Source organism: Gopherus evgoodei, chromosome 4 (genome assembly GCF_007399415.2).
Source record: "Gopherus evgoodei ecotype Sinaloan lineage chromosome 4, rGopEvg1_v1.p, whole genome shotgun sequence".
Taxonomy (NCBI): domain Eukaryota; kingdom Metazoa; phylum Chordata; order Testudines; family Testudinidae; genus Gopherus; species Gopherus evgoodei.
Window position 1 is genome coordinate 40,069,667 of NC_044325.1, and position 288,358 is coordinate 40,358,024.

At 43.5% G+C, this 288,358-nt stretch overlaps 3 protein-coding genes, 1 long non-coding RNA gene and 1 other non-coding gene across 7 annotated transcripts in view; 3 read left to right on the plus strand and 2 right to left on the minus strand.

Moving 5' to 3' along the window:
• Positions 1-21,642: 21,642 nt before the first annotated feature.
• STON2 (stonin 2) lies at positions 21,643-125,696 on the plus strand. Of its 2 annotated transcripts, XM_030558980.1 has the most exons (7): positions 21,643-21,817; positions 43,335-43,546; positions 45,806-46,069; positions 58,231-58,428; positions 112,387-114,225; positions 122,229-122,431; positions 124,791-125,696. In XM_030558980.1, exons 2-7 carry the CDS (start codon positions 43,459-43,461, stop codon positions 124,872-124,874), a joined length of 2,676 nt encoding a protein of 891 aa, XP_030414840.1. In that variant the 5' UTR covers positions 21,643-21,817; positions 43,335-43,458; the 3' UTR covers positions 124,875-125,696. The 2 variants fall into 2 exon arrangements, with proteins under 2 accessions (XP_030414840.1, XP_030414841.1); XM_030558981.1 differs by lacking the exons at positions 21,643-21,817; positions 43,335-43,546; positions 45,806-46,069; positions 58,231-58,428 and adding exons at positions 77,364-78,302; positions 88,322-88,405.
• An 18,883-nt stretch (positions 125,697-144,579) lies between these two features.
• LOC115649884 lies at positions 144,580-160,414 on the minus strand. The gene is made up of 2 exons (XR_003999956.1): positions 154,031-160,414; positions 144,580-145,153 (listed from the first exon to the last, which is right to left on the minus strand). It is a non-coding gene; the product is annotated as an uncharacterized LOC115649884 (long non-coding RNA).
• GTF2A1 (general transcription factor IIA subunit 1) lies at positions 152,256-195,043 on the plus strand. Of its 2 annotated transcripts, none has more exons than XM_030558984.1 (9): positions 152,256-153,253; positions 160,436-160,537; positions 164,581-164,779; positions 167,763-167,827; positions 172,330-172,405; positions 176,324-176,457; positions 176,902-177,219; positions 186,156-186,245; positions 190,480-195,043. In XM_030558984.1, the coding sequence occupies exons 1-9, from the start codon at positions 153,224-153,226 to the stop codon at positions 190,585-190,587; spliced, it is 1,122 nt and encodes a 373-aa protein (XP_030414844.1). In that variant the 5' UTR covers positions 152,256-153,223; the 3' UTR covers positions 190,588-195,043. The 2 variants fall into 2 exon arrangements, with proteins under 2 accessions (XP_030414844.1, XP_030414845.1); XM_030558985.1 differs by lacking the exon at positions 152,256-153,253 and adding an exon at positions 153,440-153,458.
• On the plus strand, positions 167,327-167,466 carry LOC115651782. The gene has a single exon (XR_004000449.1). It is a non-coding gene; the product is annotated as a small nucleolar RNA SNORA79 (small nucleolar RNA).
• Positions 195,044-222,253: 27,210 nt separating the features above from the next.
• TSHR (thyroid stimulating hormone receptor) overlaps positions 222,254-288,358 on the minus strand; it is a 235,771-nt gene continuing 169,666 nt past the window's right edge. Inside the window, exons 8-11 of the mRNA XM_030558987.1 lie at positions 282,639-282,707; positions 242,460-242,537; positions 226,320-226,508; positions 222,254-223,963 (exon numbers count right to left, since the gene is read on the minus strand). Coding sequence (XP_030414847.1) covers positions 222,565-223,963; positions 226,320-226,508; positions 242,460-242,537; positions 282,639-282,707 — 1,735 coding nt within the window. The 3' untranslated portion in view covers positions 222,254-222,564. The remainder of the gene's footprint in view (positions 223,964-226,319; positions 226,509-242,459; positions 242,538-282,638; positions 282,708-288,358) is intronic.

Here is a 288,358-nt window from a genome sequence, read left to right on the forward strand (position 1 = left end):
TGTGGATAGAAAAGAATGGCAATACTTCCATGGCTGTATTTTGGGCTTGATGGTGAAATGTACCTTGAATTAAACCTCTCCCAGATGGACTTTAGCAGAGAGCAGAATGTTCTCCGCTCCCAATATAGAAAAAATGAAGCACCCTGGACTTGAGCATGAGTTTGAGACCTCCTCACTAAGATAAGTTCAGATCCTAGCGTCACCTCCTGGAAGCAGGAGCAGATAGAGATTGGGGAAAGGCAGGAGTGGATTCTTCTAGAGCTACCCACTCCTGAGCAATGGAAACAGCTGTTGGGAGGCTGGGACAGATCTCTGGTGTGATCTTGTTCCTTCACCATTTCACTCTGATTAATCACTTAATAGGACTGCATGGGCCTGACTTTCAGAAGTGCAAGCACTTGCAACTTCAGCTGAATGTAGTTGGCGCTGTGACTTCATAATCTCCCTGAAAACTGGACCCTAGAGCAGTCTTGTCTTCTACCATTGATGTTTTGGCCCCTAGGGATATGTCTACAGGGCAAGAAACATAAAAATAAAAAATTGCAGCAGAGGGTCTCAGAGCCCAGGTCTTCAGACTCAGGCTCGCACTATGGTGCTAAAAATAGTCCTGTAGATGTTCAGACTCAGACTCTGAAGCCTAGGGAAGAGGATGGGTTTCAGAGCCTGAGCCTGAACAACTACACACTTAGTTTTAGCACTGTAGCAAAAACCTGAGTCTGTAGACCCAGGCACTGAGACTCAGTGCTGTGGGATATTTTTGGCATGTAGACAGGTGTCCTCTTCTGTGGCTTCATCTTCACAGGCCACCTTGGTTTATAGATCTGTGCTAAACAAACGAAGTGGTAAGTTAGCTAAAGAGCTATTGCTGGATGTCTCAGGGCAAATCTGATCAATTGTTCCACAAGGATTTCTTGACTTGCTATGCCGGGGTTATACAGGAGGCCAACCAGAGGGTCTTTGCCTCCATCATACCATCTGGAAAATCTTAGTCAGCTGGTTGGTCTCCAGTTGTGGGCATGGTTGCTAATTAAAGTCCTTCCTATTACTGATCAGATGTGGGCTGAATTCTCCGGTTCCATGGAAGCACAACAACATGCTGGGCCGTGAGGAGGGAGGAAGGGAAGACAGACACAAACAGGTTTTTCCTGCTTGAGTTTCAGCCTGTGTTGCTCACCAAAGTGTTAGTATTTTGAGCTATCAGCTGTGCATTTAGCCCATCCCTCCTAGTTAAGGCCCATAAGGAAGTGCAGCATTTATTACTGGTGCAGACTGTTAATGCCTTCAGCATAGCAGCAGGTTTGAAGGAGATTTGAATGTATCATTTGCTCAAGAGATTTAGTGATCTTGACAATTTGGTTAGTTATCATCCCATTTCCAATCTTCCCCTTTTTATTTCCTTCCTAAGAAAGTGTTGTGATTTTATTTTCTCTTAGAAACACCCCTGCCCTCCACAAACCCAAAAAACAAAAAACCATCAGGGCCTTTAGAATCCAGGGGATTTTTCTTGGAGAAATTACAAGACTCTGGAAAGGAAATTTAACTTGAGAGCCTCTTGGTAGAAGTTACAGAAGCATTCCCCTGACTACCATTTCCTGGAGTTGCTCCTTACCCTCAAGCTGAGCAAAGGGAAGCCAAGACTGCCCAGACCCGGAGGTGCACTGGGGTCAGGGAGCAGAGAGGAGCCCTCAGCCAGCCGACGGGCAGGCCAAGAGGAGCAGCAGGCCAGGGCCCCTTCTGAGCATGGACATTGTAAACCTGGCACTGAAAGGAACCAATAGTTCTCCAAGGGGTTCAGCTCATATTTTAGGCCAGCCTAAGCGGAAGAGAATGGCATTAGCAGCTGAGGAAGACATAACCACTTGTTTTAAAAGCAGTCACATGCACCTTTGTGGGAGCGGAAGGCTGCTTTGGCGAGGTCATTGCGGCTTTGAACTGACTATTTGTGGGGTAGCGCTTAGAGAAGGCTGTGGCAGCCAGCTGCCTGCCTTCTTATTTGGCTAAGGCTGGCTTCTTAATATTAAACCACTTTTTCAGCACCTGGGCCATTGCCAGGGAAGAGCACGGCAGTACTTGCCTCAAATGGGCTATGGAAGGGATCTTCAGAGAAAACAGTTTTAGCCTAAAAGGCACCCAAGCTCTGAGGAAGATGGTTCTACCATCTAGGGAGGCAGTATGAAACTGATGAGCTTTTCAGTGAGTGCTGCAATAACTCCAGAGTGATGTACACTTAGGGAAAGGCTGTGAAATCTGGAGGACAGGGACTTTTAGGATGTTCTGGGCACAGAGCTTACTAGACACTGATATCTTTCATAACATTCACCATCACGTACATAAGTCAGATGTTGAAAATACAAGTTTATGCCCCTCAATACTTGGTGATCAAAAGAGAAAGATTTATGCATAGAAATATACTTAAGAAAAAGATTTTGAGTTGAATAGCTGCAGTCCTTTCCCTTGCTAATTTGTGTGTATTTAACAAATTCTGCAGTTTGGAATATCCTCCTCTGGCCTAGGTTTGTTTAGTTTTCCAAACTCCATCCCCGTGGGAGCTTCCAGCTTCTTCAGAGACCCCAAACTTAGTTTTATTTAGTTTTATTAGGGGAAAGGAGGACCAGGAGCCTCCTGCACAACATTTCATGTGCTGAAATGCATATAAATTAACTTTTAAGTTCATAGATTCATAGACTCTAGGACTGGAAGTTCTTCAGGAGCCCATAAGGAATTTTTTAAGTTTTCATGGACATTTTATGCTGACCTTGCAAGCCTATTAGGAATCCATGACAATCATTTTGCTGCCCAGTGTTTAAGCATATTAAACTTGTATATGCCTATACTAAATTGTTTCCATTGCATACAGAACCAGACATAGCATTTCTATGCATGAAGTCTATTTTCTGCACATAAACAGTATTCTTTGGACAGTGAGTGGTAGCTCTGTAATTAGGCCTCCAGCAATTTAGGGCTTTATAGGTTAATTAAAACCAACATCTTGAACTCCAGCCGGAGACTTAGGGGCACTCACTGACAGATCCCAAACTATATGATGTCATATGTTGACTGTGTGACACATCACATAATAAGTAGCTGGGTGTTTTCTGCACTAGCTTCATTTTCTGAAAATTCTCAGAACACGTGTGTTTATAGTAGTCTTGTATTGGAGGCAGATGCTGGGGCAGGAGCAAGGTGTGCATCCATTTCCCTCCCCAGCTCTTGTCACTTGTAATGCCTCTGGCTATGAAAGTGGGATGTGTCCAAGATGTGGGTTTGTATTCAACCAGCAGAGGGCCCCAGATACCTAGCTTTCAGACACTTTAAGAATGATATTTTAGGTCTGTTAGCGAGGCTCAGAAGACTTGAGTCCACATAGTTTTTAAGAAAATCTGTATGGTAGATTTTCCCTCTTTTTTTCAGTTGGTTTAATTTGTGCATTTCATAGCACTAAGAGAAAGATAGTGAAAGTATCTATACACAAGCTATAAATAAACAGACTGTCCCTTGTTTGTCTGTGTGGGGATCTTTCACACACAACCGGGGGAGAGTTCTTGATTATAAATTTACAAAAGGGGGTGGGGGACTCCAGGACAGACATAGTACCTGATGCTATTGTTAACCTGTATTTCAAAATAAGCTTGCAAGTTGAGGCTGTCCCTTTAACCAAAGTTAATTCAAACAACAATTATTTAAAAACCCTTCCCTTTTTATGCCCTGAAATAAGCTTTGTTTATTCCTGCACCCCTTTGCTTCCTTTCTCATCCTTTCTAATGAATCCTCCCTCTGCCTAAACTGATCTTCACGCTTTGTCTCTTTTTTTCTCCCTCTCTCAATATTGGTACAGTGAAATGCTCTTTCACTGTGTTCCTGCAACCTCTCTGTTCTCACAGCTATTTCAACATCCACACATAATGCCCCTGCCATGCTCCCAAATATTTCACATAAAACATCTCTACATCCTGCTAAATACTCCAGTCAGAAAGCTGTTGCAGCACTGCTTTCCCATTGATTTCAGTGGAATGTCAGACCTATGGGAAACACAGCAGGTGAAGTAGAGGACCTGCAGCTAAGAGGATAATAATGGTTATTGAAAATCTTATATTGGACTCAACTGATTAGTGCTAGGAAGCAGTTTTTCCTACAGATTTTTCCATAACTGTCCACTACTAGGTTTCTTGCACCTGCCTCTGGAGTATTTGATAACTAGCCAGTGTCAGAGTGTGGACACTGCTTCTCATTAAAATAGGTCAAAATGCCACCTGCCTCTTGTCAGACTCATTAAACTAGAATGGGGATTCAGAAAAAAATCACTGTTATACAGACAATAAGAACATAGTTCATTTGATTTGCAGTATAAACCCTCATGCTACAGGTATTTTCACTTCACATAATTGCCCAATCCTGGTTTGAAGCCCACTTTGCTCTTAGCCTTGCTATCTATTGGTAATGAATTCCATAGGTTAATTATGCATTCGGGGGTGGGGGAGCAGGGAGTTAAGTATGTCTTTATCGCTCTGGTTTTGAAAGGACCCTTTTAAGATTAAAATCACACATAGACTGTAAGACCAGAAGTGACCATTGTGATCATCTAGTCCAGTGGTTCTCAACCTGTGGCCCAATCAACACACAGCTGTGGCCCATGTGACATCCTCAGGGCCATATAGGTAGTATATATAGTGTGTGGATGCAGCCCACATAACACAGAGAGAGCTGCACGTGTGTCCCACAGTGGGAAATAGGTTGAGAATGACTGATCTAGTTTGACCTCCTGTACATTGCAGACCACAGAACCTCACCCACCCAATCCTGTAGTAGGCCTGTAACTGGTGTCTGAGTTACTGAAGTCCTCAACTCTTGAGTCAAAGACTTAAAGTTGCAGAGAATCCACCATTTACTTTAGTTCAAAGCAGCATGTGACCCATGCTCCACACTGCAGAGGAAGGTGGAAAACCCCTAGGGTCTCTGCCAATCTATTTTAAATATCTTACCCATATTGCTAATAGCAGCTTTAGATGATTGAAAATTAACATTTAAAAAAATCTAATTCACATTTCATAGTCATAGATTTTAAGATGATGAGGGATTATTACAACCATCTGACCTCCTGGATAACTCAGGCCAGAGGATTTCACCAAGTGATTCCTGTTTCAAGATCATAGCTTCTGGTTCAGTGAAAGCATATCGCTGGGAAAGACATCCAATCTGGATTTAAAGACTTCAAGCCATGGAAAATCTGCAATATACCTGAGTAAGTTGTTCCAATGGTTAATTACCCTCATTATTGATGCTGTTTGTTTATTTTTTCCTTTGACCTCAGAGCAGTCCATTGAGATAAGTTTGGTTAGGTTCATTTTCAATTTGTACTTTAGTTTCATTCTCTGGTTCTCACTTTGGCTCTCATCAGCCAAGTCTGTTAGACTGAAGCTCACCACACTGCATGGGAAGGAGAACATCCACAAAAACACTGTTTTGTGGTGAACATAGTTGTGGGAACTAGGGGTGCTGGGGTTCTGCAGCGCTCCCAGGTTTTGTGCGAGGTTCCGGCCACCAACCTCACACCCAGGATCCCAGTGCCACTGGTCCTGCACCTGGGGCTCTGCCCTGGGTCCTGGCAGCCACCAGCACCTAGCCCAATGCCCAGGGTCCTGGCTGCAGGACCCATCCCCAGAGCTCTGCCCTTGGCCTCACGCCCGGGGTCCTGGCTACAGGAACCGTGCCTGGGATTCTGCTCCTGGCCCCAGCTGTGATTCCAGCCTCAGCCCCCATACCTCTGTCCGCATCCCCCCCCCCCCCCTCCCAGAGCCACAGCCCGGTCCTAGCCAGAGCTCCGGGGAGAGGGGGCACGGACACAGGTAAGGGGAGGTATGAAGTAAAAAGTTTGGGAACCACTGGCTTTCAACACCCCCACTGTAAAAAGTGTTCCACTGGTAGTGAATTCTGAAAAGTCATTTGTCCATAGTCAGGTGGGTTTGGGGTTTTTTGGTCTCTTTTCTTCTAAAGTTTCATAAAATAATTTTGGGCCTAAACTGATTTTTGTCCCTTTAATTCTGATAGTTAGGGGAAAGGTTGCACAGGAGGGAGGTGGCTAAAATGAGAGAATCCAAATAGTGACATAAATGTGATCTCATTATATGCAGCTGTGTTGGATTTTTCTGCCACTCTGCTAACCAGACAGGCGTGGTGGGGTTCCTATGGGCCAACTAACTGTCAAATTCAGGGTGGTGGAGGAGTGCATCCAGGTGGAAGTTTAAAGAACTCATGGAACTTTAAGAAAAAAAAAAAAAGAGATAAATTCCAGTGTCTTGGTCAATCTTCCTTCTCCCAGTTAAAAACAGATTCTGTTGGCTTAGTCTGTGTGTAAGCTACTACTACCTGCTGTGTTTGTTACACATTCAGTGCAAGAGCAGATGCAGTGATACAAAAAGCAGTTAAATTGTTTTGCAGATAAACATGGTGAATTTTCTCTGTTTTATTATTATTTGCTGTGCTAGAGTTGGGACCCTAAAAATTCAGTGATTCATTTAGACACTTGTAGCAGAAGCTTCCTATTTGTTGTTCACTAATTGTCATATCACAATTTTTCTGCTCCAAAAGTTACTATAATCCAATCACAGATCACCTGTGTAATTTAGGTGACCCACCACACACCATGAGTAGCAAGTATTCAAAGATACATTTGGTCTGCCTGTGTATTTATGCTCATCCCCATGGACTGCGACTGCCTTGTAGTTTAATAGTCAAAACAACCATTTTGTAAATTATCCATTTGGTGAAAATTGTACAAACAAATCATTCAGCAAATACTTCTGAATAATGAATACAGTTGGCGAAAACATGATTATTTCAGGAACAGAAAACAGAGTTCTCTTCACAACCGTTCTACTCATTACAGTTCCAGTATTTTACTAGTAGCTCTTCTATAAAGCCCCTTGGAACATAGGAACTGTGAAAGCTGCTGCACCAGTCTGTCTTGCTCCTTTGAAATGTTAGTGTTCCATGTTTCAGTACAGAAAACAGTACAAGTGACTATTGTATTTCTGGCAGCTGGAGAAGAGATGGATTTCAAATGATATAGTCAAGCATATTTGCCAAGCTTTTAAGTCTCCCTGCCTTTTTCCATGAAATTAACCCTTGCAACACTGGCATTGTACAAATTGGCAGAAACTAATGGCTCAAGCCTAGGACTTGTTGATGTCCCCAATTCCCACTGAAGCACTGGGCACTGCACACTAGAGGTGAAATTTACCTCTGCTGCATAAAGCCTGAGTAACTAGATTCTAGGTGGGTAGGATGCAGGGTGGCTGGGAATGTGAATTCTAACACATACACACCCCTTCCTCCCTCCCTCCCTCTGCTATTCCAGCCTATGGGCTGAAATAATGGCCGTGACCCCTTAACGGGTATGTCTACACTGCAGTCTCAGGGTGTGACTGTAGCTCTTATGTACATACCCGAGCAGTGAAGTCGCAGCAACGCAGGCTTAAATGTCAGCTGTACAAGCCAGCCTGTCACTCAGGGTATTTATTATGCTGAAGCCTGTTCTGCCACAGATTCACTGCTCTAGTATCCGAGCTAAATGGGGTACGTCTACACACAGGGCCGGTGCAAGGATGTTTCACGCCCTAGGCAAAACTTCTACCTTGCGCCCTCCCCCCGCCACGCCCCTGCCCTGAGGCGCCCCCCCCGTGGCAGCTCACCCCTCCGCCCTGAGACACCCCACCACCACCCAAGCTCACCCCTGCTCCACCTCCACCCCGAACACGCCGTGGCTGCTTCACTTCTCCAGCCTCCCAGGCTTGCAGCACCAATCAGCTTCCAACTAAATCATGGAGCAGGTCCTCAAGGAAACCATTTTGAAGCACTAGGAGGAGAGGAAGGTAATCAGGAACAGTCAACATGGATTCACCAAGGGCAAGTCATGCCTGACCAACCTGGCTGCCTTCTATGATGAGATAACTGGTTCTATGGATATAGGGAAAGTGATGGATGTGATATAGCTTGACTTTAACAAAGCTTTTGATATGGTCTCCCACAGTATTCTTGACAGCAAGTTAAAGAAGTATGGATTGGATGAATGGACTATAAAGTGGATAGAAAGCTGGCTAGATTGTCAGGCTCAACGGGTAGTGATCAACGGCTTGATGTCTAGTTGGCAGCCGGTATCAAGCGGAGTGCCCCAGGGGCCGGTTTTGTTCAACATCTTTATTAATGATCTGGATGATAGGATGAATTGCATCCTCAGCAAGTTCACAGATGACACTAAACTGTGGGGAGAGGTAGATACGCTGGAGGGTAGGGATAGGATCTAGAGCGACCTGGACAAATTGGAGGATTGGGACAAAAGAAACCTGATGAGGTTCAACAAGGACAAGTGCAGAGTCCTGCACTTAGGAATGAAGAATCCCATGACTGCCATAGGCTGGGGACCGACTGGCTAAGCAGCAGTTCTGCAGAAAAGGACCTGGGGATTACAGTGAATGATAAGCTGGATATGAGTCAGCAGTGTGCCCTTGTTGCCAAGAAGGCCAACAGCATATTGCGCTGTATTAGTAAGAGTATTGCCAGCAGATTGAGGGAAGTGATTATTCCCCTCTATTTGGCACAACACCTGGAGTATTGTGTCCAGTTTTGGTCATCCCACTGCAGAAGGGATGTGCATAAATTGGAGAGAGTCCAGCAGAGGGCAGTGAAAATGATTAGGAGGCTGGGGCACATGACGTACGAGGAGAGGCTGAGGGAACTGCAGTTATTTAGTCTGCAGAAGAGAAGAGTAAGGAAGGATTTGATAGCAGCCTTCAACTACCTGAAGGGAGGTTTCAAAGAGGATGGAGCTAGGCTGTTCTCAGTGGTGGCAGATGACAGAACAAGGAGCAATGGTCTCAAGTTGCAGTGGGGGAGGTGTAGGTTGGATATTAGGAAACATTATTTCACTAGGAGGGTGGTGAAGCACTGGAATGGGTTACCTAGGGAGGTGGTGGAATCTCCATCCTTAGAGGTTTTTAAGGCCCTGTCATAGTATCTTTCCCCAATCTGAACCTTAAGAGTCCAAAATTTGGGGTACTAGCATGAATTCCTCTAAGCTTAATTACCTGCTTAGATCTGATAAGCTGCCACCAATCAGGAATTCCAGTGCCTGATACACTCTGGTCCCCCCAAAACCTTCCCTGGGGACTCCAAGACCCAAATTCCTTGAGTCCTACAACACAGGGGTCCTACAACATTTCTCTCCCCTTCTCCTCCCCTCCAGGTGTTCCCTTCCTGGGCTTCTGGAGAGATATACAGATTCAAGCTCCGTGAATCTAAACAAAGGGATTCCCCCTTCTCCTTTCTTCCTCCCAGATCTTTCCCGCCCTGGGTACGCTAGGAGATCACTGTGATTCAAACTCCTTGAATGACAACACAGAGAAATCAGGTGGGTTCCTCCACTTTCTCTCCCCCTCCCTTCTCCTTCCCTGTTAAGTACAGACTCAATTCCCTTGAGCCTCAACAAAGGGGGAAAAATCAGACAGGTCTTAAAAGCAAAACTTTTAATAAAAGAAAAAAAGAATAAAGAAAATCACTGTAAATTCAAGATGGAATATTACAGGGTCTGTCAGCTTCTAGAAACTGGAGAAAAAGCCTCCTCCAGCAGAAATACAATTTAAAATACTTCCAGCCAAATACACATTAGACCTCTACCAGCCAGATACACATTTGCAAATAAAGAAAAACAATTAAAAAGACTAAACCGCCTTTCTACCTTTGTACTTACTAAAGTTGAACAGAAGATTAGAGAGCCTGTAGGTACATGTGGTTACTCTCAGAACCCAGAGAGAACAAAGCCAAACCCAAAAAACACAAACAAAGGCTCCCCTCCACCGAGATTTGAAAGTATCTTGTTTCCTGATTGGTCCTCTGGTCAGGCGTCCGGTTCACTGTCTGTTAACCCTTTACAGGTAAAAGAGACATTAACCCTTAACTATCTGTTTATGACACGCCCCCCCAAATTGCAGACAATGGGGAACCTCACTGGCCGGTGATTTCTTCCTAGAACTTTAGAATAAACAGATTAACACAACACATGCACCTTTACATATACTACTAAGTATGTAAACTACAAGACTTTCTACATTTTAAGGACAAATTTTAACCAGTGGATTCTGGGAAACTTTCACGAGAGAGTGCATCACTACTTTGTTAGAAGCTCCTGAAATGGCCCGGCTTGACAAAGCCCTGGCTGGGATGATTTAGTTGGGGTTGGTCCTGCTTTGAGCAGGGGATTGGACTAGATGACCTCCTGAGGTCTCTTCCAACCCTAATATTCTTATGATTCTATTCTAAGCTTAGTCAATACCCTCTGATGGGCCAGCCAATTCAGATTAAAAGCACCACAGGCTTAAATTAAAGGGTTTTGTGTGTGGATGGTACTCCAGTGAGGGGAAGCACTGACGTTATAACTTTGCAGTGAAGGCAAACCCTTAATCTTACAGAGAAAGAGTAAAATCCAACCCCCATTGAAATCAATGACAATGCTATCATTGATGTCACTGTGGCCACTCTTTACCCAAAGCGTTAGAGCTGAAGGAACATAAAATGGGTTATTCTTTTCCCTAGAGTTTTTGTTTAGAAGGTGAGAAGACGACAAATTAATCACCTTGCAGGCAATGCTCAATTATTCGAAGCCACTGAGAAATCCAGAGCTGGATGCTCACCTGGTGTAAATCATTGTCACGTATTGATTTCAATCAGTGATTTCCCTACACCCCCCCCGGGGGGGGGGTGTATACCACCCCTGAATTTCCCCAACACCCACTCCACTTTTGTAAGCTAGTTACATACCAATTCAGTAACTGTTTGGAAATCTGAATTTAAACTGAAACATTAATACACACTTTAAAAGCTTATACAGTGTATGATAAAATATGTGTATCTGAAAAAGTATAATAGATTTGAAAAATATGAACATAGACTAGCTTCCTTATACAGCTGTTTTTTATGATGTCAGTGCATTCATTTTGGTGATGTTGGCCAACCTAATAATTTCAAATGATGATTTGTAAGCAAAGTCTAAATGAGCTCTCCCTGACAGCTAGTGATGAGCTGGGGCTGCAGGGAACGGCTTCAGGGCCAGATTATATTTACATTCACACCTAATCTACCTAGGTATCCAGCAAACAGAGCTGTGTTGTCCAAGTGATAGATTTTGGCTGGGGTTGGGTTACAAACCACTTGAATGTGGGGGGAATGGGGGATGAAATGTTGTTCTTATTGTATAAGTAAAGGGCAGTAGAACTGTAGCCTGTGATGATTTGAAGACATCAAGAGAGAGGGTGGGGACCTGTCCCTCTCCACTGTTTAAAGACAGAGCTGATTAGGCTCCATAGATAGTCTTTTGTTCTGTTAAGTGACCACTGCAGCTGAAATCACTGACAATCAGGTCTAAGGCCTTGGCTACACTTGGAGGTCTGCAGTGCTGCGAGTTACAGCTGTCTTCGCACAGCTGTGCAGGGACAGCGCTGGAGTGTGGCCACACTGACAGCTACCAGCGCTGCAGTGTGGCCACATTTGCAGCGCTGTTGGGAGTGGTGCATTATGGGCAGCTATCCCACAGAGCACCTCATCCCATTTTGGCACCGTGGGTTGTGGGAAGGGGACGGAAGGGTGCGGGTCATTCTGCTTCCTGTCCCAACGCCCCGTGATGCATCGCTTTGCATCCCAGCAGTCCCTGTTTTTCCATCCACGTTTGGCGCCATTGTGACTCTCCCAATGATTTCTGTGCAGCACAATTTCTGTGGGAAATGGAGCCCGAACTGCTGAGGACTTTGCTGACAAGTGTCGCCAGCACATCACATTTGGCAGTTGAGCTATTCCTTAAGCTCCAAAGTGATGAGGAGTCCGATGATGACTGCAAGTCGCCTGATGTGTACGACACGATGTTGCTCGTGGCTTTCACGGAAATGCTCAGCACCATAGAATGCAGCTTTTGGGCTTGGGAAACAAGCACTGAGTGGTGGGATCACATCGTCATGGAAGTCTGGGATGACGAGCAGTGGCTGCAGAACTGCCAGATGAGAAAAGCCACTTTCATGGGACTGTGTGCTGAGCTCTCCCCCACCCTGCGACACAAGGACACGCGATTGAGAGCTGCCCTGATGGTGGAGAAGCGGGTGGCTATTGCAATAATCTGGAAGCTGGCAACTCCAGACAGCTACCGATCGGTCAGGAACCAGTTTGGAGTGGGAAAGTCGACTGTTGGAGGAGTTTTGATGCAAGTTTGCAGGGCCATTAATCGCATCCTGCTAAGAAGAACCATGACTCTTGGGAACGTGCAGGACATTGTGGATGGCTTTGCACAAATGAGTTTCCCTAACTGTGGAGAGGCGAGAGATGGGACACACATTCCTATTCTGGCACCACGCCAGCTAACATCCAAGTACGTTAATCGGAAGGAGTATTTCTCTATGGTTCTCCAGCGCTTATGGATCACCGTGGGCGTTCATTGACATTAACACAGGCTGGCCTGGAAAGGTGCATGATGCATGCATCTTTCGGAACACTGGCCTGTTTAGGAAGCTGCAGGCAGGGACTTTTTTCCCAGACCGGAAAATCACAGTAGGGGACGTTGAAATGCCCATTGTGATTCTTGGAGACCCCGCTTACCCATTAATGCCTTGGCTCATGAAACCGTATACAGGGAAGCTTGACAGGAGCAAGGACTGGTTCAACTACAGACTGAGCCGGTGCCGAATGACTGTGGAGTGTGCTTTTGGCCATTTAAAAGTGCGCTGACGATCTCTGAATGGGAAGCTAGACTTGGGGGAAAGCAGCATCTCTGCGGTTATATCCGCGTTCTGTACCCTCCATAATATTTGTGAAGGGAAGGGTGAAACATTCAGTCAGGCATGGAACTCGGAGGTTCAACGCCTGGAGGCTGAATTTGCACAGCCAGAGAGCAGGGCTATTAGAGAGGCCCAGCACAGGGCTTCAAGGATTATGGATGCCTTGAGGGAGGAATTTGAGGCTGAAAACCAACAGTAATGTTTGGTGCCTTGCATGGGAGTGAAGTGCAGTGGTTACAATGTTAGTAGGAATCTGTTTTTCCTAAGCTGATTTGCAGTGCCTGTTTCTTTCCTGGGCCAAGGTATCTTTGACTTTCTGCAATAATAAAGACTGTTTTCAAAGCCAAGAATTCATTTCTTGAAAAGAAAATAACTTTATTGACAGACACACGACATTTTGGGAACCTAAAAGGGCAGGGGAGTGGGGTGGGGAACTGTACAGTCACAGGTTTGAATATGTCCTGTCTAGAGTGCTGTGCAATGACTGCTGCACTTCAGGATGCCTGTACTGCATGGTGATGGGGGTTGAGTGCAGAGGGTAAGGGTCATAGTTCTCAATGCTGGTTGGTGAACGTACAGGTGTTGGAGGCAGCTGGTGGAGGTAAGAACCTGGATGCTGGGGAAGGGAGTTTGGAGCTGACATTGGGGCACAAGGGAAAGAACTTTGGGGTGGGGCGGGGCCGGCACGGTAGTGCTCTGTCTGCATGGCTACGAGCACCTGGATAGAGTCCGCTTGGCGTGCCAGGATATTTATCAGCTGCTTTGTGCTTTTCTTCCTGGCCACTGCGTTTCTCTGGTGGATCCTGCTTTCTCTTTCCCTCCAGTCCTGCAGTTTTTTATTCTCTCTGGCAGAGTGATCCATAACTGTTTGCAGCAGGTCGTCTTTGCTTTTTTGTGGCTTCTTCCGCAGGTTTTGCAGTCTTTGAGCTGCTGTTAACACGGGCAGCTGAGAACTCAAGGTCACTTGTGGAAAGGGAAAAAAAGGCAACAGTTAACAGAGGCAGCATTGTTTTTATCTCAGACAGTTATTCTCAGACAGTGAAGGAGTTTATAGTCTTCACTTTAGCATAATTTTCCCATACCAAAGAGAGTGCACATAACCCACAGGAGCCCCGAAATGGTGAGTAAGGGGGATTGATTGCTTCAGGGCTGTAAAGGGGTTTCTGTGCATTGGGGAAAGCAAACTGCTGCAGAGGGCACCTACAGTGAACACTCTCCCAACATTTTCCACAGGAGTTAATCCTGGAAGATATCTCGCTGCTGCAGGTCACCTGGGAAGAGCGGGAGGGTCTTCTACAGCAATGCGGATTCTGCCCTGGCCCCTATGCAGCTTGCCTGTGTGCAGCAAGGGTCCCCCCACCCCTTGCTGCACAGTGGCACAGACGCGTTAGCCTGACTGGGACAAGGACCACAGTGGCTCTCCCTATAAACTTGCAGAAGCGCATTGCCCGCGCTCCGGCTGAAACTTTTGAAGAGATTACCAAGGCCGATTACCGCGACGTGATAGACCACATCAATGGGCTATTCCACATCTAGGCATGCATGCATGCAGCCCTAACCCTCCCTCCTCTCCTGAAACATTTCCATCCTGAAAATAAAAGCCGCTTACTGGGAACCCGCTCCTCGGCTTGTCCTTCACCAAGTACCAGCTGCTGCAACTGGCTGCCTTCCTCCTGGCTTGAGAAGAACTCATGGCTGCATGCCTCCTGGGACTCCAAGGTGTCTCCCTCAACCTCAGTACCCTCACTCTCGGTTTCCTCCTCCACCCCTTCCTCCTCCGCCTCCACCTCTCCCTCCCCACCCCCGCTCTGAAGTGTCCATCGTGGTCCTTGGATTGGCGGTAGGGTCATCCCCAAGTATCACGTCCAGCTCTTTGTAAAAACAGCAGGTCATGGGGGCAGTACCAGAGCGGCGGTTTCCGTCACAGGCTTTGCAATAGGCACTCCGCAGCTCCTTCACTTTAATCCTGCACTGCACCGAGTCCCGGTCATGGCCCCTTTCCAGCATGGCCCTTGATATCTGCCCATAGGTATCGTAATTCCTATGGCTGGAGCGCAGCTGTGACTGCACAGCTTCCTCCCCCCAAACACTGATGAGGTCCAGCAACTCGCCATTGCTCCATGCTGGGGCTCGTTTGGCACATGGAGGCATGGTCACCTGGAAAGATTCACTGATTGCACTCCACACCTGGCTGAGCAAACAGGAAGGGGATTTTTAAAATTCCCAGGGCATTTAAAGGGTGGGTCACCTGAGGCCAGGGCAGTAGAGTTTGAACTGATGAGCAGAGTGGCTGAGCAGGCATTCTGGGATACCTCCGAATACCTCTGGAGGCCAATAACAGCGCTTTTGGTGGCCACACTGGCGGAGCGGCGCTGCATCACCAGCGCTGCAGTTGTTATTCCCCAGGCAGAGGAGGAGTACAGTCAGCGCTGTATCCAGGGAGATACAGCGCTGTATGTGCCTTGTAAGTGTGGACAGTGAGTAAGTTGCAGCACTGTAAAGCCACCACCAGCGCTGCAACTCTCCAGTGTAGCCAAGGCCTAAGTGCTTAGTTGTGGGGACAGTGTTCCTGTGGGGACAGCGTTTTTGTGTAAGAGAGAATCCAGACCGCACTAGCAGTGAGCGAGGTTCCCGCACTGAGAGCTCAGCTGAAATCACTGAGCTGGTGGAACCTCAAGAGACCAACTTGCAGAGGTCACAGTGGCAGGTGGCAGCCGAAGGTGACTGTGCAGGGCCATTGGCAACAGAGTGGTGGAGTGAACAATGGCACAACGAACAGACGTGGCCAGAGTGAACAGTGAGCAGCTGGAGGAACAAGAAAAGTGCCTTCTTGTCCCCCATCTGGAAGATGTACTCACGTGAAAGCACCTCTGAACTCTGAGTCTCCACTGACCAAGGACAACACCGGTAAGTGGAGTTCGGTGGAGGGAAAAGTGAGGGGCATGTTAAATAAACATTTGTTTGTTGGACTATATTTTAGTCACTTTGTTCCAGAATGCTAGATTTGTGACTGGGAATGGAAACTTATATAAATGTTTTCTAGTAGGCCAAGATTTTTAAAAATGCATTATTTGCCAAGGTTGTTATCTCACATTGTTGCTATCTTGGGAGGCCATTATATTGGGGAGTTTCTGTACTAAACATTTTTATTATTGTAATTAATTTTTACTTAAGAATGGTCATACTGGGTCAGACCAATGGTTCATATAGCCCAGTACCCTGTCTTACAACAGTGGTCAAGGCCAGGTGCTTCAGAGGAAATGAACAGAACAGGTAATCATCAAGTGACCATCCCCTGTTGCCCATTCCCAGCTTCTGGCAAACGGGCTAGGGACACTCGGAGCATGGTATTGCATCCCTCCCCATCCTGGCTAATAGCCACAGATGGACCTGTTCTCCAGGAATTTATCTAGTTCTTTTTATAATCCTGTTATAGTTTTGGTCTTCACAGCATCCCCTGGCAAAGAGTTCCCTGGGTTGACTTTATATTGTGTGAAGAAGTATTTCCCTTTGTTTTTTTTAAAACCTGCTGCCTATTAATTTCATTGGGTGACTGCTAGTTCTTCTGTTATGTGAAGGATTAAATAAAATTTCCTTATTCACATTCTTTGCACCAGACAAGATTTTGTAGACCTCTATTATATCCCCATTAGTCATCTCTCTTCTAAGCTGAAAATTCCCAGTCATTTTAATCTCTCCTCCTGTTTCATACCCCTGATCATTTTAGTTGCCCATCTCTGTACCTTTTCCAATTCCAATGTATATTTTTAGGATGGGTGACCAGATCTGCACACAATATTCAAGGTATGGGTGTACCATGGATTTATATAGAGGCAATGTGATATATTCTGTCTTATTATCTATCCCTTTCTTAATGATTCCCAACATTGTTTGCTTTTGTGACTGCTGCTGCACATTGAGTGGATGTTTTCAGAGATCTATCCACAATGACTCCAAGATCTCTTTCATGAGTGTTAACAGCTAATTCAGATTCCATCATTTTGTATGTATAGTTGAGATTGCTTTCCCATGTGCATTACTTTGCATTTATCAACATTGAATTTAATTTGCCATTTTGTTGCTCTTCGCTGTCTGCCTGGGACTTAACTGTCTTGAATAGTTTTGTATCATCTGCAAATTTTGCCACCTCACTGTTTACCCATTTTTCCAGATGAATATGTTGAACAGTACTGGTCCCAGTACTGACCCCTCAAGGATACCACTTTTTATCTCTCTCCATTCTGAAAACTGATAATTTATTCCTACCCTTTGTTTCCCATCTTTTAACCAGTTACTGATCCATGAGAGGACTGCCCTCTTATCCCGTGATGGATCACTTTTCGAAAGTTAATTTTAAATTAAATACATTTTTTTCTTTTTTTATTTATTTTTTTTTATTTTTTTTTTTTTAGAAATCTAGATCTGTTATGTGTTTTGGTGTAACTTGCATTTTCCTTATGTTAAATTTGCATAATCCTAACAAAACATTTACTTTATTCATATCTCTTTTATATATCTCATTGGACCTGACACTCCCCCTGTAAATTCGAACACCTTCCCTAATTTCAATTCCTGGGGAATCCACTGATTTCAATGGAGTTAGGAGCGTATGCAGCACCTAAGGATCTGGCAACCAGCAGTTAAGATATCTGTATATTTGTAGCTTGCAATTAATGTACTAGTTAAAGTATTGGAATATGAGGTGCCATGTGGGGAAGTTACCAAGAAATTTGAATTTTATTCCAATGTGGAAGTGGTGTGGTAATTGGGTTTGCTTAACTGTGAGATGATGTGCACATGCTGAGATCAAAGAAATGCTTCATGTATTGCTCAGTGGACTGCTACGTAAGGAGCAGGCAAGAATCAAGGAACCAAGCTGTAGTCTGAATAAAAACAAAAAGAGTTGGGTCCAAATCCACAAAAGGATTTAGGCACCTAGACCCCAGATTTAGGTGCCTTCGTCCCAGATTTAGCCATTATCATGAAACACAAAACCTCATTCAGCTGTTGCCTAACCCTGTAGGCGCCTAAACCTTCTACGTAAAAGTTTCCTAGGCACCTAAATTTCTGCCTCTGCACATGCACCATTCCTCGCTCTAGGAGTCTTGACATGTATCTGATGTCTAAGCCCCCGCACAATCTTCAAACCAGCTGAAGATGGGTGTTGCCCTGGCCAGCTCACAGATGGGGCCTGATCCAACAGCTGTGCCCAGAACATGCCTAACTGCACACAAAACAGCCAGAGGGAGAGACTGGCTCCCTTATAACCTTTAGCCTGGCAGTTAGGATACTCACCTGGAACGCCAGAGACCCTGGTTTAATTCCCCCACTGCCTAATGGGAAGGGATTTGAACAGGGATTTTCCATCTCTTAAGTGAGTGCTCTATAAACTGGACTATAGGATAGTCTGATGCGGGACTCCCTCAATCTCTCTTCTTGAAGACATTCCACTTTCTATAAAATAATTAAATGTTAATTGAGCCAGAGAGAGAGAGTGATACTATAGTGCAGTAGTTAGGGAACTGACAGCAGGGAGACTCCTGTTCAAATCCTGTCTCCACATTGGGCAGAGGCAGGAATTGAACCGGGGTCTCCACATCCTGGATGAGTACCCTAACTATTGGGCTAAAGATTGCAACAGAGTAATTGTTCTTCTCCCTACCCCATCGTGTGGAGTTAGGCAGGTGCCTAAACCATTCTTGCAAGAGACAGCTTACACCCCATGGGCACCTGACTCCAGGAGAGGGGTTCCCCACTGTGGTTTGGAAGCAGAGGTTTCCTTCAACTCAGGCTGAGATACCTAATTCTCTGAGGGAGCGGGATTTAGGATACCCCCCCCCTCCATTGGTATCTGCTGTTGGCTAATTTAGGAGGCTACTTGTTGGCTTTCGTCAATCCCATTCCTGAGTGTGTGTTTCTCCCCATGGATTGTACAGGGAACCTACATGCCTAACTCAGACTTGTGGTTTCCAATGATTTTTCAAGGGGCCTAAAAGTCAAATATTGCAATGCTCAGTGTTGCAATACCTAAGTCCCATCATTGATTCAGTCCTTGTCCTTTCAATTTTTTAAAGTTACTCTACAATTGGAGTCCCTTGTTTTATTATGTGCTTGCACATCTTGTGCTGGCTGGCACCACACATGGGAACTGTTGTTCATGTGATACGTGTGGATGAACACTTAAGATTCATCAGTTATTTGCTGTTCTGTGACCTCAGCTGGATTTCCCAACAAGAGCAAGAGGGCTATGTCTTATGGCAAGGATGCTGAAAGGGGCACTTGCAGGGAAAATAAACTCTTGGAACATGGAAAATCTGACTCTTGTATATCATGTATAAATGAAAGGAATCTTCACAGTAGGTCTCCTAAATGCCTGATCATGCACCGTGCTAAGCACACATCTCCTAGGGAAGCCAATGGGTACTGAGGGAATTCAGCACCTTGTAGGAGGCTCACCGCACCTTGTGGGTTTGGGCCCTAATTCTGCATTTGAAAATAAGCATTTACATGTGCAGAATAAGTAATTGTACATAAGTGCTTGCACAGATTTTTCAGGCACAAATTTAGGAGGCTCCTCTGAAACTGCGATCCCTGTTGTCAAATTGAATGATCAGTAAATGCTGTAGGAATGTCTGCAAAGAAAATCTTATATCCATCTATCGTGTTAAACTAGTACCCTAAATCTTTCGTGACATTTGGGCAATGTGTAAACCTGGCATTAGTTTTGTCAACTAGTATTCCTCTTCCTTTCCTAAGAAAGCTCAGATGTACATTGCTGGAGCCCTCTCATACCCTTAAACTGAGTTATGCAATTGAGCAGTGTAACAACACCTCATTGCCACTAGTTGGCACCCATGTGTCATTGTTTTCATGCAAAGGAAATTTTTCTTGATTTTATATTTTATATATATGTAATTAGTGGGGGATGGGAGTATCTGTCAATAGTGTAGAGACAGGAAGCCCCAAACAGCTTCGACAGTCTCTGTGAAGGATACAGAGACCAGGCAGGAGAAGCCAGAAGTACTGAAGTTGTCTCACCTGGTTTTAGTAATAATAATGGTGCAGTTATGTTGTGCTTTTCATTTGTGTGATAGTGATGGAAATGTTAGAAGAGTTGAGATTAGGTGAGAAAATCGGATAAGAAGAGTGAAAGGTCAGCATTAGGAAGAAACAGCATGGGTGGGTGTGAGGGGACAGGCCAACATGAAATATAGCTGATGTTGGTCAGGGACCACATTTGGAAAGGGACAAAGAATCAGTGAGATTCAGGAAAGTGATCAGAGATCAGCTGTGGCATTAGCAAATTATCCAAACACACAATTGCACGGTTCCATCACTGTCTCCTTTTGCTCTCATGTATTATATCTCTTCTGAGAGATGGATGGATTCATGGATACAGCATAGCACTTCTGGGTTTTCTTCCTAGCTCTGCCTCTGCTTGGCATGGTCTTGGGTAAATCATATAACCTTTGTACCTCAGTTTCCCAGCTATAAAATATGAGAATACTTCCTCCATCCCAGGCATTTGGTTGTTCTGATTATTCGTTTATGATAAAAGCAGCAGAGTCCTGTGGCACCTTATAGACTAACAAACATATTGGAGAATGAACTTTCATGGGTGAACACCCACTTCGTCAGATGCATGTTTATGATAGTACAAGGCACTGTAGAAATGCAAAAAGAGGCACAGACCTTGCCCCCAAAAGCTTACATCGAGAAGGCTGTGTAGTTATAAAGTCCTCTGGGACCATCTGTTGGAAGATGGCTTTATGGGTCTGATCCTGCTCTCATTGAAGTTAACATTAAAAGTCCCATTGATTTCCATGGTGTAGAATTGGACCTGTAAGTGCAATAGGCCAGATCAGTGGTGAGCAACCTGCAGCCCACCGCTTCTCACAGCTCCCATTAGCCAGGAATGGCGAACCATGACCACTGGGAGCTGTGGGGGCCATGCCTGCGGACAGTTAATGTCAGCAAAATGTCTCGTGGCTCGCAATCAGATTACCCTGATGGGCCCCAGGTTGTCCACCATTGTGCCAGACAGTTAAACATTCAGGAGCAATCTTGCAGTAACCAGTGTGTTTGTGACTGAATCTAAGCCATATGGTGAGGGTTGTAGGAAAACAGCTTTTGGATCCAAAGTGTAGGGTTTAAAAAAGGTGAGGGGATTAATAATATTATGAGCAAGGGAATAAAAATCTGATTCTAGATCTCTTGACAGAGTCATTTAAACACTGACTCACTCGCTTTTAACCACCTGTTTGTGTCCCAACCATAATGTTAAGTGATATTTTTAGCTACAATATTTTACTAACACATGTAGCTTCTTTTTATATTGAAAACTCAAAACAGTGACATGGGAGGGATGTGAACAAGGAATCTGGAGTTGGTTTAAATGCTACTATGTTATTTTATAATCTATAGAAAGGCTTTGCCATTTACCTGTGAATTTACTACCTGCCCCATTTCTTCTCCCCACCCCCACCCCAGAAGACTTCTCCAGGTAAGGGCCTGTACATTCCATCCCTGCATTAGAAGAAACTTGATAAACAGGGTGAGATCTGAGACCTGCCTGTGCAAATCTAGGAGCTCACCGACTGTAAGGGGAGGAGCAGCGAACCCCAGAGGTGAGAACCTGGGCACCAGAGCCTGCCCAGCAGCACCACAGTGTTGGGTGAGAGAGGGGAGGGGACACCCCCCCTTCCACTCCCCCCTCCAGCCAATCCCCATTTTCCCTGCCTCTCCTCCTCAGGCTCAGGATGCTGCCCAATCAGGCTGTGCTCTTGCAAAGCTCCCTTCCTCTAAAGGGGAGGGGAGGAGGAGAGAGCTGGAATCCTCACTAAGGGACCGTTCAGAGGCAGCGGTTCTGTGCCTCCCTCCCTGGGTTGCTGCTGCTCCTGACCTGATAGCCTGCTGTTCAACTTTCCTCCCGCTGCTGCTGGCGCTTTGATTCGCCCATTCCCCTGCTCTGCTTGCGGTGGCTGAGGACTCTCTAAGCGGTTTCCAAGGTAATGTGACCTCTCCTCCCCCCGCAGGGTCTCTCTGGCTTTATTCACAGAAAGTGCCCTAGAGCAGGCAGGGCAGGTGGAGACTGGGAAGGCGTCTCCCGGGACAATCGTTACTCCTCGGAGCCCTCCTCCGAAACCACTGTTCACTACTGACCACCTAGCATTCTCGGAAGTGTATCATTTACCACACACACGCAGAGCAGCTCTTTACAATACGCACAGCAGCCTTTATAACACACACACACACACACACACACACGCAGCAGCATAGCTCTTTACAATACACACACACGCCGAGGATCATTGTTATAGCCTAGCAAGGTGCGTTTGTTAATATCTTTTATAGAACGCACTGCACGTTGTCCTAGCCTAGAAATTCTCCAGGGAATACGCTCGGCTCTATGGGAAAAAATGTAAAAAGGGTGGAGATTTCTCTTCCCTAAACCAAGAGCAGATATCACACCTCATTCTTTTAAAGTCACTTGATGGGCAAGAGACCGGGGAGAGAGCAGGGATCAGATTTACAGTCCTGTTGGAGTGGAGACATGTAAAGGAATCCTAGAAATTAGAGATGAGAAAGATCTTTTAAAATCACCCTGTCATCTTCCAGAGGCCAGGGCAAGACTGCTCCCTTCAGCGTTTTATACGTTGTGTGCCACTCAAATGATAGGGCTTCCACAGCTTCCCTTGGAGACTCCTCACAGACCTAAGTTTTTCCCAATACCCAGCCTAAATTTCCCTGCCTCAATTTCATGCCATTACTCCCAGCTATATTCTCTTTGACCATTCCTCAACCTCTTATACCCTTTTGATACCTGTATAGGATGATTGTCGTTTACGTGCAGACTAGCAACCCTTGAGCTACCAAATGAGTTCTTATCTTACAGTAATATAGAGTATGTTATCTCTTTTGTATAAACATCAGGGGTTTATTTTACAGTGTGGAGGGAAGGGTTAATGAGTCACTTATAAAGGATATGTGGAAGTTGCTCCCATCCACCTCTTTCTCAGCTGCTCTATGCAATTACTCATGTGTTGTATTTGGGGGGGGTGGGGAGTTTCCTTCGTGATTCCAGAGAAATGTATTTTAATGATTTCCTGTAGGTATGATTGCTACTGATGTTACTACAGGATATTTTAAATACTTCAGGCATCAGGCAACTTAAACTTGAAAAAATTAGAAAAGCAGAATTTCCATATGTGTCTGTGTGTATACACGTGTGTGTGTGTGTACATTACACAAATACGTGTATACACACACATAGACACACATGGAAATTCTGCATTCCTAATTCTTTCAACTTTAAGTTGCTTGATGTCTGAAGTATTTGCAATTTCTCATATGTGTCTGTCCGTCCATCCACAGGGGAAAATCTTTACATTGTCCATTCCACTGCCCCCATGTCCTCATGTTAATGTCAGTTTCACACTAAAGTTGCATTTTCACATGTTGACTCTTTCTGATTATTTTGCTTTTAATTTGTCCAAGGACCTTCCCTTTCCGGTTGCTTCCCCTTGTTTAATCTTGTTAGCAGAGTCTTACTTGTACTAAGCCTGCTGTGTTTTTTTCGTTTTGTTTTTTTCCAAAAGCTAGAATGTGACCATATGACTGGATCAAGTAATACTTTGCACTTCCCCTTTTCCTAGCACCAGTCAGACTTTTAAATGGAAATTATCCCATGAAATAACTTTCATGAAACTAGTTTGAGGGCATTTTTATTAATGATGGTAAATTATATTTGTTGAGGCAAAAATTTAACAAATGCAGGCATTTTTTTTGGCTTGTGATTCATCTATGAATCATTCCTAACTTCTGCTAATCATAGAATTATACAAATGTAGAGCTGGAAGGAGCCTTGAGGAGTCATCAAGTCTAGCCCCCTGCGCTGAGGCAGGACCAAGTAAATTTAGTGTAAATGTAGGCTTTGAATACATAATGGAGTGGGCAAATAATTTTCAAATTATAGGGTTGTTTGCAAAATGTTAATTCACTGATTATGGCATTTGGTTGATTGCATGGTATTTCTTCTGCTCCCTAAAATACTTGTCTTCCAATACATACACACAGAACTTTTGAACTTCACAAACACTTTTGTGAGTTCTAGAGCTTGTTCCAATATTCTCAAGTAATCAGTATTATGTCCCCAAGAACAGTAGCAAATCAAATTTGTGTAATTTGCAAATATGTTTGAGATTATTCCACCAGTGCTAATATTTACTCTAAATTGAGATAAACGATGCTGGGTTATGCCATATACAGGGCATATAAAATGCCCCAAATTAGATTAGTTTTCCAAGTGGCTGGGTTATTTCTACACTAGCAAGTTTGCACAAGTGTGACCTTTATAGGTGGTGGTTTCCCTGGGCTATATTTAATAACCTGTCATAGCAACACTTCTGGCCTGTGCTGGTTACAGTGATTTCATTTATATCCATTTCTAAATAACATTAAAAAGTTTTAATGATATTCCCATGGAGATCACAAATAAAAAGCAAGCGGCAATAGTAAGTAGGTGGAACAGCACTGCAATCCCCACTGACAGGTCAGTCTCATTCAAGGTAGCAGGACCAAACAGAAGTATGGAAAATTGGGACAGAGGTGGGGGGGTAATAGGCACCTATATAAGACACAGCTCCAAATATCAGGACTGTCCATATAAAATTGGAACATCTGGTCACCCTAATGAAAGGTGGCGTTGTGGCAGCCCTCAACACGAAGAACTACCTAGATACAGGAATGCAAATGCACAACTACAGTGATCACAGCTAGCTTTTAACCTTATTTTTCAGTTGATTTATGTTAGGATGCACCAAAGAAAACCTTGGTATTTAAGCTTAATGACAACAAATGTTGGTCAAGTTTTCTCTTGCAAGTGTGCCTGTACACGTCGATCCTGATCTGCAGCGCTTCAGTTGTTTGAGTCTTTGGTCTCTCCAGAGCTTTTGCCAATGTACCTCGGTCCTTATCTCCAGAACCTCCTGTTATTTCAGTGCTATGCGTCTCTAAAATACAGGATGGTGTTAATACACAGTTGGGTGGTGATTTGGATAAATGCCCGATGGGCACTTAATAAAGGAGAATAAACTCATCTCATTTGTGACCAAAACCCATGTCTGTGCTACTTGGTTGACTAACTTGTTGTTAAAAGCTAATGGCTTATAATGTTCCCATGTGTGGGAAATACAGATTGTGGGTGAGTTAAATACAGACAGTAGGTGGGTTAAATACATTCTGTTTATATTCCTTGCTTTTCAGCTCTGAGGCTATGTGAAATCTGGCTTCTGCAAAGCATGAGAAATAATATGCATGCAATGTTAATGCTGGGTATCTAAAAATGCTTTCACTTTCTAGGTTTAGATAGGAAATAGTATGCAGAAACTGGGTCATTAGGTTTAACTAGGGTGACCAGATGTCCCAATTTTATAGGTACAGTCCAGATTTTTGGGTCTTTTTCTTATATATGCTCCTTTTACCCCTACCCCTACCCCTGTTTCGATTTTTCACATTTGCTATCTGGTCATCCTAAGTTTAACAGAGATCAGCCTCTAGCAGTTTTGATTATCAATTTGATTAATCAAAATTGATGTGTCAGTTTTGACAAACTGGCACTCTCAGACCACCCATTTTTTACAAAAAATTCCCAATCAGCTCTAGTGGTGGGACTTGTCACCTTAATCTTTAAATTGCTTTGAGATAGAAGGTGCTATATAAATGCCAAGTTACTATTAATTATTCATGTATTGATTAAGAGTCTCTGAAAGTTGCTTTTATGATTTATTTGTTGTGTCATAAAGTATTTGTGGCAAAAACAGATTTTGATCCTTAAATTTCTTTACACTGCACATCATCTGACAGCCTGTCTTATGACTGTACTTTGCTAATTACCCCATCTTCTCATGGACAAGCTGACAAAAGGTTCAGCAGAGGACTGCAAGTTTCACAGGAGGGGGACAACCTTTTCACAGGCCCATTTAAGTGAATCTGTTAACTATACAGAGGCAGTGTACCCAGTGGGTATGTATGTGTGACCAAATAGATCAGCATTCTGGGAAACAGAAACGGAAGCTTTTGTGTTTGCATTTTGGGGTGTAGCATGGAATCTTCCTGGAAAAGTGTGAACATTAGGGGTGAAGACAATGGGAGTTTTACTATTGAACTCAGTATGCAGTATTGAACTCAATAGGGCCAGGATTTCACCCCTAGTGTCTGCTCTGAAGACATATGCCTCTAGCTAGAAGCTGTACGTTCCCATGATTTCAGTAGTTGAAGATCATGCACTAATGGTCTTTTTAAAATATATAAACAAAGTGAATTGAGTGACAAGCTCCATTTAACAGCCCTGGGAGGGAACTCTGATATTACATCAAATTGAAACAGTTCAGTCTAGTAGTTAGATCTGGGGTCTGGGCATCAGGATTCCTGAGTTCCTCACCCTGAGACTGTGTGACCTCTTGAGCAAGGCATTTATTTGTATTTTTTTTAATGATAAATTTATTGTTGCTCTTCATATATTTTTACAGAAAAAAGCAGAAAGAGTAGAGGAAGAATAGGATGGAAGGTTAAAAACAGATTGTGATAAGAGAAGACATTATCATATGCATCCCTTATTGATTAGTTATGGACCATAGTGGTGCTTTGTTAATATACCAAAAATTATCAGTAGGAAAGCAGGGGTGTTGAGCTATGTAGGCCTCATAAGCATTGGTTTACACCAGAAGGGGAACGTTTTTGTTGGTTTAGCCCAGGGACTAAACTAAACCAACATCCCAATGAGGAGGGAAACTCAGTGGCTGCACCTGACCAAAGAGTGGCAAGATAATGACTTGGTAAAGCCATTGGGCAAAATGTAACTCAGTGTACCCCCAGTGTAACTCCTTTGCCTGTCACCTAGGATAAAATTGGCACCTGTGCTTTAAGATCCTGGAAAGGGGCTGTAGGAGTATGCAGCCATCCTCATTTTCTCCCCAGAGCAAGCAGTGGAATCTGCAGCTGAATTTCAAAATGGTCTCTTGGGGTCTGGGAACAGCAGACCTGTCCGGTGAGCTGGAAAGAAACCTCCCTTTCACTGAGCGGGTAGGAGCTGTGCTCTGAGGCTCATTTCATGCAAAGTTCTAACTGGCATTTCTGGCAACGGAGTCCATCCACCTGTGGGTTCCGGACTGGTTTTACCATCTGTCAGTTCTTTCAGCTCAGAGCTAATGCTATCTTCAGTTTATTTTTGAGGTGGGAGGATTATGTAATAATTTTGTTCTCCATCTGTCTAAATCATGGCCCTCTCGTGAGCAGAAGGTACTGCTTTTGCAGAACTACATGGTGATTTTGTGGTATGTGGAGGGGGGCATGTGGAAACTGCACTGCTAAACATTATGGAGGAAAAGAAATGTTACCAACTACAGAATCAGAACTTGAGCTGGTCAAACTCTAAAGCACAGTTCGCTACCAGCATATTGGCTTCAGTGGAGTGGTGTTACAAAAGAACTGGGCCATGGTGTTTAATTCTTAGCAATTTGACTATCTGCTCTCAAGGATTGCTGACCCTAAAAGATACCGTCAAGAGATTTTACTTATACTTTTCCTCTGCCCTGTCATTTGCAATATATTGCAACTGAAATACCTCCCTGAAAATGTCTCCTCCTCATGTCTTGGGTGCATTCGAACCATTTCAGACAAACGCTCCAAGACCTCCTTTTGAAAGCACTGTACAGTAAGCTGCATGAATTGGGGGCTGGGAAGAGACCCTGTTGGTTCGAGTTGTTGTCTATTCACTGTCACAGCAGAGTGTGGAACTATTGCAAGATACACTCAGCAGGTTTGTACTTTTTTTCTTCTTAACCACAGACCCATCATTGTGATCTCTCCAATTTGACTTAATTGTCCAAGTCTCTGAGTGAGGCAGCTGCCTTGGTCTACCACACTGTATATATGTGTGTTCAGAGTTTGGCACCAGCCTATTTATATTCACTTTTTTTTCCAAAGCAGATTGCAAAGACACCCTTCATTCAATCCAGTCCGTTGGTTTGAAAGTGCCTGGAGCTAAAACTGATTGAGAAAGACACAGGCTTTTTGGATTGCTGCTCTAACCAGCTGGAATGAGCTCTTCCACACCACATTGAAACAGGCGCCAACCCTGAACTTTTAATTCTTTGTCTTCAGAAACCTTGTCAGAGTTAAAGGAATTGAAACTGAGACTGCTCAGTGTTGTAATCTGCTGATTTTGGATGTTGTCTTAAATATTTTTGTTTGTGTCTGTATGAAATATGCTGGAGTCAGATGTATGTATGATTGCTGGTGAAACAGTGAGACAGGGGCAGGGATGGGAATAAAACCCCAGATTCTGGAATCCCAGCCCACTGCTCTAACTACTGTTACACATTTTCTCCCTATCTTTGTTGCTACCTTGAGGGTAGCATGTCCAGAAAAAAACATCCAGGTCAACAAGGTGGATCAAGTAGTAGGAAAATAAATTTGTCACTTAAATATTTCTGCTCTTTGCTTCTCTGCCTCTCTATCAGGCTCTGAGATGTTGAGGAGTCCACGATAAAATTTTCAAACGGGACTTAGGCACTTCGGAGCCTAAATCTCATTGAAAGTCAATTGGATTTAGGTGCTTTCAAAAACTTTTCCCTGTGAATGATCCATAGAAGCTCTTCAAATACTAAGCTTTTCAGAGAAGGCCCTTTGCCTTCACACATCTAATTGCCTACCACACAGTTAGCTGTGTATACATAACACTGATTACTAAAATGAAATAGGCGTTATGGGAGAATGGGTCTGCTCCTTTCCTGCAATAAGAGTTCAAGGAAACTTCAATCTCTAACCCTTTCCTTGATTTTAACTGATTTTATGATGTTACTACATCTCTACAGTGAAGAGAGAATATAGCACTCATGCCATAAGTCAGCTGCGAGGTCTTAGATTTGAATTAAAGGGAATTAACTTTCCTATTAAATATGGCCTATCAGCTCCTAAAACTGTAGTCTAGAATGGCGTTCATGTCCAGCCATTTGGAAGGCACTAATGTTCTGTTATCTAAGAAACTGGGAATCGGGAGAGCTGGGTTCTGTCCAGGACTCTGCCACTGACTTGCCATGTGACCTTCCCCACTCAATGCCTCAGTTTCCTGATCTGTAAATGAATATGACGACACCCCCCTTGGTAAAGTGCTTTGATAGCATCAGATAAAAAGTGCAGTATAAATACAAAGCATTTTATTATTAGGCATTCAGAATGCCCAAATTACTGCTAATTGTGTGTCTGCCATTGGAAATCGATGAGACTGCAGCTTTAGTAATAATAAAAGGCAGCAGATTTTCTTTCTCAAAGCAAGTGAAGGTTGAATAAATTCTCTGTGAAGCAGGGAGCTGCAAAGTGCCTTCACCACAACCACTTTCCTTTTCCTCTGGTAACTTCAAATCCTCCAAGTACGGAGACTGATGTGGAGGGGTTGGTCAGTTGGCTTTTTCTAAATGTGGAATTTTAAAAGCTGAAGTTGCATTCTTGGATCTTGTTTGAAAACTGGAATTTTCCCCTACCCCTGCAAGAAGTTGGGGGGGGGCGGAGGGAGGTTGAGTTTTAGAAGATTTTGTGGGTTCTGTGTGAGTATGCACGTACACGGAGAACTTTCATAGCACTTCACTTGAGCCAAGCATAAGTCAGGTGGTCATCAAAGGCTTCTCCTATCCATGTCTTTCTGTGACTTTCAACAGCCCTCTTAACCAAGAGCCTACTCCCTTCTGTGAGGGCACCTTCCCAGCAGAGCACCCATTCCTGCTCCACTTCTGGTCCCCTCCTGAACAGCGACTGTCTACTTCAGCAATAATGCCCTGTGATGGGAGCAAATGACCAATATCTCCTACTGTGTTATTTATATTCATTTCATCTTATGACACATGCTGATCTTTCAGACCATGGACAACACTTAATAGTATAATTTTAAAAGAACAGATTGGCACAATGCTTACCAGCATGTTCTCCCTGTTCCACCCACTGAACAACCAAAGATCAGGACTGACAGCTGAATGTACAGGTGAACCTGAATGTATAAGGGTACTGACCACTGAGCTCTAGCACCAAGTGGCATTTGCCAGTATCCTACATGCTTCACAATTGGGCTCCAGCATGGAGATATCCCTCACGAGACTAAAAGACATGCTCCTCCTGGCAGTAGGTGGAAGCTACATCTCAATGCTTATGCTACGTAACCTCCATGAAGCATTTGACACAGCTGAGCACTTAGTGCTGCTGACCTTCTCACGCAGTGTAGGTGGTGCAGCACTACCTGGGCTCCTGTTGGGAGAGTAATGACCAGAGCCAGAGCGTGGTAATAGGCAACTGATCCACTTTCCCCCAAAAACTCTCAGTTGTATAATCTCATAGCGATCTGTGCTGCCACCATTCCTCTCCTCTCTCCAATATCTACATGAGAGCATGTTGGTAGGTGGTAAGACACCATGGGTTCCTCTGCCAATGGTGCACCAATAACACACAGTACATATACCCCCTTACCACAGCCACAACCATTACAAAGATCTCACAGTGCCTTAAATGAGATCAGCACATGGCAAAGAGCAGCTGGCTCAGACTGAACAAGGGCAAGACCAAAATGGTCAGAAAGGGGAAATGTTTAGAAGTAGCTAGGGCACTCTTCTCCCCTTCCATCAAAGGTGTCTGTCCCCATTCATCAAAGCAATGAAAGTCTTTGGGTCCTGGTCTACTCATCACTTAGCCTAGGAGACCAGAGAGAATCAATAGCAAAAAATTCTGCCTTCTGCCTCAGTTTACTAGGAAATGTTTTGCCTTCTTCCAAAATGAGGATCTGGCAACCATGTGTCCACAACAGCCTGTTTTGGAAACATTTCCCTTTGTTACTAACACCCAGGCAGCCTCGTGTCCACTATATTCACGTTGTCACGTTTCAGAACAATCATGCAAAGGATCATACAATAGTGATAAAATGTGTATGTTTTTTTGTTTTCTACTGTGTGTGAATTTGATTTTGATTTTTTTTAACTGCAAATAAAACATTTCCCATGAGGCTGTCCTTTAAAAGCAAGCTTTGCCCCATCTTTTTCATACAGTTGCTCTTTATTCCCTTGAAATGGTGGTGGTCAGGCTAAACCCACACCACCATTCAGCCTGATCTTCCTGTATTTAGAGTATCTAAAATAGAGAGTGAAAACAAAAAGGTTATTTGTAGATTGCCCCAGGAGGGTGACAATGTCCGAGCATCATACAAATTTGCATAATTGGACTTGGCTCTCCGAGACACTAGAGGGTAGGAGAAGACTAATTAGATCTTCCAGTCATTCCCTCTGCCAGAGCAGGCTTGTTCTCTGCAGTACAATTTCTGATGTTTTTATCCTATCTAGCTTTAAACAATTCAAGCAATGGGGCATCCACTAATTCTCATGGGAGACCATTCCACCTTCTACAATCCCATTTGCACAAAGTTTTCAAATGATTTTAGCTTCCTTCTAGCAAGACTCCTGTTTAAATGCAGTTTCTCTAGGAAAACGTTAACATGGGTTAAAAGCTGTATGTAGATATAATCTAACTGTTGGATTCAAACAGGATATGGTTTCCTTGCTCAATATTCCAAGCCTCCTTTTACAACCAGAACTCTGCCCAAAAAGCTCTCTTACCTTTAACACAAGATCATGCTATAAGTGCTTTTCTAGATGTTTACGGTTTTCTGCTGCCTTCTCTGGCTGTATAAGGATCAATGGGACTAGAACCCAGAGTTGTAGAGCCTAGAAGGGCTGACAGGCCCACATTGCCACCAGACAGAAGTCCACCCAGGGAATACTGTGGAGTTTGAGCGCAGCAGGAAATACTATCCAAAATGTCCAGAGTGACAATATGCTGTGGCCCCAAGTGTACTATTTAATCCTGGAGGGTGGCCCAGAAAGTTATCTGGCCACGCACATAGATAGGGCTCTACCACATTCATGGCTGTGAAAAATGCGTCACAGACCATGAAATCTGGCTATTGTAGAGGGGTTGGGGTATTGCCACCCTTATTTCTGTGCTGCCTTCAGAACTGGGCGGCCAGCGAGCAGTGGCTGCTGGCCTGGCACCAAGTTCTGAAGGCAGCACTTCCACCAGCAGCAGTGCAGAAGTGAGGGTTGCATGGTATGGGGGGGTGTCACTTTTGGGGAGGGCAGGCTGGCCTTATGGGTGGGTGACATGGGCGATTGCCCAGTGCGACATGGTCAGGGTGTGTGCGTGCTGTGGTCAGCCCTGAGCAAACACACCCAGCTAGTCCAAGGTCCCTTAACTCCTGAACGCTGGGGAGGAGTAGGGCTGGGGGCTCCTACTGTGCACTGGTCTCCAGCTGCTAGTCCCCGCAGGGCTGCAGAGGGGCAGAACTTCATCTTCCCCTGCACAGGCCACTCCTGGGGCTGGATCAGAGCCACCTCCAGTGGCAGTGCAGAAGTAAGGGTGGCAATACCATACCATGCCACCCGCACTGCTGCTGGTGGTGGCTCTGCCTTCAGAGCTGGACACCCAGCCAGCAGCCGCCACTCTCCAGCTGCTCATCTCTGAAGGCAGCGCCACTGCCAGCAGCAGTTCAGAAGTAAGAATGGCAATACTGTGACCCCACTATAATAGACTTGCAACCCCCACTCAACTCCTGTTTGAGTCAGGACCCCTATAGTTATAACACTGTGAAATTTCAGATTTAAATATCTGAAACTGTGAAATTTAAGACTTTTGAAATCCTATGACAGTGAAATTTACCAAAATGGACTGTGAATTTGGTAGGGCCCAACACATAGATTTCTGACCTGCTGTTACTCCCAACCACACTTTGTCTTCTGATCTCCAGGTTCTGCCATCACCTTGACACTAGCCTTCTGGTTCCAGCCTAGTACAACATCTGATCTTGGGTCTGTTGCATTTGGTTCTGGCCATTCCTCCAACCCCTGCTCATGGACTGCATCTTGTAGCTGTCCTTGATATGTAGATGCCAGCTCAGCTGTGACTGCTAGGCAAGACTACCTAGGTCCCAGCCCTTTACAGTCCGCTTCTGTGGTGTTTCTTGTCCCTTTATCTGCTCATGCACAGCTTCACCAAATCAATACCCAGACCTCTACATTTTCATTCATCTCCTAGTGCGGGGATTGGCATCCTTTGGCATGTGGCCCATCAGGGAAATCCGCTGGCAGGCCGGGATAATTTGTTTACCTGCAGCATCCACAGGTTCGGCCGATCACAGCTCCCGTTGGCTACGGTTTGACGTTCCAGGCCAATGGGGGCTGCAGGAAGTGGCGTGGGCCATGGGACGTGCTGTTCACTGCTCCCCACTGCCCCCATTGGCCTGGAACGGCGAACCACGGCCAGTGGGAGCTGCAATCAGCTAAACCTGCAGACGCTGCAGGTAAACGAACTGTCCCGGCACACCAGCAGATTTCCCTGACGGGGCATGTGCCAAAGGTTGCCGATCCCTGTCCTAGTGAAATCGTTCAATCCACATATCTCTGCCCCCTTGACAGATCTTGACATATGGCTGTGGTTTAGATGGTGGCTCCTATTGTTTTAGCTATGTTACTCCAACAGGAGCTTAACTGCTTCTTACATTTAGCCTGAATGAAGGACAACTGTTACACCCACTAGCTTCAACGAAGTTTAATCCAACCCCCAGCAAAGGAACTGCTCCGGACAATCTGTGCCACAGGTAAAACTTCAGTGTGCCTTCCCCTCCTTATAGGCCTAGGGTGGGAGACTTGGCTTGCCTGTCCCTTCATCATGGCAGAGGGCCAGCTGGGCCAAATGTGAGTGGTGGTGTAACCTATGGGCAAGTCACAATGCCATTTACTCAAATTTGGCCTGGCAGTGCCTCTCTAAGGATGGAGAGCCAGTTGGGTCAAATCTGCCACCCTAGACAACTGCCTTGTTTGCCTATAGCTAAAGTGGTGCCTGACCTCAACCGTAACAATAGTATGAACTTTCCTAAGATTCAAAAGATACAGCTCCTGATTCGGCTTGTGTAATTGAATCCAGTCTTGGAGCGTAGGAGGAATTGTGCTGTCTTCCCTGTTTGGTGATGGAGCTGAAATTTCAGTTGCAAATGCAATGCTTATTCCTAGCTTTAAAAAACCAAAAAGCAGTAGTTTCTTTTTAGATATAAATGCAGTGCCAGAACATTAGTGGCTGACAGAGAAGCACTGCATTCTAGTTATAAAAACAGGGAAATTTTAGACCAGAAAGATTCATCTCTTCAACAACCACAGCCACATTCTGGCAAACATTTATGAGCCCATCATATTCATTTTCCCATTTCCTGTCTTATTACTGCTGGTTACTAAGAAACTTGGAAGCATAAAGGTGCTTCTTGCTTTCTGATCTCCATTCTCCTCCTGCCAGCTTTATTTAATGATATCACCATCTAGTGTCTGACATGCAGACAATTCCCTGGTGAGTAACTACGGGTAAATCATGCATTGTCATCTTACCTCACTGAATAGATCAGGGGAGAGAAGTTAGCATGTTAAACAGAAGAGAGACCGTGGTAATCACCATGAGGGCGAGCGAAATACAGGAGGAGCTTTGTAGGGTTTACCAAATGGAACACATCTGGTTAAGTTTGTCTGAGGATAACCTTGGGTCTCTAAAGCTCACCTTCATTTCACACAGACTTTCTATACTTAGGGTACATCTACACTGAAAAATGCCCCCTCCTCCCCCATGCAACAGTAAGACTTAAAGCCCAGGTTAATTGACTCAGGGTCATGCTACAGGACTAAAAATAGCAGTGTAGACGTTCCCATCCAGCTTGGGCTCTCAGAGTATGTCTACACTGCAATTAAAAACTCTGACTTTGGTTTGTGGGGCTCAGACTAAGAGGCTGTTTAATTGCAGTGTGGACATCCAGGCTTGGGCTGGAGCACAGACTCTGTGACGTGGGGGGGTCCCAGAGTTTGGGCTGCAGCCTGAGCCCGAATGTCTACTCCACAGTTAAAGAGCCCCTCAGCCCATGCCCTGTGAGCCTGTGTCAGATGGCACAGACCAGCTGTGGGTGTCTAATTGCAGTGTAGACATACCCTAAGACTGAGTGACCAGATATCAAGTGTGAAAAATTGGGACAGAGGGCAGGGGGTAATAGGAGCCTGTGTAAGACAAAGCCCCAAATATCGGGACTGAAAAATCAGAACATCTGGTCACCCTACCTAAGACCCTCCCTCTTCTGGGTTTCAGAGCCAGAGCTCCAGCCTGAGAGGGAACAATCACCTGAACTGCTATTTTTAGCCTTGTAGCATGAACCCAAGTCAGCTGAACTCGGAGACTTGCTGCCATGGGATGGGGGGGCGAGGGGGTTGCTGTGCTTCCATACTCTAAGAAACAAGATATAAAATTTTCAGAGTTTGCAGAGACATAATAAACTATTTTGGAGATTTCCAAAAAACAGATGCCCAAATTCAAGTATTCAATTAGAGGCTGCTTTTGAACAATTTGACCCTAGATGTCTCATAACTTTGTTTTCCTAGTGTTTTATAGGAAAGGCTCCAAGCAATCCCTTTGTAAAGCCAGCTGCATTCCCAGATAATAGAGCTGTTTACAGTTTACCAGTGCAGTTGTGTCCAGACATGCAGCAACTGACTCCCAGCTCTGCAATTAATTCACCATCCTAGCAGGACAAGTTAGACTCTCTCAATTCAAAGTGGGTGCAGGGCAGGGAACATATGTGCAGCTTGTAACAATGATATCTGGAAGCTTTGAGTCTCGAAACGGATGTAGAATTGTGGCTCATGGTGGCCTTGAGAGAACAAGGAAGTGGCAGAGATGAATATGCCTTCTGTCCTCTGATAAGTGGAGGTTACTAACCACATGTCATGGTCTCAGTGTATTCAGACTGCTGGTTGCCTATTATTAACTTCTTGTGAAACAGAATTTTCAGGCAGAACAGCAGTTTCCTTAGTTTCTCTTTACAAAGGATTCAGAATTAATCTAGGCCTGTAGAATTCAGGACCTTATGTAGGTGTGGTCTGCAGCCTAACCTTAGTATATACCATATGCTGTTATTTTATTTATTTTTTTCTATCTCTGGCATGGTGAAGTGATTATTTAACAGCCTATTTCTGTGAACATCTTAGTCCATTCTCCCCTCAGCCCATCAATACAGAATTGTTCCCAACTGTATTTCTTCTAGTGCTCCAGTCTAGTTCTAAAGCCCGGTTTGACTCTGAAAAGTCAGGGCAGCATTTGCCCTACAGAGTGTGATTATTATGAGAAAGATAGAACCTAGCTCAATTATCCCATTCCAGGCTGAGTCTACAGGGCTAGCAGTTTGGAAAATTATCTTTTTTTCACTTGTAAAGCAGTTATGTAACAGGAGACTACATTACACTTGGAATGAACACTGAGATGCAATAAACAGGGACATCCCCCCCATGAGTCATTCTTACAGAAAAGGTTTCAGAGCAGAATCAAACTTTAATGTCTCAGACATGTTTCTGCCACTTCCCTGGGGAGCCTGGGTGCAGAACACATCTCACTATCAGGAATGATTTGTCCTGATATTCATCCTATATTTTCCCTTAGTTTTTTCCCATTATACCTAGTTATACCCCTTTGAATCACTCAAAATAATTTGTCTCCATCTGTGGAGCTTCAAATGTTTGTGGACTGTTTATTCTCCCCTACTCCTTCCATGTAGTGTTGCTCTTTTAAGGCCCAGGCTGAAGTCCTTGCTCATTGAGTTTTGGGAGCATAAAATATACAGGATGGGGGATACAATCTTTCTTCCTTTGTTAATCTCTCCAGCCCTCGGAACGCTATCTAATATGCTTCTCTTTAGTAATTAGGCACCCACAACCGCACACAGTTTTTTTCAGATGCAGTCGTAGCTAGAGGCATATAGCGACAGGCCTCCTGAATTTTCTAAATATTACGGATACCGTTTTCAGGAGAGACCCTTTAGCTGCATCTGTTGTCAGAAATAGAAGTGTTTCAGTGGCAGATAGATGTGATATTATGGGTTGGGGAACAGCAGCTGCTAACCTTTTTTATCTCAGCTTTGACACAGGTATCCCTGAGGGAAACCCTTATTTATCACTCTCTTATCCACATGGCACCTTAAGTCTCTCTTCTTACTGTCACTCAGGAAGATGAAAAGATTCTGAACTTGAGCTCCCACGTGAGGTTTAATTGAAAAGATTTTCCTGAGGTCTACAGGAATAAGTACAGTCCTGAGAATCAAACTCCATGGCTCTAATCCTGTCTCTGCAACTGACTTGTTGTGTGACACTGGACAAATCACTTCTCCTGTCTGGGTATAACCAAATTGGCCTATCTCAGCCAGGTGTTGCGAGGATGAGCTCACATTTGTGCAGCAATTTAAAGATGCCACAACATTCTTAGCACTGTTGTTAGCTAGGTGGCAAACTGAAGGGGGTACAGCCTGCTCCCGCTCCCAATGAAGTCAGTGGGAGTTTTGCAAATGACTTCAGTTCTGTTTACATTGTGCCTTATGTCTTTGCTGCACATCACTTGCTTTCACACTAGTGGGAGATGCACTGAATGGAGACTGTACCTCTAAGGCTGGGGCTCAAAGTAGAAAATTCATGTAACAATGCAGTGCACATGTGAATCGGAGAATGGGTAAAGCTAGAGAATGCCCTGAAGAATTGGTCTGACCAGCAATTGGGTGAGGGGCAGTTGGTGGTAATTAAGTTATGTATTTATTGAAACAATAAGTCATGAATACAACATTTAGAACAATTGTACATATTATATTCTTCTCCCCTTCCCTACATATATCACTTGTAGACTTAGATTTTAAGCTTTTCAGAGCAGGAGCTGTGCCTTTCTAGGCATGTGTTCATGCCTAGCACAATGAGACCCAATCCTGAATACAGCCTGTGAGTGCTACCACAGGATAAATAATAATCAGAACCTCTAGCTTCATTTTTTCTTGTTTTCTCTCATATTTTATTTCTTCCAATTTCTGTTTCACTCCCCATTGCATCACTTTTGTCTTGCCCAGTTGATGCAGCTGGCGGGGTGGGGGCAGGGGGATTGTATTTAATTTTAGTGTAAATTTCCAGTGTAGAGATTGTTTAATAATCAGGAGGAGGTGATGTGCTCAGCTGGTTGTTGGCTTCTGCTTCAGGCCAAGGAGGGAGTAGCTCAGGCTCACTTGGAGAATTGTCTGAGGGAACTACTGCTTTACGGTTCACAAAATTACACTAGAACTGTTTCATCTGCAGAGGTTTATTAGGGGGACACAGTCAAGATAAAAAATATGTTTTTCCTGGATTCATCACTGGTGTTACTAACATTTTGGATTATTACTGCAAAAAGAAGGTCAGAATCCAATTCCCTTTTTACTATTACTGCAGTTTGTTTACTTTTTTGCACTTCATGCAACTTGGGACAGCAAAACTTACCTAGTCAGTTTACCTCTCAGTTTCTAGTTATTTCACTTTCTAGTTCTCCTACGCTAGCTCAAAGCCCTTACTTTACGGCAGGGATCGGCAACCTTTCAGAAGTGGTGTGCTGAATCTTCATTTATTCACTCTAATTTAAGGTTTTGTGTGCCAGTAATACATTTTAACATTTTAAGAAGGTCTCTTTCTATAAGTCTATAATATATAACTAAACTATTGCTGTATGTAAAATAAATAAGGCTTTTAAAATGTTTAAGAAGCTTCATTTAAAATTAAATTAAAATGCAGAGATCCCCGGACCCGTGGCCAGGACCTGGGCAGTGTGAGTGCCACTGAAAATCAGCTCACGTGCCGCCTTCGGCACCTGTGCCATAGATTGCCTACCTCTGCTTTAGAGTCTCTAGCAATGCAGGGTAATTATGATTTTTTGTGTATTTTAATACCATTCTACAGATTGTAGGTATTCTGCAGCACAGATCCCCTTATAAGACAATATTTTGTTTTAAAATGTAACAAAAACCTTTCTATTAATATTAAGTTTGAAAAACAAAGCCTAAGTTTGAATCCTAAACTACCTGACTGCAGCTCTCTCTTTTAAGTACACAGGTTCAGATGAAATCAAAGACTTATCTGACTTGATGCTGCATGTGATACAATAGGTTCTGTCTCCACAACCCAAGTCCATTGACGTGGCTCTAAGTGGGACAGCCCAAGCAAAGACTTCTAAATGGTAACTATCAGCAGAGCTCAGCTGTTTCTGTTGAGTACAGGTTAGATATCATGAGGATTCATGCCTGGAATGGCTTTTTCCTCTCATCACTAATTAAATGGTTAATGATCTAAAAATGTAAAGTGTCTCATAAGTGCTAGGGCATATTATTATTGGGTTTTTTTATTTGTGTCACAATGGTGCCTAGAAGTCCCAAACAAGATCAGACCTTCATTGTGCTAGGCACGGTAAATATACATATTGGGGAAACTGAGGTATGGGATATGTTAATTGACTTCCCCGAGGTTGCACATGAAATCTTTGGCAGAGCTGGGAATAACCATTAAACTTTATGCATTCACTTAAATGTCTCTGTTTGATATTCCAACTGCTTTGTGTGTCACATAAATGATAACAGAGAGGCACTTAAAGAAGAAACTAAGAAACTCCTAGAGCAGTGTTGACTCATAGTCAAAGCAGTGCACTGGGAGCCAATACTGAGGACTGTCTGTGTCACTGTGTAACCTCTGTTTTTGTCCTTCTCCCACCCCTGTAAAACCTGAACACATTCTGATGACCAAGTATTACGTTAAATTTAGAAGGTTTTTTTTCAAGAATGCCACAAGAGGCTCATTCAATAACAGAACCCCCTGAAGCATTTCCACTAATTCCCTAACTATATGTAGGGAATTGCCTAGGGAACTAGTTTTGCTAAAAGGTGTGTCTCCATCTCCTATTACTAGGGCTGTATGAAATAGCTGCCTTGCTTTAATCAGAGTCCACTGTGGGACAGCTAGGATCCATTTGCTCCTCTACCACTCTTAGATAGACATAGTCCCTTTCCAGAGAAATATCTGTAGAAGAGCTCTGGAGTGGGGGAGGAAAGTGTGAAGACTTCCTTGAACAATGTCTTCATCATTTCAGGGGTAGAAGTGTTTGCCCTCTTGAGAAATGGGTGATGATTCTTCCCCCAAACCAAATGGATTCCCAACATACATGCACAGGCTCTGTCCTGGGACCCACAGCACCTCCCTGCTAGCTCAATGCATGGCTCCATTGGAACCAAACTACTTAGGGTCTCATCTACACATGGCTGTTCTTTTTACAGGAGGCTTCTCCATGTGGAAGGATGGTGGTAAAGGTAATGCTGTGTTGTCTTTTCAAAGTAATCAGCACACATATAATCACCCTCCCATAGCCCACAGTTCAAAGCTATGGGTATTGATCAAAGGAAGCAAGTGTTTTGTTCAGCAGGCTATATTGTCTGAAGCAGCCTTTAAATTTCTGGAAGAGTCTAAAATTCAGTCTTTGCATCTTTTTCTCCCCACCACAGACAGACACTCACACATCCCCCAGATCACCTCCAAACCAGAGACTGAATTGACTGTAACATCTGGGGGTTGATTTTCAAATAGTTAAATCTTATTTTTCCCAGAGAAGTCAATGGCATTAGTTAGAATAACAAAGCAGCAGTCTCTGCATCATTTACCAAACAAACTAGGAACTGTGCAGAAAGTCCCAATAGCAGCAGAGCCTTATAACTGGAACACGTGCCAGTGATGCATTTCAAGGCCTCTCAGTACGCTGTAAAGATTCCCTCCCAGAAATTTCTAGTTTCTTGCCATCTGTTTTAAGATGCAATAGGTGCTCTATAGCTTTCCAAATGCAGAGCCCCTGACTCAACAATTCAGGGGACCACTCTGCTTTGTCTCTCTTTCTTAGGAATTTCTCGTGACCACCACCACCGCAGACCTTGAGTACAGATCATCTTCTGGTTCCAGATTTGAGAATCATTTGAGGGGCTCTGTGGCAGTGCAGTAATGGGGAACTTCAGAAAAAACTTAGGAAGAAAAAGTCAAACCTCCAGCATAGCATTTTAAAACTGCAACTTTCTTCAGTTCTCCTTTGGGGGGTGGGGTGCGGTGGGGTCGGAGTGGACAGCAGGGAGGGACTGCTGAGAAAATCCATGGTAAACTGATCTTCCTGCCTCCTTCCAGAGGTCTTCCATGGACTCTTGAAAAATGTGTTCTTGTGGGCTCCGAGTGTGTTAAGAGCCAGATAAATTGTTTTGTTTGCTCATTTCCTGTCATTTCAGGGTTCCTTGAGGACTTTCTCAGTGAGAATAGGGAGAGGTCAGTGTTCTGTTATTTAGAAAGACTCCAATTACAGATATTTAAACGAGCCAAAAGCAAACAGCTTAACAGGTCAGATGGGGAAAGCAAAATATCAGTCATCCTCTCCCTCTCTCTCTCCGAGGGAAACCAGAGCCCCTGTGACCCTAAACATCTGATTTCCCCCCACCACACACACCACGGGTTTACCCTCTTTGTTTAGTGCTGTCTGTGGTTTTCTCATAAGAGAGTCCATTGTGGGTTGGTGGGAAGAGGGGGCAAGAGGTGTCTGCCCTCACTACGGGAATGCAGAGACCCTGCCACTGGTGGGGTGGGAAGGGGAGAATAGATCTGAGCTCAGTTGCAGCTGTTTCCATGTCAGGAGAGAGGGAGCTGAATAAGGAAAGAGAGGGTGTGGGTGTTCAGCTGAAAGGGGAGCAGCTTTGCTTACATAAGACCATACTGAAAGGCTCTGGATGTAGAAGCTATAGTTACAAATGAAGACTTGGTGTAGGAAGCCTCACTCCTTTTATGGGAAGCCTTGTATTTTGTGTTAGACTTTTGTTGTAGAGGCCTATTTTCAGTCTGCAGCAGGTAGGCAATAAGCTTGGGCCTGTCAATTCCCACCGTGACCAGGGACTGGGCTGACCATTCTGTAACTGAGAGGTTGATCTTCGGAGTTTTCAGCTCTTCCATACAGGCCTTATTTGCTGCCCTTGTAGAACTGAACTGGATAAAAATGGAATTAGTGTATTATTATTATTGTTATTTATTTGTATTATTGTAGCATGTAGAAACCTACTGTGCTACACACTATACAAACCCAGAACAAAAGTTAAATCTAGCACGCTGGTTCTCAACCTTGTTGGGCTCAGGACCCATTTGTAAACCTTGATAACCTGTTGTGACCCAGTAAGTAGCTATAGGGCAAAAAACATCTGTCTTACTAGATATTTCTTACCCATAATATAGACACATTAATGTAATAAGCACTAAATAAGTGCACCCTGCAGACCATCTTAGCAGCTCCTGTCCTCCAGGGCTTGCTGGGCTCAGCTCCCTCTTCCAGGCATGGGGGTTCAGCACCAGTCAGATTTGGCCCTGCCACTCCTCTGTCATGATGATGGGTGGACGAGCTAGGCCAAATTTGAGTGAGTGGCCTTACAAGCCTGGTACATGGGGACCCTCCTCTTCCACAGACTTTGTATGTGACCTTGGGCAAGTCACCTCGCCTCTCTGTGCCTAAGTTCCCCATCTGTAAAATGGGCATAATACCCTACCTAACAGGGGAATTGTGAGGTGCTCAGATACTTTGGTGATGGAGGTCATATAAATACCCAAGATAGACAGAATTTAAAAAACCCATTTAAAATTCATTGTTACTGAGTTCTGCCTCTTCTCAAACACGAGGAATGCTATGTGACCTCTTTCTGTGATACTAGAGGTGTAGGATATTTAAGATATAGATACATTGCAAATATTATAGCAGAATTGAAAAACATATACAGGAGGTACAATGAATAATGGCTGCCTTTGTTTCAGTGCAATATGTTGGAGATGGGGAATGTTTAGATCTGTGCCTTGGGCCCATAGTATTTTGTCGGAGAAATTCTTCATAATATTCCTTCCATTTTCCCCCCACCTCCATCACCGGCACTATTTTGCATGGCACAGTGAGGGTAAATTATATTATCTTGAGCAGGCAAAAAAATATAGTCTATCTTATTTGACTTTAAGCAAGAGTTATCCATATTCAATCAGTTCAGAAGCCCAGCTAAATTCATGCTTATTCATACTTCCACAGGGCTTAGATGCCACAGGAACAGGAGCTTCATAAAAACCAAAGACAGGCAGGGAGTGAATTCACACACCTCTGGAAAACAGAGATAATGCACAGGTGTGATGTGACACTTTAAGCCCTATGGAAGAAAATGCTATCCAAGTTGAGGGTTCCATTCCACTTGCTGCATGAGGCTGTTTTAAGACTAAAACCTTTTAAAAAATAAAATCACACACAGTGCTCTTTAGAGACCCCATGCTACTTTTTTTTTATTATTATTTATTTTTTTAAGTGTAAGGATTTGTCTCAATGCCTTTGGCCAAACTTATTCCTCCTCCACATACAGAAAAGGTAGTGTTCTGACCCTCAGAGGTGACTGCATTTTGGTGGAACTGTGTATGCAGTTTGTGAAATGTATTAGTAACCTTTATTATTAAAATGCTGGGGATAATTTTTTCAGTTAATTTCTTTAGGTTTTTTTGTTTAACTTTGAGAGACCTAATTACACTCTCTCTTGACTCTTAATAGAATTTCTAATGTCAAAGGAAAAAGCCAAGAAGCGCCAAGGAGGTGCTGCTCTCCATTGATTGGCATTGACCATTCTGGTCCTTTCCCACAAGCACTGGGTGAAGATGAGCATCCTGTCCCAAGCATGACGTCACTGGCAAATGTCATTGCTTCCCACCAGTCGGAGTGGGTCTCCTTCAATGATGAGCTGCTCGTGCCGGTTATTTCACAGGGTAAGTTCCCTCAGATTCCTTTAGAGCCCTTTAGACTTTTTAAAATAAACTGGCCCATCTACTGACACAGATTTGGTCTCATGAGATCTGCCTTCCAAGTGGGAACAGAGGAGGCTGAGTTACTTCCTACTTCTCCTGCATGATGGAGAGTTCTGGGTAAAAATATCAAATGTTATGTATCAAGAGAGATGTTTTATAAATGCCATTTCATTGGGCCTAGTTCTGCCTCAGTTACGCAGTTCCCACTGACCACATGGGATGTTTCCCCTATTATAACTAAGGGCAAAACTAGGCCTGGTGTGAGATTAAAAGGGGTGAAGGTTGTTTACCTATAGTTAGTGACAAGCTCAGCAGAGACTGCTACAGTGCTTTCTAAGAAATAATAAACTAATGGCAGCTGCACTAAATCTCTCTATCCCACTCCTGGTGATTCTCCTCTTAGCATGAACCCTCAGGTCCAAGAGCAAAAACTAAAGTTGCCTTTCATCATTAGCAACCCGTCAGTACAAGCTGCATATAATTCCTTTTCCGCAAAAATGGGTCCCCAAGTGCTTGAGTTCCTATAGCTCAGGGGTAGGCAACCTATTGGCACGTGTGCCAAAGGCAGCACATGAACTGATTTTCAGTGGCACTACCCGGGTCCTGGCCACCAGTCCTGGGAGCTCTTCATTTTAATTTAATTTTAAATGAAGCTTCTTAAACATTTTAAAAACCTTATTTACATTACACACAACAATAGTTGAATTATATATTATAGACTTATAGAAAGAGACCACCTAAAAATGTTAATGTATTACTGGCACACAAAATCTTAAATCAGAGTGAATAAATGAAGACTCGACACACCACTTCTGAAAGGTTGCCGATCCCTGCTATAGCTAATACAGCGAACATTTTTTATTTTTCTATGCTTATGCTGTTATTTATAAAGGGTTATTTCAGAGGAGACAATCAGCTTTTCAGGTGAGTCTGGATGTCAGCTGGAGTGAGATAGAAAAGCTGCTCTGATGGCAGGAGCTTTGTTTCTTTCAAGGCCTCTGTTAGTGGGTGACCAACAAAAGGTCACTGTGCTGTGAAACCTGTATATGCTGTGTCCCCTCATTCATGCACACACCAGCCCTATCTAGCGCAGGAAAATAAGTAGTTGTAGTGGGGGCTTCTCCCACTCTGGCTCAGTCGGAGGCCACTCCACCTCACTGCATCATGGGGCTCCGCCCCAGTCAGGGAATTAACAGCAGAGTAAATATTATAAGGCTCTAGCCCTTAGGTGGAACATAGCAAACGAGCTGTCTGCAAGGTCTGGCTCTTAGGAAGGGGCAATAGCAGTCTAGGGCCTCAGGCAGGGCAGAGCACCAAACAGTTTAGGGCTCAGGCAGGGGTGAGCACCATACAGTCTAGGGCTCAGGCAGGGATGCTTTTCTGGCCTTGGAGGTGGGGCACAGAAATAGGCATCCATTGCCTGACATCTTGGGTCAGGCAGACAAACGCAGGCCACTTGTTCTAAGTGAGGAGGCTGCCACCCCAGGGGTGAGGTGCAGGGGGTAGGGGGACACGGGCCCACCTGACTTCACCACATCCCAGCCCAGGGCCCTAACAATGGCGAGGCATCCCACCACTGGGTCAGTGGAGAATTTAGCTGCAGCATGCTGACCACGTTTAAGTAGCCATACAGCCGGACTGGAGTCTGCTATCTCTGGGCCACTTCCTACCTTCCCCTTAAGGTGTACCTACATCCAGGGGTGTCCTCCATCTCCTCTGGGTAGGTATCCAGTGGCAGCCCCCACCACTCCTAAGGGTCCAGGTTAGTTGTCAGCAGCAGCAGCTCTGGCCAGTCTTCAGCACAGTAAGGGTTCTCCTCAGGGTCTAACTCTGGGAGCAGGCAGGAGGCGTCTATCTCCTCCAGCTGCTTTCTCCCAACTGAGCTACAGGGTTCAGGCTTTATACTTCCTTTCCCATCCTTTGACTTCTGGTAGGTGGGGAAAGCCCACCCTGGCTCTGCTCACCCAGGTTTAGCATTTGGCTCCTCCCCCTCTGGCTCAGTGGGAGGCCACTCCACCTCATCACAGAAGTGTTTAAAAAATGTATTTAGCTAATTTGTTGTTAAATCATGGTTGACCCGAACAGGGAATCTAAAGGCAACCACAACCAGCCAACATCTTCTCCCTTCCCAGCCACCCATCCCGTCCCACCCCCTGTAAGATTCCATACTCCAGTGCAGAATTGGCACTGACATTTCTGTATGTTTTGTCTCAACTTTAGGTGGCTCTGAAGAGCCTCTGGAAAAGTGTTTTTCCTCCTCCGATACCTCCTCAGAAGACAACCATAATGTGGATGGAGAGTTTCAGGACCTCTCACACACTGAGCTGAGTGATGACGTGGACAAGCCCGGGGTGGACTCTGCATCAGTGTCTCTGCTTGGGAACCATGTGTGTCCCAAACTTGATCTATCTTCATCCATCAGTAACTGGGTTCAATTTGAAGATGTGCCATGGACCAGCACTTTACCAGCTCACATACAAACAGGTAGGGGAGCTTCATGCAAAGGTCTGTTACAATAATACAGCAGGCGGCAGCAAGGTTCTGCACAAATAGCAGATTTTCTTTTTACCCTTCTCTCAGCTCTCTTTAGCTGAAACTGTGCAAGTCATAGCTGAGATTAAACCAGAGGTGGGCAAACTATGGCTCGTGGACCACATCCATCCTGCCCAGCCTTTGAGCTCCCGGCTGGGGAGGCTAGCCCTCAGCCCCTCCCCTGCTGCCCCTTCTCTGGGTGGCATGTCGACCAGACATGCTGCTCTGATCGGCATGGTAAGGGGGCCGGGGGGGTTGGACAAGGGGCAGGGAGTCCTATGGGATGGGGAGCAGGGGGCAGTTCGATGGAGCAGAGATTCGGGGGGGGCAGTCAGGGGAGAGGGAATGGGGGGAGGTTGGTTGGATAGGCGGAGTCCTGAGGGGGCTGTCAGGGGCAGGGGTGTGATAGGGATCAGGGCAGTCAGGGGACAGGGAGCGGGGGGGTTTGGATAGGGGGTAGGGTCCCAAGGGGCAGTTGGGGTGGCAGGTCCCAGGAGGGGGTGGTTAGGGGACAAGGAGCAGGGGGATTGGGTGGGTCGGAGGTTCTGAGGGGGGCAGTCAGGGGGTGAGAAGTGGGAGGGGTTGGATGGGGGCCAGGCACAACCTTCCCTACCCGACCCTCCATACAGTTTGCCCACCCCTGGATTAAACACAGTGGATACTAGCACAGTTTAAAACAGGGACTATAACTCATCTGTGCCCCTCTCCTCTGTATCAACCTCATTCTCTGTGTGATAACACCTCTGAGAGAGAAACAGGTCATTCAAGACATGATAGGTCAAGTCTGAGCTAAGGTAGCCAGTGGGTTTATCAACAGCAGCATAGAAGATGAAGGGGGAAATGAGTGAAGGGTGAAAGGGTAAACTGAGTTTCCTTGAGCCATGTAATCTTTGGCTTCTCTGTTGAGACATCTAACAAGGTGGTTGGGGTAGGGGTGGGGTCAGGGAAGGGAAGGTGGAGGACAATGACAATGGTGGTTTTAGTAATAAAGATGCCTGTCCACTGGAAAATGGAATCAGACTGTACCAACTCATGTACAGTAGGCCAGCAATCAGGTTTTAAATTTTGGGCTACATTCATACTGGTGACCTAGATGTCCACCCTTTTCTTCATGATGGCGCTGCTGCTTTTGTTGTTTTCCCTGATGCATCATCCCAATCACTGAATTGTTTCTGCCAATTGTTCCTTTCCTAGTCAGTGTTGGGGGAGAGGGCAGCTCATGTAGGTCACTACACTCTGTTATGGACCAGTTAGCTGTCTGGAATCTGATGAGAAGGGGCCATAAATGGCCACTTGTTCTAATGCTGGTTCAGAAAAATCAAAGGCTTGTCCATCCCGGTACTGCTCCAAGATCCAAGACTTGGGTGTGACATTTTCTCTCATCACTTGCCTCAAACTGTTCTGCTGAGCCAATTAGACTGGAGAGTTCAGTCCCATGGAGTGTGGGGAGGCAGCAGAGAACAGGTCCACAAATGGAGCATATGTGTCGCAGAGAGTTTGGTGAATAGTGGATGGAGCTTTCCTATCTTTCAAGAAGGGGTGGATAACCCTGTGGCATGCCCCAAATCAGGGCTGTGAGAGTGGGGGAGATGAGCCCTCTGGAGAATTAGGACAAGTTTCCACCATAGAGAACTGTCAGCATAATTCAGCTTGTACTTCACACCACATGACACTGGGGCATGAGCAGCAAACACGCTATCATTTCAGACTGTCCCATCACTCAGTGACCCCATGTGATTCAAGCTTGGCAGCACTGTGTCACCCATGGGCCCTCCACCTCGCCATATCCCCACCTGACTCTACTGCTTCCCCTCTGTAAGGTGGGGAAGCAGTAGAGTCTTATCCCCACCTCTTCTGCAAGGGGAAATCACCAGAGTTACTCTGGAAGCCAGCATCATACTTGGCAGAGGAGTAACAAACAGCTTTGTCCAGCACTAAGATGCCATTCCCGCAAACACCATATTCTGTCTTCCCCCTTCCCAAGGTGGGGAGAGACACATCATCTGCTTTTTGCCATTCCCTGGATGTGAGCACATTCTGCTCTTTTCCCCCTCCCCCTCTCCCCAGTTTACAGGCAGGACTGATTGGCAAAGGTGCCTACTTTTGGGCAACTGAGCTTTAATGTGATTTTTAGTCCCTTGTTTTAGAGGTGACTTCCCTGTTGCACCTTCTTCTAGATCCCTGCCCAGATCTGCCTGAGTGGAGCTGGGGTCCATGTGGGAATCTGGCTGCTCCTGTTGCCGTGTGCATAAAGCGAGATCTGCAAAGGATATCTCTGCCACACAGCATGGGACTGTGTCCATGGTTCAGTAGTTCATACCACGGCATGCGGTGTTTCTGTACAACTCCACCATTCTCTCCACATCAAGTACTCATGTGCCAAGTGTTGAATCAGTGTAGTATGAAAGGCATAGAAAGGCTTGGCTGTGTTGGCATAGGCTTTCCTGAGGGAGAGGGAACTGCTGGGCATGACTGTTATGGCACGGTTTTAGAACTGGTTTTAAAGAGGGCTTGGCCTCCTCAGCAATGGAGATATGATCCTGTGTCAATTCTAATCCAGGAGCTCTGGGCATGGAGCAGATTTCAGTTGTGTTTGCAGTCCAGCAACATGGAAAGTAGAAGTAAATGATATGCCAGTTCTTGGCAGAACTCTAAGACAAGTTAGTTTCCATCAGTGCTCACTGCTATCTTCCTAGTGCTGCACTTAATGTCTGAGGAAGCACCAAAGTAGAAGAAATAAAGCACGACTCTGAGATAATAGGTGTTTCATTTTTGTCATAAGTTCTCATTGATTTCTTTTAAAGTCTGCATCTAAAGACTCTACACTGGCTAAGAATCTAGCTTAATTCATCATAGCTACACTGACTTCTAGCCTTCTGAATATATAAAATCTTCACATCAAATGACACAGTCCTCTGAAGGGGGGAGGAGTTATACAAGGTATAAAGTTGTGTGGCTGTTCTAGCCCATGTGGCCTATTGCTCCCTGCCCCACTTTCCAAGTATAGACTAACAGAAGTATTGGAGCATGAATCTGATAAAGTGGGTATTCATCCACGAAAGCTTATGCTCCAATACTTCTGTTAGTCTCTAAGATGCCAGAGCACTCTTTGTCGCTTTTTACAGATCCAGACTAACACGGCTACCCCTCTGATACTTTCCAAGTATGTATTTTTGGTAGCGGCGCCTCCTGTCTGCTTCTCTTTAAATAATCAGAAGAGGAAGGAAGAGACTTATTCAGTCAAGTAGGGCTTGGCTACATGGCGTGGTACAGTCCATTTGAGGGGTATGAAATGTAGAGCAGTCTAATGTGCTTCACTGTAACTGCCTATGTAGACCCTGCTGGTGCAAACTAGAAGATACCTAGTTCATGTTAACATAGTCCTGTTTCAAACTAGATTGTTGGGCTCAATGAGTAGTGATCAACATCTCGATGTCTAGTTGGCAGCCAGTATCAAGCGGAGTGCCCCAGGGGTCGGTCTTGGACCAATTTGGTTCAACATCTTTATCAATGATCTGGAGGATGGGATGAATTGTACCCTCAGCAAGTTCACAGAAGACACTAAGCTGGGGGGAGAGGTAGATATGCTTGAGGGTAGGGATAGGGTCCAGAGTGATCTAGACAAATTGGAGGATTGGGACAAAAGAAAGCTGATGAGGTTCAACAAGGACAAGTGCAGAGTTCTGCACTTAGGATGGAAGAATCCCATGCACTGCTACAGACTGAGGACTGACTGGCTAAGCAGTGGTTCTGCAGAAAAGGACCTGGGGATTACAGTGGACGAGAAGCTGGATATGAGTCAGCAGTGTGCCCTTGTTGCCAAGAAGGCCAATGGTATATTGGGCTGTATTAGTAGGAGCATTGCCAGCAGATCGAGGGAAGTGATTATTCTCTTCTATTCCGCACTGGAGAGACCACATCTGGAGTATTGCATCCGGTTTTGGTCACCCCACTGCAGAAGGGATGTGTACAAATTGGAGAGAGTTCAGCGGAAGATAGTGAAAATGATTATGGGGCTAGGGCACGTGACTTATGAGGAGAAGCTGAGGGAACTGGGGTTATTTGGTCTGCAGAAGAGAAGAGTGAGGAGGGATTTGATAGCAGCCTTCAACTACCTGAACGGGGATCCAAAGATGATAGAGCTAGGCTGTTCTCAGAGGTGACAGATGACAGAACAAGAAGCAATAGTCTCAAGTTGCAGTGGAGAAGGTCAAGGTTGGGAAACACTGTTTCACTAGAAGGGTGGTGAAGCACTGGAATGGGTTACCTAGGGAGGTGGTGGAATCTCCATCCTTAGAGGTTTTTAAGGCCCAGTTTGACAAAGCCTTGTCTGTGATGATTCAGTTGGTGTTGGTCCTGCTTTAAGCAGGGGATTGGACTAGATGACCTCCTGAGGTCTCTTTCAACCCTAATATTCTATGATTCTAACACAAACTAGGTACCTTTTAGTACGCGCTAGCAGGGTCTCCATGGGCAGTCAAAATGCAGTAGCTTAAGAGTGTTCTACACATCACACCCCTCTAGAGTGCTTTGCCATGCCGTGAGGACAAACCCTTATCCTCCCCTTGGTTACAGGGTTCACAAAATCCTCCTTGATGTACAGTGTATAATCACCTGACTTCTAGGTTGCATTTCTGAATCATGAAGGGAGCTCATGCCCTCCCTCTAACGAAAGGTTCAGCCCTGAGACTTTTTACTACTCCAATCTGACACTGTCCCTGCTTTGCTTTCCACGTTCCCCCAGCTCTGTCCATCTTTGTGCTCACCTCTAGACTTTCTTTCTGGACTCTCTACTCCGGGTGCCCTGAGCTAGGAGAAGCAGTGAAGCTCCTGGTCTGTCCCTGAAGGTCTTTTACAGCACTGTCCCTCTTCCTAGTGTACACTGCAGCCAAGCCTACAGCACCCATCAAGGCTGGGAATTCTGAGAGGTGAAGCTCTACTGTTCTGAGCTGAAGCTGGTAACTGGCTGGGTTGGGCCTTTACAGGGCCAGCACAACCTGTTAGAGGTGCATGAGCTATTTGGCTTTTTACAAGAAAAGGTAGTTAGAAGGGAAAAGAGAATCTGCTACTCGTAGTTCTCTCTATCTCTTCGCATGTTTCCATTTGTTGGGCTGCAATGAGTGCTCTGGTAAAGAGAAAGGGTCTTTGAAATGTTGCTGGGCCCTGGTGTTTCCCATCTTCTCCATGCAGTCCAGTGCTGCATTGACAAAATGGCAGAGAATGCAGATGGGCTACTAAGTAAATTAAAAACATTTTGAGCAATTGGCAAGATCTCAACCTTTCTCCTCTTCAGGGCACCTGTCCTTCAGCAGGGCACCTGTGCACAGCCTCGGACCCCTGCTCAACTAATTGCTGCTCCTGGAGTCTGCTTTTAATCTTGGTTGGATAGGAGACTACACCTTTTCCTCCAGTGTATGGACCTAGCCTAAGTGAGCTGTGCTTTTGTCACTCCATGCTTAACTGTTGCAATGTACCCTAACTTGCTTTGACTATGATGGCCATTCAGAAACTGCAGTTGGTCCATCAGTCCACAGCCCACCTCCAAAGGGGAGCTAACCAAAGGGAGCACATTGCCCTTCTGCTTCTATTCATCATCCACTTCAAGGCAGTGGTTCCGCTCTTTAGAACCTTTAAACATGGGCTGCACCCAGTCTCCCCCGCCCCCATTATCTTACCATAGGCAGCAGGGACACTGCAGGAGGCAGTCTCTGAAGTGTAGCTTTTGGGATGGGGATGGGGGAGACAGTAGGACGTTTCTTGGGAGATAACCTGGTGGGCTATCTTTTAACTTCAGTCATGCCACTGGGAGCTCATGTGCAAGTCACATCTTTTTATATAGATTCAGCCCCAATAAAAGAGTGGTAGGCTGGCTGGTGACTTTCCAGGGTGACTACCATCCAGTGATGCCTTAGTTGGAATGGCAATTACAGGCAGAATGGAAAGGCAAGATCCTAATGCAGGTAGAGTTTGCTGTAACTCTTAGCTGTGTATACGGTGCCTTCAGTAGATTCTACGGTGATGGCCTTATTAGAGTTTCCTGTAATTAGCGGCCCAGATAAGAACAATAGTGAGTGGCTGGTTACAGCTTGGGAGAGTATCAGAAACTTCCCTGACTTAAGTAAAATATAAGTAGCAGGCGGCGTGAGAAGACTGTTCGAAATCTCTTTCCTGTGTAACCAGCTGCGTGGAGCAGTGTTATGCAGGCTCAGCACCCTGACCATGTTTTTTTTCGGCGCTGTGACACTGTTACAAAATATTCCATCTTTTTTTTTTTCTGCACTTGAGCAGCTGCATGGCTGATTGGCTGAGAATGTGTTTTGAGAACTGCTTGCAAAATGCATTTTAAGAACCTTTGGAGCGAGGGCAGCACAGGCCACAGGAAAGGGAAATGCTATATCAGTCACAGATTTTTGCAGTGGTACAATATTATTTTTTATTTGTTTAGCTCTGACAATGTGCTTGGCCCTGTTCAGTCCACCCAGAGAGAGAGTCCCTGTTAGGGTGACCAGACGTCCCAATTTTATCAGGACTGTCCTGATATTTACTTGTTTTGTCCTGCGTCTCGACTGATGTTCGGTCAGGATGCGAATTATCCCGATGTTTTGTCCTCCGGCGCGCAGGTGGAGGGGACTCATGCCCGCCTGCCCCAACTCCACCCTGGCCCTGCCCCGACTCCACCCCTCCCTCCCCCCAATGGATCCCTCCCCAAATCCCTGCCCTGGCCCCGCCCCCAGCCCCGTCCCCTCACTGCCCTATTGGATCCCTCCCCAAATCCCCACCCTGGCCCTGCCTCTTCCCCAAGCACACTGCATTCCTCCTCCTCACCACTCTCTCCCAGGCTTTCGCTAATCAGCTGTATGGTGGTGCAAGCGCTGGGGGGAGAAGCAGGGGAGGTGGAGCCAGAGCAAAGGAGAGCTGGTGTGGGTGGGTGGGGTACGGAGCTGCCGGTGGGTGCTCAGCCACCACCAATTTTTCCTATGCTCCAGCGGCTCTTGGGTTATTTTGTGGTGTGGGAGGGGGAGGAGGTTGCTTTTGTTTTTTCCTCCACCCCCGGCTCTTGGGTGTTTGGGGTTGTTTTTTTTTTGTTGCTCCACCGGCACACGTGCCCTCCCTCCCCTGCCCCCACGTCCCAATATTTCACATCTCTCATCTAGTCACCCTGTCCTGAGGTGCTTGCAGTCTAAAAGACTGGCACTTGAAGAATAGTATTAAATTCACATTTTATGGCTGTCCTGGAAGAAGATTTGTAAAAAGGATTCAAAATAAATTATGATGGAGGCTTAACATGGTGGGAAGGCATCCAGTGCACAGGTCTGAGGATGGGAAAATGCACTGGAGTGGGAGAAAGAAATGGCCATAGAGATGGGCATTATTGTTGGTGCAGAAGACATTCAGGGGAGTCAAAGAGTGGAGGCTCCATGGTACAGACAGAGCAGAATCATTAAGGGTGTTGAAAGCAGGAATGAGAAGTTTAAGTGTGAGGTGAGGCAATGGAAACCGGAAAAGAAAGATGCACATAATGTGAGCCTCATAATAAAGGTTGTCTTTATTTGATGAACTGTCAAAAAAAAATAATCGTACTGAACGAATCTGCCCATGCCACAACACCAGGCAAACGCTTGTGATCTTTATGCTGCTAAAATACTTTTTTTTTGCTTTTTGTAATCCATCCATAGATGACCAAGAGCAACCAGGTCAGGTGGATTTGTCCCTGGAAAGACAATGCATTTTATGCAATGATACTGAAATCTTTAACAAGTGGCACATTCTGTTTTTTTTTTCTTTTCTTATTTCCTCCTTTTGGTGGAAACAGAGAGAATTTGATTTTTTTCCTCATCATTAGCATAGCCCATTATATTGGTACTGAGGAAGTGGCAAGGCACAACAATAGAACCATCTAAACCCTCTTGTGATGTGTAAATAATCAGAACAATTACATTTGTCGTTTAACAGGCCTTAGCTAACAGGTTCCCAGTTAGATATATCATTGCCATGAGTTTCACTCTTGAATTCAGTGTAGCATAGAAATTAGAGATGAAGGAATCCTTAAGCCTCTTCAACTGCTTGTAAAAAACAACTCAATTTACTAAGAAAGGTGCCTTGAGAAACCAAGATAGAATATACATACCGGGGAAAAAAAATCTAAGTCTCTGAGTGCAAAAATAATGGACTGTCAGTACCCTAGGTGTGATACAGGATGAAGTGCATTATTGGGGCAATTCTGTCAATTGCCTTGCAACACAAGCAAATTCCTGAGAATTTGCACAGCTGACAGATCTCAGCATTACACCTCATGACGTTCAGAGTCTGATTTCAAGGAAAGACTGGCTCACTTTGGAGCCCTATGTCAGTGATTATGAGAAGCGTGAGAGCAGTGGGACTGTCTGTAGAGAAGTTGAAACAAGTCGAAGCCTCTGAAGTGAAAAGCTAAACGTTTTGTATACATAATAGTTGTTTGAACTGATGTTTAACCCATGTAGTCTAGTGTCAATCATTAATTAAAATAACGTATGCCTTGTGGGGTTCTGAGTTTTAATGGTGAGGGACCAGACGAAGGGCTCGTCTGCATGTGGAAATTGACAAGAATAGCTATAGAGGAATAAACTATTTTGCAATGGCTATTCTGAAATAACTCCCCATGTGAACACTATTCTGGAATAAAAGTTGCTTTATTCTGGAAAAATTAGTGTGCTTCCTAAGAGAAGTAATTATTTTGCAATAAAATCACCTTGTTCACATAGGAAGGATTCTGAAATAGCTGTTGTGGAATAGCTTATTCCTCAACAACTATTCTGGTCAATTTCCCTGTTTAGTCAAGTCCTGATTCTGTAAAATACTGAATGTAACAAGTGAGCCACACTTGAATTATTTAAAGTTGCATCTTTCTGCATTAATCAACATTAATTTATTTCATATCTCTGAGTCCTTTTTTTTACTGTTAATTTATCTCTAAGGTATTTTAATAAAATGATTAGTCATCTTCTAAGATCAATGTACAAACTACACTTTGCAAAGCTCCTTTCATGTCAGTTGTCCAGGTCACCTATGGAAACCACTCCTAAAAGCCTGTCTGCTATGACTGATGGATATTGTTGTGTGTGTCAAAACAATTTTAGATGAAGTTTCAAGTCTGGCTTCCTAGACACTTCATGCCACGTGTAACTCAATTGCTAGGGGAACTCAGAGCTTATAATCATACATTCCTCACCGTTCATTTCTGAGCATCTTCCCATTTTAAAAGGCTTCATCTCTACCCATTAGCCAAGCAGATTTAGCAATCACACATCTGCAATGATTTTGTTGTGATGTAACTTAAACACTATGCTTGTCGATCAGTCATGCACAATGGGGAATAGACCGCCTGACTTTCTGCTCCAAGACCACTGATTTTGATCCAGTCGGGTACCAGTGTAGTAGCCCAGACTTGCATACACACAGGTAGATTGGAATCTGTCCACTAGAGGGCAATGGTATAGATATAGATATAGATAAGATATATATACGCACCCTTAAAATGATGAGGTTGTGGCACAGTTTGGATAGTTTATCTATATATGCCTCAAGATGTATTCTCTTCATAAGATTCAGTACCTGTGTCCCAATTATAACTAATCTTCTGGAGACTAGAAATATACAGACAGATCCTCTTTTGCTATATCTTCCAACATGCCAGCAAATGAATGGAATCTAATGAGAGCTGAATGTACACTATGGGATGAGGGCATAACCTATGGTTCAGAGATTAGACAACAAATTCCTAAGGGTAGGAATTAGGGTACCCTAAATTTCATATTGATTAGCAGTTGGGGTTATAGCCAACATGCAGTCAGCCTTTTATCTTCTCTATGTAATAAATATAGATGTAATAACTTGAAAAGCAGAAGGTGGGCCAAGATGAAGATTAAAGTCAGAAGCAATAGGTGATCCTAATTAAGAAATGAGAATATAATGCAGTAAAGAAAACTTTCTGAGTTGATGAAAGATGGGCTGGCCTAGGCCAAAGTATTCAGTTCTGTTGTAAGTAACGATTCATTTTCTGTGTCAATCTCTCTCCCTGGAAGAGTGTGCAATATTCTGAGGGCATCCCCTCCATATTCTTGATGATGTCTTTGGAACAACCAAATAAGAGAATCATACCCCAGGGAATTTGGAGCACATTTTATGCCAAGCCCAAAGTATGCAGGTCAAGATTTAGAGAAGTTAGTTCTGTGTGGATACCCACGCAATACAAAAATAAGCATTAGCATTCATAGTTATGTACATTGCTAATGAATCTCTATACCCTGAGTCAAGTTTCTCCCAGCATTCTCACTATCTCTATCAGATGCAGCTCTAGGCTTGTATGAATTTGGAGGTTCTCCATACTCCACAAATCAGATTTAGATTAAAACTATCTGTGGTCTGCTGCTGTAACTGCTCTAACACTACTGTGGACAAAACAAAACATGTACAATGCATTTTCACTAAAGATGAGTTAATGAGGATGCAGTCATCTCTAGATCAGGTTTAGGCTGGGGCTAGTATTTGGCACTGAAATTTGCCAAGCTGATACAAGTTGACCCCAAATGAGCAAAAATCTAATGCAATCAGCTGAGATTGTGATACCTCTACTATCTGAGGCTGAACCAGATCAGGAATATGGGCCATTTCTGGGTTGTATCATCAGGTCAGTTTAATTTTATTTTTATAATCTGTGTAATTTTCATGGTGCAGTAGCCTAATCTGGCTGGTGCTTTTGAGTGGACAGCACTGAAGGAGAATGGTTAATTACATAAAATTGGCCGGGTAGGACCTTCACTGTTATATGACATGGACACTCAGAACTTACCAGCAACAGCAGGAATAGAACTTGGTATGGATCCTCCTCCACCAGAATCACAACGCCGAACTGCTTGAACTACAGGAGAATCTACTCTAGCCCCCTGGCAGTATAAGGTCTATGACACATAGTTGAGCAGTTCTGATTCCATCCAGCAGAAGGCACAAATGACACACATTAGCCAATTGAATCGCAATAGGTATTATAAAAATAACAATGTAACTCTGATATCTGAGGAAATGGGAGCTATGTTTATGAAGGGTCAGTATTCCGATTGAGCATAACTTTGCAATAGTTACAGTCTTTCTTGCCAGAGAAAGGCGGCAGATAGTCACCATTTTCCTGCTTCTCATGTAACTATATCTACATGTTAATAAAGTGCCAGTCATGGTGTTATCCAGGTGCTGTTCTTAGTGTAGCAGATGTCATGGTTCTTTGTCAAACTGAGAGGGCATATTTAGTGGGGTTTGCAGGGGTCATTCCTGGTTCTGATACTATTCAATATTTTCATTATTGACTTGGATAATGGAGTGGAGAGTATACTTATAAAATTTACAGATGACACTGAGCTGGAAGGGGTTGCAAGCACTTTGGAGGACAAATTAGAATTCAAAATAACCATGACAAATTGGAGAATTGGTCTGAATTCAACAAAATGAAATTCAATGAAGTGCAAAGTACTTCACTTAGGAAGGAGAAGTCAAATGCACAATTGCAAAATTGGGAATAACTGGCTAGGTAGTAATACTGCTGAAAAGGATCTTAGGGTTATAGCAGATCACAAACTGAATATGAATCAACAGTGTGATGCAGTTAAGAATAAGGCCTACTACTAAGCCAGGGACTTATAGAGCCAGGCCTACTACAAGCTTCCCCACAAGAGCTATGCCAGGGTAATACAATCCTGATTTGCAGCATTCCCTGCTGTTCCAGTCCTGGGCACCTTGTTCTGCCAGTGCATCTCACTCTTGACGACTTGTTATTCTACTCCTGCTTGTCTCCCAGGCAGAGCCAGTCTGTCAGACTGAATTATACCAAGCAAATGGGGTCCAGGCTGACAATTGTGACCTAAACCAGGAATTGAACATGGCTCTCCAGAGGTTAAAAGGGTTAATGAATTATAACCTGCTGTTACAAAGCCTTCCCCTTCCATGCTAATGAATCACTGGGCTGTCATGCTCCTCTATCCCAAAGATCTTTAGTGCCACTCATGTTCCCCTCCCCCCTCAAATCTGCCCTCCTGCAACTCTGTGTGATCTAGCTCACTAAATTTCTGTTTGTTTCACACATCCAGCCCTTCCATCAGGAGCACCCTGCTGGACTTCTCCCTCCTCAGATTATTCTGAGAGACAACCCCTTGCGTCAGAGAGCAGCTGGACAACCAACTCAGAGGACACCAGCAGCCAAAGCATTGCCCCCTCCTACACAGATTTGCAGTCGATAAATACTGAGGACCTGACCAGTGGTGGGGCTTCTGCAGCAGACTCAGCTGGTAAGACAAACAGCACTTCTTACGTGTTTCTGTCTCTTCACAGTCTCAACCAAACTCACCTGGTTTGGATCTGTTCAGAACTGAAGTATTCAATTTGGCTCCAGAGCCAGAACAAACTTCACCACCATTTGGATCTACAATTTTGTTTTGGCCCACTATAGAGATGGGAGTGAGCCATTAAGTTCAGATGCATATCAAAATATCCTCGAAGTTCAGGTGTGCTTGGCTCAGGCCTATCTCTAGTTAACTGGATGGGATTCAAGAGCTTTTTCACAAGGTACTAAGCTTGCCCAAGCTGATTTCCTGGATCTATCTTTCTTTTTCTTTTCTTTTCTTTTCTTTTACTTCTGTAAATTGCGCTGGGGATGGTGCTACAGGAGTTGAACAGAAAGGAAGCAGCCTGGCTCTGGATAAGAGAGCACTGAACGGTTCTGGGTGCAGAAGGTGTGCTTAATCTTGAAGACTCTAGCTGCTGGACGCCATATTCCATTTGTTTGTTTGCCGTCTGGCAGAGGGAAGCCATTTATTTTGGGAATTTTGGGCTCATTGTTTGCTCTTTTTTTCTTTTCCCAGTAAAGCTAGTTGTTGATGGATTCAAAAGATAAAGGACCACTTCTTCCCACCCCCTTCTAGCTTCTCTCTCCATGCCTGTTCACTGACTTTTCAATAAAGTCACAGCAACTGAGGGGATAGTGAACAGCATTCCATCCCCAGCCCTGGGACTGAGCTGCTGACCTCTCCTTTATGTGGGCAGTACCTCAAGAAAACAGCTGTGGGGAGATGCTCTGTAATTCATCTCATGCCACTGAGGTGAGCTAGGCTAGGCAAAACCCACTATTTGTGTTTGTAATTATTACAGCTCTCAGGCTCTGGCATGTTTACCTTGGCCATATGCTCTGTAATGCACTGCAGAAAGCCACAAGCTTCTGTGAGAAGTAGGAGTTCAGTTGGAGATTTTCAGCCCAACAGAAGGATTTCAGTCTCCAGCGTAACTGAGGATAGAAATTCTTGATATTTTACCTGCAGAGGCTGGATCTAACTGCTGTACTGAAAGGAGAACATCTGTGTTTAGGTCCCATCCTGTAAGTGCTGAGTTCCCTCCTAGCCCCAGTGAAGTCTCTGGGAGTAAAGAACATCAAGCACCTCCCAGGATCACGCCCATTGGTTAAATACCAGGGTGTGAAAAACTAAAGGAGCCATCTCAGCAGGGTGGTTTGGTCTCTGAGGTTTAGCTCTTGGCAGCACATAGCTGCAGGATGGACAGGAGGCAAGGACAATGCAAAAGTAAATTTTCCTCAAGTGCTACTTCAGGAATGTTCATCTTACTATATAACACAGTGAGTTCCCTTTGGAGATAGATATCTGTGCCACATACAACCTGACCCTGCAATTCTGGCAAATAGCTGGTCTCCCAGGATGGATAAATGATATGGGAGAGGTGGATCCGGAGTGGCAGGGAAATCGATGAGGTTTCAGCAGTAGCACAAGCTGCTGTTAGCTGTAACTCATTTCATATGCTCTGGCAGTTAGAGGTATATTATCCTAAATGTGTGTGGGCATGGTGTGTGGAGTTTCCTGCAGGAATGGTTCACCCCAAAGACAGGCAGGGTCACACAGCAGACTCGGGGAAAGTTCTCACTCCAAAATGTGAGAATTGCCTTGCTTCTACCTTAATGTGGTATGGCATCTAAAGCCTGGGAAAAACTGAAGAGATTATTTGGGTAAATTGAGGTATGCTGTGCACCAATGATGAGGGGTTTAGATGATCAGTTTTAGTCCCAACTTTTCATTGAGCTACAGGGGGAAAACAGGAAGCAGATTTAATATAAAATAAGGAAAAATGAGGGGATTATCTAGGCAAAATCTCTGGCTTCTCCCACACTGACAATTCATTCTTTTATGCCACTTGGAGTTTAGAGGCTTCTCCTGATTTTCTGACTTTGTCATTTTTTTTTCTGGATTCCTGCCTCCTTTGTTCCTTAATTGGGCCCAAATGTTGTGGGTTGTGGAGCAGGGTTGTTAAGTACTTTCCATCTATTATAGCCCAAATTTCAAGACCATGCCTGCTCATTCCACAAGATCTGTTTTTCCCCCTAATTATGTGAAATTAGTGATGGCTGGGTTGACAGCCCTGAGTACAAAGTCCTCTACTTAGCCCCATAGCAGATATAGGATGGCCAGCAACAGAGTGAGCTTCTCCAATACTGCCCTTCCTAAATATGACTCAGCCCTGCAGGAACTGCTACTAAGGGGGAGGGGAAGTTCAGTTTGCTTTGTTCGTTCTGCCCTTAGCCTCTCAGATTGACAATTGAGATACTGGATTTTGTGACATGGACACCTGTCTGCTGAACTGAGGCCATGTCTACATCTAAAATTTTGCACGCTGGTTGTTACAGCTGTATTAGTACAGCTGTATAGGGCCAGCGCTGCAGAGTGGCCACACTTACAGCAACCAGCGCTGCAAGTGGTGTTAGATGTGGCCACACTGCAGTGCTGTTGGGCGGCTTCAAGGGGGGTTCGGGGAACGCGAGAGCAAACCGGGAAAGGAGACCAGCTTCGCCGCGGTTTGCTCTCGCGTTCCCTGAACCACCCTGCAAACCGCAGGGAAGGAGACCTGCTTGTTCGGGGAACGCGAGAGCAAACCGCGGCGAAGCTGGTCTCCTTTCCCGGTTTGCTCTCTCGTTCCCCGAACCCCCGAGCAAGCAGGTCTCCTTCCCTGCGGTTTGCAGGGGTTTCGGGGAACGCGAGAGCAAACCGCGGCGAAGCTGGTCTCCTTTCCCGGTTTGCTCTCGCGTTCCCCGAACCACCCTGCAAACTGCAGGGAAGGAGACCTGCTTGCTCGGGGGTTCGGGGAACGAGAGAGCAAACCGGGAAAGGAGACCAGCTTCGCCGCGGTTTGCTCTCGCGTTCCCCGAACCACCCAGCAAACCGCAGGGAAGGAGACCTGCTTGCTCGGGGTTCGGGGAACGTGAGAGCAAACCGCAGGGAAGGAGACCTGCTTGCTCGGGGATTCGGGGAACGCGAGAGCAAGCTGGGGGAGGAGACCAGTTTGATTACCAGAGGCTTCCTCAGGTATGCTGGGATACCTGCTTATTCCACGGAGGTCAAGAAAAGCGCTGGTAAGTGTCTATACTTGATTACCAGCGCTGGATCACCAGCGCTGGATCCTCTACACCCGAGACAAAACGGGAGTACGGCCAGTGCTGCAAACAGGGAGTTGCAGCGCTGGTGGTGCCCTGCAGATGTGTACACCTCCTAAGTTGCAGCGCTGTAACTCCCTCACCAGCGCTGCAACTTTCTGATGTAGACAAGCCCTCAGATTCCCAACTCATGTAAGCCACCTAATGGTGCTATGTAAACCAACCTGGATTTGAAGTAGTCAGCTAGACTAAAAATTTCCAGTGAGCTTTGGGCCAGATTTTCAAGTGCTCAGTATGCACAATCAAGGCCAGAAGTCAGCTCCAATTTGGCCACTTACAATTTTTTCAGCAGTGCTCAGTACCCAGCAGCTCGCATTGTGACACTGATGGCCGGATTGTCAGAAGAGCTCCATGCTGAGCTCTTCTGAACGTCTGGCTACTGATTTTGGTGCCTAAATGGCAGCTGAACTCTCTTAGACGTCTGGCCCCTAATGAAGAGAGGCTCTGAAGTGTGTGCAATTTTAACTAAAGTTGTGATGTTAAAGCAGGTTTGTGAAAGTGGTTGGTTTTGTGTGTAGACCAGAGGTCGGCAACCTTTCGGAAGTGGTGTGCCGAGTTTTCATTTATTCTCTCTAATTTAAGGTTTCGTGTGCCAGTAATACATTTTAATGTTTTTAGAAGGTTTCTTTCTATAAGTCTATAATATCGAACTAAACTATTGTTATAAGTAAAGTAAATAAGATTTTTAAAATGTTTAAGAAGCTTCCTTTAAAATTAAATTAAAATGCAGAGCCCTCCGGACCGGTGGCCAGGACCCAGGCAGTGTGAGTGCCACTGAAAATCAGCTTGCGTGCCACCTTTGTGCCATAGGTTGCCTACCCCTGGTGTAGACATTCATGTTTGGGTTTAAACTTGGCTTACATTGGTTTAACTTGCCATTATCCTCCAGCAGGGGCTATTTCTGAGATGCAAGGGCTCAGCCTTCCCCTCCCATGTTTGCCTTTCCCATCTCAGGACAGCTCATTATTAGGTTTGGTGTCTTTTCACTTCAGATGAATGTGATTGTTCTGTTCTCAGGGCAGAGCTCAGTGGTGGCGGCAGAGAAGAAAAAGAAAACCCTTCTCACATGAATATATGGATTTAAAATTTGTTCCTAGCTTCAGGTCTTCAGTGCCATGAAACCAAAGATTAATTTGGCCCAGAAATTTATGTGTATGTGTGAGAAATGCTATGGTTAAATCTGCTTTGAAAATAAAATATCAATAGCACAGGAAAAATGAGCAAGAGAGTCTGTATGCATGTATTCCCCAGAGTTGAGTAAATTTTACCAGTTCTCTGATTGGTGGAGAGAACAGCCTATTCAGCGTCATCCTGTCTCTTGATGTCCGCTGAGAGAAAGAACCTGCCCAGAAGGGCTAGGTGAACCTGCATCTGACTTTTGTTCCTGAACAAGGCTATGACCACACTACAGACTTTGGTCGATGCAAGTTACATGGGCATAAACCCACCACAGTTAGTACATTGCTTGTGTGTGTGCATATTTTGCTCCTTGTGCCAGCAGTGCACATACTCACCAGGAGTGCTTGTACAATTGCACAGGGCAGTGCACCATGGGTAGGTTTCCCATAAGGTTGCCAAGCCTCCAGGATTGTCCTGGAGTCTCCAGGAATTAAGGGTTAATCTTTAATTAAAGGTTATGTCACGTGATGAAACCTGCAGGCTTATGTACAACCAAAATTGGCAACCCTATTATCCCAGTGTGCAATCCGCTACCATTCAGTACACTGTCTTTTTTGAAGTTTTGGCATTGCAGGAAGGGCGGCCATCATGTCCCTCGGCCTGCACCGCTTCATGCAGCCCCCACTGGCCTGGAGCGGCGAACCGTGGCCACTGGGAGCTGTGATTGGTCGAACCTGCGGACGCGGCAGGTAAACAAACCAGCCCGGCCCCCCAGGGGCTTTTCCTGAACAAGCGGCTGCCCTAGTTTGAGAACCACTGGTCTACAGCATCTGGGTTTGCTGCCAGAGAAACCTCATTATGACCCGGTGCATCTCTGTTTCCTTTTCCTGCCTGGACTCCTGGGCCTTTCTCCTTTTCTGCGCATTCCTTCTCCAGGCTTTTTCACAATGTTCATCCTCCAGGCACTGTGCTCAGGGTCCAGTGCAGCACTGGCTTGCAGGATCTCATTGAACATGTCATTCCGAGTCCTCTTCTTTCTCCTTCTTCTCTGGCTCAGGGATTCCGTGGGTGTGGAGGGGCCGCAATGGCAGCAGCTGCAGCTAAAACACACAGCTATACCATTGTCTGTATAGTCACAACAGAAAGTGAAAGTTAAGATTCAGAACTCCCTTCCCTTGCTACCCTAAAGTTTTAAACAAGACATGCCTATTGAACTTCTGCTTGGGAGTTCTTGTGCACAGCATCACTCAGAATGCTAGCCATGAATAGTATGGCCCGCCAAAGGTGAGGGAAATGAGAAGGGAATTGCTCAGTAGCATCAAACTATGAGTATAGGGCAATGTCACTGAATACTGGCACCATTTTTCATAGATGATGGGATTTTTATCTCACTCCTGAGGGTAACAAAGGTGCAGAGAACAGAGTTATCATGGACTGGCATGGGAAAGTGTCCTACCATTGAGGAAAAAATAAGACTGCCATCCCTAGAAATCTTTGGGAGAGGATAGCAGAGTACTTCCATGAATGTTTTATCGAGCATTCTCAGGAGGATTCAAGAGAATAAGAGGAACTTAATTAATGTGATGAGGTTTGGAGTTCAATTCCTGACTGGGGAAAGGAATTTATCGGAGTCACTCACATTTTTTATTATCTTCATTACTATTTATTTCTATGGTGGTTAGGAATGATTTTAGACTTGGTTTCCCTTTTAATTCTATTCACGTGTGTGCTCACTCATGCTCACAGGCTCAGTGGCACTCAAAATAAGAATAAATCACTATTTTCAGACAGTAAAATTCTAACCTCCCTGGCTGTAATCTCATGTTGGAATCTCCTTGTTGATTGAAATCTGATCTTTGGAGAATGTTTAAGTAGGTTTGTGCACGTACAGACACCTATTGGCTCCAGCCCTGAGGATTGCTGATAGTTATCACAAGTCCAGGCTCAGTAATGGAATGGAAATTACAAAGTTCACTGCTATAATTTCCAGAAATGTCCTGAAGCTGATTTTGGAGCAGTGATATAGTTTAATACAAGTGTGAGTGGCCTAAATACAGAAAATTAATGTTTGTGTATCTTCTGTGTTCCATACGAAGTGCAAGAAGCTGGAAACTAGAATGCTAGAAGGACAGTGGCACTATCAAAGCAGACCTGGTAATATAGGACAGAACATACAAAGTTGGTGGCTTAAGGTTAGGTGTCATGATTATTATTTAAGGTACTGTTCATGTGTGACCCTTAGTTAGTTCTCCCATAGCTGTTTTGGCTCTGTGGGGCTGGCAGTAGTAAAAACTGAATGTTATCTGTAAATGCAACTCAGACACACAGGGAGTAGATATGCAGAATAGTCAGAGCCATTTTTATATAGTCCATTTTCCACAATCACTTTTTAAAGGGGCAGTGTCGCAATTTAATATAAATCCTATTTTATGGAAATTTGTTATGACATCAGCACAGAGTTATCTGCAGTGGTGAGTGCACTGCTCTCACAAGGAAGATGTAGCATGAAGAGAGAGTGGTGATTCTGAAGAAAACTGAAATAAAATTAGTGTTGTTATTTAGGTACCAGCAGTGTGCTTGGCTTTGTTCACTAAAACCTATAGGGAACCACAGTTCTGTGCGCTGAAAAGCCTACTGGCTGAATGCTCAGTCAGTGCAAAAGTCACAAGGATACCTATGGGGCACTGAATTGTCACGCATTTGTGTGCTTCATGTTAGGAGTGACTATTCAGGAAAAATGTGAATGAAGAGAGATGAATGCCGTGCACAGCAGTACAAAGGGTGTTCCAGGTTTATGGGCCAGCAAAACAGAGCAGACAACTGAAGGGTATTTGTTTGACATGCCAGCCTACATATTAGCTTCACTGCACGGCAAGGCAGAGTTCTCCCTGTATTGTACAGAGTGTTGGCTCTGAAAGTGGGACATTAGGTTCCCCCAGGATGCTTTGCAGCACTTTCTCTGTATCAAGGCATTCTCTAGCCTTGCAGAATTAGGATCTGGTTGGGAAAGTTTACACAAAAGAGGTAAGGGGCTCTGTGGGAGGCTTTGCTCTCATTAACCCATCTTGCCTCCTCCCCTTGGATTGATTTGTTTATACAGGCTTGGTTGCCTCCAGCAACACATTATTAGTGTGAACTTTCATGTATCCTTGGAGACCTGAAGATTTCTCTGCAAACCTTTTGAATTCTTAGTCTCCGTGGAGGGTGAAATGAGCAGGCATTTCAGTCTACAGATACAGTTGTTGTACATCTCCCCAGCAGCCAATGTAACTGAACCCCCAACCTCCACCATTTCCTCTCTCAGCCTCTGTCAGCAAGACACCAGCCATTGACCCCAGCCATTGACACTATCTAGTTAAACAACATTAAATGCCCTAGCTGAGACCAAGGAGCATGCCACACTTAGCTAAGAGGATGCCGGCAATGCAGTGAGCTTGCCTCCTCTGTGCATGGCTCACTCAGGTTTAATCCCTGCTGATTGGACTCTCCTTCAGATTGCCTCAGCTCAGTTTGAAATTGCAGGTTTCAGAGTCCTTTTTTTAGCTCCTCTTTACATTTTGTGTCCTCATCTTGTCTATACCCAGCATGGATTAAACATTCTGGAAATACCCTGATTTCCTGTCTAGCAATAGTTGCTTGAGTATCCAGGAACAGAATGGACCATGAGGACTGAACTCCCCTGCAGGTGGTTTTTGGCAGGTCAAAGGTGAGACACATTGGCAGAGAGTGGTGTTGCAGCAGTGGTGGAAGTGCAAACGAGTATTTTAATAACCACTGAGCAGGGTCAGATGGTATGGTGGTTAAAACACCCCAACAGCCCCTGTACATTACCATTACTGTTCCAGGAGCTGTAATTTTATGGGGGGAAATATATACACAGCCTCTTTGTTTAGTATGACTCCCTTACAGCAGGCACTCCATGCACCAAGAGAGCTAGAAGCTGAAATGCCATCCTCTGTCGACTCCACAGTGCACTCTTTCCTTGCTTGTACTAACTTAGGGCTCTGTGTAGATTACATTACAACTGCTCAGCGAAGAAGAGGTGATGCTGAACTCAGCTATCTTTTTGAGACTGTCCCTAATGCAGACTTGCTGGCCTGTTGATCATTGCACCTCCTGCAAGATGTACTTACAACAAGCCACTGTATCATGTATCAGACAGGTTGCCATTATGAACGCCTATTGTCCCCAGCCCTGTCCTCCTTCCTTCCTCCCGGCTATTTTCTGCTGATGAGGGAAGGGGAGGAGAGAGGGAGTGCTAGGGGATGGGGGTGGGTTTGTTCTGTGCAGTGCCATGATTGACAGTTCAGCTGCATCCACAGAACAAAACCAGTTTGTCTTGCATATCTAAACAACCAAAGGCTGAACTAATGGAACAAACAGGTGTGAGGAGGGGAAGGATGGGGGTGCCACACTCAGGCAATAGCCCGCTGTCTATGCTGGTAAAAAGAAAATCAGGTCAGTTTGAACTGACACATTCCTTACAAAGTGGGAGGGAGAGAAGCTGCTGGAGGCCTTCTTCAGTGAGGGAAGGTGTTCAAGATTAAACCCTAGTTTAAAAGTGGATTCCAAGTTAGATGCCATGTGACCAGATTGCCTGCAATCTTTCTGGCATGCACCTGGAAACCTCAGCACAGATGCCTTTTGATTTCTGCTTCAGCACAGGGAGGAAATGAGAGAAAAGACAATAAGAGAGTGGACAGGTAGGATACATTCTTTTTTCACAGCGTGCTGAAGTGGATGCAGCAAATGGTGTTGTGACAGATGAGATCATGCTTGTTCATCTGTCTTATTGAGAAGTCATAAAATTGGGGTTGTGAGCATGGTGGCTTTTAAAGATCACATGGTGCTTTTTGCAGAATAAGGGTTCTAAGCAATGGCTTCCCAGTGAAATTCCATTTCAGATAGTTGCATAGGATTCTCTTTTCCTAAAAGCCCTGGTAGTTTCATTGGGATTGAGGGGAAATGTGTTTTTTCACTCGCTGTCCTATGCTATTGCATGTGCTGTTAAATAGCTCCTGCATCCTGTCCCAGAGGTGGCTGCATGTCGGTAGTGGGTGTAGTTATCTGTCTGTGATTCAATTAGAAACATCTGTAAAGTGCTTTGGGATCCTTTAGGGTGCAAAAAGCCATAATATATGTTGATAAGATCATTTGTGTTCCTCCCAAACCATTGGCTGCAAACATTTGCTACATACTCTGATGTTATGCTGTTAAATTATCAGGACAGTCCCAAAGCCTATCTATTGCACAAGCTGCCCTGAAGCACCATTTTGCGAGGTACTGTATAAAAGCGTGTGTGTGTTTCACCTGGATTTCTAGGATCCTACAGGATGGCTTATTGTGCTTGTAGTGCTTGATCGAGCTCCACTGTTTACATTATAATGCAAGATGTCCTGGTTAAGAAATATTTTATTCACTTAATATCCACTAACTAGCTGCATTTTAAAATATTAATTTTGCTGAGAAGTCCTTCCTTCCCCACCTCAAGTTTGTCTATCCTCTCATTTTTATTTCCTTTCTGGGGGTGTCACATTCCCGCTCCCCATCCCACAAAATAACAGGGACCATCTCTCCAGTTCAGAATGGCTTGAGAGACTGCAGCTGGGTGATGCAAGGAGCCATCATCCACTCCCTAAAGGATGACCATGTTGCCTCTTTAGCCCTTCTGACCTCTAGCGGCACAGAGTGATGGAACTGACTATTCCCTAGATGGTGATGCTAACACTGCCACCAAAGTAGTGCAAATATATATATTTCTTTTTGCTTAGGAACTTGAGAGCTATTCTATTTATGGTGTTTAAATATTAGTCAGTAATTAATTAAAGGTATACTATCAAAATAAAAAAGCTATATGCTGTTTATATTAATGAAACAACTTTTGCTACAGAAATGGAAAGCGTACAAAAATGTAATTTAATTTTCACCGCTCATGATATATTTTTGCACTTCACTGAAGGATGCAATTAGGCTGGCAATTTTTTAGTCAGTCTCACTCTCTAGTTTTTGTGCTCTAGCCTAAAACAATTTGATTATTGTGTTTGGGTTTCCAGCATGGCAGGAGGACATATAAGTAATAAGAATAATCATTGTCTTTTCTTATTTTGTCTTTTCTTATTTTTTAAACCATGAAATCATTTCTGTTACCAAACCTTCTGTTCTACAAACCCTAATGGCATGATTCTAATCCCACTGAAACTGGTGTGAATTCGGAGTAACTCTATTGAAGTCGATGGAATTATATTAGATGTAATTGAGCTCAGAATCAGGCCCTAAATGTTGTGATTAAAGTGCTTCACAGAACTCCTTCAGCAGGGCTCAGAGAATATTACTAAGATTGCTGAAAATGCACCAAAAATTTAGCAATGCTGAAGTTAAAGCCTAGAGTGGGCTATTGTACCATTTCTAATCTTAATCCACTGAAGTTTTGGGAAAGTAGATAATCCTCACTCTTTCATTACCACCTCCTCAAAGAGCTGAGAATGCCAAACATCACCTAGGTGCCTGTGGACTTTGTTTTGAGATGGAAACTATCAACTGAAATCACATATCTGTCTGGAAACTTTTACATACTATAATTGAGTATGTTTTACTTGGTGCGTTTGAGAGTACTTTGTGTGTAGTCAGTCAGTTTCGCCTGTTTGTGTCAGTCTGTAGCACAGCAGCAGAGAAGACAAGCACATTAAAAGACAGGAAAATGTGGTTATGAGTGCACAAAAATTGCTGGGGGGATGGAGGGGTTCTAATGCATAGGTGTCGTATTGACTTTCAAGTTGACATCCTTATAATGTGATGGGAATGGAGGTCAATGTTTGCTTAATATGCTGATTCTGATGAAGGGGGAGAATTAACTTTCAAGAGGTTTTAGGCATTGGACTGAGATTCTGGAGATTCAGATTCTGTTTCCTGCTCTGCCACAGACTTTCTTTGCGATGATGGGCAGATCACTTAATCTCCATGTTTCTCAGTTCCCCGTCTGTAAAATGGGGATGATAATAATTCCCTAGCCTTCAAGACTATTGTGAGGATACAGTCATTCATCTTTGTGAGCTGCTCTGATGCCATGCTGATACACGCCATAGAAAAGTGTGTAAAATAAATACACGTACCTTGAAGCTTCTGCTGCAGAAGTTTCTGTATGAAGTAGTAGCACAGGAGAGGCTGCAGCTTTGTGAAAGCTTTGGAACACAAGGGATTGCTTTATCAATCAGTTTATGATGACTCTCTCCTCTCTAGACAAACTTGTTAACCTGCTTATGAATTTTAAGCACATCAAACATAGTCTGGGTTTGAAATTATCATCCACTATGTCCTTCCTGAAAACGCAGAACTGCCCCTCCTTCTCAAGAGCTGGGGAGACACTTTGTAATAAGCTTGACTAAACAAGTCTTTATTAAACTGTTCATGTTGCTGGATTGGAGGATTTATTTGTCCCCATTCAGACCGTGACCTGGATGAATCAACTGTAATGCCCAAGATCTGAAAAGATCTCTATAGTCGTAACTGCAATTAGCAGCTCAGCAGCTTGTTTCCTGGGGCAGGAGAAGGCCTTGGGGTTTCCTGGTGTGTAACTAAATGTCACTCACTTTGAGTGTCAATCAAGTAATTCAGCAGCATGTGATTTCTCCAGTAAATCCTCAGTCCCATGAAAATCAATGGAAGTTTAGGATGGTACTTGGGCCATCGTGTTCATTATGTCCGCTTAGTAACCTGTGGTCTCTCTGTGGCACCTCTTTATGAACTGATACCGGCAGCCTCTATGTCATGACTGTCACTCACATTGCTTTTATCTACATACTACAAGAGAGCAGGGAAAGTAGTGGGCCAAAATCTCATTTCTCATTAATGTAAGGGGAACCAGCTGTGGTCCAGAGAAGAAACTTAGTTTCTCTCAGCCGCTAGCATTAGCATTCTTCCAGAAACTTTTGTCCAAATATAGTTCATCTCTCTTTTGATGGGGTGACCATTTACAAGGGGCATGTGTTCCCACTATACCACGTTAGACTATATATTGGCCTTTGATAAAAAGTCGGTCTCCAAATTGAAGTTAAAGGAACACCGATTATTTTACCTAGTATCAAAACAAAACATGAAATTTCAGTCTAGGACCTAGGTGATGCATTATTCTCTTCAAACTGGCGAACAAGATTCCAAGCTTATTTCTTGTAGATTTACACCTGGCTTCCTGTGTAGTGCACTGACTCACGATGTAGACAAGCCTTAGTTCAGCAGTGACCATGGGGAGTGCCTGATTTTGCTTAAGAGCAAACTCTAGGTAAGCTGATCACGAAGCAGTGTTCATAGCCTCTGATTGGAGTTTGGTCCAGTCCAGGTCTCCTCTTCTGCAAGGATGGTGGTTGTAACATGAAGAATTGTTAGTTGGCCCCTAAATTGGGTGTGAATGAGAATGAGGGCGTTTCTGATGGATCATGGAGGATACTAGGTGGGAATGAGTTATGAAAATTTGGAGAGCCCAAGGAAACCCTCAGCAAACCTTTCCTGCTACTGAGAATCTACTAAGCTGTGGAGTAGTCTCCAAGAGAAGTGATGAAAGCTACATCACCAAGGATATTTAAACTAGATCTGACAAAACGTTGGGGGCATATGGACCAATCCTGTTCTAGCCCATAGGGGGTGGACTAGATATCTACCCAACAGCTCTCCTTCATCTCCAGTTATGTATTTCTAAAATGTGTAACAAACTCTCCTCTTCAAGGATGAAAGGGTTAATACTATCTGGGTGAAAATCTCTGCTCCTGTGAAGTGAGTTTCCAGGGCCTGTTAGTGACATCCCTGCACACCTAATGGGGGTGGGAGCTTAATCTCAATGGCCGAATTAATTATGAGCTCTAATTGGTGACAAGAAACAAAGGAAAGAGGCTTGGGGAAGCTGATCTCATCTCTCTGGCCTCCTTGCTTTGCTGTCTCAGCCATAAAGATGGGAACCAGGAACAGCAGGCAGAAAATTCTGCCAAAAGGCTTTCTGTGGGTGCATGGAGGATTGGGCAGGGGATAGAGGGGGGGGTGAAGGGGCCGGGTGGAAAGAGTGAGAAATACATCGATACGTTTGTTTAGGAAGTCAGGGCTTCAGGCTGGAATTTTCATCCTTCCTAGCTACAGGGTTGGTTTAAGCCACGCACTTGGTTGTAAAAGTTTTGTTTAAGCAATTACCCTCTGATCCTCTACCTTGGTTCTGCCCTGACCTCAACCTGCCACAAGCAGGTTACAGTCTCTGTTATATAGGAGGCTGTTTTTCTTCTAGCACTTACAGGTAGAGAAAATCCAGTCTGCTACATGAAAGTGATTGCTGAGGGAAATGCGGGGGAGAAAGGACTGAGAAGAGGTGTGCATCAGGGTCTTGTGGTTAGAGGCAGACTTGAGAGTTAGGAAGTGTAAATCCCAGATCTGCTACTGGACTCACCGTGTAATCGTGGCCAAGTCACTTAAGCTAAATTTTCAAAAAACTAATTCTAGGTGCCTCAGTATTTGATTGCCCAACTTGAGAAACCCAGAGCTTGATTTTCAGAGGTGCAGAACTGAAATTGGTGGGAGCTGAAGGCGCTAAGCACCTATGCAAATTGGGCTGTAAGGTATCTCAAGTTGGACTTGCAAAATTCATAAACACTTTTGAAAATGTTGGTTTTAAGCTTTCTCTGCTTTAAATTTCCCCATATGTAAAAAGCGATAGTTATACTTCCCTACCTCAGAGAGTTAATTAATATTGTAAAGAATGTTGAGTTCCCTGAATGGAAGGTGCGAAGAACTGCAAAGTATTAGTGTTCTTATTGCTATGTTGCTAAGAATATTATATTGAATTTGAGCTTGAATCCACACATCTCATAATAATATACATTCAAGCTAGTGGACTTGGGAAAGAAACTAGATTAATAAATTCATGAATTCCATGACCAGATCATCTAGTTGTGATCATCTAGTCTGACCTCCTATGTAACACAGGCCATAGAACTTCCCCCAAATAAAACAAAACTAATTTAGTTTAAACGACACAGGTCATGCTAGAACCTTCAAGGCCAAATTTTCTAACAAACCCTTGTTTTCCCGGAAGACTTAGTGATTCTGCTGTACTCCTGCCATGCAGGAGGCCTTGGGTTTGGATTTTGGTCCCAGTCTCCCTTGCTGGAGCAGGGAATACAGTGGGACTGTGTCCTTTGCCCTTGAAAGGATAGGAACCAACAGCCATCATTCCTCTGGCAGATCTTAGTAATGTTCATAGGGACATGAAGACATCGTGACCTATCCTTGCTGTGAGGAGAGTGGTTATGATGGACAAAGGTAAGAGAAACTGTAGGGATCCTCTGGGGTCCCCCAGGAGGGGAAACCACCTATTTTTAATATTTATATTGCAGTAACACTTACAGGCCAACCAGGTCAGGGCCACATTGACTATAGAGACATATACAAGGAAATGACAATCCTTTGCCCCACATAGATTACAGTATAAAAGACAATACATGATTTTCCAATTCCCGCCTTGAAATAAGGGGCTCCACCTCTTCAACACTCATGCACTCACTGACAATTTTCCAGAAGTCAGAGGGTTTTGGAGAGTAATTCAGAATTCTCCTGTTTGTGTTATTTGGATTAAACTTCTTATAAAGTTGCTTCTTGTTTTTCTAACTCTCCCCTCAGAGTCTTCATAACTTACTCCAAACACACAGGTTGTTTCCTGCAAAATGCATCTTCCCTGGGGAATTCCCTTTGTGCTGGGAACTATAGCTCATGATGCTAGTTCCTGGCATGATATCACAAGACCCCTCTCTGCAGAGAGGAGGCAGCACATACCGTGAAATGCCCCAAAGTCCAATTTTCATCTTTCTGCTGACATTATCTTTATTTTTTGTGGACTTCTATTAACTACCTCATAGATATCTTTATCCAACTTTTTGTTATCAATCAGTGGAGGGAATAGCCAGTCTTATGTGGGAGGAGAATGGGTCTGTTGCGATGTGTGTGTGTATGTGCACGCATTCACTGCATCTCTCAGGTCTTGGGGTTGTCCTGGGCAAGGAAGTCTCATTGATTGATTCTTTCATCCGGCCCATCCACTCCCAAAATGGATTACTGCTGACCTCTTCTATGTAGAGTTGAGCAAATTTTTTTCAATTAACAGATTTTTCATCAAAAATGCATTTTTGGTGCTCTAAAACTGTTCATAAATTCAGGACAAATTCAATGACTAGTTTGGCTGAGAAAAATCTAAAATAATTTCTAACAGTTCAAAAAAGAACTAGATAAGTTCATGGCGGATAGGTCCAATGGCTATTAGCCAGAATGGGTAGGGATGGTGTCCATAGCCTCTGTTTGCCAGAAGCTGGGAATGGGCAACAGGGGATGGCTCACTTACTCATAGACTCATAGGTCAGAAGGGACCAATCTGATCATCTAGTCTGACCTCCTGCACAAGGCAGGCCACAGAACCCCACCCACTCCAATTTTATACACAACCCCTAACCCAGGACAGAGTTATTGAAATCCTCAAAATTGGTTTGAAGACCTCAAGCTGAAGAGAAAACCACCAGCAAGCGACCCGTGCCCCACGCTGCAGGGGAAGGCGAAAAAACTCCAGGGCCCCCTGCCAATCCGCCCTGGAGGAAAATTCCTTCCCGACCCCAAATATGGCGATCAGCTAAACCCTGAGCATGTGGGCAAGAGTCACCAGCCAGCACCCAAGAAGGAATTCTCTGCAGTAACTCAGTTCCCATTCCATCCAACATCTCCCGCAGACCATTGAGCAGACCTATCTGGTGGTAATCCAAGATCAATTGCCCAAATTAACAATCCTATCATAACATCCCCTCCATATACTTATCAAGCTTTGTCTTAAAGCCAGGAAAGTCTTTGCCCCCACTACTTCCCTCGGAAGGCTGTTCCAGAACTTCACTCCCCTAATGGTTAGAAACCTTCGTCTAATTTCAAGTCTAAACTTCCTAATATCCAGTTTATACCCATTCGTCCTCGTGCCTACATTAGTACTAAACTAAATAATTCCTCTCCCTCCCTAACGTTAACCCCCCTGATATATTTATATAGAGCAAGCATATCCCCCGCAGCCTTCTTTTGGCCAGGCTAAACAAGCCAAGCTTCTTTGAGTCTCCTTTCATAAGGCAGTTTTCCATTCCTCGGATCATCCTTGTAGCCCGTCTCTGAACCTGTTCCAGTTTGAATTCATCCTTCTTGAACATGGGCACCAGAAACTGCACACAGTAATCCAGATGGGTCTCACCAACGCCTTGTATAACGGTACTAACACTTCCTTATCCTTGCAGGAAATACCCCGCTGATGCATCCCAAATCGCATTTGCTTTTTTAACAGCTGTATCACATTGGCGACTCATAGTCATCCTGCTAATCAACCAGTACCCCAAGGTCATTCTCCTCCTCCGTCGCTTCCAACTGATGCGCCCCCAACATATATCCAAATTCTTATTATTAATTCCTAAATGCATAACCTTGCACTTTTCACTATTGTATTTCATCCTATTTCTATTACTCCAGTTTACAAGGTGGTTCAGATCTTCCTGAATAGTATCCCTGTCCTTCTCCGTGTTAGCAATACCCCCCAGCTTCGTGTCATCCGCAAACTTTATTAGCACATTCCCGCTCTTGTGCCAAGGTCATTATAAAAAGGTTAAATAAGAATCGGTCCCAAAACCGATCTTGAGGACTCCACTAGTGACCTCCTTCCAGCCTGACAAATTCCACCTTTCAGTACGACCCTTCTGGAGTCTCCCCTTTAACCAGTTCCTTATCCAACTTACAACTTTCATATTCATTCCCATCTTTTCCAATTTGACTAACAGTTCCCCATGCGGAACCGTGTCGAACGCCTTACTGAAATCTAGGTAAATTATATCTACCGCATTTCCTTTATCTAAGTAATCCGTCACCTTCTCAAAGAAGGAGATCAGATTGGTTTGACACGATCTACCTTTACTAAATCCGTGTTGCAATTCGTCCCAATTACCATTGACCTCTATGTCCTTAACTACTTTCTCCCTTAAAATTTTTTCCAAGACCTTGCATACTACAGACGTCAAGCTAACAGGCCTATAATTACCCGGATCACTTTTATTCCCTTTCTTAAAAATAGGAACTACATTAGCAATCCTCCAGTCATACGGCACAACCCCCGAGTTTATCGATTGCTTAAAAATTCTCGCTAACGGGCTCGCAATTTCACGCGCCAGTTCCTTTAATATCCTCGGATGGAGATTGTCCGGGCCCTCCGACTTCGTCCCATCGAGCTGTTCAAGTACGGCCTCTACCTCAGTTGTGGTAATATCCACTTCCATATCCACATTCCCGTTTAGCATCCCTCCATCATCGCAAGGTTCCTCACTAGTCTATTAAAACTGAAGCAAAGTACTTGTTTAGATGTTGGGCCATGCCTAGGTTATCCTTAACCTCCATTCAATCCTCAGTGTATAGCGGCCCCCTCTTCTTTCTTTGTTTTCTTCTATTATGTGGCTGTAGAACCTTTACTATTGGTGTTGATTCCTTCGCAAGGTCCAGTTTCAATGCGGCTTTTAGCCTTCCTCACTTTATCCCTACACGTTCTGACCTCACCAAGGTAGCTTTCCTTACTGATCCTGCCTTTCTTCCACTCCCTGTAAGCTTTTCTGCTTTTGTCTAATCCCCTCTCTGAGTTGCTTGCTCATCCAGTTTGGCCTACAACTCCTGCCCATGGTTTTTTTCCCCTTTCTCGGGATGCAGGCTTCCGACAGTCTCCGCAGCTGATGATTACCTGTTCTGTTCATTCCCTCTGGGGCATCTGGCATTGGCCACTGTCAGAAGACAGGATACTGGGTGAGATGGACCTTTGGTCTGACCCCGTATGACTGTTCTTATGAAAAAGTTCATGTTTCATTTTGACTTTTTGTTTGAAAATAGTGTTTTAAATTCAAATTTGGCCAATTTTTTTGTAAGCAGAAAAACACCCACATAGGGACAAACTGAAAAAATTATTTTGAATCAACCCAAAACATTTTGGTGATTTTAAATCCCTTTTTAAAGTTTTCAATTTGACAAAAAAATTAAAAATGGTTTCAGTATTAGCCACTTGGATTTTTTTTTTCAGTTTGGTCCCCAAACCCAAAATCTGTTATTTGCTCACTTACCTAAGTCATTAATGTAGCCCTCTAGTGGGGCAGCCTGCTTTAACTCCAGCAGGTGATTGCAGTCAGGTCTACTGCCTGCTGTTCTCATTTGAAATTTTTTGGACCCTCCTCATCACCCCTGTCTTACTCATTGTTGCTTTATCTGGTCCATCTCATTGTTGGACCCAAACCATGGGACCATGGCTCAGTCTTTCCTTGTGGTTTCCACATTTGGTCTGCCCTGCACCATCCAGACCCTAATTCCACTACCATGGGTTGCAACGAATTCATTTAAAATTCTTTCGCTTTTTTGACAACTTGACGTGTCAGTGGAAAATCAGAGACATTTTGCAAGCTGGGCACTTTAAAGTCTTCCACATAGCTCTTGTCTTGAAATCTCTGTTATCTTTCCTGCTGCTTCAAGCTCAGTACATTCTGTCTCCCTATAATGAGTGGGGAAGCGAGGGAAACCCTCAGTAACCTTTGAAATGTTATGTGAATGGAATGATGCTGGGTTTTTCTCCAAGGACACTGACAGAGTTTTGTCCTGTGGTCTTGAGATTTTATACCAAATTGGATTTTATATCTAAACTGTTTCAGGGGACGTCACCTGATAGGAGATTTGGAATGATATGGGGAACGTTTGCATCAAAGGCATTATGTTCTGTTTCATTCTAGGACAATTAAATGGTATCAGGCTACCTTTCCCCTCCTGCACATTATTTAGCTTGAAAGAGACTAGGGAATGTTTATACATTTCCATCAGGGAGCAAAACAATAGAGAGGAATGGATTTTTGAAAGTGTGATGAATACTGTGAATTTAAATGTTGATTCCTGTTTGGCCTGGTCTGGAAATACATCCAAACTAGTTCACTTGGGAGCGGAAGGGGAAGAAGAATGTATAGGGCGGCAGCATTGGCATATGAAGAGTTAACTTCAGAAGAGATTCAGCTGCTGGCAGTGGGAGGAGGCGCTGGGCGCTACCGCAAGGTGATCTGTGAAATACTTCTTGCCAGAACAAGGAGCTGTATTTATTTTTCCCAGTTACATAAATAAAGCTTAACTTTTCAAGTTAGTCAGATATTTGTTGTCTCCAACCATTCCGCCCCGCGACCGTCAGCTCCTGCCAAACTCTCTGCCTGTTCCCTGCCCCCTCTCTGCCTATCTCCCGCCCCTTGTCTTCTGGGTGTGCCTGATCGCAAAGTAACCTGCACATTTTTTCCTATCTGCCCTTCCCACGCGAACAAGACGGGCCGATTGGCAGGCATGAAAACAGCCACGGGTCCTGCTCAAGCATGCAAAGTGCATACCTCCCTACAGGACTCCCACACGGACGCACGCATCTGTCTCCTCTCTCTCACACACCACACGCCCGGCGAGCCTGAAAGCCATGGGCTGGCGTAGAGGAACTTGCTGAAGTGCTCTGCCTCCCCCCGGGTAAGTGCGACAAGTGAGGAGGAATAAATTCACCTGAGTGATCTGTTCTGTTTGGTTCAATTTCCGGGGGATCCAGAAGCTGCCGTGGGAGAAAGGACTACAATGATGGGGTCACTAACGTGGGAGATTTTAAAAAGCCAGCTTGGTTTGCAGAGAGAGGGAGCAGTTCGAAGAAATGTCTTAGCTGCTGAGATCTGTGTGAATTTGTAACCGGATAGCATTGACTTGGGGAGGGGGGCTGATGCTTTAAAACTGGTGGGATGAGGCAGGATTGCCCTTTGGCGCTACAGAAGCCAGTTGGAAAGCTTTTATACCGTGTTTGTAGAAGGTGCAGCCCGTAATGACATCAGTTTGCAGTGTTTTCCCAGGCTGAAATGTTACTTTGCCTGTTGTTATTTTTATAATGTCTCTCTTGCACTGTTACCTGATGTCTCATTTTAAAAATTAAGAGGATGATGATGAGGGGAAGGAAAGTTGATGCTTAACTGTTTGGGGAGGTGATTTATTTTCTAATGGGGGATCCCATCATAAACAAAGTAGATGGGATTGTACCTTGCCTGATAAAGCTTTTTAGCTTCTTCTCTGCATGGTGAGATGAGGAAACTGAAACAAACAAAAATGAATGTATTAATTTGCTCCATGTATGGTTGAGGGGAGAATGGAAAGCTGTGTGTAATACTATCTAGAAACATTACAAGGTGTCTCCAGGAAAGAGGCAGAGGTTTCTAAACAAGTTTTGTCATGAGAGTAACAGCTCAGAGGAGTTCTTTGTAGAAATTCAGTGGGTGAGTGAGCAATTCAGATTAATCAAGTGCTGCATTGTTGGGTGATTTCTGTGTTTCAACATTTGTTGTAAACACGAGAAATTCATTGCACTTGTGTGCAGGAGTAAATAACTGAATTACAAACGACCAGAACTTTTGGGATGGGGTCCTGAAATGTAGAAAGCAAAGGTCTGTTAAGGCAAGTTCCATGGGGAGGACAATTTGATACTGGCTATTTTTTTACATGCATGTTATTTTTAAACAATGGTTGGATTGTGACCTGATTATATTAAGAGCATAAACTATCCGTGCAGTGCATTTCTAGACATGAAGATGAGTGAAGAAATTCACACAATATTGATGATTCTGTGCCTAATGCCATCCAGGCTTTCATTTCCTTATAACTCAAAAATTCTTAATTCAGCAGCAACTTTCCATGTGTGATCTTGTCACGGTGAATTTTTTCAGGGAAGTTCCAGCAAAATCCATCCAGCTATTTTTGAGTTAACCAAGCTTGGGGGTGGAAAAATGTCTGTTTTTATACAATAATTAAGCTGTTCTTTCTGTGCACAGGAATTGCAAATGGCTGGACTTGAAACATTTTAAAATTTACCATACAGTCATTGATTTAAGACCAGAAGGGACCATTGGCTGAGGGAACTGGGCTTATTCAGTCTGCAGAAGAGAAGAGTGAGGGTGGATTTGATAGCAGCCTTCAACTACCTGAAGGCGGGATTCCAAAGAGGATGGAGCTAGGCTGTTCTCAGTGGTGGCAGATGACAGAACAAGGAGCAATGGTCTCAAGTTGCAGTAGGGGAGGTGTAGGTTGGATATTAGGAAAAATGATTTCATTAGGAGGGTGGTGAAGCACTGGAATGGTTACCTAGGGAGATGGTGGAATCTCATCCTTAGAGGTTTTTAAGGCCCAGCCTGACAATGATTTAGCTGGGGTTGGTCCTGCTTCGAGCAAGGGTTTGGACTAGATGACCTCCTGAGGTCTCTTCCCACCCTAATCTACAATTCTATGATTGTCATCATTCAGTCTGACCTGGAACCATAGGAATTCCCTTAATTAATTCCTGTTTTGAATGAGAGTGTATCTTTTAGGAAAATATGCAATGTTGATTTTAAAATTGCCAGTAATGGAAAATCCACCATAATCATTGGTGAATTTTTGCAGTGATTACTTACCCTCACTATTAAAAAGTTGTGCCTTATTTCCACTCCAAATTTGACTAGCTTAACTTCCAGACATTGGATTTTGTAATATCTTTGTCTGCAACAGGGAAGAGCCCTCTGTTATCAAATTCCTGTTCCCCATGTAGATACATATAGACTGTGATCAAGTCACCTCTTAACCTTCTCTTTGATAAGCTAAATAGATTGAGCTACTTGTGACTTTCACTTTAAGGGATATTTTCCAATCCTTAATCTTTCTGGTGGCTCTTCTCTGAACCCTATCCACTTTTAAATCGTGTACCCTAGAATTGGACATGGTATTTCAGTAAGGATCACACCAGTGCCAAATACAGAGGTAATATAACCTTCCTGCCTGATATTCCCAGTTTATATATCCTAGATCACATTAGCTCTTTTGACCAGTGTTGCACTGAGCATCATGTTTTGCTGATTGTCCACCAATACCTGCGCCCCAAAGTATTTTTCACAGTCACTGTTTTCCACTTAGAATCTCTCATCCTGTCTTTCTGGCCTACATTTATTTTGTTCCTAGATGTAACACTTTATATAAGGTTGTATTGAAATGCATACTGTTTTCTTGTGCCCAGTTTACTATGCAATCCCAATTGCTCTGTATCAGTGACCTGTCCTCATTATTTACCATTCCCCCCCATCTTTGTGTCATCTGTAAACTTTATTGGTAACAATTTTGTCTTCTTCCAGGTCATTGCTAAAAATGTTAAGTGGCATAGGGCCAAGAACTGATCCTGGTGGGACTGCACTAGTAATGCACCCACTGGATGATTCCCTGTTTACAATTATGTTTTGAGACCTATCATGTGAAAGTGGTCCTCAATGTGAACGAGTTTCCTGGCTAAACCAAAATTTTCAAATGTACGTGGTTAAATGTAGCCACTTATATCCATATGTACGTGGACACATAAGTGTCTGAATATAAATATTGGCGTGAAAATTTAAGTGGTGTTGAAATTTTTGAAAATTCTGGATTAAATTTTTAAATAGAATGTGAATATCTATTAATATATAATACACATACACAATTATAAGCTTAAATATACACCTCTGCCCCGATATAACGACACCCTTGGGAGACAAAAAATCTCACTGCGTTATAGGTCAGACCACGTTATACCAAACTTGCTCTGGCCCCCCTGTTCCTTGTTCCCTGACCACCCCCTCCAGAGACCCCAACCCCTCTGCCCCCTGACTGCTCCGACCCCTATCCACCTCCCCTCCTCTCACCCCCTGACAGGCACTCACCCGCAGTGGTGTGAAGCAGAGCAGCCCGGCCCCAGCCCACTCCACTCCGCCATCTCCCAGCTGTGGCGCTCCGCTTCCTGCTGCCGGTGAATGTGAGGAGGTTAGGGAAAAGATGCCACCCACACTCACCTGCGGCAGGAAGCGGGGAGATGCGGCCCCAACCTGCTCTGCTTTCCTTGCCCCAGTCCCGGCCGTGTCGCTGGGGGGGGCAGCTGGGGAAAGGTCCTGCAATTGCCTGCCTGGCGGGAAGTAGAGCACCATGGCTGGGAGCTGGTGGAGGGGAGCTGGTGGAGGGGAGCTGGCTGGAACTGAGCTGCTCCACTTCCCGCCACTGGTGAGTGCGGGGAGGCTGGGGAAAGGACGCCCTCCGCTCTCACCTATAGCAGGAAGCGGAGCGAGGCGGCCTCAGCCTGCTCCACTCTGCCAGCTCTCAGCTGCGGCACTCCGCTTCCTGCCGCTGGTGAGTGCAGGTAGATTGGGGAAAGGACGCCCCCCTCCCTCCCGTACTCACCTGCGGCAGGAAGCGGAGCGCTGTGGCTGGGAGCTGGTGGAGTAGAGCAGGCTGGGGCCGCCTCGCTCTGCTTCCGCTGCTGCTGGTGAGTGCAGGGAGGATCCCTTCCGCCAAGCCCTCTCCCCCTGAGCGATGCGGCTGGGGCCATGGTGAGAGAAGAAGAGCGGGCTGCTCCCGGCCCCCCGCTAATCCCCCGGGCCACTCTGGGACTGCAGAGTCCCCAAAAGTGCCCTCTCACAGCTCCTGCCCCCCAGACCCTGGTGGGGGAAGCCCCTGACTGCCCCCGAGACCCTCTGCCCCTTATCGAACCCCCCGGCCTGGCCCAGCACCCTTAACATGCTGCTCAGAGCAGAGTGTTAGAGCTTTACCACCTTGTATGCGAACCTGCCTTATATTGGGTCACGTTATATCGAGGTAGAGGTGTATGTAAGCTTAAACTGTAGAGAGTCGTGGTTCTAACTCTCGAGCTCCTGAATTTATTGTCCTAAGTGGATCATGCAAAGGAAAAGCAGTTTGAGTATTCGCAGCATGAGGTGCTATCTGTTTTGCATCCTCTTGCTTTGCCCACTGCCCAGAATCTGTGGACACAGGTCTCCTGACAACATTGCTGTATTCAAGACCATATTCTTGACTTCTAGGTGGCCTAATATTTTAATAGTACAACTCTTAACTTCCCCACAAGCTGTATGGTCCATCTATCCCTGCTTGAGCCATGTTCAGGTGTTATACACATGTCGACATTGTACTGTAGTAGCTCTGGCAGTTCTGATGCCCTTATATTAGTGGTCACTGTTGATTATTCACATTCTGAAATAATTGTTTTACAAACCTGTTGTGAACTATAAATATGCCAATGAGAAATGAAACCTTTGTGTTCATATTCAAGCGTAGGTTTAATGTGATTCTCCTTATGGAAAGAAGCATGTACCATATCACTGTATTCATGCTACTATATATATCTATATTGTTCACAATAAAGTACATTTAACGACCATGAGATCTGCAAAGTTACTTCCAGCTGAATACAGCTCCTACTGATTTGTTCCAAGGGGAGAAGCTTCCTTTTGTCTCACACAGAAAAGTTGCTGCCTACAGAATGTGAGGTCCTTGCTTTATATCCCATCTGCAGTAGCATGAAGGATGCACAGAACCAAACCACCTAAGGAATGTCTCTACCATAGGCTCCAATTCCGTGTGTGATCCGCGCCTCAAGTGCCCACTTAAGGAAAAGGAGGCACTCAGCACCTGCAGGGCTGGGTTAATCTTTTGTGGGCCCCAGCCCCCAGACAGTGGCCCCACCTGCTTCTCTGCCTGTGCTCAGGCCCGAGGCCTCACCCCTGCTCGGCCTCTTTCCCCCGAGGTCCCACCCTTGCTCAACCTCTTCCTCACCCAAAGGCCCTGCCCACATTCTGCCTCGAAGCCCAGTCCCCTCCCAGCCTCTTCTCCCCAGGGCCCTGCCCACTGCTCACACAAGGGGGAGAGGGTGGAGAGGAGCACCTGCCGTCAAAGACAAAAGTCAGAGCCTGTGATCTCTACTAAGTGATTAACTCTGCACTGGCATCTGGCCACTTGTTGGCAAATACAGCAATCCTTTTTCCAGGTGGTGCCTTGATAGGAAATGGGGAAACCAATATAGCAAAAAGAATCAACTGAACTTTCTTCTCCCCAAATTTAAACTGAACCCCAGAGCTTTTAAGAAGCTGGAAACTGTTCAGTTTTCTTTGCCTTATTGCTTAGTTTGCAGCTGCTGCAGCGTGTACGGGTTCCAGCTGGGACCAGAGAGAAACACTGAAATGTCAGGAATGCTGATCCAGCTGTATTTCTGCCCTGACCTGAAGTGCAGGAACTCTCATGAACGAGTCGATTCTCGTGAGGTTTCCACAGTGATTTCTAGACCTAAAAGGTTTAGAGAAACTTTCAAACTTTGTTGTGTTTTTCTGAACCGAGTTTGCAAACCATTTGTGTAGAGTAGGGATTCTCATACTGGGGGTCGGGACCTCTCGGGGGTTGCGAGGTTATTATATGGGGGCTTGTGAGCTGTCAGCCTCCACCCCAAACACTGCTTTGCCTCCAGCATTTATAATGGTTTTAAATATATAAAAAAGTGTTTTTAATTTATAAGGAGGGGCGGGGTCTCACTCAGAGGCTCGCTGTGTGAAAGGTCATCAGTACAAAAATTTGAGAACCACTCTAGTTCTTCCAGTCGAACCAAAAAGAGCCCTTCCCCTGTCCGAGATGGGAGCTGTGTTTGCTTCTGCTGGAAGTTGCTCCTTCCACCTTTTATGAACCATAGATTTAGAGTAGACGAGGATCAGACTGACCAATGGTAGGAAGTAAAACAAGTACTGTTGATCTAAGTCAGTGGTTACCAACCCGTAGATCACGATTGATTAATTGATCCTGGAGCCTCTGCCTGTCGATCGCGATCTCCGGTCGCTAAAAGTCCGGTGGCATAGCAGGACTAAGGCAGGCTCCCTGTCTGCCCTGGCCCCACGCCACTCCTGGAAGCGGACAGCATGCCCCTGCAGCCCCTGGGGGGGGCAGGGGTCTCCGTGCACAATGCTCCTGCAAGCACTGCCCCCATTGCTTCCATTGGCTGGGAACAGGGGACTGCGGCCAGTGGAGGCTGCGGGGGCAGTGCTTGCAGGCAGAAGCAGCATGCAGAGCCATGTGCCCCTTCCCCGCCGTCCCCCCGAGGCTGCAGGGACATGCTGCCTGCTTCCAGGAGTGGCGTGGAGCTGGGGCAGGCAGAGATCCTGTCTTAGCTCCACTAAGCTGCCAACTAGGAGCCACTTGAGGTAAGTGCCACCCAACGGGAGCCCACGCTCCTTCCGCACCCCAGCCCTAAGCCCCCTCCCAGAGCCAGTACCTCATGCCCCCTGTATCCGAAACCCTTTCCTCCACCCCAAACTCCTGCCCCAGCCCTCAGCCCCCTCCCAAAGTCAGCACCCCATATCCCCTCCTGCACTCGAACCCCTTCCTGCACTCCAGCCCCCGGCCCCATCCTGGAGCCAGCATCCCATATCCTCTTCTGCATACCAACACTCTGCCGCAGCCCAGAGCTCCCTCCTGCACCCAAACTCCTTCCCAGAGCTTGCACCCTCACCCACTCCTGTACCCCACAACCTGCTCCAGAGTCAGCCCAGGGTCCCCTCCCACACTACGAACCCCTTGGCCCCAGCCCAGAGCCCTCACCCCCTTCCTGAGCCCCATCCTGCTGAAAATGAGTGAGGGTGGGGGAGAGTGAGCGACAAAGGGAAGGGGGGATGGAGTGAGTGGAGCAGGGTCTCAGGGAAGGGGCGAGGTAGATCCTGGGTTGCACTTAAAGTGATTTTGTGCATAAAAAGGTTGGAGACCACTGATCTAAGTTCTTTTCTTCCTCTTAAAGCATCTGTAGTAAGGTTGGATATCTTTTAAAAAGATTGTGCTGTAGCTCAACCAGAAGTTATGGCCTTGATGCAGAAACTTCTTGCTGAAAGTCTACGGTGTATATTTATGCACATCAGACTGGATGACTGCAATGGTCCCTTCTGGCCTTCAAAATTTATCATGCTATTTGCGCCATGCCTGCATGCACTTCTTGAGATCGTGCACCCAGGGCCAGGTTCGTTTAAATTCCAGTGGAGCTCTGCCTCCTGCTGAATGGCCTGAATTTGCCTGGAATGTGGGCTATATGTATGTTTGGGAAATGTTAACTTGGGTAATTGAATTGACTTGTCATTAACACTGAAGAATACTGCACGGAGGAAAGAGACAGAGCATGCTATTTTAATTATGACTTTATGTTAAAAGTGTACAGCAACTACTGGGCATTTTTAATCCACCTGAAAACCTGACAATTCTGGGAACACTTTGAATTTTCTTCCCTTTGTTTATTTTATTACTTCTGATGGACCCAAAAGGAAGGCAGTTCCAAACCAGTTCTGTAACAACCGTACCAGCTTCTGCTGCCCTTTGCTGGCAATGTGCAGTAAAGGGTTAACCCTTCTGCCTGCTCCTTAAGAGCTGTGCACAGCCTGTGGGCTAGGCAGTGTAGCAGGGATTTGGAATGGACATGTTCACTCACCACCACCCCATAGCAGTGACTGCAATAATGTTGCCAGTGAATCACATTCACTCTGCTGCTATAGCAACAGGTTGAAAATTCTTCTGTCTGAGCTGTTGTTGCCTCTGTTCAGAAATGCCTGGTTTGTAGACAGCTTTATTGTCTGCAGGACAATTATCTTCCCATGAACTTTCCATGAAGCAGCTTCCCCAAGATAAAGAGCCCAACACAAAGCAGGGGCTAAATGTAATGGGGAGGTTTAAAGGGGGATCTCCCTTAATTTGTGTTTTAATTGTAGGGGAGAGATGGGCAAAAGAGTTCAGACTCCTCACAAGGAGGGAAGGGAGGATGGTTGGTTTTGCAGGGGCTTGCTAATTACCTACTGATGCCTCATGGGAATGAGATTGTACATGAGAGGACTGGTTGATTTAGAGGATTCGTTAATGGGTGGCATAGTCTTTAGGTAACCATTCAAGTCAAGTCGTTACCATCTAGTCCAATTCATGTCGGACCAGTGTGTACATCACAAAAAAAGTCACTCAAGATGGTTCTAATGGACAGCTTTATTCAGTCCCAACAGAGAGGCCAAGCACAGAATGAGGCATGTGGTAAGAAGGTAGCTTGTATTGCTCAAAGTTGTTCTTTCAGGTCAGGGATAAAGTACAGTGATGGGGCAGTTGGGGGAAAACATGCTGTGTCTGTCAGTGGGTAAATAAGAACTTAATCTCCAGGGCTGTCAGCCTTTCAGGAGCACTAAAATTCTTATGCACTTGTCTCCAGTGCAGTCTACTTCCTTGACATAAACAGATATACATCTTAATTACACCTACCATTGTCCCAGTGACCTACGTGGAGTTGAACCAGAGTAAGTGAGGGCAGAATCTGGCTTGATGAATTCAGGTGGGGTATAAGCATGTCCATCAGCAAATGATATGTGAAATGTTGCTTCTAAAGTAAATGTTTAATGCAAAGCTTTACATGAAGTATATGTGCCTTGTCCACTTGGCTGGACCTTCCACGTTCCTTCTTTTGACCTTCTTGTCACAGAGGTGTCCAGTGTGAACCTATGAACTCCTGGAGTCACAGCTCTGGAGGTCAAAGATTACAATGCATGTTCATATCCTATAAGAAGTCCCTTATGGGAACAGCATTCTAGGAATACCCAGTTCAGACCTTCCTAATGGTTCAGTTTAATGTGGTCTCTGTTTCTGGCTACTTGTCTATACCTGAATGTCTCAGAGTCTAGAGAAGGAAAAATAACACCTCCATAACTACTGAGACAACTAGGCAATATTACTTCATGGGAGAAACTTCTTCTTGTTCCCAGCCAGTGATCAGATTATACACCAAAACATGAGACTATATTGCTGCCCTAGTCAATGTAACTGCAAATGCTATTCTTGTTCACAGAAGCTTTATCCTCTTCAGAACCTTCTGATTTCCGTCCATAATATCCTGCAACAGTGAGTTCCACAGCTTCATTATGCATTGTTTTAACAAGCATTTCCTTTTCCCTGTTCAATGGTTGTTGCCTATTTCATTCCTGAATGTCCTTTTGATATTTTTGTATGGCTAAAGAGAAATGCACAACTGACTTTTTCATTAATATTGTTCTTCTTATACTCTTCTTTCCAAACTGAATAGTCCCAGTCCTTTAAATATCTTTTCATCTGGAATCCCCTCACTTCTCTAATCATTGATCCTACAATCATAGAGGATTAGGGTTGGAAGAGACCTCAGGAGGTCATCTAATCCAACCCCCTACTCAAAGCAGGACCAACTAAATCATCCCAGCCAGAGTTTTGTCAAGCTGGGCCTTAAAAACCTCTAAGGATGGAGATTCCACCACCTCCCTAGGTAACCCATTTCAGTGCTTCACCACCCTCCTAGTGAAATAGTGTTTCCTAATATCCAACCTAGACCTCCCCCACTGCAACTTGAGACCATTGCTTCTTGTTCTGTCATCTGCCACCACTGAGAACAGCCGAGCTCCATCCTCTTTGGAACCCCCCCTTCAGGTAGTTGAAGGCTTAATCCCCCCTCACTCTTCAGTTCTGCAGACTGTTTCCTGAAACTGATGTTTCCTTTGGGAGACTTCAGTTCTTTCAGGGCTCTGCTGCTAAATCCCACATGGCCCTTTAGAAAACTTGTGCTTTGTTTACACAACAGAGGAAGCTGCTGGCCCGTTTGTTGTTTTTCATGCCATTCACATTCTGTCCTCTACTGTCTCTTCTTTCAGCCAGCCGGCCACCAAGCTGCTCTTAGATGTCCGTCAGAGTGGGGGAGGGCTACAGAACATTAAAGAAACCACTTTCCATATTAGGTAAGAGGGAAAGGTTTATTAGCACAATCTCTTCCTTGATGTAATTACTTCCCTCTCTTGTCATCCTGCACCCTGAAGATGTGATAGGTCTTTTCCATCTCTGTGCACTATTATCCTATGTATGTGCTAAATATTCCATCTTTTTTTATCTCTTTTTCTTCCCTCAATAACAAACATTCATTTCCATTTCGGTGTCTGTCATACTCAATGTAGGCATTGCTGTAATGCAACAGAGCAATATTCCATCCTCTCCCAGTATTCTACCTCCCTAGTAGTGACCTATAAAGGATATTCAATGACAGACGTTCTCATCCTTCTTTTATCAACTCCCTTCAGGTTTCAGATTTCACTCCTCAGCTCTTATACATGGCAACAAGCTCACTTAATGCTTATATCAGCCTGACCTTGCTGATGTTCAGGCCCCCTGATTAATTCCCCCACAAGGCTATTTTAGTGTTCTCTGCTCCCGTTACCATTCCGCTAAGGGACATAGAACTGTTGAATGAAGCTGCTAGGTGAATTCCTGACTCTTTCCCAGAGTGCTGAGCACTCTTCGCAGGGGAAGGGGAAGACCCAAAATATTATAGGGAACCAAGGTAGGAGGAATGTGAGGATAAAAAAGAGCAGAAATCAGAACTGATATACAGAACAAAGGTCTAGCAAAAGGGAACCTGGGTATTTTGGCATCATACATCATGTGTTTAGACTACAGGCAGAAACCAAAACTGTAAGGTGTGTCAAGGTCCCCATGCCTGATGGAAATGTGACAATGTTTGTGCTGAGAGGAGAGGAAGGAAGCCTGGATTTCCTCTCCATTTCTTGCCACACAATCCCAGGGTAATTAAAAATATTTTTGTTGTATCACGGATCACCTATTTCCACCCTTGACCACGTGGAGCTTTCATGGATCAGCCTCTCATTTTATATTGAGGTTTGTGCCTATCTGTCCTTTGTAAATGCTCTCCCACTCAGCCCGTCTGAAAGATGAGTAAGAGAGAGGAAGCAGTGGTTTGCTGGATCATTCCTGAATGGCTGCTGTGGAGCCTTCTGTGGAGTGACCCCTAATAACCCCATGTGCTATGGTGACTCCACACACACACACATATAGGAAAAAACAAAACTCCAAATGATAGAAAAAAGATAACAGCCCAGTATTTGGTTCTGTTGATTTCCTGCAATTGTGAGCAGTTGCATAGCAGCTGGGCTTTTATGACGGGGCCTGCTCTGTTCATGTGTTTGAAGGAAATGGCTGTCCTACAGGAGTTCCAGGCCAGGAGCAAAAAGATGACTGGCCTAATCAGTCGTCTGTCATCCTGGCCTTCCGTGTCTTTTTTGCAAACATCCCAGTGACTAGGGATGAGAAATGAGATGTTATCGGATAATAAGTTGTCTAAACTGCAATTAAACATCCACAGTTGGCCCATGCCAGCTGACTTGGGCTTGTGGGGCTCACGCTAAGGTGCTGTTTAATTACAGTGCAGACCAGGGGTAGGCAACGTATGGCATGCGTGCCAAAGGCAGCACGCAAGCTGATTTTTAGTGGCACTCACACTACCTGGGTCCTGGCCACTGCTCGGGGGGGGGGCCTCTGCATTTTAATTTAATTTTAAATGAAGCTTCTTAAACATTTTAAAAACTTTTGCTTTACATACAACAATAGTTTAGTTATATATTATAGACTTATAGAAAGAGACCTTCTAAAAAGGTTAAAATATATTACTGGCCCGCAAAACCTTAAATTAGAGTGAATAAATGAAGACTCGGCACACCACTTCTGAAAGGTTGCTGGCCCCTGGTGTAGACATTTGGGCTTGGGCTGCAGCCTGAGCTCTGGGGACCCTTTCACCTTACAGGGTTTCTAATTGCAGTGTAGAAATACCCAGAACTGATGTTTAAAGCCAGGCAGTCAACTCATGCTCATTTTGAGTGTGACACCCACAAATTCACCTGGACCTCAGTTACCCTCAGAAACATTTTCATCATCTGCATTTGGAAAGCAAGTACGGCTCCATCTGTCTTGGAAAGGGGCTGTGTTCTTAAACCATCTTCAGCACTGCTGTGCTGGCCAGGATGGGCAGGGTAAACCTTTATAAAATAGTGATGGGGGAAACAACATTCTCAAGATGTTTAAAAAAAATAGTGTCCTATCCGTGGTTGCTGGCACAGCCATGCTGTGAGGAACACTTTTTCAGTGTAGCTGAAAATGCTTTCAGACCAGGGCTATACTTCCGTGGTGTGGAAGGAGATGCAGAACACTGGCTGAAGCAAAGAACTTGTAAAAATGCTAGAAGTTTACCAGCGTGTCATTAACACTGCTGTTTTAATAGGCACGGTGGAAAAAATATCAGACTGCATCAGAGTTGTGTCTACACTACAAATCCTACTAGTGCGGCTTATTTACACTGTAAGCTCTTCAGGTCAGTGACGCTCTCTTACTCTGCTTGTACTCTGCTTAGGACAGTACAACCCAACTGTTGGTAGGAGGCTCTTAGCAGTAGCATAATACAAATAATGATTAAGGCTGAACTGGTGCTACCGGTGGGAATTTTATTCTTCTTAGTCCATGGACCCCTAGTAAATCTTGCTCAACACAGTGCTGAAACGTAACTGGAGCTTTAATATCCGCGTTCTGGGAAAAGACAACAATACAAAAACTGGGAACAACTCTTAAACAGGCTTAGAAAAAGAGTGAAGAAAAACACGTATAAGCAGAGAAAATAGAGTCTTGTATTTATACTGATATAATGAGAATATATTCCAGGATCTATTAGATCTAGGAACTTATTTCTGAAAATCTTGGTGTATTCCTGAGAAGTCTAATAGTTTCTCAGTTGGGTTTTCTCTGGTAACTCTCACTCTGTGCAGAGCTTTCCTTAACTGAGTTCTATGAGCAACCTCCTATGACTTATTTTTGTAGTCCCATTTCTATCTCGGTGAATACCCGCATCTCCCAGGTGCAGGTTCTGTAAGAAAGGGTGCAAACAGCCACCCCCATCCTTATATAATCCATACTAGACATAGAGGGAAAGCCTGCTCTCTGAGGTAAAAATCTTGGAACAACTCCCAAATCTCTTCCTAGACTACCAAACCAATTCTCTTCCCTCCCCTATTACTCCACTTTGCTTTGTCGTCTAGCTCACATACAAACCATTTCTTTGTCCTAGTCCTGTGCCCTCTCCTTCCAGCAAGATCAGGGGTAAATAAGCTGGCAAACACCATTGTTCCCACCTTAATTATTCTACATTATTTATGATAACCCTTTGTTCAGCTCTGGTTTGTTACAATATTGCCAACTTTTCATTTTGGTTCATCAGTAAATTATGGAGAAAGCAAACAGATTCAGATAAGACCAAGTCTGTAATCAATACTTCAGCTCACAATTTCCATGACAATAAGCCTGTTGGTAATGTTGCTTGATTAGGTCGTGCTGTGGAATAAACAATACTGGTTGCACTGTGTGTGTCTTGCAGGCTGCCACTTGTAATCATGTTGTCTGTGTGTAGCTTGGCCAGACTGCTACCTGGTGATTCCGTCCCTGGTGAGAAATGGTGAAAGACATGCCCTCCAATTACCTGTAGTGAATCTTGTATCCAGCAGGTTATTGTTTTAGAATCTTGCCAGTCTAGGCAGTCTTTGTTATTGCTGTGATGTCAGTTCAGAGGCAGTTCTGATATTGCTAAGTGATCCTTAGAACCTTTCATCCACAGGCCTCAAAGTAAGTTATTAAGGAGAGTATTTTGCACCTTTTGGCTCAAGCACATTAGCCAATATTCTGGGCCGTGATGGGGTTCTTCCATTAGGTGGAGAAATGGATGATACAAGTCAGGGATTTCTTTGACGCAATTCTGTTTGTTTACAAAGAATGTGCAAAGTTCCATTTCTGTGAACACAGCAGGAACAAACAACAGCAGGACAAATTTCTTGCTTGCAATTTTCAAGCCAGGCCTGGGCCCTAAGGAGCTCTGTCTCTTCTCCCTCTCAGGGCCATGCTCAAGACTGTATTTCTGGCTTTCTGGTTGCAAACACACAGCTTTAACCAATCAGTGCACCATCCCCTGCATTTACAACCAGTCCTCCTGCGTTTACAACCCCCAGCTTGCATAGTTTAGCTTCTTCTCAGTCTGGTAGTCGAGTGGTGGTTTCTGTTGTCTCAGCTATGTTACTCCATAAAAGATCTTAATTGCTTCTTAAAGATAATAAAATACCTAATATATCAGTAGAACTCAAAGCACTTAAGGAAAGTCAGTATTATCTCCATTTTACGGATGGGAAAACTTAGGCACAGAGCAGTGACATAACTGGCAGTAGGTCACCCAGGAATAGAACCGAGGTCTCTGAAGTCCCAGTCTAGTGCTGTATCCACTAGGCCATGTTCCTCCAGTTTTGCCTGAATGAAGGATGGCTAATACGCCCTGCGATGGCTTACCCCCCTGCACCCCACCTCCAGGGTGCTACCTGATGTACTGAGGTACCACTGACTTTGCCCGTTCCACCAGCCTGGGCTCTCTTACACTGCCTCTCTGAGCCAGGTCCTCAAGCCTTTTCTAGCATGCACATACATAGGGACAACACCCAGCTGCAGAAAAATACAGACACTGAAATCAGTACTGCATGGAATGCTTTCAGCTAAGGAATTGCCCAGCACTCAAGTGTGCACACCCTCTGGAGCAGGGGTAGGCAACCTATGGCATGGGTGCTGAAGGCGGCACACGAGCTGATTTTCAGTGGCACTCACACTGCCTGGGTCCTGGCCACCGGTCTGGGTGGCTCTGCATTTTAATTTAATTTTAAATGAAGCTTCTTTAAACATTTTTAAAACCTTATTTACTTTACATACAACAATAGTTTAGTTAGATATTATAGACTTATAGAGGGAGACCTTTTAAAAACCTTTAAAAAATGTTAAAATGTATTACTGGCCCGTGAAACCTTAAATTAGAGTGAATAAATGAAGATTCGGCACACCACTTCTGAAAGGTTGCCAACCCCTGCTCTGGAGCGTAAACCCAAAATTATATTATCGTTCACTACACAGAAAACTGTACAGTGTAAGCTCATGAAATTCGCTCCCTCCCTTAATGTGGAGGAAGATAGGCACAGCTTTTTGCCCCTGCCCCTAGTTATGGATTCCATAAACTGGGTTTAGAGAAAACAAAAACAAGTTTATTAACTACGCAAGGTAGATTTTAAGTCATTATAAGGGATAGCAAACAGATCAAAGCAGATTACTGAGCCAATAAAACAAACACGCAAACTAAGCTTAATAAAGAAACTGGTTACAAGTAGTAATTTCTCACCGTAAATCTTGTTTTAGGCAGATTGCAGAGGTTCCTGAAAGCAAACTGCTCTTGCTTGCAGTTTAAAACTCCAGGTATTTCTCTTGCAGGCTAGACACCTTTTCCAGCCTGAGTTGAGTCCTTTCCTCCCCTTTGTCTTTGTTTCTTAGATGTTTTGGGTGGGGATTCAGTGAAGAAAAAACCAAGATTAACTCACTTCCCTGCCTTAAATAGGATTTACATATGGCAGGATCCTTTGTTTCCCAGTTTGATTCCCACCCCCTATTAGTGGAAAAATACTAGTAGTCCAGGATGGGATCCAGTACCAGGTAATATGATCACTCGACCCTGCATTGTCAAAGCAGCCATGAGACAAGGTTGTTTGCAGCATCCCAGGAAACTTCTCAGAAAGGTTGGAGATTAGCATCTTCAAAGTCCTATTCTTCTTAATGGCCCATCCAGGCTGATTGCATTCTATCTGGTGGACGTTCCCCAGTTGTAAACCCACTTGTAATTGTTACGTAGTCAGTATTCCTAATTTTCCTAACTTCAGATACAGAAATGATACAGGCATACAAGTAGGATAATCAGTAAATTATAACCTTTCCAATGATACCTCACATGACCAATCTTGCATAAAACACATCTTAATTATGCCATATTCATATCATAAGAATATCTCAATGAAGAATATGGGGCGTAGTGTCACACACCCATCAATTTTAATGAGGTCTGCAATTGCCTATAGATCAAAGACTTGGCACTTTGTAGTGTAACAGTATTGTCTCTGTATTACAGAGAGGGAAACTGCAGAACAGAGGTCAGTGATTTGGTCAAGGTTCCATTGACAGTGGTGGAGCTGGGATTAGAACTCATGTTTTAAATCCTAATCAACTAGCCACTAGATCATTCTGCCTCTCTGATACTGATGTCTTAGTATCCTTATTGTTATTGCATTTGTTGGGGGGCTATATTTGGTGCTTGTGCAAGTGAAAGTCTACTAGCAGTCTGCAATGTGGGATAGCGTGGGCAGGTGCTAATCAAGCTACACACACAACTGAAACAAAATCTGTGTAGATCCACTGGTTGCATATAGATCATTCCCTCCATGCTTTCCTCTTTCCCTTCTCACTCCTGTCTCCAGCCAATCACTTAACCCTTGTGCCATGTACTGCAAAGCTCCTGAAAGAATTTGAGGCAAATGTCAGCTCCCTCTAGGTCATTGTGGAAGCAAGGCTCTGGTAAGGCCCCAGTTACCATAATACTGAATGCCTCACAAACATTAACTTATTTTCCCAACACCCTAGAGGTCCCTGGTCCTTGGAGATGTCCTACTGCATAGAGCAGGGGTTCTCAAACTGGTGGTTGGGGGTCACAAGGTCAATACATGGGGGGGTCGCGAGCTGTCAACTTCCACCTCAAACTCTGCTTGCCTCCCTCATTTATAATGGTGTTAAATATATTTAAAAGGGTGTTTAATTTATTAGGGGGGGTCACACTCAGAGGCTTGTGATATGAAAGGGGTCACCAGTAAAAAAGTTTGAGACTCACTGGCATAGAGAGCTGGGAGAAAGGAATGGCCAAAGCTATTTGCAGAGATATAGTTAAGGGGTTGTTCTACACTTGGGAAAAAATGTTTGTGGGGCCAGTTACAGGAAAACAAAGGTACGCCAGCATGGGCTACTAGCAAAAGTGAAATGCTGTTAGCTGCTTTGATTACTAATCAAGTATTAACTATGTTGAATATGGACCCTGTCATAAACAGTTAGTTAAGGGTTAGTGTCTCTTTTACCTGTAAAGGGTTAAGAAGCTCAGTGAACCTGGCTGACACCTGACCAGAGGACCAATGGCGAGACAAGATACTTTCAAATCTTGGTGGAGGGAAGTCTTTGTTTGTGCTGTTTGTTTTTTTCGTTGTTCGCTCTTGGGGCTAAGAGGGACCAGACATACATCCAGGTTTTCTCCAATCTTTCTGAATCAGTCTCTCATGTTTCAAAATAGTAAGTACTAGCTAGGAAAGGCGGATTAGTCTTATGTTTGTTTTCTTAACTTGTAAATGTGTATTTTGCTGGAAGGATTTTTACCTCTGTTTGCTGTAACTTTGAATCTGTGGCTGGGGAGAGGAAGTCCCTCTAGTCTATATGAATCTGAATACCCTGTAAGCATTTACCATCCTGATTTTACAGAGATGATTTTTACTTTTTCTTTCTTTAATTAAAAGCTTTCTTTTTAAGAACCTGATTGATTTTCCTTGTTTTGGAATCCAAGGGATTGAGTCTAAACTCACCAGGGATTGGTGGGGGGAGGGGAAGGAAGAGAATGGTTAATTCCTCTTTGTTTTAAGATCCAAGGAGTTTGGATCTGTACAGCTTCCCAAGGCAACTCAGGGAGGTGAAAGTCTGGGGGGGAGGGGGAAAGGAGGGGAGATGGTTTATTTCTCCTTGTTTTAAGACCTAAGAGGTTTGGGTCTTGGGTTCCCCATGAAGGTTTTTGGGGGAACAGGAAGTGTGCCAAACACTATATTTTGGCTGGTGGCAGCGTATCAAATTTAAGCTAGTAATTAAGCTTAAAAGTGATCATGCAGGTCCCCACTTTTTGGACGCTAAAGTTCAAAGTGGGGAAAAAACCTTGACAGACCCAAACCATATTTAGAGCCAAGAATGTCATTAACTTAGTTATAAACTTAATGAAAGTTCTAGTGTACACAGAGACTTAAGCTAGACATTAGGAAACAGGTTCTGTAGTTGTTTTAACAGTAAGAGCCACTGAGCAGTGATCTAGCTTGTAAATTACTTTGGGATCCTTGGGTTGAAAGGTACTTTATAAATATGGGATGATTATTTCACAGCTATGAAAGGAGAGACCATCCTTTAAGAGTTTTTATTGTCCAAAGAAAAGGATTTCTAACACATATCCCATCCCATCTCTTGTGCGCACAAACACAAGTCAGATTTAGTAGATAGAATTTGAGTCAATGACTATATATGAGATAAAACTTAATCCTTGGAAATGCCCTGGGTTCAGGAAGCAGGATGTCAGTGTTACTATTTTAAAGTGCTGTAGGGAGCCAGTAAGTGTCAGGCATGTGCTGCATGCAGGTTTGCTACAGGTTTGAAAATAGAAATGGTTGATCTTTTCCCCTCCCTTTTCCTTCATCTGAAGCTCTGGATTCCAGGATTTAAATGTTTACCAAGGACTGTGTTCATATATACATATAAATCTCAATTGTCAGTGTCAGTCATCAAACATGAAATGCTCCCTTTTCCACTGCTCTGCCTCCTCCCTCCAAACTGAAGTGCAGCTGTATAATTCTTTTGAATGCTAAATGACTGACTGAGCCTCAGCAGTCAGAGAGAATTTATTATTATTAGTAGTAGTAGTAGTGAATTCAGCTCTTGTGCCAGCCTATTTGACAACCCTGGGGATGGAATTTCTCTTTATCCACAGAACAGATACAGCATGGACAGTTGACAGCAGCAACACAACTACCCCTGCCCCCGTCCTACTGCTAGGGTGCCTTGTTCTCTAGGGAGTAAGAGGCAGATGGCCCACTCAATCTCTGGCCTCTCTGCTGGCATTGCCAGCTAGAGGAAGGGGACAATTGTGGTGATGGTGGCTTTTTGTGATGCAGAAACCTCCCCAGTAGGAAAAGAATTGAGACCATCCTCTGATTTTGCACTGGCCACCAAACAGCCATTGGATAGGGACAATTTTTGATCATTGCCGCATAGTTTGGATTTGAACAGAAAGCCTGGCAGTGGAAATCCCTAACTTATAATCAGTCCCCTGTGCGTTCCTTCGAAGATTCTGACAGAGATGAGCTACATTCATGTCTGTGGAAGAGGAACCTTATAGAACTACAGTCTGCAAAAGGAAGCTGCCCCAAGTGTGTTAGTAACAGATCCTTTAATGGGAGCTGGATAGCCATGTGTTGTTTTTACTCTTTTTTTAAGAATTAGCAACTGTTGTTATATTCTCATTAGCTGGAAGCATGAGCTCCTGGAAACCTCTTGAACTAACATTAATGATTACTGTAACATTCTACCAAACTCGAGAATATTCCTGCCTGGCCTGAACTTTCTCCTGATGTCTGCTATTAAAGTATCTGCTAATGCAGCAGCCAGAAGGGAGTGGTGAACCTCATATCTATTGCTGATTAGAATCAGAGAGGAAGTGGATATTAAGCTCTTTGTGGATATGAGCTAAGTCCAAAGTCCCTGCAAAAAGGCATCCTGCATTCTTCATTTGTCTTGATAAAATATAACCTGTTTGGATCAGCTGTTTTAATGCAAGAATTGTTACAGCTGTCATCCCTGTTTATCTCCTTTTCCCCTTCTTGGAGTGGCTGCAGTCACAGAGACCTCCTTCTCCCCTGAATTACTTGACATTTTCTTTTGCTTCCTCCTCTGTTAGGAACAGGAGCAGCTTTTGCACTCATTAAGCACTTCCTTGTCTCTGTGCCCTACAAGGGTCTTGTCTACTGTAGCAATATTAAGGGCTTGGCTACACTGGAGAGTTGCAGCACTGGTGGTGGGTTTACAGCGCTGTAACTTAGTAACTGTCCACACCTGCAAGGCACATCCAGCGCTGTAACTCCCTGGCTGCAGCCCTGGCTGTACACCTGGTCTGCTTGGGATGTAACGATTGCAGCGCTGGTGATTTAGCGCTGGTCATCAAGTGTGGCCACCAAAAGCGCTGTTATTGGCCTCCAGGGTATTAGGAAGTATCCCAGAATTCCTGTCCACAACAAACCGGAAGAATGGCTGAACTCCGAGCTCCCCGGAGCAACTTATCTAAAAAACAAACACAGCTGCTCTTTGCTCCAGCGAGCGAGGAGTGGAGGCAGGGGAATTGCTTTGGAATGTTCACAGCTGTTTGCTTGAGGAGAGAGGGGAGTCCCTGTTGAGCAGCTGCTTATGTGGTCTGAAGGTTATTTAGGAGTGCATGATTTGCATTTAGTGAATAAGAGAGGTGGGGGAAGGGGTCAAAACTTTTAAAATGATTGAAACTAGGTGCTATGTATCTTCCAGTCCTTAGAACTTGCAAGGCAGGGAGCTGAGAACAGCGTGAGCTCCAAAAATCCACTCTCTCTGTCTCCCCCACGCTCCTTGTCACACTCCACCCCACCCCCTGTTTTGAAAAGCACGTTGCAGCCACTTGAACGCTGGGATAGCTGCCCACAATGCACCACTCTCAACAGTGCTGCAAATGCTGCAAATGTGGCCACACTGCAGCGCTGGTAGCTATCAGTGTAGCCACACTGCAGCGCTTTCCCTACACAGTTGTACGAAGACAGCTTTAACTCCCAGCGCTGTACAACTGTAAGTGTAGCCATACCCTAAGATGCATACTTCAGCACTTTTGCTCTACTGATAATAGTAATAGCTGAAGCTGTAGTGCAGATTTTAAAACCTCTGTTTGTGCAAACTTGCTTAGAGCAGAGTTGGATGACATAGTGGTAAAAACACCTGAGCCGTGGTGGGGGCCCAGCAGGATGAGGGGTGAGGGGAGTTGGTCCCCAGAGCGAGGGGCCAGGGCACAGTAGGGGATGGGGGTCGGTCACCCTGGAGCAAGGGGCTGGGGCACAGCGGGGTGGGAGATGCAGGTCAGTCACTCTGTAGTGAGGGGCTGGAGCATGGTGGGGGGAGTGGGGTTGTCCCTAGAGCGAGGGGCTGGGGCTAGGGCAGAGGCACAGTGCGGGGGAGGGGGGAAAAGATTCCCCCCTCCCAGGTGGTGGCAGCACTGGTACCGATCTCTCTGCAGGAGAGGCTGGCGCTGGGTCCGGGAGCCAGTCACTTCTCTCCCTCAGCAGATGAGCAGAGAGCAGCTCTTCCAGGCTCCAGCAGCAGCTGCTGTTTTTCCTGCCCTCAGCTGGGAGCCTAAATGCAGTTTGCAGTTACTCTGGTACTGTGACTGGACACTGTCTGGTATCTTTTCTACTGGACTTTCTGGTTGAAAAATGGACACCTGGCCACCCTAGGCCTGCCTAGGTTACCCTCAGGGCCTTTAGGTCGGCTAGACCTGTGCCTTTAAATGCTTTGTTCCAAAGCACAGTGGATTCACAGGATGCCATAAGCCAGGGCTAGTCTGAGTGGGAGAATTGTGGAATTCTTTCCCAGGAGAGGTAAAGGCATGAGGCTTGACACCTGAGGGGGTGTTCTCAGAGAACCAGGAAGGAGACAGAGCTGCAGCTAGCCCTGTAACCTTGACAGCTTCCACCTGTGTTGAATTACAGGTCCCACTCTTGCCAGTGTAGATGCAGCAGAGTGAAAGATATCTATCACTAATTAATGTCCACCCTGAGGTACAGCTAATGCCATGCTAAGTCAGCACCATAGCCATGAGAGATTAGGAGGGCATTTGCTTTTTCTCTTCTTCTGTCAGTCCCTATCAGTCATGTTCCCTTAGAGCAACTTTCTGCCCATACAGTGTGAAAGACCCAGGAAGGCTTTTACTCAGTGACAGGCTGCAAATCCTGCACTCTTAAGGAGGCCCTGGTTGGGAGAGACACTCCCAGGTCAATGGAGAGTATCCTTTTCTTCCTTCAAACTGCCTGCAGGATCACTGCAAAGCAAGGACAGATGGGAATGCCATTCAGATCTGGGCTCAGCCATCCAGATATCCAGCCTGATCAGGTCTTTTAAGTTGTAATTTATATGTCTGCCAAGAGCAGCAGTGGACAGTTGACTGTTCTTCCATCAAGACCCATTTATATATTTTTCTTTCTTCGCTCAGAGGAAAGAGAGGATTGTGCCAGCATATAGTGCTGCCTGCTGCCTCTGCTGCTGTCTGAATCCCCAGGGAGAATAGGATGAGAACCCCCAGACTAAGACTTCTGGCTAGAGGGAGGTAGGGCAGACGATCTCTACTATTCCGCCATCACTCAACCTGTGCAAAGAGAGAGAGATGATTCCCAGTTACGGCTGGGGGAGGGGCATATGCAGGGCTTCTCTCTTCCCAAAGGGCACAGCCCCTGCCCACCCTACTTCCGCTCCCACCCTTCTTCCCTCTGGGCACTTTCTCTGCCCTTCTACCCTCCCTGCCAGGAATGCTCTCCTGCCTCTAGTCAGTTTCTTCTGATCCAGCATCCATCCCTTGCCCTAACAAAACCTGCTGCCACCACAACACAAAGATTAAAAACACCCAGTACTCACGCTGTCACTTTCCCTGGTGGTAGGGTGACCAGATGAGAGGAAGAAGATATCAGGACACATGGGGGAGGGGGACGCGCAGTGGAGCAAAAAAAAGCCAAGTGCTGCCGGTGGAGTGAAATATTGGGACAAATTGCATCCCGACCAGACATTGGTCGGGACGCGGGACAAACCTAAATATCAGGATGGTCCCGATTTTATTGGGACGTCTGGTCACCCTGCCTGGTGGGGCTGCACTGAGGCTAGGTCAACAATGAGAAAAGTGCTAGTGTAGACAAGGTCTTAGCATAATAGCCCATTGGGAGCTTGAGTTCTCTTGCCATCACTCACCTGGGACCAGTCTGTCATATCTGGGATGGGTCAGTTGTCAGCAGCTGTCTTTGTGATTGCAAACTGTTGTGGGTGTCTCGTTTAATGGATTGGACTGCTGGAAATATTTTGGACCAAATTAGTCACTACAAGGCAGCATACATTTGATTTGAAGGATGAAGTCTGTTTGAGAATTGAGTGAAAGTAACTTGACAGTGTTTGTAACTGGGTTAAGTGAGCCCCAGTTGTATGGCATAACCCGAGTGGAAAGTGTGTTAGGTAACTTTGTAAATTCTTTGGCCAGGGATTGGGCCTTACCTATGTTTTGTAAATTGCAGTGTACATTTACAGTACAATATTAATGTTTTTGCAATAATCTTGAAAATTTCACTGGTACATTGGTCTTAATGTACCACCTTCTGGTCACTTTATAGAAATGCGCTGAGTTGATCTACAGAACAAACTGGATTCTTTGTACTCTAGGTAAATATGGCAGCCTGTGAACTGATCACTCGAACTGCAAAGTTAATAAAGAGACACTAGTAACTAGCCAGATTAACAGACAGACAGTTCTGCAAAGCTGTCTACCTGAGATGGAGTTCTAGTGCATGCAGGAGTCTAGATGGAGAAAAGAGGGAAAATTGCTTTGAAATAGTTGGTGTCACTTACAGGGCCAAATGAAATCACACTATTATTATTACACAATCTTGTCCCTGTTGTGGCACTTGACTTGGATACTTATGCTTGAGAGAGAAATTCCACCAGTATTTCAACCACAAGTTAATGTGCTAGCTACAGAAATCACTGGGTGGAAAATCTATGATGTGTGTTATGCAGGAGGTCACACTAGATGTTCATAATGTTTCCTTATGGCCTTAAAATCTAGGAATCTTTTAAAAGCATTAATCACCTTGTCCCTGAACTGGGTGTACGTAGTGCATTAGTGTGCACCAGAGGAATATACATTCTACTGTGCACTAACTGCCCAATGTGGACCCTGCTGGTGCACACTAAAAGCTCTCCAGTGTGTGTTTTAATGTAGTACTTTTTGAAATGGGACTACATTAACACACACTAGGAAGCTTTCAGGGCATGCCACCAGCGTCCATATGGGCCAGTTAGTGGGTGACATGCTAGTGTATACTAGAATTTACACCTCTGTGGTGTGGACTAATGCACTAGTAGGCAAGCCCCCAGTCTTATTTGAAATATGTAACTAAAATAGTAAATTTGATTAAAGGGTTTATTTGAAACTCTCCTTGTCATGTATCTTGATCTTTTGCTGCAGTCTCGGACAGACTGTTCTTCAGAATTATATTTCAAAGTAGCTTGTCTTTGCTGCATCATTTGCATTGGTTGATTAGTCATTGACTAAGAAATAAATTATTTTAATTTGGTGGGTTTGGGGTTTTTTTGGCTTTGTTGGATGTTTCTGTTTCACTATAATCCATGTTGAAAACATTAGTGCAATTTCCATACATTTGCACAAAATGCATTATGAAATGAATTTGGAAAGTAAATTTGCTAAATTTAAAAATCTCTTTTGGGGTTCTAGTTTGCTGGATTTTGTATCTTATAAATGACATTTTTTAAGGCCAGTAAGGACCTCATCTGACCTCTTGCATAGCACAGGCCATAGAGCTTTGTCTCTTAATTCCTGCATCCAGCCCATTACCCTTGTGCGCAGAGCACGCTCCTAGAAGCAACTTGAGACAAGGATCAACATGGGGGCAAGATGAATATCATGGTTTATGGGTTACTGAGATGTTACTTTGTGCACTCCATGGTTATTGCTGAATATGGAATTCTTTATCATGGCTGACAGCTTACCTTGTCAATAAGCACAACATAATGAAAATATTCAGCAGTATTAAACTTAGATGTGCAGGAAAACTGTAAATTACAAAACCAGCTTTGCGTTCTGAAACCTTTTCTTTAATCATGGAAATATTCACCGGGTTGTAATCTTAGGCCCGGTCTACACTGGGGGTGGAGAATAGCGTAGCTGAAGTCGACGTATCTTAGATCAACGTAGATTGATGGACTTCGTGTCCTTGTGGCACGGGATCGATGGCTGCCGGTCCCCCGTCAACTCCGCTTCCGTCTCTCACCCTGGTGGAGTTCCAGAGTCAACGGGGAGCGCGTTCGGGGATCGATCACTACCCGCTGATCCGGCAGGTAGTGTAGACATATCCAAACTGTGTTCTACTCATTGACAAACCTTTGAGTTTGTTAAATCAGTATCCCCAGCAGAACACATACAAAACACAAGCACCAGAAGAGAAGAGGAAGAGGAAAAGGAAAGAATCTCTTTTACTGTCAGATGTGGATGGTTGGTTGGTTGTAATGTTGTTTCAGGCCTGCAGCTGTGACAGTCCCTAGGGCAGTCTGATGTTGGTCTGTTGAAGATAAGGTCAAGCTGTAATTCTGAATCAGAGATGAGGTCTAGTTGTTGGGAAGCACTTCCCTTCTCTTTTCTGGTAGCAGAAACCAGCAGACACTATGTCAGGTAAGAAGATCAAGACCAAATTTAGGACTGGCTAGAGTATGTTGGGAAAATCAAACACACACCGTGGCCTGCATTCTATAGGCTTTGACACCTGTTAGACCTGAACATTTAAGCGGACAGAGAAAAAGAACAAAGAAGTAGCTCTATGCCTTGCATGACTGAGTCAAAGTAACTTCCATCTGAACCTGAGTCCCTCTGCAATTTGAAGAACACTCCACATCAGGAAGATTATTTTAGGCATGTACTATACATTATTATTTCTATAAATGTTCTGGCTGCCTATCTCATAGGTAAGAGAGAGAAGGTAGGTGAGGTAATATCTTTCATTGGACCAACTTCTGTTGGTGAGAGAGACAAGCTTTTGAGCCACACAGAGCTCTTCTTCAGGTCTGTAGCTGTGATGCTCGGAATACTTTTCCTAGACCTGAAGCTAAATTGTACTAACTTGGGTGCTCAAATTTAGGTGCCTACATTAGTGGCCTGGTTAAGCACAGTGGAATTTCATACCAAACCTGCAGCAATTTTAATCTGAAATACTGAAGAGTCCATTCCCTGCAGTGGGCTAATGACTATTTAAGTATGGTTCCAATATGTGGATTAATGTGAATTATCATGACAATTCTTGATAGAAGTAAAATTGCCTAAATGGCTTTTCCAGATTAACATCGGCCCTGTTTCAAATACAGGTGAATTTCATAACAGATGAATTTCATTTGCATTCAGTGAATTGAGCACTAACTTTTTCGAGGATATCTTCATTTAATTTTAAATGTAAGACATCACCCAGCACAGTAGACTTTGAACTGGAGACCAAATACAATTAAGCTTTGGTTCAACATCCCATTGCTAGATTGCAGCAGCCCTAAGCCTCCAAGAATAGCAAATCCTGTATCCACATGACTATTTTATAAGGGTCAATTTTGCCCCAACCCTTACATGGCTTAGAAGTTCCCTGAGGCACCAGAACTGGTGTCGTTCCATGATACAGGATAGGGCATGGGGGGAGGGACAGAATTTCAGATGCTGTTGAGACACCCCAACAATCATTTACCCAGAGTGGAAGTACTAGGTCTGCTCCAACTCCAAAGCTACAATAGCTGTCACAGAACAGAGCTGCTGCTGCTCCATGGCTCTCCTGTTGTGACAATGCTGACCTCACCTACTAGGAAAGAAACAGTAAGAGATTTAAGGCCTATTGATTATCACACAGGAGTTTTGGGGAATGGTTTAAAACCACTTAACCAATCCATGCAGGAAACCAGGTTCGAATTTTGTTTTGGGAACTAGATTTGTGTTGATATGTTCCTAGACTGTTTAAGAAATATGTTTCAAAACTGTAAAGGCATAACATATACTGAGATTTTTCAAGGTTGCCTTGTTTTTAAATAACATTGAGTTAAAAGACTACTGAAACAGGTCTGTCAACTAGACATTAGCTTTCCATGAACGTATAAAAAACCCACAGGACTCTGAAGGGTGGGTTATGGCTTTTGCTGACTTTGTTGGCACCTTGACCAGTGATGTCAATGAGCATAGAGGGAGCTCTACTCCTCAGGGGGTTGGGTCCTCTACAAAATTGCTTGCAGTACACAGGTTGGGCATTTCTAGCACTAATCTCTGCTGCCTCCATTTGGAAGTTTACAGAACTTCCAGATCACCTACTGGAATGAACAGCCGGGCATGCTCACTGATCATCTTAGTACTTGGGACTTTGATCTGAAAAAGGATACCCAGGGAAATAACCATCTATAGACTCTGCATGCAGCACATGAAAAGATAATCACTGCCAGAAAACGTCCTAATGCCTCTATATAAATCCATGGTGCATCCACGCCTTTAATACTGTGTCCACTTCTGGTTGCCCCATCTCAAAAATGATATAGTGGAACTGGAAAAGCTTCAGAGAAGAGCAACCAAGATGATCATGAATTTGGAACAGCTTCTATACAAGGAGAGACTAAAGAAGATTAGGACTCCTCTGCTTAGAAAAGAGACTATTAAGGGAGGGATATGAATGATAGAGGTCTATAAAATCATGAATGGTGTGGGGAAAAAATGAATTGAGACATATGTACCCTTTTCCACAATACAAAAACCAGGGATCAGCCAATGAAATGAATAGGCAGCAGGTTTAATACAAACAAGAGGATGCACTTTTTCCACACAATACCCAATTAACCTGTGGAACTCATTACCATGAGATGTGATTGCCAAAAGTATAAGAGGATTAAAAAAAGAACTATATAAGTTCATGGAGCTATTGGAGCTAGATACGTTCATGGAGTCCATCAACAGCTATTAACCAAGATGGTCAGGGATGTCATCCCCATGCTCAGAGCAACCCAAAATCTCTTGACTGCCAGAAGCAGGAAGGGGAAGACAGGCGTGGCTCATTCCAACTGCCCTGTTCTGTACACTCTCACTGAAGCTCTGATACTGGCCACTGTCAATCTGGCACAGATTTGGAAATTTGTATGTTATTAGGCCAAACTCAAACAAATGCTCAACAATCTAATGCTAGATTTCACCCAGCTCCTCTTTATCTGTGCTTTTTTCCTTTCCTGTCATTGCTTATAGGTAAATAAAAGCTGTCACCTTTGTAAATGGCTTCCTCAGTACTGGGTTGATTCACTAAGGCCAGATTTATGCTGGATTTTTCTCCATGTAATAATGTCAGTTAAGCATGTGATTTTTTTAATTTGTTTTACAACATTTCTATACTGGCAAAAGCTTTAAAGTAGGCATAGTTATAGCAGCCCCCTCCCCAAAAAAGTGTTTTTCCCAGTGTAGCTTATTTTGCTTGAGGAACTGGCATAATCCCAGGAAACCTTTTCTGCTGTCGACTAAGCCTAAGTGATCTCCAAACCCAGCATCAGTGTTCAAGGCATCCATGAGAAGCATATATTGCCATCCAGGTTTTCCAAAGCAGTGTGTAGTTCCCTTGTATATAGTACTGGCGCTTAAGTTGTGGTATGCAATGAAAATCCATGCTTGTACATTGAATCCATTTTCCAGAGCAATAATTCTGTTCAGAACCTCTTCATTTCAAAGGATTTAATGCCTTCAAGAGCTTTTTCCTACCTGTGTGACACTAGTACTACCAAATCTGTGAAGAGTTCACAAGGTATCAATTCCTCAAGCAGCTGCCTGGCAGCTTTTTTCACAGGTAGAGGTAACATGATACTCTAAAAGAAAGTTCAGGCCAAAAAAAATTAAATGGAGAAAAATTAAATGAAGCAATATAGCAAATCAATGACTCCATTCCCATGTAGTGAATTATATAAGAGGCTTGGGGGACTCAACAAGATGTTCCATTTGCCACCTGTTTTATTGTTTAGTACTGTTTTTAGCTTATGCTGAAATGTGAAGCCTTTTGCTGTGGCTATTTGCCAACCTTTTAGAGTCAGTGCAACAGTAAGAAACTCATGGAAGGTACAGCAAGGGCCCTCTACCTGGACATTTAATAGCACCATAGAGACTTTCCCCTAGACTGCCCAGATTTTTAGTGGTATGGCAAGGATGTTCTACCTGGATGTATCTGGCAATATTTGGCAACTGGGCTGGAGCTATGGCAGGATGCCTTCTGGCAAGGGAATTCAAGCAGTTAAAAGACATTTTAATTTTGGCTAACAATATACCTATAGAAGTAATTTGCTTTCCAGAAACAAAGCACATTAAGCAAGAGAGACAAAGGGGCTTGACTGCTTTATTTTGACTGCTTTTTATTTTCTTTTGTGCAGAACTAACCCTTCTCGTTTTGGATTCGTTCTCTGTCATATCTTCTGCTCTCTGTCAGCAAGTCTTGATATATTTTGTGCAGTGGAAATATTAACGTGCTTAAATCAAATCCAGCTATTCCTGCAGGATGGTAAAGTGCTGCTCTTATCTGTTCAGCAAATAGGATATATGCCTGTCGCATCTTACGCTGGGGTTACGTTCCACAGTCAGCACGTAAAGCAAAAATTGCGTATAGTCAAAATTACATTGAGTATAATGGCAGGCGGAATCGCCTGCACTACAGGTACAGTATTAAAATTATTTTTCTTTTTTGTTTGTTTTGTTTTTGCCGACCGCATAAAGCTGAAATCACGCATGTTAAATGCGCGTAAGATATGACAGACTTGTATTCTTTTAGCCACACCTCTCAAAGTGTCACTGTATTGAAGGGTCTCTCTCACTTTCAGTTTAGAAATGCTGATGTTTTGTAACATGGAATGAAAAAATTCCCTTTGTGTTTTAAAAAAAAATGGTCACGCTGATTCATAAATTCATCTAAATTAGAAATGGAGACAATTCCATTCAGTCCCAACTACCCCATCTTTTGGCCTGTTCAAGATTGTTCCTCACAATATATTGGTCTAGTGCAGGGGTAGGCAAGCTGATTTTCAGTGGCACTCACACTGCCCGGGTCCTGGCCACCGGTCCGGGGATCTCTGCATCTTAATTTAATTTTAAATGAAGCTTCTTAAACATTTTAAAAACCTTATTTACTTTACATATAACAATAGTTGAATTATATATTATGGACTTTTATAGAAAGAAACTTTCTAAAAATGTTAGAATGTATTATTGGCACACAAAACCTTAAATTAGAATCAATAAATGAAGACTCGGCACACCACTTCTGAAAGGTTGCCAACCCCTGTGTGACTCTATTCCAGGGGTCTCAAACTCAGTTTACCTTAGGCAAGTACCAGTCCTCAAATCCTCCCAGCGGGCCAATAATGTCACTGAAGATGGTGTTCAGAAAAGAAAATGTTTATTGTATTTTTTATTTCTTAGAAATAATAAAACTGTCATGCAACTTTATACAATTCTTCACTTGCTAGAGAGTTTTTAGTGTTTGCCAGACACCTGGCAAAGCTTCAGTTCTGTCAGTTTGTTGATGTTTGACATCAGTGACTGAGCAGTTGAAACCTTCAGGATTGCAGCAAGGTGTGCATCAGATAGTTATGTTCGGTGTTTTGTCTTGTTTATATTCATTGTGGAAAAAAGTGACACTGCCTCCATGGCTGACTCTGCCTGGCAACTAATGATGCTGCCTCCATGGCTGACTCTGCCCTGCGACTGGTGATGGTATCTCTATCCCTTTCCCCCAGCTAACGGGAGCTGCGGGGACCGGCACCTGCAGCAGACATTGCTGGCAGCGTGGCTGCATGCGTCTCTCCTCCACGGGCCGCCGTGGGGAGGTTCTCGGGCCGCAGATGACCCATGAGCCAGCACTTTGAGACTGCTGCTTTAGTCTAATTTTAAATGGCCCATGTATTGGAGCTTCCACACCACTTCCCTTGGGAGTCTATTCTACAGGCTAGCACATCCAGTTCTCAGGAAGCTTTCCTGATTATTTATCCTACCTTATCTTTTTCTTAATATTATCCCCCTCCACTTACTTATAACCATAGAGACCAAGCTAAATAATTTCGCTCCCTGACCCATGTTTACATTCTTCAAATATTTGTAAACAGTGATATTCCCCCCACCGTTTAGTCCTTATTAGCCAAGCTACGCCTGTTTAGTTCTCCTCATCAGTGTAATCCTTCCAGCCCTTAAACAATATTTATTATTCTTCTCCAAACTTCAGTTTAGCAACTGAACACTGTATTTAATTTGATTTCAGAGTAGGATAAAGGCAGCCTATTGCCGCCCAGCTCCATGATGTGATCTCTTTACAGAGGACTGGAATCAAATACTAATTTGCTCTGGTTTGACCCTAAAATAAATAAAGTAAACAATCAAGTCACTTAAAGTTATAAAACTACCATTTTTTAAAAATAATTTTGGCTGCATTTTTCGGCTCCTGTATCACAAAAGCAGCTTTGTTTTTAAAAAGTCCTGCTTATACCCCGTGGGGAAACTCTGACAGATGTTCTTTTTAGTGGGAGGGCTGCCTGTATTTCTTTCATATTAAATCAGGATCTCTGTTTGTCTGCCACTCCCACTCACCCGAAGTCTTAATCCTCTGTAGCATCACAGTTGGTTTCCGCAAGGCTGTGATACCACAAAGGATGGATTATGACCTTAGATGGGAAATAAGTCTCAGGACCAGGTGAGCTCATAAGAAACAAAGACCCTGTTTGTGTGTAAATGTCACTAGTCATAAAAGAAGCAAGAAATTCTATGTCCAAGATTACTGGAAAATTGTAAGCCTCTTCACTACATCTTTATACTCCCCTTGCTCTTTCTCCAAGCAGCTATATCAGGGGTTCTCAAACTAGGGGTCGTGACCCCTCAGGGGGTCGTGAGGTTATTACATGGAGGGGTCGCGAGCTGTCAGCCTCCACCACAAACCCTGCTTTGCCTCCAGCATTTATATTGGCGTTAAATATATTAAAGTGTTTTTAATGTTTGCAGGGGGGTCTCATTCAGAGGCTTGCTAATGTGAAAGAGGTCACCATTACGACAGTCTGAGAACCCCTGAGCTATATGCTTGCTGGCTGGACACTCAGGAGAGAAGCTACTTATAGAGAGGTTTAGCAGTGTGGGAATGGGGACTAGAAAGCAGAAGGCCCGTTCCCACTGAGGTCAGTTTTGTATTTGGTAATTTAAAAAAAAATGCTTTGGAGCTGGTTTTGAGGGAAGGGTGTGGAAGTGAAAGTCACTCTTTCACCCCAAATCCATGTATAGACCTGGGGCAGAAGCTTATTGAGGGAGCATGCAGGATCTATCACCCCTCCCAGGAGCAGGAACTGTGGTTAGAGGAGAAGGATAGCTCAATGGTTTGAGTATTGGCCTGCTAAACCCAGGATTGTGAGTTCCATCCTTGAGGTGGCCACTTAGGAATCTGGGGCAAAATCAGTACTTGGTCCTGCTAGTAAAAGCAGGGGGCTGGACTTGATGACCTTTCAGGGTCCCTTCTGGTTCCAGATAGGTTAGGATTTGTACAAGAGTTACATCTTATGTTCAAAGCTAAGACTAAGACCTGGTTGAATGTGCAGGGTGAGGAGGAAATCTCCTGATAAACTTGAGATAGTGACTCTTTCTTTTATAAAGCATTTAAAGATATATGGAAGAAAAATATTATATCATTTTTATTATTATAATTTTATTATTAAACTGGAATCTGAAAAGCTAGTTGGATTCTTTCTTCTTCATACATAATCACCAGTGATCATGATAATAATGCTATAACGTGTTCCATATGTAGATCTCAAAGTATTTTACAAGGTTGGGTAAGTGTCATTATCCCTTTGTACTGATGGCATAACGGAGGCCCAGAAATGTGAAGTGACCCAGGGTCACATAGTCGCACAGCCAGAACTAAAACCAAGGTCTCCTGACTTCTGTGTTCAGTTTAGTAGACAACAGTTGGAATCTAAATTTAGCTCTCAGATTTTGCTGATATGGGTGAGGCAGATGGGAATCAAGCTCTCTCCTTCAAGGGGATGACAGCACTTTAAATGCTTGCTTTTGTCTGTGCAGTAAGCAGATGTGACACACAAGTTGCCCAAAGTGCAAACAAACATAGGCAGCACCTAAGTGTGGTTTTTACAGTCTATTTTCTTGTACTTCAAAGTGATGAATTTTGCAAAGTACATAATCTGCATTTTGATGCAAATTTAAGAGGTAAGAATGTTGACATTTCTGCATGTTAAGTATGGTGTAGCAGCAGATTATAATTCCAGACAGGATGTCCATCTTTGGGAGCAGTTTCTGTGATCCTGCTCTCCAAGCCATTGGAGATTAAACACTTCAGCCTCAGAACATTCCCAGTCTTGTGTGTTCTTTATATAAACACTACCACACAATGCACCACCACTGGGAGATCTATTTGGGAAACATCCAGGACTGGGATAGCAGGGGGTAGTGCAGGTCAGGACTGAAATGCATTGGCAGAGCTGTGTATGGGGAACCCAGGTCTAGAAAAATAGAAGCTGTTACAGGTCAAGAACGGTGTGTCAGACTAAGAGAATGTGAGGAAAGATTGCACAATACAGGCCTGAAATATGCCTTTCTTTAACCATTCCTACATCATTAGTTCATAGCTTCCCTGAGAAGCATTTCGCAGATCTCTTAGGACTGACTGATAATACTCCACAGGGCAGGCCAAGTAAACAGCCCTTGTTGAATGTCTCCTGTGCAATGAATGTCATTCAGGCACCTTTTCCAGTGCTTATGCTCTTTCCCCATGTGCTTTAATGCTAACAGCAATAGAGCAGCCGAAGCACATGGAGATAGAGTGGAAGTGGCAGAAAAAAGATCTTCCACCACTTTCACTCCCTCTTCCCATTGGATTCAACAATCCAAAAGCACATGGGGGAGAGGGAGCAGAAGGGAAAGAACAGAAAGAGAAGGAACAAGAGAGAAATGAGGAAGAGAAGGAACAAAAGAGGAAAACGAGAGAAGGAATGAAAGTTGAGAGGGAGTAAAGAAGAAAGCTACAAAGAAAAAAATTACAGAAAAAATGACTGCAATATGGTAGGTGTTTGTTTTCTCCTTTTAGGTTTTGTTTTGTTTGGGAGAGAGGAGGAAGGTACTATTCCTATTTTCTTCATTTGTCTCCTGCTGCTTCTTTCTACCTTTGTTTCTCTGTCCCTTTGGAGGTGACTGGCACCGGGCCCTCAGTAACTCTTATCAGACTCTTTGGCTTTTCAGCCAAGTTGTTTGACCAGTTCCCTTGCACAGCATGCATTTTGTGCATGGAAACTACGGTGCCCACAAAGTTTCTCCTTTAGAGAAAGGAACTAGTTGGCTTCAGACTAATGGACTAAAATTTCCTTTTTCTCTCTCTTTCTCAAGACAATTCCTCATCTTTCCAGGAAGATGAAGAGGTAGATATGGAGGCTGTCAACTGGCAGCTGAACAGCACCCCCATGAATGGGCACTCTCCAACCCCAACCACAGCTCGTTTCCCCAGCTGGGTGACATTCGATGACAATGAAGTCAGCTCTGCTTCCCTCCAGAACCTTTCTCCCTTGAAACCAGACACCTTACCAATAGCAGCGCAGACTGCAGATGTGAACTGTAATCTTGCTACATCCTTGAAGAAGAGGGAGCGCCCCAGGAGCACATTGTTGGACCTCACTAAAGTTCAAAAGCTAGATCTTTCCTCCTTAAATAGGCTGCCTTCTGTTGGAACACCCCCCTGGAGTGCTACTAATCCCTTCCTGGATGAGTCTCTGAGGGATGTCCAACCCTCACCCATCAACCCGTTCAGCTCATTCTTAGAGGAACGAGAGAGGCATTCCCACAGCTCCTCTCTCTCCAGCGCTCCATGCCAAAGGCAAAGAGACTCCCTTATTATCCTCTACCAAGAACCTGACACCATCAGCTTTGATGAGTCAAGCAAAAACGTAACCCACACAGATGCTGTTGAGCAGCTCAAGCAGCTCCGGATTGGGGATCCAGATCACCTGAGCAGCCCAACTCTACCTGATGATGACCCCCTGATGCCATTTGAGGTGGATGGCACATTGTTGAACTTGGCCCCATCTCAGCCCAAGGATGGCTGGCCAATGATGCTCAGGATACCAGAGAAAAAAAACATCATGTCATCTAGGCATTGGGGTCCAATCTACGTCAAGCTGACTGCGAGTGGGTATCTACAGCTTTTTTATGAGAAAGGACTGGAGAAGCCCTTCAAGGAATTCAAACTTGAGATCAGTCATGAGATTTCAGAGCCCAAGCTCCAAAACTATGATGAGAATGGAAGGATACACAGCGTACGTATAGACCGCACCATCTACAAGGAGAAAAGGAAGTATCAGCCTAAACCAGCAATCAGCCACGCAGCAGAAAGGGAACAAGTGATAAAGCTAGGCACTACTGATTATGAAGACTTCCTTAGTTTCATCAGCGCAGTTCAGGATATACTAATGGAATTGCCAGCCTCATCAACAGATCTGAGCACGGTGGGATTAAACTATCAAGAGGAAGAAATCACTGTTGATGTCAAGGATGAGTTTCATGGCATCTTGGCCAAAGGAGACAATAGGATTCTCCAGCATAGTGTGCTGACACATATACATGTTCTCAGCTTCCTTTCTGGCCTCGCAGAATGCAGGCTGGGCCTTAATGACATCCTTATAAAAGGGAATGAAATCGTTGCACGGCAGGATATTATGCCCACCACTACCACTAAGTGGATTAAGTTGTATAACTGCCAGTTTCATTCATGTGTGGACGAGGAAATGTTTAACAGCTCCCATGTTATCCAGTTTAATCCCTTGGATGCCTGCCGATTTGAGCTGATGCGGTTCAGGACTGTGTTTACTGAGAAGACTTTGCCTTTCACTCTGAGAACAGCAGCCACTGTCAAAGGTGCTGAAGTGGAGGTCCAGAGCTGGCTGATGATGTCCACTGGGTTCTCCTCCAACCGTGACCCTCTAACTCAGGTCCCCTGTGAAAACGTGATGGTCCGCTACCCAGTGCCAAATGAATGGGTAAAAAACTTCCGCAGAGAAAGTGTCCTGGGAGAAAAGTCTTTGAAAGCCAAGGTGAACAAGGGTGCCAGTTTTGGGTCAACCAGCGTGTCTGGTTCTGAGCCAGTAATGAGAGTAACTTTGGGAACTGCCAAATATGAGCATGCCTTTAATTCCATTGTATGGAGGATAAACCGACTGCCTGACAAAAACTCAGGTGAGTAGAGAGTATTCTGTCTGAGTGGATAAACTTAAAGGAAAGGTATATTTGTGGTTGGGGGTCTGGGGGTATATTTGGGGCTGGGGACATTGGAGTTACATGGTACAGTGGATAAACCATTGTCCTTTTGGAAGGTTCAAAGGGGCATCAATTGCATGAAATGGCTGGTTGTCTTACTCATCCTAACAGTGGCTTAATGTGTCTCACAAAGAAACACTGTTTTTGACAAAACCATTTTGGTGTAGCCACATGCAAATATGCCTTCAAACCATGGTTTTGTCAGTGCATTCTGGGACTCTTGCCTAAGCTTTCCCATAATGCACTATACTGTTTCTGAGAACAGGTACTTTTTGGGTAACTTCCAAATGTAAGGCACTGTATAGTGTAATATCAGGGGGACCAGCTAAATCACTGTAGCTCCAGCCCTTGTGACTTCCTATCCACAATGTTGTAAATTGCACTGGTTCAGCAAGACCTGAGACAAAGATCTCACTGCATGTGTTGCAACCAGAGCTCATACATGTACCAGGTATGGCGGTTGTGTGTGGACATAGGGCACTGTGTAGACACTACAAGCTAAAAGTATTCTATGCAACAACTTGTGGCTACATCTTTCAACTAGTGTGGACAGGGACAAAGACCTGATTTAACATTTAAAGGGACACTATATCAAGGTAAATCATATAACTTAAAAACCTGTCCTGCCCTGTATTTTTATAGTTATACCTTTAATTATTAACATTCAAGTCATCTGCAAAATCTAATTTACTTTTTACCACCATTACATTTGTTCACTTTCTGCCCTTCACCCAGCTTGGGCAGTGAAATTTGACCATCTAGTTTACTTTCTGTTTATAGTGAATTACTCTTTCTGGTTCCCATGCTCTTGGCTAATCCAATTCTTTGCATAAACACCATTTAAAACACTGACTTGTTCCTGTAGCTGCCTCACTGGGCAGATTCCTGCCTGTACTTTTTCCCTACAAGAGAAGTTCCATGATCCTCCAGACTTGATCCTTTCTGAGAACATATGTTCTCGTTTGTCAGGAGGGAAGGAAAGCATTGAACCAGGTGCTTCTCACTTTTTGGATTACTTTTTAGCTCAGTAAGGAACTCACCACAGAGTACAAACCTGGAGAGACATCACTGTGACAACAAATGAGGCTTGGAGAGTTTACTTTGGAGGAGAGACTAGAAGCTAAGAGTAGGGGGAATAAAAAGAAACATCAGGATGAAAGACTAATCTCATGTCAATAGCAGCATGCCTGGAAAATGCCATACAATCAGCCTGACCCTAAACACAAATAATCATGTGCTTGCTAGGAAAATCCCACTGTGCTGCCTGCATGACCCTTCAGGTCAGGGGATGAAGTTCAGTGACAATTATTCTTCTCTGGTATCATCCATCTGAGGATCTCAGTGTGCTTTACAGACATTACAGCGGGGAAAACTGAAGCCCACAGAGATTAAGCATATATGTACGCTTCAAGATGGAAGGTGCAATTTCCAGCTCAACGTGACATACCCCTACTAGCTCTGATCAAGCTAGCATGCTAAAAATAGAGTGTAGCCCTGGCAGCGACAGGGGCTAGCTGCCCTAAGTACATACACATCCAAGTTGTTAGGCAAGTACTCAGGGCTGCTATCCCTCACACCACCACAGCTATGCTCTATTTTTAGTGTACTAGCTCAGTCATTAGTCCAGGTATGTGTGTCTGAGCTGGAATTTACACCTCCAGCTCAAAGTATAGACATAACCTTAAGTGACTTGTCTAAATTCATACAGTGTGTCATTAGCAGAATGCTCACAGATTCCAGAATTCTTGACTCTTTTGCATGCTCAAGCCATTAGTGATGCTCCCTTACCCACTTTCACCTTATGTGAAATGTTAACCCAAGTCTCCAATTATTTGTCTTTGTCTCTGTCTGTAACCTTACATCTGCCTCTCAGCAGGGGAGGATGAAGCTGAAATGCAGTCCCTGCTGTTGGGGAGTCTTTCCACACAGTACTGAGCAGTAACCACACATGTGTGCTAACTGTCTGTCTGATACACCTGGGAGGAGGCAGGGTGCCCTGCCTGCAAACAGCCCCTCCTGTCAGGTCACATTATGATTTGAGGGAAAGGAAAGGGGAGCAAGCATTATGACGTGGCCACTGAATCTAGGGGAGGTGGTATGGGCGGGAATCCTGAAGTATTGGTGGAGGTATATTTCTTGACAGCACTTATCCCATGGCTCTAGATCAGGGGTAGGCAACCTATAGCACGCACGCCAAAGGCGGCGCAAAAGCTGATTTTCAGTGGCACTCACACTGCCTGGGTCCTGGCCACCGGTCTGGGGGGCTCTGCATTTTAATTTAATTTTAAATGAAGCTTCTTAAACATTTTAAAAACCTTACTTACTTTACATACAACAATAGTTTAGTTATATATTATAGACTTATAGAAGGAGACTTTCTAAAAACATTAAAATGTATTACTGACACGCAAAACCTTAAAGTAGAGTGAATAAATGAAGACTCAGCACACCACTTCTGAAAGGTTGCCGATCCGTACTCTAGATGCTCAGAATATACAATAAATTTTTAAAAAATACACAGCTGCCTGAATGAAGCCACCCACAACAGTCACCCAAAATATAATAATAGAGACCCACCCATCTAGCCATCAAAAGGTGGGCTTTGCTGCATGCCCTGAATGTTGACAAATCCAGGCTCTGGTAGGCCAAAAAGGGAGGGCAAATTCCACTTTCAAGGACCCCCATGGAAAATACTATGCAGCAACCCCCTCCAGTTTAAATCAAGGGGGATTTAGCTGCCTGTCCTTACTGACTGCCACTGAAGGTGGTAATGGAGGAGGAGAGTGGTGAGTTGCTCAGATAACCAAGTCCTAAACCATTTAACCCAGTGTTCACTTGCAGATCATAAAATCCTAGGAATTATTCCTGTAGCTTCATTGCCTTATCCTGACTTCTTGTCTTTGTGGTTCCTGATATGAACAGGCCCTATGCTCTCCAGCTTTGTAAACCTGCCACCATGGTCATCTGCAAAAGCATCTGGGCCGTTTGCTTGTGGCTACAGATTCAAAAGCATGTGACAATCAAACAATCCATGTATTTAGCCTGTTTCTTTCTCTTGAAGGTAACTAATGGCAGGATTCTATGGAGTATGTTGCTGAGCTTCTTCCCAGAACAGCTTGGTAAACTCTGTTGCTCTTCTCTGATTCACAATTAACTTGTTGACACTGGCTGATCAAGGAAGCCTGTTTATAGGCCCCGCAGAGCCTCAGTCACAACTGGATGTGATCCAGTACAAGAGAACTAATGTGTTTTTACCCACTAGACAGTGGAACAAAAGAGTGTTAAGAAAATATCCATACAGAGGCTTCATGATCATGGGAAAAAGTTGTACAAACAAAGCAGAGGTGTGACCCAAACCAGAATCTTGGATCTAGATATCCTGAACTGTGGAGCATTTTGACTATGGATCCAATCCCAAGCATGCTGGCTGGCCCTACCTATAAAGTGGGCCAAATTAAAACCCTAGATCTCACCACCTCTGAACTTCGGGGACAGATTAGAACCAGGTCCCTTCCAAACATGGCAGCTCAAGCCCATTTCTGAAACACAGATAATTTTCAACATGGACTTTATTGTGAGAAGTGAGTCACTGAAAGTGAGACTGAGGTGTTCGTGCTTCAGGGATGCAGAAGAGGATAAATCTGTCTGATGTCTTCTCCTCGGTTTTACTACAATCTTTATCTGTCTTTCAGACTGAGGAGGCTGATTGGGCCTGGCGGGGGAAATAGAAGTATAATGAAGTTATATTTTATGACCCCTGATCAATTAATGACTGCATGGGTTCCATATATGTCATAATAACTTTGTGTATTTTTGCATTCACAGACATTTCACTTATATAACATAAGTGCCAGACATTTGAGTGGGCACCAATAGTAAATGTTTGAATGATGTGCACAGTGAAATTTGCATGTACTGTTACTCGTTATTACTACTAGAATTGATCAAATAGTTTAAAAATAAATGACACCTTCCCCCCATGATTTATAGCTCAGTTCAGTTGTGCAGAGTTCAACTGACTACAGTTCATGGGGTCATGTTATGTGTAAACTAACATAATTTAGGCTAATTTAGGGACTGATCCTGCTGTCTTTGAAGTCCGTGGGAATTTTACCATTGACTTTGGTTGGTGGGAGTTGAGGCCCTTAGATTGCAAGTTTTTCACAGCAGGGACCATGTTTGTTTTGTCTCAAGTGCATCAGTGGCACTCTATAAACAATCAGAAACAGTCAGTTGAAATAAACATTATGTTTGTTGTGATTGTTAAAGACGTTGCTTATTTGTCCTGTGTTGCCAGAAAAGTAGGTTCAGTGTTTAGTTTCATTCTCATGATGTTATGCAGTGTCCAAGGTGTTTTTGTGTTATAAGTGGGGCTAGTTGCACCACCTATCATTTAGGTTGTTTGACATTTCCTATTACAAGACCCTGTTTGGGCTTAAATTTTTGCATGCCAGGGGTCTTCCTCTGGCTTTTTTTTTGCCTTTTTTTTTAAACTTCAGCCAGAGAGGAATCAGAGAGAGAGGCTAGGGACTCATCCATTGTTTAGCCCATGTTAAAAAATTAATAAGATCTTTCCTCTGAAATGCTCTAGTGACCCCATGCTTTGAAGCAGGGATTTCAAAGTTGGCCAGGGGGTGGTGTTTGTACCAGGGATGTGCCATTTACCATTCACATGAAAATCCACCATCCCTCCAGATGGTTCAGCATGCTCTGCTCTCTCTGGCCAGACAGCTCCACTGGCCATTGGAGGTGTGGATATGATGCTGCCTCCTATCCACGTTAGTCTCTCTTTCTGGGGTGTTTCTGCTGACAGAGATTCTAGGACAATACGGTCTCTGTGCTTAAGGGAGATGATAATTGTACCCAGCCCCAACATATACAATGTTGGGAAAGATTCCTTGTCCCCCCTTCCCTTGTGCATCCATGCTGTAGTCAGACACAGTTTGGTCCTTAACCTCTCTGTGCCTCAGTTCTCCCCACCCCAAACAGGAATACTTCCTTACCTCACAGAGGTGGTCTGTGGATTAAATGTAGATAATGGGTACAGTTTTCAAAGCGTCTAAGTCCTGTTTTCAAAAGTCAGTGGGACTTAGCTTTGTAAGTGCAAAAGGCCCAGATTTTCAAATGTATTTACATATTATTTTTGAAAATGGTACTTAGGGTATGTGTCTACACTGCAATAGGGAGGTGTATTTGCAGCCAGTGTAGACATACCTGAGCTGGTTTGTCAAAGCTAGCTCGAGTAACAATAGCAGTGAAGCTGCGGCAGCACCAGCACTTGAGAATGTACTCAGGATCCGAGGCAGGCAGGGCTATATCTTGCAGCCAGTCATGCTGCCACAGCTTCACTGCTACTGTTAGTTGAGCTAGCTGTGATCTATCTGGATCAGAGCTAGTTTGGTTATGTCTACACTAGCTACAGTCACACCTGTGGATTGCAATGTAGACATGCCCATAGGCTACATCTACACTGCAGCTGGGAGGTGTAGTTCCCCTCTCAGATAGATGTATATGCACTACTCTGCTCAAACTAGTGCACTGAAAGTATCAATGTGGCCATGGTGGCACAAGCAGCAGCTCAGGCTCACCGTCCAAGTACATACCTGGAATCTTGGACAGGGTGGTACTTAGGCAGTTAGCCCAAGCTGCCACAACGACACTGCTATTTTTAGCACACTAACATAAGCACAGCACACCGATCTGGGAATCATACCCCTCAACTGCAGTGTATATGTAGCCAGAGTCTCCTAAGTCATTTAGATGCTTCTTAAAAATTGTCTGCAAAGTGTTTTGAAGATGAAAAGCCAGAATTAAAGTTCAGCGGTGTTTAAATTATTTGTTTATTTAAGGTCCATTTATTGGAAAAAATAAAGTCATAGTCTCCTTTTCTTTGCAACACAAGGAACAAATGAGTACCATATTATTTTAATGTTGGGGGGAGGTTCTTTGTGCTCTTTTAAATTAAACCTTTTCCTCCTCCTCCTGAAGCATGTCCTTTGATAGGCTCTTGATTTAATATATATGGAGAAGACACAGCCCTTAAAACTTGCTCAGGACGTAGACAACTGGAATTTTCTTGGAAACCTGCTTCCAGTTGCTTTCCCATTATGGAAGAGCAAAGCCATTCTGGATCCTTGAACCCCTTTAGGATCCTTGAACCTTGACCCAAAACTTCAATCAAGGCATATTTGAAGTCTGTAAAAGTTCAGTTAACGCCCTTGTTCTTCATTGTTTTTTGTCTCTGCACACCCTCGTCCAGCTGAAGATGGGAACACCAATGCATTCTGAAGAACCTGTTTGTGCAGTATTTACTGTACGTTTATACAGTCCTTAGCACAGTGGGACCCCAACCTGGCTGAAGCAATATAAAATATTATTACTTATTAATAATAATAATAATTATTTCTGGCCTGACCAGAAGCAGCATTTACCTTAAACTTCATTAGGAAGCCTTTGTGCATGGTTGAGTAGTGTTTGTGCAGTGTTTTGAAAATACCAAATACTGTGTGGATGAAATTCACCCCTCTGAAGAGGGACTTGCACAGGGCCTATAAATCCCATTTTGAGCTCTATTTTGAGGGCTGAAGTGGGACTCAGAGGTGCTTAGGCATTTAGGCGTTGTCTAGTGCTGGCTCTCTGCACAGGGGTGAATTTCACCCTGTCAGTGCTAAGAGTTGGTACTATCATTGAAGATACCCTGCCTTGCTTTGCAGGCTCAGGGGGTTGCATGTTTTGGAATAAACTCTGGGTGTGCTCATTGTTTGGGTAGTTGTCTCAACTGCTGGTCTTCCAAGGCACAATCCTGTAAGCCCATCATGTATGGTACTCTCATTCTGCTCCATGTGGAGGGCTTTCAGGCTTCTTTCCGCTCTTACTTCCCAAACTCAACCTTCCGCATTCCTTTTTAGCTTCTCAGTGTGCATCTTGATCACCTATATAAAAGGCAAATGCTCCCATAGTGATTGCAAAATGGATGGTTAGAAATTAAACATCACCATGCACAACCAGGTGGCCAGAGCCTTGTTGTGTCATGCATGGTTTTTTTTTCTTAGACAAATGTAAGGATAATAATCATGCTTAGAATCAATCGAACAGCCTTCAGCCAAGGTTCTCAAAGTGCTTTTGAAAGATACTATCCTCATTTTGCAGATAGAAAAATTGAGGCACAAAGAGGTTAAGTGACTTGCCCAAGGTCACAGTGAGTTGATGACAGGCAGGAATAGAACCCATATGTCCTGATGGTCAGCCTGTGCTCTAATGACTAGACCACGCTGCTTTCCAACAGGGCAAAGGAGACAAAAAACAAAATGTAATGCTCACAGATCACTACAATTTTAAACTCACTTACATTGACCTTTTTAAGGAGTGACTATTTTGTACGGGGATGGAGTAATGAACTAGAAGTTGGAATTCCTGGGTTCTGTTCCTAGCTTGGCCATTGACTTGCTATGTGACCTTAAAGAAAATCATTTTTTTTAATTTTATTTTCCTATTTATAAAATGGTTATAATATCTAGCTGAAAGGCCAATGTCATTCTCAGATGAAAGACAACATTGTACTGTGTACTGCAAGATCCTGCCTTTGCCTGTGCCCAATACCTGATGCATCGGAGGAAGGAAAAAACTGCCCACAGTAGACCAGTGGTGTACATGGAAATAGGTTGGAGAATTCCTTCCTGATCCCTGTGGTTTATACCCAGAATTCTCATTCACTGAAGCCGCTCTGGAATGATCAACTATCATTCCTGCATCTTGTTTACTTTAGTCATCTCTGGAAGCTCCAGCTGCACTGTAGCTATTATGATTTCATAACTTACTCAGGCAGATTCTCTGTTTACCCCTGTTTTAAGATGCTTCTTCCTAGGTGTTGCCTTTGTTAATCTTCACAACAGTTTTAAGTTTCATTTTCTCTCTTTTCCAAGCTTCCGGCCATCCTCACTGCTTCTTTTGCCACCTGGAGCTTGGCTCTGACCGGGAAGTGCCTTCCAGTTTCGTCCGCTATGTGGACGTGGAGTTTGACATGCCCACCACTTCGGCGTCCAAAGCCACTGTTCGGTCCATTTCTGTAGAGGACAAGAGTGATGTCAGGAAATGGGTCAACTATTCAGCACACTATAGTTACAAGGTAAAGTGAGCAGCCGGCTGCAGCTAGCATAGCTGTTGCGTGAGTCATTTTTCTTTAGATGTATTTAATGCTGGTGAAAGAGATGATTTATCAAGGTGACACAGAGTCAGAGGTGGGAGCAGAACTCTTGACTCCCAGCCTTGTGCTTAGACAACCCTAACTCATCGTGCTTTGAATTCCTGTGTCCATCACTGCCAAATAAGTAACTGTTGAGTGACACAAGGTTTCCCCATGCTTTTCTGTAGGAGTAGTATACTCCTTTCTTTCTAGCTTCAGCAATTTTGCAGTTATTCTAGTCAAAAGTAAATATTTCAGTACTTTTAAATGGTGATGGGCTAATTCCTGAGCTGTCATAAATCAGTATAGCACTATTTGTTTCAGTGGAACCACACCAATGTGCACCAGCTACAGATGTAGGATAAAATCTTCAAAAATGCCTAAGTCCCATTTTAGAAACAACTTTCAATGAGACTTAGGGTATGTCCAAACTACCCGCCGGATTGGCGGGTAGTGATCAATCTATCGGGAATCGATATATCACGTCTCGTCTAGATGCGATATATCAATCCCCAAATGCACTCCTGTCGACTCCGGAACTCCACCAGGGCAAGCAGCAGTAGCAGAGTTGACGGGGGAGCCGCAGCCATTGATCCCGTGCTGTGAGGATGGGAGGTAAGTTGAAATAAGATACGTCGACTTCAGCTACGCTATTCTCGTAGCTGAAGTTGCATATCTTGTATCGACTTCCCCCCCTGCCCAGTGTAGACCAGGCCTTAGGCTCCTAAAGGCCAGATTTTTAAAGGTATTTTGGCACCTAAGTATAGTTGGTCAGGAATTTCTCAACACTTTTTTCTTTCTTTTCTTTTGAGGGGTAGGAAGTAAGAAGGGGGCAGATTTGTCAAAACCACAACTTTTTGTGGAAATGGACCAGTTTTGACACATCTTTTGTCGGGAAGTTTTCATGGGTCCAGGATGGAATTTCTGGTCAAAACCAGGAGAGATTCCAAAATAACCAATAGTCTGATTCAGAGGCACTTAAAACCTGGTTTTCCACCCCCAGGCAATTGCCATAACCACTGACCTATAGAGTCAGAATGTGTTTGTCTCAGTTTCAAAGTAGGGAAGGACTAGAGCTTCCTGATTAAATGGCTGTAAGACTTTTTGATATGGGCAAAACAAAACAATATATTTTTTCTATAACCTTGTTTTCAGAAATGATGGAACCATCTTTGCTGAAATTTTCTACAACAAATTCAGCCTGGCATGTAAATTTTACTTGGCATGTAAAATTTCAAAATGGTTAAATTTAGGCAAAATTGCAAGCATCTGAAAACAGGGTTCTATAATGAAAAATATTGGACAACCTTAACTAAGGTGGTGTTACCAGCTCTGCCTGTAATAAGTCAAGATGGAGTAGAAAGATCCTGGTCTCTATCATTATTCCTTGCGGGAACCTAAGGCAATGGACAACTAGAGTCTTTGGCGTCCAGGACTTTACTGTTGTTTTACATCATTTTGCTGGTGCTAGTGTTTGGTAAATCAGAAATAGATAGAGAGCAGGCTGTGGTGTGCCACAGAATTATGTTTTGAAACATGTTTTAAAAGGGCTTTCTTTTCCCAAGGGTGTTCAGCCCAGCATGTTGACTTTATTTATGACTATGCAGAGATTGATTGTACACAGATGGATCTGAACTGTTTTTATTTTACTCTTGAATGTTTTCAGTGTGTTAAACTGTGTATGTTTCATTGTAAAATTTCTGGGATACTGTTGTAGATTGGTGCTATTTAGAAATACAGTTACTATTATTAATTAACAATATCAGATATGATCAAAACAAGAATCTCTAATAAAAACCCCTTTTGAATTTCAGGAAGGCTTGGATTCAGATCTTATGATCAAAGTCAGCTTCTGCAATTTTAAATTGTGGGTTTGGATCTAAAACCAGAAGAGGGATGATACCAGTAGCAGTTTGACTGTATCCAAAGTCATTCAGGGACCGTTCTTTTCCTGACATTTTGATCCCAAGTTGTGAGAAATTGTACAAAATTGCTGTCAGTTTGGATGAAACCACTGAGATCTGCTCAAATGATTGAAGCATTGTTCAGTCTCTAAACTCTAACCCTCATGTGACCTCAAACCTGAAATTGAAAACCCTGTACTAAACTTAATCCAGATTCAGAGCCCCTTCCTTAGCACATATCTAATTATAACCTGTGGTTGAGAGCAAGTAATTTCCCAGCCTCTGCAATAATCCAAAAGTTTGTGGCCTCAGAACATAAAATCAGAAGCTGGTTAGAACTTCTTGTTCTTTTCTTTCCTTTTTCAGTACAGATGTTTCCCCTCTTTTTTTCTTGTCAGGTGGAAATAGAACAGAAAAAGAACTTGAATCTTGATCTGAAGGGAGCAGAAATTGAAAATCCCAAGGATTGTGCCATGCAGTGAAGGAAGACCCATGGAGGAGCAGTAATGTCAGTGGACCCAGCTGAAGAGAACTGCAACACCTAGCTTCTGCTGTAAGAAGTACAAAGCAGTACTTTTAAAAAAAAAAATGCTCTTCAGTGTGACTGTGGCTTGAGTTACCTCGCTCACTATTATCTGTATTTTGGCAGGAGGTTTGTTGACAGTTTGATTAGAAGAGCTTAGGGATTTGCTGGAACATTTTATATTCATCCAGTGTATTGACAGAAAGACTTACACTACATCCAAGCCTGCCTTCCTTTCTGCTTCTTCACGATTTACCTTCCTGCACTGAATTATGTTATGTCGACAACTGCAGCCAAAACAAAAAGCAACCCTGACCTCGCTTACAGTCTTCTCCTATCATTTGAATGTTTTCTTGTAAACTAGTTGTTTGGTCATCGGCAGAGCCTTCCTTGTGATCTGCAGAATAAAACCTTTTGGGAGCTAAGCATTGCGGGAACTAAGGAGCATCAAGGGGAAAAGTGGTGCATGAAAAGGTCTTCCTTTTATGAAATAATCAACAGAATAAAAATTTCCCTACATCCAGAACATAGTGAACACCAGGGAAATAAACACAAAATAATATAGCTGATTATCTAACTCTTCCCAGTCACCTTTTCTTATCTCATCCTCTAAATCCGAACACTAAAGTAATGCACATTTTAATAGGATCTTGACTAGTCATGAGAAAAATTCATTTGTTCTTAAGGTTTTCACTTGCTGGTCAGGTTTATGGGGGGAGGGATAGCTCAGTGGTTTGAGCATTGGCCTGCTAAACCCAGGATTGTGAGTTCAATCCTTGAGGGGGCCACTTATGGATCTGGGGGCAAAAATTGGTCCTGCTAGTGAAGGCAGGGGGCTGGACTCAGTGACCTTTCAAGGTCCCTTCCAGTTCTAGGAGATTGGTATATCTCCAATTATTACCTGTTAGCTTGACTGAACATGTGATAGCTGCTTTTAATAAAGAGTGTGCAATGTATAGCAGGGATTAATCATTCCTGCCTAGAAAGATATCTGAGGGCAATAGATTTTATTTTAACATTTTCCTGAATGATTAAGTAGACTGGTTACTGGTTCATGTTGTTTGGTCAGTAGGATCTTGTGTTCTCGATACTTTCGAAGGCATTATAAGAAGTAAATGTTGTGTATTCCTGTCCTTGTAATACAATGTTGCTTTCAGGTTTCATCCTAACAGTACTTCTTATTCCAAGAAAGCATACAGTGTAACAAATGTGTGTATTGTAGACACCATTATCTTTTCAGTCACACTCTAACTGGGACTAAAAGCCTCTAAAAACACCTCTATCACAGTGAACTAAGGAAACCTCCCCTTGGCTGAAAGTAGTAGCAAGTTCCCTCCCTTATCTTTTCCCTAGACCAGACTGTAGAAGGCAAAATCACTCACTCAATACACATTGCAGTTGAGTTGTAAAATGTTTACAATACCTAATTTTTACAGTTGTGTATCTGACCTATTTGCTTCCCTGCCCAAAAGTAATAGTTTTTGATAAAAGAATAGTAACTTGTTGAACCATTTATCTTTTTAAAGTGATGCTGTTGACTTAAATATCATACATTTTAAAAAATCCTTATGGTATTATTAACAACATGCTAATTAATTAAAATAGAGAGACTTTTAAAATTCTAAATTTATTTTTCATTATTTGTGTGCTTTTTACATTTTGCATTTCACTCAGTGTGGGTCATGGAAAATAGACTTTCATTTTGGTCCCTGGCTACTTTCACTGTGACTTCCATGAACAGTGTTGCTGTGTTCAGGTTCCAAATGCCACACGGGATTATTTACATTTGGACTAAAAATTGTTTTCATTAAAACTTCAAAAAAATTACAAGACCTCTTCTAAGGCCCTCTTTTTATATGCATCTAAATGTTAAGCATAGAGTAATCTGATGATGTCCTTTTAAAATCAAAATTAGAAAAAAAAAAAGGAAGGCTTATCTTTTTCTTCAGGTAGCAATAAGGCTACAGCATCTATGGCAAAAGAACATTTCTAAAAAATAATTCAGGGCTCGATCCTTCAAAGACTTGTTACTGGGCATGGAGCTTTCAACTGCAGGTAGTCTTAGTGAAGCCCAAGGGACAGCTCCAAGCACTTCATTTCATAGTAAGTATTTGCAGGATCTATCTGTAAATGGGAACACTCATACCCACCTTTGTAAAGCATTTTGGGAGCTGTGGATAAAAAGTACTTTTGAAGTGCTAAGTATTTGTGACATAGGGTTGCATAAAGTTAGAGAGATGTACCTGAAACAGCCAAACAGTCCCTGACTCTGGGGTGAAGGAAGATTCAAAATCTGAACCCAGATCCAAATTTCTTGATTGACGCTTACACTGGGCTGGCTAGGAACTTTGTAGCTCGGGTCCATCTCTGTATAAAATAAGAATTTCCTCCCACTGTTCCTAAAACTCAAAACAAACTGTTGTTCAAAAAAGTTTAAATAACTTTTGTTCCCCTTATTTTCCATTTTCACTGTTGTCTCAGAACTCCAGTTTCTGGTAGGATGACCAGATGCCCTGATTTTATAGGGATAGTCCAGCTATTCGGGGCTTTGTCTTATATAAGTGACTATTACCCCACATTTGCTATTTGTCATCCTAGTTTCTGGTAAGGCCCAGAAAGAGAAGTAACAAATTATAAGAAGTGAATGTGTTCTCAGGATGTTTTTGAGGAACTATCGGAAAGCTCATGTGAAAGAGGCTTTTATTATTAAATTTCTAGCCCAGATTTGCAGACCCAAGAGGTTTGGCTAGCTTAGATCAGTATATGAACTTTTGCATGCTCTCCCCAACCTCTGAACATTTGGAAATGCATCCTAGTGACAGTTAAATATAAGAAATAATTAAGCAAGATTTGACAGGCCTTGAACAGAGAGGGAACTTGAACACAATTTCCCTTCTCTGTTTTATTTTAAGAAGGTTAGTATGTATGGAAGTCCAGCCACAGGACAGATACTTTCCAACAAATGGGATGATGGAGACTCAGAGGTTTCTGTTCTTGCTTCATTTCTCTCTCTCTGTCTCTCTCTCTCTCTCTTTAATTCAGAATAAGTTAATGAAACTAAGACTATAAGACTGATTCTGATCTCACTCATACCAGTGTAACTCAGGAATAGCTCCTCAGAAGCCAATTGGAGTTCAGTGGATGAAATCGGGTCATCTATTCTTAAAAAACTATTTTAATCCTCTTTTGATTTCTGCGGAGCATCCTTGATACTTTTATATTTATGCAGTCAGATTTTCCAGAATTCAGCATCAACTATGAAAGCCAGATTTTCAAAGCAACTTGCTCCCTATTAGGCACTAGAATAAATGGCCAGATTTTCAAAACAGCATTGGGTGCTGGACTCTTTTGAAAATCTGGCTATAAGTGTTGTAAATTGGGAGGGCTACTAGATGGTGGGAACTCTTTAAAATCTAGCCTGAGGGCTGAGCACTTGAACATCTGGCCTTTAGTGCCTTCAGAGGGCTACACTGTCCTTGTGTGATGTGGCCAATGCCAGCTTTCCTCAGTGGCAGTCTGTCTTTCTATCTCATTCTTTCTGCTAGTGTGCAGTTATGCTTGGACCATGTTCTCCATTCACAGGGCACACAGGTTGGGTAGGGGGAAAATTCAAAAATTTCATCAGACCTTAGAACAGCAGAAAGGATTTAGATGCAAGAGGTTTGTATGATAGGAATAATTATTCCATCTCTGGGAAAAGATCCCTTTAAATGCCTTCCATTAGGTACACCCTTTGTGAGTGACACAGTCTCTGCCCTTTGATCTCACTTTGAAGTGCTATAGTTCTTGAGTGCAACATGCAAAAAAAGTGCCTTCAGTGCACCTGTACGTTTATTTCACTGAAGCTATTTCCACTCTGACCTTCCCGTTTTCTTTTTCAGTTTAATTTTTGGAGAGTAATGGTACTTGAGGTACAGTGTGGTTGCTAATGTTTTTTTGGGGAAAATCCACACCAGGTTTTAGAGAAACAGACAACATTTGATCAGAGTGATTGGAGACTAAAGTCCTCCCCTTAAAGCTAAACTCCTCTTACTGATACATATTGTATTTAATAACTCTAGATATTGTGCTGATGAGAACAAAAGGAAAAAAGGCAAATTCATCTGAAAAATACTCCAACAGATTGACGATACCTGCTGCATTTGAAAATTATTCAAAATTAAAATGATAATTCCCGCTAAAGACTGGGGAAATTTTAGGGCTCTTCACTGCATGCGTTGTCATCTGAGCAGTGCTGAGATATCGTTTCATTGTGACATACATTATCTTCTGGCAGGGAGCTGGTTGGAATACCTATCTGACAAGACAATCCAAGACTTACAGGAGCCACACGTCCTCTTGACTCATGAACTGCCTAGAGTCCCTCCTGATTACCTCACTACTGATGAAAGGATCAATTTCATTGCAAAAGGTCCTGAAAGTGAAAGAAGGGGCACCAGAACCAGTAAAGTCCATCTCTGGACCCCAGTAACTCTGCCAGTTGCTTTCAGGAAACTCTCATTGATTTCAGTGGCACTTAGCATACAGCGGCACTTGGCCCTGATGTGTTACCTTTATTCTAGAGGTTGGCAAATTTTAAAAGATAATACTGCGTAGGTCAGCTTTTACAGATTTAGTCAACATGGTTTTCATCAGTCTAGGAATTAACAGAAGCCACTGATCAGTTGTTGAAGAAATACATACCATCTGCTGCCATATAGCCTAAAGCAACCTGCTGTGAGCCTTGAAGCCTTCCGGGACAACAAAATTTAAGTTGTTCCTAACCTTCCTTATGCCTCATCCATCCACAGAATTCATAACCTCTTGCACTATTGTGATGGACTGATCTAATTATTTTGTAACATGTTCCTCTCCTTTTGTTTTGTAAAATAAGAAAGTCTACACACTGGCTAACTCTGTAGAGGTGGTTTAATTATATTGTGATATTGTTGCTTTTTTTAGTAGCTGTGGAGTGGGATATAATTTTTGTTTGAACTTTGGGAAAACTGTTAAATAAATGTAAACACAAAACAAAATCCTCACATTTTGATCATGAAATTGAAGTTGTGTCCTGTATCCTGCTGCTCTGAGCCTACTGTGTTGTCAACCAAGGGCTCCCTCTAGGAGAACTGTTTTGAGAGGTACAAGAGGACATAACTTGGAAATAATGGGGTAATACAAAGAAAGGGAATATTTCAGCTGAATAACCAGTGAGATTGGTTAGACTGGGGGGATTGTATCCAAGGGAAATGCTAGGAGATGTATCACTAGAGCCTTTTAATGGTTGCAGAAAGCTGCAATGATATAACATAGGGGAGAATCCTGCATTTGTGGGTACAGTCAGGACCAGGTGACCTGCTCCAAGTAAGTCTTTACCATCTCTAATTTAGAAGCTGCAAAAGAGCATGAATAAATATGAGGGGAGCATCTGCCTACCCAGTCCGCAGCACATTTTTAAATGACATGAGGAAGACGAGGGAAGGCACGGAGGAGAGCAGTGCCTTAATGAGAGCATTTGAGGCTGTAATTGAGGTTAAAGTCCTGTTTACAAAGGCCTCTTCCATAATTCTTGGGATGTTTCAAAACTTGGAGAAGCCATACCAGTTGAGTGCACTGCAGCTTCTACCAGGTCACGGGCTGGTGCCCCTGGCTGTTTCTCACTCCAGGAACTTACCACATCAGACTGAAGACCTTTTCTGTTTTATAAGCCAAAGAAAACTAGTCTTCCCTCATGAGGGCTGTTCAGCCACAAGGCTGATTTGCTATCTTCCTTCCCAGTTCCCCCAAATATGTGGTAAAACTGAGGGGAATTAAATCAATGATTTTCTAGGGTAGAGCAATAGAATTACATGTGGAACGATTCCACACAGCTGCTGTTCAAGCAGCAAACAAGCCATTAGGTGAAGTCCCTTTAGCAGGCAACAAGATGGAATGTTGGAATCAAAAAGTTCCATGGCAGTTGGAATGGCAGTTTATTTATTTAGAGCTACAAAGACATTTGGAAGTGGTAGTTTTGGGTAAGATGGTTGGTGTTAGACATGGAAAGGTGAGCATGGCATCCTAGTAACACACGCAAACAATATTCAAAGAGAGAGAGAGAGACTCACAATTAGAAATGTGTGGACAGTTTTAGATGAGGCAGGGGGAAGCGTAGGGTGTAATAGGCTCCTGTAACAGAGCTTTCAATAAGCCACTCAAGATATGCTGAAACATCACCTACAGGACATATTCATACAGGAGCATCATCACATCATGTGTCCAGGCAGGAGCCTATATGCAACTGGAGAGGAGCAATGACGACCATGGCTGGTGAGAGAGGACAAAAAAAGCTATACTATTATCAGTAATCCTGGTTCCCTGGATCCTGGCCTCATTTGCCTGCCTCAGCTATTTAAGATTCTGAATAAGATAAAAAACAGCAAAGGATCAAAAGCTAAGATTTAGTTGGGAATTGGTCCTGCTTTGAGCCGGGGGTTGGACTAGATGACCTCCTGAGATCCCTTCCAACCCTGATATTCTGTGATCCTATAAGCTCCAGCATCTTGTCTTGGACCCCTGTTAAGTCCAGGCTGCAGTCCTGTGTCTAGCAGGTTTGCCGTAGCATGATTTGACTAGCATCATTCTCAGAAAATTATCACTGTCCCACACTGGTCAGGGAAACTGCTAGAAGTCTCTAATAGCCATTGCCATGTTTAAATGTGGTAATTGCTGGCGAGGTTTCAATCATTAGGTGCAAAAATAGCTTTATGCAATCCCAATCTATGGTACAGCAAAGCAGGAGGCAGCTATGCCATTGGCTGCAGATGCCCTGGTATGTTAAAATGGAGTGATAAGCGCTGCAGGAATACTGGGATGCACAAATGCAAAATTCCTTTTCTGAATGTGGAGGAGGGTTCAGAGCCCTTTAGTACTTTAGGGGCCTGGCAATTGCTGCAGCCAATGACATAAGGGCTGGGGATCTACTGCTAGGCTAGCAGAGCCAACAGCCATCCTTAAAGAGCTTTTGTGATGACTCTTTTACAGCTGTAGGTCAAACTGGAGGGAGAGATTGAAAATTGCCAAAGACATAAGAGAAGGGAAAGTAATTTTTGAGGAGAAGAAATCCCTTGCAAAAGATTCCTCTCTCACTTGCCTCTGTGGAGGTAGAGAGACTTGTTAGGGCATGGTCAGTTTGTCAACTATACCAACAGGGAGAGTGCTCAGGTTAAAAAAATAAATAAAATAACACAGAGGAATTCTCCAGACTTGACAGAAATACCCCTGAGTTCTGACTTCTGCCCAGAGTAGTAGATCCACTGCAGGAGAAATCAAAACTGCAGACAAGAAAACTAATTTTGACTTTCAACTTTAATGTGAATTGATCTTAACAGGACAAATATGGTTTCCTACCTTTCTGTCTCCCTACCCTTGAAAAAGTTTTGTTTGAATCAGACTGCTGAAAGCAGGAATAATTTTTTTTTTCAGGCAGCTATCTATCCTTTTTACAGAAGGAGAAAATAAATGTTGGAACTCCAAGTTTTCATGGTAGTTGGGAAAGCTGTTCTGAGAGAATGATGTAGGGGGTTTGTGGTGGCAGGGGAGTAAAGGAGAGGAAAACATGGACGCATACTTTGAAGTTATAATCTCATCAGAGAAATCTGATACTGTTTCACAAAGTCCTGTGACCAGGCCAGAGACTAAGTGCCCTGGAAAATGTGACTGAAGGAGCTGCAAAATCTGCCTGTCACTCAAGAATTGACACTGGGAATGAAGGACAAGTGAAAATTCAGGGCAAAAACTACAATAAAATTGAGGATTTGTATACCAATATGATTGGAGTTGGACCTGCACCACATAGTCAAGACTGATTATTGGATGCTACAAAGATAGGTGCCCTAAAAGATATCTTAAACAGACCCAGATACAACTTTGAGAGTGTCCAGATTCTGGGGTCTTATCACTGTATTGTACAGAATGGATTTGGAGATGGAGTACTAATTAGCAAAGGGAAAAGCAAATTAGAGTAACAACATTTAAATGTGTTTTTATTTTGTGTTTTACCCTGGGGGGACCAAGGAATTGCTCCTGAGCAGGAGACTGGGAGTTGGGATTCTAATCTTCAACCTACCACTTACTCAGTGAGCCAAATTCTAAGATGACTTTGCACCCCTTGATGGGATTTCAGAACATGTAAATTAGTGCAGAATTTGGTCCTCTGTAAGACCTTGAATGTCAGCTGGGCCTAAATTTTCAAAAGTGGGCATTAATTTGGGTTACACTAACAGCCATAATGAGAAGGTTATCCTTACTAGATAAAACTGTTGCAATCATTTGGTCGTAGTGTGTGGTAGGGATGCTACAATAGAAACAAATTCATTCCTGCACTGGGAATGGTTTGTTTCTGAACTATCCGTGTGAGATCTCCTCCCACCACCTTGTGGCCAGATTCTAAAACTGACATTCCCTCAAAGTGGAAAAGAAATGGTATTGTTATGAAGCCACAGTGAAGGTTGTAACTAGCTTCCTGTTATTAGCAGGGAAATCTTTTGTGTATGATTTTCTGCCTAGACAAGAGTTTTGTTTTTATTTGAAGTTTGGGGTAATTGAACAAAACAATCCCAAAATAAGTCAGTTTGATACATCAGTGGTAAATCACATCTGCTTGCATTTTCCTAATTGTTCTTTGACAAGTGTGTGTCCTGACTTGAAGCCACATCTGCTGATTCTCAGTTGTGTCCTTTAGCCACAAGATCATGTTTTCCCTGCAAGGTCCCCAGCAGACTTTATAAAATTTGCAGTGGCCTTTGCATTCTTTACTCTGAATGTCTCTGCTCATTGGCCTTGGCGGTCTCTACTCCTTAGCTGTTTCTGTTGACATCAAGATGAAATATTGCATGTTGGGACATGTTGTGTCTATAAGGATACATGTATTGTTTCTTTAAATTGGTAGCAGAAAGCTAGGCAGGAGGGTGCTGGGGAAAGTTTGAGGCAGACGCTTTACAGTGAAGTGGAAAAAGTGAGTACAATACCTTGAAAAATAATGCTCTTGTGCTTATTCTAATAACGTTCTTATTCAGGATTGGAAGAAAGTGACTCATTCTGTGATTCTTCACAATTGTCACATGACTGTGTCTTTCAGCCTCATTTCCATAGTCAAGTGGCCTTAGCATTTGGCAAATGAACCATGCTTTGGCCACCCCTGGTTTCATTCAATTGGTTGAATGATGCAGGCGGAGACATTATTACTTCAGTTTTAAAGGCAACTTCTGCTGCTTCACATATAAGATGTTAACCTTCAGCTCCTTTGGCAGCCAGCCAGTTAAAATACTGAAGGCAGCCAAGCCAGGTCCAGTGTACGCACAGCCATTTAGATGCTGCCTGGGACATTAGTTTCAGTAATGAAAATGAATGCTGTTCAGGTAAAGTCACTACTAATGCCTCCGAGTTATTTTTCACTGAACAGAACACCAAGGCAATACAGGTGACAAGGTTTCCTGCAGTCAGACAAATGCTGAGGCATTTATTGAAAAGAAAGGAAACTATGATAAGATTTTCTTCTCGTCCGCTCACAGAGGTTCAGGAGACCCGGCATGCAGCCTGTGGGGGAGGAGTGACTTTAAACTGCTTTTGTGCTACCAGTATTTCGCAACAGCCTGTACCTGCCCAGACCTTTATATAATTGGGCTTCTCTGATTTATGATCTGCATCCCAGGTCTCCTGTGTGCCTTGGGAAACACAGAATAGTGATATTGTGGTGTGCATGCAGCATGTTCACGCCACATGTTCTCTCTTTCCCCTTCCTTGGCCTGCCCCTGACATACAGTCTATCCTGGGGCAAGGAGCAGGATTAATGAAGAGCCCTTATGCCAGAAAGCCCCCCATGCAAGGCTTATTATTTATTGCCCCCTTTAAGGTCCCTTTGCACTGCCAGAACAATGTAAATGAGAATCAGACCCTATGATGATTTTAGTTGGGGTTGGTCCTGTTTTGAGCAGGGGGTTGGACTAGATGACCTCCTGAGGTCTCCTCCAACCCTAATCTTCTATGATTCTATATATTGAGGCATGCCTAGGGAAACTAATTAATTCTAGCAGATCATAAGTCAATTAGTTAACACTTTGTAGTGTGGCTAACACATCTGTAAATGTGGGTCTAAGCATTCCAGAACACAAACAATTATGGAGTGTCTAGACTAGCATTTACAAAGATTTTAGTTAACTTGAGTTAACTGGAAATCAATTAAACTTGAGTCATGACAGGACCACAAACTTTAGTCTAGATTTAGCATATGAGGAATCCTGCCTCATCTGGCAAGGTCCTTGTGACAGACACACTAGGCAGTGGGTGGGCCAAATGCAAAGGTGATGTGGAAGAGAAGGTGTAAGTTACATTTAAATAAGCAAGGGCCAGATACTTCACTCACTGATGCTAGTGTAAATCAGGAGAAACTCTGTAGAAGTAAATAAATTATACAGATGGCAAAACCCTAAAGGCCCTGAGTAAATATGTGTAAGGGATCCTAAGGGCTTGTCTAAACTAGAGAAATTTGCACAGGTGTAACTACATTATAACATCACTGCAAACCTCTAATGCAGAGATGCTGAACAGAAGCAAAACAAGGCTTGCACCAATGTGACTTACCCTGGTAACTTACACTGGTGCTGCACATCTACACAGGAGATTTGCCCTGATTTAGTTACACCTAGGCAAAAACCCCAGTATACAGTAATTAAGTCGATTGGGCGGGTCTACACTACGCTCATTGTGTTGGTGGAGTGCGTCCTCATAGCAGCACTTGCATCGTTGCAGAGAGCAGTGTGCTCTGGGTAGCTATCCCACAATGCAACTATCACCAGGGTTTTTTGAGAAGGGCTTGCAGTGTCTCATGGAACCAAAACATTGTTGCAGGGAGAATGGGACCATAGCTTCAACCTCCCATGATGCAGTTTACTTCCTCCCTCTCTCCTTTGATATCAACGACAAACAAGCCATACTTTTTCACCCCTTTTTTCAGAAGGTTGGCTTTGCTGCGTGTACACCATAGGCTGAAAAGTGAGGACCCCGCTCAGCTGTGCACTCTTGTTGTGAGCATTACAAACACCTTGCACCTTATCCTGAAGTATTTCCAGAGCCAAGACAGGAGCCACCGTGTGGAACATGTGACATCCTTCAAGCAGCCCTGTTGCAAGCCATAGAACAAAACAATTCCCAGTTGCTGCTGGCAATCATGCAGCAGCTAAACACAGTGGAGCACCATTTCTGGTCCTGGGAAACAAGCACTGACTGGTGGGATCACACCATTATGCAGTTATGGGATGATGAGTAATGGCTGCAGAACTTTCAAATGTGGAAGGCCACTTTTCCAGGAGCTTTCTCCAGCTCTGAAGCAAAGGAACACTAAAATGAGACCTTCTCTGATAGTGGAGAATCAAGTGGCGATCGCTGTTTGGAAGCTTGCAATGCCAGATTGCTACCGGTCAGTGAAGAATCAATCTGGAGTTGATAAATCCACCATGGGAGTTGTTGTGATCCAAGTGTGTAGGGCCATTAATCAACTTCTGCTAAGAAGAGTAATGACTCTGGGCAATGTGCAGGACATGGTGAATGGTTTTGCAACAATGGAGTTCCCTAACTGCGGTGGGGCGCAGACCACCTTGGCGCCAGACCACCTTGCCCAAGAGTACATAGAGTCCCAGAGGCATTCATTATCTCATTGAACATGTCATCGTGTGTTCTCTTTTTCTGTTTTCTAAACTGTGAAAACCTCTCCACCAGTGTGGAAGATAAACTGAAGGCCAAGCTTTCCACTGTAAGGCATGCACAGCACAAGACAACCATTGTCAGTGCATACCCTGAGTCTAGTACAAAATTGCTATGTAAAAATTATTCTCCTTATTTCACTGAAGTGCAAGCCGGAATATAATCAGTATCCCTAGCTATTCAATAAACCTCTTTGGCATTCCAGCCATGGTGAGTATGGCCCAGGGATATGGGTGATGGACCTTGTGCTGCAGCTTGTGGGCAACCTGCACGAGAAGTACATGTGGGCAGGTGGACAATGCCCCCTCCCTTTAGCAACATGGATGGTACACAGAGACTGGGGACCAGTGTTAAGCCTCGCAAAGTGCAGTCTGTGGCTGTGTTTCTACTGCTGGATCGGAGCTGGGCCTGCACATTCTTCTCCTCATAGACCAATAAGATTCACCACCTCCTGTGTACTCCAGGCTGGAGCACGTTTGTGGCATTAAGTTGCCATGATCAGCTGGGCTGGCAAGCTCTCCACCTAATCAAACAGGAAATGGGAATTGAAAAGTTCCCAGGGCTTTTACAGGGAGGGGCTATTTCTTGTGTACCTAACTGCTGTGCAGAAGAGTTGAAAACGATCACTAGAGTAGTCACAGTGGAGTATTGTGTGACACCTCCTGGAGGTCAAGTCAGTTGACTTATACAACACTGCATCTACATTGCCTCTCTGTCAAGCCATCAACATTAAATTAAGCACTACACCTCTCACAGAGATGGAGTAACTAAGTCAACGTAACAGGTGAGTTAGGTCAGCGGAAGTGACTTAGTACTGTAGATGGAAACGTTATTAGGTCAACATAAGGCAGCTTCCATCAAACTAAGTTTATAATAGGACTGTCAAATGATTAAAAAATTAATCGTGATTAATCACAATTTTAATTGCACTGTTAAACAATAATAGAACACCAATTGAAATTTATTATAAATATTTTGTAATATTTTGATTTCAATTACAACACAGAATATAAAGTGTACAGTGCTTACTTTATATTATTATTTTGATTAAAATATTTGCACTGTAAAAAAGATAAACAAAAGAAATTGTATTTTTCAATCACCTCATACAAGTACTGTAGTACGATCTCTTTATCGTGAAAGTCAACTTACAACTTTTTTTGTTATATAACTGCACTCAAAAACAAAACAATGTAAAAATTTTAGAGCCTACAAGTCCACTCCACCCTACTTCTTTTTCAGCCAATCACTAAGACAAACAAGTTTGTTTCCATTATGGTTTACGGGAGTGTCATAAACAGATAGTTAAGGGTTAATAGAACAGGAGTACTTCATGTCTCTTTTGCCTGTAAAGGGTTAACAAGTTCAGTGAGCCTGGCTGTCACCTGACCAGAGGACCAATCAGGGGACAGGATACTTTCAAATCTTGAGGGAGGGAAGTTTCTGTGTGTGCTATTTAGTGTTTGGTGGTTGTTCACTCTGGGTTCTGAGAGTGACCAGACGTGCAACCAGGTTTCTCTCCCATCTCTTTGATACAGTCTCTTATATGTCCAGAATAGTGAGTACTAGGTAGATAAGGTGAGTTAGGCTTATGTTTGTTTTCTTTATTTGCAAATGTGTATTTGGCTGTAAGGAGTTCAAATGTGTATTTGGCTGGAAGGAGTTCAAATTTGTATTTTGCTGAAAGGATTTTAATTTGTACTTGTATACTTAGGCTGGGAGGGTATTCCCAGTGTCTATAGCTGAAAGACCCTATAACATATTCCATCTTAAATTTACAAAGATAATTTTTACTGTTTTCCTTTCTTTAATTAAAAGCTTTTCTTGTTTAAGAACCTGATTGTTTTTTTATTCTGGTGAGACCCCAGGGGACTGGGTCTGGATCCACCAAGGAACTGGTGAGGAGAAAGGAGGGAAGGGGGAGAGAGAGATTAATTTTCTCTCTGTGTTAGGATTACTTTCTCTCTCAGGGAGAGTCTGGGAGGGGGAGAGAGAAGGAGAGGGGAAGGTGAATTTTCCTCTCTGTTTTAAGATTCAAGGAGTTTGAATCACAGTGATCTTCCAGGGTAACCCAGGGAGGGGAAGCCTGGGAGAGGCAACGGTGAGGGAAAGGGTTTACTTTCCTTGTGTTAAGATCCAGAGGGACTGGGCCTTGGGGATCCCTGGGCAAGGTTTTGGGGGGACCAGACTGTACCAGGCACTGGAATTCCTGGTTGGTGGCAGCGCTACAAGTACTAAGCTGATAATTGAGCTTAGAGGAATTCATGCTGGTACCCCATCTTTTGAACGCTAAGGTTCAGAGTGGGGGTTTCTACCATGACAGGGAGATAATGCTACCTGCTTCTTATTTACAATGTCACCTGAAAGACAGGCATTCGCCAGGCACTTTTGTAGCTGGCATTTCAAGATATTTATGGGCCAGATATGCTAAACATGTTGGAGGTGATCACTCAAAATGAAGTGGGCAATTAAGGGTTACGTGCATTACCCCTTCTGCTTAACAATCTGTCCCAATTTGTGTTTAGCTCAGCTGCTCAGACACTGCTTCCTTCCCCAGACCTGAAGAAGAGCTCTGTGTAGCTTGAAAGCTTGTCCCTTCCACCAACAGAAGTTGGTCCAGTAAAAGATATTACCTTACCTACCTGTCTTTCATATCCTGGGACCAATACAATTACAATAACACTGCAAACTACTGTTAGTTAGTACATGTTGGCTAAAATGTGCTAACATCACACTTTAAACCCTCATCAAGCCAAGGCCTAAACTGGAGTTCCCTCCATGTTCATCTTTACTCATATGAGTAGGCCTACTGATTCCAATGGGACTGAATGAGTAAAGGTGTCAGAATGAGGCCCTGAAATCCTTACTCCATTTTTACTCAGGCAAAATAGGAGTCACTGGGAATTTTGCTGAAGTATAGACTGTGTCAAACTCTGAGTAAAACTTCAGGATTTTCCCCTATCTGAACAAGAATCAATTGATCCACCACTCAAATGCAGATACCACTTGCCATTATGCAAACTAATATGCAAGAAGAACCTTGTTTTTGGGCCAGTGACCATCTTTTCATTGTGTACACGTACAGTGGCTAACACAGTGGATCCTCTAGGGGTTACCACAATACAAATAAACAATCATTCTAATTATTGTATGTGATTTCCGGATAGCAGTAGGGAGAAACTAAAATTCTGATGGTGAAGAGTCTGCCTGTGAATGTGTGTCCTACTCCGTGGGGTGAAAGAACACCCCCAAGCAGCATCAGTAGCAACCCCGTGACAGCACATTCCTTCGATACTGCCCAGCCTTTGTGCTGTTTAAGTGACAGATTAGTCAAACACTCAGGCCTTGGCTACACTTGCGAGTTACAGTGCAATAAAGGAGCCCCGAGCGCACTAGCTCACTACCTGTCCATTCTGGCAAGAAACGTAGAGCGCTCTGATTCTGCGGCTACAGCGCAACTGGTATTCCACCTCGGCGAGTGGAATAATGTTTGCTGCACCCCTGCTGAAGCGCCGCAGCGCCAGTGTCAGGCACTGAAAACCACGACCCTTACCCACTGCACTCAACCCCCATCACCATGCAGTATAGCCATCCTGAAGTGCAGCACTCGTTGCACAGCACTCCAGACAGGACATATGCAAATCTGTGGTTGTACCGTTCCCCACCCCCTTGCCCTTTCTGTTTCCCAAGCAGTTGTGTCTCTTTTCAATAAATGGATTTTCTTTTCAATAAATGGATTTTTTGGCTTTGAAAACCTTATTATTGCATAAAGTAAAAGATACCTTAGCCCAGGAAAGAAACAGGCACTGCAAGTCAAGGTAGCAAACACAGAGTCCTACTAACATTGGAACCACTGCACTTCACTCCCATGCAGAGCACCAGACATTACTGGTGGCTTTCAGCCTCAAATTGCTCCCTCAAGGCATCCCTACTCCTTGCAGCCCCGCGCTGGGCCCCTCTAATAGCCGTGCTCACTGGCTGTTCAAATTCAGCCTCTAGGTGTTGAACCTCCAAGTTCCATGCCTGAGTGAATCTTTCATCCTTCCCTTCACAAATGTTATGGAGGGTACAGCATGCGGATATAACCGTGGGGATGCTGTCATTGGCCAGGTCCAGCATCCCATACAGAGAGCGCCAGAGCCCTTTAAACAGCCAAAAGCACACTCCACAGTCATCCTGCACTGGCTCAGCCTGTTGAACTGCTCCTTGCTGCTGTCAAGGCTCCCTGTGTAAGATCTCATGAGGCATGGCATTAAAGGGTAAGCGGAGTCTCCAAGGATCACAGTGGGCATTTTGACTTCCCCTTCGGTGATCTTCTGGTGTGGCAAAAAAGTCCCAGCTTGCAGCTTCCTGAACAGGCCAGTGTTCCGAAAGATGCATGCATCATGCACCTTTTTGGGCCAGCCTGCATTAATGTCAATGAAATGCCCATGGTGAGCCACAAGTGCCTGGCGAACCGTTGAGAAATACCCCTTCCGATTAACATACTCAGAGGCTAAGTGGGCTGGTGCCAGAATTGGAATATGCATGCCATCTATCGCCCCTCTGCAGTTAGGGAAACCCATTTGTGCAAAGCCAGCCACAATGTCATGCACTTTACCCAAGTCATAGTTCTTCTGAGCAGGATGCGATTAATGGCCCTGCAAACTTGCATGAACACGATTCCAACAGTCGACTTTCCCACTCCAAACTGGTTAGTGACCGATCAGTAGCTGTCTGGAGTTGCCGGATTCCAGATTGCAATACCCACCTGCTTCTCCACTGTCAGGGCAGCTCTCAATCTCGTGTCCTTGCGCCGCAGGTGGGGGTGAGCTCCTCACTCAGTCCCATGAAAGTGGCTTTTCTCATCCAAAAGTTCTGCAGCCACTGCTCGTCATCCCAGGCTTGCATGATGATGTGATCTTACCACTCAGTGCTTGTTTCCCAAGCCCAGAAGCAGCTTTCCATGGTGGTAAGCATGTCCGTGAATGCCACAAGCAAACTCGTGTCATATGCGTTACTTGAGTTGATATCATCATCGGAGCTCTCACTGTCAGTTTGGATCATAAGGAATAACTCAACTGCCAAATGTTATGTGCTGGCGAGACTCGTCAGCATACACCTCAGCAGTTTGGGCTCCGTTCCTGCAGACTGAAAGGGAAGACAGAGAATGCAGTACCAAAAACGTTGAAAGATGGTGCCAAATGTGGACAGAAGCAAAGGAAATGCTGGGATTTGAACCGATGCATCATGGGGCATCGGGACAGGACCCAGAATGCCCCGCACTCCACGTCCCCTTCCCACAAGCCACAGCGCTAGAATGGGAAGAGGTGCTCTGTGGGGTAGCTGCCCATAATGCACTGCTCCCAATGCCGCTGCAAGTGCCGCAAATGTGGCCATGCCAGTGTGCTTGTAGCTGTCAGTGTGGACAGACTGCAGCGCTTTCCCTACTGTGCTTTCCAAAGGCGGGTTTAACTCACAGCGCTCTACATCTGCAAGTGCAGCCATGCATTCAGACTCCAACTGTTCTGAATCATCACTGTTCAACTGATGATGCAGTTCTGGCAACAGACAAAACTTCATTGGCTGTGATCCATGAACCCCAGCAATAAGGAACCCAGGTAATAAAATATCTGCATTTAAAAAGCAGTTAAGATTCTAACCACACACAAGATCCTGCATCAGTGGATCTGAGAAAGGATTTTGAGCTGAACAGCATGCTGATAAATGCTGATAAATGGCCTTCACTGATTACTACAGGATGTTTCAGCCAGCAGCTGCTTTATTATTTTATGTTAGCTATTCTTAATGCATCTAACAGTGGTTTCCAGAGTTAAGGGAATATATCATGTTCCTCAAAACATTACACAGACTTCATTAGGTAACTTCACTATATGATGGAAAGATGATGCTCTTTAAACATTGTAAGCTGATCCTGTGGTTTGGTATTAATTTCTCTGAGTTTATATAAACCCTCTGGATTTATTGTCAGTTCTTCACTTTTGCAGGACGGCAAATGAGAGTAAAAGAGCTGAAAATAAAGCTTTTTTTAAAAAAGGGAAATTGAAGTTGAAGATAACTTAAGAGGGAGACTTATGTCATGTCTACACTACAAAATTATGTCGACCTAAATAACATTGACATGCAGCCACCACAGTTGTTATACTGCTTGTGCAAGTGCACACTACATTTCTTATGTCACCGGTGTGCATCATCAGCAGGAGCGCTTGTATTAATGCAGAATGCAGTGCACCATGGGTAACTATCCCACTGTGCAACTCATCACCATCCAGCATAGGGTGTTGTGGGAAGTTTACACAATGCCTTCTGGGGCTCAAATGAGTCATACGGGGTGACTGGGAGCATGGGTTCCACTTCCCACAATGCAGTGTTCTCCATCCCATAATTTCATCTGCATCGCATAATATTTGATGGCTCTTTTCAAAATCCCCGCAAACCTGCATGTCCTTCCTTGCTGTCCACCCTCTCTGACAGAAGCATGGAGCCTGCACAGCTCTGCACTATTGTCATGAGCATTTCAAGCTCAGGGCGTCTGTTCCTGCAGTATTGCAGAGCTGCAGCAAGAGGGAAGACGTAACATTTTCTTGGAGGCTAGACTTCTCTGGGCCATAGAAAGAAACAATTCCAGGTTGTTGGCAGCATTCATGGAGCAGCTGCAGACAGTGGCGTGCCAGTTTTGGGCCCAAAAGACAAGCACCGACTGGTGGGATCACAATGTAATTCAGGTTTGGGATGACAAGCAGTGGCTGCAGAACTTTCGAATGCACAAGGTCATATTCCTGGAACTGTATGCCAAACTTGCCTCAACCCTCCAGCATAGGGTCACCAAAATGAGAGCCACACTGGCAGCTGAAAAGCAAGTGGCGACTGCACTGTGGAAACTTGGAATGCCAGATTGGTTCTCGACTGACAAGTAACAATTTGGAGTCAGGAAATCCACCGCAGGGATGGTTGTCATGGAAGTGTGCAGGGCCATTAATCGACTGCTGCTATGCAGGACTGTGACTCTGAGAAAGTGCAGAGCATAGTGGATGTTTTTTCAGCAATTGGGGTCCCAAACTAGGTAGGGTGCTAGATGGTACACATATCCCTATTTTAGCACCCGACCACCTTGCCAGAGTACATCGACAGAAAGGGCTATTTTTCCATGGTAATACAAGTGCTGGTGGATCACCATGAATTCATTACCGACATCAGTGTGGACTGGTCAGGGGAGGTGCATGACGTGCACATCTTTAAGAACCCAGGACTGTTCAGAAATCTGCAAGCAGGGACTTTCTTTTGCCCCAGCATACCCTGGGCTCCCATGGCTCATGAAGCTGTACATTGGCCACCTCGACAGCACCAAGGAATAATTCATCTACCAGCTCAGCAGGTGCAGCATGACAGTTGAATGTGCTTTTGGTCATTTGAAAGATCACTGGCATTGTTTACTCACAAGATTTGACATCAGTCAGAAAAATATCCCAATGGTTATATCTGCCTGCTGTGTTCTGCATAATATCTGTGAAGCAAAGGGGGGAAAGTTTTGTTGGGATGGAGGGCGGAGATGGAGCAGCTGTCTGCTGAATTTCAACAACTAGACACAAGACTTATTAGAAGAGCTCAATGTGGAGCTGTATAGCTCAGGAAGGCTTTGAAAGAACATTTTAATAGTGAGCCAGAGTATGTATGTTGCTGTAGTGTGCTCTACCCAGCCTTGCTCTTTTGCAGTCCAGTATGAATCTTGCAATGAGTGCTACATGTAGGAATATAACATTGACAATGCACCTGTTAATACTGTCTGAGACTGATGTTATGGGTTCTGTGACAAAATAAACTAACAGGAAATTGGTGGATGTCAGCCCTGCTTAGCACCAGTCAGCATATGTTGTGAACTAACAAAGCTGAATTATGTTCCAAAAAATAGAATTGTTTTCTGTAACATGAGCCAGGAAAATAAAACAACCATTTAGCACTTTATAAACCATAATAAATTAAGGGAACAGAAATTATGAAGGGGAAAGAACAATCATTTCCATTTCAGGTACACATACACCAACCATATCTTTCACAGGTCAGTGTATGTGCAGTTGTGATTGTGTTTAATGTTCCCCACGGTGGAGTGGTAGGGGTAGTGCAGTGGTCCTTGATGCCATGTGGAATGTTGAGGGGAGGTGTAGGGAGGTCCAGACATTGAGTTGTCTATAGGCTGCACAGGGAGGCCAACACAAGACTCTTGTGCACAGGTCTACCAGAGTCCACAGCATCTCTGTTTGTTGCCTGAGAAGCCCCATTATGTCCTGGTGCATCTCCCTCTCCTTTTCCTGCTTGAACTCCTGGGCCTTTTTTCTCTCCACTTTTGCTTTCTGCATGCTGTCTGCAAGGGTTGTCCTCCAGGCCCTGGTGTCATTCTCTGATGCAACACTGGCAGCATCTCCTGGAACATGTCATCCTGAGTCCTCTTCTTTCTCCTCCTTATCTGGCTCAGATGTTCCATGGGTGTGGAGGGAGAGACCCTCAAGGCCACAATGGCAGCAGCTGCAGATACAACACAGAAAGGTACCATTGTCGGTGTATTCACAACAGAAATTGAAACTTAGGATACTGAACTCACTCCACTTGATCCCAGAAAGTTGTGAGCACTACATTCTCACTTCCCCTTGGAATTGATATAGCATTGTGCTAGGGTTGTCATGTGTTCGTTTTTCAACCAGAACGCCTGGTCAAAGAAGGACCCTAGCAGCACTGGTCAGCACCACCAACCGGGCTGCTAAAAGTCCAGTCAGCGGTGCAGCAAGGCTAAGTAGGCTCCCTGCCTACCCTGGCTCAGCACAGCTCCCAGAAGCAGCAGCATGTCTGGCTTCTAGGCTTAGGCACATCCAGGGGACTCTGCACACTGCCCCCACCCCAAGCACCGGCTCTGCAGCTCCCATTGGCCAGGGAGGAATTATGGCCAATGGAAGCTGTGGGGGCAGCACCTATGGATGGGAGCAACGTGCAGAGCTGCCTGGCCACATCTCAACCTAGGAGACACCCAGAGGGACATGCCACTGCTTCCGAGATCCACTTGAGGTAAGCACCCCCAGAGCCTGCACCCTGAACCCCCTTCCACACCCCAATCCCCTGTCCAGCCTTGAGCCCCCTCCCGCACCTGCTCCTGCAGTCCAAACCCCTCAGCCCCACCAGCACCCCCATCGCAGAGCCTGTACTCCCTCCCACACCCCAACCCCCTGCCTCAGCCCACACCCCACTTCTGCATCCAAACCCCTCATCCCCGGCCCCAACCCAGAGCCTGCACTCCCAGCCGGAGCTCTCATCCCCTCCCACACTCCAACCCCTTGCCGCAGCCTGGTGAAAATGAGTGAGTGCGGGTGGCGGAGAGTGAGTGGGGGGCCCTCAGAAAAGGGGCAGGGCAGGGGGTGGGGCAAGGGTGTTTGGTTTTCTGCTATTAGAAAGTTGGCAACCCTACTTTGGTGGCACCAGTCACAGCACCAACCATGTTGAGTATAGTCCTTGGGTGTGGGGGGTGGGACAATAAGGGCAGGGGAATATCTCAGAGGCATGAGTGTCATGGTATATTTCCCCAGTCTGAACCTTAGAGTCCAAAAGTTGGGGTACCAGTATGAATTCCTCTAAGCTTAATTACCAGCTTAGATCTGATAAGCTGCCACCAATCAGGAATTCCAGTGCCTGATACACTCTGGTCCCCCAAAAAACTTCCCTGGGGACCCCCAAGACCCAGACCCCCTGGATCTTAACACAAGGAAAGTAAACCCCTTTCCTCACTGTTGCCTTTCCCAGCCTTCCCCTCCCTGGGTTACCCTGGAAGATTACTGTGATTCAAACTCCTTGAATCACAACACAGAGAAATTAGGTCTCCTGGAGAGAGAGACAGATTCACACTCCGTGAATCTAAAACAAAGGGATTCCACCCTTCCCCTCCCTTCTCCTTCCCTGTTAAGTACAGACTCAATTCCCTTGAGCCTCAACAAAGGGGGAAAAATCAGACAGGTCTTAAAAGCAAAACTTTTAATAAAAGAAAAAAAGAATAAAGAAAATCACTGTAAATTCAAGATGGAATATTACAGGGTCTGTCAGCTTCTAGAAACTGGAGAAAAAGCCTCCTCCAGCAGAAATACAATTTAAAATACTTTCAGCCAAATATACATTAAAACTCTACCAGCCAGATACACATTTAATTTCTACCAGCCAGATACACATTTGCAAATAAAGGAAAACCAATTAAAAAGACTATAACCGCCTGATCCTTACTAGATACTCACTGTTCTGAATATATAAGAGACTGTAGCAGGGAAATTGGCAAAAAACCTGGTTGCACGTCTAGCCCCTTCCAGAACCCAGAGAGAACAAAGCAAAACCCAAAAAACACAAACAAAGGCTTCCCTCCACCGAGATTTGAAAGTATCTTGTCTCCTGATTGGTCCCCTGGTCCAGTGTTTGGTTCCCTGTTTGTTAACCCTTTACAGGTAAAAAAGAGACATTAACCCTTAACTATCTGTTTATGACAATGAGTATTTGTGTACAGAGCAGTGGAACTGAATACTGACACCATTTTCTACGGGCAGTGGTGATTTTAGCTGATATCTCACTCCTGAAGATAACAGAGGCAGAGAGAGCACAGCTGCTGCTGGCATCCCGATGCCACCCAGGCCCATATGCTGGTAGCCTGTGTACTGCAGTGGTGCCTGCCGAAGTAATCGCTAAACGGCACGGGAAAGTGTCTTACCACAGTAGAAGAAATAAGGCAGCCCTCCCCAGGAACCTTTGGCAGAGGATTGCAGAGTACCTCCATGAAAGCTTCACTGAGATCTTTATGGAGGATTCACAGTGACATCCTGGTGCACATAAACAAACTGCTCTGCATTGCCCTGTGGGCCCCCCCCCGCCTAACTTTAGAGGGGAATGAAAAGCATGCCCTCGCTGTTCATAGTAGGGGCCTGTGTCTCAGGCTCCTCCGCAGTATCCAAAGGGCTTTGGGGATGATGGCAGGGTCTCCACCGAGGGTGGCATGCAGCTCTTTGTAAGAGCAGCAGGTCTGTGGCTCTGCACCAATTCAATTGCTGGCCTCCTTGCCTTCTGGTATGCCTGCCACAGCTCCTTAGCTTTCACGTGGCACTGTTGTTGGTCTCTGTTGTAAACTTTCTCCCACATGTGCAGAGCAATCTGCTTGCAGATGTCCATATTTCTATGGCTGGATCAGAACTGTGCCTGTACAGCCTCTTCTCTCCACAGACCCAGGAATTTCAAAAATTCAAAGGCTTTAAAAGGGAGAGGCCTCTGGGCAGTGGAGTTCACAATGGTGACCAGAATGGTCACTGTGGGGCATTGTGGGACAGCTCCTGGAGGCCAGTAACAGTCGATGAAAGTAATGTGGTGTCTTCACTGATACTGCGTAAACCTAAGTACATTGACTTTGACTCCACGCTGCTTGGGGAAGTGGGTGTGAAAATTAACAATTACAGTTTATAAGCACACACAACTAAAAATACAAAAAGATTAGGACATCAATCTGAGCCACACTAATTTGTCTCCACATTCCATTGACTAATTAGTAGTGATGGGCCCAAACAAATTCCAGTCATCTCCAGCTGAACATACCTGCTAGTTCCTGTCGCCATAATGGGTCAAACTAAGACCTGAATTTTGGAAAATTTGGTCTTCATTGGATAATGAATTTCACACACAATTATAGTGGAACACTAGCTCTGCTACGTTAAGGTTGAGAAAACATTTGTTTAAAGGATGTATCTTCTACATACATCTGCACTTTGCAGCTTAGGCCTAACTCTATCACATGAATATGATAAAGTTGTTAATACAGAGTACATATTAATATAAAGTATGGGCAATTTACTGTTAGAATATTATCTTTTTCATTTCCTAACTTTTTTGTGTTTAACTTTGCCATGTTAATCTTACATTAACAAAGAAACAAGATTGACAGTTCATAATAAAACATGCTTTTATATCACTTTTAATCCAAGTTATAATATAAATGCTGATTAAGAATTACAACTTCTCTTCTGTGTATAGTCTTTCTACAGATGGAAAAATGCAGGCATGGAGATAGGTAGTAACAAAAGGTAATAACAAAATGTTTTTAAGTATATCAGAAGCAGGAAGCCTGCTAAACAACCAGTGGGGCCCCTGGACGATCAAGATACCAAAGGAGCATTTAAAGACGATAAAGTCATTGTGGAGAAACTAAATGAATTCTTTGCTTCAGTCTTCATGGCTTCAAGCCATCTTTTGTAGGTGACAGATCTGAGAAATTGTGACAGATTGAGGTGTCACTAGAGGAGGTTTTGGAATTAATTGATAAACTTAACAGTAACAAGTCACCGGGACCAGATGGCATTCACCCAAGAGTTCTGAGAGAACTCAAATGTGAAATTGCGGAACTACTAACTATGGTTTGTAAGCTGTCCTTTAAATCAGCGTCTGTACTCAATGACTGGAAGATAGCTAATGTAATGCCATTATTTAAAAAGGGCTCTAGAGGTTATCCCGGCAATTACAGACCGGTAAGTCTAACATCAGTACCGGGCAAATTAGTTGAAACAATCGTAAAGAATAAAATTGTCAGACACATAGAAGAACATAAATTATTGGGCAAGAGTCAACATGGTTTCTGTAAAGGGCAATCATGTCTTACTCATCTATTAGGGTTCCCTGAAGGGGTCAACAAACATGGAGAAAGGGGATCTAGTGAACATAATGTACTTAGATTTCCAGAAAGCCTTTGACAAGGTCGCTCACTGAAAGCTTTTACGTAAATTAAGTTGTCATGGGATAAGAAGGAAGACCCTTTCATGGATTGAGAACTAGTTAAAAGTCAGGGAAGAAAGGGTAGGAATAAATGGTAAATTTTCAGAATGGAGAGGGTAACTAGTGGTGTTCCCCAAGGATCAGTCCTAGGACCAATCCTATTCAACTTATTCATAAATGATCTGGAGAAAGGGGTAAACAAAGGTGGCAAAGTTTGCAGATGATACTAAACTGCCCAAGATAGTTAAGACCAAAGCAGACTGTGAAGAACTTCAAAAAAATCTCACACAACTAAGTGATTGGGCAACAAAATGGCAAATGATATTTAATGTGGATAAATGTAAAGTAATGCACATTGGGAAAAATAACCCCAAGTATACATACAATATGATGGGGGCTAATTTAGCTACAAGTAATCAGGAAAAAGATCTTGGAGTCATCGTGGATAGTTCTCTGAAGATGTCCATGGAGCGTGTAGCAGCAGTCAAAAAAGGAAACAGGATGTTAGGAATCATTAAAAAGGAGATAGAGAATAAGACGGAGAATATCTTATTGCCCTTATATAAAACCATGGTACGTCCACATCTCGAATACTGCGTACAGATGTGGTCTCCTAATCTCAAAAAAGATATACTGGCATTAGAAAAGATTCAGAGAAGGGCAACTAAAATGATTAGGGGGTTGGAATGGATCCCATATGAGGAGAGATTAAAGAAGTTAGGACTTTTCAGCTTGGAAAAGAGGAGACTAATGGGGGATATGATAGAGGTATATAAAATCATGAGTGATGTGGAGAAAGTGAATAAGGAAAAGTTATTTACTTGTTCCCATAATATAAGAACTAGGGGCCACCAAATGAAATTAATGGGCAGCAGGTTTAAAACAAATAAAAGGAAGTTCTTCACACACAGTCAACTTGTAGAACTCCTTGCCTGAGGAGGTTGTGAAGGCTAGGACTATAACAGGGTTTAAAAGAGAACTGGATAAATTCATGGCGGTTAAGTCCATAAATGGCTGTTAGCCAGGATGAGTAAGGAATGGTGTCCCTAGCCTCTGTTCGTCTGAGGGTGGTGATGGACGGCAGGAGAGAGATCACTTGATCATTACCTGTTAGGTTCACTCCCTCTGGGGCACCTGGCATTGGCCACTGTTGGTAGACAGCATACTGGGCTGGATGGACCTTTGGTGTGACCCAGTATGGCCATTCTTATGTTATCTTATGATTTATTCAAGACAAAGATCCCAATGTAGATTAGCAGCCAGAAACCACTGTGCATTAGACACATATAGTTAATGTATATATTGAGAAGCACTATAACATGGTTAGGCAACCTATGGCATGTGTGCCGAAGGCGGCACGCACCTGCCAGGGTCCTAGCCACTGGTCTGGGGGGCTCTGCATTTTAATTTAATTTTAAATGAAGTTTCTTAAAGATTTTTAAAACCTTATTTACTTTACATACAACAATAGTTTAGTTATATATTATAGACTTTTTAGAAAGAGACCTTCTAAAAACATTAAAATGTATTACTGGCACGCAAAACCTTAAATTAGAGTGAATGACTGGAGACCTGGCACAGCACTTCTGAAAGATTGCTGACCCCTGCACTACAACCTGCTAGTGGATAGGTACAGGACTGGTTTTCAGGTGGTAATAGTTCTGTTCCTAGCTCTACTGACCTGTTGTATGACCTTGGGCAAGTCAGATCACCTCTCTGTGCCTGATTCCCCTTCCCTCCCACTTGTGTCTTGTCTATTATAGCAGGGAACCTGCCTCAGCTGTAGTTATAATTAATTAAGGGAAAGACAAGCTCTAAAATATCATGGTTATTCAAATTGCCATGAAATTTTGTGTGACTCATGGGGGCGAGAGGTAGGGTTACTGATCCAGATTTGAGATCACTTGACCAAGGGGTCCCCAAGATATAGCACACTGGCATAACGAAAGTGGTGCAATCACACCAGGCATTATGAGATTATGGGGGCCTAGTTAGAATATTATTTCAATTTAGAACCCAGGAGTCCAGAGGGACAATGGGGATGGGGGTGCCATTTCCTGTCTGGAGTTATAAAGGGACTGCACCCCTGGTTGGTGCATCGGGTAGGACCCAAGCATCCCAGAGCCTGTATACCCACTGCCCCAAAATCTAACTGGATTGTATACACAGATTGCCCCAAGTAGATAGAACCCAGGGGTCTGACAATCAGGACTGGGGATGGGCTGTTTGTGCTGGTGCTGCAAGGGGCTGCTAGCTATGGAGGACTCTCAGATCTAGCTGCACACACATATCCCACTTCATGCCATTGCCAGGCTAGCAGATGAGCTGTGTTGCACTGCAGCAGACAGGGGCCGCCGGGAGAGAACGAGGTCTGCTGGGCCCCCAGGGCAGAGGGGGCTGGGCTGAGAGGCCCCTGTAGCTGAGGCAATGCTGGGGCCCAGTTGTGAGTAGACAGCAAGGGTGTGTGGAGAAAGCATGGGGAGATCACAGTGCTGAGGAATGCATGGGAGCATGCAGGACCGGCACTAGGGGTTTGAGCGCCCTAGGCGCACGGCAATTTCGCCGCCCCGCGCGCTGGTCCCGCGGCTCCAGTGGAGCTGCCGCAGTGGTGTCTGCGGAGGGTCCGGTGTTCCGCGGCTCCGGTGGAGCTGCTGCAGTCATGCCTGGGGGCGGTCCACTGGAGCCGCGTGAGGAGCCGACCATCCACAGGCACAACTGCGGCAGCTCCACCGGAGCCGCGGACCAGCGGACCCTCCGCAGGCACCAGTGCAGCAGCTCCACTGGAGCCGCCTGCCGCTCCCTCCAGCAAAACGGTGCCCATCAATTATTCTGGCGCCCTAGGCTGCCTAAATGGTAGCGCTGGCCCTGGGAGCATGGTAGAAACAGGAGACAATGTACCCTCTATAAAGTAACAGTGAATAGCCTTAATTAACTATTTTAAAATCTTATTTTGCTCATAGTTCCAATAACATGTTCCAGAAGTTACTTCTGTGGGTTAATTATGCCTTGTGTAAAAATGTATTTCCTCTTACCATTTTTTTTTTAATTTACTCCCACTCATTCTCATATGTTGGTCCTATGCACTATGGAGGCAGCTGTCCCGGACAAGCAAGGCTAGATCCATAGATCAGCTGCTACCTGCTAGCAGATTATGATATATACTGTGATGTGAGAGACGATGCTAACAATATTCAGTGTCAGTCACAGGCGAGTCAAAAGGACGGCCCCTATTCTCCAGCATGTTGGACTGTGTACACCTCCTGAGTTCTGACACCTCGGCCAGGGAGCTACCTGCAGGCCCCGGCTCCCGGACAATAGCAGGCCGAATCGCTGTGCGTGTCCGGAGGCCGCGGTGGTGGCCCCCACGCTACAGCGCTAGGCAGAGGCACTAAGCAGAAGAACCTTTCCTTCCGCCTCGGTAGGTCTGAGCGCGGGAGCATATAACGTGACCTCTCCAACACTTCCGCCTCAGTAGATGTCATGGCGACGAAACGAAACTGACACGTGACCTCGGGCGGGCGGAGTTCTGTCTCACACGCTCTCGCGCGCAGCCTCGCTTTCCCCCCACCCGCGTCCCCCTCTCGCCCTGGCCGCTCGCGCAGCTGCTCGGCTCTTGCTATATAAAGGGGCGAAGCGGGCAGAGCGGGCGGCTGGTGGCGGCGGCTGCAGCCCGAGGGCCGGCGAACGAGGCCGGGCCAGGCCGCGGGGCTCCCCGTGTGCCGGGACGGGACGCGCGGGGCTCAGGGGGGACGTGCCGGGCAGGTTTATTGTTTTAGGGGCGACTCCGCCGCGGTGGGGGTGTCCCGGGGGGCTCGGGACATGGCGAGCTCAGCTAACACAAACCCCGTGGTAAGGACCGGGCCGGGCGGGAAGGGGGGCCCTGGGCGGCGACACAGGCGGGATTCAGACCTCCCCGCCGCGGGAACGGCCGGCCTGGCCGGGGCAGCGGGGCAGCGCCCCCAGCCAGAAGCCAACTTCTGCTGAGGCTCCCGTGGAGGCGAGCGCAGCCGCGAGCCGGCGGGGAGAGGCGCCGGGACCCGCCGGAGCCGGCGAGGTGGGACGGGGGCTCGGGAAGGCGGCGGCGTAGAGGCGAGCAGGCAGCGTCTCTCCCAGCGAGGAGCCCCGAGGCGGGCCGAGCCTGGGGCGAGGGGGGGAGCTCCGCCATCAGGCTGGGGGATGGCTGAGGAGGGGGCGAGAGGCTCCTCGGGGGATGCGAGAGGAGATGCTCCGGCAGAAGCCAGGCGCTGCCCCCGCGCCGGGAAGCGGGGCGAGGCGGCTGGTTGGTGGCATGTGTGGACCCCAGCCTGGCACTGCTGGAGCCATTTTATGTAGCTTTATAAGAAGGAGCGATGGTAGAAAAGCACTTGTCCCAACCCTGCAGACTCGGCTGACGGAGGAGAAACCTCCCTCCAGCATCGCCTAGAGGCAAAGAAGTAATTAAAAAAAAAAAAAAAAAAAACTTACCCCTTCCTCCCCCCTTGTGCCTTCTGCACTCTCAGGTGGCTTGTTTTACTTGTATTCACATAGGTGTGCAATAAGCAGTCACATAAATCTGTGTAGCCACCAAGCCCACCGATCACTTCTTTCCCTTCCCCTCTGACAAGAATAAACCATCCACAAGCCTACCCCCAAAAAGCTGCCGACAAACCCCGAGTCCGGGCGGTTACGGTGCAGGCTTGGGCCCCTTGTTTGTGTCTCTGTGAGATCCATCATGGCTTCCCCTGCCTTTCTGTCTCCCTGATCCTTGTGTTCCTCCTCCCTGTGGCTGCCCTGTTTATATAGAGCCATTGCCGCTCTCTAATATAGACTCTGCCAGGATGGGAAGGTGCTTTCCAGCCCCACGTCACCGCCTCTCCATTTAAACACCACATCAGCCTTTAAATAGGGAGAGAGCTGCTGGGAGGTGCATGCACCAGAGGCAGAGACTGAAAGAGAGACAGACACGATCTCTTTGTCACTCAGTCCCTGCTTTTTCTGCTTAGCTGTTAGCTAGAGTCCTCTCTGCAGTATTCTGCTGCTCTTAAACCCAATTGCTGGAGCTGCGGGATTGTAAAGTAGCAGTTGCTTATCTCTTAGTTTATTTAGGGGGATGTTCCCCTAATTGATTTAATAATCTGTTGAATTAAATAGCTTTCTTTCCTTTTTGTGTGTGTTGTTTAGGGAAAGACAACCAATCCCTCACCCCTATAAATATGCCTGCCCTATTAAGTGCCTTTTCTGCTAGGGTAAAGTGGTAGTTGAACTAAAATAGTTCTTATCCAGTATTTTATAGAGAGAAGGTGGGATACCTATTTTATAATACTTTGCAAAAGTTTTATAGCTGTGAAGCTATACATATTTAAAATGTTTAAATTTTGGTAATGGATTGTAGGCTGACTTCTGTAGTACTAAAATATCTGTTCTAGGTGATAAAGCTGATTGATTATACAGACATGTTATTGCCCTCCAGGAAGGACTAGAATTTTTAAAAGTTTTTCATAATTTTTGTGGATGTAATATCAACACCAGTACTATAGGCAAATTTTAAAATATTTATATATTAAGTACCAGATAGCCCTTTATATCATAACAGAGCCAGGCTTATATAAGTGTTAAGTGATTTCTATTGCTTTTGTATTTTCTTTTTATTTTGGTTTTAATCACTTTAGTTAGTCAGTAATTCTGTACATTGCAGTTTATTATATGTTCCATAAGCTGTGTGCAGTGTCTGCATATGAGGATCTGAATATAAATGTCAGCAGACCCTTCAGAAAGCACTGGCTGTATTCTGATAGTTTCAGGTTTTTTTATTTTGTTACAAAAAAGGCCTACTTCAGTTATATAGTATGTCTTGTGTTTCATCTCACTATATAATAAGCTGGAAGCAGTATAGAAAAGAATATTTATTCTGAAGCATGTTGGAGAAACTTAAACTGCTTGCAAATATTGGTGTTTCAAAGCCTTACTAAAACTTGAATTCTCTGTTGTACAAAGATAGTTAGCTGCACCTGTCTACTAAAACAGCACAGCTTTTGAAAGCTGTTAGAAAACAACCATGTCTGGAAAGTTCAGTTTGTAGCAATAAAAGATTAATCAAAATAAAACCTTGAAATGGATCTGATTGAGGTACAGACTAAAAAGGGCAAGTTCTCTGTAGGATTTTATTTTTCATTTAAGACTTGACCACTAAAGATAGTTTAGACACTGGTGCAGTTTTCTTTGTGGAATTCAGGTCTGAGACTGGTAATAGAGCCAGATATTTTAACCTTAGCTAGCATACTAACATGAACAGAAATATTCTCAAAGAAATGACTAGTTTATAGCTTTAATATATTAGTTTTGGGCCTAAACTACTACTGTACAATTTTTTTAACATTTCACTGTAATTAAATCGCCATTAATGGTTTTCTTTCTGCTAAAAAGAAAATACAAGCAAGAATTCTATAGTAGATTGTTATAGCTAATTTGTAATAAAAGGGCTCCAAGAGCTTAAAACTTCGTCATTTAAAAAAAAAAGACTTAAATGTAGTTTCAAGTACTGCTTCTCTCCGTGCACCACCTGCCAGTTCCTGTGGTTTTACAATTACATTTTACTGTTTATTTTAAAAGATGTTATTTCTGTGTCCTGTTGTAAAGTACAAGAGCCACACAGATTGGGGATATGAATTCACCAACTTCCTTTCGTATAGGGGAAATTGTGAAAGTAGCTATATGCAACATGCAGTCAAATGCAGAAAGTGTGCAAACAAACTTCTAATCTTCTAGTTATAGGAATCTTAGTTGTTGCAAAAGTAAGTTGTAAAGAAATTTTAGGTGTAATAAAGAGCATCCCTTTTAAAGTAAAAAAGTAATTTAAGAAATTTAAGCTCAAATGGCTTGTAGCATTTAAAACAATTTGGTGTTTGTTCTTTGGATTCTAAAATGTAGTGTGTGCATCTATAGCTTTCTTTTCAAATCAATTTCTGTCACAAAGTGCAAGGGGATAAGGGGGTTAAAATTTCTCTTACAATCAATTTGTTCCATTCCCAGCAGAGGGGGCACTAATTTGTAAACCTTCATATAAAGTTGTTGGTTATATCATCAGTTCTCATACCCAAACAAGTAAATGAGAAAATCTGAGTGGTGTTAATTTTTGTTAATCTGTATGTAGCAATTAGGACAGAGCTTGTTAAACACTTATCATTCTTGTGTTTTGGGTCTGCATTCACCTATAAATGGCTGAGATTCATTATAGTACAGATGTTAGAAGGGAGGTACTTCCGTTAATACAAAGTGGGTGAAAGCATTCTAATTTTAATTGCCAACTTTTAAGTTTCTGTTGCATGCCATGTTCCTTTATTGTCTGTATTTCTCAAACTTTGTCAAGCAGTGGGACTTACATATATATATGTCTAAATCATTAGTTACCCCAATAAAAATAAATAATGCTGTGGCAGCTGGCTATTCCAGCAAATTTCTGTGGTAAAGTAGTCAGATAATTGACTTTGAGGTAAAGATACATTTTTGTGAGCTTTATAATCCATCTCTTCCTTTTTATACATACTAGTCAATTTATGCAACTTATGTCCTCTCTTGAGAATGCATGCATCTTTATAGTTGGCATTATGCCTAACGTGTATAGTCAAAGAAAAGGATGTGCATGAGAGAAGTTCTTTACAAACTGCTGTCACATTTAGGACCTGAACTGGAAAGAACAACTGAAAGGAAACAGGGTTCTGTTGTTTCCATTCTCTTTTTGACTGAGCATGAAAATTCAAAAAAGGTTAGAAAGGGTTCCAGATAAGTAAAATTCTGTCCAGGTCTGTTCAGTAATACGATACCCAGGATTGACTTCTGAGTGAGCAAGCAGTATTTGGAAGGAATTTTCAGATGTAATTCAAATCTGGGAATTTAAATCGTGTACATACACAAATCAAAATTAAGAACTCTATAGACATTAATTGCTAAAAGTGACTTGTTAATTTTCATACACAACGCTGATTTGAAATTAAGTTCATATTCTGTGCTTCTCTGTACAGGTCAGAAGTTGAGGCTGTGCTGGATAGCCAGTTCTTTAGGTTTAAAGTATTGAAGGGAACACTTTGTGGTGTTCCTGAATGCCCCAGTATGGACAGCTATACACTGCTGCTGTAGAGGGAATTAATTCTTCTGAGCTGGACAGTTAACAGGGTACATGCAATGGCACTGGACCAATTTTTATAGTGGGGGTGTTGAAGGCAGAAACCATGTATTTGGGTTGTTTTTACTACTTTGGGAGGGCGGGGGGCAGTGCAGCAGCACCACCAGCCCACCTAGTTCCAGTACTTAGGGGTGTATGTAGGGGGGGACACCCTTGATGAGTCCAGAACATTTTTCTGAATCGTTAGTGCAATCTTGAAAAATTAATGTGTCAAGGGCATGAAAAAATATACAGGGGAAAACCTAAGCGATAACTCTTCAAAAACTATTCTTTGTGGTAGGGGTCCCCAACACGGTGCCTGTGGGTGCCATCTTAATGCGCCTGCGTCCTCGCCCCGGGAGAGCACCCGCCAAAATGCCGCATCAGCATTTCGGCAGGGACGCCTCTCGATGACGACGCTTGTCGCCGACAAGTGATGTAATCGAGAGGCATTGCTCCCGAATTTCGGCAGGGATGCTTCTCGATGACGCCGCTTGCCGTTGACAAGTGATGTCATCGAGAGGCGTCACCCCCCCAAATTCCAGTGGGGACGCCTCTCTTTGACGCCACTTGCCGTCGACAAGTAACGTCATTGAGAGGCATCGCCCCGAATTTTGGCGGGGACACCTCTCGCTGACGCCGCTTGTGTCAATGGCAAGCGACGTCATCGAGAGGCGTTGCCACCGAAATTTGGCGACATTTCGGCGGGTGCTCCACCGCTGCAGTGGTCCTTCGGCTGGCGCCCGCCAGCCAAAAATGTTGGGGACCGCTGCTTTATGGTAAAGGAAGAAAACATATATTAAAACATTCACAGGTAGGGTTTGGGCTGTGAAGTTGCTGGCTATATCGGAGCATTGATGTTTTAGCACATAACATTACAAAAGTTATATTTATAAAATTCTTCAGACTTGTTAGGGGACTAAGCTCAGGGAGAGGGAGAAAATGCTGGTTAAAATATTAGGGCTTTCTTGTTGTCATCACCAGAGCTAATTTAAAGTATTCTGTTGATAGGACCAGATAGTCATTTTGTCCACTCTGAACAAGATATTTAGGCCCCAGTTCTGCAACCAGTTACGTGTGTTTTAACTTCAGGTGTGTCAGTAGTCCTATTGACTTCAGTGGGATTATTCATGTGCTTAAAGTTATACATGTGCATAACTGTTTGCAGGAGTGTGCTAATGTCATTTTCCAAAAAGTGACACCTCTAATGCACTTAGTCATGATGTGCAGAATAGATCAAGTAGCACATCTCAGATTGTCATAAGGTGAGTCCAGTTAGTTTATTGCAGAAAATATCTCTAATTTTTTATTATTATTAAATGGGGATGTCTTGCTTTCCATCTGCTATGAACTGAATCTCAAAGTAAACACAAGATCCCATTAACACTGCTTGACATTTTTTTCTTATTTTAAATTGTATACTGCTTAGAACTAAAGTACTAATGCTGTACAGTTATTTACAGTTTTCAAGGCTTGTTTCAGGCATTCATGTGCAGACGTACATTTAACTAATACCTTGCTGAACGCTAACATATAAGTACACAAGTCTCTTTAATCTTAAAAAGAAAAAAAGTAAAGAAGTTGACTTTAGAAGGTGCTCTGGTACATATTGCCTGTATCAGAGATGGAAGACTGAGATTTAAACTCATTTGCTATAATCTGGATCTCCCAGGGCAACACAAGACAAGTTTATCCCAGTATTTCAGATCAAACTCTTTATGCAGAGATAGGAGTAACAAAATGGTGGATTGTCATTTTTCAGCTGCTTGGTTTATAGCAGTATATTTTAATATTGAAAAGTGATAAATTGATAGCAAAATTATTTTTGAAATTTAAAAAGAATTAGGTGTTGACAGAATGACAGTGGTGTTGCACCTTAAGAAATTAGGTGAAGAATTTTCTTCTGCAACTTTTCCCATATCCACTTAATTTTGACTTGCACCACTCCTGTCTAGACATTACTAGACATCCGCAAAGCAAAAATCTCTATATGTGGAAGTTTTGTGATATGGACAGAGAGGGATTTACTAGATCACTTATGTCGCTTGAAACTGAATATAATCTGAAACTAGGTCTTCATAGGTGGATTATGCATTTGTTGTAAAGAAGCATGCTGTAAAACTGCAGTACGGCTTTTGCTAGTTTTTCCCCTGCATATCTTAAGTGACCAAACATAGTATATATCTTAAATTTTTTCTTTGTAATTGATCTTTGTTATGAACTAAAGGTATTGGAGTCTGTTTTTCAAAACACTTTGCCCCTTTGTTTTTAAAGAACAGTAAATGCAGTAGAAGTTTTTATACATAACGTATTGTCCGCTAGCCTTCAGCTTGCACATGGAGTTTTTTTCTTGTGTGTTTGAACGTTGATCACTTAAAATAAATCCTAGCTGACTAATATTAATCAAAACTATGTAGTGGTGTTGGGTACCTTGATGGGGATCCTCTCTAGTAGCTAATATAACCTGTTTACAGTACTGTGCTGAGCAGATGTTGCAAATAAACAAAAGTGTCTAAACCCTGAAGAGGTCTTTAAAAAAATTAGGAGGCGTCAGCACTCATAAAGGTGCTGGTTTGGAGCCTGATGTACTCATTCTGAAAATGAAAAGAGGCCAATACACTTAGTAGTAGTGTGGACTTCCTCTCATTGACCTGCCAGCGTACCTCAGCCTTGAATTTCGGTAACACCTTTGAGGGAAAGAGGGAGTAGTTCATCTCTTTGCTCTGTCCATCTTTGGCCTTTCTTGTGAGACTGGCTTCAAGGGTTGTTACGGTATCTGGCCTTTTCAAAGCATTCCTTCGGAGGAGTTTTTTAAAAACTCTGTTTAGTTACGTTAATACTAGAATATTAAGTGTCTTACAAAACAAGCAACCCTGACTAATAACTTTTTAAAGCCTAAACTGTACAGGTCCGTAATTGAAGATGTCATCAATGATGTCCGAGAAGTTTTTCTGGATGAAGGAGTAGATGAACAAGTCCTTTTGGAACTCAAAACAGTAAGTTGTAGTTGGACTCAGAGTATTTACAGCTCCATAGCGTACTAACCAGCCTATGATATAATGCTTACTGCTCCATGTAGTAAAAAACAGTGAATTTTCATTGTCTAAGCAATGCACTCCTCCCCTTGATACGTGAGTTGAGATACCGCTATGTATGGTATAATCTTCCTAAGTACATCTTAGATGTACAGTGAATTTGCTCTTTTCTCCACCTTCCCCCATTATGCACTTTTTTTTATTTGTTGCACATCAACTTATATCAAGTTTACAACAGGGATCATGTTTCAGTGTGGGCTTTGTGTGGATTTTAAGGATCTAAGTCCTTTAAAAAGGTACGGTCATGTGTTTATTGTCCTCTAGCCAAGAGGCAAAGTTTTCCATGATGTTTCAGTTAGGGGTCAGGTGAATTGATTTAAATCTGAATTATTGAAATTGCAGATTTTAATCATGATTTAAATCAGCAAATAGGAATGAGTTAAGTAATAAATTTTAATCTTGCTTTGCATTTAATCTTTTTGGTTCTTTTCCTGAAGAAAATTTGATTCTTAATGGTTGGTAACCATTAAAGCATGTTGATTTGCAGCTAAATATACTCTGTAAGCTAAATTTGATGCTTCTTTTTGCTAATCAGGAGAATACACTGTATCTATAAACATTTATTTACAGTTATATATAGCTCATCTTACGTTTATTCAGATTTAGTTTTTTCATATTTTATGTTAGAAAATGTGAATGATGCATTTGTAAAATACTAGATTATTTTTATTTGTGATTTATGTCAAGCTATATTTGGATGAAAATTCAAATTAGTACCATGTCTTTCAAGAGTTTAGAGCTAGCTGATCTCATCCACTCATATTGAGTTTTTATTCATAGATTGGCAGAAGAACGCAGGCTTTCCTGCTTTTTTACTTCCCATTTTGTTTCTTAACTCTGAATTAACTAGTCATTGAACTGAACTAGTTGAATAAACTGAAATAAAGAAGATATTCTCTCTGCACCTGCAGAAAAGGCTGTCATTGTGAAAAGTTGGGTTAACACATAACATACTCTGGTTCCAGCTGCTTAGCCAGTGACTTCTGGGGTTTGACTTTTCTAAAAAGCTTGGCAGCAAACATGTAATGCTTGAATATTTTAATTTAAATTATTTTAATAAATTATAGTAAGTTTAAGCCTAATAAGTGGTCATAACTTCACATTTAATATTAAATAAGTTTTTATTTAAAAATAAATCTGTATTTATTTTAAATACAAAAATCCAAATATTCATAATAATCTTTTTTTAATTCATTCTGAATAGGGGATGCTTTTCTTTTCTCTCTTCTCTTTGTAAGCTGAAGAGTTTCATTGTAGAGTGCTCCTCTTTTCCAAATCTAATGACTTTTGCTTTGCAAAAATATCCCATTTTCTGACATGGCATGGGATAAATTGCATTGTACACACATTTGAGGAGGAGAGGCTGAGGGACCATCACTTCACCCGAATGCAGACTGTGTCCCGAGAACCAAAATTGTGACTGGTTTGCTACCAGAATAAAGGATATTTTGTTTGATGCTTTTCTTGCTGCCTTCTCAAGTACTTTCCTGAACAAGACAAGCCCTGAGCCATCAAAACAGAAGAGGACAGCAAAACTGGAGGAAACAGTGAAAAGCAGGGGATGGTAGAACAAGAGGCTTGAGACGCAAAGCTTTGATACTATGGTGATAGAAACAATTAAATTGCTATATAAAATCAGGGTTCCCCTGCACTAATATGAGCTTCTGGAGAAGATAATGTATCTTCCTTGACTCTTTTTATCTTCAGAAATTCTAGAAAGAAAAATATTGACACCTGTGGTGAAGACTATATGCTTCTGGTGAGAGGAAACTAAAATGGAGGGAGAGGGGGTGGGAACTGAAGGATAGGAACGACCACTTTATCTCTCCCTCCCTGCTTCCGATATGTGGAGTTATAAGTAGGGTGATAAAAATCAATGTTTAAAAAAAAAAAAACAGGTTTTTTCCTCAAAAAGCATTTTATCAAAAAAAATCAATCTAAAGGTAGATACATTATATCTCAAAGATATCATGGAATAGATATTATAAATTCTAATTCTATAGTATGAGAGAATATATTCATATAATGTTTAAGAAAAGTTTTGTAAATAAATTCCAGTAGTTCATGGATTAGCGACCCAATTTTATGGGGTTCTGGGGGCTTCTGTATAGATTATGTAGGTTCATTGTTCTATCTACCCAATGGGACTCAATGCTCAATCTAGAAGGTACCATCAGAGATGCTTCGTTTTGCAGTTCTCAAACTGTGGATTTTTGTATCCAGAGATAACATGCTTGTTAACAGCAAAAATGTTTTTAAATAAATATGTAGAGGTGAGAAATAACAGATGTCAATAGGATGACCAGACAGCAAGTGTGAAAAATTGGGACAAGGTGTGGGGGGTAATAGGAGCCTATATAAGAAGACCACCCAAAAATCGGGACTGTCCCTATAAAATCGGGACATCTGGTCACCCTAGACCTCAACCCTGTTGTCCCTCTGCAAGTTTGTGCACACAAAGTCAATCTTTTACCTCTCTCTAAAAGTAAAAAGTTTTTAAAAGTTCAATGAATAGAAGATTGTTGGGCGGAATAGATCTGGACAAGGAGAAGAAGTCTGGAGATAAATGTGGGAAGGGAGGGACAGGCAGTAGAAACAAAAGGGAAACTGTTTGAGCAGCATATTCCAGAAGTCGTGAGGTCTTTCTGAGTGTAGTTTTCATTGATTTGCAGTCTACCATATCATTCTCTCACTAGAAGGGAAAACCTATAATGGCAGGAGGCTGTAAAAGAGACCCAGTTTGGGAATAGGAACCATTCAAGAAATGTATGTTTGCTGATGATGTTTTAAAGAAAGTCACCCCAGTGAAATTGTGGAAGACACTTAAGCTCTTGAATTCAGAGACTCTTGAAGCGATAATCTTATTTTTAACAGCAGTAGCTTCTTCTGCTAGAGTAGAAAGAATATTTTCTTCCTTTGGACTAATTCATTCCAAATTGAGAAATTGCTTGGGACCTGAAAAAGCAGGAACGCTTGTTTTTCTTTTCCAGATTATAAACAAACAGGAAAATGAAGGTGAAGATGACTGAGTTAGCTGCTGAAGCCAGTATTTTAAGCTTCTCATGTTGACCTGGCTGACAGTCAATTTAATTAAAAAATAAAAAAAATCATTTAACTTTTTTAGTTAAAAACAATTTTAACAAACACAAACCTGATTTAAAAAAAACTTGAATGTTTAACTAAATTCAAAAATTCATATGTTTGTTTTGTTAAAATATTATATGTCTGCTGTTGAAGAAAAAAATCCAGAATACATAACGTTGTTTTTGTTAAATAAAACAATTTAAATGTCTGCCTGATGATGTTCTCCTCCTATCCAGCATGGCAAGAAAATCCTCCAAATGTTAATAATTAACCTGTTGAAATGGAGATAGTTCATCTCCCCAGTGACTTCATAAATATCTGCTTCAATTACCTTTCGTAAATGAAATAACCAATCATTCATTTTCTGATATAGCTGAGTAAAACTAATCTGAAAAGTTTTCAAAATAAATGACTTTAAAAATGTATAGTGTGTACCTTCTCAGATGAAACCTCCATCTACCTCTGAGTTGTGAAGAATATGTATTAAGGCTATAACAACCAACAAGAATGCACTTTTATGTAGAAATCCATGATTAAATCAAGTCTTCCTGACTAGTGATTTAAATCTAATCCACTGTGGTTATAAGGATGATCTTTCACCTGTGGGAGAAGAAAGGAATGTCCATGAAAGTTAAATTTAGAATTATAATTCCCTTGGACTATTTAATTTCTTCTGTTGCTGTGTGATGCCTCAGGAAAGGGGCATATATTCAACCTATATATGCCCAAAGATTTTGTGGCAAAGTAGAATGTACAGGATAAATAAGGACCAATTTGAATTGCATTATTTGTAATAATTCCAATCCTACAATTTTAAAATGACATCTATTGATAACTCATTTTCTTTCTCTCAAATACAGCTGTGGGAGAACAAGTTGATGCAGTCCAAGGCTGTAGATGGGTTTCATTCAGAAGAACAACAACTTTTATTGCAGGTTCAGCAGCAGCAACAACAGCAGCAGCAGCATCACCACCACCACCATCATCATCCACAACCACAGCAGACTGTGCAGCAGCAATCCCAGACACAACAAGTCCTTATTCCTGCATCCCAGCAAGGTCAGACTGATTCTCTAATGTGCCTACATGAAACTCTCTATGGTTTCAGCAGACCTCATGGAAAGAATTAAATTCAGGAAAATTGGAGTCTTTCAAATTTAAGGTGTCCTGGTTGATGGATCAAATTTTGGGTCTATTAATTTCCCTTTTATATATTATTTGTCTAGTTCCACATAACTTATTTTTCTAAAATAAATGTCTTTTTTTCTGTATAATGAAAATGTCAGCCGACTAGTCATTAGTAGCCCTACAATAACAAATTAGTGTATGTGTGCAATTAAGAGAGAGTTTCATTAAGTAGGATGAAACAGGATTTGAAAAAGTATGTAAAGCCTCCAGTCTCTCTTAAAATGACTGGAATGAGGATGCAGATAGGATTTTGCTACACATAATCTGTTAGGCCATGTCTACATCTAAAATTTTGCAGCGCTGGTTGTTACAGCTGTATTAGTACAGCTGTATAGGGCCAGCGCTGCAGAGTGGCCACACTTACAGCAACCAGCGCTGCAAGTGATGTTAGATGTGGCCACACTGCAGCGCTGTTGGGCGGCTTCAAGGGGTGTTCCGGGACGAGAGAGCAAACCGGGAAAGGAAACCAGCTTCCCCTCGGTTTGCTCTCTCGGTCCCGGAGCCAGCCAGCAAACCGCAGGGAAGGAGACCTGCTTGCTCGGGGTTCCGGGACCGAGAGAGCAAACCGGGAACGCCGCGGTTTGCTCTCTCGGTCCCGGAGCCAGCCAGCAAACCGCAGGGAAGGAGACCTGCTTGCTCGGGGTTCCGGGACCGAGAGAGCAAACCGGGAACGCCGCGGTTTGCTCTCTCGGTCCCGGAGCCACCCAGCAAACCGCAGGGAAGGAGACCTGCTTGCTCGGGGTTCCGGGACCGAGAGAGCAAACCGCGGCGAAGCTGGTTTCCTTTCCCGGTTTGCTCTCTCGGTCCCGGAGCCAGCCAGCAAACCGCAGGGAAGGAGACCTGCTTGCTCGGGGTTCCGGGACCGAGAGAGCAAACCGGGAACGCCGCGGTTTGCTCTCTCGGTCCCGGAGCCAGCCAGCAAACCGCAGGGAAGGAGACCTGCTTGCTCGGGGTTCCGGGACCGAGAGAGCAAACCGGGAACGCCGCGGTTTGCTCTCTCGGTCCCGGAGCCAGCCAGCAAACCGCAGGGAAGGAGACCTGCTTGCTCGGGGTTCCGGGACCGAGAGAGCAAACCGCGGCGAAGCTGGTTTCCTTTCCCGGTTTGCTCTCTCGGTCCCGGAACCCCGAGCAAGCAGGTCTCCTTCCCTGCGGTTTGCTGGGTGGCTCCGGGACCGAGAGAGCAAACCGCGGCGTTCCCGGTTTGCTCTCTCGGTCCCGGAACCCCGAGCAAGCAGGTCTCCTTCCCTGCGGTTTGCTGGGTGGCTCCGGGACCGAGAGAGCAAACCGGGAAAGGAAACCAGCTTGATTACCAGAGGCTTCCTCCTTCCACGGAGGTCAAGAAAAGCGCTGGTAACTGTCTACATTGGATTACCAGCGCTGGATCACCAGCGCTGGATCCTCTACACCCGAGACAAAACGGGAGTACGGCCAGCGCTGCAAACAGGGAGTTGCAGCGCTGGTGGTGCCCTGCAGATGTGTACACCTTCAAAGTTGCAGCGCTGTAACTCCCTCACCAGCGCTGCAACTTTCTGATGTAGACAAGCCCTTAGACATGTTTTTCATATTGGGACTAGGTCTGTGCCAAAAAAACCAAAAGAAGTGATGGCTAGTTTGTGGGCCCAGCTGCTCACGCAGTGAGTAAGTGTATGGGTTCAAAATGCACTGTCAAACTTACCCATACAATTAATCTTTTTTTAAATACAATTATCACATTGCAGATTTTACCTTAAGAATTCCAAGGAAGCATTTTCTGAACAATCTTGATTAAGCATTAAACAGGAGGAGCAAACATTTTCTGATTTTAGAGTCCCTGTTGCATAAACAAAAACCCAGCCTAATACTATGTCTGCAGGAGTTGATGAGGATAATTGACAATGTGTTATTTTATAGTCATGACACACACTAAAATTATTATTTGCAAAAAGAACAGGAATACTTGTGGCACCTTAGAGACTAACAAATTTATTTGAGCATAAGCTTTCATGGGCTATAGCCTACGAAAGCTTATGCTCAAATAAATTTGTTAGTCTAAGGTGCCACAAGTACTTTTGCGGATACAGACTAACAAGGATGCTACTCTGAAACCTCTTTATTATTTGTATTTTGACAATTCTTAGGAGTCCCAGTCACAGACCAGGACCCCATTGTGTTAAATTCTATACAAATGGAGAACAAAAAATGGTCCCTGCCCCCAAAGAACTTACAATGTAAGAATTGAAATCCAGGCATCTTTTTATATCCACATCCCTCTATCTTTAGCTCATTAACAGAAGACTCTGCTTTGTATAGTCTTAACAAAATGCTGTGATTCTAAATATGGTTGACTTCCAGAGTAGTCCTGGGGACAAAACAGGGTTTGATGAGAACTTACACTTCATGATGTACTTGTTGCCTTGCAACCATCTCTTTAGTCCTTGTTGTTGCCTGTTTTTCTGTTGCCTGAAACTCATGTTTAGATTCTAGGTCATCACAGATTAATGGCAACTTATTCTGATCAGAGAATGATGGGATAATGGGCCTATCCTCATGTTCCTTGAAATTTGCAGGATCATACCCTTTTATTTAAGTATCTGAAACAAGGTTTGGTTTAAGCAGCAGTGTCAGAGTAGGGAAGCTAAAGGAAGCTTCTGAGGTCAAATCACTATGGATCCAGTTAGGATTGCTATGTCACCTTCCTGGGATTCTTATGTAGGTCATCACTACAGTAGAAACATGCGTATCTGTGGACTGCAGACATTTCAGTGTAAAGAACAGCTGGTACAACCACATGATTTGAATCACTAGTCCTTTATCTCCTTCCCGTAACTTTTGTTCACATCATATAGAATTAATGTTTTGTTTCTTTTGTTTGTAGCACCTCAGCAGCAGGTTATTGTGCCAGATCCAAAGCTGATACAGCACATGAGTGCATCAGGCATGGTAAGACTCAGAATTAGAACTTTATACAGTGCTGTAATGTATTTAAATAGTGAAGGTAAAAGTCTGATGAGTCATCTCAAATGCCAAAAAAACAAACCAAGAGCTACTGGCAGAAGATGGCTCCTGTCTCACTGATTGCTAGGCTGATAACACATGAGCTATTTTTCCAGGGCTTGCAATTGACATTACTCAAAAGAACCATAGTAGTGTGAATTCATTGTTTCATTTATTATAGTGCTATACATATTTAAACAGTATGATGGGAAATATTTAGAGTGAATTTGTGTGTGTATAATATATATATAAAAAATAAAAAGTATATATAAAATATTCTCACAGCAAAATAACTGACCAAGTATTTTATCAACTGCAATTGGTTAATAATAGTAAAAGCATCCTTATTGGTTAATAATTAAATTACACAGTGTTTTCATATCATGTGCTGCAAAGTGCCACAGGAGACACATTAAAGAGCCACTTACCTCAGTCTGAATATCGCTGGGTTAGACTAAGACAATGGCAGGCAACCAATGGCACGTGTGCCAAAGCCAGCACGCAAGCCGATTTTCAGTGGCACTCGCACTGCCCAGGTCCTGGCCACCGGTCTGGGGGGCTCTGCATTTTAATTTAATTTTAAGTGAAGCTTCTTAAACATTTTAAAAATGTTATTTACTTTACGTACAACAATAGTTTAGTTATATATTATAGACTTATAAAAAGAGACCTTCTAAAAATGTTAAAATATATTACTGGCACACGAAACCTTAAATTAGAGTGAATAAATGAAGACTCGGCACAGCACTTCTGAAAGGTTGCCGACCCCTGGACAAAGATTTTTTGAGGATCAGCTAATACTGATACAAATCTGTATGACGACAATCCCAGGAGGGAATGATTTCACATGTGGAAAATACTGTTACCCTGGTGCAAGTCTTATGTTGTATTTACCAGATGAAGAATGGCATTCCTCAAATATTATAAATAATAAACTCATAAAAATAATGATACTGACTGTATAGGAGTTTGAATCTGCCTTTCTGATCATTATTTATTTCAACCCATTTGTTATTGCAAAAGTAAATTCACAACTTTTCATCCTAACCATTTATCTGTTCCTTACAATTTTGTCTCTGTAGTCTAACTTTGTCTCTCTCTTGCTTGACATCAAGTTTAGGCTAGAAGAAAAACCTATTTTCTTGCAGGCCAAAACAGCCAAAACATAATCTGTGCAAGTTAAATTTAGTTAGTTATTTAGATTTAGAACTCCATACTAAAGAATATCCATCCAGAGTTTGATGTAAATTTAAAAGCACAGTAAATAAAGTTGCACAGTTAAGGCAGCAGCAATTCATTTGCTCATTGTCTGTCAGATAGTTTGCTGATCTTCTCTTCAAAATCCTAGATGCACTGACTAAACAGCATGACACAACCAAAGGCTAAATAAAAACTAAAACTGACTTTTGCCTCACTTTCCTTGTAAATTTCACTGAATAGCAGCAGAAACTGGATTTTGCCTGTTTACCTTGTTGAGTTTCTTCTCTAGTTCTCATTCAGTTGAGCCCAATACTTTTTTTTTGACAGTATAGTATGTGTAGCTATTTAAACATGTGCTCTTCTTAGCGTGCCACCTGAAGCTTTTTTAAAAAAACAAAACAAAAAATTACTTTAAGGAATCTGTCCAATCAGGGCTTTGTAAAAGAAATGTTTGACTAAAGAAACTCTTATATCTGTACTGAGAATGGATCAAGCAGACCCTGCTTGTTTATTTTAAAGGCAAGAAAAATTTAGAATGTGATTTAGTAGTATTCTTTCCCCTGTATGTAAGAAGATGTGGGGTAAAGGGACAGCAGAAAAGCACTAGCCTGCTTCTACTCAGTGTCAACCTCTGGGAGGTTCTGATTACATCAGTCTGCCAGTAAAGGGAGATCTGATTCCTTACAAACCAAAACATAGACACAAGGTTGGTGAGGTAATATCTTTTATTGGATCAACTTCTTGTGTCTACTATCCTGGGACCATCTCGGCTATAATTAGACTGCATAAAACAGGAAATGTGCATTTTACCCAATAGTAAAATTTAAATCCCATTTTGCACTTTTAATTTTTCATCAATGTGAAAAATGCAATAATATCCTCCAGAATTTCAGGTATTACTATTAACATTCTGCTTAAACTTAAACCTATAGTAGGGCTTGGTAGAATTGTCAAACTGTCCAAAGTTTGATTTGGAGTGACATTTGACTGCTAGTTGGAACTGTTTTTGATAGTCCGCATGGGTGACATTAGTTCTGATGTCATTATTTAATGTCTGTTTTTTGTACTAAGATGAGCGACTGGGATCATATGGACTAAAATCACTCATTTGAGATCGATTTACAGTTCAAACCCAAGTGGCTCCATGTGTTAATTTGCAGACATTAAGCTTTTCATCCATTCTCTGACTTTCACAAAACATCTTCACGTTTGGCCCAGAATACACTTTGGTCACTTAGTTTAAACTTTGAAATAATCCCCAAATGTTTTTAATGTCTATTTGATTCTTTTTGTTTAAATGGTCAAGAGGTGCCTGTTTATGAATTTGTTATGACAACTGTGTGTTCTGTTTAATTTTTATATTACTATGTGGCTTGACAAATCTAGTAGAACTTAACACCTGTATTGCTTGTTTAAGTTGTTAAAAATAGTGAACACAAGGTATTGATGCAGGCTCTCAGGCCTTAATTCTTTATGCAGACAATCATCTGAGTTCAGCTTCCTCAGGGCTGATGCCTTTATCCATTGACCTGCTTCTTGGCTGTATTCCAAGGCTAGCTAACTCTGTGCCAATGTAGTCATTCAGCCTCCCAAAATAAAGCCTCTCTCTAGCCACCATGGCCTGTTATGTTGAGGAATAATTCTGGTTTTAGATAGTCTTAAAGAATAACAACAAATTTGTCCATAGTTTTCTACAAATCAGGTTTTCTTTTAGATACAATAAAAATGCTTCAAATCAAGAGTACTTGCAGAACTTACATTTCAGTGCTAGGATGCATTTCATTGCAATCCATTCCAAGAATTCTCTTGGCATCAAGAAAAGATTGTACTACTTAAACTTTATCCCAATACTTCTCTGTTTTTTATTTTTGTGAAATGTTTCTTACCTGAGCAAATATCCAAACTCGTTTGGTTTATTGAAAAAAAAAAATCAGAGTTCTCAAAGTTCAGTGATGCTGTACATCCTTCCCTCCCCCGCCAAGCTAGGGCTGGGCCAGCGAGCCCTCCCCCCCATCCACGGGGTGGGGGGAAGACAGCCCCCTGCCCACGTCTCCATTCCCCAGGTTCCGCACCCAGGGCAGGTGGAGGGACCCAGGCTCCACACAGCTGTCCGCGCAGCTCTCCCAAACCCAGCTTTGGTTGGTGGGGGGAGGCCCTCGGAGCCTTAACCTGGACATGATAAGAGCTGTGCAGGCAGCTGTGGGGAGCTGTGGCAGACCCTCCACCTGCCCTGGGTCCATGTCGCAGCTCCTCGCAGTTGCCCACACGGCTCTTACTGGCGCTGAGTCGTGGATCCTCCACCTGTCCTTGGCTGGGCAGGGAATGGGGACGCAGGCTTGGGGCTGCTTTCAGTCCCCCCGCACTCCGAGCAGGTGGAGCATCTGCCACGGCTCCCCACAGCTGCTCAGGATCCCTGGCCTGGTTGTGGGGTAGGGTCTAGTGGGACAGGGGGTGTGGTCCGCCCCAGTGAAAAGTCTGAGGGCCCTTGTGCCCCTCTCCCCTGCCCTCCCAAGTTCTGGTGCCACTGATTTTAGCTTAAACTTACCATAGATGATCCAGAAAAAGATCACACATGACCTATTTATTGTATTCTACAAAATGATCTTGTCTAGAAAACAAGTAATTGCACTATATTCATTGAGAATGGTGTCAGTTATCAGACGATTATATATTGTCTCAGATGTTCTTTAGGAAACTCATAGGAACTTACTTTCTTTTACCTTGGATATTGATATTATTCCAGGATTTGAACAATTAACTTTAAGCCTTGAGTTTTTTTCTATTCTGTTAATCAGATAACATATTCAGAGAGGCAGGCTGGTTAACTTTAACTTGGAGAGCTGGGTATAGAGCTCCACTACTCAACAGATGGCCAGCAGAGGGAGCACAGATGAACAAAACTTATTCCCAGAGATTTTCTGGCAAACTTGGAAATAAAGCAGAATCGAGTTGACTTGTGATGCACATAGAATGAAGGGAGATCATCAAAGCAGGCAAATAGGAATCAGAGAGATTTCACTTCTATGATAGCTAATATATGCATTTTATGCTATAAGTCATCTTCCTTTTAACATCACAGAAACTTGCTTATGAGTAAATGTTATTTATCCATAGAAGCTGTAGTGATTGTGTACATTTGTCCTACTTGACCGCAACAGGTGCTTATTCTTTAATTCTCAGCTACTGTGCTGTGATGCAAAGCATTGGTAGTAATGCTGGCTGTTAAAAACAGATTACTTATTTTTCAGAGTGCGGCTGCCACTGCAGCTACCTTGGCTTTGCCTGCTGGTGTTACTCCTGTTCAGCAGATACTTACAAATTCAGGTAATTACCTTAACATTAAATGGATTATGGACAAGCTATTTGATTTGCAAATCGTAATTTATTACATTTCTTGTGAAACATTTAAAAATCAGGAATGAGTTTTGTAGTAAAGGGAGTCTACCATATAGTTCTTGAGGTATATGAATTACAGTGCTACTTTACCAGCATAAAACTTTAAAAGATTTTATTTAATACACTTCAAACAGTATTGTTTTTCAGCTGTTCAGTATTTGAAAATATAAACATTATATTAAGAGACGACTTTAAAGACTGCTATGTTTAATAGAAATAGTTTGTCTGAAATAGTAAAGTTGAGGTTTATAACAGTGTAGAAATCTGATTCAGAGCAGAGGTGAAACTTCTAGATCTTAATACAAGGAAAAAATTTCTCTCTTAGTTTTACAGGAAGACAAGTGTATACCATAGGATGAATCACAAATTATTTATATCATGGCCAGCAATCTTTCTCTACCTATGAAGTGCTGCCCTTTAGTTAAAGGCTACATTTTAGTCACAGATGTTTTAGTAAAAGTCATGGACAGGGCATGGGAAGTAAACAAAAATTCACAGCCTGTGACCTGTCCATGACTTTTACTATATACCCCTAACTAAAAACAAGGCGAAGGTGCAGTCCAGGGGCACCGTGGTGGTTGGGGGGTGACCTGAGACCCCGCTGGTGCTGGGAGGGGGTTGGCAGCAGCGCCCAGCCTGGGACCCCCGCTGGGGTTGGCAGGGGTGGCAGGCTCCCTACCGAGCTCTGCATGTCCCTGCAGCTCCTAGGGCAGTGGTCCCCAACCTTTTCTGGGTGGTGGGCGCCGGGCGACAAGCCACCGAGGACTGTGGCCAGCAGACAAGCATTAAGAGCCGAAGTAGCATCAAGAGGTGTCGCTGCCGAAATGCCACTGAAAATCAGCGGCATTTCGGCCATGGCGGCGTCTCTTGGTGATGCTGCTTTTTGGCGGCATTTCAGCAGTGACACCTCTTGATGATGCCGCATTTTGGTGGACGCTTGTCCGCTGACCATTACGCAGGCGCACATAGATGCCCTGGCAGGTGCCATTGTGCCTGTGGGCACTGTGTTGGGGACCACTGTTCTAGAGGGAATGGTGGGCAGTGGCTTTCTGTGTGCTGCTCCCACCACAAGTGCTGGCTCCACAGCTCCCATTGGCTGGGAACCACAACCAATAGGAGCTGTGGGGGCGGGGCCTGCAAGCATGGGCAGTGCATGGAGTCCCCTGACCCCTCCACCTAGGAACCACAGGGACAACCAGTGGGAACCACGGAGCCCCCCACCCTGAGGTAAGTGCCACCTCTCTGCCCCTAGCGCAGTCCCATACACCCTAACTGCTCGGGCAGCCCCTGAGCCAGCACTGGTTGCTGCAGAGGTCACGGCATCGGGGCCTCCGCGACAGACATGCCGCCATACCTATAATGTTTTCTCAAATGGAGGGGGAGGGTGGAAGTGCACAGATTCCTAGGGAGATTGTGCTCCCAAGGTTCAATTCTTTGCATCTGTAGATCCTTACCACTGAGTCTATGCTGTAGATGGAGTGAGGGAGCTAAACCCCTTCCTAGCAGGAGATAATGGAGGTGAGGGTCATTTGGATATCACTTCAGTTCCTCCTTTGTCTTTCTGATAAGAAAGTGGAAGGGTTGCAGCTGAGGTACATTTTGTCTGTAACTTTATACCCATCTTTACAGGCTTCTCAGCTGCAATGAGATGAGACATGGGACTATTGCAGGTGGGAATAAGATCGTAGGACTGTGCCATGGGTAATGAAAGAGACGGGGATAAAGAGAGGCTGTATCATGGAAAGGAGGGATGGAGAACAGAATTATACAACACTCGGATTGAAAAGAAAAAAGCACACAATACATGGAAAGAAAAGTACTTTAGATATTATGGAAATCAGGGACATGCAAGAACCAAAATAACTGAAAGTGGCATTAGAGAAGAGAAAGGAAGATGAAAGTGAGCAGACATTATAAACTGTTACTTAAAGTAGCTGATGCTGACATTTTATAAAGAAAAATAAATGAAGTTAGAGGATGTATTATATATACACTTGTACAAATGGATCTCAAACTTGCGAGTTGTAAGTTCCAGAAGCTGGGAAGATCCCCTCTCTACTCTGAGTACTAATCTGTCCTTGCTAGGTTTTTATCTATGGAGCATAAGGATATTTCTGAAAAGCAGTTTAAATATTTTCTTCAGAGTTTGTTCTCCACTTGCAAAGCCCATCATTTTTGGCATCATGATGGTCTTGTTGCCTGTACTTAGATTGCAGTATTGATCCGATCTATCCCTCCCCTGTGCTGTGGTTTTATTCGAAGGGCAGTCATAGCAGTTAGTTTGCATTTTCCTCAGTCACCTTTAAAAATGTGAGCAGGTAATTACAATAAAATTCAAATATGGAGTTTAAGTATATCCTGAGTTTGAATTGCTCCCCCTCTGAGCATTTGCCCCTCTGATTCGGCACATGAAACCCCAGCAGGCCCTAGAAGCCCATTCCAAAACAGTCAAGGACCAAGGGCTTGAGCTCTTCTTTACCCATTCCCTCTCCCCTTTAGTGCCCTCAGAGCAAATTGCCACACTCCCTCTCTACCTTAATCTAAATCTGTCTCCTTACTCCAAATGTTAGGAGTAAATTTAAGAATGTAAGCTTAGAATATTCTCATATCACAACGCTGTCCGACAGCCCTGGTGAGGTCTGCAAGGGACAATTCGAAGTCAACCAGGAAGTAAAAATGGCTGGGAAAACAACAAATTGTTTTTTGTTCGAAAACAAATCAGTAGTTTTATCACGTAAAAAGACCAATCTAAATTGTGAAGTGTTTTCGTCCGAAACAGCTTTTAGTGCTCGCAGTCATGGTGCTTTTGTGGGTGAGATGCAGAGCATAAGAATCTTTAAAATTGTTTCTTTTGGAGTGAAGGCCTAGTATAAAAAGCCATTCATACCTGCCTTCTTGTACCTTTTGTTTGTCCCAGTCATGGTTCAGCAAATTTTATCTCCATTGTATCCCTGTTTTTCTGTCAAGCATAGTAAAGGTGTTGAAGCTGGGAAACTGTAAAATAGCAAGAGAGACAGTTATATTTTACAGTATTGTTTGCCATATACACAAAAAACAGTGTTCTACACAGTGTGACTGATCATCTTTTACGGTAAATATTATTCCCTGGCCAACACTACCCCCAAAAAATGTGGAATGGATTTTATCAAATTATCAAATCCTGTAGATGGAGTAGTTCTTCTATTGGCCTGTCAGAGGACAGAAATTAAAGAGTTATCTATCCTTTAGTGCAGTCAGTGAAGTTAGTAGACTCAGTGGAAAAAATGCTTGGGCTTTTCACATGTTTTGTTAAAAAGAAAAACACAGTTTCCCAACACTGAAATGTACTCAATGCTGGAATACAGCATCTATTTAACAGCAGATATAAACCTACACAGTATGATAGAAAGTGTAATTTCTTTGTGTATATCTGTTTTTGGCTTCTGTCCTTTTAAACAGGGACCTTGCAGAAACATGAAATACACTCTTCATATGTAGGGAATGAATATTCAGAAGATTGCTGTGCTGCTTTAGTGAGTTAATCTTTGGCCTCACGTGAGACCTTGTATCCCATATTAGCAACCTGCCTGTTGTCTCTTTCCTAAACAACTCTTGCATTATGCCCCTTGTAAACATATGGTTGGGTTTTAAAGACAGTCCTGTCCAAAGCTTTGAAGACTTGTTGTTTTGAAGCTGTAGATGTGGCATGTTTAAAGTATTAAAAATAATAATTCTCAGCCTGTTACTTGTAAGATGAACTTTCTATCTTAATTATGCTCAGTCTTTTTCCAGGTGACCAACTTTGAAAAAGATGATAATTTTAAAATGTGGATTTTTACATTTTAAGTGGTTTTGTTTTCATTGCAGGCCAGATCCTGCAGGTAGTTAGAACTGCAAATGGAGCTCAGTATATCATTCAGCAACAGCAGCCAGTGGTTCTACAGCAGCAGGTTATACCACAGATGCAGCCTGGTGGTGTACAAGCTCCTGTTATACAGCAGGTAAAGAGGGACATTTTGAATAAGTGGGCTCATACTTAAAACTAACCCAGTAGGAAGGTTTTCCAGTAGTTTGCATTTTTAAGTACAAAGGAGCGTGTTCTTTTGTTTGAATTGCATGCCAACAACGAAAAATTAAGAGAGCTTCATAATGAAATGGGAATTTAAAAAATTTATTTGATGCTTTAAAAATTCTGTATCTTTGGTTTCTGTGCAGGATCTTCCTACCTGATCTGCATCCAGTGTTACCAATTTTATTTAAGTTATCACAATATTATAAGTGAAGTTATAAAAATCTTTGTTTACTTTTCTGTGTTTGATAACTATGTTTGTGACTGTGTTCCTTGAAATAGTATAAAGAAGTGACAGGTTTCAAATGTTTTCAGTAAGTAATTATTCTGTTAGTATTGTGTATGCACGATTGCTAATATGAAATCCTTTTGTCAGGTTTTGGCTCCTATCCCTGGAGGGATTTCCCAGCAGACAGGAGTGATTATTCAGCCACAGCAAATCCTATTTACAGGAAACAAAACACAGGTCATACCCACAACAGTGGCAGCTCCTACACCGGCACAAGCACAGATTACTGCTGCCGGTCAGCAGCAACCACAGCAACAGGCGCAACCACAAGCACCACTTGTACTCCAAGTTGACGGAGCTGGAGACACATCTTCTGAAGAAGAAGAAGATGAGGAAGAGGATTATGATGATGATGAAGAGGAAGACAAAGAAAAAGATGGAGGTGAAGATGGCCAGGTTGAAGAGGTAAAATTTGATAAAATGCTTCTAAAAGATTAGAAAATATTTAGAGTTTAATGTTGACCTTTCCATAATTTTGGGGCAAATACCCAAAGGCAAACTTCTTTAAATAGGGAGTTTTTACTAAGATAACATCCTTTATTGTAGTCAGAGCACAGTACATATTAGGAACTCCAGGTTGCTAATTTCAGATGATAGATTTTTTTGGGGGGTGGTATGTGATCTTGGGCAGGTCTACATTATCGTACACATTGATATAACTTAAGTCACTTAAGGGTGTGAAAAGGCCAAACATCCCCCCTCCCTTCTGAGTGACACAGGTTACAGCAACCTAAGAGCAGTCCACACTGAAGTTATGTCGCCTCTCACGGAGGTGGAATAATTATGCAAATGGGAGAGCTCTGTCCTGTTGGCATAGAGCGTCTTCAGCAGATGTGCCTCAGCAGTGCAGCTGCACCAAAGTAGCACTTCTATGTATTAAATTAAACTATTGCAAACGGTTTCATAAACATCTTCAGCAATGAAGAGATTATAAAAGAAATAGTAGGGCCCAGAATCAAGTCGCAAGTGGCCTCCAACCTTAATATGAAGAGGCCAAAAGATAGAGATTCAATCATTTCCCTTGTTCCATTGGTTAATCACCATCACTATTAAAAATTTTTGCCTAACTTCTTATTTGAATTTGTTTGCCTTTAACTTTCAGCTGTTAGTTCTTTTTATGCCTTTGTCTGCTAGATAAGAGCTCTTTAATAGCCTTTATTTTCTCTCAACAAAGACTAGACCCGTGCTGGGCAGTTCTTGGTCCCCATCAGCCTCTTGCCTCTGACTCAAGTTGAGTGGAGTAGCCTGGCCCACTCTGAGCCGACCTCCCAGGGATGTCTGGATGCCATCCACACTGGAGGCCCTGCAGGTGGCCCGGGACGTTATGTCTCTGCCGGTACCAGGGGCACTGCCACCGTTGGCTCCCCGGTCTAGAGGCAAGCCACTACTTGGATCCCTGCAGTCGCCGCCTGGACGGTACCATTCACAGTCTAGGGAAAGTTCCTGACACCGTTCCCTGCTCAGCTATAGCCTTGTCCGCAGTCTGTGCCAGTCCCAATGGACCCCCACCAGGTTGTCTGGCTGGGTACTAACTGGCAGGTGTTCCAGGCACTGCTCTGCCTCGAGTAGACCTCGCGAGGAAAGCGTGCCCCATCAGGACCAGGACAGATGGCACCGGAGGTTCTTGTCTGTGAGAGGCTACTGTAGCCCTTCACAGTATGGGCATTGATGCTGTTCCTGTTCCTTGTCTCACTTGAGGTCCCTGCTGTGGCACCACTCTCACAATCCCAGGCATCGATCGCCAGCACCTCACCATCGCAGATCTGCCCATCAGAGCCAGATCCATTCCTCCATGCCAGGATCATGGTCCTGTGGTCGGCACCATTCCCGATGCCACTGCTCGTCCCAGTCCTGGGATAGTGGCAGATCGTCTGCCAGCCTGGCCTCCCTTCGCAGTTGTCAGTCAATGGGCCTGGCTTGTTAGGCTGAACAGCCTGCTCCGCCAGTTCCACAGCAGGTGCAGTGGCACTAATCTCCTTGGCCGGCACATGGTGCCAATGGGCCCTGTGGCCCCCAACATAGCCCCTGGTGGTGGCTCGCGCGGTGTCAGGAGCGTTGGAGAGACTATCGGCCTCCTTTTCTCAATCTCCCAGGAAGGCGTCAGTGGAGCATTCATCCCCGGTCCCGCACCCAGAGGGGGCCAAGCGGTGAACCTGCAACACCGGTGGATACGCAGAGTACTGCACCCCTATCCTCATCCTCCCCAGATGAGGGTATCACGGCTCCTCCTCCGCCTGTCCCGCGGGAGGACTCTAAAGCCCACCAGGAACTGTTGAAAAGGGTGGCTTCAAGCCAAGGAGGTGGAGAAACCCTCAGACTCCCTCTTCAACGTTCTCTGGGCTTCGGCACCGGGCAGGGTGGCTCTCCCATTCCATGAAGGGGTGACAAAGATCTCGAACCCTTTGTGGCAAACCCCGGCTTCCTTGCCCACTATTTCTAAGAGGGCAGAATGGAAGTACTTTGTGCTCGCCAAGGGGCATGAATACCTGTACATCCACCCTGCCCCCAACTCGCTGGTGGTCGAGTCAGTCAACCACAGGGAGAGGCAAGGCCAGCCAGCCCCTGCTTGTAAGAGTAAGTACTTGAAGGCTGGATCTATTTGGGAAAAAGGTCTATTCGTCCTCAAGTTTCCAGCTGAGGGTGGCAAACCACCAAGCCCTCCTGGGGAAATGCGAGTTCAATTTGTGGGGCTCTCTGCCCAAATTCGAGGACTCCTTCCAAGAGCATGACAAAAAAGAGTTCAAGGCTCTGGTGGAGGAGGGTACGACTGCTGCCAGGGTGTCTCTTCAGTCAGCCTTGGATGCCGCAGATACGGCTGCAAGGTCTATGGCCTCCATGGTGTCCATGAGGAGGACATTGTGGCTCTTATTGTCCGGGTTGTCCAGCGAGGTGCAGAACTCCTTACAGGACCTTCCATTCGATGGCAAGGTCCTGTTTGTGGAACAGATGAACGTGAAATTGCATGGCCTGAAAGATTCCCACACAACATTAAAGACCCTTGGCATCTGTCCCAGCCCTGGCCAGGACCAAGTTTAAGCTGCAGCAGGCTCCCACCCAGGCCACCCGCTCTAAATATGAGCCCCCTTATAAAAAGTCAAGGGACTATAAGAAATACCCACAGAGGCAATCCCGGTCTGCACCCCAACCTGGGCCCTCCAAAGGTAAACAGGCGGGAAATCATCAGTTTTGACAGAATGCCCAGGGACAACTTACCAGTTCATACTAGGGATCCACCCACAGTAAAGCGTCCCTTCTCCAACCAGTTGTGTGCTGTTCTTCCCGAGTGGTCGTGGCTGACCTTGGACCAATGGGTCCTCAACACCATCTCCTGGAGCCACACCTTCCAGTTTGCTTCTATCCCTCCCACCCACCCACCATCCTTGTCCCTCCTTAGGGACCCCTCTCACAAGACCATGCTCAAGCAGGAGGTGGGGTGACTCGGCCTAGAAGCAGTGGAAGTGGTACCAACGGAGTTCAGACACAAGGGGTTCTACTTCTGCTACTTCCTTATTCCGAAGGCCAAAGGTGGGCTCAGACCCATTCTGGACCTGCGAGGCCTGAACCAGTACTTGGTAAAGCTCCAGTTTTGCATAGTCTCTCTGGCCTCCAATATCCCATCCCGAGGACTGGTACGCTGCCCTCGATCTACAGGACGTGAACTTCCACATTTGTAAATTCAAGGGACACCGACGTTTCCTCCTTTTCACATTTGGGCAGGAACACTACCAATTTACGGTTCTCCTGTTTGGCCAGTCCATTGCTCCCACACACTGTGTGTCTGTGGTAATGGCCTACCTCAGACATCGCGGGGTCTAGCTCTCTCCCTATCTTGATGACTGTTCAAGGGCAGCTCCAGGTCGCAGGTATGCAATCATGCGGTGCTCCTCCGGTCCACATGCACCACTCTAGGCCTGTTAGTAAACAACAACAAGCCCACGTTAGTTCCAGTGCAGCGCATAGAGTTTATTGGGGCAGTTCTGTATGTGATGTCAGCTGGGCCTCCTTCCCACCGGACAGATTCAAGATCCTAAGAGAGCTCATCAGCACAGCCGCAGGGTTCCCCGAGGCCAAAGCTAGAGCGTGTCTCCAGCTCCTGGGTCATATGTTGGCGTGCACATATGTGGTTTGCCACGCCAGACACAGGATGAGGCCCCTCCAGCTCTGGTTGGCCTCGGTGTTCTCCCAGTCCAGAGACAGGATGGACAAAGTCCTCACAGTGCCCGAACCGGTGATTGCCTCTCTGCGATGGTGGTACTCCCAAGGGAACATGGTCCACGTGGTCCCGTTCAGGGGCTGGCCCCCATCCGTGGAGCAGGTGTCTGACACGTCGGATGTGGGGTGGAAAGCCCATGTGCGGAAAGTTCAGACCCAAGGTCTGTGGTCTGCACAGGACCTTGCCCTGCATATAAATGTCAAGGAGCTTAGGGTGGTCCATCTGGCATGCGTGGCCTTCTCCTCACACCTGGAGGGCAGAGTAATCAGGGTTCTCACCGACAACACAGCCTCAATGTTCTACATCAATGGGCAAGATGAGGCCCACTCCTCTGCCCAGAAGCCCTCAGGCTGTGGGACTTCTGTATAGCCCACAATATTTGTCTGGAAGCCCACAACTTACCGGAACTCTCAGGCGGAGACTTCTCTCAGCACGAGTGGTCACTGCATCTGGAGGTGGTGCACAGGATTTTCCAAACATGGGGCACTCCTCTGGTGGACCTGTTTGCGACACGGCAAAACCGCTGGTGTCCCTGCTTCTACTCGGAAGGGGGCTGGGCAGGGCGCGCACAATCTCCAATGCCTTCCTCCTGTCCTGGTCAGGCCACTTTCTCTGTGCCTTTCCCCCGATCCAGCTGATTGGCAAGATCTTGGAAAAGATAAAAACGGACAGGGCCTGAGTCCTCCTGATTATCCAGGTGTGGTCCAGGGAACATTGGCACGGGACTCTCACGAGCCTGGCAGTCACCCTGCTGTTGCCATCCCGTCCAGATCTGCTATCCCAGGACCAGGGCCGCCTCCTCCATCCCAGCCTAGCGGCACTCCACCTCACGGTGTGACTGCTCAGTGGTTAGGCTGGGGGGAGAAGACTTGCTTGGAAAGGGTTCAGCATGTCCTCCTGGAAAGCAGACAGCCCTCCACGCATCGTGCCTACCTGGCAAAGTGGTCTCGCTTTTTCCAGTGGGCAGCTGATAGGGGCGTTTCATCTGTGGCTGCTCCAGTTCAGCTTGTTTTAGACTACCTCTTTCACCTTAGAGCCCAAGGCCTACCGTCCTCATCCGTCAACGTGCAGTTGGCGGCCATTTCAGCCTTTCGCCTGCCAGTGCAGGGCCATATGGTGTTCTCCCATGCGATGACTGTCCGATTCCTCAAGGGTTTGGGTCGTCTCTTCCTGTACGTTAGGACCCCAGTCCCACAGTGGGACCTGAGCTTGGTGCTGACCAGGTTGATGGGTCCCCCGTTTGAACTGCTAGCTACATGCTCCTGGTTGCACCTCTTGTGGAAGGTAGCATTCTTGGTGGTGATCACATGCGCTAGACGGGTCTTGGAGCTCTGGGCCCTGACCTCTGAACCCCCCGTACATTGTGTTCCATAAAGATAAGGTCCAGTTCCGACCACATCCTTCATTGCTCTCCAAGGTGGTTTCCACCTACCATGGGGGTCAGGACTTTTTCCTGCTGGTTCTCTATCCCAAGCCCCATGCATCTAGTGAGGTGCACCACCTCCACGTGCTGGATGTGAGATGGGCTCTGGCTTTTTACCTAGAACGTACAAAATTGTTCAGGAAGTCTTCGCAGCTGTTCACCTTGCCCGAACTCATGAGAGGTCAGCCGATTTCCACTCAGTGGCTCTCCAACTGGATCACCTTGAGTATTTGTACCTGTTACGACCTGGCGGTAGTCCCCCCGCCGCTGATTGTGAAGGTGCACTCGACTAGGGCACAAGCCTCGGCTGCATTTTTGGCCTATGTCCCCATCCAGGATATTTGTAGGGCTGCCACATGGTTTTCAGTTCACACGTTTACCTTGCATTATGCGACCTTCTCCCAAACCAGGGAGGACACCGGGTTCGGCAGGGCTGTACTCTGTCCTGGGTTTCTGTGAACTCCTGCCCATCTCCAACAGATATCGCTTGGAAACACCTATTGTGTAATGCACATGAGCAATCACTCGAAGAAGAAAAGACAGTTACCTTTTCCGTAATTGGTGCTCTTTGAGATGTGTTGCTCATGTCCATTCCACATCCCACCCTCCTTCCCCTCTATCGGAGTAGTCTGGCAAGAAGGAACTGAGGGTGGGGGAAGCGCACAGTGCCCCTTATACTGCACCATGGAGGCACCACTCCAGGGGTTGCTAGGGTTCTCCCTTGTGGGTACTGCTAGGGGAAAAACTTGCGGCACCAGTGCATGTGGCGAGCACGCACACCTATTGTGGAATGGACAGGAGCAATACATCTCGAAGAACACCTGTTACGGAAAAAGTAACTATCTTTTTACTTCCAGATCACTAATGAAAATGTCAAATAGCACTGGGCCTGCTGAACCCCACTACCCCCACTCAGTGATGATTTCCCATTGAACTGTCTTTCTTGTCCAGTTGTTTATCCATTTAATGTGTGCTCTATTAATATTGTACAGTGCTAACTTTGAAATCAGAATGTCATGCAGTGCTAAGTCAAATGCCTTACAAAAGTTTGTCGTACATCTACAGTTACCTTTGTCAACCGTCAGGGTACATTTGATTTAAATCACTAGTCAGGAAGACTTGATTTAGTCATGGATTTCTACATAAAAGTGCATTCTTGTTGTTTGTTATAACCTTAATACATATTCTTCACAACTCAGAGGTAGACGTAGGGTTCATTTTTAGAAGGTACACACTATAGATTTTTAAACCATGATTTATATTGAAAACTTTTCAGATTAGTTTTACAGCTATATCAGAAAATGAATGATTGGTTATTTCATTTACCAGAAGTAATTGAAGCAGATATTTATGAAGTCATTGGGAGAACTATCTCCAGTTCAACAAGTTAATCATTAATATTTGGAGTATTTTCTTGCCATCCTGTATTAGGAGGAGAACATCAGACAGACATTTAAATGTTTTATTTAACTAAAACAACAACGTTCTGTATTCTAGATTTTTTCTTCAGCCGCAAACATACAATATTTTAACAAAACAAGCATATGTCTCTCACTTCTCACATTTATCTCCAGACTTCTTCTCCTTGTCCAGATCTTTTTCACCCCAACAATCTTCTTTTCATTGAACTTTTTGAAACTTTTTCACTTTTAGAGAGAGGTAAGGGATTGACTTATTGTACACAAACTTGCAGAGGGACAACAGGGTTGAGGTCTGTTTTTCTCACCTCTCTATATATATTTATTTATTTAAAAATATTTTTGCTGTTAACAAGCATGTTACCACTGGGGAGACAAATCCACAGTTTGAGAACTGCAAAACTAAGCATCTCTGATGATATCTTCTAGACTGAGCACTGAGTCCCATTGGGTAGATAGAAAGATAAACCTAAATAATCTACTCAGAAGCCTGTGGAACCCCATAAGATTGGGTCCCTAATCCATGAACTATTGGAACTCATTTACAAAACTTTTTCTTAAACATTACATTAATATATTGTCTCAGACTATAGAATTTCGATTTAAATAAAATGATTTTAATCATTGATTTTTATCTACCCTGTCAACCATCCTCATAATCTCACCAAAAAATGAAATCAGCCTTGTTTGATAAGACCTATTTTCTATAAGTCCTTGTTGACTGGCATGAATATGTTCCTGTCTTTTAATTCTTTATCAGTTGACTCCTGTATCAGAATTTCCATTCCTAGGATTCACATCAGGCTCCCTGAAGTATAGTTATCTGGGTTATCTTGCTTGCCTTTTTTGAATATTGACAAAATATTAGCATTGTTCCAGTCTTCTGGAATTTCACTGATATTAAAAGATTTATTAAATATAACCATCAGCAGGCCAGATATCTCCTCAGCATCATGTTGCTCTAGCCTCCTCTTTTCACTGTTATCAATTGCTTTATAAGGAACTCATTCCAGTTCTATGCATCTGATAGGTCACTTTAATACACCCACAATCTTGAGAGTGGAGGAGGTAGGGCATCCTCTAGTACAAAGAAGCATGTTTTCCTTCTTGGATTGAAGAGAATACTATACCAGCTAATCAAGAGCTAATATCATGGTTGATGGGGTTTAAACTTGCCTTGCCCAGTGCCTCTTATAATTAACCCATAAAATGAGAAAGCAATGGTGAGGGAATATGAGAGACTTTTTTAGGAAAAACATGTTTCATGTGTTCAATAGGGATTTATCCAGTAGCATTTAAAATATATGCTGTTTACATATGATTATAAAAACCCCTTCATACGTCGCTGGTTCTCAGTATAGGCAAATGCCAAAGTCATTTTGGAAAATGGGACATAGACACAGTAACATTTGGAGCTGCCCTGGGATAATTTATGAATACTGTATAATGGACTCATTATTGGGATGTTTACTGTATGACTGCATTGGTTTAGCTGAACAGGAATCTGTCTGATTAACATAGATAGGAAGAAAAGGAATGGTTCAAGATAAGCCACCTCTCAGCAAACACTACAATTGTTAAGGGACCATGTCAGAAACATTGGCTCTGAGGACTCTTGTATAATCTCCTGCTGGGTCTAGAGGGCTGGTTTTAACCAGAAGGGCTTGAAGCCCAGAAATACAAAAGAACTATAGCAGGGGGGTTGTTGTCGGAGAGCCAGACTGAGATACAGATATCTGGAGATGCTAGGCCTGCCTAGGTCACCATAAGGGAATGGGTAGCTTTTGGGCAAGATAAACATGCATGTAGGCTATTTATTTCTTAAAAGCTTTGTTCCAGTTGGTAAAATAAACAATACTTTTAGTTTAAGAAGGCTGTCTGCTCACTATATTCACCACTGGTCACTGTCTCCTAAAGGGAAAAAATGCAAGTGCCCAAACTCAATCAGACCAACTCGGTAAGAACAGTTAGTATGTAGGATACGGTAGCCCAGGTCCAGTCTGGGAGTGGGAGAATTGCGAACTTTCAATCAAAGATGAGTAAAGGACAGAGACATGACAAGTGAGGTGGTGCTCTCTAGAGAGACCAGAAAGGGGACAGATGTCAAGCAAGCCCTGTAATCATGACAGACATATCAAGTTTTACTTCAAAGTTTCATTCTCCCTACACTCAACCCCTTATTCATATTATAACCAGAGCTTATTTTCATGCAAATGATCAAAATATCTATAATCTTAATAGATAGGAGTCAGTTTTATGATAAACTATTTGCAAATGTTTCTTTTAGGAGCCTCTTAATAGCGAAGATGATGTGAGTGATGAGGAAGGACAAGAGCTGTTTGATACAGAGAATGTTGTCGTATGTCAATATGATAAGGTAAAATCTCTAAAAACAGAATCTTTATGAATGTCACTTTTCCTTGTTCCTCTTTCTCTGCTCCCCATCAAATCATGAATTTAAGCTGTATTTCAGTGCGTGTATACATGTGGCTATAAATATCTTAATATTTAGTGTGATCTGATAGTGTATATTTTAACATATGAAACTTTTCTATTAGCTCCAACTTGTATGTCTACTTGCTTCTTGAAACTCTGTTATAAGCAAGGCTCAGTTAAAATTAGTGAACTTATTTTTCTTCCACACGATCTTACCATGTGCCTGAAAAAGGATCACTTCTTTGGGTTGGTAAGTCTGCATAGATTGCTAACAAAAGTGTCGGTTGATGCCAGATTTGGTGGGTTTTGTATGATGTGGACAGTTGTCCACTGAGACAAGAAACTAAACAGCCATCCGAAGAGAACAATCTTTGGCTGCTATAACCCTGGATGGGAAATCACAACACACAGCCTTTCTTTTCTACATTCAGCTAGTAATCCCCTAGGTAGCTTGGTTCCTATATAGTGGCTAGCTTTTTTTTAAGAGCCTTGGGCTGGATATATGATATTGGGCAAATAAAAAGAAAAAAAATGGAAAAGATGTAGATGCAGAAAACCCCAAACTCACTGCAGGTTAGGATTTAAGACTGGGTTCATAGGACCACGGTGTACCGATTACATGAAAAAGGCTCTTTTTACAGTGGAAAGAACTAAAACTTGAATGGAAAAAAAATTGACTTTTCAAAAAACAGGAAAAACACTTGAAGTTGTAATGTTCATTTACATCTAAACCCTATACCCTGCTCTAATTGCAGATTCAATATGAGGGTAGATAGGCTGGTTGAATTTTGTTCCTATATTTTTCCGGTGTTTTGAAGTAGGTTAGTGCTTAATCTTCTGAGCAGTATGGTTCTACTAGATATGTTCCAGTTTTGGCACTGCACCGTTTAACAATTTCACATGTGAACTGCTGGTTTGGATAGCTTTATTAGATTCTTCAGAAGATGGGGCACACTTAATTAGACTAGAATGCAAATCCTCATTACTTGGCCAAGCAGGTTTCCACAAATTTACCTGTTAACATTTCAATCTGGTGCATTTCACTTCAGCTGTCATCTTTAATGATTTTTGGTTAATCTTGTGTTAATATACTAACAGAATCCACCAGAAAGTCTGCAAAGAAAAATAAGCTCTTCTACTTGGCAAATAATAAACACTGGACTCTTTGAAAACGTGAAACTTCACTTTCCTTTTGTGGAGGGTAGTGATAAGTTAAGCTATTTGCATGAGAGAGAAACCCAGGGGCGGGTCTTGGATAGTCGCTACTCAGAAGTTGACACACTTTCTCTTACATTACTGTTGTCAAAGAATCAGCTGGGAATCTGGAAAATTGTGTGTTCAGATGTTCTCTCGTTTACTATGTTGATGGGTAAAATATTTTGAATGCATGATGAAAAGCCCATTTATCCCTAAAAGTACTGTGTATGTTGAGCTAGTTGGACAATTAATGTAATTTTTACCTTTTAAGATGCATGTGGCTAAGCCCACTTGCATGGTACAGTTTGGCCAGTGACTGTACACTTAAATACTATCTGGAATGAAAATAGGCCTGCAGTAGAACATAAGAACGGCCATACCGGGTCAGACCAAAGGTCCATCTTATCCAGTATCTGTCTACTGACAGTGGCCAATGCCAGGTGCTCCAGAGGGAGTGAACCTAACAGGCAATGATCAAGTGATCTCTCTCCTGCCATCCATCTCCATCCTCTGACGAACAGAGGCTAGGGACACCATTCTTTACCCATCCTGGCTAATAGCCATTTATGGACTTAACCACCATGAATTTATCCAGTTCTCTTTTAAACACTGTTATAGTCCTAGCCTTCACAACCTCCTCAGGTAAGGAGTTCCACAAGTTGACTGTGCGCTGCATGAAGAAGAACTTCCTTTTATTTGTTTTAAACCTGCTGCCTATTAATTTCATTTGGTGACCCCTAGTTCTTGTATTATGGGAATAAGCAAATAACTTTTCCTTATCCACTTTCTCCACATCACTCATGATTTTATATACCTCTGTCATGTCCCCCCTTAGTCTCCCCTTTTTCAAGCTGAAGAGTCCTAGCCTCTTTAATCTTTCCTCATATGGGACCCTCTCCAAACCCCTAATCATTTTAGTTGCCTTTTTCTGAATCGTTTTTAGTGTTAGAATATCTTTTTTGAGGTGAGGAGACCACATCTGTACACAGTATTCAAGATGTGGGCGTACCATGGATTTATATAAGGGCAATAATATATTCTCAGTCTTATTCTCTGTCCCCTTTTTAATGATTCCTAACGTCCTGTTTGCTTTTTTGACCGCCTCTGCACACTGCGTGGACATCTTCAGAGAACTATCCACGATGACTTCAAGATAGAACATACCATTTTAATCAAATTTTCAAAGGATACCAGATATCCCTTGTGTGGACATATTTAATTAATCAAGTCAAAATATACAAGAGATAAATGTATACTTAATGTAGCTTGCAGCCAAAATTGAATGATCAGTGCTTTTAGTTGTACCGTTCTCACTATATTCTGGGAACGGCCAGGTGTTCAATTTTTTTGAGATTCAGTTGATAATTAAATTCACTTTGTGACTCGTTTTGAAAGCCTTTTTTCTTACTGGTCTCCATAGTTACTAGTTTCTCTTGTTGGAAAGTCCAGTTTATTTTATTTTTATTTTAGACTACTTTTACCTTAGGTGTCTCTTTGTTGTTAGAACATAAGAAAGGCCGTACCGGGTCAGACCAAAGGTCCATCTAGCCCAGTATCTATCTACTGACAGTGGCCAATGCCAGGTGCCCCAGAGGGAGTGAAGCTAGCAGGCAATGATCAAGTGATCTCTCTCCTGCCATCCATCTCCATCCTCTGACAAACAGAGGCTAGGGGCACCATTCCTTAACTATCCTGGCTAATAGTCATTTATGGACTTAGCCACCATGAATTTATCCACTTCCCTTTTAAACATTTGTATAGTCCCAACCTTGTTACTGTTTCCTAAGGGGAAGATTTTTTCTAAGGCACAAAGGCTAGTCAGGCATCCTGCTCCCACTTGTCTTTGAAAATCTCCCCTTATTTGTACCCTAGTAGTACCTGGAAGGATCAGGGCAAGGCATGCTATACGTCAGGGGTTCTCATACTTCTTCTTTGAGGCCCTCACATGCTGTAAAAACTCCATGGTCCACATCTGGTTTTCTGCATATAAAAACCAGGGCTGGCTTTAAGGGGTGGCAAGCAGGGGGCACCATGAAGCTAAGTTTCTCAGGCTTTTGCTTCAGCTCCATGCTGTGGTGCTTCGACTTTCTGCCCTGGGACCCAGAGAGTCTAACGCTGGTCCTGTTCGGCAGACCCCCTGAAACATGCTTGTGGCCCCCTGGGGGCCTTGGACCCCTGGTTGAAAACCTCTGCTATACATGATGAAAAAGAGGCCCTGGACAGATTGCTTACAATTGACATAACTTAAAAAAACCCAAAACCTAAAATAAAAGCAAACTAATCAGGCATTCCCAATACAGTAGAACCTCAGATTTACAAACACCAGAATTACAAACTGACCAGTCAACTGCACATCTCATTTGGAACTGGAAGTACACAAGCCGCAGCATAGACTGAAAAAGCAAATACAGTACAGTACTGTGTTAAACTACTAAAAACAAAGGAAAGCAGCATTTTTCTTCATAGTAAAATTTCAAAGCTGTTATGTCAGTGTTCAGTTGTAAACTTCTAGAAGAACAACCATAATATTTTATTCAGAGTTAGGAACAACCTCCATTCCAGAGATGTTAGTAATTCTGAGGTTCTACTGTAAAAATGGATTTCTACATTCCCAGTTCCAACAGGAAAAGGGTATTCATTCATGTTAGAGATGGATAAAGATTAAATTACCTTCCTCGGTCACCATAAAATGTGTTACGTGCCTTGGATTTCGCAATTATTATGGATACAGGGTTTATTTATGGCTCCTGTGGGAACTTGACCCTGGCTAGAAAATGAGCCACAAATGCTGCCAGAGGTACAATAACACTTTGTTTTTTATGTCAGATCCTGGGTTTAGATCTCCATACATATATAATGATCAGTTATGTGACCAATCATTATCTGGATTTTCTTTCCTAATTTGTCAATTTAGTCTTGAAGTTGCTACTTGTTTCTGATACAGAGTACTATTTCAGTGTGTATATCTTGTTTTTTAGATTCACAGAAGTAAAAACAAGTGGAAGTTTCACCTCAAAGATGGCATAATGAATCTCAATGGAAGAGATTACGTATTTTCCAAAGCCATTGGAGATGCAGAATGGTGAAGTTTTTAAAACAAACTAGAAAAAAAAAATCAGAAAGGGTTGAGACCTGGACATAATCTTCAATGAAAACTTATGTCTGCACATCAGAAAAGAACAGTACAAACAAAACTACCACAACGAAGGTAGAGCGTGGCAACATAGACACTACTACAAATGGGCAAGCCATGGGACTGTAGCAGCTAGCATTGTCTGGGATACCTTAGGGATATCTTAATTATCAATTCTATAGACAGGTACCTGCAGCTGGTAATTAGCATGTAAGGCTTTGTCTCCCCCTTCCTCCCCTTGGGTTAAGGTTTTAAAATTTCTTCCACTGAACTGAAGGAACTCTTCCCTTTTGATATACTCTTAGTTTGACAATGCTTATGTGTACACAAATCTTTGTTCTGATCACTTTCTTTTGGTAGTGAGGGTGGTCAGAATATTGTTTGAACCGTGTGCAGGCTTTGTACAGAAGAGTAAGAATTAAGGTGATAAATTTTAATTATCTTGTATAACAAAAATATTTTTAATTCTGCTATAGTCATGTATAATTTTAACTACATTTTTTCTCAGTTCTTCTCTCATAAACACATTCTCATTTCTAGTAGTTACAAAATGTAAAATGATTACTTATATTTTCCAGCCATTTCAATTTGACACAAATGACTCTTCTTTTCAAAAATGCTGAGCACCTGTAGCTCCTTCTGAAAAATCAAACCACTTACTTTATTTTTAAATATATTCTCAGCATTTGAAGTGGTTCAGCCAGATGGAGCTCAGAGGACTCTGTGGTAGCTTTCCGTCACTTCTTTAAAAGATCAGTGTCTTGGAGACCTTGCAAATGAAAACTCCAGGTATTCTGATCTTAGTGAATGCATTCCTCTAACCACTTAAAACATTTATAGTCCAGGCATCCATGAATACTGTTGGACAAATACTACAGGAATGACTAAATTGAATAAGGGGAGGTTTTATAATACCTTAGCTGAATTTCTGCTAATCAGGAAACAGAGCTTAATTGTAAAATACCCTGTAATTTTTAAGTATATTCTTACTGACAAGTTAAGAGGTGTTGCAGGTAATCTATGTAAAATCTCCAGGTGACATGCAATTTTGGTGGTTTTTGTTCTTTTTAAAAGAAAGCATCAGTGAGGAAATAGTTTATTTTGTTAGAGTAATGTAAGCAAAAAATTAAAATAGTGTGTCTTGGTAATGCAAAAATTAAGTCATCACATATGCTAAACCCTAACGTAATTTCACTGATCTGAAAATGCCATTTCATAAATAGCAAAAGGCTTTTGCTGTTGAGGGCAAACACATCTTTTCTTCATGCGGTGGTTCTACTTGCAATCAGGCTTTCAGGAATGGAGTCCCTGCTGCATTCCTGAAGGAGCAAGAGAAGAAGGAATTGGAATTATAGATCAGACATTTCCAACAAAGGAATGAGCATGCTTTAAGTGGCTTCCCATTACAACTTAATAATGTTCTTACTAGCTACCTGAAAAGAAGGCAAATTTAACTCAAATTAGGGAGAACTGCAGAAGCAAAGACTTTACCCACTACTTCTTGGCTTTTGTTCTTACAAAATGAAACTTTTAAAATTGTTTTTAACAAAATCACATGTGTATTTAATCAGCACTGTATATTAACTGCCTTCTGTCTCCCTTACCTGTCTTTCTTTACTGACCTCCAAGTGCATTCATAGTCTCAGTAGCTTACAGGAAATTCACAGCACATTGCAAGGAAGAAATCTGAGCAGTTACATATGTTTTTGCACCTGTGGTATCACTAAATAGAACAAAATTGTCCTTAATTCACACGTAGAGCCATATGTTTATTAGTAAACCACCTGGTCTGCATACATTGTAAATGTCATTAAAGTTCAGTTTCTGGTGTTACTAACTCATAGGTAATTAATGCTGTAATCATTTAGTATACAAATTTGGCTCTGGACTTCAAGGTATCTCAAGTTGAGTGGTGTTTTTGTTTTTCTCTGTACAAAGCAGAAATTTTGTGGGTTTTTTTTTTTAATGTGCCACTGTGCTTTTAAAGCATATGTAATTACAGTGAAATCAATTACTTATCAACTAATTATTGCCCTTGCTTCTCTTGTGTATCTTTGACTAGTGTTGATGGCTATCACGAGTAGATTCATATCCTTTCAAAATACTTAAATATGGACTTAGAACAAATCCCATATGCTGCACAAATGAACCAGTGAAACCCCTTTAGCTACAGATTCCTGTTTATACTACTGGAACCCAGATTACTGTACAAGATATTTAGTGTCTTCTTACATTTAGGGTCCTTCACCTACATGTTTAGAGCAGACATTGCATAGCTTCTTTATTTATTTTAAGGGATACCACAGCTTTAAAGATGACTTAAATTTAGTTAATCTTGAAGGATGTTTAGAAACCATCTGTACATGCACAGTGTCTTGCAAATTAATTATGGTATGCTTGGAAGATGACGGTTTTGGTCTTTTAATACAAGTACCTGTGAAATCTTCTGAAAGCCAGTCAAATATAAACATACCAAACTGTGCTTTTATTTCTCTGTCAAGTGTTCCTTTTTTAAATCAGAAAGCATGTTTTAATTTCATTTTATTGTAGCAGCTTGCTGTAAGAATGTAGTTTGCTTAATTTTATTATTGTACTTGAATTTTAATCATGGTTTTAATGTTGTAATTGAACAGACCATTTCATTAGGTTCCATAGAAACCATTCCTTTCAGAGGGCAAGGGATTCCCATGTTCATAGTTTTTAAATTATTAAAAACAAATTATTGAAAGTAGAAAATAGATTTTTCATTTAAATAGTTCAGTATTATGAAGGCAATTAACGGTTTCAGGAGGGCTTATGTTTAGATTTGCACAGATAACAGAGCACCTTTTTTGACTCTAAGATGGAAAAAATGGGAATGATAACTACTTGGTTAAAATATTAACCATCAGGGCTAATGGAAATTTACAGAGCAACTGGACAAAGTTGGGAGTCTTGTGCCTTTTCAATTTGCAGATATTCCTGCTTTGTCAGCATGATGATACTCTAGGTCTATTGGATTCCTGAGACAGTAGATGTCCTGCAGTGCTTCAGTCATAAATAAACATTTCAGCTCTAATTATATCGGCTTTTTAGTGTGTGCAATCATTTAATAAAAACATCAAAGTTGAAAAGGAATAAAAATATGTTGTTTGCTAAGGAGATAATAGAGACTTAGTCACATAAGGAACTTTATATTGGACTATTTAAATAAAATTTATACCTTTATTCTCCCCTGCCCCCAGTGTTAGTGGCAAAATGTCTGAGGTTTTATCCACCTTTTTCCTGCATTGTAATTACAAGCTCCTTTTTGACCTGAGTAATTTTCCTAGCAACAGACAATGATTTTACAAGTACAAAGTTTTTGATCGCAGGTTTATTCTCAAAAGGAGTAGATTTGCTTCTGAAGCACAGTTGGTGGAAAAGAACAAATAACATGCTAAATGTGATATAACAGTTTTGTATCAGTATGGGTTTTTTTTTTCCTTTTCTATTTTTGATGCAGTGTAAGAGTAAAGTAAACTTGGCTGGGTTTTAGTTTTGTTTTGTGAAAGTAACTGTATCATCCATCAATACCCAAAAGCAATTATGTCCCATAAAACACTACCAGGATAAAATTTTGTTATTCCAATGCAGGAGAAAAATGAGACCCTTTTCACTAGAGTTCACTTTGAAGTTTGTCTTCCATTTGAAAAAGTTCCTTTTTTGTTTTGCAGAATGCAATAAAATGTTTAAAAATTAGATCTATGGCTTTAGGGTATTGCACACTGTGGATTTTTATTGGGTCGCCTTATACAGCTTTGCAATTTTTTATAAAGATTTAATTCAAAGTTGTTTCAGATTGTGAGTTTAGTGGTTACAGAAGATGGGAAAACTTGTATGTTGTTACATTTGTGTCTTTAGTCTTGGTTTCCTATTATTCTGAGTGCCTGGGGCATATGTACAAGCCAGGCCTTCTTTCCTGCAAATCAAGCTACTGTTGCCTACTCTTTTTCGTGGTTGACTTTTTAAAATTCAGTTTGGATTGGATATAGAGGACAAAAAGGAACTTTTTTAAACAGGAAGAACTATTTTGGATTAGCTACATGTGTAGCCATCTGAAGTTCCCTTGTTCCAGCGTGCATTGGGTACTAATAAAAATATGGGGAAGGGGAATATCCTTTTTTGCTGTTCTGAGCTACTATTGTCAACTGCTGTTGTACATATACTGTTATGTGTAAGGGGGTAAATATATTTATTATGTTTGTAAAATTCATTCTGTACAATTGCAGATCAAGGTTGCTCTTCTGTGATATACAGGATATTATGTTTCAAAGGCCATGCTTGGAATACAATTAGAGAACTTAGTATTTTGATGTACTAAGACCTATTTTAAGTTTAATATTTTGCCTTTGCAAAAACTTTAATTAAAGATGTTATTTAAAAAATAAGCTTGCCATTTTATTTACTATTTTCTGATGCATTAAATAGTTAGACATACGCAATTGTTTTAACTTGGACAGGATTCTGTAAGTATTTTCATAATATAGTGAATTTTATTCAAAGCAAGAAAAACACAAGTGTTTCCCTTTTAATCACTGAGGGGAACTTGCTGTGTAGTCTCTTCCATTTAACATGGCTCACAGTGTTCTGAGAAGTCAGCTTTTCATTTTGAGGTTGGAGGTTCAAATTTAGCACAAAGTCTTCTTTTGCTGGTAACCTAAGCAAGATTTACACCACGACCTTTAGTGAAGGAAAAAAGCTAATAAAATAGCCCAGTACACCTAGATACTTAGTCTGAAGAACTGGAAATGCAAGATGAGCTTTGGATGCAAACGTTTTTTCTGAGCGTAAGCCATATAGCTTTGGCAAATGTATTTCACTAGTGAAGTCAGTATTTCCAATCTGACCAGATGACGTATCTTTAGTCCTTGGTGAAATTTAAGTCTCTTAAGGCTAATGGTTACCTTTATCAGCATCATTAAGCTTATTTTTAGATGATAGGACTCCACTCCAAAAGAAGTATTACTAGGGCTGTCAAGCAATTAAAAAAATTAGAGCGGTTAATTGCACTGTTAAACAATAATGGAATACCATTTATTTAAATATTTTTGGGTGTTTTCTACATTTTCAAATATATTGATTTCAATTACAACACAATACAAAGTGTATATTGCTCCCTTTATTTTTGATTACAAATATTTTGCACTTTAAAAAACAAAAGAATAGGTGAACTGAAAAATACTAATGCAAGTTCTGCAGTGCAATCTCTTTATCATGAAAGTTGAACTTTCAAATGTAGAATATATACAAAAAATAACTGCATTCAAAAATAAAACAATGTTAAACTTTAGACACTACAAGTCCTTTCAGTCCTATTTCTTGTTCAGCCAATCGCTCAGACAAAAGTGTGTTTACATTTGAAGGAGATAATGCTGCCTGCTCCTTGTTCACGTCAGCTGAAAGTGAGAACAGGCATTAACATGGCAGTGTTGCAACAAGCGTTGCAAGATATTTACATGGCAGATGCTCTAAAGAGTCATATGTCCCTTCATGCTTCATCCACTATTCCAGAGGACATGCATACAGGCTGATGACAGGTTCTGATCAATAACAATCCAAAGCAGTGTGGACCGACGCATTCATTTTCATCATCTGAGTCAGATGCCACCAGTAGAAGGTTGATTTTCTTTTTTGATGGTTCGGGTTTTGTAGTTACTGCATCGGAGTGTGGCTCTTTTAAGACATCTGAAAGAATTCTCCACGCTTCATCCCTCTCAGATTTTGGAAGGCACTTCAGATTCTTAAACCTCGGGTCAAGTGCTGTAGCTATTTTTCGAAATCTCAACTGGTAATTTCTTTGCGTTTTGTCAAATCTGCAGCAAAAGTGTTCTTAAAATGAACATGTGCTGAGTCATCATCTGAGACTACAACAACATGAAATACATGGCAGAATATGGGTAAAACAGAGCCAGAAACATTCAGTTCTCCTCCAAGAAGTTTAGTCATAAATTATATTAATGCATTATTTTTTTTAACAAGCATCATCGGCATTGGAAGCGTGTATTCTAGAATGGCAGCCAAAGCATGAAGGGGCATACAAATGTTTAGCATATCTGTCACATAAATACATTGCAGAGCGGGCTATTACCATTGAAATGCCTGTTCTCACTTTCTGGTGAGTTTTTAAATTAGAAGTGGGCAGCATTATCTCCTGTAAATGTAAACAAACTTGTCTTAGCAATTGGCTGAACAAGAAATGCATTGAGTGGACATGTAGGCTCTAAAGTTTTACATTGTTTTGTTTTTGAGTGCAATTATGTAACAAAAAACTACATTTGTAAGTTGCATTTTCATGATACAGATCGCACGCACTACAATACTTGTATGAGGTGAATGAAAAATACTACTTGTTTTTTACAGTATATTTGTAATAAAAATATAAAGGAAGTACTGTACACTGTGTTGTACTCTATGTTGTAACTGAAATCAGTATATTAGAAAAAGTAGAAAAACATCCAAAATACTTAATAAATTTCAATTGGTATTCTGTTTAACAGTGCGATTAAAACTGCAATTGTGATTATTTTTAGTCATGATTAATTTTTTGAGTTAATTGCATGAGTTAACTGTGATTAATTGACAGCCCTAAATATTACATCTAGGAACAAAGAATGTACCCAATACTTACAGTCCCCCATTCTATATCCTGGAAAGCAATGACTTTGAAAAGGATTTATTGGACACAGTGGACAAGCAACTGAACATGAGCACCTAATGGAATGCTTTGGCAAAAAAGCTAATGATCCTTGGATGTATACAGGTATACAGCATTGGTGAAGCCAATAGAACATTACTATGTAGTGTATGTAGAAGTGTATGGTTCTGGTGTCCACATTTTTAAAAATATGCTGAAAATTTGAGAGTGCAGAAAATAATGACAAATTATTAGAAAGCTAGAACAAATTCCTTTCCCTTTAAGGAAGGATAAGATTTTATAATGGTGAAAGTTGTTTTTCTCCTCATTCTAACCCCCACCCTCCCTGCACTCTTTTCTCAGCTGCATTTAAGCACACAATCACAGGGAAAAAGTAAAATACTGTGAAATTAAAAATCACACGTTTTGTTCTTCCAGGTGATTTTTCGAAAAGTGCCTTTGCTGCCAACTCTCATTTTAGGCATTTATTCTCACTGTCCTGTTCCTGATTTGAAAGGCAGAAGGTTGAAGTAATGTAGGAGATAATATGCTTTGGGATTTCATTGGATAATACTTACCCATCTGATTCAGCCCATCTCCAAGAGCAACTGGATACACTGTGGAGGTGGCAGAAAGATGATAGACAAAGGAACATTCTTTCCCTGAAGTCTTCCTGCTGGATGTTGCAAATTAAAAAGACACCTGTTGCTGAGTCTAATGATCTTTTCTGTCATTTATACTACTTGCTCTATAACAGCGTTAATGTTGCTGTTATACATCCAAAGGCCTAGGATACAGAGGAGTTATAGTGGTGAAGCAGCTGGGGAAAGGAAAGTGAAATTTGAATGGCAAAGATTTGCACTTGCAGGACAGTCTGTAGCTCTTTCCGCTTCTGCTTTAAACATTATTTCATGGATCAGCTTTGTTCTTTTTCCCTTTGAGAGAAGAGAAGGAAGAAGAGAAGATGGTTATCAACCATAATAAAAATAATCCAGTCTCACAAGGTGGAAAACAATCTATGCTTCAACTGGTAAGTTTGATCTGAGATGATGAGTTTGAGTCTCATGTTTTGAAAGAGAACGACTTTTAAGTCTGAGACTACAAGGTTCATGCTACTAAAATTATATGCTCAGTTTATCTTTACTGACTACTTCTGTGTAAGGAAAAACATGATAGTATAGAAGCATAATTACTAATCCTTATAATAATGTAAGGAGTCATCAGCTCCCAAATAGCCCATCATCTACAATGATCTTGGTCTTCAGACAACCTATGCCAGATGCAGAGAGGGAGGAAACTTGAGTGCTGATAGAGGAAAATGAAACACAGGTTGAAACAACAAATTCCTCTAACTCTGTTGCGATAGAATTACAGGATGTAGAATCTTCCTATCAACCTCTACTGATTACCAAATCCAGGGTAGTAAATTGTTTCAATCCTGAGTGCCTACAGACTGCATCAGAACAACACCCAGCACTAGGTACTGTGAAGAACTATCATCCTACTTTGCTGAAAAGATTGTGCATATTCAGGAAGACTTCTCAAATAGCATAGATCTGCTCCCCCTATACCAAACAGTCTCATTTTTCCTGGGGTTCAAGGAAATAATCTAATCAAGAAATATTGAATGCCCTAGGAGTATCGAGACTAAACAGTTAATCTGACCATTCTCTTCTTGACTTGTGAAGTCATGAGCAACTGGTGGTACTCATGGTGGTTCTCATGACAAATAGCCCATGCATCATTCATTCAAGTAAGGAATCTTCCCTTCCTCCAATCATGCAATAGTTCAACCAACATTGAAGAAACTCATCTCAAATACATCTATTCTAGCCAACTACTGCACAGTAACAAAAACCTCCTTTTCCGGAGCAAGCTTATAGAGAAGGCCAACTCCAAGAAGCAGAGCTGTTCAAATGCCACAATAATCAGTTTTTGAACTCTCCTCGGTTTGGAGTATGAACTTCGTACAGTTTGAAAACCAGGCAGTGTCGCAATTTAAAAAAATGGTCCAGTCAGTGACAAGTCACAGTGAAGGTAACATTCTTGGGAAAAGCCTACAGAGATGTCAATTAACTATTACATTATTTGTTTTCATTTGTTGTCTCTGGGTGCTAGCCATCAAGATAGTTGAGTGCCTAAATCCTACTTTTTAGGTACCACTGTGCACCACAAAACTCCAGTTCAGCTGCTGTCTAACCCTGTAGGCTCCAAAGATTTTGCCTCTAGACGTGCACTGCAGTCATACTCTAGGTGTCAGGGCACCTATCTCCTGGCTGAGCATGCACAATCTTATTCCATGATAGGCATCGCCTTTCTCTTGCCTAAACCCAGAGTTATTCAAAAACAAGGAACCATAGATGTCAGCCACCAGAGTCAGGGGGTTGGGGGAGAGGGCTGATCTGGTAGGCTTGCTGAGAGGTGACCCACCTGATCAGAGTTCTCGGGTGAGTTCACACAAAACATCTGGGGCCCAGTAAAAGAGTTAAAATGAATCTCTTGCCCTGTGGTTAGGGCACTCACTTGAAAGGGGGATGATACTTGTTCAAAATCCTTGTGCTCCTTAGGAGGAGGGGAGTTTTGAAGCAGGACTTCCCACATCCTGGATGAGTCTCCTATTCACCGCCACCTCTGTTTTGTTTTGGGTCCCACATTCAACTTAAATGGCCAAATGCCTATCTTCCCCCAATTCATGGATCAAACTCAAAGCTAGGCATCTCCTCCTTTCTGGACTTAGGCATCTATCTACATGAGAGGAGTGGGGCTCAGCACACGTCCCTCTGGTTAGTGGTTTTTTGGCTAGCTTAAGCAGCCCCACCTCCGCAGTGTGCTGGCTTTGTGGATTGCAGTCTAAGGCACCTATCTCTCCCCATTAATTATATAGGGAACCTTGGTGCTTAACTTTGTAGATCACAGTAGTGTTCTGTGATTTTCTAGATGCCTAAAAATTGTGTGCCGCAATGCTCAGCATCACAACCCATAAGTGTCTTAATGGATGTGGGCCTCTGCTCTTAAGAGTTTGATGGAACCCAAAGAAGAGAGATGCTGTTCGTAATTTTCTTCACCTGCATCACCTTTTCAAGTGAAGCCTGAGGAAAGCCTAGGCAACTGCAGAAAATTTCTCAGCAAACTGGCTAAGCCCTGGGACAACCAGCAGGCAGTTTCTGTAGCCAATTAAGTATTTGGCCTCTTTGTTGTCATTGCCACCAAATCAGTCAGATTACATATTTAGGTGTCTAAATAAGAACCCATCTTACATAAACATTTTTTAAAAAACTGGCTTATGCTCCTACAGTAGGTACCCAAATTTAGACATCTTCACGTGTACAGTAGAGAATGATATGTCCCAGTTTACAGACAGGTGGTGAGAATTAATTTGTTTGTACAGTGCTGTTGAAGATGTAAAGTTATATAAAATGGTCAAATATGGGAGGTGGGCTTCCAGTTTGGCATTCTGAACTCAGGTAGATGTATACAGAAGACTGAGAGGGGACGTAATAGTTTTCAAGTAGATGAAAGGTTGTTACAAGGAGGAGGGAGGTAAATTGTTCTTCTTAACCTTTGAGGATAGGACAAGAGCAATGGCATTAAGCATTTAAGTAATGAGCTTAAATTGCAGCAATGGCAGTTTAGGTTGGACATTAAGAAAAAATTCCAGTCAGGGTGGTTAAGCACTGGAATAAATTGCCTAGGGAGGTTGTGGAATCTCCATCATTGGAGATTTATAAGAGCAGGTTAGACAAACACCCATCAGGAGTGGTCTAGATAATACTTAGTCCTGCCATGAGTGCAGGGAACTGCACTAGATGTCCCCTTCTAGTCCTATGATTCTGTATATAATTGGGAAGACCTAGAGGCATGACATTTCATTGAATGAGCTGGCTAAAGACCAGCAGGGATGAGGAAACATGCTAGGTCCTATTATGTGATGTTTTTAAAGGCAGAAGAAATGGGAGAGCCTATTGAGCTCAGGAATCCCACAGCGGGGAAATAGATCCTAAAAGATTAAAGAGATCTTTGTTTTGAAATATTTAAGAACACGTGCATCCCTGCCAGATTTCTTAGCTTCTGCTGCTTGCTATACCTGACTAACGTGGTCTGAACAACAAGGGGCTAGGCAGACCCATAAAATGCCGCCATCTAATCATCATTGTATACTGACCATGTAGTCTAAACATCATAAAGTGATGCAACCTTTGCCAAATCCAGGATATGAAGTTAAAACATGGGAATTGTTCTAGAACCTCAGTGTCTGGCAGTATCTCATTCTTAGTAGAAAAGACTAGGTCTAGGATAAATACCTCCCTAAAATAGTCTCTGTTGAAGACTGATACAAATATATCATTTTGGTTTTCTTTAATCTCCTTACTCTCTCTAATTGCTCCTTTATCTTCACAACTGCATTTTTCTTGCAGGTTTCCTGTTTCAAGTTGATTCGTATGAGCTGCTAGTTATTTGCTTTCCAAATTTTCTCTCACATCTCATTTCCATCTTACACTTTATCTGCCATAGTTCATATTTTCTCTCAATTCCATTTGAGACAGATTTTCATTTTCTGAAGAATACCTGGTTGTCTTGAATCATCTCTTGAGCTGAGCAATTTAACTTTTTTGTTATTGGTTGTGCTTGTCGTCTTGTTTCTTATTTTGTTTGGGGGAGTTGCCTGCTCTCTGTCACTATGCATTCTTGCTGCTAGATATGGAAAGTGGACTTGTTCTGATCTGTGTCGGGAGGTAGAAGTTGTGATGGGTTTGGGCCCTTTGGGATGTCACCTGATGTGCTGGGATGCCATTAAGTCAGCCTATTCTGCCAGCCTGGGTCTCCTTTACCTGACCTTGCTGGGTTAGGCTCACAAGCCTCTTCCAGCCAAGCACACAGGCAGGGCCACACCCAGCTGCAGCGAGAGACAGAGATCTACTCTAGTGCCCACTCCCTTAAAGGGGTACAAACACAAAGGTTTTATTAAATTTGCCCCCTCCCTCAATGTGGAGGGTGCTATGCACAAATTCTTGCCCCTCCAGTTAGAAATTAAATAAACTGGGTTATATTATAAATAAGAAATAAATGTATTAACTACAAAAAGTGAATTTTAAGTGAATATAAGAGAGAACTGACAGAACAAAGCAGATTACTGAGCAAATAAACGCAAGTTAAGCTCAATATACTTAAGAAACAGGTTACAAAATATAATTTCTTACCCTAAATGTTATTTTAGGCCAGTTGCAAAGTATCTGTAGTTCAGAGTTCCAGTTATATTTCTTTAAAGACTGGACCTCTGTCTCAATCTGGACTCCCCCACTGCCTTTCCTTCAGGTGGCTTTAGCAGTCTTTCTTCTTGGTCAGACAGGCCAGGGAGAGGAGGAGCCCGGTTTGCCTTCCTCCCCGCCCTTAAATAGGATTTACATAAGACAGGAATCCTTTGTTTCCCAAACTTGACCCCCTCTTCCCTTCCAATGGAAAGTTACAAGAAGTCCTAGGTAATGTTTAGTATCAGGTGTCAAGATCACCTGACTTTGTAGAATCACAGCATCCATGAGTCAGTGGCAGTATGGAGCATCTGCAGGAAGGCCAAGCCTTTTCACAGTCCATTGTCCTCACTGATCTGTCATCAGCCCTGCCTGGCTTTTCCATTGTTGTACCTGAAGTGTTAGCAGGGGGTATTACCCAAAGAAGCATAGTTGAAATACAGATACATAGTCAATATTCCTAACTTGAGATACAGAAATGATACAGGCATACAAATTGGATAATCACATTCAGTAAATTAATACCTTTCCAATGATATCTTACAATACCCAACTTGCATGAAGTACATATCAGTTATGTCATATTCATATAAGCATATTTTAATAAAGAATATGGAGTGAAACATCACAGAAGTATGTAGCCTTGCTGGTACCTAGTACTGAAAAAGCTGGGTACAGCAGATCCAGGATTTCCTCTTCATTCCAAGAATTCTTCCCACAGAAAACATCAACCGATAATTAGAAATCTTTTCAAACAGTTATAGTTAGCTTTAAAATCCCCTGGTGTAAGGAATAAAAAGGATCGTTTCTATTAATCCTTGCACTGATCTTTCATTCTTGCAACTGGAAAAACGTCTTATGATGGGACAGTCACACATGAGGCCCTGAAGTCTGTAACAAGGCAAGTGCAGTAGCGGAATGATGCTGTGTGTCAGGATTAGCCACCGCCAATAAGATTCCTGCTGGTTCCACCATCCTTATTTGGATCAATTGGCCACCTGTTTTGGAAGGTGGGTAGCATTTTTGTTGCAGAAAAAGAACCGTTATATACCTGACAGTAACTGGTTCCTTGAGATGATGTAGTCAACATCAGTTCCACTGTAGGTGTCCATGTCTGAAGAGGTCTGGATATATCCAAAGTGTGGTGTTTTCCTCCCCTTGTGTGGAATATGAATTTGAGAACAACACAGGTAAGTTGAGTGATTTCAAGTGGAACTCTGAAACATCTTTGGTGATGAATTTTGCATGAGGTCTCAAAATTATCTTGCCTTTATGAAAGGAGGTATAGGAGTCTTCTGATCAAAGTGATGGCTGCCAGCAAAACCATTTTGAGAGTAAGATGATGGATGAGGCACTTAGAGGGGGACTTCATAAGCCTATGATGGATGATGTTGAGATCCCATGCTGAAATAAGTTCTCTAACTGGTGGCTGAATCTGCATGAGGTTCTTAAGAAATTCTGACCCTGTTGAATGAGCAGATAGAGAGCAACTATTGGTGGATAATATGCTGAGCTTGCTGCCAGCTGAACTAAACAAGAGCCCCCAGTGCTTTAACTGTGCAAGTAGTCCAGAATCTTTGGTATTGGGGCCTGCACCAGGTTCAGGGGGTGTTGGACTGCTCATATCAAGAGCCTTTCACATTTAAGGCAGTAAGTTTTCCTCATGGATAGCTTCCTGCTCTGTGCTTGGATCTCCAAACATGTGAGTAGCAGTCTCTTCTGTGGACTCAGTCAGCCAACATCCAGGCTGTTGGCAGCAATTTCAGGTCTGGACAGAATACTTGACTTGGATGTTGCAACAACAGGGCCTGCAAACTACTCTGGGGGCTGCATGCACATGTGCAGGAGGTCGGTCAGTCAAAATTGCCTTGGCCAGTTGAGATTTATGACAAGTCTCACCTGATCTTGTCTGGTCTTGGCAATCACCCCAGGGATTAGCCCTAAGATAATTTTTTCTGTTGGACCAACTTCTGTTGGTGAGACACAAGCTTTCAGTGATCACTCTATACCTGACCTATCAGTCCTCGGCCTCAAAGGAAACCTGCAAAACACTTCCAACGATGAGCCCGAGAGCTTAAATTCATAACTTTGCTAGACACTAAAAATCATGAACTGAATAGAAACACTGGATTTATGGCTTATTACAACAATCTATAACCCACAAACAATGCCCCCCTGCCCCACATCCTTTCTTTCCCCCTTATGACTGGAAGGATGTTAATTGGCCACTTCACCTTGCATGGTCCCTTGACATATGTTAACTATGTATGGTACACAACCTATTCCACCTTATATTTAGCAGTGATGCTCTGTTAGGCTTGCTCTGTGCTACCAACTTATGTTGGTATAACTATGTCACTCGGGGTGTGGAAAATCCACACCGCCTCAGCAATGTAGTTATACAGCCTCTTGAGGAGGTTGAGTACCTATGCCACAGGCAAAGCTCTCTGGTTGGCACAGATAGAGGCTTCACTAAGTACTATAGCGGCTGCAGGGCTGTAAATGTAGACAAGCCCTTAGTTTCCTGTCTATGCTCAACAGCGTGTCTCTCCCTCATCTTATTGAAAATTGGTCCAATAAAAGATATTCCCTCACCTACCTTGTCTCTCTAATTGTTTTCCTTGTGCTTCCTAATGGGGCTTGTGTCTAGCTATAATTATTGCATAGATGCTACGAAAAAAACAAACTATCCATTCCTCTGCTTAGCACCCTTTCAAGCTGTCCTTGGAACTTAGGAGGCCTTAGAAAACTTGTGCTACACAAAAGCCCAGAAATTCACAACACTGAGTTTTAAAATAATTCTGTTCCAACAGAAAGGGTTTGGAGTGGTCACTTTACCACATGAAGAGGAAAAATCCAGAAGAAAAAAATGACTGGGCATTTAAGCTTAAATGCATGTTTCTCAGATAGTAGCTTGGGGTAAGAGATATTGCTCAAATATCACAAGCAGAATGTTTTCCCAGAAGCCTTGCCTACCGTCACATTTATTTGTAAACTAAAAAAAAAGTCTAATATTGTATGGGACTCTTTAGCTTTCCACCTTGGGACTGATTCCAATTTCCCACCCTACAAGAGCATTTAATCAAACAGATGACCACATTGGTTGCCAACAAACCCAGGTTTTGAAAGATATTAGCTCTTTTCAGTTCCCTCTCAGAATCACTGTAAGCAATATTTGCTTTCTAATATTTTGTTTGGCAACTTATTGCAAATTGTCTGGTTTTCTTTGGTTGCTCTGCTAGCCAATAATGCCGTCAGCAATGCCGGTCCAGCTGTCAGTCTGGGTATTGCAGCTGTCCTTGTGCCACTCAAATACAATGTTTTTAACACTCATAGAGCAGTCTGTCTCTCTCCTGCTTTCCCCCTTTGTGGATTTGCTCTCAGTTGTTACAGCTCAGAGAGAGACTGGAATGTATGACCTTAGTTGTTTAGGGACTGGGTATAAGCCTGCTATTATGTGTTTGAATTACAAACCATGGTACTTCCAATTCATGAAAAGACTTACTCCCATGTGGCCCCCCTCCCCAGGCTTGCTTCATGTATCTGACGTGCTACCTCTAGCACTGCATCCATCAGAGAAATGTAAACCACACCCGTAAATGTAGTCAGCTTTAAGCAACAGTCTCGCAGGGGCATAAAGGTTTTTCTTTTTCTCCTGCTTTGCCAGCATGACATTTGTATAACCCTATTTTGATCCTACAGCCGTAATGAGCAGCTTCATGGTCTCTTGTAACAGTGAAAAGGAATTGATTTTTGAGTTGGTTGCTCTGTAGGTTAGACTCGGAAACTAGCTAATGTTGAGTGTCTCATTAAAACTGACCCAATGCAGACTTTTATTGATGACGTCACAAAGAGCTGGCTTGGTGCGTGTTTATGGGCCACTGTATGAGCATCTCACTCAAGTTTTGACTGTGGAGGACACAGTAGAGCCACCACTACACAGTAAATAACTCAGCCCAACATGGATGTTTTTGTGCTGGTTGGTTTGTGACTTTGTGGCTGTTTTGGGCTGTCCCAGGAGCCATTGTGGCCATGAGCCCTTTTTCACGCACAACGGGCTGGAAGAGGCATATCTGTCATACTTCTCTATGTTACCGCCAGAACAGATTGCTGCAATGTGCTCTATGGTCCAGTCACTTGGCAGATTTTTCCTCAAAGGGAATGTATGCCACTGGAGCACCACAGTTTGAACTGATTTCCATTTTTGGATAAAGTGCCATGGGAGTGGATATTTGATGTTGAAAGCCCTAAAATGGCTTGTATCCTGTATATTTGCCCTGTGTAGTAATGTGGCAGTTCACATCAGAGCAGGGCTTGAGGGACTGGCGGTCTCATGCTCTGAGGGGTCCTGCTGACTGGAATTCATTCCCCATAGCAGCATAACATAAGCATAGCTTGCATTTGCTCATGTTCAGGGAAGTAGCTGTGTTTCCAGGCTTTTGCTGGAAGGGGTAGGGTGAGTGAAGATGGCTGGAGGAACGGGAGAACAGAAGATTTGTTTGTTTTGGAGTTTTAATATGAACAGTTGAGCAATGTGAATCCTGGATCTATGATTTTGTAAAGAGGTCTGTCAGTGTGCATCCTTGATTGAGCCCAGTTAACTGCCTTCTGTTCCAGGGCATGATGGGGGTCCTTTAGAGACTGAGTCCTAACACCACAAGCCTACATCAAAGCACAGTGTGATGCCATGTTTTCAAAGTCACTGTTGGGGTTAGGGGTGAGAGAGAGAGGGGTGCTTAGTAGCTTGTAAGTCAAATTAGGCTCATGCATTGGACAGTTCAGTTTCACTGTGAGGCAGTAAGCACTTCATTACTAATAGCTTTAGCATACAGGCTGGCTGGCATCCCTTGGAAAACACAAAGCCTAGATTGCTTCACTATTCCTGATCAGCTCACAAGAATTATCCCCAAACCAACAACAGGAGACAAGGCTTCCTTTTAATATTTAAAAGTGGAGATGGGTCTACGTCAAACTCTGCAGTTTATGAGCACCTTTCATACAGCAGGATTTCGAAGAACCATCCAGGACCCTTAACACTTAAAGTGTCCTGCAAGAAGAGAAGTGAGTTTGCATTTAGTTTGTTTTTACATGCTCCTAATAAGCATCAAGCCCTAATTTTAACTTCAGCTCCTTTCTGAATCCACAAATTGGAAAAAAAAAAAAAGGAAAAAAAGGAGGGGACAGGGAATTGTTTTTAAGATGGATGAATGCAATATGCAGCAAAAATATCTCATTTCAGTTGCTGAACTCATTTAAATTTATTCTCCATCCTTTTTCTAGCAAGTATTTAAGAATCACCCTTATCGCCCTCCTACCCCATACTCCAAAAGCAACAAAACCTCCTGCCATCATCTTACAGGCTGCACACTTTAACAGAAACAAATGTTCACTTTAACAGAGAGAAATGCTTGGTTCTGCCTGACTGCTGTCATCATCCCTGCTTGACCACAGACTGTAATATCCTCTTCCCTAAGGACCATTAAACTATATTTCCCTTTTTTCACTGCCATAAGTCTTCCATGGGATCCTGTTTCTACTCATTAAGCCTTTTCAAAAGTCACCTGTGCTGCAAAAAATCCCCTGCCTATTTTATTTGAAATCTGATAATGTTAAGAGCTGCTCTAACAGTGCTTTAAACGGGGAATCATCAAAAGGTGCTTTAATTACAATTAAAAAGCTTTTCTATTTTGCTGGCTGAGCACTAGGAAAGTTGTTAGTCCCCAGGTGGATCTTATTTGGGAAACAGTTACAGTGCCAATTTTTCTGTGCCTGCTCTACCAGGAAGAAGGTGGTTTCTGGTCAGCAGAAGGTAAGACAGGTCAGCTCAGCAGAGAAAGGAACTGAGATGCTTCTTGTGCTCATACTGTGAGACACCTGTCACTCCTTGGTTCCTGAACTCTGCTGTATTACTGTTTATATTATAGACTATAACACATTTATTTGAGCATAAGCTTTCGTGGGCTACAGCCCACTTCATCAGATGCATAGACTGGAACATACAGCAAGAAGATATTTATACATACAGAGAACATGGAAAGGACATAATCACATTAGCCATGCCATCAAGGGCTCATTCACCTGCACATCTACCAATATGATATATCCATCATGTGCCAGCAATGCCCCTCTGCAAAACATTGGCTGGACCGGACAGTCTCTATGCAAAAGAATAAATGGACACAAATCTGACATCAGGAATCATAACATTCATAAACCAGTGGGAAAACACTTCAACTTCTCTAACCACTCAGTGACAGACTTGAAGGTGGCAATTTTACAACAAAAAAACTTCAAAAACAAACTCCAAAGTGATACTGCTGAACTTGAATTAATATTCAAATTAGGTACAATTAACTTAGGTTTGAACAGAGACTGGGAATGGTTGGGCCATTACACTAATTGAATCTATTTCCCCATGTTAAGTATCCTCAAACCTTTTATGGGTCATCTCGATTATCACTTCAAAAGTTTGTTTTCTCCTGCTGATGATAGCTCATCTCAGTTGATTGGCCTCTTACAGTTGGTATGGCTACTCCCACCTTTTCATGTTCTCTGTATGTATAAATATCTTCGTGCTGTATGTTCCAGTCTATGTATCCGATGAAGTGGGCTGTAGCCCACAAAAGCTTTTGCTTAAATAAATTTGTTAGTCTCTAAGGTGCCACAAGTACTTCTGTTCTTTTTGTGAATACAGGCTAACATGGCTGCTACTCTGAAACCGCCAAAATCAGGATCAGGGCGCTATTGTGCTAGTCACTGTACAACCACAAAAGAAAGAGATGACTCCTGCCTCAAATAGACAAACGATGGAGACAATAAGGATACAGCACTCAGAGAGTACAGTTTGCAAACATCCTTGGGTTCAGACATCACTTGGGGTGCTAACTCTAAAAGCTAAACCTGGCAATTTAACTTGCAGTAATATTCACTGCTGATCATGGCAGCAAAGAAAGTCCTTGTAACCTGCTTATTCAACAATTTTAAACTGCTTCCTAGGGTCTGCTAAGTGCCACAAGCTCTAAATATCGCTTTGCTCAGCTGCCAAAAACCTTCTAGCTTCCCCGCTGACAACTTCTACCACACAGTTCTGAATTTGCCTACAGCTAGTCTATTTCTTCAAAGGAGGACTTACCAAATTCAGTTTGAGCTCATTATCCCAGGAGAGAGAGAAAGGTGATTGGTCCACTCATCTGAGAACATGGCATAATTCTTTTTTGTTTGATGTGGGTTTTTTACATGTTCTTGACACCTTACCCAAATCACAGGAATGGTGGCAGCAGTGGTCGATTGTACTTGGTAGCTGCCAAGGAAATATTAGTGTGATGGAAAGCAATAGGATGAAATTAAAGGAAGGAAAATTTAGGCTGAGCAATGTGAAACAAGAGCTTGTTTCCTTGGGCAAGGGTAGAAGCACCATTGCTTGAGATATTTTAAACTTAAATAGACAAAGTACTAGCTGATATACTGGGGTGAGGGACGCAGCCCCACATTGGCAAGGAAATAGACAAAATGAGCTATCATGCATTGTCTCATCTCAAATGTCTTAGATTCTATGGCCTTGAATGGAAGAAGCTGAAACAAGTTAGTAGTAAAGAAGGAAATTACAAAAATAGAAGAGATAGCAATCAATTTTCCTGCCCAATTTCCTGGTTTCCAGGAATAGAGGAGCTACATTGCCATGAATGAGCTGAAAAAAGTGAGTTTCCTAGGGTCATGATAGCAATTCAGCAAAAATGACAGAAGAAAAAAGCAATTTTTAAATGTTGCAAATTCAGTACATCAACTTTTAATAAAAATTCCATTGTATATAACATTATGAAGTCTTTTGAGAAAACTGTTTGACATTTACAACAATGAAGTAGACTGCCATTTGAGTGAAAGGAGGACGTTAGACACACACCAAAACCACAGACAGAGAATTAGGATTTGGGAAGCATACAGTACACCGCTAAGCCTAGACCAAGGTAGGCAGTGAAACAGTTTTAACCCTCCTAGTGAAGCTTCTTTTTATGCTGCAAGATGCTCCACAGACTTTTACGCCAGAAGGGACCATCACGATCAGCTAGTCTGATCACTTTCACATTGCAGGCCACAGAACCTCACCTACCCATTCATATAACAGACCCTTAACCTGTGGGTGAGTTACTGAAGCCCTCAAATTATGATTTAAAGATGTCAAGTTACAGAAATGCCACCATTTACTCTATTTTATATCTCCAAGTGATGACCCCCATGCCCCAAGCTGCAGAGGAAAGCAAAATGCTCCCAGGCTATATGCCAATGTGACCTGGGGGAAAATTCCTTCCCAACCCCAAATATGGTGGCCAATTGGACTCTGAGCATTTTAGTAAGACCCAACAGCCAGCCACATGGGAAAGAATTCTCTGTAGTAACTCAGAGTCCACCTCATCTAGTGTCCCATCACCAAACATTGGGGATAGTTGCTAATAGCCGTTGCACAGCAGATACATGCCATTGTAGGCAGTCCAATCATAGTAGCCCATCATAAATTTATCAAGCTCAGCATGGGCAATGGGTAGCCAAGACCAGGAGAGGCTAAGCCTCCCCTGACCCAGGCCGTTGTGCCTGACCACTCGCTGCCCCGAGACCCTGCTCTTCCTCCCCGTGCATCCTTAAGATGGTGGGGGGCACTCAGCTCGACCCAGTGGTCTGGCGCTTGGGCCTGCCAGTGGTCAGGGGTAGCATGGGGTGGCACTCAGGCTGGGCGGGTGGGGGGTGGGAGGGGCAGTGGCTTGGAGCGGTGCTGAGGGCTGGCTGTTCCAGAACTTCACACCTCTGATGGTTAGAAACCTTTATCTAATTTCAAGCCTAAACTTGTTGATGGCCAATTTATATCATTTGTTCTTGTGTCAACACTGGCACTTATCGGCACTAACTCTTTGCTCTCCCTGGTATTTATTCCTCTGATACATTTATAGACAGCAATTATAGCTTCCTTCAGCCTTCATTTGGTATAGGACTAAACAAGCCAAGCTCTTTGAGTATCCTCTCATAAGGTAGGTTTTTGAGTTCTCTGATCATCCTAATAGCCCTTCTCTGCACCTGTTCTAGTTTGACTTCATCTTTCTTTAATATGGGAGCCCAGAATTGCATACAGTATTTCAGATGAGGTCTCACCAGTGTCTTATACTTACTAATACATCTCTATCGCTGCTGGAAATACTTTGCCTGCCACATCCTCAGATTGCATTAGCCTTTTTCATAGCTGCATCACATTGGCAGCTGAGTCATCCATGATCAAGACGCCAAAGTTTTCCTCCTCATTTGTCACATCCAACTGATAAGTCCCCAGCTTATAGCAGAAATGCTTGTTATTATTCCCTAAATGTATAACCTTGTACTTTGCACTATTGAATTTCATCCCATTTCTTTTACTCCAGTTTTCATAGTCCTCCAGATCTGTTTGTATGATAGTCTGGTCCTCCACCATATTGGCAATACCTCCCACCTTTGTGTCATCTGCAAATTTTATTAGCACACTCCCACTTCTTGTGCCAAGGTCATTAATAAAAATGTTAAATAAGCCTGATCTCTGACAAACTGCATCAGCAACCCCCTCTAATAATCTGGCACAAGAGGCAAAGTCTAAGCGCTTTTCTGTGTTGGGATTTCAAGCCACTGATGTAACTGCACCTAAGGTATTCACAATTTACATTGGTGTATTATTTGCATGGGTATCTCTTACTCCAGTGTCTAACTGGGATTGAGTTTTAAAATCTGAGGGGTTAATTCAGGGATCGGCAAGCTTTGGCATGTGGCCCATCAGGGAAATCCGGTGGCGGGCTGGACGGTTTGTTTACCTGCAGCATCCGCAGGTTCAGTTGCTCACGGCTCCCACTGGCCCTGGTTCACCATTCCAGGCCAATGGGGGCTGCAGGAAGCAGTGTGGGCCAAAGGAAATACTAAGCAGAAACACCAGATTTTGCATACACAATAAGGCATTATCACAGATCCACTTATACTGGGCACGAATAGGTGCCAGGATGAGCTTCCTGTCAGGTATCCTATGCCAGTAGTTGGTCAAAAACCATTAGAAGGGAGGGCTGAGACTGGTGAGAGGTGGTTTTTTGGAGGATCTTGAAAAAGTTGCCAGGACTGTACTCTCAAGACACTGGAGACTGATTCAACAGGGACTGTAGGAGTCCAGGCTACCAGGAAGGTGGCAGTGAGACCAAGTTCAGAGGAGAAGCAACTTCTGAGAAGAAAATCTGAACTGGGATCTGTAATAATTTCCTGCATGCAAGGCGCTAAAAAGGGCACCTCTAGAGGGACAATAACTGAATTCATTCACGGGTTTACTTGTAAGCAGTAAAAGAAGAGTTCATTAACTAAGTTTGGAGTGGAGCTGTTCAAAGCACCTACCATGATTTACCAGCAAGCAGCCTCCTTCTGGGGCCAGCATCCTTGGAATAAAGGAGCAGAGTGAGAGGTGACACAATATAACATTTCCAAACAAGAAGTCTGGTGGTGGCAGCAGTTACATGATTCCAGGCTGTAGCAAAACTGGGGTTACCACAGTTGGTGATAAGAGAACTGTAGAGACTAGAAACTGAAGCAATGGATTGGCAATTTATGACCAAGAGTGGAAAGCAAGCTAGGCATTCAATCTAGCTACAAGTATCAAATACTTATCAGATACTCAGTAAGATAATTTTCAAGGAACCTGTCTGTAGGAGAACAGAACAAAAGGCTGCAAGGGAGGTAACTGACAGACTAATGCCAATAGGGCCAACCATCTAAAGTGCCTTCAGCAGCACTTGCTTCCGAACTATGGTACATCTGGCAAGCTACTAGTATCTGAGAAGTTTGGTGAACCTTAGCACTAAGGGCTATAATAATTACATTCCCAATCTCCCTATAGGAAGGGAAAGTTATGTAGATAAGGAATAGAGACAAAAGGGGTTATTGAAGTCTAAATATTTTTTTACAGAGAAAAATATAAACCCTTAAGCAACTCATTAGAAAGTTGCTTAGACCTTGACACCATGCACTCAATCATTTATGAACAAAGTATTTTATTGGGAAACAAACACTTTTTATAATAAAAATCCCATAGAAACACCACCACTAAGGAAAATTTTACAGTATAGGAAAAAGACCTTGTTACATTTGAAAAAGCAGTTAGCAAATCAGTACATACAATAGACCAAAAATGGCAAAAGAGCATCTGATGAAGTGGGTTTTAGCCATGAAAGCTTATGCCCAAATAAATTTGTTAGTCTCTAAGGTGCCACAAGGACTCCTCATTGTTTTGACTACATCAGTAACCTAAGAAGAATGGAGTAAGATATCTGAAATAGCATGAGCTTTTACAATCAATCAATCTTTGGCAAGCTCTTATCTAAAATCCATAGCATAGACATTCCCCTATAGCTTTTAAATATCTTTTACCACGTTACACCCAACTTATTCAAGAAATACAAAGCAGAAACACCAGACTTTGCATATACAGTAAAGCAGTATCACAAATCCACTTATACTGGACAAAAATAAGTGCCAGGACAAGCTTCCTTTCAGATATCCTATATGATGTAGATTTTATATATATGTTTATTAGGAAGAAAATGGGATCCAAAAATCAATACAAATAGAAACATACCCTATATTAGTAATTGCAAAGGAATTTATATTGACTAGCAGAACTTCTGTCTTCAATGAATCAGTATTTTCCCATAGAACAAGTTATGTAGCTTGTTTAGGTTAACTAAAGTGATCTTTGGCATCTATATATATTTTAAAAGAACTGTTCATCAATTTTCCTCTTCCTCTTGAAGATGCATATGATTTGAGATAGTTTTTTCATTTTTACAATTCCACATAAGGAGACATAAAGTCTCCATATATTACAAATATGTAGTATTTTCCTTTGGACTGGATTGGTTTATCTTCTATTTAACTAATAAACACACACACAGACATGCACACACACACAAAAGTTTGTCTGGGACCTCTAACTCTACACCCTTTGTGACACCTTGGTTGAACAAAGTGGACAGATAGCTGCTCTACCAGGTCAGCTGGTGAATCCCCTTACCTAGAGGGTAAAACTGGCATAGCCTGCTGCACATTACCTGATCCACAATGTTTCCAGCTGTGGCCAGTGGAGCTGTCCCCAGGGAACTAACAGGCACAATATAAAACAGACTTAGGCTGCTCTAAATTAGGCCAGAGCAAGCCCAGAGATTAGAGGAGCACGGAGGAAGCTATAAACCACCTTTCTTACAGTATTTCAGCAGTTCTGGTTTCCAAGCGTGGGTGAAACCAACAGGTGTAGGGGTGAGTAAAAATGAAAACAAAACAAGAAGCCAAATTCATCACTGCTACAGCACTATTGGTTTTCATGGTGTTACATCAGCGTTTTGAGCACGATATTACAAAGATCTCTTTGCCTACATGAGAGTACTTCACAAAGCTGGTGAATTCAGGTCACTTTGCCTGCCAGGCAAGGCAGCAATGATTTTATAATCAGGATCGTGGAATTAGCCAAACTACTGGGGCTGGACTGGAATAAGGATACATACAGAATTTTATACCTGAATAATTACAACTGTGGCAATGCTCCTTAAAAACTGAACAGTCACAGTAGTGGCAACTTTCCCTTACCTATTTGAGTTGCATTACTATTGTCTTGCTTTCACTGTTAGGTGCCCTATTTCTGGCTGCTAGAGTGAATTACTATCCCTCAGAGAAATTCCACAGAAATTCCCAGAGGGGGGAAACTTTAAAAATACCCAGCTGAGGACGCAGACCACCCTTTGTTCTCCCATTTGTGGAAGGGTGTAACTTTTCAATTACATGGATCCTAGTGGCCCATGGGAAATCTGGATCCAAATCCCACAGCTGTCTCACGTTGTTGTACCATCCCTCCCAACACTGGCAGCATAGCTGGCTCAGTCACAATACTCCCTTTTGGTCCTGCATCACCATTGCACACTTTTTCTGCCTTCAAGGGAGCTAAAAGGAGAGTGAGTAATGGCTAAAATAAGCAGCAATCTGCTCAGTAACTTCTGCTGTTTACCCAAAGAGTCGGTCAGGGTAGTTCTTGTGCCACCACCAGCTTCTTGCACATGACAATGCAAGTGTGGCACTAGACAGTTTGCTGGTGGCAAGGAGAAGACTATTTTAGCAACTCCCACCTTTCCCGAACAGCTCCTTATCTGCATTTTTTGTATAGTTATCAAGTTTTGTGTAGCTCAATAACAGTTCTGACCAAAGAGAAAAAGGTCACTGAGCTCCCCCATGTGGTAGCCCGAGCAGTGAGAGCTATGCCTGAGGGCACCGCCCCACATGGTCACAAGCTTTGTCTACACTACAAAGTTTTGTCAGCAAAAGCTGGGGAGGTATACACACTACAAAGCTACTTTGGCAGCAAAACCCTGCTTTTTGCTGACAAAATAAAACCATCTCAATGAGAGGAATAAGTTGCGGCAAAGTTAAAGCGACAAAAGGCTTGTCTACACCGCTGCAGCTTTTTGCGACAAGGCTGTGTCGAACAGCCTTATCGCTAAAAGTCACTGTGTGTAAATGCTCTTTTTCAGTACTTTGTCAGTACTTTCACCAACAAAATACTTCCAGTCCCACAAGTGGCACGCCTGCCGACAAAGTCACATTCACACTGCCACTTGTGTTGGCAAAACTTTTCTGATCTTTCGTCGGGGGGAGGGGAGTTTTTTTTAAAGTACCCGTGAAAGACAAAAGTTTCGTCGACAACTTTGCAGTATTGAGCCCAAAGTGTCAGGGTAGACACTGATGTTTGTTTTGGCGATGTAACTAGCTTCCACCAGTATCCCACAATGCCTGGCGTGACCGCTCTGACCATTATTCTGATTGCTGCTGCCTTGCAGACATGCGCCCTCTCCCCTTTCAAAGTGCCAGGAAGTATCTGGCAGCTGAGCACGCTGCTCTCTTTGGGGAGCAAATCATTAACGTGGAATGCTCCTGTTCTGCCATGCACTAGGACAGAGGTGGGAAAACTATGGACCGCGGGCCACATCCATCCTGCAGAACCGTCCTGCACGGCCCCTGAGCTCCTGGCCCGGGAGGCTAGCCCCCGGTCCTTCCCCCTCTCCCACAGCCTCAGCTCGCTCACTCCGCCACCAGCGCAATGCCCTGGACAGCGGGGCTGTGAGCTTCTGGGGCAGTGCAGCTGCAGAGCCCAACCTGACCCAGTCTCTGTGCTGTGTGGTGGTGGTGATGGCAGGGTGGCCCGGCTTCAGCTGGGCGGCGCAGCTATAGTGCTGCCAGCCACCACTGCTCTAGGAAGTGCGGTAAGGGGGTAGGGAGCAGGAGGGTTTGGATAGACGGCAGGGGAGTTCAGGGCGGTGGCCAGAGGGAGGGGGTGTGGATAGGGGGTTGGGGTGGTAGTGGGGGAACAGGGGGTTGAATGGGAACAGGAGTCCCAGGGGGCAGTTAGAAAGGAGGGGGGGTTGGATGGGGCAGCAGGGGGCAGTCAGGGGCAGGAGTTCAGGGGTGATCAGGGAACAGGGAGAAGGGGTGGTTGGATGGGGCAGGGGTCCTGGGAGGCAGTCAGGAATGAGATGAGGGGTTGGATGGGGTGGCGACGGTCCAGGGGCAGTCAGGGGATGGGGAGCAGGGGGGTGTGGATGGGGCAGGGGTCCCGGGGGGGGCCTCAGGGAACGGGGGGGTTGGATGGGGCAGGAGTCCTGGGGAGGGGGCAGATAGAAGGTGGGAGGGCGAGCCACGCCTCCCTCCCCTAACTGGCCCTCCATACAATTTACAAAACCCAATGCGGCCCTCAGGCCAAAGAGTTTGCCCACCCCTGCACTAGAAACACAGGGGCAAGCAGATTGCTGCTGCAGGGAGTGAGTGTGTGTGTGTGTGTGTGTGTGTGTGTGTGTGTGTGTGTGTGTGTGTGTGTGTGTGTGTGAGGGTGTCTGCTGTGCTGCATTGACATTCCTCAGCACGGAGAGGTCACAGAGCTACTCAGGATCCCACTCCTGGCAGCTGAGGAGACTGTGGAAGAACTCAGAGGAAATCACAGAACCATAGGCAGGCAGGCAGCGCGGGCTGTTTTGGGAGAAACTGCTGTGCAAAGCAGAACGAGGGCTGGCGTGTGGGGGTGTTCCCCCACCCCATGCCCCAGGATAGGTCAGTCAGCCTGCTGTCTCCCCCATCCCAGATATACCTCTCTCCTCTCCCTCCCGCCTCACACTTCAGTTGAAAAATCAGCTTACAATCTACTAGGATGTCCCTGGAAAGATATTGAGAATCCTGCATCAATTGATGCTGTACCTGCCCCATGAGGCATTGTAAATCCTTCCCAAAGCACCTGTGGCCAGTTGCACAGTGGGATAGTTACCACAGTGCACTGCTGTCTGTGTCAATGCAAGAGCTGTTAGTGTGGATGCATTCTGCCAACACAAGGAGCTAGTGTGGACATGCAACAGTAGTTTTAATTAAAGCACTTTAATGCAGCATAACTTTTGCTGACAGAACTTTGTCGTAAAGACAAGGCCTTATTCCCATACTCAGGGGACTGTGTTAGGGAAATTAGAATCTTTTACTTTGTGGTAAGAAATGTCATGGTATGGACCTCAAAATGTTGCCCCCAGGAGGGGCTGCCCTTGCCCCATGGGAGAGGCTTTGGAGAAGTAGGGGGAAGGGAGACAACAAAAATTTTGAATAGAAGTTTCTGGTGGTCCTCCCTAGAAATTTTTGACATGTTCCCAGCCACCCACCCACCGATCCCCCAAAGTCAATTTCTGTCATCATCTTCCCTTCAAAATCAATTAGCTGCTCTTACTGCTTTGTGGATTCCTGTTGCTCTACAAAGTGCCAGGATGTCCTCAGGATTTTCACTCCTGGCTGCTCATAGCAAGAGCTTTACTCCCCTCAGCTAGGAAGAACTGTGAAGAAGGAGAGTTTCAGAGAGAAGCCAAGTAGTCAGAGGAGAGGGCAGGTGGGACCTGAGATAAGCTCCCAAGGAAATGCTGCTGCTTGGGAGGGTCACAGCTACACTGTTCTGGGTATGTCAGTGAGATATCAACAGGTCTCAGACCAAGATAGTGGAGAGAAGTGGAAGGGCTCAGCTGTCCAAGGCAATCGGAAGAGATGAAATGGTGCCAGGTACAAGTCCTGTCATCCAAAAGTGAGACAAGGCAACTGTCATGGTAGAATCATTGCATATCAGAGTTGGAAGGGACCTCAGGAGGTCATCTAGTCCAATCCTTGCTCAAAGCAGGACCAATCACCAGACAGATTTTTGCCTTGGATCCCTAAGTGGCTCCCTTAAGGATTAAACTCACAACCCTGCGTTTAGCAGGTCAATGCTCAAACCATCAGCTGTCCCTCCCCCTCCACTATGTTAGCCCCTACCATGCCTGGTCAGGGGAAGAGGTAGAAGAACCCTTAAGCAGAAGAAAGACATAAGGTGAAGCGATACAGTGGTTCAACACTCTCCTAGGTAGTGTGCAAGTGCAGCCAAAAGGCCTGGGTGTTTCCTTTGATAGGTGTAGGACTGCAGGCAGAGGAAATCTTCCAAGTTCAGGCTTCTTTTAGCAGGACAACTCCTCTATAAAAGGCAAGACAATCCAGATGGGAGCCAATTAGGCTTGTCCAGCAGGAGTAGGGGCCCCCACCTTTGAAAATAAAATGTCACAATTTGGGAGCAGCTCCCCCAAATAAATAAGAGGCTAGTCCTGCTGGTCACTCCCAGAATACAGGAAGGGAAGGGAGGGAAAAGGCCACCAGGCTCTCTCACATGACTCCAAAGATGAGTTCTGGGTTGAGCTGGGGCCCATTGTGAGCCTGAAAGGGCCTGGGACACTTCAGAATCTTGGGAAGCTGGGATGGGAGCACTTTTGAGTCTGGAGCAACATGAATTCTGAGGGAACTGGGGCAGGAGTATTTGAGGGGGTGAGGAACTCTTAGATCAGGGTCTGGGACAATGGAATCCTGAGCAGCAGGGAGGGAGGGACAATCAGAGTCTGAGGGGGGAAGGGTCTTCACTGGGCTCTGGGCTTCCTCTGCTTGTCCCCTTGTGAGTCAGAAAGGGGGCAGCCACATGCAATGAAAGTGCAGCTGGGAAGCTGTAGCTATTCCTCCATCCAAACTCATTCCCTTAAAGCACCAGCACCATTTCCCTTTGGTGTCAGGCTCTTGGACCCTTCCCTGTCCCAGCTGTGCTGGAAAGTATCACATGTGTATCTCACATGATTCCTGGCAGGCTCACTTTTGCTCCCCTCTAAGCTACACACCTGACCTGCTATTCTAATAGCAAGTTAGTTGCGTGCAACCCAGCCATTTGGCAGAATTACCTGGTGCCTAACACTGTAGATGGAACAGGGGCGGCAGCAGCGGGGCACATGGGTAGGGTGACCATATTTCCCTATGCTGAATACGAGACACCTGGTAAAATTACTCGTATTCAAGCGAGTTCAACGGCAATCAATCAGAACTATGCAGTACAAAAGTTCAAATTAACATCAAGTTGACTGCACACCTGTTAGAAATACTGCGTAGTTGGATTTTTTTTTTATTTACCTTCTGATCTTTAGGGTTCACGCAGAGCGTTCTGATCAGGGGCTGGTTCTCTGCACAGCACTGGGAGTGGGATGTGCCATGCCAGGGGGGATATGGAGGAGCAATGGGACTAGGTGGGCTGAAGGGGCAAAGCAGGAGAGGACAGCAAAATGGGGAGCATGTAAAAGGCTGATGGGTGGGCAGCAGTGGTGACATGTAACCAGCTGCTGCCTGGCACCTGCCCTCATTCACCAGCCACTGCAGCTCACTGTGCACAATCAGTGCTGGCTAGAAACAGGAAAGGAGGTGAGGCCCTGCTGGCCGAAAGCCAGCATGCAGCAGGGACTGCACTGTCAGACCAGCAGGAGGAGTGGCCAGCCTCGCACACAGCAGGTTTGCCCCACCACCAGCCTTGCACACCCACCCCCATCATCAGCCACTGGACCCCCCTCACTCATTGCTGGTGGGCAGGTGGCTGGCGAGCAGGGATCCAACCAGCAGCAGGACCTGCCAGAACTGACGGGAAGGAGCGGAGGGGTGCAGAAGACCAGGGGTGGCTCCAGGCATCAGCGCACCAAGCGCGTGCATGGGGCAGCAAGCCGCAGGGGGCAGCCTGTCAGTTGCCATGAGGGCAGCAGTCAGGCAGCCTTCGGCAGCATTTCTGCTGGAGGTCTGCCAGTCCTGCAGTTTCGGTGGCAATTCAGAGGCAGGTATGCCAAAGGCGTGGGACTGGCAGACCTCCCGCAGAAAGTCGCCGAATCCACATTACCAGTGGACCTCCCACAGGCGCGCCGCCGAAAGCCACCTGACTGCCGTGCTTGGGGCAGCAAAATACATACAGCTGCCCCTGCAGAAGGCAGAAAATATGGGACAATTTGCCCATTTTTAAGACGTCAGGACACTTGCAGGAGGGCTTAAATACAGGACTGTCCCTTTAAAAACAGGATGTCTGGTCACCCTACACATGGGGAGTTAGGGAACGTAAATTGACTTTTAGGTGGCAGTAGAAAATAGTTGCCTAGGGGGGCGGGAAATGAGGGGGTGAAGTTTTATGTAGCTCCATGTGTGACTTTCCTCAGCAGTGAGAACATTGCCACCAACCCCAAACAACACCTCTCCGCCCTGAGCAGTGGTAGTAGGACCAGGTGGCAAAGAATGACAATTCTTTTTCATCTGTGATAAATGTAATATGGGGAGCTGCAAAATACCTGGCAGCTATGACCATTTCGTGCTGCTGTGTGACTGTATGCCATAAAGAAGCAACAAAAGGAACAAATCCACTTCTCCTTTTGCACATTCTCTTTAAAGTCACTGTGCAACGTGAGGGACTGTGGCTTGCAAATAGGCATCAGGGAGTGGCTGTCATGATCACACTATCCTATCCCATACCGCTGGAGGGCTTCTTCTCTGGTTGCAAGCCCATACTGAAGCTCATGCCACCACATCTACACTGCTATTATTACCCATGCTGGCTAGATAAAAGCTAACACATATGCCTACCTGTGCTACAGTCATATCTTCACTTTGCAGTGTAGACATATCCTAAAGTGCCAAACACGTATACTATACTCAGATGACTAGATAAAAGCCAACATTAGAGGAAGAAAATATTGCTTAATATTTAGTATCAAAATTTAATTTGAGGTTCTTTCAGCTTCGAAAGCAAATAACTATCACCATCAGTAAAATTGAGATCTAAACCCATTAGTTTGGACAGACAGGTTTCCAAAAAGAAATTCAAAATAAATCTCCCCCTAAACTCATCTAAAAAAGTCAGAATCCCTCCATTTGAGAGAGAGTCAGGAAGTTTTTCCCTACACACAATAGAAAAAAAAATTAAAGCCTTATTATCCACTCTTTAAAAATGCTTTTTACTGTTGTTTGGCCTACAGAGGTAACATGAGTGATAGGAAAGCCAGCTGGATTCTATTCTGCCTTACACATTTTAAACAAAACTGTAAATTAAATTCCAGCTACTTAATTTTTATGACAAGTGATGACAGAAAACAAGAGCAGAAAGAACCCAGTTCAGAAAACTGGCAATTAGAAAAACAAATCAATCTTCCAATTTAAAAAAAAGAAAAAAAGCAAGCAAGTCAGCCTGACCAATCTGACCTAGAGCTGAAAAATTCATTCTCTAATTTTTATTTTTTATTAACTCCAGTTTAATTATAAATCTAAAAATTCTATTTTATTTGTATTAGTATCCCCTCAATTTATGCTGTCTCCCTTTCCCGTTAGACAATTAGAGAAGAATGCATGTCCAAAATTTCATATATATATGTTCACTTTCTGATTTATACTGAGTTTTCATTCATGCTTCCAGTATTGTCATCATAACTGGCACCCTCTCTCTTACATTGACAGTGGTATAAGATTGGAGATTCAAGTGAATAGCTCAAATCACTACCGATGTTCCTCAAAAACAGCTAGGAAAAATTGTATCTTATCACTGGATTTTTTATTTTTGGATCACTAAATTACCATCTGATTGATCGCACTGCAGTTGTGATGCTTTCAGGTGCTATTACACAGTCAGTGTGCAGTCTTGCACAATAATTTGCTCTTGCATCGCAATTGCAGGGTGATAGTAATCATGAGGGTCATGGTAGTCCTGACCTGTCCCTCGGCAGCCTTTCTGGCCATAAGAACCACTGCTGTTTTTGGCTGAGACTGTCTGGCCACGGTAGATTTGAGCCTGATGTTCACATATGCCAAATTTGCTGAGCAGGATGAAGACATCCCTTCGGAAAGCCTTGGTGAAAATAGCATAGAGGAATGGGTTGGCACAAGAATTGAGTGGGTAGAACAGCACTAGCAGGATCTTGGAATTACTGACTGTTATCAAGGGCTTGTTCATGATGGCAGACAAAGCATAGAATGAGATAGGTGCCATGCATAGGAAGTCAGTGAAAATCAACATAGCCATCCTTTTAGCAATTTTGGTGTCTTTGTCTCCGGACTTGTACTCAGGGTTTCGCACAGTTATATAGATTTTTATGTAGCAAGCGCAGATGATGATAAAGGCAATGATATTCAGCATTAAAACAAAGAAAATGTAGGCTTGAGCCAACGGTGTTTCAGTATCCATGGGAAGGCAGATACTGACTTTGATGTAGCTGCTGACTCCAACTAGTGGCAAGAGGGCGAGAAGAAAGCATGAGAGCCAACCACCCAGCATGATGATCAAAGCATGCCGAAGGCGAAGCTTCCTGTCCAGGCGCATAGCAAAGGTGATGGCATACCAACGCTCCAGGGTGATCACAGTCAGTGTGTATACAGAAAGCTCACAGGCAAAGACAGTGAAAAAGCCAGCTGTGTTGCAGCCAGGCCCAGTCTGCCAGTCTATGGCATGGTTGTAGTATTCTGACCTAGTGTAGAGATCCACCGACGCAATCAGGAGAAGGTACAGTCCCATGCAGAAATCAGCAAAAGCCAGGTTGCACATCAGAAACCGCGGGACAGTCAACTTGTAATGACTGGTGAGAAGGATGAAGAGGACAAAAACGTTACCCAGGATAGCCAGCAGGTTCACAAACCATACCACAATCCTTAGAAATTTATAGCCCATTATGTCTTCACAGGGATTAAACTCATCAGGCTCTGGAGTGCACACAATGTCTTCACTGCCACCACAGACTGTATAGTCGTAATGGCTATCAAAGCCTTGGATGTTGTCCTCTTGAGGATTCTTGAGCTCTTGGCCAAACCCAACATCTGCATCCCCCTGCTCTTCAAAAAAAACGTAGTAGTGGGAGTTGCCATGAAAATCCCTGAATTTGGAGTTTTCAGCATACACGGTGTCAGTGCGGTCTACATCCTCTTCTGCATAGTCTTGGTAAAAAGGGCCATTGAAGGTACTGACAGATCTTTTCTTACGAAAGCTGTGACTGCTGGTCTGGTTACACATCATGTATTCCAGAATTCTGAAAGAACACAGGGGTGAAATCACCACTGGAATTTGCAGTTCTCTTTGTATACAACAGGTATGTCAAGGGAAACACTTTTTAATAATTAATATCTGAATTAAAATATCTATGAACCAGAATGTTGTCCTGACACATTTTTTGTTAATAAAAAGACCATGTGGTGAATCTTGAGCATACCCATCAGAGCTTTTTGTATGTTGGCAGATGGCTATACAGTGTTGTAATCCTCTGCATCTGAGTTCTCACTTCTTTGATATGCTTACAATAACAACAATTCCATCTTTCTTCTTAAAAATCCCAAGTGATGGGGCCTCTACCACTTCCCCAGAGTTGCTATTTCACAGCCTAATTCATGTCACTATCTGGAGGTTTTTCCTGATATTTTGGCCTACATTTTTCTTTCTTAATTTCATTCAATTATTCTTAGTGGTTACGGATTGTGCCACCATAAATAATTCCTCTTTCTCCTTGGGGATTACATCCTTCAAAAATTCATAGATTTCTTACATCTGTTCTTTATAATTGTTTAATCAATGCACACGGCATTGTATTCTTTTCTTCTTTCTGCATAAATCAATTCTCTCCAGCCCCTTAATCATTTTTTTACTCTCCTCTATATTTCCTCCAATTTGTTCCTCCACAGTTTACTGACACTATGGTGCCCAGGGCGCAACACAATACTCCATATGTGGTCTGCGTAGCCACAGAGAAACGATAACTAGAGCCCCATGAAATTCTTTTGTTTTTATAATTTTTTGTTTTATTTTTCAAGAGTTTTATTTATTTTGGTTTATCCATGTGTGGGGTGGGGGGCATGGGAGGTGTCAGATCCTGCCCCCAGGGTGGTCTGGTGTCAGAGGCCTTTGAGGACAGAGATTACAGAGTGATCTGGACATGCACTCACCCTGCAGTGACACCTCCTGTCTTGCAGGACTGGGCCCAGCTCCCTGCTCCAGGAATTGCAATCTTGTGCATGGGGTCACAGCACCACTCAGATCTGGTTCAGGTGCCTCTCCATCATCATGACAGAGGGGCAGCTAGGTCAAATCTGAGTGAATAGTGATATAATCCTGTGCTCCAGGTTGCAACACTCACTCAGATCTAGTCTGGTTGTCCCATGTCATGATGATGGAGGAGAGGCCAGGCCAAATCTGAGTGGTGCTGCAATCTTACGTGCCAGGTCAGAATAACCGGTGAGGGGAGCCAGGCTGAGCCCTGCAGGACAGGAACCACAGGGATTGCCACTGCAGGGTTCTTTCATTTTACATGTTGTTTCTAGTTTTATTTTGTGTTATTCTGTAGTTGTGAAAAACATGGAGCCCTACCTATTGTCTTGCTCTACAATACAATGCTTCTATGTTTGTAGCCTCAAATAGCATTAGTAATGATCTGACAACAATAACACCTTGCAAATGTGTATTGAATTTGCTGACTGTGATCATCCTACACTTCCTTCAGCATTTCTCATCCCAGCTGTCTCCCTCCCATTCACTGTCTTTTAAACTTTCACCAGATGTACTGGAGCTGCTTTTCTCAAAGGAGAATCTCATTTTCTTTCTTTCTGCCCATGTTTCTAATCTCTGTACATCTTTTTGTGGTAGTTTTCTGCCCTCAAAGTTGTTTGAAACTCCTCCATGACCTACAATAGGTATCCTAGAAATTCTACAGATAGATATTATTTTCTCTTCATATATCAGAGATTGGCCTGAGCAAGACCCTTGCTCTGAACTTTGGAGATGTTTGTATTTAAATCTAAATTTGAACTCTGCAATGACAGTTTCTCTACAATTACAATAAAGTTTAAATTTTACTTATAGGAACACAGGTTTGCCAGACTGGATCAGACCGTCAATTCCATCTACTTCTGTATCCTGTCACCAACCATGGCCAGCATCTGTTGTTTCAGAAAAACAGGCAAGCAACCTTGCAGAAGATAATTATGGAATAACCTGGCCACAAATAAAATGTTCTCCTCACCCTTTTAGTTAGAGGCTGGCTGAAGCACAAGGTTTTATGTCCCTTCCAAGACTTTTGGTTATTTTTAAATCCTTACTATATCAACTCTCGATATTGTGGTTATCTATAAAAATATCTCATCCTGTGCTGAATCCTGCTCAACTCTTGGCCTCAAAAATATCTTGTGGCAATGAGTTCTACAAACTAACTGTGTTGCGTGAAAAAGTATTTATTTTTATTAATTTTAAACCTGTACTTCTGCACTATTATATAATTTCAAAAATGGCTACAAAACCCATTAACTAGAATTATAATATTATTTATTATATATTAAAATATCAATTAATCCTTCTTTAATTATATGACTTATGATTTAATCAAAGTTGCTAACACTCACCCTTTGGTTTTCTTCCAGTTCTTGAAAGCACAGCAGTGGCTTGGATAGGACAGGTCAGCTCGCATTAGATGAAGAAAAGTCTTTACGGGAGGTAGTTTCTTCAATGTCCATGTATTTTTAGCCATCAGTTCTTTAAGGTTTTCCAGTCCTTTTGTTGGAAGGGTAGCAACACTGGTCCGGGAAACATCACTGTGTAAAGAAAGAATAAAATTTCAGCAAATGAAATGACTGGAATGAGACATTTAAGATCTTCAAAGCACTTCAGGAGTTGCACAGAAAGCTGCAGCATAAAAAACAAAACTAAAACTAAAACACAACCAACAACATATAAGGGAGGTGACGCAGGAGTTGGCATTCTGCCTGCGCATATTCTACTTGAAATGTACCAACTGGGTATCACCAAACAGCATTCAGATGGCACCCAAAGTCATGATGCCAGACAACTTATTTGGCTGCATAAATGCACAATGAAAGTGCAATGAATGGGATGAAGGAATCACTGCTGGCACAGAGCCCAGGGCATTATTTTTTTTTGTTTATTTTAATTAATGATTGCAAGAGACACTGGGTACAACTTGTTTGAGATGATAAAATCTCCCTAAATTATTCTTTGGTTTACAAACCTGAAAAACTGCTACAACTTTGAAAGAGCGAGTCAGTGTGGCCTCTTTTTCAGTAATTTTAAAACTGGTTTTCTATCTGAAACACATTTTTGCATAGACAGTGTTGTGATTGCTATTGGTGGCCATCAGCTATGCTTCTCATAAGCCATGCAGCAGAAGCAGTGCTTCAGCTTGCCTTTGTAATTGAAAATGAATTCTTTAAAGATTTAGTATCTGTGAGAACATGCTCATTTTGGAGAGACAATTGAAAACCGAAGCAGATATGATAGTATCATTTGCTCATTTAATTCACACAGGCCCTCATTTTGCAAAGGCTTTAAACACATGCATAACTTTACACACTTGACTCTATTCATGCAAATAAAGTTAAGAGCATACTGAAATATCTGCAGAATTGATGCCATCATTTGCTGCAGTTGCTGATGAGAGTTAGCTAGGTACAGCTATAATCTGATTTTGAGTAGGAGAAGAAAGATCATCTCCCTGCTCCCTTTAGCACATCTGTATACCATTTTTCCATCCTCAAGGTTTTAAAACTGATTACTATCTCCTTGGGCAAACTCTGAATGACAAAAACACCAAAACCTTTTAAAAAAGGCTTTTAAAGCTCAAATAGTTCAAAACACACAAAAAATCAATAAAAATGTAGATTTAAACACATAAAGTTTCTCCTTCTGCTATTTCCCCTCTAGCTTCTAGGTGCTTCTTGAACCATATGCCAATTTAAGAGAAAACACTCTTATAGCTATAGCAATGTTCCCCACAAGCTGAACATCAGCTCATATTAAACCTGTACTATATTGAGAAAGATGTCAACTGTCAAGTGTTGCTATTTTAAGAGCTTTACTAACAAAGAACATGATTCTAAGCATGTAAACAAAAGTATGTTTTCTGTGTACTGTGTCCCCTAATTCACAGGGAAAGAACTAATAATGAGCTTTTAGAAAAGATATGTGGTGCAAAGCAACATGGCAAAATGTATCTCTTTTCCCTTTGCCAAAAACCTGTGCCCCGAGCCCTCACAAAAGATTTGTGCAAATGTCATCAGTGGGAGAAGAGTGAATGGATAAGCAAGACAATGCCATCCCATTCCCATCTGGCAAAACCCCACACAAGTGGCTCTCCATTGGGAAGAATGACCTTTTCTGTTTCTCCTTTTTGGATAAACAGTGGTGTTACTTTTAGCAGTTATCAGTAAAAGAACCACATTCTTGGGATGTGCCTGCTCACTCCACACAAGCTAGTAACTATATGGAAAAGTCTAACCATTGAGGAGCCACGCAAGCCCTCCCTCAAGCCAGAGGATGCTTCATGTGAGTCTATATAAAGGAGCATGTTTCCCTTGCCATCCTCATTTCCTTAATGGCGATTCCCCAGTCTCCTCAGGAAAGTATTCTGAAGCTTAATACATCCCACAGTATTCAGTCTAAGTGTTGTTTTTCTTAATTTCACATCATTCCTCAAGGTTATAACCCTGTATACCACCCTAAGCAATGTTTTTCTATTCTCGGACACAGAAAAAGGAAATCATTACAAAAGAGGAGAAAAAACTTTTTGGGATTATGTACAGGAAAACAGAGATTTTAATTGTGAATGTTACCTTGAGGAGACAAAGACAATTTTTTAAAAATTAATACAAAACTAATACAGAATCACTGTACTTCCCAGAGGCTGCAGAAATGTATAAGAAAATAAGAGATGGAAAGAGAAAAGCACAATAAAAGTGAATACCTAATGAAAACACAAACAAAAAGTGTGACGGGTTGGATCACAGAAACCCCCTTGGAAGCTGCCACCTGATGTGCCAAGACTACTTCTGCCCCCTGCTTTCCCTGCCAGCTCGGGACCCCAGCACCCTATCCTGCTGAGCCAGACACTCCTGTCTGCTCCAACAAAGACCCAGGGTCTGAATTTCTTGCCCCAAAGCTGCAGGTTTACCTGAAAGCTGCTCAAAGAAGTGTTCCTGTCTTTAACACTCAGATGCCCAACTCCCAATTGGGTCTAAACCAAGAAAAATAAAATAAAATGTGCAAATCTATGTCTAATCAAACTGAATACAGATAAGATCATCACCAGTTCCAGAATGCTCACTTTTACAAACTAATCTCCTTTTAGCCTGAGTCCAGCAATCATTTACACCCCCTGTAGTTACTGTCCTTTGTTCCAGTTTCTTTCAAGTATCCTGGGGGGTGGAGAGGCTCCCTCTTTAGCCAGCTGAAGACCAAATGGAGGAGTCTCCCAGGGGTTTAAATAGACTTTCTCTTGTGGGTGGAGACCCCCTCCTCACTTCTGTGCATAGTCCAGCTCCAAGATGGTGTTTAGGAGTCACCTGGACAAGTCACATGTCCATGCATGACTCACAGTTTTTACAGGTAGCATTGATTGTTTACATGCTACCTTGAACCTCCTCAAGTAGACTTCTTACGTGGATTGGAGTATCCAAGATCCATTGTCCTTTAAGTGTTTCTTGATTAGGTACTTCATTTCAACATTCCTTTCTCCAGGAACTGATCAAATGCTCTACTACGGTTATTTAGAAATCAAACCAGTATACAGCCAACATTCATAACTTCGAATACAAAAATGATACGTGCATACAAATAGGATTAATACATTCGGTAGATCATAACCTTTACGGAGATACGTTACATGGCATACGTAGCATAAAACACATTCTAAGCATATTTCCATAAAGCTTTATGGGAGATACTGTCACAAAAAGTATCTCTGTAAAAAGCCATATATAAAAATCTGAGGTGCCTATTAATGAAAAATGTTGCATAGGAAAACAAACATTATTGCCCAAGTTTACTTTTGAGATTCCTAGAGGAGAAACATACATTTCAATGAGAAACATGAAGTCTCATTTGTCACTTTGCACAAAGTAACTAACCAGGTTTCCCTACCTAAAATATAAGAGGAGTGGGGAAAAGCTCTAACAGAGAGATTGAAGAAATAGGGTGGTGCTTACTGATAAACACATTGATTTAATGTTAGGTTATTAAATTACAGAATTAAGTTAATCAGACAACAAAGATGAAGAAAATAGTCATATTAGTTTTAAAATGAGAGAGAAGAGAGAGAGAGAGAGAGAGAGACCAATGATAGGGGAAACCTCAAAAGGTTTGGTGTCTAGAGACATATAATCATCCCAAGCTTTGGATGCTGATAGAAATCTTAAACCTGAGTCTGCAAAACTGAGCTGGAAAGCTCACGAAAGCAGACTCTTATGAGATTTCTGGCCCTTTCAGATCTGATCCCTGCCTCCAAGAACAATATTATGATTGATGGGAAAGGAAGCAGGAAGAATAATGCCTGGTGGCTAACAGCAATATATCTCAACTTCCATTATATGTTTTCAAACCAAGGAGTAATAATTTTCTAAAAACTGAAACTTCCAGCCAATATAATTCAATTTTGTTGGGTGCTTGGGAATGTAGGGTAATTGTGAAAGTAATTATGTATGAATACATTAATTCTTATATGCTTATAACAAAAGTAAGAAGAATCTCCGTTAAAAGAAATCACAACAAATGCAAAAGACTGGAATACCAAAAGCCAAGGAAGTAAAAGTAAATAAAATAGAAAATGAGATTTTAGAAGTACCAAACAATATACAATCATAGAAACATAGGGCTGGAAGGGACCTCAAGAAGTTATGAAGTCCTGTCCCCTCTGCTGAGGCAAGACCAAGCAAACCCAGACTATCCCTGACATGTATTTGTTCAACCTGTTCTTAAAAACCTACAATGATTAGGATTGTGCAATCTCCCTTGGAAGCCTATGCCAAAATTTAACTCTCATGGTTAGAAAGTTTTCCCTAATATCTAACCTAAATCTCCCTTGCTGCAGTTTAATCACATTATTTCTTGTCCTACTTTCAGTGAACAAGGAGGACAATCAATCATAGTCCTATTTATAACAGTCCTTAACGTATTTGAAGACTGTTATCAGGTTCCCCATCCCCAGTCTTCCTTTCTCAAGACTAAACATGCCCAGTTTTTTTAACCTTTCCTCAAAGGTCAGGTTTTCTAAACATTTTATCATTTTTGTTGCTCTCCTCTGGACCCTCTCCAATTAGTCCGCATCTTTCCTAAAGTGTGGTGCCCAGACACAGTAGTCCAGCTAAGGCTTCAAGACTGCCACATAGAGTTGGACAATTTCCTCCCATATGACCATAAAATGAAGGGAGTGTGGGAAAACATAAAACTCAAATTAAATGTATAAATCCTTTCATTTAATAAGAGAGATTAGTCCTTCATTCTTTATTCCTCAGCCTTTCCATCTGCTTTAAATTAGACTTTGTTTCCTGCACTGACCTTAAGAACATTTTTAGCTTAGAAAATGTCAAAACATTTTTGTGGGATTAAAACACAGCTGGGATTCAGATTTGCTTTAGTCAAATAATGAAAGAGACATTAAAATTGAAATAGCTTGCATTATCTAAAATGTTATGGTTCACCACAAAGCTGCTTTCACCACAGATACTGGATCTGGTGCATTAAGAGTGGAATAAAACCAATTTTTGCTGAACTCTCTCACAGGTGCATAAACAAGAGGTGTTATTTCTAGGTTCAGAGTTGCAGCAAAAAGGCCAGGAAATGTGGGGAAACTTGTACTGCTTATGCTGTACCAGTTTTGTGGATAAACAGGTGTCTTCATTCTCCAGGGCTGTCAATCTACCATCTTTCACCAGCAGTAAACTTACGTCAAACACCTAATTCTGAAGGCTAACATTACAGAATTTTCATAGTAAATTTATGGTGATCTTCCTGATAGGATATACAGAAGGCAGAGTGATGGGCTTTGCCCTGTTTCATTATTGCTCAATCCTGGTTTCACAGACTACTACAAAAAATGTTTTAGAAGGTGATTGGTACTTACACTGCTGACAATGTCTAGACAGGGGGTGAGATGAGACTGCTGCTACTGATTTGATTTGTTTCCATTAAAATATAGTATATATCTACATATCACGTACACTGCTAGTCTATGGGAAGAATACTCAATTTGAGTCACCCTATTTTTGCCTTTCATAGACTTCAAGGCCAGAAGGGACCATTGTGATTATAGTCTGATCTCCTACACTTCACAGGCCACAGAACCTCACCCACTCTTATAATAGACCCATAACCTGTGGCTGAGTTACTGAAATCCTCCAATCATGATTTAAAGACTTCAAATTACAGAGAATCCACTATTAACTCTAATTCAAGTGTCCCAAGCCTCAGAGGAAGATGACCCCCCGACCCAGGGTCTATGCCAATCTGACCCAGGGGAAAATTCCTTCCCTATTCCAAATATGGTGATCAGCTAGACTCTAAGCATATTTGAGAGACCCATCAGTGAAACATTGGGGAAAGAATTGTCTCTAATGAGGTAGTGTCTTCCCCATCTACAGTCCCTTTTCTGGTCGTTGGAGATATTTGTTAATAGCAGTCACAGATGGGCCATTTGCCATTGTAGGCAATCTCATCATACCAGCTCCTCCACATACTTATCAAGCTCAGTCTTGAAACTAGTTGGGTTTGTTTGCCCTCACTGCTCCCCTTGAAAACCTATTCCAACACTTCACTCCTCTGATGGTTAGAAACCTATGTCTAATTTCAAGCCTAAACTTGTTCATGGCCAGTTTATATCCATTTGTTCCTGTACCTTTAACTTAAATAACTCCTCTCCTTCTCTGGTGTTTATCCCTCTGATGTATTTAGAGAGAAAGAGCAATCATGTCTCCCCTCAGCTTTCGTTTGGTCAAGGTAAACAAGTCACATCACAATGGTCACTCATGGTCATCCTGTGATTGACCAATACACCCAGGTCTTTCTCCTCCTCTGTCACTTCCAACTGATAAGTCCCCAACTTACAGCAAAACTTCTTGTTGTTAGTCCCTAAGTGCATGACCTTGCACTTTGCACTATTAAATGTCATTCCATTTCTATTACTCCAGTTTTCAAGGTCTTCCAAATCTTTTTGTATGATATTCTGTATTGGCAATACCTCCAATTTTATTAGCATTTATTTCAACCACTTGTTATATCTGGTTTCAAACTAAGGGCTTGTCTACATCACAAAGTTGCAGCGCTGGTGAGGGGGTTACAGCGCTGCAACTTAGGAGGTGTACACATCTGCAGGGCATCACCAGCGCTGCAACTCCCTGTTTGCAGCGCTGGCCGTACTCCCGTTTTGTCTCGGGTGTAGAGGATCCAGCGCTGGTGATCCAGCGCTGGTAATCAAGTGTAGACACTTACCAGCGTTTTTCTTGACCTCCGTGGAATAAGCAGGTATCCCAGCATACCTGAGGAAGCCTCTGGTAATCAAGCTGGTCTCCTTCCCTGGTTTGCTCTCGCGTTCCCCGAACCCCGAGCAAGCAGGTCTCCTTCCCTGCGGTTTGCAGGGAGGTTCGGGGAACGCGAGAGCAAACCGCGGCGAAGCTGGTCTCCTTCCCCGGTTTGCTCTCGCGTTCCCCGAACAAGCAGGTCTCCTTCCCTATGGTTTGCAGGGTGGTTCGGGGAACGCAAGAGCAAACCGCGGCGAAGCTGGTCCCCTACCCCGGTTTGCTCTCGCGTTCCCCGAACCCCCCTTGAAGCCGCCCAACAGCGCTGCAGTATGGCCACATCTAACACCACTTGCAGCGCTGGTTGCTGTAAGTGTGGCCACTCTGCAGCTCTGGCCCTATACAGCTGTACTAATACAGCTGTAACAACCAGCGCTGCAAAATTTTAGATGTAGACATACCCTAAGAGTGTAAGCTCTTCAGGGAAGGGACTATCTTTTACTCTACAGGTGTATGGATGCTACTGTAATACAGGTAAAGATCTTTACAATTTATGGACCCACTTCTGCACCACTGATTGCACAAATAAAAATGTGAGTTTTCCTTATATAAAGAGAGCAGAGTTGGATCCATGTTACCTTTTTCTATGAATATATGCAAGGCTCAGATATTTTCATGCATGGAGGGGAAAGTGGGAAAGTATGCTCCTGCTATGCATTATACTTTTGTAATGTTTTGGGGAATCTACATGCAGCTAGTGAGTGTTGATTAATTCTCTATATAACTCTACATCTCAATGTTTAGTAAAAACAACTATGGGCTGACAAAGACTTTGTCTGGAAGAAGCTACAGAACAAACAAAAAAGTTATCAACATTGTAATGACTTTGCTCTGGCAGAACAAATGAGTAACTTCATCTCCAACTCTTCCACAGAGGGCCAAGGTTTGAAGGAATGGAATTTCTCCAGAAGAGGGAACAAACAGATGATGTGTGGATACAGCCCTTTAAAAACACAGAGACTGGGTGGATCAGGGAGACGAATGAAGCTTGGGGCAGCAGAGACAGACAAAGGGACAAGCTTTTGAAGGGAAAGAGGACTCTTTGACTGCAGGACCAGCCAAGGTTGAAGGAAACTGACTACAAAGGTCAGAGAGAGATTCCATAAGTCGGAGAAGCCATGAGCGGTAGGAGGGAGATTCTGTCCACCCAAGAAGCCTCTGACCACATTCAAAAGAACACTCAAGAGCGGAGAGCATTTTTTTGTTTTTACATAACTCTCTTCATTTAAAGTCAAGAGTAATCGTTAGAGAACTTGTCTACACTACAGATTTAGGTCAACATAAAGCAACTTACATCAACCTATGTAAGTGTCTACACTACAGTGGTGCTCCCACTTATGTAAGGGTATGTCTACACTACAGGATTACTCTGATTTTACAGATTTCGATTTTTGGAAAGTCGAGTGCATGTGGCCACACTTAAGCACATTCATTCGGCGGTGTGCATCCATAGCACTGAGGCTAGCGTCGATTTCCGAAGTATTGCACTGTGCGTAGCTATCCCATAGTTCCTGCAGTTTATCCCACCCATTGGAATTCTGGGTTGAGATCCCGGTGCCTGATGGGGCAAAAAAATTGTCACGGGTGGTTCTGGGTACATGTCATCAGGCCCCCCTCTCCCTCCCTCCCGCCCTCCCTCCATGAAAGCAATGGCAGACAACCGTTTCATGCCTTTTTCCCTGGGTTACCTGTGCAGATACCATACCACAGCAATCATGGAGCCCACACAGCTGACTGTCACCATAAGTGTCCTAGGTGCTGGCAGATGTGGGACTGCATTGCTACACAGCAGCAGCTCATTGCCTTCTGGCAGCAGATGGTGCATTAGGACTGAAAGCTATCGTCATCATACAGAGATGGGAGTGACTCAGCCAGGTCATTTCCCATCTTCTGCCAAGCACCCAGGAGATGATGAGGGCTAGTAATCATAATGCAGCATCTTCTGGCGAACAGCCAGAAGATGACGATGGCTTGCAGTCTTAATGCAGCATCTTCTGCTAAGCACCCAGGATATGACGATTGCTAGCAGTCATACTGCACCATCTGCTGCCAGCCTAAGATGTAAAAGATAGATGGAGTGGATCAAAACAAGAAATAGACCAGATTTGTTTTGTATTCATTTGCTCTCCCCTCCCTCCGTGAAATCAACAGCCTGCTAAACCCTGGCTTTTGAGTTCAATCCTTGAGGGGGCCATTCTGTGTGACAGTTGTTTGTGTTTCTCCTTGATGCAAAGCCTCCACCTTTGCGGATTTTAATTCCCTGTAAACCATGTTGTCAGTCGCCCCTCCCCCCCGTCAGAGCAATGGCAGACAATTGTTTCGCGTCTTTTTTCAGCGCAGACACCATACCATGGCAAGCATGGAGCCCAGTCAGCTCAACGCAGCAGTCATAAACATTGTAAACACCTTGCGCATTATCGTGCGGTTTATGCTGAACCAGAACCTGCAAAACCAGATGAGGAGGAAGTGACGGCAGCGCGGCGATGAGAGTGATGAGGACATGGACACAGAATTCTCTCAAACTGCGGGCTCCAGCGCTTTGGAGAGCATGGTGTCAATGGGGCAGGTTCATGCCATGGAATGCCAATTCTGGGCCCGGGAAACAAGCACAGAGTGGTGGGACCGCATAGTGTTGCAGGTGTGGGACAATTCCCAGTGGCTGCAAAACTTTTGCATGCATAAGGGCACTTTCATGGAACTTTGTGACTTGCTTTCTCCTGCCCTGAAGTGCCAGAATACCAAGATGAGAGCAGCCCTCACAGTTCAAAGCAAGTGATGATAGCCCCGTGGAAGCTTGCAACACCAGACAGCTACCGGTCAGTCAGGAATCAATTTGGAGTGGGCAAATCTACTGTGGGGGCTGCTGTGATGCAAGTAGCCAAAGCAATCACTGAGCTGCTGCTACCAAAGGTAGTGACTCTGGGAAATGTGCAGGTCTGCTGCAATGGGATTCCTAAACTGTGGTGGGGCGATAGATGGAACCCATATCCCTATCTTGGCACTGGACCACCAGGGCAGCCAGTACATAAACTGCAAAGGGTACTTTTCAATGGTGCTACAAGCACTGGTGGATCACAAGGGACATTTATCCTTGGGGACTCAGCATACCCCTTAATGCCATGGCTCATGAAGCCATACACAGGCAGCCTGGACAGAGTCAGAAGCTGTTCAGCTATAGGCTGAGCACTTGCAGAATGGTGGTAGAATGTGCATTTGGACATTTAAAGGGTCACTGGCGCACTTTACTGACTTGCCCAGACCTCAGCGAAACCAATATTCCCATTGTTATTGCTGCTTGCTGTGTGCTCCACAATCTCTGTGAGAGTAAGGGGGAGACATTTATGGCAGGGTGGGAGGTTGAGGCAAATCGCCTGGCCGCTGATTATGCACAGCCAGACACCAAGGCGATTAGAAGAGCACACCAGGAAGTGCTGCGCATCAGAGAAGCTTTGAAAACCAGTTTCATGACTGGCTAGGCTATGGTGTGACAGTTCAGTTTGTTTCTCCTTGATGAAAACCCTCCTCCTTGGCTGACTCATTCCCTGTAAGCCACCCACCCTCCCCCCTTCGATCACAGCTTGCTTGCAAAGGAAATAAAGTCACTATTGTTTAAAAACCATGTATTTTTTATGAATTGATTATAAAAATAGAGAGAGAACTGACAAGGAACCGGGTGAAGTATGGGAGGAGGGGAGGAAGGAAAAGGCCACTTTAAAACTTGTTGAATGACAGCCTGCTGTTGCTTGGGCTGTCCACCGGGGTGGAGTGGCAGAGTGCACGGAGCCTCCCCCACCTTGTGTTCTTGGGCGTTTGGGTGAGGAGGCTATGGAACTTGGGGAGGGGGAAGGGTGGTTAAACAGGAGCTGCAGCAGTACTCTGTGATCCTGCTGCCGTTCCTGACACTCCGCCAGATGTCAGAGCATGTCCATTTGATCCCGCAGTAGCCCCAGCATTGCATCCTGCCTCCTCTGATCTTCCCGCCGCCACCTCTCATCTCAATCGTCCCTCCTGTCCTCACGTTCGTCCCTCTTGTCCTCATGTTCATTGGCTGCTTTCCTGTACTGTTATACTGTGTCCTTCCATTCATTCAGATGAGCTCTTTCATTGCGGGTTGACTGCATGATCTCAGAGAACATTTCACTGCACATGTGTTTTTTTCACTGCCTTATCTGAGATAGCCTTCGGGATGGAGGAGGGAGGCTTGAAAAATTTGCAGCTGTGGGAGGGAAAAAAGCGAGGTAAGTATTTAAAAAGATATATTTTACAGAACAATGAGTATACTCTTTCATGGTGAACAACACTATTTACCTTACATAGCACATCTGATTTTGGTACAAGGTCCCATTTTGCATCTTAATATTGAGTGCCTGCGGCTTTGGTGTTAGAGATCAGATGGGAAACAGAATTTGGCTCACATGCGGCCATGGTAAGCCATTGTTTTTCGGCTTCTGCAACCTTCATAAAAGTAATGCCCTCCTTTCCCATACCAAGCAAAGCCCATTGAGTGCTGTGGTTTTTGTATTAACGTGCAGCAGCAGAAACCAAACTACCCTCCCTCCCCATCCAAGCCTCTGGGATGATCGCTTTACCTCTCACCCCACCGAGTGGCTGGTATCAGGGAAATGCTAGCCAAATGCTAAAAGCTCAGCATCAATCCCCACCCCCGGCTCCAACTGCGGGGAGGATTTCTTTTCAGCCACAGGCAAACAGCCCAGTAGGAACGGCCACCTCTGAATGTCCCCTTAATTAAATTCCCTTATTTCAACCAGGTTACCATGAACGATATCACTCTCCTGAGGATAATACAGAGAGATAAAAATGTTGCTTGAATGCCAGCAAACACCGGGACCATATGCTGCCAGGCTTTGTCATGCAATGATACCAGATTACTTGCTACTAGCATGGCATGGTAAAGTGTCCTATCATGGAGGACAGAATAAGTCTGCTTTTCCGAGAAACCTTCTGCAAAGGCTTTCAGAGTACCTCCAGGAGAGCTTCATGAAGATGTCCCTGGAGGATTTCTGCTCCATCCCCAGACACGTTAACAGACTTCTCCAGTAGCTGTACTGGCCACGAATGCATCCCAAGTCCTCAGGGCAAGTTAATCCTTAAAAAAGTTTGCTTTTAAACCATGTTTTATATTTACAAAGGTACACTCACCAGAGGTCCCTTCTCCGGCTTCATGGTCTGGAATACCACCTTGGGAGGGCTGGGAAGCTATTTCAGTCAGGGTGAGAAAAAGATTCTGGCTGTTGGGGAGAACGGTGTGCTGTGCGCTCTCCTCAAGCTCGTCTTCCTCCTCATCTTCCCTCCTCATCCTCAGGCATGACTGAAAGTACCCCCTCCTCAGAATCTACGGTCAGCAAAAACCACCACAGTGCGGTAGTGGTGGTGCCCCTCCCCCAGAATTGCATGCAGCTCAGTGTAGAAGTGGCATGTCTGCGGCTCTGCCCTGGAGCATCTGTTTGCTTCTTTGGTTTTCTGGTATGCTTGTCTGAGCTCCTTAACTTTCACGTGGCACTGTACTGAGTTCCTATTGTGGCAGCTCTCCATCAGGCCCTTGGAGATTTTTTCAAATGTTTTGGCATTTTGTCTTTTGGAACATAGTTCTGCTAGCACAGAATCGTCTCCCCAATCAGCGACCAGATCCAGTACCTTCCATGCGGTCCATGCTGGAGCTCTTTATCGATTCTCGGACTGCATGGTTACCTGTGCTGATAAGCTCTCCACGCTGGGCAAACAGGAAATGAAATTCAAAAGTTCGTGGGGCTTTTCCTATCTACCTGGCCAGTGCATCTGAGTTCAGATTGCTGTCCAGAGTGGTCACAATGGTGAACTATGGGATAGCTCCCGGAGGCCAATACCATCGAATTGCGTCCACACTAACCCTAATTCGAACTGGCAATGTCGATTTCAGCGCTACTCCCCTCGTCGGGGAGGAGTACAGAAATCAATTTTAAGAGCCCTTTATGTCGAAGTAAATGGCTTCCTTGTGTGGACGGGTGCAGGGTTAATTCGATTTAACGCTACTAAATTCGACCTAAACTCGTAGTGTGGACCAGGCCTAAGTCACCCACTACATTGACTTAATAGCTCCATCACTGCGAGAGGCATAGCACTTTGGTCAATGTAGTTAGGGTGTCACAGTGTCTGTGTAGACGATGCGTTACTTACATTGCCTGCTGGCTGTCAGCCCCAGGTGAGGTTGAGAACTTGAACCCTCCCACCCCACCCTGGCACTGACAGCTCAGACCAGGACAGGGGTGACTCCAGCTGTAAGCCCCGCACAGGGCTGATAGCTGAGGCTGTCTGCCACCGGGCTCCAGTGCTCTGCAGATCCACATTTTTATATCCATGCAGGGCTAGGCAACCTTGGCACAGGTGCCAAAGAAGCACACGAGCTGATTTTCAGGGGCACTCACACTGCCTGGGTCCTGGCCACCGATTTGCGGGGCTCTGCATTTTAATTTAATTTTAAGTGAAGCTTCTTAAACATTTTAAAAACCTTATTTACTTTACATACACCAATAGTTTAGTTATATATTATAGACTTATAGAAAGAGACCTTCTAAAAATGTTAAAATGTATTACTGGCATGCGAAACCTTAAATTAGAGTGAATAAATGAAGATTTGGCACACCACTTCTGAAAGGTTGCCGACCCCTGGTGTAAGAATTACAAAAGGCTGTGAAGTTGTTACCCACAAATTAAACTTGACTGAACATGCTACATTCCCAAAGTAGTTAGTCTGTGCAATGCTAGCAAATCCAAGGACCAGATCAAAGAAAAATGCTGTCAACTTAAAAAAAAAAACTGGTTAGGAATAAACAGGAGCTTGTACATTTATGATCACTTATCATGGCTCCTCTGTCTTCGTTCCTGGAGAAGCAATTCCTCCTTGTGCAATGTCTATTTAGCACCATCTCCATCTTCTGGTGGAAATGTTATTATGATCTGTCTATTGCACATATGCACAGTTTCTAAAGGAAGATGGAAAGCTGTCTGATGTGACTGAAAGATTAAAAACACACGCCAGTGTCCTGTGGATTAGTGACAAATGGGTCAGCACAATAGACTACAGAAAATTATGACAGCTTCCAGTCACTTTGAGGAACAAATCTAACCTGAAAACACAGTAAGAGAAGAAATGTCTCTTTATATGCCCTGAATTCCACTTTTCCAATACTGGTAACCACAACACTACATTAATGTGATATCTATAAAATGTTATCTATCTGCAGCCTCAGTGATTTGGATGTTTATATGTATATGTGTTTTGATATATTTAGGTCAACATATTAGACCAAAATCGTTTTAGATGTCTATTATATATACACACAAAATATTCTGCCTAATATTCCCTTCCCTTTCAATGAAACCATTTTGTAAACAATCTTTTGTCCTGTAAAGGTATTTGGGAAATCTTATGCATTTAAAGGGATAGATCTCTAACTGCACAGATACTGCCATTGCAAACTGCAGCAGGAAGAATAGCCTTTAAGAACCTCAGCTAAGAAAACAGTCTTCTATCATTTGAGATGAAGGAAGATCTCTTTTGGCTCTCAGTTATAATATAGGTTTTATGATCCACAGGCAGTCAGCAAGAAGAGGGAAACAACATAAGCAGACAGATGGAGAGACTTCTTACTTAATAGATTTCAGTACTGAGGCAAAACTCAAATTCTGCTGTAAGAAAAAGACTGTAATATTAAAGAATAAATACCCAAAAGTGTTAAACTGTAACTGGAAGATTTTATTTTTTAAACTGATATGCTTTCTGGCTTTTTGTCTTGATTTCCCTGTTCCATATTCCACCTCCCTTTCTGAACTCGTAGTCACCAGCAAGGAACCTTCTGATACAGGATTGAAGCCACATATGTCAATAACCACTTTATGGTTAAGCAGACAGGGGTTTTTTTGCTGCAAAGCTGTTACTCTGCCAGTTTTTCTGTCATCAGTCACATTCAGAGGGGAAGATCATGCCTCCTACAACCTTAATTACCTAGTCTAGTTGGGAGGATTCTTGATGATCCTTAAGTAACTCGGTAGCCCAAACATCATTTTGATGCAATGACACTGAATATGACACACAAGTTGTCCTGTCGGATAGAGAGTGAATCTGGCAACGTCATTTGGAGTGATCTCTGTGGCTGGCATCACTGCCATGATTACCAACAGGCTAAACCCTGCAATTCAGCTGCTATGTCTGGAGGAAGGAATATCAGGATCTTCTGCAAGCAAATTAGAGGCTAGAAAAGTACCTGTTTTGTTTTGTTTTTTTTAACTCAGCACCCTCTCTCATTCTTCCAATAATTCTCAGCACCACCATTGTCCCCAGGATAGCATCCATCCACTACATTAAGGACTGGACCGACTCCCTTCTGAATCTATCAATCCCTCTCCTTAAACCTAAGCAGCAGAGAAAACGAAGAATTGGGTTTGTGTCCATAGGTTTGTATAAAAAAAATCTGTCATGCATTCTTCAAACTTTTTTCCTGTTTGTTTTATATTTTAGAAATAGCCAGAATATCAAATCTTGTCTTCCTTGATTTTATTGGTAGTCTATTTGGAGGACCAGAAAACTGGACTGGGAGACAAATTAAATAGGGAGTAACAAAAACAGCAGCAGCAACAAAATAATTTTAAGAGTTGACTAAAAATCCCTTCCTATCTCAGTTTTCATTTTCTTATTACTTATGCTACTACAATCCTACTAGTTCTCCAGTTACACAGTGTCTTTCACAAGAAACAAGGTAATGAGGATTTGTATTTCTAATGTAAAATACTAACTACTTCTAAAACTTCTTTCAGCCCTTCTTTAATCATCATACAGTAGCAAAAATAAATATATTTCTAAAAGGCACAAACCCAACTATTTTCTTTTTACAGGTGACTTTTAATCAGCTAAAGGAATAGTTGAGCTATGTACATCTGCCACTGTGTAAACCCCAAGAAACAAAACACCAAGAAAGACTGAGAATCAAACAAAAACCCAAGTCTCTTGCAACACAGAGCATCAACCCTAGGTAATATAGTCAGTTCCAGAATAATAGCTTTTATCATCAATGTTATTGTGTAAGCATATCACCCACACTCTCTTGTTTTCTATTGATAGTCCTGAGGATGGTGCAGTGCTAATGAACACCACTTTAAAAACCTTTTCCACCCTTTTCTCCTACTCACAGTAGGGTTGGTCCACTGTTCACTCCCAAAAATGCATCTTCTTCAATAACTTTCAGGTATTTGTTCTTGTGCAGGTAGCTGCAGAGAAAAAATACACAATTATCTGGTGACAAAATTATATATCTCCCATGAGCTACCATATGTAAAGAGGAAAGAGGAATATGAACACTCTAGTGAAAAAGAACAAGATTAGAAGCTGCAGGAACCCTGAGTTACCACATGAGCCATTTTCTTACATTCTTTAAATAAACTTGACAAACAGCCAGTATCTGCCCATGTGAAATATATTTAGTAGCTGTCAGTCCAATTCCTAATGATACAAGTGTCCACATCACAAAAACTACCTCTTCAAGTGGAACTCCAGTAGACAGGACTGGCGCAACCCATTAGGCGACCTAGGTGGTCGCCTAGGGTGCTACCATTTGGGGGGCGGTGACTGCGCCGGCCGGATCTTCGGCTGCCCCAGTCGTCGGCAGTATTTCGGAGGCGAGGCCTTCCGCCACCTCTGTTGGGGGTGCCATTTTGGGGGTGGGACCTTCTGCTGCCTAGGGCACCAAAAAAGCTGCCAGTGCTCCTGCCAGCAGAGGCAACCAATACTGAATAAGTTATGGATAATGAACACCCTACCTTACGAATGGTCCCTCCAGAGCCGGGTTGAGGCACATTGGCTAAGTAACATGGAGGAAACTTGCCTTGCCACTGCACATATCATACCTATTCTGTGCAGACAATTCTGTACAGGATTTTAGTCTTTGGTATGGTCAATTGACACCTTTCTCTGGCATTTAAAAACTAGAAAAAGAACTTCTGTCAATGCTCATTGAACTTTACCTGTAACTTACGAGTTCATTTTCTGCTCCCATATTATTTATACTCTACCGTGCAGTATTTGAGGCAGAGCTACAGTTACACTTTAGGCTAGAGATAGTTACACATTGCGTTACTGATTGTATACATTGGTATTCTTTCACCTACTTATAAAAGGAGTCCCTCTTCAAAAATAAAAATTAAATAAAATATACATATTTTCATTGTTATTGTTACTCTGTCTTTATTCACAAATATTTTTAAGGTTACCTGGTCTTAATTCAAAATGATACCTATTCCACTTCTCTTCAGTTATAATAAGGAACGTGAGGAGGAAGAGGGGAAAAAATGGGGGCCTGGGCTTTGAGAAACAACCACTTCTTTTTAGCTGTGAATGAGAATGGAAGGAGGGGCAGTCAGGCCCCAGCGAGCCACCACTATCTGCGGAGAGAAGGCGACATAATGCTTCCTCCCACTTAGTTTCACTAGGAGCGGAAAAGACATGAGTGTGAGGGATGGAAGGAGCTTTAAGTCAAGTAAAAAGCTTTTTAGTTCACCTGTTGAACCACATTTTTAAAAGCAGCCTCTGCATTTCCATGCCCACCTTAGCCAATCAACATTTTAAGTACTGTCAGTTATTTTGCTTTGTATAAAATGAGCCCAATTAACAAGTCTCAGGAACAATAAATAAATTCAGATAAAGTCTTACCATTCTGAACATTTCAATCTTTTTTTAGGAAAAAGCCAAGAGACGTTCCCTCAAATAAACTAAGACCTCCATCCCAAACACACATGTACACCATACACACCAAATATTCCCCCTAAGCAAATCTGGGGGGTGGGAGGAGGAGGGTTAAAGCTTTGGTATCCCCAGCCTCAGACCTGAGGATGCAAATGACATGGGTGGACACATCAGAGACCTGTAGGAAAACACCACCCACGCGGAGTTTGAGTGTGAGAATACATATTTCAGGTGCCTTAAGGTTTGTATAACCAAAACGGCCTCCCATGTACACGTAACAATGTAGAGATCAGACTGAAGCTCCTTTGAAAGAAGGGGAGAGAAAGGATGAACTTGAAGGAAAAAACAACCAAAGAAACCTCTACCATGATGTCATCAACAAAATCTATGTTCTAAAATTCTGGAGAAACAAACAATTTCCCTCCATCATTTGGACACTTTCCTAAAGCCTGTAGCAACGCAGCGTTCTCTCATCCCTACACATGAGCCATGTAAACAAGACAAGGCCACCTTTCATTCCACATCATTCTGGCACTTGAAACATCAGAGAAAATACAGATATAGGTAGCAGTGCATATGCATTTCAGAGAGACAGGGTAGCACATTGCATAATCAAAGAAATACCACAACATGCTTATTGAACACTCAAGAAGTTACCATAATACAGCAACAGAACAATAAAAGCTAAACTCAGTGCTACTCAACATTACAAAGAAAGTGGCCAACCTACCCAGCCAGAGGATACATCTTCGGTATCAGTTGCATTTCAATTTAGCTAAATCCTTGCACTTTTCCTTAAACTGAAGTTTAGGTAACTTTTGAAATATCTGGCTTATTGTTGCAGGTAATTAATTCCAGTAGCAAACTGCTCTAGAAAGGTCAGACATTTTACACTAGATAGTTTCTTTCCCAGTGGACTAATATATTTTAGCATATCTGATTTGACTTAAGATTACTTTTCAGATAAGAAATTCTCAGAATAAGGCAGTGGTTTCAATAATTCCACAATTTATGGGTAGACAGTGGGAAAGAATAAATACATAATAAAACAGCAGTATACACACACAACAACAATAATGTGATAAATTTGTGGCCATCTAGGATTTTGTGATTGGTATACTGCTGCTGATCAGAAATTCACAACAGCAGATTCGCCTACTTTAGGAGCACAGGGTTCCTATCACTTCATCAGCTGCTAGTGACATAGGGCCTATGACAACAGTTGAGCAGTTCTGATTCCATTCAGGAGAGAATAGTTTTACACATACTCAGTAGGTAGTTCATTACAATATTTAATAATTAAAGCTCACAAATTATCTGGAAGATAGACAAGTATTGTCTCCATTTTACAGATGAGCTCAGATAAATTAAGTGACTTGCCCAAGGCCATGTATCATAGGAGTGGTAACTTGATATTGAGTCCCTGGCTCTAATATTTAGCTCACACTTCCTCTCTAATAGACCAGACAGGTCATCAGTCTTTGCACAGCTGGAGTTCCCTGTCTCCCACAAGATAGGAGGATTTCTACATTTGTTAGAACTTTCAAGATTTCCCCCTACACATTCATTTTACATCTTCCTATCCTTCATGTCAATCAAAACTAAACTGGACTTCCTTTGTAACCTGCCAAAGCACTTCTTTATTCAATGAGTGGGGTCACTATAATAGCAAAAGTTCACTCCCTCTTCATCCAAGAACCTACCACATGAGCATCCTGTCTGTAACATTTCTAGTTCTCAAGAGTTCAAGAACAGTACTGAGTTCTGAATTCAGCTCTGTTGCAGAGCAATAAGGAAAGCTAGTGCTAGGCTCGCCTGAACATCTGTAATTTATATGCAATTTTTCAATACTTTCTCTCACCAACACGTAGTCAGAAAGCTGGAGAGCCAGATACCAATGACCAGTTCGAGAAAACTGACTGTTTCACAGATGACTGTAACAGATATCATCACTACTTATATAGCTGAGGTGGTGCTGTAGATTCAGAGCTTATGCCCTATGGCCACATCTTGAGTCACATACATTCTGGATATTTTCAAGGGTTATAATGATTTCTAGTAGAACAACACAAAAGCCCCCAAACAGGTCTTTCCTAACACATTACTCACAAGTTCATTTAGTGTATCTGTACAAAAAGTACTTTGAGAGCTTCAGATGAATAGCATTACAGAAATCTAACTATTTATTATTAAAATACCAGATATTTCAAATCACCAACACTCCATCAGGATTAATGTTATCTCAAGGCTAACCATTTTCATTTTGACATTCAAGTTCAAATCCCAGTTACAGCAGTGGTTCTAATAAATTTTTGTCTACAAACCATGGTGGTCATTGCTGTGCGTGTTTGCGCATTCACACAAGCATAACATCAGATTAAACCACATTGAAATCACTGGGAATTTTTCCTGCAGAAGGAGTGCACAATTAGAGTCTTAATTAGGAACTTAATGACAGTAGCCATGAGGTCATCACGTAGGCTACGATGACACATGGATAAAAAACTTGAAGCTGGCCTGGGTTTGCTGACTTGGGCTTGTGGGGCTTGGGCTCCTGGGCTGAAAAAACATTGTAGAGATGTGTGGACTTGGGCTGGAGCCCAAACTCTGGGACCCTGCTGGAGTGGAGAATCCCAGAGCTCAGGCTCCAGCCTGAGCCTGAATATCTACACAGTGATTTTTAGCCTTGCAGCCTGAGCTGCATGAGTATGAGTCAGCTCATTTGGACCAGCCATGGGTAGGTGTCATGGTATAAACCCCCACTCTGAACCTTAGCGTCCAAAAGATGGGGTACCAGCATGAATTCGTCTAAGCTCAATTACCAGCTTAGTACTTGTAGAGCTGCCACCAACCAGGAATTCCAGTGCCCGGTACACTCTGGTCCCCCCAAAACCTTGCCGGGGACTCCCAAGACCCAGACCCTCTGGATCTTAACACAAGGAAAGTAAATCCTTTCCCTCACCGTTGCCTCTCCCAGGTTTCCCCTCCCTGGGTTACCCGGAAGATCACTGTGACTCAAACTCCTTGAATCTCAAAACAGAGAGGAAAATTCACCTTCCCCCCTCCTTCTCTCTCCCCCTCCCAGACTCTCCCTGAGAGAGAAAGTAATCCTATCACAGAGAGAAATTTACCTCTCTCTTCCCCTTCCCTCCTTTCTCCTCACCAATTCCCTGGTGGATCCAGACCCAATCCCCTGGGGTCTCACCAGAATAAAAAAACAATCAGGTTCTTAAACAAGAAAAGCTTTTAATTAAAGAAAGAAAAAACAGTAAAAATTATCTTTGTAAATTCAAGATGGAATATGTTACAGGGTCTTTCAGCTATAGACACTGGGAATATCCTCCCAGCCCAAGTATACAAGTACAAATTAAAATCCTTTCAGCAAAATACAAATTTGAACGCCTTCCAGCCAAATACTCATTTGCAAATAAAGAAAACAAACATAAGCCTAACTCGCCTTATCTACCCAGTACTTACTATTCTGAGTACATAAGAGCCTGTATCAGAGAGATTGGAGAGAAACCTGGTTGCACGTCTAGTCGCTATCAGAACCCAGAGAGAACAACAACCAAAAACTAACAGCACACACAAAAATTTCCCTCCCTCAAGATTTGAAAGTATCCTGTCCTCTGATTGGTCCTCTGGTCAGGTGACAGCTAGGCTCATTGATCTTGTTAACCCTTTACAGGCAAAAGAGGTATGAAGTACTTCTGTTCTATTAACTCTTACTTATCTGTTTATGACAGTAGGTCTTTTATCTCTGTGAAGATGTACCCTAAACTGCAGTTAAAATCTAGTGGTTGGCCTGTGTCAGCTTACTCAGGCTCATGGGGCTCGTAGCTTTTTAATTGCAGTGTAGATCCTCAGGCTCAGGTTCATGCTGGATCCTAGGCTCTAGGACCTTGCAAGGTGGAAGGGTCCTAGAACTCGGGCTGGAGCCCAGGCCGAAATGTCTATACTCCAATTAAACAGCTCCTTTAGCCTTAGCTCTGTGAGCCCAAGTCAGCTGGCACAACCCAGCCGCAGGTTTTTAAAAAAAGAACTAGATAAGTTCATGGAGGATAGGTCCATCGACGGCTATTAGCCAGAATGGGCAGGGGCGCAAAACCATGCTCTGAAGCATCCCTAGCTTCTGTTTGCCAGAAGCTGTGAATGTGTGATGGGACGGATCACTTGATAATTACTTGCTCTGTTCATTCCCTCTGAAACAACTGACATTGGCCACTGTGAGAAGACAGGATAATAGGCTAGGTGAACCACTGGTGTGACCCAGTATGGTCATATGTATGTTCTTATGTTTCATTGCAGTGTAGTCATATCTTCAGAGACCCAAGGACTTCCAGACTATTAAGTCAATAGAAACAAATATAAGCAGGCAATATTAGAAGGAACCTCCACATGCATACATACAGTTATAGTGCATTCATATCTGAGATTTTTTTGCGATGTTTGTTGTTATACATTGGGCATTAGGCAGTAGTAATATAATCTGGAATTCAGTTTGATTAGGTCCAGTGTCCTTCGCATTCCCAAAACTCTTTAGAGAAAAACAGCTAGCTGTTTTATAGCACTTTTAATCTGAAGATCTCAGAGTGCTTTGCAAAAGAGGTAACTTGGTAAGTATCCTTATTTCCTGAATAAACTCAGGCAGAGAGATGAAATGACTTCCCTGAGGTCAGTGGCAGAGCTATGAACACAACTCAAATCTCCCGAGCCTAGTTGATTGCTCTAATCATTAGACTACACTGCCTACAAGAGGCTAACATTTAGTGAAGAACTAAAGGTCCATAGGGGAGCACAGATCAAGTCTATAGACTCGAGTCTTGAAAATGCAGGCAATTGAATCGGTTTAGCTGTAAAGTGTGCAAATTAGTCTGCAAACCATAATGTTTGTGTATTGAAAATTACAAAGGACCTAATCCTGGCCCCACTGAAGTCAATGGCAAAATTGACTTCACTGGGCACAAGTCCATACTTCTCACTGTAGTCAAGTCAGAAGATGCAAATATTTCACCTGAGCTATAAAACACAAGTACATAGTGAGCACTGGAATAGATTTTCTCCATATTATTTGTTAGGCATAACACATACCTAATTCCCTGCATGCCACCAAGGAAATCTCTCATAGCCTATCCTCTCATCTGCTGTCATGTGAAACAAGCCCTAGTTCTGCTACAACACTACATAAGGGATTAGTATCTCCCTTTATCTGATGCTTTATGGAGAAATATGGGAGCCACTCTCATACCTTGTCAATGTTGACCCAGTGGCTTTAGTATCTTGAGCTACTGCTTCACTATTTGCTATTTCCCCATTTCATTTCCTGCCTGAAAATCTAACACTGAGTATCTTTAAAAATCAAAAAACAGAACAAAAGCAAAGGATTAATCAGAGCCTTCAACATCTTGACTGTAGCTGTGACTGAAGCAAGAGAAAACCTCTTTGCCCTAAGCACTAGATATCATTGTACAACTAAATAATTGCTTGTTCAATTTTGCAATATTTTTCTCTGACATTTAAGACACCACTGGGAGTAATAAAGTTGAAAGAAAACAGTTCAGATCTGCCAATAAAACTAGACAGATTCTCAAACATACAAAGTCATCCAGAGACCAATGGCATGTTTATAATAATCCCTTAATAAGAAGGGGCTTCACTGTTGCCTGCCAGTTTGAGCATACATGAGTCAGGCCCATCAGAATGTAGGATCTCCTGTTACTAATTGATTTCAGTTGTTTAAGTCCTTTTTGTTTTGTTTAATAGGTACCCAATTTAAATGGAAAAGGAATATACTCTCCTTGTTAATTTCTGCTTTGACTGAAGGTATTTATGTACAGCTGGCTTAGTCTCTTCCAACAGCTTCCTTGTCCTTGTTTACATTTCTTGTCTAAATGTACTCTAATTTTTTTCGCTCAAATTCACCATGAGCCAAGACCAAATTAAAAACTTCAATGCTCTTGTTCACCTATTAACTTTTTTAAAATAGCTTTAAGTGAATGTGAATATCCAGATGATGTGAGGGACCATGCTAAGGAACTTCCTTCTCAATCCCTCCATTCTTCCGCAAATATCTGTCAATGTTGATAGCATAATCACTCTCTGAAGTCATGCCTGCCTATTTTCTGGGTGTAATCCTTGACTCCAACCTCTCACCCTGTATACATCCAGGCTATGTCCAAATTATGCTTCTTCCTTCCTAACATTTTCAAGATCCAATCTGGTGTCCACACTGCATAAAAACTTTCTCTGTGTCCACACTGCATAGAAACTTTTGTCCAGACACTTAGTATTGCCAGTCTTGATTACTGCAACCTATTCCTCTCAAGCCTTCCTGACACTGATCTCCGGTCAGTTCTGAATGACCTCTCTGACCTGCTGGTCTGAACACGTCATCCTACAGCTGGCTAAAAAAACTGAAAAACAATTCTAAAGTTGTTTCTTTCTCAAAGGGTATGACTTTTTCCCCCCATTTAAAAAAAAGTTGTCAAATATTTTTTTCAAAATTTTGGTTTCTTGCTTCCTCACAGTTTTTCATTTCTGACACTGATTGCAATATAATGAATGATTTCTGGGATTTCTTCTCCCTTGCTTTTTATTTTTTTCCTTTTGCTACTTTGTAACTTTTCAAAACTTCTACTTTTGAAGAGCTATGGAGTGGTAGAGTTAGATTCTCCTTTTTCCTTTTGCCACTTCACAACTTTTCAGAAGTTGAGGAAGTACTGAAAATCAATAGAATGGTAAAAGTAAAAATGCAAAAAGTGAAAAAATAACTCCCATAATTCATTGTATTTCAAAACCCTAAAAATTCAAATTTTTAAAATTTGAAATGTAGATGAAAAACTAAAATGTAAAAAAAACAGAAGTGTTTTAACCAAAATGTTTTATTCTTAAAAAGGATATAATTCTGCTGGGGAAAAAAGTTTCAAATACAACATTTCAAGCAGTTCTATGCCATCTCTGAATCACTCCAATGGCCTCCCTTTTCCCACTGCATCTTATGCAAACCTCTAGACCCTATCTTTATGGCTCTCCACATTTTCCCTAGCACCATCTTTTCTATAATCACGTCAGTCTCCATTGCTTGTTTGTTCACTTCTCCCAAAAGCACCTTCACACTTCTTCCATACGGCCCCAATGCATGCTATACCCTCCCCAAATTAATCTGTATAGGCATTACCTGCCCTCCTTTAAATATCTCGAGATTTCTCTTCTACCATGATGCCTACAGTAAGTAAGCAACTGATCATGGCTAGGTAAGTGATCAGTTAGGATTACTGACATCATTAATGTCTTGTTTATATCCTAAAAAAATCATTAAGAATAAAGAAAAGTTACTTACTGGTAGTTTTTTTGAGATGTGTTGTGCATATATAAAAATTGGTGCTCAGGCACCCCATGTACTCAATATCAAAATCTTTTGGCCCGCAGTGTTCATTGGGATTGTACATGTGCCTTGAATGTCCTCGTAACCTGCACGGAGGGTATATAAGGCGAAGAGCCCAACTGCCAGCCACTCTGTTCCTTCCCCACCAGAGAATCCCAATGTCATAGGACTCCATAGCAGAAGGGAAGGACAGAGTGTCATGGAATATATAATATGGACAGTACATCTCAAAGAACTCCAGTTTCTGATTTTCTTTCTTTGAGTGCTTGCCCATATTTATATATTCCACTCATACTGACTCACAAGCAGTGATTCAATGTAAGCTGATGGGAGCTTAGAATCTAAGTGAATAAAGATCACAGCACAACTTTGTCAAAAGATGTTTCCAAATTTGATGTTTCTACGATGGAGTAATGTCTTGTAAAAGTATGACTTGATCCCCAGGTTTCTCTCTTATAGATGTCCATAATAGAGATATTTTGTAAAGATACTGCTGATGCTCCCTGAGCTCTAAAGGAATGAGCACTCATTGGTGTTAGGAGTGTTAGTGATGATAGTGTAGTATTTAGGCCCATATATTTGCCTGAGAAATAATTTTGGGTCTTGTTTGCCCATTTGACATTTTTATATTCTTACTAATGTGTGAACAAAGACACTGTGTGTTATATCTACCCACAAGCAGATGGAATGACAAGAGATAAGAGATAGTGCTAAAGTGTTGCTGGGTAGAGTGGGAGTTTAATATATGAGCATACGCTTGAAATATAGCTCTTCCTCAACTCCTCTCTCTAGATAAGGTCAAGCAACCAGTCGGGAGGGGCAAGGAGGATGAGGGGGAGAGAAGGTATAAGAAACACTAAAAGCCAAAGAAATGCTTGTCCCTAAGCAAAGTACAACCTCACTCCTTACCCCACCCATGGGAAACAAAAGAGGTGGTATTGCAGCCCCAAAATGGAACATGACCATAAATTGTAAGGGGTGGGACCAGGGGCACGCATTACAGATATAATTATGTCTGATAAGGAAAGGTTAAGGAGGACACTGGGAAAAAGATTGTACTGTCATGCAGAGCTATGGTTGTGCTTGCTTGATTAACCCCATTGCATTGCCTGCACTTTGGACTTCTGGTCTTCTGCTTTATCTGCATGAGAAGAACCAGGGAACCAGAGGAGGGTGAAGGGAAAGCCCTTAACCAGGGAAGGGTGAAGGGAAAGCCCTTAACAATTGGCAGCTGTTAAAAACTAGAGATCCTGGTACTGGATAAGTATAGAAAATGTTGTCCCTGCAAAGGAGCATGGTATTTAAAAAACAAAACCCTAACGTAGCAGTAGTTTGCCTCAAAATCTTCGCAAGTCCACAATAGCATCATTAATAGGGAGAACTATTTTCCTAGGTGTAGCTGAATAAAGTATGTCAATCAGTTTGTGAAAATGTCCCTGAATCTCATCAACAAGGATTTGAAGACACTCAACCTTTCTCAAGTAAGTTTTGAAAAATTACCAGTTGCAATGGGGCAGCAGGAATTACAACTTGTCAGACAATAAGAATAATAAGAATAATAGGTCCCATCAAATCACCAGCTTGAAGTGGGACTTCATCAGACATCTCCTCCGTTTGAGGAGGACCTTGAAAAGGCAAAGAGCAGGCTGAGTAGCTGAAGCAGGAGAAGGATTTTTTTCCTGAGGGGTGGCACAGAGGTATAATGTTCTGGCCTGTTTGAACCCCATAGATTTCAGACGGGCGATGCAGGCATATTGCAAGGGAAGTTCCAACAGCAAAGAGGTAGGAATCCATGGGGCAAGACAGTGATAGTCACTGTGGAAATTTACAGGAGAAGAGTCTCTTGAACATCTACAAAATCTGTAAGAGGCAAAAGGAGATTCCCTTGAGGAATATGTAAATAACTCCCGCACCCTGTCTTGTAATCCTAAGGAAGATATAATGAAGCATTCTGCATCCAATGGTGAGGTGGAAGAAGCTGGACTAGTCGTCTGTATCACTAGACCCTATGCAGTTGGACTTTGAAACACACTCAGTGCCGCAGACAAAGAAGGTACCAGTATTGAAGAGATGATACTGAGAAAAGTAGAGACAAGTCTCCTCCAATACCTGCAAGCCTCCCTGTACCACATACTTTGTCAGTACTAAATGGTGCAGGGAAGCCAGCATAAGAAACAGTGGAGTCAATGGTGCTGATGTACTGAGTGGAGCACAGCAGTCATTGCTGGTACTAAAAGAACTGTAATGGAGATCATTTGTACCAAGGAAACATTAATAGACAATATGGCAGGAGCCAGCACCAAAGATGCAGGCAATTTTACATACCACTGTGGTACTGAAACACCAACAGTGTGATCTTTTTTAGTTCCACAGCAGCCATACTAGACTTAATTCTCTTTACACTAAGAACAGTGAAGGGAACCAGACCACTTGTTAAAGGAGACTTTCACTGGTGATCTGCCACTAACTTTTCCAGAACAGTGCTCCTCTTTTTTTGTCAGTTCTTTCTGAGACAGAAATTGGAGCTTTACATGACAGCTTTGGAAGCTGGCAGACACTGAGCTAACAGATGTACTCCTGGAAACAGGAAGATCTTTCCAAGTGGAGTCAGAGATACCAGGGTTTGAAGCTGGAATCATGGATCAATCAAGCAAAGACATTTTCAGGTGAGGTTCTTTGCCATTTAATGCTCTCTCTGAGAAAGACTTGCAGACTGTTCATATACTGGGGATGTGGGACCTCCCTTGGCACTCAAAAAAAGGCATCATGTATGGTCCTCATTTATGGGTAATGCACTCTCACAATAGAGGCAATACCTAAATCTGGAGGATTTAGGGTTTGACATGTCTAACCTGCAGTACCAGGAGAATTATTAAATATACCTGATAAAAAGTGAAAAAAGAAAATAAAATCTATCAGAAGTATTTGCCAACAAGCAAAAAACCTAATTCTAATAATTAACAATATGAGTGAAAATAGGAATATATACACTAGGGTACAAAAAGCTAAGCTCATGAGAATGACAACAAGTAATTCTGTCTCGCAGACATGGGTGGTGAGCAGCAATGGAGTAACATTTGGGCTGCTCCACCCTGTATCTCTTTGTTGCAGGGCATGAAAACATTCAGGGCACATGCATGGCCACACTGGACACCGCTGGATAAAAGACTCCAATTATCAATCACATGGGGCGCATGTAGACCATGAGTGGAATATATATGGACAAGCATTCAAAGAATTGCTAATAGTGCACATAACTACTCTCCATAATAGATTTATGTGAATAACTGATTTTTTCCATTAGTTGGCAGTTCCAAAAAATAACAATAATAAAATAAATTATTTTTAAGTTGACCTAAAATAGAATATTTTTGGAATTTTCAACAAATTGAAGCTTGTGAAAAAAATTAGTTTTGGGTCAAACAAAACATTTTATTCAACTCCAAAATAAACTTTTAAATTTAATTGTGGCAACTTTTTTTTTAAATAAAAGCAAATGTCAATTATCCGGTGGTTAGAGCACTCACCTGGAATATGGAGACCCACGTCTGAGACTCCACTCTAGAGCAGAAACTGAAACCCAGGTCTCTACCCTCTCAGCTGCATGCCCTAACCACCAGGCTATAATGTATTCTGTGACAGGTCTCTCAATCTCTCCTAATAAAGCTGTTCCACTTGGTATAAATAAATAAATATTCATTGGCCCAGGCACAAAATAAAAATGACTCTCTAGCTTGCTGGTTAGGACACTCAACTGGAAGACGTGGGACACCTGGGTTCCAGTCTCTGCTCCTTAGTGAGGATTCACAGCTAGGTCTTCTATATCTCAGGTGAGTGCCCTAATCATTGGGCTTCTTGTTATAAAGGGATATTGACATCACCACTTCCACTTCCTTCTCGGTTTTGTGAATGGCGCCTAAAAGTTGGAGTTAGACACCTAAGCCCACTTGTGCTTCAAGCCCAAAATATCAACAATTTTCATATAGAAATGAACTGTTTTGACATTTCTTTCTTTGATTGAAAATTTGTTGCAATTGACACAAATTCACAAAAACAATGAGGAGTCCGGTGGCACCTTAAAGTTTAACAGATTTATTTGGGTATAAGCTTTCATGGGTAAAAAAAACCCCAGTTCTTCAGATGCACATAATGTTTTGGTTGTCCCAAGTCAGCATTTTTCAGTGAAAAAAATTTAAGCCACACATTTCACCAAGCTCTACTCCATAACCACACGCTCCTGGTGTTTTCTTTCCCTTTAGCCAACTTCTTGCAACCCTTTCCTCTCTTTGGGTCAGGTTTGAGGCACATTGGATAGGCAGTGCAGGGGAAGCTTACACTATTGCTATTCATCCTGTGCCTTTTCTGGGAATTAGGAAAAGAATCTGCTAACTTCATCAATACAAAACTCATTATAATGAAACATGAAAAATGAAGAAAAGGAAAAGAACCACACCACAAAATAACACAGAGCATTCTTCTACAATAATTGTCCTCTGGGCTTTCTTTCCCAGAAAGGTTTTAAGACACAGTTTAATGTGCTGATTGCATTTCAGTATTTTTCTCCAAAAGATCCTTTATGGTAAAACCCTTGTTGTTATCCAAGTGCAGTTTTAACCAGTAACGGTTACTGAGCTTCCTCATGAGAATATGTCATTGGATAAGTGTGTTTTCTTTTGATAGACTCACCAATTCTTTTTGTCTTCTAATTTTAGAGTAAGTCTATAGAGTTTAGTAACGCAGGAAAAAATATGTCCCCATCAGCTACATTTTAAATATGACTATCAAATTATTAAATGAGTTTAGAGTTTTCTACATAACATGCCATCAGTCATGAGAAAACAATCATGATACTGGCCCAGAACCTTGGTGCAGCTCCACATGGGGTGCAAAAGTAGCCTTTGCATTTCCCAGATGCTGGGCTGACTGCTTGCTGAGCTGGTTCCCTACTGTAACTTACAGAAACCTGAAGGCTGCTTTGAGTTATGTCAGCTGCTGGTAAGTCCAATGAACAATATGGCAGCTAGGGATCAGTGGGTTGTAAAGAAGCCCCAGTCATGCCCCCTTTGCTCTGGACATGCCTTCTTTGTGGGCAGCAGGGGCAAGGGGTTGTGTAGAGGCTGTTATGCAGGTAGTATGCCACAAGAGTTTCCCCCTACACCAAAGTGCTCCTTTCGTATCTTGTTGTGCAGAAGTTTAGGGACTGAACCTTGCCTCAGTGTGGCAGAAAGAAGTTGCATTGTACCTCAGGATCTGGGCCAGCATGAATACATTTCATGAAGGAACCACAGAAATAAGTTCCTGAAAACAGTGTTTAGAGCATGAGTTGTGAAACAGATACTGTTTATCATTCATGCCTACAAAGTAAGTTTTAAAACAGATGTTAACATTCTGAAAATAGTGGTATTGTCTGTATCTTTGTTCTCAGTAATGTTTTCAATTATTAATGACTTTAAGGGGATTTTCTGGCTCAGGAGATCGCTATTGTAAATAGGATAATTTTACCTCTAGTGTTCAAATCTAGGCCAGTGGCATTCAGTCCAGGAAATGACTGAACATCAGTTAGTCACTGAAATATGTCAGGCAACTTATTCCTCATTTCAGTGGACGAATATCATTATTATATTAATATGACAGTAGTGTCCAGCACCCCCTGTCAGGAATGCTGCCCCAGTGTACTTGGTCCTGTAGGTAGCATGACATGTACCCTTCCTCAAAGAGCATGCAATTTAATTTGAAGCAAGATATGAGTACGTGTAACAACAGGAGAGAAGGGGAGGGAGAGAGAGAAAATATGAGTAACAGTATTAAAATACTCTAGACCAGGGGTTCTCAAACTTCATTGCACTGCAACCCCCTTCTGACAACAAAAATGATTACACAACCTCAGAAGAGGGGACCGAAGGCTGAGCCCAGCTGCTCTGGGTGGCACTGCCAAAGCCCAAGCCCCACTGTCCTGGGTGGGGGGGCCGAAGCCAAAGTCTAAGGGCTTCAGCCCCAGGCAGGAGGCCTGTAACCTGAGCCCGGCCAGTCAGGGCTGAAGCTTTTGGGCTTTGGTTCGGTCCTGGGTGGTGGGGCTCGGGTTTCAGCTTTGGCCCCAGCCCCAGGTCCCAACAAGCTAGCCCTGATGACCCCATTAAAATGGGGTTACGACCTATACTAGGGTCCCAACCTACAGTTTGAGAACCGCTGCTCTAGTCCCATAGGTTAACAATGCCAAAACTTAATGATTCCAATCATTTAACTTTTTTAAAATGTAATTATGGACCAGAGGCAATGGCACAAGGAGGAATGATTTAACAGGAACTCAGAAGCAGGAAGAAGGAAGGAAGGTAAAAAGAGAAGGGGAGAGGTGAATCAAAGAATGGAAAGGCACAAGGAGGGCATGGAAGAGTGAAACTGACAGCAGAGCAATAGAGGAAGAAGAGTAGGCCAGAGCAAACCATTACTTAGCTGAGAAAGACAATGTGCAGACTTCAGCTTGCAGAATCTGGTCTACTGACATTATTGGTAGGTTCTCAAGGTGCCTTCCCTCCCCAAGAGGTGGTCCTTTCCAGAGTAAGGTTGAATGTTATCACTAGATGGCAATATAGGAGCTACTTCTTTTTTGCCTGAGAATTTATTGGGGAGGGGGGAGAAGAAAACGTTTAAACATTAGTTCAAATGAGTACCTGGATATATTTGAAATGCACTTTTGCAGAGCCGACTGGATGATTACAATGCAAAATGCACAATTCCCAAATCTAATTACAGTAATAAACACCAAAGGGTGTGTTTACCTTGATGCAAACTCAAAGTGATCAGTCGTAATGCTCAGAGCCAAGATAAACAGTGGTTGGTGAAAACATACAATGAAGAAACAGGTACCTATCTTTCTGTAACTGTTGTTCTTCAAGATGTCTTGCACGTGTTCATTCCACTGTAGGCATCTGTGCCCCGTGCACAGTTGTTGAAGAAATTTTTCCCTCAGCAGTATCCATCGGGGCAGCCCAATCACCGCCTGTCATCACACACCACGGTATGTAGGTATAAGAGACCCCAACCTCCTTCAGTTCCTTCAAACTGGACAAACTCCAGTAGAGAAGAGGAGATGGGAAGATTGCGGAATGAACATGTGCAATGCATCTTAAATAACAATAATTATGGAAAGGTAGGTAAACATTTCTTTGAGTGATTGCACACGCTCATTCTGCTGTAGGTGACTCACAAGCAGACAAACATCAGGGTGGGCTCAGTGTCTGTCTGAACCTGGCATCATCTCTGGGCTAGTGGGAGATGGCATAATAAGCAGCAAAAGTGTGGATTGATGAACAAGTCGCAGCTTTACAAATGTCTGTGATACATACTTGTTCCAGGAAAGCCTTCAATGTCACCTGCACCCTAGTGGAATCAGCAAATACTCTAGTTGATGTAGTTATATTAGCCAACTAGTAGCATAAACAAATGCATAAAGAAATCCAGGATGAAATCCTCTGAGTGGAAACTGGTCAGTGCTTAACTCTGTCTACAATTGCAATGAATAATTGCATTGAAGACATAAAAGGCTTAGTAAAAAGCTAAAGAGGATGTTACTTACCTGTAACTGGAGGTTCTTTGAGACATGTGGTCCCTATCAGCATTCCACTGTGGGTTATGCATGTGCACCATGTGTCCAGAGTCAGAAAATTTGAAAGTAGTGTCTGCTGGTCTGCACATGTGCTCTGATTTGCCTCATGCTTCTGTCTGTGGCGATAAAGGGTGAAGTGAACCATCTTTGTCTCCAGTTCCTTCTCCACCATGAATCTGACAGACTCAAAGCAGAGGAGAAGGAGGAGGGCAGAAAGTGGAGTACAGATAGGGATCACACATCTCAAAGAGCCTCCATTTACAGGTAAGTAACGTCCTCTTCTTCTTCTTCTTCAAGTGACGGTCCCTATTGTATTCTACTGTGGGTTACTGACAAGCAGTGCCTAAGTAGGAGGAGGATGAAGACAGAAGGGTTGTGCACAGAATCACTGTGCCAAAGGAGGCATCAGTCTCCGAGTCCTAAACCAGGGCATAGAGTGTTGCAAATGTGTAGATTGAACTCCATGTGACCACTTTACAGATGTCTAGAAGAGGCATGTTTTGAAGAGATACCATGGTCATTGCTTGAGCTGTAGTAGAATCAACTCATGCCCCAGTAGGGGGGATGTAGGTATGATAGCTTGTAACAGTTTAATGCAGACAGATTTCCATTTGGAAATTCTCTGGGTAGAGATGGCATGTTCCCTGATTCTCTCTGGTAATGCAATAAACAGTCTCAGGGACTTCCTGATTGTTTTTGTTCTCTGTGGGTAAATGGCCAAGGCTCATCAAACACTAAGGGAATAGAATCTATGTTCTTTTGCAGACGTGCGGTTTCAGGAAGAAAACAGGTAAGTGAATAGACTGGTTAAAATGAAACTGTGAAATTACGTTTGGTGTAAATTTTTGATGTAGGCAAAAGAAACCCTATCCTTGTGGAACACTGTAAATGGTGGGTCTGCCATCATAGCGCCAAGTTCACAGACTCTTCTTGCTGAAGTGATGGCTATAAGGAAGGCAAACCATGGACAGTCTCCCGTGGTTCAAAGGGTGGGAGGAACTTGCTAATACCAAGAGTACCAGATTCAGATTGCACTGGAAAGTGATCTTTTGGAGAGGTGGGAAGGTTCTTGGGAGGCCTTTAAAAATTTAGCCTTTAGCCAGTGGGTAAAAATGGAATAATCCCCCATAGGAGGATGGTGTCATAAACAGATGGTTAAGGGTTAATGTCTCTTTTACCTGTAAATGGTTAAGAAGCTCAGTGAACCTGGCTGACACCTGACTAGAGGACCAATAGGGGGACAAGATACTTTCAAATCTTGGTGGAGGGAAGTCTTTGTTTGTGCTTTTTGTGTTGTTCGTTGTTCGCTCTTGGGGCTAAGAGGGACCAGACGTACACCTAGACTTTCCCAATCTTTCTGAATCAGTCTTTCATGTTTCAAAATTGTAAGTAATAGCCAGGCAAGGTGGATTAGTCTTATGTTTGTTTTTTTAACTTGTAAATGTGTCTTTTTGCTGGAAGGATTTTTACCTCTGTTTGCTGTAACTTTGAATCTAAGGCTGGGGGGGAGTCCCCCTGGTCTATATGAATCTGAATACCCTGTAAAGCATTTTCCATCCTGATTTTACAGAGGTAATTTTTACCTTTTCTTTCTTTAATTAAAAGTTTTCTTTTTAAGAACCTGATGGATTTTTCCTTGTTTTAAGATCCAAGGAGTTTGGATAGGTGAGAAGCCTTTCAAGGCAACCCAGGGAGGGAAAAGTCTGGGGGGAAAAGGAGGGGGATGGTTAATTTCTCCTTGTTTTAAGACCCAAGGGGTTGGGTCTGAGTTCCCCAGGGAAGGTTTTGGGGGAACAGAAAGTGTGCCAGACACTAAATTCTGGCTGGTGGCAGCGTACCAAATTTAAGCTAGTAATTAAGCTTAAAAGTGTTCGTGCAGGTCCCCACTTTTTGTACCCTTAAAGTTCAAAGTGGGGGAAAAACCTTGACAATGGGATGTGCTGATTGCCACTATGTGGACTCACAAGAAGTTGAGGGTGAGACCCAATGTCTTTAAAGATAGAATGTAGTCTAGGACGAGGGGACTCTCTGCAGCTTCTGGTATAACACCTTTTTGTTGTGCCCAAGATGAAAAGCTTTTCCACTTAACCCAGTAACATTGTTTATTGGAGTCTTTCCTGCTGTTAGAGAGAGTGTCCTGTACTACTGAGGATCATGCCCCTGTTAGGGTTGGCAACATCAAAATACCATATTCTGAGGTGGAGCAGTCGTGGGACATTCAGGATGTTTGATCCTGCCATTGCATGGGGACAGAAGTTCAGGTAAGTTTGAGATCATAACTGGTGGATGACAAGACAGATCCAACTGGGGAGTCCTCCAGAGCTGGAAGATGGATCTGGCCCTCTCTGAGTATAAATGACCACTCACAGTGATTGGAGAAGGATCTTTTCATGATCCACCAATATGTTTTGTTTCCCATGCAGGCAAGCAGCTCTGAGATTAATCAAATTAGTTATAAAAAATTCCCAGAGGCAAATTGCCTCTTGGCACAACTGGGTTGAGCACACCCCTCCCGGCCTTTTTATATAAAACATAATCACAGCATTGGCCATTAGAATTAACAGATACTTGCCTACTATATGTGGAAGGAAAGCTGAGCAGACTAGTCAAATAGATTCAACTCCCTTACATTTATATAAGTATTAAGATCTTGAGAAGACCAGAGACCTTGAGTCTGTAGTGACCCCATATGAGCTCCTCAAACCAGGCATGATGCATCTGTGACTATAGGAAGGGTTGGTAGCAAGGCAATAAAGGTGATTCCCACATAAACTTTCAGATGATCCACCCTCCAATTCAGAGACAACAAAACCCTCCTTGGCATCTGTCATGGTGTCTGGAGTGGCTCACAATTAAAGTGCCAATCTGATGCTAGACTGCCAGAAAACAGGGCAGACACCCCGAACTGGGGGTATGTTCTATAATTAGATTTCACCAAGCCAGTAATAAATGTATGCTCCTGATTACTATATTAGTCTCACCATGGAGCCACAGGCAGTCCCTCTAGGTGCTCCAGCAAAACTTAATACCTGGACAAACTTAACACCTCGACTTAATTATATTGGTCATATAAACAAAAAAATCATATTGTATTAGGTTCTTCCAGTACCGAAGGGCCAGTCACTTACCCTAGGTCAAAGTATACTTCAGATCTCACCAAAGACAACACTGAAGCCAATTTCTCTAGTAAACTAATTAAAGATGTATTAGCTAAGAAAAACAAATGAGGGTTATTGAGAGGTTAAAACAGGTAAAACACATTACAGGGGAATCAAAGTTTGTAAGTCCAATATGAGAGCAGAGGTGTAATAATTAGCTAGTTTTCTATAAATCTCTCAGGGTTACCTAACACAGCTGTAGGGATTCTCGGTCCAATTGCTCAGAATTCCACTCTGTCAGAATTCATCAGTCCAGAGATGAAGGATCGTTCCTAAGGCACACTTTTATAGCTGTCTTCCCCAAAAAGCAGCCAGGCAAATGCATGCACTGACAGCATGGGCTCTTCCTTTGATGAAAAATGCATTCTAGTATTTGACTTTGGGTCACTGCATCAGGGACCACTTGCTTTGAAATTAACATTCTGCTTCTTATGCATACATATAGGAATCCAGTTATAGTGTATCACGAGGTCACTCACCACACTGGCGCCCTGGTGGTTTCGGGGGTTTTGGGAATTAGCTCAGTCCCAGTGGGCGTGCCCTCGGGTGGTGGTTACTCTCCCGTCCTTATCTCCATCTGCAGATCCATTACAGCCCTTTCTCTCAGCATCTGCTTCGTGGCACAGTTGTGTCACCATCCAGTTTCCCCGACTTCTGGGGGACTCCTCCAACAAGAAGCCAGCCATTCCTCACAGAGGCTTGGCTTAGTGAGCACCTGGACTGAGTCCACAACTGGGATGCTTCTTCAGCGGCTAGTAGGGGGGAGGGCAAGTCCACCCACTACTCTGGGCCCCAGCCCAGGGATCAGGCAAACAGCAGTTTCCTGCTGCCTCTTCCTTCCAGCTCATTGTCTTTATTCCTTGGGCTACTTCCCGGCAGCTTGAATTCCTTCAGCGCCTCTGGTTCCAGCTCCTTCACCCTCTTCCCAGGGCCTCGAGCCTGTAAGTCCTGGCAGCCTGCCAGGAGCCCTCTAGGAAGTTAGTCTTCTCCATAGAGGTTCCTACAGCAGATTCACTCTCTCTGGTCTGCAGCTTCCTTTTATATGGGTCACCTGGGCCCCAATTGTCTGCAGCCACGCCCTAATTTGCTGTTTCCCCTGCAGCCACTCCTTTGGCTGCCTTCCACTCAGCCTCCCTAGGCTGGTTCTAACCCCTTCAGGGCCAGTGCAGGACAGGCACCCCATCACACATTGATACATATAATACAATTGCTGACTATCATTATAATAGGGATGGATAAGTGAAAACAATACAGATAACATTCATAGGTTTTCAGGAAGTTTGAACATCAAATAAATTCTCATCTCAATACTAACACAATCATTTGATCTACTGTTAATTAAATACAAAGATAGTAATCACAGGAAACAGATAGGTGAAGACAATAACATTAGAATTTCACTAGCTTTCATGCATTTAGAGCAAATGTAATTACTGGGCATATGCCATGTACACATAATGGGATAATATCCACTTTTGTTCTATTCTAACAAGTGAATTGGTACACTTAGCACTTCCTTGAGGTTGTGACCTGAGCTGGCTGATTGTCAGTGCCAGAGCACCCGAAATATCTTCTCCAGATTACGACAATTGGGGCATATGCTGAAGTTAGGCTGCAACTCAGAAAGCTGCAGGGATGGCTGGTTTGTTGCACTACATAGGTACAAGCTGCCATGTGACCCAGAAGACCGAGACAACAGCAAGCTGTGGTGAGAGAATGTGCTTTCAACCACAGCACTAAGCCCCATAGTGCTTCAAACTTGGATTGCAATAGAAAGGCCTTAGCCTTTGTGGAATCTAAGATCGCTCTAACAGATGCTATTTTCTGTACTGCTTTAAGAATGATTTGTCCTAATTTACTAAGAGTCCCAGTGTGTCAAATGTGAACAGCATGGTGGAGATGCTGGATAAATAACACAATATTATCACACCAGCAGGAGCCTGTGATGGGGTGGACTAGGCCAAGAGGCCCCCTGTTGGAGGCCTCAGGGTCCTGACACACTTATTCCAGGTAAGGAGTGGTGAAGAGATCCTTCAAGCAGGCTAGAGTGGCTGCAGGGGAAGCAGCCAATCGGGGCACAGGAGAGCCCTATAAAAAGGAGCCACAGAAGCAGAGAAAGGGCAGTTGCTGCTTGGAGATAGATAAGAAAGAACTGCATTTCTGGCTGGCTGAAGGAACTGCAGCACAATGGACAGCTAAGCGGAGGCAGGGACTGGGGGAGCAAAAGGCTCCTGGCTGGCTGCTAGAACTGAGCCAAAGACAGTTTGCTAGCAGGGACCGGGGGAGCAATGAAGGAGCTCCTGGCTGACTGCGGACCCTGAGTAGGGACTGAGCCTGGGGAGTGCCGCAGGAAGATAGTGTCTCCAGGGAGGACTGGTTTAAAGCCAACAGACACACCCAACCAGAGGGGGTGCTCACGAGAGATGGGTGCTGACCCTATTACATTTGGCACAAGAAGTGGGGATCTTCAGACTGATCCCTGATTGACAAGGGGCACAATTATGGAGGAGGTGATCTGCCTGTTGGTGGCAGGCAGTGCAGCAGCAGCAAGAGCAGCAGCTACACACCTAGACCCTGCTGATGCAATTAATAGAGAGCCTACAGAGGCAACAGGAGGCCCAATTTGTGGCTCAGCAATGGTGGCAGGAGATCCAGTCCAACCAGTAGGCGTGAATACAGAGGCAATTGAGTCATACCAGTTGAGAACCCAGTTGGTGATGGAACCAGTGGTCAGTTGGCTCTGGGCCAGCAAAGCTTGGACCGGATGATAACCCTGAGGCTTTTCTCCAGACCTTTGAGTGGATAGCAAGGGCAGCAGACTGGAAAGAATCGACTTGGGCAGCCTGCATAGTACCATTCCTGACAGGTGAGGCACAGGCGGCTTACCACACGATAAGCCATGCGCAAGCGAGTTCCTACCCTGTGGTGAAGGCAGCCATTTTGAATTGTCTAAGGCTGACTCCAGAAGCATACAGCCACTAGTTTTAGAAGGAATCATTCCCATGAGACCAGCTCAGTGGAGAAGCTCCTCGATTAGGTGGTCCTAGAGCAATTCCTGAAGGTCCTATCGGGAGATGCACAGAGCTGGATAAGGCATTTCTAGCCAGCCTCAGTGGGAGAAGCAGTCGAGTAAGCTACTTTGAGACTGAAGGAGAGAAACAGCCCAAGCTTATGGTAAACTGAGAGGGGATCACCATAGGGTGACTCCAGGAGGCTTGCAAGGGGGAAAGTCCCCAAGGACTCTAGACTCAGGGGGTGCACCACAATAACAAGGAGTTGAGGGAACCCTGTAACCTATGTGAGGTACTACTGGGAAGGAGCTAGGAGACACAGTCGTCTGCTACAGGTTTGGCCAGCCTGGGCACATTAAAAGGCACTGTCCAGAAGTGGAATGTGACTACCTGAACTGTTATTACAGTGGAATAATCCGTGGGGGGTCTACTTTGAAGGTCAGGGTAGTCCCACCATGGGTACTAACAGTCAGGCTGGAAGGAACTGTAGTTAAGGGTGTGATAGACTCAGGGTGTGGGTACACCTTGGTTCGGAAAGACCAAGTAAGGGCAATTGGCCTGGACAGACACCTCCCAGTACACGTCTCCTGTGTACATGGGGGTCCCGAGTCTACCCTATGGCAGAAGTTGGGCTGGAGGTACAGGGCTGGAGAGCTCAACTCTGTGTCAGCATGATCAAGGACTTGCCATGACCTGTAATTTAGGGAAGAGACTGGGTAGGCTACTCAGCCCTCATGTGGACATGACCAGGACAGCGACCCAAGACTGAGAGTGTCTGGAACCAGGTGAAAAAGAATGCAGAGGGGCTGGGAGCCATGGTAAGGAGACCTCAGAAAGGAGCCTGGAGATGAGACCAGAATACGCAACATGTGAGGGACCCACTGAGAAAGTGCCAAAAAGAGTTGGACGAGGCTAACATCTCCACACAGGAAGTTATTAGCCAGTTGGTCTGGGTGGAGCAGGAATTGGTCTAGGTACAGGTGGAAGCCAAGGGACAGAGGGAACAATGACTGGCTCTGCAGGAAGCATTGGCCCAGGCTCCGAGGGAGAAGGATCAGAAGGCACAGCAGGGACCCAGACAGAGTTCAGGGTCCAGAAGTATACTGTGATACTCAGGCTAAAATACCCAGTGTGCTAACTAGCACAGAGATCCAGACAGATTTGCCCCAGCTGGGAGAGGAGAAAGAGAAGGGCTGGGATAGAGACTGGACCTCTCTCAGGAGGGATCTCATAAAGCCTATCTGCACTAGGAGGGAAGGGAATAGTGCAAGTAGGCTTTATGAGCTCCCTCCTAAGAAAGGATAATCTGGTGAAACAACTAGGTCTGGAGGCAGCAGAAAAGGAACTGGAAGATCTCCAGTTCAAAAATGAGCAGCTGACCAAACAGCTCCAGTTCACTATAGAGGAAAAAGAGCATTTGCTCCACATAGTGTACAATTATGAAACACAGTTAGAGGCTCAGCGTACAGAGACCCCACAGTCCAGGAGGCAAAAGTGAGTGAAGGGACCATGAACATGCTCTCCAGATAAGAAAGACCTGAGAGAGTAGACTCTGGATTCCAGGGCAAAGCCTGGATAGAAGCTCTCCAGACAGTGAGGTCTAGAGGAGAGAACCCCGATTGAAAGGGGCAAGGACTAATATAGACTCAAGGTGAAGAGGCCCGAGAGAAAAGGACCCTAGTTGATCAGGGCACAGAGAGACTTTAAGAGCTCTCCAGACAGAGAAGTATGGGAGGTGAAGACCCTGTCCATGTGAGGCAAAATGGGGTAAAACAAGAGAGTACCCTCTACGGAACTATCATCCCAATCCTATAGGGGAGGGTGGGGTGGGATGTGATGGCGTGGACTAGACCCAGAGGCCCCCTGTTGGAGGTCTCAGGGTCCTGCCGCACTTGTTTCTGCTAAGGAGCAGTGGCAAGGTCCTCCAAGCAGGCTAGAGTGGCTGCAGGGGAAGCAGCCAATCAGGGCCCAGAAGGGCCCTATAAAAAGGAATTAAAGAGCCAGAGACAGGCTAGTTGCTGCTTGGAACTGGAGAAGAAAAGAATACATGCCTGGCTGAGGGAACTGCAGTACTATGGACAGCTAAGTGGGGGCAGGGACTGAGGCAGCAAGAGGCTCCTGGCTGGCTGCTATAACTGAGCCAAACACAGTTTGCTAGCAGGGCTGGGGAAGCAATGAAGGAGCTCCTGGCTGACTGCAGACCCTGAGTAGGGACTGAGCCTGGGGAGTGCCGCAGGAAGATAATGTCTCCAGGGAGGACTCCCTGGGGTTATGGCTCCATACCAGAGCTGGATTGTTTTAAAGACCACAGACACACCCAACCAGGGGAGGCGCTTGTGAGAGGTGGGTGCCAATCCGATTACAGTGCCCCAGAAATCACAAATTCTGCATGAAAAAATAAAATTATGTGGCAACATTAATTCTGTGCAAATTCTGCATTGTGAAGTGGTGCAGAATTCTAGCAGGAGTAAAATGGCATTGTTAATCAGCAAAGCCACTCTGGCAGGGGCCACTGATACCACAATGTCCACCAGCTTGTGAGAGCTTTCACACACCTCCTCTGCCTGACTGTCAAGAATAGAGGCCACCCTTCTCAATAGATCTTGATAAGCTCTGTGATCCTCTGGTGGTGGTTAATCTCTTGCCACCTCATCTGGTCAAGCAAGCAGGCGCAACAGGATTCTGAGGTGGTGGCTGCTCTGTGTCTTGTGGTGGAGAAGCAGCCCGAGTAACTTCTGGATGCTCAGTACCAATCTTGGTACTGGAGAATGATGTCCACAGTGTTGATGCCCCTGGCCTGCCACTGAGGACAGTAAATGAGACAGCTGAGGAGAGATTCTTGTGGGAGGAAAGACACCCCATAGTATCCAAAATAACCAGTAATATGGGCCTGGAACCCATACTTGACCGAGCCATTGCCCCTGAGCAGAAGCCAGTATAGTGACTGCTACATGACCCATTGTCTCTGATGGAACACGTGTTCCCCATCTTGGACATGACAAAGACAAACAACCTCTGAGTCTGAAGAGTCCGATACCTTTGACAACAGAGAGGCAGAACCAGTTTATACTTGAGACAGATAGTCAGAACCTGATGACAGCAGTACTGGGGATATCATTGGAGACTTCCTCCAGCTTCTGTGGAAGTTTGGGAGGTAACGGTATTGTTGGTTCCTGACATGGTGAGGTAGGAGCTGCAGGAATCAATACCAATTGTAAACCTTCCCATACTGCAAGGGATACTGGCACTGAGAGGCTAAGTCGGTCCTTTGCAGCTGCATACTCCCCCAGGGTGACTGAGTGTGGCAACAACTGATGAACCTGATGCAATGATCTTTTAGGGGATGGTCTTGACAGACCTGACACAGGTTCCAAAGGTAGCAATCCCTTCTTCTTAACTGATAAGTGCTCTAGGGAGAGTCTCTCTCTCAAACGTCTCATAGAGTCTCTGCCTCTACCTGGCTTCAGTACTGACAAACTCAACTGAGGTACCAAACCTGAGGAGAGTCTATGCCTTTTCTTCAGCACTGGCAAAAGGGATCGAGGAGCTGCAGCTATCTCCAGCTGGGCGCCTCCATGCATGGGGTGCTTTCCCCATGTGATGACTCTGATAGAGCGCAAAGTGCTACCTCCATAAGTAAACACCTGAGCATCGCTGTTCTTTCTTCGAGTGGGGCTTAAATCCTTTGCAAATGTGACATCTGACACTGATGTGGGAGTCTCCCAAATATTTAAAGAAGACTCATAGACTCATAGACTCTAGGACTGGAAGGGACCTCAAGAGGTCATCGAGTCCAGTCCCCTGCCCTTATGGCAGGACCAAATACTGTCTAGACCATCCCTAATAGATATTTATCTAACCTACTCTTAAATATCTCCAGAGATGGAGATTCCACAACTTCCCTAGGCAATCTATTCCAGTGTTTAACTACCCTGACAGTTAGGAACTTTTTCCTAATGTCCAACCTGAATCTCCCTTGCTGCAGTTTAAGCCCATTGCTTCTTGTTCTATCATTGGAGGCTAAGGTGAACAAGTTTTCTCCCTCCTCCTGATGACACCCTTTTAGATACCTGAAAACTGCTATCATGTCCCCTCTCAGTCTTCTCTTTTCCAAACTAAACAAACCCAATTCCTTCAGCCTTCCTTCATAGGTCATGTTCTCAAGACCTTTAATCATTTTTGTTGCTCTTCTCTGGACCCTCTCCAATTTCTCCACATCTTTCTTGAAATGCGGTGCCCAGAACTGGACACAATACTCCAGTTGAGGTCTAACCAGCGCAGAGTAAAGCGGAAGAATAACTTCTCGTGTCTTGTTTACAACACACCTGTTAATGCATCCCAGAATCATGTTTGCTTTTTTTGCAACAGTATCACACTGTTGACTCATATTAAGCTTGTGGTCTACTATGACCCCTAGATCTCTTTCTGCCATACTCCTTCCTAGACAGTCTCTTCCCATTCTGTATGTGTGAAACTGATTGTTCCTTCCTAAGTGGAGCACTTTGCATTTATCTTTATTGAACTTCACCCTGTTTACCTCAGACCATTTCTCCAATTTGTCCAGATCATTTTGAATTTTGACCCTGTCCTCCAAAGCAGTTGCAATCCCTCCCAGTTTGGTATCATCTGCAAACTTAATAAGCGTACTTTCTATGCCAACATCTAAATTGTTGATGAAGATATTGAACAGAGCCGGTCCCAAAACAGACCCCTGTGGAACCCCACTTGTTATACCTTTCCAGCAGGATTGGGAGCCATTAATAACTACTCTCTGAGTACGGTTATCCAGCCAGTTATGCACCCACCTTATAGTAGCCCCATCTAAATTGTACTTTCCTAGTTTATCTATAAGAATATCATGCGAGACCGTATCAAATGCCTTACTAAAGTCTAGGTATATCACATCCACCGCTTCTCCCTTATCCACAAGGCTCGTTATCCTATCAAAGAATGTTATCAGATTAGTTTGACACGATTTGTTCTTTACAAATCCATGCTGGCTATTCCCTATCACCTTACCACCTTCCAAGTGTTTGCAGATGATTTCTTTAATTACCTGCTCCATTATCTTCCCTGGCACAGAAGTTAAACTAACTGGTCTGTAGTTACCTGGGTTGTTTTTATTTCCCTTTTTATAGATCGGCACTATATTTGCCCCCTTCCAGTCTTCTGGAATCTCCCCCGTCTCCTATGATTTCCCAAAGATAATAGCAAGAGGCTCAGATACCTCCTCTATTAACTCCTTGAGTATTCTAGGATGCATTTCATCAGGCCCTGGTGACTTGCAGGCATCTAACTTTTTTAAGTGATTTTTTACTTGCTCTTTTTTTATTCTATCTTCTAATCCTATCCTCTTCCCGTAAGCATTCACTATACTAGACATTCCTTCAGACTTCTCAGTGAAGACCGAAACAAAGAAGTCATTAAGCATCACTGCCATTTCCAAGTCTCCCGTTACTGTTTCCCCCCTCCTCACTGAGCAGTGGGCCTACCCTGTCCTTGGTCTTCCTCTTGCTTCTAATGTATTGATAAAAAGTCTTCTTGTTTCCCTTTATTCCATAGCTAGTTTGAGTTCATTTTGTGCTTTTGCCTTTCTAACCTTGCCTCTGCATTCCTGTGTTATTTGCCTATATTCGTCCTTTGTGATCTGTCCTAGTTTCCATTTTTTATATGACGCCTTTTTATTTTGTAGGTCACGCAAGATCTCGTGGTTAAGCCAAAGGGGGTCTTTTGCCACATTTTCTATCTTTCCTAACCATCGGAATAGCTTGCTTTTGGGCCTTTAATAGCGTCCCTTTGAAAAACTGCCAACTCTCCTCAGTTGTTTTTCCCCTCAGTCTTGATTCCCATGGAACCTTACCCATCAGCTCTCTGAGCTTACCAAAATCCGCCTTCCTGAAATCCATTATCTCTATTTTGCTGTACTCCCTTCTACTCTTCCTTAGAATTGCAAACTCTATGATTTCATGATCACTTTCACCCAAGCTTCCTTCTACTTTCAAATTCTCAACAAGTTCCTCCCTATTTGTTAAAATCAAGTCTAGAACAGCTTCCCCTCTAGTAGCTTTTTCAACTTTCTGAAATAAAAAGTTGTCTGCAATGCAGTCCAGGAACTTATTGGATAGTCTGTGCCCTGTGGTGTTATTTTCCCAACATATATCTGGATAGTTGAAGTCCCCCATCACCACCAAATCTTGGGCTTTGGATGATTTTGTTAGTTGTTTGAAAAAAGCCTCATCCACCTCTTCCATCTGATTAGGTGGCCTGTAGTAGACTCCCAGTACGACATCACCCATGTTTTTTACCCCTTTTAGCCTAACCCAGAGACTCTCAACACTTCCATCTCCTATGTCCATCTCCACCTCAGTCCAAGTGTGTACATTTTTAATATATAAGGCAACACCTCCTCCCTTTTTCCCCTGTCTATCCTTCCTGAGCAAACTATACCCATCCACACCAACATTCCAGTCGTGTGTATTATCCCACCAAGTTTCAGTAATGCCAACAATGTCATAGTTGTATTTATTTATTAGCACTTCCAGTTCTTCCTGCTTCTTACCCATACTTCTTGCATTTGTATATAGGCATCTAAGATACTGGTTTGATCTTGCCTCCCAGCTTCGCCCTGACCCTCCTTTCTCTCTGCCATTATAGCCCGTGCTCCCTCCTGTTTCCAACCCATCTCCCAGGTCTTGTTCCCCACTTACCTGTGGGCTTTGCTCACCTGTCCCCGTCGAACCTAGTTTAAAGCCCTCCTTACTAGGTTAGCCAGTCTGTGCGCAAATAAGGCCTTTCCCCTTCTTGAAAGGTGAACGCCATCTGTGCCTAGCAGTCCTTCCTCGAATAGCATCCCGTGGTCGAGGAAGCCAAAGCCCTCCTGGCGACACCATCTTCGCAGCCAGGCATTCACCTCCACGATGCATCTGTCTCTGCCCAGGCCCCTACCTTTGACAGGAAGAATCGAAGAGAATACTACCTGCGCTCCAAACTCCTTAACCCGTACTTCCCAGAGCTCTGTAGTCACTCTTGATCTGCTCAGTGTCACACCTCACAGTATCATTTGTGCCCACATGGATGAGTAGCATGGGGTAGTAGTCAGAAGGCCGGATAATCCTCGACAATGCCTCTGTAACATCTCGGATACGGGCCCCTGGCAGGCAGCATACCTCCCGGGATGAACGGTCGGGGCGACAGATGGGTGTCTCCGTCCGCCTCAGCAGAGAGTCTCCAACCACCACTACCCTACGTTTCTTATTATCACTGGTGGCAGCAGACCTCCCAGCCTTAGGGGTACGAGGCTTCCCCTCCTTAACTGTTGGGGGTGATTCCTTCTCTCCTGTATCAAGAAGAGCATAACGGTTATCTATTACCACAGCAGGAGGGTTTGCAGCAGGGGTGGAGCACTGCCTGCTGCCAGAAGTAACCAGCTGCCAGTGTCCACCCTGAGCCATCTCCTCCTCCACTGGTGTGTCAGTAGTCCTGTGAACTGGGACAGCTACGTCAGCTGTCTCCACATGGATACTGTCCAGGAATTGCTCATGGATACGGATGTTCCTCAGCCTAGCCACCTCCTCCTGTAGCTCTCCTACCTGCTGCCTGAGAGATTCCACCAGTAGGCACCTTTCACATTGGATGCCACCCCCAGCCTGGATATCAGTAAGTGGAAATTGCAAGTTACAGTCTTTGCAAGCCCACACCAGAATCTGGGTAAAAGCATCCATGCTTTGGTGCTCTGTCTGGCTACAGGCACAGGTGGAGGAGACAGAAGCAGTGCTGCCACAGGTGTTGCGGGTCCTCCTCACCATCGTAAGCCTCCCTCTGTCAAACTCTCTTAAATTCCCGTCTGCAGCTCCCTGTCCACTCTGCTCTGCTTTAAACAGAAAGGTTTTGGATGTGGCTTGGTTTATAGGTTCAGGGGACCAATGGGTCACAGATGAGACCGACAAGGGACCCCCACTCCCTTCCTACTCCCTTTCCAAACTCCCTTGCGAAACTCCCTGTTAGCAGCTCCTGTTCTCTAAGCTCCCTGGTCGCTTGTGCATAGCTTTCTGAAGCCCTGGCCTGAGTGAATGCCCCACCCACTGGTTAAGGCTCAGCCAATTACCAGAGGCTTCTAGCTTTCAAACCTTCCTTGGTAGCTCCGCCTCCAACTGCCAGAAACAGCACCAGACCAGGTGTGGGTCACTGACTGGCATACGCTTACTGCAAGGCTGGCAAGACTTAAACTCCCAGTGAGTGAGGCATCGTTCCAGTACCAATCCCAGTACCGAAAGATAAAATTTAAGCAAAAAACTAAAACAAGTACTAAAAAGTAGCTAAACTAATTTCAACTAATTTCTAACAGTAAGATGGTAGAGGGTATATATACCAAGGAGTGAGGGAAAATCTTGTCACAACAAATTTGACTCCATTCCGACAACCTCATGGGAGATCAGAAAGAACTGAAGGAGGTTGGTGTGTGTGTGTGCTCCACTCTCTTATACTTACACGCCACAGTGCATGGTGGCAGGGGTCATTCAAACTACCCTGATAGGTACTGTTGAGGAAAAAGGGTCTTTGACAATCGCACACAGTGGAATGGACATATGGAAGCACGTGAAGAAGAACACCTCATTATTGCTCTCCTACCAGTATATCTCTTCCTTCGTCCACCCTTCCCCTCTCCTAACCTCCAACCATAGGCAGACAGGATGCATGAAAAATACCAGAAATAGATTAATGTCACATGTCAAGAGCTAGAAGTCAGGGCCTGATCCAAATTCCACTAAAGTCACTTTCCCTCAGAGCACAATAATAAGGAGTTACAGCACCGCATACTTGTTTGCAGCCAACTGCATAAGGTGTGAAGTTGCATCCATAAAAATAAGCAATTGTGACATGCTGCTCTAGTTCTGAGATAATTATATTTAAACTTCTTATCCCCATCTTCTTTACTATCCCCCAACACAAACCAAAGGACTCCATCCCATATTATCAAACACACATTCAGCTGAAGTGATCCAGGTCTTAGTGATTGTCAGGTTGAATAATTACAACTCATTATACCTTGATATAAGCATTCTGACTTTATCAAGGCTTTGTTTAGAAATTGAATGCACAACTAATACACTGTTTTTCTTTCTATACCCATAGACATTGCCCCAATTCAACAATATAACTATAACCTGAACACTGGAAGGCTAGGGGAATTGTTAATGGACACATCTCTATAGCTGTCAGTTTAAATACACAGCTGTCATTGACAATAACCAAAATTTGCTAGCAAACAATGGTGTTCAGTGGTCTATATGAAATAATAATGGAAAAAGAGAAGTGACAATCTGTGGCCAGTTCCTAGAAAATGGGTGTTCAGTTCATATCACACACAAAATAACTCAAAAGCAGCCTTTTCAGTAGAGAGGACAAGGAGTGATTTTATCATGAAGCCTGCATTCCTCTTCCAATATCAGAGATAGTCTGTTGAGAGCAGAGTCAAGGCAGATTTGCAGGTCAATGTGGGAGAAGCTTGCCCTTCTGCTGCTCAATTTGTGCCCACTCTGTTTATGCATAAGGGACTTTAGTCTCTGTCAGTCTGGCACCTTTCAGCAGCACTAAACTGACTGCAGAAAGAAGTTTGAGAATAAAGTTGAACTGGGCTCCTTTGGAAAGCTGACAAGAATCCACCTCCCTCAGCCAGATCTTTAGGTCCGGAGGTCAGAGGGAAAAAATGATACTGTACAAAGAGCACCTCACAATCTGAGAGTAGTTGGATCTTTCTGCTAAAATGTCTGAAGTAAAATGACATTACATATGGCATCCTAAGGTCTCAAAGTCAACACCATATTGACATTACATTTGGAATCCTTGGCCCCAGTGTCAACATTCTACTGAATGGGGCAGTTCACACTTCTCAGTTATTGTTTCTGACTATTTACAGACATTTCTGCTCTAGGCCATGTGTGGAAAGTTTCATTTACAACAATAGAGATTACAAATTACTTAAAAAAATGAATACAAAATTTTTTTGCTGAACCAGATAAGGGTATTCTGTCGTTTTACTTCATGCCAGCTCAATTCAACACATGGTTAGGACTCCAAATAAGGGTGAACTAAGATTGAAAACTTGTTCCTTTTGTATGAAGGTAAATGCCAATATGGCCAGCAGTTCTAGCACTCACATACTATGAGGGTAGTAAGACTAGCAAGTCCTCCAAAACATATCCCTCAAATTATATTTCATCAAAATAATTCAGCATTAAAACAAATGTAGTGATCGAAAACTTTGATGCATAATGTATTTGCTAATTCTTGGAAAGATGAAAGCATTCCAGCTCACAGCCTGGAAGGTTTCAGTCAAGATAATTGTCTCAGGATTTATTTAAACACATGTTGCCTCTTGGGATTTCTGTGGACACTGACTCATAGGCTGGGAATGCCCTACAGTAATAGCCTCAACAGTGACACAATCCAATGACAGTCACTGTGACTCTTCCACTTACACTATCCTCATCTACCTAAACTGATATAGCCTCAGATTGCCAGATACTGGGAACGGATAGCAGGGGACGGTTCATGTGATAACTGCCCTCTGAAGCATCTGGCACTGGCCACTTTTGGAAGACAAGATATTGGGTTAGCTCAGGGATCGGCAACCTTTGGCATGCGGCTTGCCAGGGTAAGCACCCTGGCAGGCTGGGCCAGTTTGTTTCCCTGCTGCGTCTGCAGGTTTGACAGATTGCGGCTCCCACTGGCCAATGGGAAGCAGCATGAGCTGAGGGATGTGCTGGCCACCGCTTCCCGCCACCCCCATTGGCCTGGAACGGTGAACCGCGGCCAGTGGAAGCAGCAATCGGCCGAACCTGAGGATGCAGCAGGTAAACAAACCGGCCCAGCCAGCCAGGGTGCTTACCCTGGCAAGCCGCGTGCCAAAGGTTGCTGATCCCTGGGCTAGATGGACCATTGGTTTGACCCAATATGGCCATTGTTATATTCTTATATGCCATTTGTGGTAACCAAATACCTATGTTGTCATGAAAACTTCCTTATCTCAGAGGAGATGCATGTGAAAGTATGGACAAAATAAGACCCATCATAAATCTTTAATTAAAACTTGAACTTTTCTGGAAATTCAGAAATTCTGGTTAACTACTGAGGAAAAAATGCAGCTTTTTTGTACTTCCTGGTTTAGGCTAAAATGTGGGCTGGAAATGACAAGACAGTATGAAGCATTCCATTCTCACAGAGTTTGAGATTTGGTTAAAAGAAGGAAGTACCAGAAAATATCAGATGCATCCTAAAGCATCTCTCTGGTTAACTAACAGCTCACAGTGGAGAATATTTCTATTCATGAGATTTCCAGCCAGATTTTTCAGTTAAACTTCTGTTCATGGTAAGTTTGGTATGCTTTGCTGAGGTGAACAGAACCTCCAGAATCTTTTGAGGTTTACCCGTTGCTAATGACTGGCAAAGGATTACCTACATGATGGCATCAGGAGCTGGGGAAGAAGCATGCATGATATTAAGTAGCAATATTTGTTGTGGGGGCTGAGCAAGAAAATATGAAAAGGGAAAAATGTCAGAATTACTGTTTCATCCTATTGTTATGTCCATGTCTCGTTTACATAGCAGACGACTCTTCTCTACTGCTTTCAACAACCTACTCCAATCACTTTCCCTCCAGGTAAGTAATTTGCTTCAGTGATTATTAAGCAAGCTAGGCTGCTAACATTTTGCTTATGAAAATATATGCCCTGTCAGCAGAACAGCTTCATTATCTTAGATATTTATCAAAATACTAAAATGGTTTGTTTTAGTTATATAATGTTGTCATATATGTCTGAGCCAGAAAGCTAATAAAATTCCACATTGGAATTACCTGGCTTGACCTTATTTTTAAGCTTTAAGAAGTTTCTCTCAAATCAAGGCATGCCACAAAATCTTAAAAAAACCCCAAACCAAAACCTGTTGTTGTTGGCTAGAACCAACATCCCTTCTCCACCCCTCAAAGATAATTAAACTAAAAACTATGCTAGTACTGTAACTTGTGTGTGACAGCATCAGAGAAGCATCAAGGGCTCAGTACAGTTTATTTTTCTGAAAGGAAAGAGAGGGTGTGATCTCGTGTAGTCATTTTAGAGTCAATCAGATGTGAAAGCTCTCTTTTCCTAACTGGTTTTCTTAAGTTTCTCTTTAGACTCATACAAACCTGTCAGAAAAAAATAAATCATGAGCAACTTAACAATGTTTTCATAGTCTGTCTTACTAAAATGTTCATTTTTTGTCCATTTTAAAAAAATTCCTAAGTGCTATGCATCTCAGCACTGCTACTGCCTACTCTGCCAAGACCCTGACCAGAAGCTGCACACTCAAAGAATCAGAGCCAGTGTAGGAATTCAAAAGGATTTCTAGTTTCACCCTCATATCTAACTCTAAATCCACTGCAATGACACCTACTCTGCAGGTAAGGGGACTTGGGTGACCTCTTCTGGTGTTACAGTATCACAGAAGTGTAGGACTAGAAGGGACCTCAATAGGTCATCTAGTTCAGCCCAGTCCCCTGCACTCAAGGCAGGACTACAGAATAACTAGACCAGTGGTTCTCAAACTTTCTGTATTGGCAATCCCTTTCAGACAGACTTAGCATCACTTTGCCACCCTTACTTCTGCACTGCTGCTAGCAGCAATGCTGCCTTCAGAGTTGTGTGGCTCTTCAGAGCTAAGTGGCTCTGAAAGCAGTGCCACTGCCCGCAACAGCAAATAAGTAAGAGTGTCAATGGGGCACTAAGTCTGCTGTGAAAGGTGATATTTGTATGTTTGTTAATATCACTTTTCACAGCCCGCAACTCTGAAGGCAGCACCACCGCCAGCAGCAGAGCAGAAGTAAGGGTGGCAATGGGGCGCTAGTAAGTTGCTGTGCAAAGTGATATTAACAAATATACAAATATTACTTTGCACAGCAGGCTTATTAGCACCCCATTGCCACCTTTACGTCCACACTGCTGCTGGCGGCAGGTGCTACCTTCAGAGCTGGGTGGCTGGACAGCGGCAGCTGCTGGGCACATGCCCAGTTCTGAAGGCAACTCCACTGCCAGCAGTGGAGAACTACAGAAGTAAGGGTGGCAATGCCATACCCGCCACCCTTACTTCAGCGTAACATTTGACCTTTGCGCTTGAAGGGATGGCTATAAGGGAGCTAAGGCAAATTTTGGGGTGGCTATAACCCCCACAAGTCCTGCTACCCCAGTGCCGCCCCTGCCTTTGTGTCTGATTGTTAAATTATAAATTACTTTGTTTTTGCTGATCGCAGTATTCTGATTGGTCTGCGGTTTAATGCAGCTCTTCAGCTGCTGAACAATCAAGCCCTCTAATGTTGTCTCAGCCCCACCTTTTTAGTCTCAGGACAATAAACCTGCACATGCAATACTACAATCCTCACGGTCCAATTTCATTAAAGTGGTGATAATTCAAATATATATTTTGTTTAAAATCTTTTATGTACTTGAAAACTGTTATGCCTCCACTCCTCACCCTCTCTCCCAGCACCTCCTGCCTTTCCTTTGAGTGTCAAACTGGTTATCTGCTTAGGTATCTTTCCTGGACTTCTTTGATGTGGAACACCCAGGGGGAGACAGTTACAAAAAGTGCTTTCTTCCTTCTATAATTAGCCAAAAGACTGCACCCAATCATATTAAACAGAGATTTAGCCACAGTGATCCAGGCCTTAAAGTCTGTCAGACTGAACAATTACATCTCACTCCATCTAAATATTAGCACTCCAGTATTAAAAAAAGGTACACTTAATCTATAGTGTAGCATCTTGCTTCCTCAGCAACACCAGCCGCTAAAAAGAGTACATCATCATACTGCTGATATCATTACACTGGCTTCCAATAGAATACTGGATCAAATTCCAGGTCTCCTGGTTAACTGTCAAGGTCTTCTATGATACTGGCCCAAGATTACCTCAGAGTGCACTTCCCTTTAATCATGAAAATGATTGCTGGAGAAGCACTGAGGGGGGAAAATATCATGCCATCAGCTTCCCAAATGACACTTGTGAGAACAGGAATAGAGGCCCTCCGAGTTACAGGGCCAAAGCTTTGGAATTCATTAACAGAGACCAGAATGACAACTATGTGACTGCCTGCAGCAAAGCAAAGCGTGAAACCTACTTTTGTTGACTTCAGAGTCAATTAAGAAGTGGAGAAAAGAAGAAAGGAGGAATAAACAGGTGACAGCAAGAAGGAAGAAAGAGAGCTGTAGTATGACAAGAGAAGGAAAATTGGATAATTGGCCTTTGTGATTTAACTAAGATTAATCTCTCCTGGGAGGTTCTCAGATACTGAAAGTCTTACATAAGGTGCCCATCACTACAGTATATATAGCTTGATACTTCAAATTATTTAAGAGACTGAACTAAACAGAACAAAATAGAAGCTAAGGATTGTCACAGACACCCTATGATATTTGCTAGAGTATCTTATCTTCTGCTATAAAAGGCTGGAATAATCTGCCCGTGTGGGCTGAGCACCAAAACTGGCATTAACTATGGCATATTTTCCTGTAGCCAGCTATATTATGTCGCTTTTCCTCCTCATCACCTTTATTAGGAATCTGATGGAAGACAGCCATAGATATTATCAGGCTTCTATTTCTTGTGCTGATTCAAACTTCTTCACACTCCTCTTTAATTAAAAAGACAGTTGTGAAGCTAAAAATATGTGAGCTGCTTTTAGAGGATTCACTGTTTGTTTTTCACAGAGGTCAGAAGATATCACGTATATACAAATATTGTAGATCTTGCTCAGAACAAACAGCTTACACATGCTGAGCATAAAGTTACTTTGTTTTTCAGGCAAAAGATAGCATTTTCATTTTACTACTCCTACATCAAAGCTCCTTGGTTTGCAGTTTGCTGCTGAACCAGGCTTTAGGATTGTGACAGGGAAACGTCCCAATCTTCTGCTTTATTTACAAAGACTATTCAGAGACCTTCAATTGCTAACCACCACCCTATAATTTATTTACATTGCTCTTCCCATCACCTTTCTGATTCATACAGCACATCATCTACAGTATCAGTTTCTCCTCTGCCAAGGAGAAGAGGGAAGGTCTTTGCCCCAGAAATCTTTTTGGTTTTGATTCTCCTAGCATGCCTCCCCCCAAACTTCCTTCCTGTATCTTCTTTTAGCCTCTGTGTTAATGGGCTAATTACCTCTTGAATTCTCCCCAGCCCATTCTAATCCACTAATCAGGTTATGGGGAGTAAATCAGTGTTTAAGTATTCAGAGTGCTGGCTCAGCTGTTGGTTCCCAGGCCTCTGTTACAAGGATACAAACTAAAGGATGTCTCAACAAGGACTGGTAGAGGTTTATGCAGCTTGTCACCTTTAGCTCAGTGGCCAAATGTGATCCACTTCAAGAGCAAATAAAACTTTTTCCTATTGGCTGGGTGTGCAGTGGTCTGTGTGAAATGAGTGACTGGCTTCAGTCCAGTTCCCAGCCCACATCACTAAATCTACAATTGCAATTGTGAGATCAGATGGAAGAAAAGCCTATAAGGGGAAGCAGCAGGAGTTACATGGCCTAGAGAAAGCACTAGAAAAATGCTGTAGGAGACAAACCTTAATGGGACGGACTAGATAACCTGATAAGACTTTTCTTTATCTAATTTCTAAGGGCCAGTCCCAGCACACGGATAAATTAAGCTCCTCTCTTCTGTCTTCCAACTGGCCACTCATTGCCTTTCCCCTAATATGCTGTGCTAGGAGAGATGGAAACTGAGTTGAGATTAACCACTTGTCCTGAGGACCAGTAGACATAATAAAAATTTCTACCTCATTCCCAATCCCTGTAAATCACCAGATCCATTTATGCTTTTGTTTTAATGCTAAGTGTCAGGATGCATAAGCATATTCCAAACAGCCCATATAATTATTGCCTATGGAGACATATCCTATAACATTTGCATCAACACAGGGGATCTGGAAGGGTGCCAGAGTCAGTATCAGCTGTTTCCTAAACCTGACTTTTTATTTTTTGGACAAATTTGTTACAGGAAGAAAAGCATGTTCTTTTATTCTGGAGCCTCCAAGGTGCAACTCCTCCCTCCATTTCCTGATGATGTGTTGTCTCTCACTTCATCCAGTTTTGGCATTTTCTCAGGCACAATGTTTAGTTCCCCATTGTCATAAACAGATAGTTAAGGGTTAATGTCTCTTTTACCTGTAAAGGAAACAAGATACTTTCAAATCTCGGTGGAGGGAAGCCTTTGTTTGTGTTTTTGGGTTTTGTTTTGTTCCCTCTGGGTCCTGAAAGGGACTCGACGTGCAACCAGGTTTCTTGCCAATCTCCCAGCTACAGTCTCTTATGTATTCAGAATAGTGAGTATTAAGTAGGAAAGGCGGGTATAGTCTTTTGATTGTTCTCTGTATTTGCAAATGTGCATTTTGCTGGAAGTATTTTAAATTGTATTTTGCTGGGGGGGGCTTCTCTCTAGTGTCTATAAGCTGAAAGACCCTGTAACTTTTACCATCTAAATTACAGCCTTTAAAGGTTGTCTCTGTAATTTAGATGGTAAAAGTTACAGGGTCTTTCAGGGTCTTTCAGCTTATAGACACTAGAGAGAAGCCCCCCCCAGCAAAATACAATTTAAAATACTTCCAGCAAAATGCACATTTGCAAATACAGAGAACAATCAAAAGACTATACCCGCCTTTCCTACTTAATACTCACTATTCTGAATACATAAGAGACTGTAGCTGGGAGATTGGCAAGAAACCTGGTTGCACGTCGAGTCCCTTTCAGGACCCAGAGGGAACAAAACAAAACCCAAAAACACAAACAAAGGCTTCCCTCCACCAAGATTTGAAAGTATCTTGTTTTCTGATTGGTCCTCTGGTCAGGTGTCCGGTTCACTGTTTGTTAACCCTTTACAGGTAAAAGAGACATTAACCCTTAACTATCTGTTTATGACACCCATACAGTAATTTCCTGGGTGGGGGGTGTTTTTACAATCTTCTTTTATATATCTTAATCCAAACTGTCCAGCAAAACCAGAGAGAGAGAGAGACTGAATCCATGCTGAGAATTTTAGCCTCCAGCAGGGTTGCCCAGAAGGGGGCGCAAATGGGGCAATTTGTCCCAGGCCCCGGACCCCGCAGGGGGCTCTGGAGTGGGGTCCTTCACTGGCTCCAGGGGCCCCGGAAAACTCTCATGGGGCCCAGGCCCACAGAACTTCTTCTGCTCCGGCTCTTCGGTGGCAATTCGGCAGCGGGGGGTCCTTCCGCTCCAGAACCCACCACCGAAGTGCCTCGAAGACCTGCGGCGGGAGGTCCTTCCGCCCCAGGACCCACCACCAAAGTGCTGGGTCTTTGGTAGCAATTCGGTGGCGGGGGGCCCCCGCCACCGAAGACCCTAGGCCCTCTGAATCCTCTGGGCAGCCCTGGCCTCCAGTCATGTGTCTAGGCAGAAAAATGTTTCAGAGGTGCTACTTACACAGCATCCAGCTTCGTCCCATTGAAAGCATAGCCTTGGACCCTAGTGAAGCCATTATTGTAGAGTTTGCTGCAAACAAATAAATGAAAATAGCTGTTTTTACAATGCAGTACTAGCTAGATTCCTGGAGAACTATGCTTTATCTTTCCCCGGCCAGCAGCATATCAGACGGACTAATTTTAATCTCTTGGAGGTATAATATAACATAAGGATCCCTTAGCAGCATTCTTGACTACTGAGCACAGAAGAATGCCAGGCACCACTTGCAACTTGTACTAACTTTTACTTTCCTCCCAAGAAAGACAAGGTAGTTCTATTACCCAGCTCAGACTTGCCCATAAACATTAAATGAGCTCCCATGGTTTTCCAGTTGAAACAATAACTTACTGTAGTTGTAGTTCTTCAAGATGTGATGCACATGTGTATTCCACTTAGGTGCATGTGCATAGAGCTCACTGGAGCAGAAGAATTTGCCTAGCAGTACCCATTGGGGGATAGCACCTCCCTTTGCTTTATGAAGTGGCAATGCCCTGACCACCCTCAGTTTCTTCATACCAAATACCAAGAGATGAAACTCCGATGCAGAGAGAACAGAGGGTGGGTCATGGAACAGAAGTCTGCATCACATCTCGAAGAACCACATTTATAGTAAGTAACCATTTCTTCTTCTCGCGTGGATGCAGCTGTGTATTCTACTTAGGTGACTCACAAGGGAGTACCCTCACACAGCAGGCAGGGCTCAGAGTCCATCTAAACAAGGATTGCAGCATCACCCTTCCCAAGGTTGTATCTGCCCTGGAAGATGCAGTAATGGCATAATGGTTCATAAATGTATGTATGGAAGACCATGTAGCAACCCTGAAAATGTTCAGTACAGAAACGTCATTGAGGAATGCTACTGATGTTGCTTGCGCTCTTGTTGAATGAGCTTGAACCCGCTGAGGGGACATAGCCAAAGCTGTTTCATATGCAGTCTTGATACAGAATGGTATCCATCTAAAGATCATCTGTGAAGAAACCGCTTGACCCTTTATATGATCTGCCTATGACACAAAAAGGCGAGGTGAAGCACAAAACAGTTTAGTCCTGTCCAAATAGAAGGCTATACATCATCTGTCATCTAATGTATGGAGATGCTATTTCTCCAGAGATTAATGTGGCTCAGGAAAGAACACAAGTAAGTATATCACCTGGTTCAAATGAAACAGAGAACCCACTGTAGATAAAAATTTTGGATGTGGCCATAAATTCACCTTGTCTTTGGAGAACAGTGTATAAGGAGGCCTTGCCAGCAAAGCCTGCAACTCACACACTCTCCTTGCAGATGTTATCACGATCAGGACCACAGTTTTCTGACACAAGAGTGGAAAGGGGATCAATGATCATAAGGGACAAGATGATAGGGGCTGAAACAGAGGTCCAATCAGTAACACTAGTACCATGTTAAAGTCCTACAGAGGAACTGGTTCTCAGACCAGAGGGTGAAGAAGTCCTTTTAAGAATCTTGATACCAAAGGAGTGGCGAAGACTGCTGTTCTCTGAATAGGGGAATTAAATGCCGATATCACTGCCAAATGCATTTTCATGAACTAAATTCAACTCCTGATGACTAAAGGCGCAACAGGAAGCCAGCATTGGTTGAATTCTGCAGACCAATGACCACACAGAAAACCATTTCCCTTTTGCCAAATGCAGGGCCGTCCTTAGTCATGGGCAGAATAGGCAGTCGCCTAGGGCACCACTAGGTCTGGGGGCACCGCTCTGCGAGACGGGAAGCAGTGGAGCATGTAAGAGCAGGGCTGCTGGGTCCTACAAAGAGCCGAATGCAGCACAGTCTGAGGGAGGGGATTGGCTGCTGGTGTCTCTGGGAAGGGGTGGGGGAAGGAAATCACCTGTGGATGTGACTCTTTCCACCGGGGTGAGGTGAGGCAGGCTCTGCGGCTCTGGCAGTATCTTTTGTTGTCCTGCATAATGTCCATTCTTTTCTTCTCTGCCCCACAGAGCACCCCTCCTGTTTCTCCCTCCCCTGCCATGAGCACCCCTCTCTTCCCCCTCCCCTCCATCAGGGCTGGGTTGGTGAGATGCTGGAGGGGAGGGGAAGCTGTCTGTCTGCCTGCTGAGGAATGAAAGTGAAAATAACTCACTTCCTCAGCAGGCGGCCAGGATTGGAAGGGTCACACAGGGCTGGGCTGGGGATAGCCAGATAGCATATGTGAAAAATCAGGACAGGGGGTTGGGGCAGGGTGAGCAGATGTCCCATTTTTATAGGGTCAGTCCCAGTTTTTGCATCTTTTTCTTATATAGGCTCCTATTCCCCCTCCACCCCCTCCTGATTTTTCAAACTTGCTGTCTGGTCACCCTAGATAGAGGTAATTGGTGCCTATATAAGACAAAGCCCCAAATATCAGGACTGGCCCTATAAAATCAGGACATCTGGATCTAATCACCCTAGCTGGGGAGTGCATCTCTCCCCTGGGCTGGCAGTGATCCATTTCATCCGGGGGGAGCTGCACAGGGCAGGATGAGTTGCTGTGGCTCTATGGGTGCCCCATCCCTGAGATCAGATGCTGTGCTAACTTCACCATGGTCCGTTGGGCTGGCAGTGGTGCCCATTGGCGTGTGATCGGACCTGAGGGTTTGCTGCTGCTGTTACCACCCTGCACCCCAAGAGGTTGATTTTGGGGTCCTGCAGTTTTCCACCTATCTCCTCCTCTACTGCAGCTGTTGGACCAGAAGGCTGGGGGGTGAGCCAAGCATGAAAGCAGTAATGTGTTGCCATTTAAAGTGTCATTTAACAACTTACTTTGCCAAAAATGCTTGCTAACAATCCTGAATTCAATTTCAATATTTTTAAAATCAATATCTTAGCCAAAAACAGAAACTTAAGTTGTTGACAATTATTTGTGACAAGTTTGGTATGGGGAAGGGAGTGGGCCAGTTTTCATCAGAGGAACAAAAAATGTTGACTGACTTTCCTATAGCCTTGTTACTGCTAAATAGAGCTCTCCAACAACTGTAATATACTCATCATGTATAGAGCAGGGGTCTGCAACCTATGGCACATGTGCCAAAGGTGGCACGCGAGCTGATTTTTGATGGCACGCAGCAGCGAGCTGAGCGGCTCAGCCCACCACTGTTCTGGGCTTCCAGCTGCTGCCCCATTGGCACCTAGGGTCCTGGCCGCCGGCCCCATTCAGCACCCACTGCTGGCCTGGGGACCCCCAAGGAACCCCAGGCTGGCAGCGGCTGAGCAGACCGGAGGCTGAGACCCCAGCTGAGCCACTCAACCCACTGTCGGCCTGGGGTTCCATTCACTCAGCTGGCAGCAGGCTGACAGGACTAAATTCAACAAATAGGAAAACAAGAGCAACTAATGACAAAGTGCAAGATATTAGAGCAGTGGTCCCCAACCTTTTTTGTCTGGTGGGCGCCAGATGAAGGACCATGGTGGCAGACAAGCATCTGCCGAAATGATGCCGAATTTCGGCAGCATTTCGGCAGATGCTCGTCCTCCGGCCAGTACGTGGGTGCACTGAGAGGCCCCTGCGGGTGCCGGGACACCTGCGGGCACCGCATTGAGGACCCCTGACTTAAAGAGCCTCCTGAAGCACGGTGATCGTTTTGATTTAAATGGACTTGAACTGTATGAAAAATTGAGTTGTTGCCACATGCAAAATCGATGATGAACATTGTACAGTTTATTCATACCAGCAAACTTGTTCACATATATCCTAATGTGTACATTGCCATTTGTATTCTACTAACAATTCCTGTAACAGTAGCATCAGGAGAATGGAGTTTTTCAAAACTAAAGCTCATTAAAAACTATCTCCGCTCTATAATGAGTCAGGAACACTTGACTGGTCTTACCATTCTTGCAATCGAACAAGACATCACTTTGTTTTTGTCATACTATGACATTATTACTGATTTTGCAGCCAAAAAAGCCAGAAAGATTGCATTTAATTAAAAACTAATCCTTGTTTCAATACCTCTTCATAGAAATTTCCAATAAAATGTTGACAAATTAAAAAAAAATGATATTATTTGCATCATTCTGTCAAATCAGAATTTTTTCTATAGTGCTACTTCTTTAGTGCTAGTCCATCAGCATTACAGTGTGCTTAATTAAATTAAACTGGTTTTAATAACATGTATGTGGCAAGTTTTCCAGTACTGTAAGCTTATGTTTGTGTTGCTAAGAGCAAGACAGGCACGGGGGCACCAATTTAATCATCTCACCTAGGGCACCATAAATCCTAAGGACGGCCCTGGCCAAATAGGCCATCCTGGTAGAAGGTTTTCTACTGTTGAGTAGAACCTGCTGAACAGCCACCGAACCCTGCTCTTTCTCCTCATTCAGCTATGGAAGGTTGAAACCAGGAACTTTCTACATGGGATCCAGCACAGGGTGTTTATATTTTAAGTCTTGTTTACCCCAATCTGCTTTCCAATCCTCCTTTTGATCATTGCCTGATTGCATGAGGCTAAGCGAATGTTCCCAGAAAGGCTTGCGAGACTTAAGATGTTGGGTTGATCAGGCCTTGATGGATAGGAAAATATCTGTTTTCCTGGATTCGCTGAGCTTCACGGAGTATTACAGAAGTTTGACGTATTGGCAGGGGAGCAATATTAGACAAACCAGGTAGCCTTGGTATTGGAGTTGACTAAAGGGTTCCAGTGATGCACCACATCACTGTATTCAGCTGGTTGTCAACAAGTCGCATCTGCTCCATACAAATATACAAGTGCCATTGCAGATATTCACAACACTGATGCCGATGCATCCCAGGCTGTACCTGCTAGTTTCTGAATTATATTGGCTCTCGTTTTTATCTCAAGGTACTCATGGAAGGTGAGAGTGTGGCAGAGTTTCATTCTGAGGCAAGTTGGGGTGCAATCATGTCGCACATTTTTACCAAAAAAAGCTACTTTCAATGTGTTTTTGGCACTCCCAGTATCAAGATGAAATGTACTTACTATTGTTTTTCTAGGGTTTGGTTTGAGCCTCAATTTTCTGGAAATATTGTTCCATAATTTGGAGGTCCTCAGTTAACTTTCTCAGTGTCATGGAGATTTGGTGTTTGGATTGTCATGGCAAGATCATCTGCATATCCAAATTTTCGTGATTTAGTTGGAGGCATGTCACTTATATAAATATTTAAAAGGGTTGGTATGGGGTGAGCTGATCTTACTACCCAGGTACACCTGTAGACGTCTGTTACTCAGCATGGTCCACAGCAGGTGAAGTGTTTGGTATCAAGGTACGATTTTTGCAAGTTTCAGCATCAGACCCTTAATCCATACAGTGTCATACACAGACAAGAGGTCAACAAACACTGCACCAGTCTTTATTTTTTTCTGGTAGTCAGCCTCAGTGTAAGTTGTGAGTGTCAAAACTTGGATGCAACAACTACGTTTTTGTCCAGAAGCCTGCCTGTTCAACAGGGATAATTGGCTCAGTAAAAGCATGTATTCTTTTGAGGATGAAACCTTCAAGAAGTTTATAGGTTGTGCACAATAGAGAAATCGGCCTACAGCTTTCCACTTCATCAGTAGGCTTCCCAGGCCTTGGAATGGCAATTATCATTGCCTTATACCATATTTCAGGGATCTGTACTGTCCTTAAGGTAGAAGAATACAGTGTTGTTAGCCATTGGAGTCCTTTGGGACCAAGATGGTGGAGGAATTCTGGCAGAATACTATCAGGGCTTTCAGAC

Excerpts from the sequence above, each read along its gene's own strand:
- STON2 (XM_030558980.1), top strand. The coding sequence starts at position 43,459 with ATGACGTCACTGGCAAATGTCATTGCTTCCCACCAGTCGGAGTGGGTC. Across the intron at positions 114,226-122,228 it reads ACTGCCTGACAAAAACTCAG|CTTCCGGCCATCCTCACTGC; the intron begins GTGAGTAGAGAG and ends CTCTTTTCCAAG. Across the intron at positions 122,432-124,790 it reads CAGCACACTATAGTTACAAG|GTGGAAATAGAACAGAAAAA; the intron begins GTAAAGTGAGCA and ends TTTTCTTGTCAG.
- GTF2A1 (XM_030558984.1), top strand. The coding sequence starts at position 153,224 with ATGGCGAGCTCAGCTAACACAAACCCCGTG. Across the intron at positions 153,254-160,435 it reads CAGCTAACACAAACCCCGTG|CCTAAACTGTACAGGTCCGT; the intron begins GTAAGGACCGGG and ends AACTTTTTAAAG. Across the intron at positions 177,220-186,155 it reads AAGATGGCCAGGTTGAAGAG|GAGCCTCTTAATAGCGAAGA; the intron begins GTAAAATTTGAT and ends TGTTTCTTTTAG.